Here is a 288,358-nt window from a genome sequence, read left to right as displayed (position 1 = left end):
TATTTAAGAGAATACTGTTCACAATAATAAAACATCCAACCGGGCGATAACAATAACTAACAGAAAGTAAACTGCGGGACAAAAGAGACAGATAGCTTGCCCCGTGCTCTCCCACTTTAACCTGCAGCAGGAAGATGTGTCTTCAGAAGAAGAGATGGTTGACTAAGCCCCGCTCTCTTCCTATTCAAGTCGACATTCGCTGTTTTTCCCCGCTGCCATTTTCATGAAAATATTTTTCAAGAAATATTTTTCCAAAAATAATTAAATTATGATTTCCAAACGCTGTTTTCTTGTTTTCCATTTGGAGACTAAACTTTATATTTTCAAACGTTAGAATCGGAATACATTTATTATTATAAGTCATCCAATATTGAAAAGCGTCCCAAAAATCCCAGGTTATTCTGCAAAAGGAGAAAGTACAGAAAGAGCAAATACAATTTAAGTTAAACCATCTATGTAGGAGGTCATTACACAGGTACGTCGCGTTCATCACTTTAAAATGAACTTCTTTAGTTGTAGGTGGAATTGGAAAAAAAGAGGTAACTCGTTCTTATCTTAACATGTTTCCTCTTCACGTATGATGGGGAACAAATTCAAGTGAATATAGTTATTTTTAATAATATATTATGGTATTTTTAGATCTGAAAAGCTACGTCCATCTGTAACTAATAAAGGCTTTTGTGGATGACTACATGATAGGTACAGCTCAACCTTCCCAGTAATCAAATCGCAACGATAGCTCTACCCATTAAGCTACCAGGACCTGTCTGTAAAAATAAACAACACTTATTTCAGGTGTTTAACCGATGGTCTCATTTAAAACAACTTATTAGTAGAGTTCACTTCTTTGTCAGGACATATGGTTTTAATTTCTTGCAGGTGCCGGGAGAGAAACTGTGACTTTGTAATCACTGTGACAGCATGCAATCGGGAATAAAAAAGTAATATATGTACGCTTTGTGATTGTATATTAAAGGCAGACTTGCTAGAAAGATAAAATAATGTAATTCACAGAACAGTTAAAAACTGAATTATAGTTGCAGTCTAATTTTCCAGCACTGGTGATGATTGCACTGTATCACTTCTCAGCTGTTTTCACTTTGACATCAGAGCTGCTCACACTGCAAAAAACACAGCTTTCTTTACAAGACATTTAGTTTCCTATTCCGCCTTGAAGGTTTATTTTTCATTAAACAAGGAAAATATTCTGCTATTTGGCTGAGATGATTCCACATGCCAAGTCAAATCTCTGCACTAGAGTAGAGTCAGGGACAGCTGACGCACGCACACGCATGCACGCACACGCATGCACGCCTGCACGCGCGCGCACACACACACACACACACACACACACACACACACACACACACACACACACACACACACACACACTATGTCCCTGTTGGTCTCTGAACTACCATGCTGATCATCTGAAGCAGCAGAAGGCAATCATCCTAAACTCAGAGGAGCTGTGCTGTTGACAGAACTTTCACAGCGAGATAGTCTTATAAGACCTGTCTCACAGATCTTGCTCTGTGTGGAAGCATATGTTTTAGTCTCTTGGGTGTAGCCATGGGTTATATTACAGCTGGAAGATGAGATGTTTTTAGTAACTAACCTACCATGCCTTGCAGCTACAGGAGGAAAGTCCAACTTGAGGCTTCAGTCTTACTCCATAACAGACTTACTAGTTGTTGTTTTTTTCAGCATGGCTATTCTTGCATCATTGTTCAAATCGACATTCTTGCATTTTTAGGAATCCTAAGAAAAGTTGCTTTGCATTATGGCATAGTTAGAAAATAAGTAGTAGGTTTTCTGAATACAATCACTTTTATTGACGTCACCTCTCCAATACAGTTTGTGCAACAGTGGTACATTTAAATATGTCTGCAGAGCACAGAAAATCAGGAATGAAGTTTTTCCACCGCATGTTGTTTGAAGGAAATATGCAAAAAAAATAAGTGTGTTCATTATTTCGAAGCATTCTTACCTTTCAGGAATTGAGCAGCTACATTAAAATGATTTCTCCAGACTTTTCCCCCCCTTGCAGTGGGATTTTTCTCCATTCTCCAAGCCTTCAGACATGTACTACTGTTGCTCCACATATATGAATCAGTGTTGAGATTCATGTGAATATAAATGGGATATGTAATGCATAGAGGGCTTACATCTGTTTTAGATGTGGCAATAGATGGAGAGAACTAATGTGCCACACATCTATAGTGTAGTGATTTTATGTTGGGTGGGTATAAAACCTCAAAACTTTATTGGTACTAACCCAAAACTACTAAAAACTACCATCTATCAGATTTTTTTGTTTTAAATTGTTCCTTGTATTGATGAACATTTGGCTCATTATAAACTGGTTTATTCAGGCGAAGTTCTGGCACGCCTGCTTGTGTTTAACATTTGAGAGCCTCTTTTGTTGCATTGACAATCTTTAAGATTTTAGTCCTGGTTGATTTGGCGCCATCCTATTTACTGGTGGTAACAGCAAATGTGGTTTCTAAAGTTCCCAGAACACTGGGGACAGCAACACAAAGTACCATTTTATCGGACAATAATTGGCCTTTTTTCGTAATTCAATGAGAAACCATGATCTGATTTTATGCTGCAGACGGCATAAAATATTACTCCCTGCTAAATTTCAAACTGATCCACTGTTAAAAAAGACCGTTTTCCTGTCTTGAATACCCATTGTCAATGAACAACAGTGTCAGTGTAAGCCAATGAACTTTATTTTTATAGCACTTTACACACAACGCAGTTGATCCGAAGCACTTCACAACAAACAAAAACCAAAAAGAAGGAAACAAAACACATTAGAAGAGAGATCGGAGTGATGATAGAAAATAATGACAATAATAGTAGTTAAAGGCACATGGTCACAGAGAGCGCACAGTGACAACACAGATGAGAGACTTCAGAAGAAATATCTGGGTTGATTTAGTTAGAAGCAGTTAAAAGCTAATGAGTACAAGTGTGTTTTAAGAAGACTCTTGAGGATCTTAATAGTGGGGCACAATTGGATTGTGGGTGGAAGATAATTCCAGTGTTGGGGCATGGATAAACACACTGCATTTACTGTGACTACTTCATAATAAATGTTAACTCGTGTTCCGCCGGTTAAATGCTTTTACTGTGAAGCTGCAGCAGAGGGAAATCTTCGGTTTGCTTTAGCAGTAACTAAGTTCTTAATACTGCAAATATATCAATGTTGCAGTCAGTGGCTATAGACTCAATCACCATTGTGTTACCCCATTTGGCGATAAACAGTGACTTAAAAAATGTATGTAAATGAGAATATTTGACATTGCTACCTTAAATGAAAAACAGATTAATAAGAAAACATATAGATGATTAATAAATAAAATCAGCTTCTCAAATGGGAGGAAGTGCTGTTTTTTTACATCATTGTTACTGGAATATTTTCAGGTTTGCACTGTTGATCGGACACCATTAAATTACAAAAAAGTTAGTTAATAGTGAAATAAGTGTTTGCAACCCTTGAAATCAGGTTTGAAAAATGTCAAATGATACTCGATTCTGCTTTTACGTAGTACACGCACAAGATGTGGGTGTTCTGGTGTTAGATATACAGCATAGTGTATGAACTTTTATGTGTAGATGTGTGCCTACAACTCTCAAAAAGGTGTGTGTGATTTAGCTGTTCTGTAGATGTGAGCCAGCAGTCTTTTTGCTCTGCCTGGTGACAGTCAGCACCTCCTCAGTGACCCAGTGGATCACTGGCCCACTGGATTAGCAGTGAGCTGAGAGGCAGGTGAGTGATATACTGTGTGTGTTAAAATAAAGAGCGTTAAATAGAACATAAGCCAACAGCAGTAAAAGTCACAATATATCGGGCAAGACGTGTCTTTCCTACAGCATATCCATCCTTGGTGTGTTCTTGTGTGTGTGCGTGCACACTATCAATTCCCAAAACTGGAGACTTGCCTTACAGAGCGACCCCATGAGCTGATTTATGTTTAGATTTCATTCCATTCATTCCGTAATGCTGGATGTGTTTCAACAGTAACTGTTAACCAGTAAATCACCCAATGAAATGTGTGTCATATGTGGCTGACATTATAGGCTATACATGACTGTATTGGATGTACATTACTGGCAACTCAAAGTCCTGCATGCGTGAAAAGGCTTGTGAAGGAGTTCTCAAGGGTAGAGCCGTGCATGAACTGTGTGTGTGTGTGTGTGTGTGTGTGTGTGCGCGTGCGAGCAGGAGAAAAACAACGGTGGCCTAATTTGCGGAGATAGTGGAATCATTAAGCCGTGTCTCGGTAATGGAGACTAATGTGGGATTAGGCAGACGTAATGACATGCACTCGTCTGGAATGCTTCAGTAGCTGCAATCAGTCTGGAAAATGGAGTGATATGGAATTTCTTTGACAAGCTTTCATTCATAATCATAAATGGATGCTAATGTGGAAAAATTCGGAAGAGTAGCTTACTTAGGGAAAATGAGGATATGGTGTAGGAAGATTTTCTAACTTATCAAATATGATTGTGTCCAGAAGGACACAATCATATTTGACCCTATGGCATATTGCGTCACAGTTTGTTTTTGTGAAAAAAGACAATATTTATAATAGTTGGGGCCTCGTCAACTTGACAAAAAAATACCAAATGTTATCTCCATCAGACACCATTCAAAGACTGAGATATTGATGTGATGCAGGACTAAAACACTTGGGTGGATATGCATTTTCCATAGTGACGCCATAGTCGCATGTGTACAAGATTGGCCCTGGCTCTGCCTTAAACAGCAGTCACTGATGATTTCCTTGGCTGAGTGAGTGAGGGTCAAAGCATCAGGGGAGGAGGAGGAAAATGAATGACCAATTTGTGTTTTTCTAGGAATTAGGGTTTTGGGAAAGGACTCGTATACTCCCCATTTACCCCCCTGGACTGCCCCCTTCTGACTCTCTCAGTGGTCAGGCTTGTGCGTGCCCCCATGCTGGGATTGACTGGATACAATTATAAATGGAGCTCCCTTCTACAGCCTTTAATGACTTCTTACAGTTGCATTTCCATGTTCGCTTCCTCTTCTCTCCTTCATTTTGCTTCCCTCCTTCCTGGTTTTCTTCCTACCCATTGCTTCATCGTCCTCTTCTCCACCCTCCACCTTTTGTGGGAAAGTACTCAAAGAGTACTGGGCCATCTATCAAACAGGCCATTAAAAAAGAGCTGCACCTCTAACAGTAAAGCAGTAAATCAAAGTTCTTGTTTCTGTGGGTTGTTGTTAATTGAGATGTGGAAAAAAAAGGTGTTGTATGAACAACAATTCAACGCTGTCAAGGAACTATTCATACATAGATTATTAACACAGCTAATAAACACTTCATTTTATTACTCTTTTCCTTCTGTGTTTTCAATTGAGTTTGAACAAACTTTAACTTGTCTGATTGGTATTTGGATGTAGATCACACTGCCAGGTTCACCATACGGTAAATGACTTGGTAAGCAAATCACCGTGGGCCATTAAGCGCCAGTGAAATGCCCAATGTACTGTAGTAAACTACCATTGTTAAACATAGTTAAACACACCTTACAGTACATAAAACTCCACAACACCTTAAAGCATTTAATGGCAGTGTGCTGAGCTGCAGTCGAGCTTAAGCCATTCATAAATCCACTTTTATGAATCCTTGGATTTGTGCGTGGTTGCCAGTTTTACCACCCTATCCATTTCCTGCATTGGATCTCACTTTGGACATTGCTATGACTAGAACTGCTATGTCAACTAATATTACGCCTGAAGAGATTTATTTTTTAAGCTATTTCCTACATAGCTCTGGTTGTTTCTTCTCTGCTGCCATATCTACTGACATCCTATAAGAATGGAAAACAAACACTGCTGGGGTGCAGGGTTGGGAGTCTGTCTGTTGGGCTTTAAAAGTGTTGCCCTTTGCTCCAAATATTACTGCTGATATTTAGAAGTCGGACTGCTTTAGTGAACACAACACTGTGGTCCCACACTGTCCTCTCATTTTATTTTCTTATGTTCAGTGACAGCAGATTGTCTACATTTACAGAGAGTACACTTTAACTCTTTAACAGCATGGAGGTTCATTCCTGACCTTTGGAACACTTCTCTGTGATGAAATACTCTAAACTAAAGGTTCACCTATTAGCTCTTTGACCATAAGGTGTTGAGACCATGAGCAAGTTTGATTCACTGAAGGGCTCCATGGGATCCGGTAGAGAATTCCAGAAACGTTTTTAAGTTTATGCTCTGCTTTTGCACAGTTTAAATATATTGTGTTTTTAGAAAGTTTTAGGTCCATAACATCATTACTCTAAAGTTCTTTACACACCAGGGGCATTTTTTTCCTTCTTCGTGCAATTCATCAGCATGCCAGTATATGTTTTTTTAACTGCTGTTTTTGTCATGAATACTTTCACACAGATTTAGTTTGGGGGGGGGGGGGGAGGTCGATTCTTTTCTGAGCACCACAAATAAAGGCATCAACCAGTCACATTGTGCGTACATAATACACAACATAGAGGCTTCTTGGTCCGATCTGAGAAAGCCACACCATAATAACTATATTCTGAACATTGATTGTTGCTTATTTAGTTATGGATATTTAGTGTTGTAGAGAAAATAATACGATTTTTAAACCAAGTTTTTCAGAATGTTCAAAGCTAAATCTGCATCTCTGAAGATGAGTACACTAATAAGCAAAAATTAGCAATGACATAAGCATAACAAGCATGACAGAAACAACATGAAAGCGTGAGCAGCGTGTTGTCCTCAGCCATCGTCTGTCAACGCTGTTTCCACAGAGGCTAAAATAACTACAGACAGCACATGTACATAATGTCTTGCTCTGTAGCTAAAGCTACGCTTGGGAAAACCCAAGTAAGAGAAATTGTTCAAATGGTCATTGAGATTCTACTTTTTTTTTCCTCGTGCCTAAATTGAATTTTGGTGACCATTTATTCAGTGGTGAGAAACCTCAACACAAGAGATGAAAACAAATCTTCACCTCCTGTACCTCAGCCTCTCACTTAGAAATGTATTATCTAGTGCAATTTTTACAGATGTAAAATCACATGATTTCTACTGCAGGTGCACATTTCATATGTTCATCTACCTGCTAACATGGGAACTTGTGTCTTCTCCTGAGTGACCAACACACTGAACCAGACAGTCTCTGCTGCATAACGATGGATAAAAAGCACTTCACAGGCTCAATTTATGAAGTGCAGTTTTTTCAAATTCTATTTTATTCCATCAGGAGAGAATCAAGGCATTATTGTAAATGATAACACTGTGTTAGTCAGAAGATCAAGTATTATGAGACTGATGTCTTTCTTGTTTCAATGATGTCATCGCTCAATGGTCACAGGGGATCTGTCCTCCTCCAGTGCTCATGATGGAGAATGGGTCGAACACATTTATAGACACAATACGTAATGGGTAATGGTAAATGGACTGTACTTGTACAGCGCTTTTCTTTCTGACGACTCAAAGCGCTTTCACACCACTAGTCATCATTTACCCATTCACACCCTGATGGCAGGGGCTAAGTGACATCTGCCTATCAGATTCTATCACATTCATACACCGTAGGCACAGCTACAGGAGCAATTTTTGGGTTAAGTGTCTTGCTTGTTAAGTGTCAAGGACACATCGACATGCGACTAGCGGAGCTGGGGATCGAACCGCCGATCCTCTGATTGAAGGACGACCCTGCTCTCCACTTAGCCACAGTCTGTTTCATCTTGTACACATGCTTGCACATTTATTCTCATGCAAACATATATGTGCAGGTATCTTGAAGGCTATGGATACTGATGTGATCAGGAGCAGCGTAGCGAGGGTTGTTATGTCTTGTTTTGACTGTTGGATGAAACGTTCTTCTCTCGGCATGTCCTGCTGGCTTTTATATTTCTAAGTTTTCTCTCCAATGCTCAGTTTTCATGTGAATGTATCTGTTTCTCATTGTATTGCATGCTGATTGAGTCAAAAAAAAAGACTTGTGGGTTTCTGTTTATTGCAGATTTCGTCCAGATCTTATCGCCGCATTTCATTGTTTTCAGAGCTTCCACCACAACAGCAGAGCTGCCCGGTGTCTTTCTCCAAATCTTCCCTTCCTGTAGGCACAGAGGGACTGGTGTTAATAATTAGACTGCTGGATCCTGTCCTGTATAGACCCATATGGTTTCACTGGGATGGATCAGGATCGTTATTCGTGCTCTGTTGCCTATGAAAAATGAATGTGATACTTCCATTGTATTACAACTGGCCGTGGTGAGTGAAATGTCTTGAACACTTGCTCTGGATGACAGCACCAGGTTATTTCCTGAGTTATCAGGTGACGTCCTTTATTTTGGGCCCTTAAGGACACTGAATGAAGATGATATATATGTGTGAACAGTTCACTGTTTTATGTCTTTTATCTTATCCCTCTCACCAAAATTGAAGGTCCTTCTACCATGTGTGTCATGTACTTCCTGTATGTTACTGCATTGTCAGAATTTTCCAACAATCTCACCAAGACGAATGGACCTACACTGCATTAGTTTTACATACTTACATTGACAAATGAATGGCTTGGCTCTCATACCAGCCTCTCTGAGAGCCAACAGCTTGTATTAAATCCAGTCGTAAAATCTGATAAAGCTGGGGTATCTCCCAGCTCTGACAGCGAGGCATTTCATTGGCTGTGATGGACTAATATGTTATTGTAATTGGCACATAGTTTAAGAAGACTTTGCCAACAGCCATTACCCGTTTCCCCTTTCCTCTGCTCAACTGTGTACTGAGGGAATGTTACTTCATTACTTTTACCTACAATTTAAATGGACCATGGCAAATATGGTGATATGGCAAAAACAAACTTAATTTTCCAGATATTTAACAGATAACTGTTCTTACAGTTAAGTCCTATTCTATCCCGCTGAAAGTTGGTGGCAGTAATGGGAAAATAAGTGAGACAATGCACAAAAGCAGTGAAGAAGACTGCAGACTATTGCAAGATTTATTAATAAAATTGGGAGGGGGGGGGGGGGGAGTTCCAGAGGTTTAATTCCTGGTGTTGGAGACTGTAGGCACATGCACTTTGCATACTTTATTAGTTGATGAGGCTTCATGTGATGAATTTAGTTTCTGATATTTCTTTGGCATGAGTTTTTGGCTGGACAATATATCACCAACCTCTTTCATATGTGAGACTTTAATGAGCGTAGCTCCATTTGGGACTGCCTCATTGACTCTATGGCCAAACGAGACAAAGTATCGCCACACCACCCGCTGGCGTCTTACGCTGAGGTAATCCACAACAACCCTCTCTCCTCTCTTTCTATCAGACTTTGATACTCAAGTTGCATTGGTGTGTTTATCATATCATTGGTTAGAATTAGCTTCATTTCTGTGAAGTGGTTGGTAGAATATTGTCAAGCTACATTTGTACATGACAGTACATCTTGTTTTCCAAGGACATGTCTCTATCACAATGAGTGTTTATATTGTTATTATTGACTGCCCTACCTTCATTTTGAAAAAAGCTGTTTTTTTGCATGCTTATAAGACTTTCCTTTTAAAACGTGCCTCCTACAGAAACACACATTGCAACCCAAGCTGACTACTGTATAGAGGTTGCACAGGTCTTTAAACTCTCTTTCCCCCTGACGTCATGCTTTTGCGTTGTGACAAGTAGCAGTCCCTCTTCCCAGCAGAGCTGTAGCGCACGCTAATTGAAGTGAGGTCACCACAGTAAAACAACACAGAAAGTTTCCTACGGTCGTAAAGGCTGGCCGCTGAGTGTTTGGAGCACTAGAGGAATACGTCCTGGATAATTGGCAGGATAATTTCCGTAGCGGCAGCTGAGGTCAGCCATGGGCCTCCTTTCCCCACCGTCCACAGTCCACACATACAGTCTGAGCCCCTCATCTGCCCTCCCTCCCTTCACTATAACCTCTAATTGTAGTTTTTCCCTTGCCTCCACAATTTGCGCCAACTTTTGGCCAAACTCACCACACGTGCAGCCATTCTAGTTTGTAATAGTGATCTCCTGTGGAGATTTGTCCCCTTCTTGGAGATAATATATATCTATGGGTTACACTCGTTGTTTCCGTTCATGCTCGGAGCTCGCGCGCCATCTGCGGAGGCTCGTGCTACGGCGCCAAGCGCGAGCAAAACAAAGCTTCAGTCCCGAACCATTGGGTGTTGGGCTGGTAGCGCACAGTTGGTTGCTGCAGACTGCTGCTGGAAATTAAAAACAATGTGTGATAAGTTTGTATTTATGAGTCACCCCTTTTACTTTACACCTAGTCATTTGATACCGTGTTTATAATAGTGACGCTGATAGCCAGCCCTTGTTAACTCATCATTACAAGGTTAGCTCCTTGCATGCAGGGATGCTGGGTTTTAAGTGCCAAACAAGCCGCACAGCTGCAACAATAACCGATGCACAAACAGGTTGAATCCATCATTTGCCGCTAGCTGCACAAAACAGGCAAATGTACCCAGTTCACCTGTCTGGGAGATTTAGCAGCAACTATGTCGTGTGTGCTGTCGTGGACACATGCAGCCACTTTCCCTGTAAGTGTCCATTGCATCAATTAGTTTAGATGCAAGGTTGTCATCTGTGTGTCTGCCTGGCATTACTGTTCATTATTTACATCCCTATTTTATATGAATATATTAAACAGTGCAGCTTTCAAAAGAAGCAAATGGCTTTAACAAGAATCACATGGACATTACACATCGTCCTTAGATGTATCAGATAACCCTTTGCATTTATTTTCTCAGTTTGTATATGGGACTCATCTCTGATGTGTCCTTTATTGCTCAGCTGTTTCCTCATTTTTCTTTATGTCCTCTTTATGGCCACTTCTCTCTGATGTATTTCTGTCCTGTTCATCTTCTTACGCTTTTAAATCAACGGATCTCTCTTTACACCTGTGTGTGGTGCACTGCAGGATGAATCTCTGTTATCATGATCTCTTTTTTTTGTTATTTATCTCCTCTCCAGCTGTGCTAGACTGACAGTGTCAGCTTCAGTTTTCTCCTTCGAGGTCCAGCCAGCTCAGCGTGTTGGAGACGTGCTCCGTGGGTGGGAGGCAGTTGCATGCGAGGCACACTCTGGGCCGCGTGCTGTGGGCTTTTCTCCCCTTTAAACCTCTGTCGATTTTGTCTTCGCTCACTTCATTTTTCTTTTTTTCCTCCATTTTTGTCTCAGTTCCTGCATTGGGGGAAAAACTTACGGTGCGGTTTATTTGTTCTGGTTTGGTGTCGGCTCTCACATGTCCTTGGCAGGCCTTCCTACCTCCATGACAGTAGCCTGGATTGCGAGGGATTATCATGTGCGTGTGTGTGTGTCCGTCAAGCTGTTCACACTGATGCCCTTGCAGCACTACTTGCTTTTAGAACAGAAAATGTATATTGATTCCTTGTGTGTGTGTGCAATACAGCCCATCACTGTTAATGTTGGAGCAGCGAGGTGCTTGACTGCCAGTGCATTTCCCTAACCGAGAGCTTTGGTCTTCAGCATCCAGAGAATCATCTTTCCCCTCTCCTCCCCTCTCCCTCACCTCATTTATGTGTCTGTCTTGTTTATGTTCCTCCTCAGAGAAAAAACACTCTGACCTTGCAGGAAGGAACGTGAGGCCTACAATTCAACTGGTGATTTGAGGGAAATGAATGAGGGGATTTAAAACGAGGGGAGGGCTTAGGAGACGGAGGGGGTTCAGTGAAAGGCAGAGTGGGAGCTGAGCTCTTTCCATCTGAATGTTTCTGCTAATCCTACATTGCACCCACTGGAAGACAGTGTCCTCCTCCTAACATGTGTTCACCATTAATCCAGCCGTGGTGAGAGAAGGCCTGTTTTCACCAAGAGAGAAAGATGAGACAGGAGAGGAGTTGCCCTGCAGCCCTCATATTATTCACACAATATTTATGTGTGTCTCTGTGTGTGCATGTATTTTTAAATATGATACTACAAATTAGTTATGAAAGGGAACAAATCATCTGTATTTTTCATACTCCCTGTGCCTTGTGAGCAACAAATCATTTTAATATGGAATAAATAATGTTAACTTGAAATATTACTGGTAAAGTTCAGGCGTTCATCAGCAAAGAGAAAAACAGAAGTATTGTGATTACAGATTTACGAAAGTTCTCTAAGGACAAAACCAAGATAGAATACCGTTTTCAGCCATCGAGAGAAACAAACTTGAGTGTATTATTGGTAAATAGAGGTGGTCGAGTAATTCCCTTTCCTTTCCAACCGCAATTTGAGATTAGATATTCCAGTTCATGTCCACAAATATGCTCTGTTGTTAATTAAAGGGCCAGTGATTTGTTGCTTGGGTCAGCAAAAGCTTTGACACATTGGATCTATTTAGCTGATGATGACCTTTCAAACCCACTTTTCTCCATTTTCCTCCCCTAATCGTCTCTCCTTCTCACCAGAAAAGACATAAATGTGATGTGGTGCTCTTCGTTCTACCTTTCGCTGATAGTTTTATTCTCTCACGTGATCTATTTTTCTCTCCATACTGCCTTACCAAACTGCTTAACATTGCCATATTGAGCCACATGACTTCTGCAGGAGAACGTGCAGGGGACCCAGGGCGCGTTGACATCCAGCTCCTCCATGTGATGTACGAGATGGATATAGAGGTGGGGGGGGGGGGGGGGGAGAGGGATGCAAGCCCCGTTCCAATGTTTGGGAGGCACATAAAACATATTACAGAAGGGCTGTAAAAAGAGCCAACATTAGTTCCAAATTTAAAACATGTCCCAGGTCTCAGCTGTCGTTTGCAAGGGGATTTCATGCCCCCCCCCCTTCTTTTTCTTCTCAAGAGCTTTGGCAAAGAAAAAGAATAGAACAACAGAGGAGAGGGAAACTGGCAGCATGTATGTTCCCAACATGCACAACTTGTTAGTCTGAGACATCGTGTGCAATGTTTTGTTTTAATAGTGAGGCTTTAAAAGATTGGGCATCAAAATGAATCAAAGTAGGGCAATATAACATGATACCACGGAAAGGCAAGAGGCCAATGTGATTACATTATTGCATACATTTGGTATCTTTTAAAGTGTCAAATGATAGAAAAACACATTTTCTGCTTAGTCCTACTGATTTCTAGCCATGGTGGGCCTCAAAGCATTGAGAAAGGAGATTTGAAACTCAGCAGCAACTCGTTCGGTGGATAATCCACAGAACTGGCTGTCAACAGTTTTCACTGGAACTATTTTTTACCAAGGAAATTGTTCAAATGAAGTGTTGACAGCGAGGTCTGTGGATTATCCAAAGTAACCTGGTCATTGCTACTGGAAAGAAAAACTGCTGTTATTGTTTTTCAAAAGTAATTGTTTTAATATTTGAGCTGCACAAACAATTTATATAAATTGTATTGAGCAATTGTGGTAGAGGCCGTTTCTACATGGCCGTAACTTGGGTGAACTGGCCTTTTTTTAAAAACTGAAGGAAAGCCTGTCTGACTGTAGGCATGATGTGGATATGATGGCATTCTTCGCTTCCCATGTATTTGATATGTGATGGTTTACTGTATGTAGAGATATACGTAGAATGTGTGTTCATGTAAATGAAATGTGTGTTAATAGAAGAATCTTGCAGCAGCACCATCATTAACATTAATGATGCATAATGATGTCGAGGACATATTAAATCTATATTTTCCCAGGCTAAACATTCAACACCTAAAGTGTGGTTCATTTTAATTGCCTTCCTGATCATCAAACCCCACATTCAGCCTTACTCTAGCCCCTTGAAAGACCCATATAGACATTGAATATCCAGCAGTGCAGGGAGTTTCAAGTAGAAATCCAAATATACAGAGGTATTCTCAAACAACGTGGCCTGCCAACTACAACACTGCTATTTATTTACGTATTTATCTGGATTTCCTGTATACTTGTCGAGATGTCGGGCGCTCTACGCCGTACTATCTGAGGCCCGTTTGACATGGGTTGGTGAGCCCCGGCCAGGCTACACTATGTTGCATTAAGGCTGAGTTATTTATCCTGGGGGCTCATAATGATGCTGCTGTCCCGGTCCCTGAGACGGCTCTGTTCTCTCAGTCGCGTCCAGCCCATCGTAGGATGCCGGGGCTGGCAGGTTCCCATTGGTGCTCCCACCAGGAATTTTGCACTGTGGATACATAGGTCAGGGGTGGGGCTGGAGTTTACTTTGTGTGTTTTTGTGTATCTTGAGTTAAATCTGCATAATTCAGGTAGTGTAATGTATTTGTGTTGAGTGATTCTTTTGGAATTTTTGTTTTTAGCTGCTCACTCAGGAAAGCTGTTTGGATAATTAAGTTCTATACGTATTTCATCAAACCCAAAGAGACCTCAGACAGTTGTAAATGGAAAATCCTTAAACATTTCACCTGTGTTTCCACACATTAAAGACAATATCCATTTAAAGGCAAAGCAATGTTGAAAGAATATTTTATTACATCAACAGAATTAGCTATTTCGGTGAATAATATACAATACATCTTACATTTTGATTATGTTTGGTTAAATGTGTTTGTTGGATTTATGTTTCAATATTATATCTCAACAAATTACACAATTATTTATTTTAAATATAATTAGTCATGCTAGCAGCACATCTCTATTAATAGCAATGTTGGTCGGTAGGGTGCTATGCAATTACAGATATCCCAGAAGATGAATCCCACCAACTTTGGTGATCCTTGGACTTTCCATTAGGCATCTGATGGTGGCCATCATGTAAAATGTATATTTATCCAATACTTAGATTCATGACTAAATACCTGCAAAGCTTATGACATTTCCGTCAGCCTCAGTTATAATTTGTCTTTAGTGCAGATAAGCTAATTTTAGCATTCTAAAACACTAAACTAAGATATTGATCATTTTAAACATTATACCAAAATGTTGACTTTGAAAATGACTTTTAATCATTGCGATGTGTAAAATTCTTCATATTATACACATCCATCTTCAGCCATTAACTTGTGAAATAACTGTGGAACTGTTTTTATTTGGCTACCAGGAATTAGCTAAATTTAGCAACAAAATGTTTGTAATCATCTATTTCCTCATCATAATCATAATATTCTGCACATGTGAAATGTACTTTACCTCCATTTGCATTAAGCAATGATACTCTCTATGTTCGTTTTGGCTTGGATTTGGTTGGGACTTCACCCTGTGGTTGAAACAGAGAGAGAGGCCTGCATGTCATTTTGAAAGCCTAGATTGTGAAATCGCGCCTACCCCCCATTTCACCTGAGTGTGAGATTTGGTTTTAACCACAACACTGTTGCCTCATTGGACGAGAGCCACGGGAAACACAGAGAGTCTCTGTGACACGGCCATGACGTCACAGAGGCCATATAGACTAGCGTTGCTAAAAGGGGGTGAAACAACGTTGGTGCCTACTAGGTGATAGTTCTAACTTCACTGGCCAAACAACAGTTTTTGGAAAGGAGAAACTGATGACTTGCCTCATGCTCCGCCACTTTAACCTGCAGAGGGAAATTCCCGGATTCTTCAAGGCGACTTTCACTGTTTTCTCCGCTGCCAGACGAAAGTCAGCTTGCCGCTTAAGTCTATGTCTATGAAGTCTATGAGAAAATGACTCTACTTCTGACTTGATTTATTACCTCAGTAAACATTGCAAACATGAGTTTATGGTCTCAATCTCTAGTTTCAAGTCTTCTTCAATACAGCATAATAAATTATAGTCCCATTTAAAGTCAAACAGACCATAAAGCAGAGTATGATTAAGGGCGGGCTTACTGTGATTGACAGGTTGCTGCTGCAACCAGAGCCGTATCCGGCGTCACTAAGTCACTGCTCCGCATTCCAAATATGGTAACTTCCATTCATCGGTTGCAAAAAAACAACATGGCGACGGCTGTATTCCATGATGGCGATGGCGACCTCGCCAAACTCGAGGCTTCATAACGGCATTCCACAAACCAATGGGTGACGTCACGATGACTACGTGCACTTCTTATATACAGTCGATGGTCTCAACCAAGTTCACATTGATTAATGTTGGCAGAAATGGGTCTCATTTTGACAGATATTCTAAGTGGACTGTTTGACAGGTTGCCAGATTATAAAAGCATATTGTTTAATTTTCATATTATTGAATGAAATGATTTTCCCATTATCCCCTAAAAAATGTAATATGATAAAAAGCTGTTTCACTCACCTACAAACCAACTCCGCTTTTATTGTTTTTTTTAACTGGAAAGTACGTAACATTCATTTATTACAAGAACACTTTGGAGAATCAGTTGCAGCTGATTTCAACTCCTGTGCCAGCTGTGTTTTACTGCAACAAATATGCTGCTGGAAGGATTTTAACATCATCTGAGTAAACCTCTGCCAGGCCAAAATAGACAGCAGGATGGAAACAGGAAGGAGCAGTGTGCTACCAAAAACTCTTTCGTCTTTAATTTGAGAATCTAAGAATATTTCCCTTCAGGTGTATAAGCAAGCTGAATACCAAAATCTAAAGAAACATATTGACACAAACGTGGTTCTGCTGTGGCCTACATGACTCTGGGAATGGGAAGTATGAGGAATGTGAATGTAAAAGTTATTTTCCTCTATGAAAGTTTGTTGCCCAGTTTTGCCCACATGCTCTCTCAATATGTGCATATGGTTGAGCATAAACGGCACATGCCAAAATTCATCTCATACCATCCTGCAGTGTTGCTCCCGCGCTCCCTGCCCGCTGTCCAGCTTTGCCTCTGCATCAGTCGACTTTTAAAAGGGACAGGCTCCATCCAGGTTAGTCCACTCTGCAAAATAGAATGGCAAAGGGATGATTCACTTTTGTAGGCTAACTCCGGAAGTTAGCATCACACTAGTTAACACGACATAAAGCCAATGGGATTTCTCCATTGGAGGTTATGTAACTTACAAGTTTTGTTAATAGAGATAATCGTCTCATACACTGTTATTATTTTTGAAACATGAATGCAATCGGCAGAAGTAAAAAGCTAATGTCAGGATATAAACAAACTACTACACGGTCGCATGAGCGCAAGTATACACAGCAAGGCTGTGAAGGCGGACTTGTTGGCGGTTTTGTAGTCTCATTTAGCCACTTGTGAGAAACCACCTTTTTTAAGACGCGTAAATTCTTCAAAATCAACGAGAAGGGTATTTACTTTCATTTTTATCTTAGAACAAAATGTTGACCCATTGATTTTGAAACGAGGGAACCGGAAGTGCAAAAGCGCTAAGCACTAGCACAGCATAGCATAAAGACTATAAACAGGGGGAAACAGCTAGCCTTATTCAATCCTAAGGCTGTGTCTATTTCCCTCAAGATGTGGGTCAAAATCTGGAGCGAAAACTCTCCTCTGCACAAGAATACTTTCGCAATGTTTTAGTCTGGGAGGAAGGCTTAACCAAAATGCTACGTGTAGCTGGAAACAGATCTTCTGTCCCCCACGATGATATCTTATCCTGCAATTAGACAAATCAAAACAATGACTCCTCCAAGTGAACAAGTCCAATTCATCTGAATGTATCTGTTCAGTTTTTTTTTTGTCTGCTGTAGCTGCAGGCGCTTGACAAACTAATAGATTGTTAAAAGGTAGATTTTTTGTCTTCTCTGTGTGTTGTTGTTTTATAGTTTATTGGTGAATCAGTTTGAAACATTCTAAGGGAGAAATTGACTTAATCACAGCTCCGCTAGAGGGCTTATTTGTAATATTTATTTTAAATATCCACTTTGCCTCTCATAGGCTTTCAAAAGTTTTTCCTCACTGCTTTTTTGGTCACGGATGAGATTCCACCGTGGGTCAATAATTATAATAGCTGTTAATCATAATTGCAATTGTAATAGTGAGCATATGGTGACATTTTACGGCCATTTGCACGAGGACAATTGGGTTAACAAAACAACTTGCACTTTCCACCCGGGAATTTGAAAAATAGGATTTTTGTATAAATCGCCATATATTTGTCATGGTAGTCAAAGAAAAAAATAATGCATATGTTATGCAGTAAATGATTGATGCTGTATGTGCTCTTTGTACTGTTAGATAAATATAATCATTCTGGTCCAACGTATAGTATGCCCCCGCAGCAAACAGAAGTACAACTTTCTCCCAACTCATAATTAATGATTGGTCACAGTTTGGTTTACTTATTTTCTCTAGGTGGTAGCTTCTTGTAGTGATTTGTGTTTTTACACAGCCTCTGCGGGAGCACTAGTAAGCTGTAAAAACACTACCACCACATCACAGCAATGCATCTTATGAATAGCACAAATTCTGAATTGATTTTGGAACGCTGCCCTTTAACTTTTTCAGACTTGTTTAGTTTTCCTTCGACTTAATTCCTCCATGAGTCAAGTTGCCTAAATGATAACTGAACTTTAATGTGTGCGATTTAAAAAACAACAACTAGAATATTGTTCAGCGGACTTTCACTGCAGTATCTGCGTGATCCTTTATCATTTTGTGAAAAAACGATTGTGCCTTGAGCACGCTTTTTTTGTTTGTCTGACGATTGCCAAACTCATAAACTTTCATGAACTGAAATGAGAAATTACCTGTTTGTATGGTGCTGTAGTATATATGCCCTCTGTATGACTATGTTTTTACAGTAACATTTTGTTGAATGCATTTTGTTGTTTAAACAGGTTATGTAAGCGGGGACCCCCATATTTTGGTGTAAATCACTTTGTAAATGGCAGCAGGACACAAGCAATGTTGCAATAACTTGTGTCAGCAGAGAGAAAGAAATAAAGAGCAGGCGTGAAGGGATGCCAATCCAGTGATCCTGTTTATGTAGACATAACTAATACATATATACTATATCAACTTTCCTCTTGTTCCCAGTACATTTTCTCTCCACATTTCTTTGTATGCTAAGGCCAAATCCAGCCCTTTCTTTTAGAGTGCAATACAGTTCACGTGTGTGCACACAGCTGAACAGTAGCTTGTTTGTGTTGCTGAATAATCCTTAATCAACAATACAAACCAAAGCATAGACTCTAATTATCCCAGAGAGCATGCCAGCTTGGCACACAGTGAACCCTGCCTGTCTTTTTTTAAACAGGAACCTACTGAAACAGCACAGAAGTGGCCCTGACGGCAGCACATGCACGTGCAGCACATGCACACACATGCACACATATATGAGACAAACAGCATGCATGAAGAGGATGCCCATGGGCACAAAAGTGCACAACAGTGCAAGCCAGAACATGCTCAAACTGTCAAGGCAGGTAAAAGTAATAAAGATAAACAAACAACAGTACACAGGAACTAACTTAAACACATGCACTGCATGCATCATTTGAATATAATAGTGGGGTATTGTGGCAAAGATGAATAATGAACAGACGGATGATTAAATAAAGACTCTGAGAGAGTGCTGGATACTGCAGAGTGCCATCTTTCTTTCATTAGGGAGTATCGGAACTGCAACATGGGCCCTAAGGGCATTTAATTACACTGAGAGTGGGGTCTGTGTGGGTCCTACAGTAGGCACCACACATGGCATTGAGTAACACACGGCTGCAGATTCTCATTATTGGGGCTTTCCTCTTCAGACCTTTCATCACTCCCCATCATGCAATCCAAAAAGGGAATCCTGAGCTTGGCTTGCCCACGAACCAACGAAAACATATGTAGTTCTTTGTTTTTCTTATTGATTTGTTTTAGTTTTTTACCCATGCGTCTCTTTGTTTTTTATTGCCTTATTTCCCAGTGTATTTGTTTCTATTAAAAACAAACACACATACATGCATGCACACAGGCACAGAGTTGAATTACTTGAGTGACACGCTTCACAGCTCTGACTCCCTGCCATTCAGTGGGAGGATCTGTCCATTGCAGTGACAGACTCGACTTTAAAAAAAATATTATTTCATATCAGGCCAGAGAGGTTAGAGGGAGACAGACGCTGTCAGGAAGTGATGGATGAGCCTCTTTTAAAAAGGCCATCAGGGAAATAAATAATAGACAGCCAAGCGAGCCTTGAAAGCAGCAAGCTAAGCCGGGACGATCTTTACCTTCCCTCTTATCTCCTGAACTGTCAGGCTGAAAAACGTCAGAAATTAGAAAGTATGGTAATGTAAAGGTAGTTACTTGTTTGATCTGCTGTGTCCTGATTTAGCTGTGGTGGTCGAGGTGGTCAGAGAGGGCAGCAACCAGCAGGATAGAAGGTTAGACTCAGGACAGATGGAGCTAGGGCCAAAAGGAGAATTGATAGGCAACCTCAGATATTTAAACAGCATGACCCCCGCCACAGGAAGATTAGGTAATCATTTTTACAGTCTTACAATTAATTCATGGCTTCTTTTCAAGTATTGTGAAAGTATTTCTGTCCAGCATCATGCAAAGGAGGAAGCAAAGTTTTTGGAAAGGTCGCGCAATGTCATTGTTTGCGACCCACGATGTAATCATGGTGACGTCTTTTTGTTTGTGCACTCGCCGCACTGAAATCTAGGGTTCTTAATTTGGATGTCCATAAACAACACATTTACATGGTTATGCACACAGACAGAATATTTGCCTTGCTCTTTTCTTATTTTACGCAAACCAAATATGAGCTCATGCTATTTTTGGAGGATTAAAACCATATATGCACAGACGCACAACAATACTGCACATCCCACACTATTAAATACTTGTATTCCAGTGGCTGACTTTCCAGTAGAAGCAGACATGGTAAAAGTCCAAAAGAATAGGAGACCGTGGAGACTAAGAGGCAGCATTTACTTGCTTTCTCTGGCTTATTTGATTAAGGCATTTTGACTCAGTGCTTCGTCTGATGCCAGACCTGGGACTTGTAATGGAGAATGAGTCAGAGCTGGAGTGAGAGAACATATAGAAGAAAGAGATGGAGAGAGACGGAGAGAGAGATTGGTTGCTTCTTAGTCAACACTTTTTATTGAATCGTAGCTCATAGTTTTAGGTCTAGGCTGCAATTTGCTCAAGTTCATTTTCATGAATAAAAATGGGCGAGTGTGTGCGTATGTGTCTGGTTGGTATTTCTCAACATGATGACAGAAAAGCCATAGTTTGACTGTTCTGCTCTGCTTTTTATTTATTCATTACCCGTGATCTTAGTTCTGGCCCACAATTTGATTAAGTTAACGTCGAATAAATATCCCTCTGATTGCGTAGAAAGCAGAAGGGCAGTGAGGATTAACAAAGAAGATCCGTCCTTGTTTGTCGGGCTGAAGAGATGATTCAAGCACTAAAGGAAAGTACAGAATTCAGCGAAACGCATGCTATTAAAGAGTGACATCAGTGTGGTGAAACCATAACTCACTGGTTTTGAAAACATCTAGCTGGATCTGTGGGTGCTTTTCTAGTGGTTATTAAAGAGAGACAAATAGCAGAGCCGTGCTGTCCACACACTCAAAAGGAGAAAAGCACCAATGCAGAGGATCTCTAGCGCTCACTGTTTATTTCCATCTATTTTAATGGCTCTGCAGTGGAAACTGTGCTGCAGAAATACTCTATTCAAGCTACGTATGTATACTGAACTGCTAAACCTCCTTGTCTGTAATAATCATTAGTAGATTAGCTGTGTGTGTGTGTGTGTGTGTGTGTGTGTGGATATGATTTACCATGTGCTTCCTTATCAGCGATGTGTCTTCGACTGAGTTATTGGGTCGGACTTTGTCTATTTGTGGGCAAATGTGTGTTTTTGAACAGCAGTGTGATTCTTTGATCTAAACACTGATAGATTTGATTTAGTGCGCTCATAACCCAGACCTTTCTGACTTGGCTGAATGTTTTCAACACTCTAACATGAAACCTCAGGCTTTGGGCAGGACACCAGGCAGCAATAACAACCTTGCAACTAAAACATAAATTAGCGTAAGAATGATTCAATGTATCACCATAGTTATTTATAGCATGAATGGCACAAGAGGCAGCAGTATTTATATCTGCTCTGATACGAGTAGAACGTTTTTAGGGCTCTGCTCTAAAGGAGGGGGAGCAGAAGGAAAACAAGGTTTGGGATGGATACTGTGGTGTCTTGTGCCATGCCAGTGGTCTCTGTCGCTTTGCCCAGAACAGCCATGTTAGTTTGTTCATCTCTCCAAACAATCAAATTGGCACCGCCGACTTGGGGAGAGGTGGGAAGGAGAGGAGGAAAAACATAGGGGCGCCTTGTATTGGGGGTAGGGGATTTTTTCCCTTCAGCTCCATTTTCCTCCAGCACCACAGCTGATTGCTACCACATTGATGATGGTTAGTTAGTGGGAGAGTACCGTATGCTCTAGAGCCTGCTGGTCAGACTGGCTCTCCTCCCTGTGGCATGAAGCCCCTGGCACCCTGCACTGTCCTTCCAGCACCACCATAGCGTCACTGACTCATCCATCTCTCACCCCTCTTCGGGTTTTAATCTATCACTCATCCCCCTTGGGTCTTGGAACAGTAACTATTATTGATCTGCAATAGTCTTTTCAAGTATCGACAAAGCCAGTGGTTTACACTCAATAAATGCAACTAATATTCTTTTGGATGAATTCATGGAGCCTCTTTTGTACATGTATGCATGATCCAAATCAATTGTTTTTTTCCTTATCCAACTCCAGATCCCTCTGCTTTATCCCAGCATATCTCTCCCCACTTCCCCATCTCATCCTATGATATGAGCTGCTGGCTATTAAAACTTAAGCAATATGTTTGACTCATTTTTCAGCCTCTCAGCTCTCTGTGTTTGGTAAGAGCAACAACATTATACTCCTGTCTCCTGCAATTGAATCCAGAAATTGGAAGCTGTAAAATGTATTGTGAGTCCAGCTTTATGATGGAACTGATTTCTAAAGTGTGCAGCAAACCAAACCAGAATTAACATCACCTTATTTGCCCCCGTGTGTGTCTCCTTCTCTGTGGCGTAACCCTGTACAATTGTTTGGCCTTTTCTTCTCTCATGGAAACCACTGTTCTTATAAACACTGTAACAATATTAGAACATTTCCATGACAGTTTAATCAGCCATATGGATGACATCGCAGCTAGTGAGCTAGTTTTACAACAAGGCATCGGCATTTGCTTTCATATCCTTACAGCAACTTATTCACCTCTCCACACATGGCCCCTGTATCTTTATGAGCGGAATTTGAATCGACTCTTTCTCTCCCCAACCTCCTTGGGTTTTTTTCACATATCAACTGTAATAACTCATTGTTTTACTATAGAAAGTCAAATGAGAACTGTTCCTAATGACAGCCTTTCAGGAACTTGAAAAATCTGGCACTTGTAGGTGTGGTGCTTGTGTACAGATACAGTGTATCCCATTGTGCTACGTGACATTAATGAGAATGTTTACTGCAACAACAATCAAGGAACATTGTTAGCACCCAATTAGCGCTGTGAAAGCACTTAGACCTGTACTTCCAAACATTTTTTGTAAAAAAAAAAAAAGGGCTTTCATTACCATTCTTTCAAATAAACTTTAGTTCTGGGATGTAGAATTATTTGTAACATGCATCTCAATGCTGCAACGTAAGCTAAACCCAAATAAAAGAACAAATATATGTTTGCAACAATACATCTTTTTGGTAGAGTAATGTTTTTGTAAAAGAGGCCATATCTGCCAAAAATGAGGAAAGTCCGTTAAAAACAGCTTTTCCTCTCGGAAATGAAAACACAGGCGAATGTTTCTGGGCCACGGTTGAAGAACAAGATCATGGTTTTTTGGCTTGAGAGCCCCAAGCTCCCAGCGACCGCCTCTCTCCCAGTCTACAATTCCACCTCATTTTAGACATAGTTCACTTATATTAAAAACAACGGTGGCGATGAGTAGTGTAAAACGAATAGTGGTGAGATCAGTGGCTGTAATATATACACATATGTTTGCCAGAACTTGATGTAATACAGACTGCTTGTTTGAAGAGCAGAATTTGACCTTTAATCGGAAAGATCTGCCATAAATCTAGCCAGTGCTGGAGTGATATTTCTTTGATAAAACAGCAAAAGCATGGGGCTTGTTCTACAATATATCTTTCTGAGGTTAGGAATGTAAAGCTTCTCTTAATGTTTCTGGGATGATATCCAGCTCATGCTCATGCTGAGAAACTCTAGTGCTACAGAGGGCACATCGTCATTCTAAAGGGTGATTGGAGATGCAGGCGCATTTGTTCTCTTTAACCAGAGAACGGGAGTAATACACTGGATCGATCTTTGCTCTTGGGCACATATGCTGAGCTATTATTAACAATGAGGAATTCTAGTTACCAGTTCTACTGGGACTTTGAGAGAAACAAATTGTGATGAAAGCGGGTCCGGGGCGGGCCGCAGATTGGACTCTTTATTAAATGGACAAGTCCAGTGGATGTCTCAAAATGGATTGCTGTAAGGAGGTATTTCCTGCAGGCGGACAGACTGCTTAGAGTGAGTGATGTGGAGGGCTTTAAAGGGCCTGACAGGCTCCTCCACTCCTCTGTATTTTAAGACTGCTAAAGCCTTCAGTTGTCTCGCTGTTTTCCATGTACTCAATAGGCTCAATTGGCTCCAAATTTAAACCACACTATACTTCAATTTAAAGCCCTCATTAAGAAGCCGAGGTTTGTTTTTCCCACATTAATATTTCTAAATCCCCTCTGGTAGTGCAGCTTTTCTGGTTTTTCTCACTCCACTCCTCCAAGAAAATGCTGCAACTATTACCTTTCTTATGAATGAAAGTGTGGGTATCTTTTTCAGATAAATTGATTGATCTTTAATGCAATCGCAATTCCCCAGTACACAAGGTCATGCCTTCAGATTTCTTTTTTGTCCAACCAACAATCCAAAAAACTCAAGGACATTCAATTTATGATCATATAAAACAGTAAAGTTATTTAAATAATGTATTTAATAAATGACTCAAACAATTAATTAGTTGATCACTTTTCTATTGATATACTAATCAATGAATCGTTCCAGCGCTGCATGAAAGTTTTGACTTGATCCTCTTACTCACGCCCTCTTTTCCCTGTGTGTGTTGTCTGTCTGCCCTCCAACAACAACTTCTTCTTCATGCTCTGGTAGAAAGCGATTAGACAACGTCAGGCAACACTGATTATTTTGGGCTCTGAGGCTTTCTCAAAAAACATGACACTGAATAGCTCTCTCAAGCTCATGGCACAATGAAGAGGCTTTATCTGCTTTTGTTTAAACCCATTTGGCTTTACTGATTGACGAATTTTGCTTCACAGAGATGTCTCTGCTGCATTCGTGTATAAGAGAAAAATTGTGGGTGAGAGTGGAGTAAAGAATGGCTAAATGCACATAGCTCCAGCTGTGAGTAAGTGTGTGTTGTGCTTTTGAGTGTATACATATGGTTCAGTAGATGTGAGTGTCTGTGACTGTATCCGCATCTTGGCCCCGGGGCAGCCTGAGAGAGGACATGATTGATGACTTGTGTACTGCAGTGAAGGTCTTTTTAAATTGAAGCAAAATGGAGTTCAGAGCGTATGACTTCATCAGACCTGATCAGCTCAATGTGAGGTTAATGAAATGTGGCAAACTCTTCTCTTTCGGCTCAGACCATGCGATTTATTCCACAATAAGGTCTTTGCTCGACCGTGTCAGTGTACCCGGCTGCCATCATTGTGAGTGAACAGACACTGGATGATCTGCTGTGAAGGAGCTCATTGTGGTGCCCATTGGAGAGTGTGGCCATGCTTTATCTACATGCAGTACTTTACAGGGACATCGGTCTAGTGTCAGGACTGTCTACACTGAAGGAATACTATTGTGAGATACAGTACTAAAAAAAGGTATTTAACAAAGTTTTTAAAAAGTACCAAGATGATAGGGTTTTGATATATGTATTTAAATAGCAGTGTTCTCTGCAGGTAACATACATGTGGTTAACATAAAGAAGCAGAACCTTCACTGTTTTTCTTTTGTTCAAATTTCACAGACGAGACTGTAGGAGATGACAGAAAAGCTACAACATGAATAACTTGAAAATGAGGGGGAATAAAGTTCCATTTTAGTTCATATTCATTATTGAATTTGACTTATAAGAAGGGAAAAGAAAAGTCAAGTCTTTAGTATTGACATTTTTATGGAACCGGAATCAGGACATCCCTACATCAGGACCATGTGGTTACTGGATTAGAACATCTTGATCTTTAGGCCACGCTGCGGTTTTTCCATCCCATCAGCTAGCTAGTCCCGGTCACATCCGTGTACCTGGCCTACCAGCTGTAAATCAGTCCCTCAAGTGTTACATAAAAGAAGAACAGAAGGATTTTAGGACTTGAGAGCCAAGAACTGAGCTTGACATCAACACCTGTGGTTTCCTTTCATAGCTACTATAATTTACATATGATTTGGCCTTGACAGACACTGTGGTTAACTCAAAGATATCATTTGCTAACTTCTGGGGAATGCAGAGGCCTCTGAATAATAACTTTCTGATCATATATGGATTATACATCCCATACATCTTCCCTCCAACCACGCACACTGCTGACAACACCTGATTAGTTTACATTTAAGACATGCTTCGTGGTATGATTGTTTTTGTCTGTTTCCTCATCTTCTAAAATGAAGGGCATTGGTGAGAAGAGACTTTTAGCCTTGTCAGGAACGGAGTAATGAACTAAAGAATGTGTATATGCAACAACACCCTCCCACCTGCTCTAAACCTGCTGGGACAGGGGCTCGAGGAACGCAAAGGAAACCGATGGAACCTCAGGGGTCCTCGTTGCGTATTCAGGTCTTCCTGAAGCGCCTCGGGTTCTGCAGTGCGTTCTGTTTGATCGGCAACTCACTGTCACTGCTGGCCCCAACTCAAACAGCTTTTTGGAGAGGAAGTGCGACTGTGGGAATATTTAGGATTATTTATGTGTGTTTTTATGAGAATGCATTTACATTTTTATGGCCAGGAGTGTACTTGATATGCATGCTCATGCTGGAAAAGTGAGCAAAGCCAACACGATATTCCTAGACAGAGTCCGAGAAAAGAAGTCGGAAGGCCGAGTTTTCTCACCTTACTGTTGAATGTCCAAAGACGAATCATTCATCTGTGGTTTTGAATGGTCTCTGCGTATTGCAAAGCGCTCTCGTGTGTGTAATTTCAGAGCCTCGGCCTGAGAGGCGCAGCTTTGTTTGGCCTCACTGCTCCTCACAACTCCATGTGCTGTACACACTGCGAATATCTGTATCATATTACATCTGCATATTGCACATTTTGCTTGACAACTGCAGCATGAGGGTGTTTGTGCTTGCTCAGAGTGTTTTAGGGATACTGTTGGTTCACAGAGCGAACGCTCTCGTCAAGAAATGACTCAAATGATAGATCTGGGGGAGTACAAGCTGATCTAAAACAGAGCAAAGAGGAATCTAAGATAAGTCCCTCTGAGAGACTGAGAGAAAGTCACAGCCAGACCGACAGGCGTATCCTCTGTCACTGTCTCCAGCAGGCGAGTCTGCTTCATTTTGACTTAACTGTATGCACCTTTTAGCCTAAACAGGTTCTGTGAATGAAACCGGCCACAATGAGGAGACTGTATGTGTCCAGGGGTGTGAAAACATTCCTGTTATCACTATGGAAAACTCTCCCAGCTGTCATCAGATGGGGGGAAATATTATGAGTCTGTCTGCCGGCAAGTGTGTGTTACTCTGGGACAATCTTGCTATGTTTATTTTCTGAAACAGTAGACGTTTAGCTTCCACATCACACAGACCAGGATCCCTTAGCCACAGCAGCGACCTCACTACTGTTTCCTCATGTGGATGAGTCTGGGGATAGTGAGGGGTGTGTGTGTATGTGTGTGACGGAGACAGAAAAAAGTGAAGGTTTTGTTTTCACTGGGGTGTGTATGAACCAGAGGGGAATGACTTCTGGGATTAGCGGGGGATCAGAAGAGGATGAATATAATTACAACAACATGGAAAACCTAATGTTAAAACCACAAAATTGACAAGATTGCTGTTGTTTGTTTAGTCTAAACCAGCTGAGGATTCAGTCACTGTATATGCTTCATGTTCTGTCCTTGCAGGCAACACATTGCTCTCATAAAGAAGACGATATTTCTACAGCGTATACTTCTCCTCACGTAGATTCAATTACTTTCCATTGTTTACTTCAAAGGTTTCACTCACAGTCACTTTTCAGAGATTTGTTGTATTCAAAATAATACAATCAAACAATATCATAGCTGTTTACTTCTCTGATCAATATTTAAAATGTAGACATAACGACCTGGAGACATAGTGAATTGATTTTTTTTTTTGCTCATCTATTGTCGTGGAATTCTTCTTCGTTAGGCTCAATTTGATGGATCAGAGGGACAGCAGTTGGAGTCTGTCCAGCCTCAGTATTTAGGAGATTAATGGTAGACTGAAGGAAAGTGGCTGTGGATTTGCTCTCTTATTGCTAAATTATGATTTTTCGGAAAAGGGGAAAGATAGTGGAAAATCTAATGTCAGAAACACAGCCTCTCTTGGTTACTGTCCCTGCTTTGTTGATATTGGGGTTTGTGGTGAAGGATGGCGTCAGCACCAGGCAGTCGGACTGCTCTCTGGCCCTGATGTATGGGTGATCTATCTGGTCTCATCAAAACAAGACAACACTGTTGACTTCCACGTGCACACATGGAAAGCATTGGGTCGCACTCAGAAGCAACACACACACACATACACACACACATACACACACACAGAAGGACATACACGTTAAAGCAGTGAGAAAAAGGTAAACAGAGCTTCCAGATGACTATCCGCCCAGGCTCTCAGGTTACAGGAACACATTTTCCAAAGCAGCATTTTCATCTTAGTTTTTCCCTCTTTATGGCTTCTTCGTTCCTGTCACGTGTTTCCATTAGGCTGCAGAGTTACCGCAGGTCAGTCGACTCTTACAACGAGCTTTTCACGCTTTTACGCAGCACTTGGGCCTCGATAGGAGACTGACCTTACAGATGATCATCTTCAGAATGTCTACTGACCTAAACACACTTCCTTAACCCATCCAGACCCCATGTCCACTGCAATGACACATGCACGGTCAAAAGAAAGAGCATCATTTCTACATTGGAAAAGGATATTAATTGAAAAAAACCCCAAACAAAGACTCGATCCTGAACCTTTATGAGTGTGCTGAAAGGCCTGCTGGTGGGATGGTGGTCAACGGAAGCTAATGGGCAGATGACAGCAGGCCCTTCTGTGGGAAGCGAGGAGTAATAATGAGCGCTACAGATGAGAATGCCTTTGAAGGGAGAGGGCATGACCCGGCTATGTAAGCTGGGTCAATGGGTGACAGAAGCCATGCTTGGTCTCCATTTGTATTATCTTTGTATGTTTCAGCTTTTGCTTCCTGTGCTAAGCATTTGAATCACCGAGGTTTCTCTCTCTGTCTCATACACTAGCTTGCTGTCTCATGCTATTTTATGTTATTTATGCAGCTCATTGTCCACATGTGCATCCACCATAACCCTGAGAAAAGAAATCACCCAAACCACCTCTAAGTTACCTCGAGCCATAGCTCTGTTACAGTCAAGTTCACCTGAACTGTCCTTTGGAGTAGAAAAAAATGACTTACTGCTTTTTCCTTTACCTACATGTGATGTGCTGCCTAACGTGACGCCCCAGGGACAGAAAATTAGGTCCCTGCCCTGACAAATCTGCCAGATGGGTGTGTTACTTTATTCTATTCAAGTCCAAACTCCCACCATCATTTCTCTTTCCCCCTCTGTTAAACCTTTCATTTTTTTCCCCCATTTGATTTTCTTTTAATATGATTCCTGCAAAAAAAAACACCTGATTCCGAAGAAATTCTTCATTAAAGCAGACAGAAGTTTGGCAATGCATCTTGAATTGTCCTTGTAATTGTTCAACTATCCAAAGTAATTTTGCCTCCTCCAAATGAAAGGGTCCATTCCTGTGATCGCAGCCAGTGTCTTCACGGTATTCATGTGTCCTGAAAAGCACTCTGCGGCTGCATGTTCACATATACTCAAACTGTATATGCACACTATACAAACATTTGGAGTGATTAGGGTAGAATCACCACAGGTCTTTTAAAAGTTGGCTACCGAGCCAGGAACAGGAAAAGTGCCTAGAGCGCCTCCGAGGACCAAGCTTTATTAACTGCCATTCTAATGCCTTTTTTATTTGCCTTCAAGAAAACTATGCGTCTGACGTACATGCTGAGACTAAATACTGTACACAATGTTTGTTCTTATCATTTTAATCAAGAAAACATCTTGGAATCCATTAGTATTCAATCTGATGATTAAAACTGGTGACATTTAATTCAGTAAGCAATCAGTAATACAAAGATACAACGGAAAATGTGATACCAGAATACAACGCAACCTCTCTATATTGTGTCTTTTTATAGAGGGGTTCACTTGCATAATTTAAAGCTTATTTACATTGTATCCTTCTTTTCCTCCTAATTTTCCAGAACCAGAAGAGTTTCCTGAGCTGTGCTCTTAAAAGGACATTGTTCATGTGAAACATGGTCTTCAATGTCGTTGTTTTTTCATCAGAAACAAAATAACCTTTGAGTGTTTGAAAGTGCTTTAAACATTTCGGTTCCGTTCCTAAAAAAAAGCCATGTGTTTTTCAGTGAAACTTGATAAAAAACAAAAACATTAGCATTAAGTAAATGCTATCTCCGTGACAGCACACCGCAATTAATAGCTGAGGCCAATTATTTACCAAACGTTGCATATTTCTGCAGAGAATGTGTGTGTCTTTCCCCCTGTCCTTGGCAGTCATTACGTCCATATGTTGTAGATTAGACTCCTGGGGGAGGAGATGGGAGGACTTTAAGAGGTTGACACCAGCGGAACTTTTACCTGACTTTAACAGCCTCTTTTACATGCCTGCCTTAAGAAATTGTTTGTTTAATCTATTGTAATTGCCTTTAACTTTTCCTGCCAAGTGTGAGAGGAGGCTCTGTAAACCTATAGCTCGGTCTGTCTCTCACTGGGACTGCTGCTTCAGAGCTTTCTGGATCTTTTGCCCATGGCTGACCTATTTAAAGGCCCCCGTTTCTTTTAGAGGGGAAACAATGTAAAGTTCTGCAAACTTTCGATAAAGACAAAAACAACATGTTCTCGCAAAGAAGTTGAAGTTGAAGTTTGAAACCCGTCTAAAACCCCGATGGTTTGTCTTGTTTTCAGTGCCTTCGATGTCCTTCGACACTTAATATAATGTTATACACACATTGATTTGTTTAATTTTGCATTAGTGTTTTTTCTTTGTTGGAATAAGACAATACATACGAACACCATATCCCAAGTGTGCCACTACTCTTTCATTACAAAAAACACTTATTTTCAAATTAATGAACTTAGAAGATTTCACAATAATATTTAAGACCTTTTGTTATGAAAGAAACCGTTTTAAAATTGACAGGATTAATTTTTCCATTTTCTGATGACGATACTCTACGAGAAGAACATTAAACAATGTACACTTTCCCTGTTCACAGACCCACACACATGCAATCGTATACACACTTCCTGCTGGGTAAATATTCATGGTCATTACGGTAAATTTTAATGTTATTTATCCTTTCTCTTTTCATTAATTTCTCTTACATTTCTGGCAATTAGCACCTTTTAATGTCAATGTTTTTTTTCTAACCTCAGAGAAAAAAATCCAGGACTCAGAACTCAGGACTGTGAGAGCCGAACGGAAAATAACAGTGTGCCACAAAAAACACTGAATATTCAATGGAAATACAGACTTTCTTGTTTTCCTTTTCATGTGTCTCTTTTCTTTTCTTTCTCCTTTACTCCATTGCTTTTATGCTATTCATTTTTGACCATGTTTCTGGCAGTGACATGCTTTCTGACTGGAACAGATGTTGTGCTTGGATTGTCGTGGCATTGTTCTGGTGTGAGTGAAACAGTATGTGTTAGTACATTCAGCGGTTGTAATGAAAGTGAGTCTTCCCTTCCCTTTTGGTTTCTCCTCCTTGTGATTAGCACCAACAGGGTAGAGGTGGTATCCAGCCCACCCTGTCTGTCTGTCTCTCTCTACGCAAGGACCCAGCTCCATGCTGTGGACCGTGCCATGTGTGGGTGTGGATATGGCTGCCTGAGTAAACACCTCCTGGCCAAGTCACAGTAAACTGTATGGTCAGGAGATGATGGTCAGTTGACTCTTTGATCATCGACTTATCTGGGATGCAGATGTTCACTTTTTAAGAAATGAATCTCATCTGTTCCCTTTCATGAATCAATGAGTTGATTGATTCCTTGCTGATAAATGGCATTTTGTCACACAATTTTCACTAATTGCAGTAGATCACGTGTTTCTATAGTATGCTGTTATATGTATCTGTGGGATTTAAAGGAGCCGAGAGTTAAAGGAGAAGAGCGATACCACTCTTGTGTGTGTACGCTAAAATGAAGCGGCTTGAGGAGGAGGCTTGTCATCCTCTTCTGACTTCTGCCATCAACAAGGCATTTTCGAGCAGAGAACTACCGCTCATCGGATATTTTCTCTTTTTCTGCCTATTCTCTGTAAACTCTAGAGATTTTTATGCGTGAAAATCCCAGTAGCTCAGCAGTTTCTGAATTATCAATCTTCTCTTCTGGAACGAGATAAGTAGAAGAGACAGACTTTATATCAAGCCAAAGAGGAGGAAACTTCAACTTAAACACGACATAAACAGCAACCACGATAGTAAAATAATTGTATATAATCCATCATTCTGTATTTCTCTTTGTACTTCATTATTGTATGCAGACTGTCTATCCCTGATTAGAGCAACGTTTGTTTACCGTACTGTATCCACTGTACTTTGACTGGAGTCGGATAGACCACAGACTGCACAGTGTACTAAATGTGCTGTATGAAGATCTGATTTTCGCACATTTTACTGTAAACTATGACTCAAAATCAAAAGCTCTGATGCCCTTTCTGACCAGATATGAGCGCAGCAAACAGGCCTGTCTGCTTTGATGGTATTGCAAAAATGTCAAAACTGGCAAGGTGAAGTTACTGGCAGGGTGGTTGGTGTGTTGGGTGATAGAGAGAGGTTAAAGTGCACAGAGTTTAGTCTGAGCATACTGTAAGATCTTATTGTGAGATTTCTTAGCAGCAGATATGACTGATAGCCATCTGCAGCCACGCTCACTTCGCTCAGCCAGCTAACGCTGATCTACTGCCAAAGCACACAGAATAATACATTCCTTAATGTGTAAGAGAGAGGGAGAGAGGGAGAGAGAGAGAGAGAGAGAGAGAGGGAGAGAGAGAGAGAGAGAGAGAGAGAGGGAGAGAGAGGGAGAGAGAGAGAGCGAGAGAGGTTATGGTTCTTTTTATAAATGTGATTCTGCTGTGTGTTCTGAAATTAACTTAATCTCTGTATTCAGGGTAAAAGTTGAGACATCTACTACTTGTGTGTGTGTGTGTATGTGTGTGTGTGTGTGTAAGGATATAGACCAATAAAGTACCTCATTATCCTACAAGCCTTTATGGAGAGGAGGGGAGGAAGCTGTGAAAGAGAAGAGGAAGCGGCATGATAGCATTTTAATCACAGATAATAGCGGAGCTACTAATGAGACTGCATGTCTGTGAAAATGATCCCCTGATATCAGCGGAGGTGACGGACCACAGTAGCAACACACAAAGGGTTACATTAATTATATTTAGCATTAAAAGAAAAGAGTAATGCTACAAGTTAATAAGGAAAATCCTACCTGTGTGTCGCCAGCTGATAATATGCACGAACCCATTCACATACACAATTACAAACACACACTTGCTTCTTAAAGTAATTGGCCTGTGAAACCACTGGGCGGTGGTCTGCAGCTCGCTGTGAGTCTGCTCTCTGCTGGACAGATCTGCTATGATGCCCTCTGTGCTGTCTCCCTCTTTTCTCAGCTCTTCTTTTATTTTCTAAATATAGCCAAAGACATTCATAAATGTCAGCGTGGCCCTTATCTCAGCAAAGAGAATGGAACAAGTCGAATAAAGACACAGTCAAGGTCTTTGTTAGTTTCAAAGCCCTTTTTGTCCGATTCGGTAATGAACTGTTCTCTTTTAAGATGTAAATATCAAACAGCCGAATGAACTTTCCACCTCAGCAAACTTTATTCCAAGCATAAACTATATATTCACCCTTCATCCAACATCTGCAAGTTGTGTTTTCAATTCCCAAAAAATGCCGTGCAGTTAATTTCATGTGGTATTTAGTGGCACAGAAACCACTCAGACTCCATCGTACTCTTAATCCCCCCCTGCGCTCGCTGTCTCTTCTGCATATCGTTGAAGTGGAGTAAGTAACATAATACTGGAATATGACGCTGTGGAGGTTTTTGATTCGCTTTTTCAACAAAATGTAACATATTGCATCTTGCAGCTTTTGGAGCTAAAATGTATTTGTGAATTTGTCGGCTACTCAGTAGTTCAAGGAAAAGCAGGAAAACTGCAGGAAAGGATCACAATCTATACACTTGAATTGGCAAACCCACTTATAACACTTGAATAAGTAGCGAGTTTATAATCTCTGTGAGTAAGTGCTCAACTTACTATTGGTTATTTTATTGCGCCTGGACTAGAACTAATAGCTCCATCTCCAATCTTAACCCCCTACTGGCATGTGTGTGTTGATTATGTAGAGAGTGTAACAACGAGCAGAATGGTGGGAACGTAGACTATCTGGTATGGATAAAACCCCCACTTTCGTCTGTCCTTCTGTCAGTCTGGGTCATAACAACGTTCCCAGACACACACAGTTTTTGATGCAATGTAATATTGGGTATTAGATTCACATGAAACAATACAAGTTTTTTTTTTCTAATGGACATGGTTGGCAGTGGGACTGAGCACAGCTGGCAGAGCTTTAAAAGTGAGCATTTAACAATACAGCCTTGGACACTTTCTCCACTCTCCCCAAAAAGGCTTTCATTAGTCTGTTATGGAAAAATGTAGCAAATCGGGTTTGACAAATTCTCTAGGTCAGAATGTCATGCTTTTGTTAAACCCACTGGAAACTATCACGGCCTCTTAACCATACTATCATTTTTTAAAGTATGTCTGAGCGTCTTGGAAGCTTGAAAGGGAAACACAACGATTATGGACCTCATTACCACCATTCTTCAGGTTTTCTCTTCAAAAGTGTTTAACTGAATGGTTCCTACTTAATGAGTGAGCGTTCAACATACAGCACATTTACATTACAGCTTTTTTTCAGGAAGTGAGAAGGCTGCGATGACAAACTCTCTCTCAAACACACACACACACACAACAGGGGAGTGGATTTATAAGGGTAGTTGGCCTTACTAATGGCCACACTACATGTGATGCACAATCCTGCTGTTGGTTTATAAAGCACTGAATGGTTTAGGGCCAAAACACATCTCTGATCTGCTGCTACTTTATGAACCATCCCGACCCCTTAGGTCGTCTGGGACCGGTCTACTTTCTGTTCCCAGAGTCAGAACTAAACACGGAGAAGCAGCGTTCAGTTTTTCTGCTCCACATATCTGGACCAAAGTCACCGAAAGCTGCAGGTCTGCTGAGACCCTCGGCTCCTTTATATCAAGATTGAAGACTTTTCTGTTTGCTGCTGCCTTTAATTGAACCAGATTCAAGGATATTAATACATTTCCTGCATTTTACTACTGTATTTTATTTCTTACACTGCTTTTTAATGTTTCAATGAATGTTCTTAATTGTTTTTAAATCTCTTTTACCTTTGCCTTATGTTTTGATGCTTTTAATAGTTGTATGTGAAGCACTTTGAATTGCCTTGTTGTTGAAATGTGCTATACAAATAAACTTGCCTTGCCTTGCACATAATGTTGAGGATGTGGGCTTCTCAGGCAGAAAGAAGGACCACCATTGATACAATACCTCCCAGGATGACACCACTTTGACTTCCTGTGAGGATGATATCATGACTAACACACTGAAGATGTATGCATGAAAGAAGAAATAGGAATTTAATTTAATATTGGTAACAGCTGTGAAGTGGGAGGAGCTGCTGGTTGAGGAGGCATTTTCTCCAACTTTAAGTTCTCATTTTATAATTTTCTTTTAATGATACCCTCAATATTTCTCAACATAGAAACACAAGAGTTTTTCCTGAATAATTACTGGATAATATAGGTTTGTGTTTTCGAAATGTGTACTAATTATTGCAATTGTGTTGGAGAGACACAGTTTTTTTGCATATGTTTAGCACTTTGCTGCAACTGCTGTTGTAATGGAGCAAAAGAAAACCAGAGCAGCTATTTAATGTCGCAACCAATTAACGATTCATTGTTTTATTTGGGTACTCAATAGTTGCAAAATTCATCCAAAGATTATATAAAAGTTTGTACTATTTATTATCTGTTGCTTCAGTTAAAATCTCAATGTACACACCATTGACTGCTTATCAGAGAACCAGATCTTTTCAAACACAGTTCCTCAGCTTTTGTGTTGCAACTAATGACTATATTCATTATCAATTAATCTGTGTATTATTGTCTCGATTAATTGATTATATTTCGGTCTGTAAAATTATTTTGTCAAACAAACAGTCTAGAACTCAAAGATATTCAGTTTACTAACAAAGAAAACGGAGAAAGAACTGCAAATCTTAATTTAAAAAGATGGAACCAGTGAATTTCTCATTTGTGCTTGAAAACATCATTTAAATGCTTAAGCAGTTATTAAAAGTTTTGGTCGATTAATCGACTAATCATTTCAGCTTTACTTGAAAGTGCTCTAACTGTCACCTAACAGTTGCAATGAACAACAATTAGCAAGTGTTTTACTTCTGGAACGTTGAACACCTTAAATACAGTAACTGTTACATCTCCCACTTTAACCCTGTTTTAACAATAAACCCACTGTTAACAAAACTAGAGTAGGTGAACAGTGAACGAGACATACGGAGCATGAATGAGAGCGAGCAATTCAAGCGAAAGAAAGAGAAAGAAAACAAGAGAGCGAGAGATCCAACATCAGTTTGATCTCCCTCGTGTGTAAAGCAATAAAGGCAGCAGGAAAAACAAACACGCGTACACACATACACACACAGTTCATTCTGCACCACAGAAATACAACTAGATACACGTAGACTCCTTTTTATCAGAGTCAATAATCCCTCTAAATGTTAATGTCACATTCACATCGTTCATCATTGGTGTCTGTGATTCTGTGTATATTCGTCATATAACACAGGTCGTGGTCCAGCATATGGACATGTGGAGAGAAAGGGCTCAAGGATGGGTGAGAAACAGTCGAAAGATAAAGGGTTCACAAGGCAGTAGCAAACAAGTACTTTGTTAGTTTTGGCAGATGGACGGGTCAGTTACAGAGAATCCCTCATGCGCCAATTCCCAGCAGTACGTTAACTCCTCCAGGAGCTTTGTTTAATCGTTATGATCATTATTTAAAGAACTGTATCTTTAATAAATAATTGTAAGTACTCTGGCTGAGTTAACTGTGACAAAGCATAGCAAACTCTTTTCCTATTTTCTCACATAAACACTCACTATTAATCCCTCTCTTTACTCAGTCTTTCATACATACACATTTCTTAAAATGTTGCAAAAACAAATAAAACAGCTTGAGGTGACTTGTATCCCCACAGATGCCTCGTACATAAAGAAGGATTTGGACAGAGCGGTGGGGCATGCTTTTGTTTCGGGTTGAAAAAACAGGGACCAACGTTTTGGGGAGTAGTAAGGAGAGGAGAGAGCAGCCATTAAATACTTTTTATCAATGTGTGTGCGGGAGAGAGCCTGTGTGTGTGTGTGTGTGCGTAAGTGCATGTGGACTTAATATCCAGCAGACCCTGGGGTGGACAGAAACAAGGGAGGGAGAGAGGAATTCGGGGCTGAAGAGATAGATAGAGCGGAGGGGCACCACTTTGTAGACAGGTGGACAGGTAGCAACAGAGGACTCATTGTCCACAGCTTAATCAGGCAGGCAGGTGTGCCGCTCACCCCAGCAGCACAGCGCACTCCTTGACTCTTTGCCTCCTCCCGGCTATCTCTCTCCTCATGCAGTCTTATTACTGGGGCTCAATATGCCTGCACTCATGGCAAAGTAATATTAAGTTTGCCTTAATATTGATGGATTAGAAAATAATACGTGATGTTGTTGGAAAGCTTGCTACAGCGTGAGGTATCACTTGAACATAAGCTATGCCATGGACTCATACAGTCATGGAAATTAATGGAACAGTGTTGAGTGCATAATTACTTTACTATGCACACAATGACTGTGAGGTGGAATTTTCTGTTGGTGAAATAATGTAGTCATGAAAGTGAATGAGTGAGGAGCATTTACTGTGAAAGACATAACGTTAGGGAGAAATAATAATAGAAAATCCAGATGTAATTAACGCAAAGAGCAGGGCAGAGTGAACCAGTGAGATATGGTTGTAGATATATTGCAGTTTAGGGAGCGATTCTGCCAAGCCAGGGGCTAGGTTGATAAATCTGTCAGTCGTGCGGCCAGGCTACACAGATCCAGGTTACTGTAGGACTTGACTTTGCTGCTCCCCAGCTGGCTTGGACCTCATCCAGAGCATCATACTATATCCTGGACTGGTTCCAAGTCCCTGGTCTGTCCTTACCCAGCCTCAGCCCACACCTTTGCCGCCGCCACCAGCCGGACGTCCTCTTGGCACTGTGCCTAGCAGCTATTGTCCCATTCTGTGGACTGCTCAGCTTCTATGCCTTCAGCAGGAGGGCTGTAAGTAATTGTAAGAATTACTTTTCTGTCTCTGCTCGCTGGTTTTTACAAATCTTTAAAAACTCTAAGCCAGCTCATGCCCAAATATAATATTTTGAGAAGAACAACCAAGGGAAGACCCTGTGGGTGTTACAGATTGAAATAGAGAATGTAATACTGTAAAGAGCTAATATGATTCAACTAGTCTTCCCTCTTTTGTTGATTATCTGAGGTGTACTCGAAACTCAGAACTGTTCCAGACTGTGACCCGTTTCGTGACCTTGGCACCACTTTTAGAGCCATAGCAGGATCTTGGGGACTCTGGTTCTAAATTTTGCGATATGTCGGTTAAAGTCTGGTCACACTCTTATTTAACTTGTGGTGAGGTTCTGGACCTATTACTGTCCATGTGGCCACGAGGCCACTCAGTGGTCAAGCTCATTGTGTTCTGGTGGTTTGAAGACCTTGGTCATCACATAGGGGATATGACGGCAGTGCTGTTGTTTGTCTGGCCCCGGATTCATGCATGCTTTCAATTTGCAGGCTGTGTTTCGGAACAGTTAATGCTCTGTGGTGATTTGCATTTAATTTTTGTTCTGTCCTCAAACTTATCCAACAGTGATGCAATGGAGATGCAATGCTCCTATCACTGCCCATAAGCTCAGTGCTGTGTGTAAGCAGATGTTACAGGCGTATGGCTCATTTGATGTGAAGAGAAGCCTCTTGTTTAGACTATTATGAGAGAGAAGACAGCTCAGTGACAGGGCATGGAACTGACAGGAGGCAGGCAACTCTCAACATGTTCACCTTACTTTATATCCATGCTTTTTTTCCACCACCAAGTTTAGTCAGCTGTTACAAAAGTAATTGCTTTTTAAGATTTGTGTTAGTCTGTATCAGTCACAAATACTGTCTGACAACCCCAGCGTGTCCATTTTAAATGCTGAGAGGACGTACTTTGCAGAAATTGTAGAACTGGTTAAGAGAGGGAGGCCAGTGAAGACCAAGTGTGCTTTCAAAACGCTAAAAAGAGTTGGTCCTAAAAATATCTTGACGTTGTATGCAATTAAAGAAAATCAAAGTGTATGTAGCAACTGATGTATCATTACTCTGCTCCACAACAGATACCATTGAATTCAATATGTTTGGAAAGTTATGGAAAAATATTTACGTTTTGACAGTATATAACTGTTCTTTGTCACGCAGCTGATGTTGTGCATGAAATGCCTCAATAGTTTTTTTTAGTTTCTTACAGAGCGGAACAACAACACAATGGTTTTCTTTTTTCCGCTGTAATAAATGCTGCCAGGGTCACAGAAATGATTGTGTTGCTAATGGCTGATACAGCTGAGTTTCATGAATACAAACAATGGATTGCACCTTCTCTTGGTTGTGCAGCAGACAAAGAGTAACTTCAATCCTTCTTGTTAGACAAAAGAAGATGACTGTAGGTATCAGGTTGCTGTATGTATCTCTGTTCAGTGTATTTCTAGCTCTGTTTGGATCCACTGCTATGAGAAGTGTTCTCAGGTTTTCTGTGTACACAAGCTGTAGAGTGATGTCTGGAAAAGCCATTGTTTAACAGCAGCCCCATCATTAAGAATGAAGTTCTTGGCATGTTTTGTGCTGCTCTGCTCTCGCTTGTTGAGAATTTGAGAGTAGAAACAAGCCTGACGGTATGACAGTATCATGAAACAACGGTTCACTGAGCCGTAACAAGTCATTTCGGACTAAATATGACTAAATAATGAAAGGGAAGCTGCAGTGGAAGTGTTGATATGTGTCTTACAGGAGAGATGAAATTACCAAGAAAATACAGCTATGCTGAATGATGGGCAAAAAGGGAGTGATCTATTAGCAGGATGAAGTAATGACATATTTAGTTCTGCAGGTTGAGTAGCAGTACTCCTTGGGCAAGATCATTGATACATCGAGTATCAATGATCTGCTTTGTAAAGCTCTTATGGCCTCTATGTTTTAGCCAACATTTCTCACCATTAAGTATCCAGAAGTAGCAGAGCAACCGGCGCTTTAGCTTGCTACAGTAGATGCTTGGCTTCCTTGCTGTGTCTCCCATGTGACATCATCAAGGTGTTGTTTTTTTTACATTTGGAAAGCATCCCCCAGAGCCACAGAAAACATTGTTCAACTGTTTTTACAGGCTGTGTGCTCCTCGTGACGGACAACCTTAACGTGATGTGTCAAATTGGTGGATTTCCCCTTTAAGAAAAGCCCCGTACATTATACACAATCAGCTTTTTTTATTCCTTTGTGCACACAATGAACATATAGTGTGTACACGTGTTCACAGTGTGTGTGCGTGTTTACAGTGTGTGTGCGTGCATGTAACTAACGAGTTCCACTGATTTATGCGCAACATTTAACAACTCCTCCTTGTCTTATTCTGCTGTTAACCTGTATTTAACATGAACTACTATTTCAAAAGCAATTAACTTTCCCCACAACAAAGTGTATGACTGAGGGGAAGACTGATGGGGTTGATGGGAGGCAGTAATTGAACGGGTGAGTGAAAATGGGTAAGGAAACGATAGAGTCGGTGAGTGAGGGAAACAAAGAAGCGGGTCAGGGAGTCAGCGAATGTCAGCACATCCAAATCAGATGCCGGGCCCTCACCCTTGACCTTGGCACAGTTGGATTTGCAGTTCCAAAAACAGTAAGTATGTTGGTGAGGAGAAGACAGATAGTTTGCCCTAAGACCACTTCTGTCACTATGATTTGCAATTATGTTTTTTTTTTTTTTTTAAAATGCTGCCCTCCTCATATATAAGTTTGTGCTTATTTTAAAGCAAATGAGTAAAGTTGACTTTGGATGTATTTAAATGAGCTACAGTCTACAGGCACTCGTCTCTCCCAGTGTTGCGAGTAAATGTGCGTGAACTTTGTTGTTGTTCGTCATCTGTCTTCCCTGTTTGAAGTATTTACTGATGTAGGCTGTTATTTGTAGTGCGTTTTTAGATTAAGACCTGTCAGAAAGTAATATGTGTCTGTTGATATTTCTAGACATTCATTGTTAGTTCTAATTATTGAGCTTTGGAGGGTTTTTTTTATGAAAAGCTCGGTGACTACTTCTTTGTAAATGGTTGGCCACTTTGTGGTTGTCATGCTGCATTGGGCATCATCCTTAAATGAAAACAACTTTTTCACAATGTCACCCAAATTACATTGTCATGATGTATACTCATTTATGCTTTAAAACCCTTCAACTTCTTGCTTATTGCAAGCATTGTTCAAACCCACAGAACTTGATTGTAACACTTATAAGACATATGAGACAATACAAAATATAATATATGCTGCACTGCTGTACAGTATGAGGTTTCACTTGTAATTTTAATTATAACGTTATAATTGAACAGTTTGACTTACAGAAAATAAGATTTTATTTTCCTGTCTAATGATCCTAACTCTTGTGTGATATTATTGATAAAAACAGCATTCGAAAACATTAAAACCTAAGATTTATTTTGTTATGTTGTATTGCTTATTACAAGACATGTGAATCATTTTCAAAGTAATAATACATCTTATCTTAGGCATAGATATAGAATTTTGGAAGCACGATGGTGTTGAATGACTTAATGACTAGCTTTAGGCTCAGTTTGGTTCAGACGTGGACAGGTTAAATCTTCCATTCATATTTCATCAAAATGTGCAGTAGGTCAACATTTTCGGAAATACGCTTTTCTGAAAAGATTGATTCCACTATTGTGTGTTAAATATGAAACGGGAACCCGCAGACACTTAGCTAGCTTAGCGTACCACAAACAATGGAAATAAGGAAACTGGTCCTGCTGACCCGTTCTGAAGCTCCCTGACGGTGCCCTGGTCGTGCATCGGTGCCAGTGGACGGAGCCCCTGACTTTTTTCATATTTTCGTCATTTTTACAGTGTTAAACGGACATGTTTATGGATATTATTTTGTGGTTTCATGTTATTTGCCCCTTTTATTTATTTACTTTCTTATTGTCTTTCCTTACGTTTCACATACGTAGCTCACACACAAACACCTACACAAACACACAAACACACACACACACCGACATCACTCCGTTCTCCCATACACTGACATGATGTTAGCTGACCTGTATTCAGTGTTCTTGTTATTCTGTTTATGTATTGTCTCTTGTCTTGCATTAATATATATATATATATATATATGCAAAGAATGTGAAACTGCAAAAATGATATATCTAAAACATATATCTGTAAAACCAAAACACATGTTTTATACACAGATACAACATGTTAATTATTGAACTTTAGAGGTGGAGGTAGATGGATTTTGTCATCTTTAAACAGAGCCAGACTAGCTGTTTATTGTCTTTATGCTAAACTAAGCTAACCGGCTGCTTCCTCCAACTTCATATTGAACGTACAGAATTGAGAGAGGTTTTGATCTTCTCATCTAACTTTTAAGACAAAACGAATGAGCCTTTTTCCCAAAATGTAACTGTAAATGTAACAAAACTATTCCCTTCAGACCACCTTAAGCTATATCTGCTGACTCACAATCCCATCAATACCTCTGTGCATACAGCTGAAAGAGCTATTGAAACGCGGCTTCTGCCATCTGTTGCGTGTCTGCCTAACAAAGTTATTGCGCAACGTAAATTAAAACACAATTTCACTTAAGCATTTGTTTTTTGTGTCACATTACATCTATGACCAACTTGCAAATTGATTTTTAATGCCGAAGCCAAATTCTAACTAGAAATGTTGATGAGCTAAGTGAGCTAAGTAGCTGAGTAAATAAAGAAATAATTAGAGGCCAAGAGTCTCTAATCAAAATATGACGCTATTTACACTGATCGAACTCTGAGTCTGAAAAGGGGCCCTTTAAGAATCTTTGAAATCAACTCTTTTACTCAATAAACTCTTAGATTAAAGCAATCAGGCAAACATTGGACCATTCGAATCTGGTTAATTTTGGCTTTGCAAGGTTTTGTTTTTGCCAAAGTGCCTTAAGATGTGGCCAATCCACATGATCAATCAACATTTAGTTTCATGCTTGACACATTCTAATCATCAATGCTTTGGAAGCTGAAGGTCCACTACCACTGCTGATCTTCGACACACACAGAGTCCATAGGACCAACATTTCCAACTTATGGCTCATGTTTTACATCCTTTTGAAGGCCTTGGAGAGGCATATTCATGGTTCTGTGCAGAGGTCAGGTTTCAGCCTTTATTGCCTAGGTAAAGAAAACACACTGAAGAATGTTTCAGGCCTGAATGATTGTCAGCTTTAACAGTGGCGTATAGACAAAACAGGAAGGCCCCTGGTGATTTTTTATTACCAGGAATCACTAACAGCGCCAGAGACTCTCCTCTTATAAAACACACTGTATAACCTTGCACGATTCTTTGCTCTGATTGGTTGGCGTGTTGTCATTAATAATCGAATGTTCTGTGGTTGAACTCATAATGTGAATGGGGCCCTATGCTACTGTTCATATCACATGGTGAGAGAGATCCCGAGGAGTCTGAGGTTTTGTGTGATCCTCCTCTGTGTACTGGTAACTATTTTGACAGTCTTTGCATTTCAGTGGGGCTATTACTTCATGGTATGTATGCTGCTGTTTGTGTTGGCAAAGGTTTTCCAGTTGATCCCTTTGTGCAGGATGCTGCCTGTTTGGGATTGTTTGACATTAGAACCCATTCAGTTGCCTGGCAGGCAGGTTAAGCTAAAACAAAGCCAACTTGGGCAGCTGTCCCACACCACAGCTGGGAGGGACAGTGCTCTGTGTGGACACGGTCCACAGCACAGCTTGGCACTGATTATGAGGTAATAGGAACATTACCGAGATGTTCACAATGATGGGATTTTAAGCAGCAGGATGAACTGGAGTTGCCAGTATGTCTCTGCTATCCCTTCATTTTCTAGTGGTCATGACAATTTAGACGTAATAGAGGGTAGTGAAAGGATAATAGTTACATCTGTGCAGTCACAATTTAAATTATTCTCTGCTCCAAATTCAGGCGGCAGCATGAAATGGCTGTTCAGTGCTGAAATGATTCCTTTTGTAAGTGTTGACTGTAAGTATCTTGCATGCATTTCTTGAACTAATGCGCACACATTTTTGACGTTGCCAAATCTTCCAGCTGTGTGCAGCAGGACAGTTGCCAAAGAAGACACAAAAGCACATTGGCACAACGATCTCTTGAAATTTGTGGCGTCTTACTGAAGGCTGGGTGAGTCTCTGATAAGTATTGTCACATCTGTTGAGCACTTGTCTGGAACATAGATATGACCTTTTCAGGAAGTATGGAATTCATTATGCTTAAATCAATCACATGATATTTTTTGCTTTAATTATTGTCAGTTATTTGCAGTGGGTCATATTAGTCATAATCAATGAACTATAGATCTTTGACCGCTCAGCGACTGGTGAGCAACATAGAGATCATTTCTGAAGACAGATGGGGTTAAATGACATTAGCTGTATTTAATCTAATTTGCAGTCATTTGTTGATGTTCAACACAGGGTATGTGGAAAGAAAATATTTAAAGTGATAACAGGTAGCCTGCTGTCTCTGCTCATTATACATCTCAATTTCACTGGGTGTAGAGCCAAGAATCATACATCAGCCCGACTGAAGAATAAATACACCCTGACCTGAATGCACTACCAGGGTCCGCACACCACTGGATAAACGTCATATCATTTTAAGATGGTATATTCCAGGCATGGAAAGGTTATTAAAAATGATCAAATGTATACGTTTGGTAGAAAAGCCATACATTTTTATTCCATTCTGTTTTTGAATGCTGTTGAATTTTGGCTTATTTTGAAATAGACCAGACCTGTTGGTTGCACAATTTTTTCACAATTCCTTTTTCACAGAGGTAAAATAACAAACACACACACACACACACACACACACACACACACACACACACACACACACACACACACACACACACACACACACACACACACACACACAGAAAGAGAGAGAGAGAGATCAAGGTCTTCTAACTAATGCAATCCTACCAGAGTGCCAGGAGTAGGTGGTGAAATCCCATGTTTGGAGGCAGGAGGTCATGCTTGTTATTTTTGAGAGGATCAGGCCCTGTGTTACTGAGGCCTTACTGATGTATTTTATATAGTGCAGACAGGTCCCCCTGGTTTTACAAGAGCCCTAAGCACCGACACTGTAGTTGTCAGCTCAACCCCTCCAGAGCTGGGCCTCTGAGACAGGTTTGTGAAGGCCCCACAGGTCACTGAAATTTAGAGTGAAGGACGGATACATTTGTTGTATAGATGATTTTAATTATGTATGTCTCTGCACTGAGTTTGATGGTGTAATAGATAGTGACTGGATTACATGTCGTCAATCAACCAGTCCACTTCCTGTTTATGTCCAGAGCCATGTTGCCGGAAACTTTAAATCACAATAGCCAAGTACAAAGCATCTCTGTATTGGAGAAGGTGGTTTTCTTCAATCTCTGACTCTAGGAAGTACTGTGTGTCAGGAAGTAGGAAAAGTTGAGCACTATTCTTTAAAAGCCTAATTATCTCCCAAAATGTAAAAAATACTATGTCAAAGGAATTTGTATTTGTGCGGTGCAATTACTCGATACAGTTTGGGAAACCATTGGACTATATAATTAAAATCTTGCAATGAGAAAATCAAATGAATAATTTGGTCCTGCAAGTGTCCCAGTAAGCTGTGACAGTGGGTCAGCATGCACAATACCAGTACCCTGAAACAGCTAAATGTAATCATTCATTTAATTATTTCCCCTGTGCCACATCAAAATGTCTTCTGTGAGTAAAGCCCATTGCAAGCTGTGCCATAAGAAATGAATCATTTCTTTATACACCTGCTTCCAGCAGTGTTTTAGTGTCTATATAATGGACTGTTTTTATGGCAGTATTTTACTTACATCTTCCACAAAAAATATAATTCCCTCATATTATTTTTCCACAGTAGAAATAACAGTGGAAGATGACACTACAGTAAGTCATTTACTTTGGACTGTTATAAATGTCTCAAAATGTGCTGCCTGTCGACCTGAACTCCGGTCTATGTTCCCGTAAATGTCAGTGCTGCAATAAAATTTTAACTTAGTATATTAAAATGACTCAAAAGATTAACATTGAATTTAGTGAATGAAATGAATGAACTACTTTAAATCAAAGGGACATGTTCAGCTGGAAGCAAAGAAGAAAAAAACAATGTTAAACACTCCCTCTTTTTGACTTATGACAACATCACTAATGATAACAATTATGATCCCACAATAGAGGAATCCACTCAGTGGCCCTATGAAGATGACTGGCTTGTCCTGCTGCAATCTATCACATGCTGGCATTGTGTTCAGACAGACTGATTGCATTTAACAGCCCCTGAATCATCTCAGATTGACGCACAGTGGCAAGGCACTACTAACAGCCCTCTGCTCTCATTCTCTTTAGATACACTGCAGCGTGGTGATGAGCCGATTAAATGAGATTTGAGTGTTTTCCAGTTGCAGTTTCCAGCTCACGTCCTCTTCTTAATGTATTATAGTACATACCTGTCACCGCTTCATAACAAAGTTGGCAGATCCCACCAAGGAAGATAAGCTGAGATGGCTTCTCCCACACCACCTGAGTGTGTTTGATAGTGTAACCAGAGGCAGCGATGCTATCAGGTGCTGCGGTGGAAAAGACTCCATGCTTTGGCAAAAGTTGAGAGGATTTGTGTGCCGACAAGCAGTGTGTCCTGTCTCTCTCTTGTGCACACAAACCTGCTCATCAGCTATTTTAATTCCTTTAGTTTCTTAAATGAACACAGACGCCTGCATATGCACTACCATGCAGGCACATACACACACACACACACACACACACACACACACACACACACACACACACACACACACACACATACATACACAATAATTGCCTGAGTCCTAGTTGATTACAGTGTGCTGAATGTGGCAGAGGTGGTAGTTGTCGGTCTTTGTCCTGCTTTGAGGTAACTGCATTGCTGGAGTTGTGGGTGGGCCTGCAAGATTGTCATGCTTGGCAGATGGTAATTTGGGGTTGAGTCTGTGGTTAGTATTGGGGTAAGGATATAAGTTATGGCTGGTGTTGGTTTGACTAGGAGGAAGTCAGAAGAAGGGAACGGTAGCTCAAGCCCTGTCTCTACTGCAGATGAGAAAGCTCTGTGGTTTCCTCCTCTTGTCACTCTTTCCTTTCTTCATTCTTCCTGTTTTAGTGTGTGTTCCCGGGTTCGTTGGAGGAAAAAGGGAAAATGAGAAGGACATAGAACAAATAGGGAATACTAAGAGACAGACAGAGAGTGAGACAGAGGGGTAGAGAGGAGGGAACAGAACAGGGCAGGAACCAGGGAGAGGTAGTGTTTGAAGTTAAACAAAACGGGTCCGTATCCTGAGGAAGTGACTGTTGCCAAAGACAGGGATAAAGATGGGACTGTTCCTCATGGTCTGTGAGTGCACATGATTACATGTGTACTCTATGGATGTGTGTGTGTGTGTGTGTGTGTGTGTGTGTGTGTGTGTGTGTGTGTGTGTGTGTGTGTTTCTGTTCGATAATGACACCGTCCAACAACACAAACCCCATACTTCAGCGTGCAGCCATGGCTCATTTTCACTTCTCATTTTTCCCTTCACCATCACATCACATTTGTGCTCTCTGCCTAGCCCTCCGCTTAGCCCTAAGGGTAATGAATTAAGCTCTCTAAAGGTCTGCATTCACTGCTCGTCTGGTCAAAGCCCAGAGGGGGGGGGGGGGGGGGGGGGGGGGAGCTGATTGGGTGCTAACAAGGAGCACTTTATGGATTTCAGATAACATCGCTGTGCCTGAGAAATAGTGCTTCAGGTTCTCCAGGGTCATATTAGTTTAAATAATTTGAGATGGGGCATGTGTGTGAGGTCTTTCCTATTTCTAGGTCATGAGGACAAATTTTAAATTGAGGGTGTTTTTGGAAAGTGGAGATTTTGGCTGGTCTTCACTTCCTCAAAGGGTTGTTTGAGGGTTAAGACTTGGTTTTAGTTCAGTTAAAAGAGAGGTGGTCCACATTCCTATTAAGGGGAGGGCAAAGGTTTGGGTACGGTATCTACTATAGTTGTGAGGTTAAGGTTAAGATTGATGGCTAGGGAAAGGATTATGTAAAAAAAAAGGGTCCTCACAAGTATAGCATTATGTGTGTGTTGGTGTTCCTGTATGGTAGTATGATGTCAGGGAGCTTAAAGCTTTCCTCACCCAAACAAGATGGATGAGCTCACATGTAAATGCATGCTTGTAGTTTGAGGTGTATTTTCATGCATGTGTGCATGTATACAAATACTTATGGTGGGACACTGAGGGTGTACAGAGTGGTATTAGCTTTGCCGTAATGACACACAGTGGTGGAATACCACAGCCACCCAGAAGAAAGTCACCCAGTGAAGCTGCTCGGGGCACAAGACACTCAGAGATTACACCTTAGTGTGAGTGTGGCTGTGGGGTGTGTAGGCACTCCCACCTCAGTCTAGAGTAGTCTAGACTCTCTAACAGCCCTGTTGGGGAACGGCTAATCAACACTGATGAAGCGGTGGAAATAAAAGAGAGCAGGGAGCAAAAAAGGTCACACAGGAGATTTAAGAATGAGAGACAGCATCAAAACTCCTGAAAGACAGAGCTCTGGAGAGGCCATGAAGCATGAAACCACTGGCAACATTACGGATGCGCTAAAGTTTATCTGTCTTGGAATGATTATCGACTTCCCTGTAGATATTCAAATAGGAATCAGTGCGGTCTGGGTATGATGCGAGTGGTGAAACTTTCACAAAAAAGATTTTATGATTGGGGGCTTCGGCCCTCTCAGCAGATGAACATGATGAATTATGCTCGGCTGACTGCCAATCAGTATTGACTGTCCTCCCTCTTGTTCCGAAAAGTCTTTTGTTTTCTCTGAGCTGTCAGACAAACTTCATGCAGGTTTTGGAAGGCTTTCAAACCGAGGACCACATGCCTGTCAGACTGGATGAGAGAAAAAAATGATTTCAAAACCACATCTGATAAGTGAATGCACATCTGTTAAATAGCATGAATAACTCATGTGCTTGTGTTTTTGTGTGTATGGATACTATATGGATACTTTATGCCTCTCTATGGGTCCTTGTGTGCAATTATATAAGAGCTATTTTGGGCTAAACCTTTTGCTCAACATGTTTTTCCCTCACTATTAAGGCTTTACTGCCTGCTGTGACTCAGAGACTTTGAGAGGATGGTAGATAATGTCCTGTGTGTTCAGTAATTACGAAGTCCAGCCAAACTGTTGCTCATTCATATAAAAGTTACTTTTCGACCCACTTCTTAGTTGGCATGTTTAAACTTTTCAGGCACATATTTAGGAGCACAGACATTTACTTTGGCACTGGATGACTATAATGTGTATAGTGTGTGCGTGTTTTTTGTTCAGGAAATAACGTTATATTCTAATGCACCGTCAGAGATGAATCTGTTTTGTTATTTGTGTGATAGGCACAAGATCTCCACCTGATTACCTGGCTCATATGGAGAACTCAGCTGTTCAGGTGCATGGGTGTCTACTTATGTCTCGGAGATTCGTAATTACAGAGATTGATGGACAATGATGAACATCAGTATTTTAGTTCTGGTGTGCGCCTGGCTGGAGCAGAACTGCGGTCTGGTTTTTACTTTGTGTTTATGATTTTGGCTGTGTGGGTTGCGTGTTTGTGTCTGGATAACAGCATTGCCCACAGGCTTGAGCGTGATAGAGGGGTTCACCAATGCACAGCCAGAGGTCCTTAGGTTTGTGGACTAGAATGTTTTGATGGTTTGTATTATCTGGACCGAGAGCCCAAAATCTCACGAGCCCTTGGTGGGCTAAGAGATGTGTGTGCTGTGAGGCCTGTTTGCTCATGTATGCGGCAAGGGGAGATGTCATGGACACTTAAAAGATGTTGGGAGCTCCAGAGGAACATAAAAACTCAGAACACATTAGCGAACCCCCTCCTGGAACTGTTTAGACTTACGTCTGTTTTCGCTTTTTGCAATAAGCAGAAACACACAGAAAAGGACGTGCAGTGACGTACATATGTGTAAGGCAAGGGCATCAGACTGTCTGAATTAAAAGTAGAATGAGTGTGTCAAGTTTTCCAGAAAAGAATATTGTAACAAGTTGAGAATGTCATCAATGGTCCATGGAATTGATTCTATAGGTCCACACGGGGTGCTAATGCAGCAGAAAGGTCATGGCAAGACCATGCAGATGAAAAACCTGTTGGCCATTGAAAGCAATTCTCCAGACGGTGGTGAGTCAATGGCTGTTGATTTGACGGTTAACAGTTACCATTCCATATGAGTCAAACATATCTGGCTTTGCTTGGGTGAGATGTTTGTTGGTAATACAATAGAGTTGTTGCGAAAGTCTGTAAAATGGGATTATACCTTTTGATATGTGCCTTTGTACGCATGCAGTTTTGTGTGATTCGTCATTGTTCGAGGAAATGAGGGCATTTGTTGTTGATGGTGTATTTGTGAACTGAATTACCCTTCATATTAGTTTGTTTTCATCCTGTTGGCTTGTTTAATTAACTCTCCTGCCATTTCAGATCCTACCATTCACACCTGATCACCTCTCATTCCCCTCACCTGCTCCTCCACACCCATCTCACCTGCAGCCCATTCCCTCATTAGTCCCTCACCATTTAGGTCCCCTCACTTGCACTTGTTCCCTGCCAGATTGTCTCGTGTGTTATTGCCAAGTTCTCCAGCGTATCTTTATATTATTCCTGATCTGCCTGTGCCGACCCTGATCTGCCTGTTTTCCACCTTGGATTTTTGCCTGCCCCTTATTGGATTTGTTCGCCTGTTTGACTGACCCCCCGGTTTTGACCCCGCCTGAACTTAAGTCAAAGAACTAAACTTGTATTTTGTCTCAGAGTTGTGCTTTTGGGTTCAAGTATCTGTAATCCTTACAATTTGACTGAGAAGAGCACAGATTATACAGGATCTGCTTTCTGCTCTGGATGAGAGAACACAGGGAGGGTGGGACTGAAAAACTGGCAGCGTGAATGAGAAGTGGGGACATCTGGTGTGGTTGTATATTTACCCAGTGCGGAAGTGACAAAACTGTTTTCTTTCATCTGTTGGCTGAACGGGTTTATTTGTCCAATCAATGCTTTAATCCCATTCCTCTGTCTTTGTACCACTGTTTTCCTTCTTCCATTCCAGTTTGTTTTTGTAATGACTGCTGGAACCTGAACAAAGACGCTGCGCATACATAAGGAAACCACATATAGTGTCAGACAGTCTTTTGGGAGAGTGTAACACAGGACTGATCCCTTTTTATATGAATCACTTCACATAAAAAATGAGCGATGGAACTGAAACATCTTCTAGATTAATTATGTGAAACAGATATAACTACTGTATCAGCCACAGGTTGACCGTGACACATGAAGTGCTTCAGAGAAGACTTTTTTTTTTTTTTTTTTATGCCAACTAGTATCTCACTGGTTCCCTCATCAAAAAACAAATGGGATTTCTTCATTGGATTATTGCAGAAAATAAGCTGTGTGGCAAATGTTTGATACTTACGAGTTTTGTTCAGGAAGATAATCTTCACAAATGAACACCACTATTATTATTTTGGAATTGTGAATGTAATCCCCGGTAGTAAAACATTAGGCTATAAACGACGGTTGCATGAACGTGATTATACACAACGAGGCTTTAAAGGCTGACTAGTCAGTGTGATGATGATTTTTAGGTCTCATTTAGCCACTTGTTTGCCACCACCTTTTTGACGACGCATAAAAGCTTCAAAATTCACGTGAGGGGTATCTACTGACATATATCATAGAACAGAACGTTAAAATATCTTAACCTTGTGTTAACCACAGACCTTTTTTCATGTATCTAACCAAAAACCCTTTCAAAAAACCCTCCGACTTCGGAACAAGGGAACTGAAAGTGAAACGACGCTAACTCATTTCCTGGTTTCAGAACTCATTCCTGCCTTTATCCTTAATGACCCCGATTCACTAAATTCACATTCAATGTAAGTGAGTAAAGCTTTTTCTCATTTAATCATTACTTGAGCGTATATCACATTTTCAATTGCCTAACTTTAAAGAAATAGTTCAACATTTTGGGAATTACACTTACCAGCTTTCTTTACAAGAGACTCATGTCTGTACAGAAAGTATGGAGCTAGTGCTTGCAGGTGATTAGCTTAGCTTACCATAAATACTTGAACATCCCTCTTAAACTGCTCACAACTCGTAGACCAAACCTGCGATGATGGGTCACAGGTATGCATTGGTGAGCTCTAAAATGCCATGAGTCAGAAAGGTTGATAAGCACTGACCTAAACCTTAAGGCCCTCATGTACTCTAAAATGGACATGGATGTGGACAGCAGGGCAGACATCTGACACATGTGGTTCTCTTTAAACAACAGTGTCCACGCATGTGCACAAATGCAGTAATACATTTTGGACTGACCATATACATCTGTGCAGATCTGGGCGGACATGAGGAGATGACATAATATAGTATAATTTAAACCATATAATTTGAGTTTCACCCTTCCTCACCTAGAAATTATTACTTTAGTTGCCTTACCTACTGCAATCTAAGCTCGTTGCACACATCTCAGATTTGTTCTTTGATTCCAATATCTGTTACAGACTTTTTTCACAGCAGACATTTTGGCATGTCATGACAGGGAAAACACAGGTGTTATTAAGGCTGGGCAATAATTCAATATGATGATTCCTCATATCACAATGAAATAATTTACAGAGATATTGTAATAAACAATTACATCTTCCAAATGAAAATAACAAGCACATACTAAAGTTTCTTAGAAAATCGTATCACTTTGCACTTATTAAGTTCTTCATTAAATGATAAAATACTAAATTGTCAAGTATTTAATTCACATACATACAAGAGTACAAGAAGAAAACATGCTATATTGTGATGTATTTTATTATCAAGATATAAAATAACGTATATCTTGATTGAAGATTTTGGCCAAATTGCTCAGCCTAAGGTGTAATTGCTTACATTAAGAACAAATTCATTCCATTTAGGTGAGCTATTTCCAGAGTCCTGGTATTGTGCATGCTAGCTCACTGACATGGCTTACTGGGGCTCTTGATGGCACTGAGCCATGGTTAACACATTTTATTTTACACCTGTGCTGTTCCTGCTATGAGTCCAAGTAAAAAGGTCTATTGAGCCCACTGATTCCCCGACACGGACACACCTAAAATGAGGACAGCCATTATTGATGCTATTTGTTACACCCCTGCTTTTCCTGCTATGGCTTGTCAGAATGTGTGCTGTGCAAAAAGGCATTAAGTCACATAACCCTGTTGCAGTGGAAACACATGATGGCATAACATCTCTCCACAACATGAAATATGAGTTTCAGAGTTCGTGCTCTTTTCATGACAGTTACTGTGTTGCCTTGCAGAATCATAAATTGTGTACAACAAGTGACTTATGAATAGAGTCGTTATCTAAATCTTCTTTGCATGATATCTTCTGAGTGGAAACCCTGTGCAGCTGTTATACATCCTGTTAATCTATTTCTTTCTTCTTTTTTTTTTTTTGCGTCGCTGTGCAAAACCGTGAACTCTGAGAGTCCCCCAGCTCACAGATCACATTGACTGTTTAGATTAAGTATAGCACTATTTGGCCTTCACAATGCAGCCACACTCCAGCAGGGTTTTCCCCCTGCTAAATTCATTGAGAAATGTTTACCTTTACACTCTAACATGCATGGGTGGTCCCAGAGCACGAGGTTAATGGACATACGTTGCAGGTGCTCTGCTGTGTGTGTACAGATGCAAACTCAAAAACATAGAAGTGCCGAGGTGTGAAACAGAAAACCAAGCTTAAATACTAAAAAAGAAGCTGGCTATTACCTTCCACTGTGAAGATGGTTATAATTTATATGAAACCTTTGGTATGTGACACAATATGTGGCGCAGATGTTGAAGAGCTTTCGAACATGAACCAAAAGCATTTCTTATGTCTTTCTGTGTGAGTGTTTTGCTTGTATTCCTGTGCATGTATTTAGGTTTACTTCACAGAGGATCACAGTTTTTTTTATGATTTACTCTTTTGTTGTATTGTGATTTACTCTTGATGCAGGATTATCATCTTTATACATGATCAGTCTAGACATGGTGTCAGCTTGTAAATAAACAAACCACAAATGTCTCATTGCTCGTTGCTGGTTTGTTTGTATAAGTTGTGTACACTGGTGATTTTTATGATAATCTGCACTTCTGCTGTCTTCCTGCTAGTAGTTTTGCTCCTATCAAAATAAAAAACTGTACACGTGACCTGTCGGAGGTTCAGGATCTTTCTTAAGGACAATTAACTGGGGCACAAAATGTAGCTTTCATCAACTTGAACCTGGGAACTTTGCATGTGCTTTTAAAACATTTGCGATAACAATTTCTGGATTATTTTACAGCCAATATGATCATTAAGGGGTTAAGTTGCACTTCTGTGTCTACTTTAAGCTCACTTGGTGCATTTAATGGATATAAAGGGTTGGATTCATGCTTTTGTTTAGGATATAAATATCTTGTGGCTACTTTGTGATGAATCCTTGGCAGTTGGTTTATTTGGTTTATGTCTAAGATTTCTTTTTTTTCAAAGTGTCTGGACATTTGCATGTCTGGCTTTGATGGTTTTTAAGTCTGTGTGGCTCCTCGTTGACCATTGGGTCTTAGTAAGCGTCTTGAAGTGGCGGATGATCAATTCTTTGATGACTCATGTTAAGCTGTGAGTCATGGGAAGGAACATGTTGCGATGCCCAATCTTAGTCAGCAACCATTGAAAAACTCTGCAGGGTTCCACCTACACCCCCAGAAATAGGAATAACATTACAAATGCTGATTTACATAGACACATGTCTGGTAAAAATAAGCAGTCTTAGAAGTTCCCAGAGACACAACACACATTACTCACAGTCTAACTTCTTTTGTTCCTTTGTTCTTTGGGTGTTTTGTCTTTTATTCTCCTTAACTCTGTTCAGGTTGAGGCCACATGTGCATTGCAGAGCTTTGAAACTGCGTAGGATTAATCTTGTCTGTCTAGTTGGATTCAGGTGGAATCAGGACATGGCACTGCTTGGGCCTCTGACTTTCTAACCAACAGTTGTTTTTCATCCAAAATGTCCATGCAAATACAAATATGTTCAGTAAAAAACATGAATGGAGTTTAAACATTTTGATCAAATGTCCACACAATGACAATTTTAAGCAATGCTGGAGTATGTCAGGTGATGATTGGTAGTGGAAATACAGTTTTGATGTTGATGATGAGTTTGCAATATTTCTCACATCATCCCACTATGCTTTTAAAGATGCCAGATGGCAAACAGCACTGTATGCACTGTTCATGAGGTACTGTTGTGCATTCATTTGGACAGGACAATATTACTAAATGTCTGGCTTTATTGTTGTCTTCAGACAGCATGAAAGTTGACTAATACCATCTGCCATACAAGCAGAATCACAAATTGTCCATGACTAATCAATTCTGAGAGGCCTTCTATTTTAATTGTAAGTGTGTTTTTGGTTATCTGATGTTTTGCCAGTTTATTCTTTTCAACCGATGTGATGAAAACACACCTCATTTGTGGTATATTTCTTACAACACCTAAACATGTTTGCATGAACTTGGTTTTACTGTACAACTTACTGTATATGTCAGTTTGTGTCTCTTCTGCATACTTCATAGGCTGCAAATAGATGCAAAGGTGCACCATTAACATTCACTTCCTATAGCAATTTCCCTGTCCTTTAACCAAGTCGCCAGGTTTAGGCGAACACTGTGAGAGTCATAGTTTAATCCAAGCTTCTCTGTTTAATTCTTTCCAGGAGGTGAAAGAAGGCCTTTAGTGGTAAACCTCTCGTAGTTTGAGAAAGAATAAAAAGTAAACATTGTGAATAAATAAATAAAACTGTAAAAAAAGCACTATAGAGGAAGTTTTAATATACGCTCTTTGTTACTTTTTTTTTTATTTCCAACTGAAAGTGGAAAACTGCTCCAATATCAAAGGCAATCACAGAGGAAAACAAAAATATAGAGTTCACAAAATAGCCTCAGAAATACCCTGATTTCTTTTCCAAGACCACAGATTGACATTTTATGAACTGTATTTACCCTGATCTACTCTCTTTTTTTGTTTATAGGTGGCATCTCTTTCACACAAAGGCTGACTGACAAATGATGCAATCAACGGTAAGAACCACACACACATGGTCTAATCCTTTTTAACTTGTGACTTACAAAGAAACAGTATTATAAAGAAACAATATCTTTTGGGTTTTGCATGTATTTTCAAGAGATTTCACAGTGTTTAATATAAAAATGTCTTCCATGGGTGATAATTTGTCTGCATCTTTTTGTCCACACAATAACGCCCATCCCTGACCACAGCCAATAGGGGATAATGCATGGTTGACGCTTAGCCCCTCCCTGTGAGATGTAAATCTTGTTTTTCTCTGCTGACCACCATGCTCCCAGGAAAAGACAACAGCCTTCCAAATGACACGGTTGTAGACTTCCGATTACAGCCCTGTCACTTACTCTACCGACGTGTAAACACATGATGGAAAGACGGACAGAGTGAGAGAGACAGTTAGAGAGGGAGAGGGAGAGAGAGCTGCTGGGGTGCGTGGGTTGCTTTTTGTTTGCCTCCAAGTCAGACCTTTGGTTAGAAGGGCTAACATAAAAGAGTTAGACATGATGCCTTTAGTTAAGCTGTCTCACTGCACAAGCCAATTGGCTTGCAAGGGGCTGAGTAAACATAAAACATGAGTCATTTCATTTTCGAGAGGTCATTACATTGTGTTTATATTTTACTTCTGTTTTCTTAAATATCTTGTCTTGTTGAAAGCAGCGGCAGCATCTATGGCTGTAATCTGGAAACATCCCTGTGTCACATTGCATCTTACTTTCTGAGTCACATACTGCAGTGGCTCCTTCAAAAGATGTTTAAAATTATAACTTTTTTTAATTATGGCATTCTAAATTATTATCACAATAGTTTTAGCCATCCATAGCGTCTTACTGTGGCCTGTGAGAAGACAGTCCTAGCGTTGGCTTTTCTCTTGGCCTCCTGACCAAAAGTGTGATAATTTTAGACTCAAGTCTCTCACATGGTCTGGAGCAAGGACGGCATTTGGAAATAAACTTGGAATTTAGCTTAATTGCAGTTTACGGATTTAGGAGGGGCAGCGTTCTCTTCTTTATTTTCTTGCATAAATAGAGAGTGACTGGAGGCCAGAGACATGAGGTTTCAAAGCCACAAAAGAGGTTAAAGAACGTCAGAGGCAGTGAGGACACTTTTGAGCCTGGCTCCTTCGCTCTCCCTCAGGCTTAGCCATTCTCTGCCCCTAATGCAGGATCCTTCTCTCTACTCACCAAATTCATCACATTTATTATTCCCCCAGGCTTTTAGGTCTCCGCAGTAAAACTAGACTGTTAGTTTTTAACTGGTTTATGCACAGCCAAGTTACAATGTTGTTTTTTTTCAGCTGTTAATTTTTGCTGTAGTATATTCGAGAGGTTTCTGCTGTGAATTATCCCCATTATGCTTCAGCAAGATCTCTTAAATGCAAATGATTTGGTCCTCAAACTTTGACAGCTTCTTTGCACACACTTTTTGGGTCCAGATATTACCCATGACCTCATTGTGTGTAATTGCTCCATATCTTCATAATCCTTTCCATTTTTCGTAAACTGACTCCCTTACCTGATAAATGTATTTCTTTCTGTTTGTTCACTTCTGAGAGAATGAAGAAATTGTGATAAACATTTCAGGATTTGTTGAATGATGTAACAGCGCGGTGTGATTTATAGCTTATGAAAATGATATCATGGAATCATCAGAACGAGGGAGAAGATGTAATGGATGTGTTTCGGGTGAGGTTCCAGGGGACAGGACATAAACTGTGAGCCACGACAACATATCAAGAATCGCCTCGCTTCCGCACTTGCTGCTTGGTCTCTGGGTGTGAATGATTGAGTATCTGAGCCTCCCTCATGATCAACGTTGCCGGGATGCTAGAGATTACGTTGAGATAAATCTAACATTAAAACAAATAGTTGGACCCTTGTGTTATTGTAAACCTTTACAGATACAAACACACACTAGAATACATATGTACACTCGCATGTATGCAACGGCACACACGCACGTTGGAAGGAAAGCCCTGTGCAGCCAAAAAATAAAAGCCATATTCAGGAGACAAATGATTATTGGCACGCTCTGCTGGAAAGTATGCCATCCAAACTGCAGCATGTCCACATTAGCTAGAGGCCATCACTGCCCCAGACCTCACTTCAAAGAGGAGGCAGATCAAACTCAAGAAAACAAGACCTCGACATGGGGCGTGCATCACTGTAGAATAGGGGCTGGTAGACGGGTATCTGGGTGATGAAGAGGCTTGCTGGAAAGAATAAGTAAGATTCAAGAAATGAGACCATGGGCCTTGGGATAGGATGAGCATGTAAGATTTTGAGTAGTCCCAAAGGATAAGCGTAAGACGGTGTGTGACTTGGGGCTGAGTGATTGTGGGAGGTAATGGTGAGTAACTGGGGTCTATGGAAAAATGTGTTTTGTAGAAAAACAGGACAAAGGGAGGAAGGATGGAAAGAATGAATCGTCACAGAAATGATTAATTTCCCTGGTGGCAATTTTAGGTCAATTGATAATCTATGGGTGTAAAAGTTCATGGATTAGTAGATTTCTTTACAAGCATGAATCATTGAGTGGTGTGAATAAAATACAAGTACACGTGTGAATGAGTCATTATAGCTGTTACCTCCGGTAGTCTCCAACTGCTCAAACTCTCGGGCTGTGCAGCTAAAGATATTCTTAGTTGAGTTACATTTTTTTTGGTCAATTTATCAATTAATTGATTTAATCGACAAATCTGTAAAACTGTCTTTCACCACAAAGAATTGTACCAATGCACCACTTTAAAATAAGCATTAGAGCGACTAATCAACTAAAAAGATCTTAGTTGACTTTGAGGAAAACGACTGAGAGGGGGCCCCCCTTAAAGCAAAAGAATAATCATTATTATTATTATTGTTATTATTATCATGCGGCTTTTATGGACTGAAAGGTTAATATATTGAAAAAGAACCAATACAGACATGATGTGTTCTGAGTTTGTCGCTCCACAGAAAAGTATATGAAATTAGATTTCAAAATCAGATGTTTTCATTCATTATTTTCTACACTGTGTTCAGAAACAAATCTCAGATTTTACATTACACGGACAATAGAGATTTCAACGTGTCACATGCCTCAAGTCAGTGTTTTCCTTTTCAGTATTAAGACCCAGATCTTTCTCTAAATGAAATCAAGTGTTCCAAACCATAACCCATAACCGTGTTTCACCTCCCCAACCTTAAGCAGGTGCCTTGCCTTGCCTAAACATAAAAATAACCAGACCAGAAGTCTATACTTATGCTAGCAGCTAACAGTAGCATCCCAACATGCTCACAGTGCTAATGCTAACATGCTGATGTTTTGCAGGTATGTTTACCATGTTCACCATCTTAGTTTAGCATGTTACCATGCTAACGTTTTGCTGATTAACACTGAACACAAAGTACAGCTAAGGCTGATGGGAATGAAAAGGGATCACAAAAGTAAATTCTTCCTTCTGTCTGTAGGGAGCACAGATGTCCATACCAAATTTCAGGGCACAGACATCCAAAAACCTAAAGCTCAATCATTAATTGACAGCACCAGATGATGGATATGTACGTAAGTTGTTTGAGACATGTTTGGATCTTTAAGATCAGCCGTAGTGAAAACGACACTCTGCTTCTCTCTACCTAAACCTGTTATTACGCTTTTGTAACTTATGTATTGTAATCCATACCTGTCCTGTTTTTGACATCTGTAACTGCAGTGTATAAGCGTCTGTCATTCCAACATTTCATCTGTAGTATTTCATGTTTAGCATCCAGAGGAGGCTCTTTTCAGTGAAGTCCGTTTAACCTGTCAGCGTGATGGTTGGGGAACACTTTGCAAAGGAATGGTGTGAGCCACTTTTGAAACTGTGTTTGTTCTTCCTGTTCACTAGCCGTCCTCTCCTTGAGAGCATGCTGCGTGACTGACAGGCCAGAGTGATCCTGGGGTCACGAGGCGTGTAGACCTGAACGGTAGAATCCAGTGTCATGACCGGACTTGCAGGCTGACATTTCAGTCTAATGTTTGCTGGTGACTGACATGTAGTTTATTAATATAAGAGGGGTGGGATCTGTGACCCAGATCACATAAAACTTTGTGACGAATCAATCAGTTACACTTTTCTGAACTGTGGCACACAGATCAATCTATGTCATCATAAAACATACTGTGGATTTTTTTTGAATCCCCATAACCTTCAAAATATCCAAGGACTAATCTAATTTTGTGGAAATTCACTCAACTCAACTGAAACAGTATTGGCATATGCCCTCAGCACTGTAAATGTTGTGTTCAGAGTGAATTTGTTGTCTCAACTTTTTCCATTCCTTTGAAATTCAACACAATATAAGAATCAATATTTCATATTATATTTCCATCGCTCTGTAAACACCTGTTAACTAAATATCACAACATAAGTTCCCTTCGCTAAACGGTTTTCACCATGCTTCCCTAAGATCTGACAATCTGCTGACGCACGTGGGTTTCAACAGAGCACAGGCATCTTATCCATCCTGCCAGGATACTCCTCAAGCCCTGTTCAGGTAAACAACACGCAAGCGCTCTTTTTTTTTTGTTCCCCTGAGATCCTCCAGAAACACATTAGCATGATCAAGGCTGTCCAGATGAGTAACTTTTTCCACAAGCTCACTATAAACTAGAATTTAAATCATCTCAACCAAGCCAGTGGTTTTCTATACATCCTAGAAATAGAGCTTTATGAGGTTATTACTGAGCCATGTGTGAACTAAAGTCCAGCATTGTGGTTGTGTTCTTTGTAGCGTCACAGGCTGCATATGTTTACAGGGAAGCCCAGCCCATGTTTTAAACACTGCTGGAGGCTAATTAAGGATTGTGCATCCCAGAGATGACCCCTCCGGCTCTAACCTCACCCTCACCCAAACCCAACAATGTTCAAAATCACATTCTTCCACTGCATTACTCAGAGCAGACAGTTAACTCATGCATAGTTCTAAACCAAGAGTTAACCCTTAGCTATAAACTTAAACAGGTAAATTATACGTCTCCAAAATTACAGTCTTTATGGAGCTTTGATTTTATGAACTGCAAGATGACCACAGTGAGTAATACAACAATGAGAGCTGCGTTCTAGTGAGCTGAACGTAGCAACGTAGAGGAGGAATATAATGACTACCTAGACATGTATATTATTGAAGTGGGCCATTTTCTTTAGATATTTGAATGAATGACGTGTAGTATATGCTGTATAAAGCCCTCAAGTTTAGTCACTTGAGTTACACAAGTCAATAAAAGCCACTGCAAGACAGTAGCTTCAAAGCTTACTGCACCACCTTGACCTTGAAAAATACTAACCTGTCTCTCGGCGGTCTAACCCGTCTCACTTTCCCTATTAGTGGGTGAACAATCAAGCGCTTGGTGAATTCAGCTTTACCATGATAGGAAGAGCTGACATTGTTTAATCACTGGAAATGTCATCGCAGCACATTTACGGCACATAATCTCCTGGATGAGTTTGTCCTTGTTGGTAATCATTAATTTAGTGACATGACAGTAATGTAATGGGTCTGTGCAATGAATCTCTATTGTTATACTGTATGAATGCAAAACTCCGAAGCAAATGAGCTAGAAAACATGCAAGTAGAAGCACTTGATGTCGACATTATTTTGCTGTGCATTGGTCACATTTTCTCAGTAAGGCAGCTCTTTTATAAAGCTGTCGAGAAGGTTTAGACAAACATCGTATGAGTGTCAGTTTCATATTCCTGGCCAACAGAGAACTTTCAGGGTTTTATAAGAACTGAAGTAGATTATCTTGGTTCTCTGGCTTCCCACTTTACACTTGTGTACATTACAGACAGAGATGCCACAAGCCTTATAAATGATGTATTGTAGGCCATGTTATTGATATAAATCTTTAGTTTTACAGCACAGCAGCGGTAGAAGAGCAGAACTTTATATCTTTATGCTTCAAAATGACATTTAGCATTTTACCTTGAACAATGTATATGACACCTTTTCTTCTCTTCGTTATTTATTTTGTTTATTGCTGTAGATCATAATTTCTCTTTCTTAATTCAGGAAACAATCTTGCAGCCCAAACCAAATTTCCTTGTCTAAGTGCAGCATTTGTTTAAAAAATGTATTAAAATGTCTTTGTACCGCGGCAATTACTGGCTTTGAAAAACATACTTTGAAGCTCATAGATACTGTGCTACTTTGCCCTCATACCCTACACATTACCAACTGCAAATGTGTTTATTTTGTTTCTTTAGTTGCTGATTGGGATTACATAATCCTTCTCTAAAAGCTTTTAATCACAATGTAAATGATTGTGTTGAAATTTTAATTTGTGATATTTCATTTTAAAATGTTGCTTCTACTCCCTATTACCACTTAAACTATCAGTTACCTTGACCTGTAAACCTTTTCGCAGGCTCCCCTTTTCTTGCCGTCAATCATCTCCTTAAATAACATGATATCAACGATACCATCAACCCCAAGCTAGGGCTTGTTGAGAAATCCCTGTGAAACAGTTTTACCCCGAGTCAGTCTATATTGCTTCCAGTGTGAAGTGAGATCATCACCAATTTCTGCACATATTCAGGGACATACTGTACATGTAGACCCACAGCCACAGCCACAGATACAGTACATGCACACACTTACAACCACATTTATCCACGCCAGCTCATTGTGCTGTTCACACCTCCAACACTTTATAACTGAAAGGATTATGTGTTAAGGCTAAGGTCAACTGTCTGTCAAACAAAGCATTCGCATGTCATGTCTCTCTCCCCCTCTTCACAATTTCCCCTCAAGCGCTGTGATGACGGTACATTATTCAACCCTTTTTAAAAAAATGTTTTAAAGAAAACAAAATGAGGAAGAAGAACAGCTTTGTTTATTTTGCCAAATGTGATGAAGCTGAACAAAGAGATGACAAAGTGAATGATCTGAACAAGACTAACTGACCCCTTAGTCACCTCACACCTTACTGTTACCAAACTGTAAAAGAGCAATCTTTTGCTCACCTGTAGGTCGTCAGGTGCATATAGGGGAAAACCTGTGGTCCACGAAATAGAACTACAAGACTCCACACACTGTCCTCTTCACTTGCATTCTATATTGGTACCATTGGTACCAAACTGTGGCGGAGCCACAGGAAGGGCATCCGGCGTAAAAAATATGCCAAATAAAATATGAGGATCGTAGAAATCAGATTTCCATATCGGCCCGGGTTACCAACTAGATTGAATAGATGATCCGCTGTGGAGACCCCTAACGGGAACAGCTGACAGAAGAAGAAGAAGGAGACATGCAGGTAAAATGGAAGAAAGGCCACGCTACTGAACATGTTGTGTTTGGTCTTATGCAATAATATCTTTTAAGGTGTTCCTTAAAAAAAGGAGAGGAGGCAATGAACATTTGTACAAATAGCCACTTCTCCTGATCTACTGCTAGTAGTAGTACTACTATTGCTGCTGAGTGACCACTGTGGCAGAGGAAACTGTACGGTGGCCCTGAAATCCCAACACCCTAAGAAAAATGCATGCAAATAGACACGACACAAGCAGCGCAAGCATGCTGCTGAAGTTTTCTTTTTGTTTGTTTCATGAAGCTCGTGTTAAAAGATCAAATGAGCTTTATCATTTCCCCTGCATTGATTTATTTAGATGTGTCAGTGTGATGTTGAACTCATTATCAAGCCTAATATACTGCATATGGAGAAATTGTCTCGATAGAGTGATGACAATATTTCTTTTACAGTTTCACATCAGCAATATTACGCAACTATATTTTATTTGTCATTTGACTTATTTACCCAAAAAGTTTTCATTGTTGACCAATTCAATTATTACCACTACACTCTCACTGCTACTTTGAAGTAATTGTATTTAACAATCGGACAACAATGATTTGTCCCATAAAAGACCACGTAAGTAACACAAATAACCAAAGTCTCAGTCATTTTTATATTCTACGTCGTATTTTCTACTCTATGTCCACAGTATTGTGCCTTGAACTCTGTGCCATTATATAACCCCAGATGGTTCTCTGGCGCCTCTGCTCATCTGTAACATGTTCATGAGTCCAGTCGGCATACACACCAGAGCATGCCGACATGCCTTTGATCTCTCTCCCCTCCTGGGCCTCCTGAAATGTTTGAGCCTCCTCAAGCTTGTCCAGCCTGGATGCATCGAGCTGGATCTCTTCCAGGTCTGATGGGGAATGGAACTCTACTTATCTAATGCACTGCATCTATGCAAACAACATGTCACCCCAGGGGTAAGCTGTGGCACTCCTGTTGGCATCTCAGGTAGAGCTGCAAGCATCCACGAGCACTTGTGCACAGGTCCCGAGTGTTGTCTCCCTCTGTAGGCCCCCATTCCTAAGGAATGCCATTACCTGCCAGCTCCTTTCACAGCCTTTCAAATTTTGACTCCCAGTATTTCACTCCAAAGGCAGAGGAGCCCTTGAATCTGTGCCATATGCTACACTGTGCATACTCAGATGTGTAGGCAAGGTGTTTGGGGGGGTTTGGCTCTTTGCCTAAGGCGGGTCTTAATGATAAGACTTGCATTTAGCTGTGTTGATAGATGTTCACTAAATACCTAGCGAGTGATGTCAAGAGGGGTCAATTCAGTGTGTTGTGTGTCTTTGTGTCAGTGTCTGTTTAGAGGCAGACACACACACACACATATTTTATATATATATAAAATATTGTGTTGGCTTTACTCTGTTATGCTCTTGTCGTGAGTCTCAGTGAGAGGAGGTTGGCTTGACTCTCTTGTTTTGGATAATTGTACGCTGCCGAGGTCTGTGGTCCCCTTCTCTGTCTCCCTGTGGCCTAGGCTGCGAGAGCCATATTTAGGTTGTACATCCTCATCCTATACGGTCTCATCCCCAGCCTGTGCGACACACCCTCACATCTCAGTAGGGGGCAGATAAAGTGACAAGTGGTCCGGAGGTCAGAATAGGTGCTTCTCAGCAGTGTTCAGAATCTTGTTTTGTAGACATAAAGTTGCAAGATTTGGTTACATAAATGTTTTTTTTTAGGGAATTTATGTAACCAAAAATATTACAAGCCATGCTGTAGCTGTACTAGTGTTTTTTTTATTTTTTATTTTTGTAGGTTTTGCTTTACTTTTCTGTGGTTGTACTTTAGATGGTGCAACTCATGTTCTGTGTTATGTACTTGTTTAGAATGTCCATTTAATGAACGGAGATTTTATCATATGGAATATAAGATTAAAGTAGTGACACAGTGTTCTGTTTGATCCAAAAACAACAATGAGGGGAAAAATCCACTGCAAAGGGCTGCATGTGTTGCTTCAGCTATCAGTGAGACAATGAAATGGATTAGGGTTAGGTAAAACCTGAAAAGTAAAACCATTCTCTTACACAAGAGATCTGAATTTTGTCCCCCTTTTGTGTTACTCGTCTTTCTTGTCATGGGCGTACTCATAACTAAAAGATGCCCTTTCATTTGGTGCTCAAATCTAGCTAAGCTACCAAGCTAACTAACCTTATATGACTCCTGCACTCAAACCCTTCTCTTCAGTTCACCTACACTTTCTATTGTTCACCATTCACTCCATCTGAGCATATGTGTATTACTGAAAAAGCTGTTGAAGAGGAGGCTTCACTTCAGCTCTGTTCTCTTGACAGTGCAGGCTTTTTTTCCGAGCATGAGTCATGAAGATGGATGTTGAAATGACAGTGAATGAACTGTCACTCAAGTGAAGTCATAGCTCCACTATAGGCACCACTCTTAAAATCAAAATCTATAAGTGGCACATTCAAGAGGGGCTCAGATGTGGTGTGTGTGCTGTAGTGTGATGATGCGTGACTCTCAATCCACTGCTTGCATCAACTCGAATGCCTGTCTCCTGCGGCAAATGATAGTAGGAGAAGGTGTTGCTGCAAGCAAAGGCTCATTGGAGAACTCTTGATTTCTCTGGCTCAATCTCTATTTTTTCTTTTCTCTCACCTGCCCTCAGCTTCTCTCGCACATATGCACTTTCACACTAACACTCCCTTATAGTTTTTTGCCATTTAGTTTAGTCACCCAGAGAAGAATTTATTGCCACTGGGCTTGGATTCCAGTCATTATCTGCCAAAATCACCCATGTAATGCACATGCACGTTTTAGAGCTTGGGGGCTTCAATTTTGTTTTTCTTCACCTGTAAACTGTTTATCAGGGAGGACTTTTAGTAAAGCATCATTCCATGACCCATTTTGATTATATCCTAATTCGACATTAGTGATCCGTGAGTATGAGGTCAGAATCATTATGTAAACTTCAGGCTTTTATTCGTAGAAGCACCTGCTTGGAGTTTGGGATATTTCAACAGTGAAGAATGACAGTATTAGACTGGGAGAGATGCTGACAGAAAAGTAGACGCCCAAGACCACACTAGACATAGAAGATCTGGATATCATGTGGGGTTTTGGGGACTAGGTGACACTAAGGAGTGTGTGACTCAAACTGTGAGGTCGGTCCTTCGTTAACAAAGCCCAAAAATTCTTGTTTTGTCATTACGATTTTTAAATCACTGACATATTTGAAAGCTCAAGCCCGGCTGATTCATTTTCCAGTGATTTCACTCCATCCCTTTTACAGGAATATATTTCTCCCCTCTGCCATTGTACCGCAAACCTTACTGGTGATGACTAAATTATTCTACTTGTTGTGAAAGTTTCCAAACCTCAACTTCGTGAAACAAAAACCCACCATTTTCCTCATTTTCCAATCCCCACGTCATCCTTTACATTCCTTGTCATGCCCCCTGTAGATGCTCGTAAGTCCTACTCTTAACTGGAATTGGGATACAGAGTTTCCCCTCACTTCAGGTCCTCTGGGATCACATCCAGCAGAATAAATAATGATGTCCGAGGTTAGGGGTCTGTAAACATGCCCGAGCGGCCATGGAGGCAAATGAACAGGTCAGGAGTCCAGAGAGGTTTCTGAAGACGCTTACTTTATTTTACAAGTCGACCATTGCACCAACGTTCCCACCAGTGTCTAGTGGCCTCCACTAATCTCTCGCACAAACAAAATGAGGGCCCTTTTGTACACCTGGTCCATCTAATTGGACCAGCCATACCACCTACAGGTAAGTTTATTGCTAGCTATCTATGTATAATAAATATTTACCTAATTTTACCCACACCAACCATACAAATATTAATTAACAACTATATATATAAATCCTATACCTAACGTAAATTATCAACCCATAACTTATCTAACTAAATACAGCAACACATATGTTCACTTCCCCCTACCTGCTTCCTGTAGTTGGTATTTCCCAGAACTATAAATGGGTGCTCGGGCCCCCGGGGAAGTAATTTGCCCGAACACCCTGGGAAGAGGAAACAGGCAGAGGTAAGTTGTTGTTATATATATATATACACACACACACACACACACACACACACACACACACACACACACACACACACACACACACACACACACACACACACACACACACACACACACACACACACACACACACACACACACTTGTATTGTCTTTGACTCCTTCCTCACCCACTATCCGTGGTCTAAGTAACGGCGGCGCGTCGTTACAGGGTCGTAATAAAGTCCACACTTAAAGCTGGGGTTGGTAATCTTCTTCAAAAAATTTGTTTTTGGAAATCAATAAATCAAATGCGCTGACAAAAAAAAGAAAACAATCTGGTATCTCTGGCACACAGGACTGTAATAACCCTTTCCAATCGTGTCATCCAGCCCATATGAAATGACTGGACGGGCTACCTGCCTGTGTGCGTTCTCCCTGTGCATTCATTGCTCGTCAGTATTCCACAAGCTGCCAACTTGACAGCTGTGAGTACAAACAAATAGCCATGTTTGTCGTTTACGTTCATTAAGATACATATATATATTCTTTTTTTTCTTTTTTTTCTTTTTTTTTCTGCTTCCAGCATGTCAAAGTTATCAATATTTAATTATCTACTAGATGGATTGGCACCAAAGTTATAGCAGTTATGACACTGACTAGCATTCATAGGTAAACACATTTGCATGCATATGCACATTTAAATGTGCATATGCATGCAGGCATGCAAGCAAACACAGCCAATCACACAAAACCATGAAGACTAAAAGACACAGACAAACTGTGAATGCTGACATTTGGGATACTGGCCTAAATATGTGAACAGTTGTTAGGTCTTATCACATTAGGATCCATGAAAGAGCTGACTCACTCTTTTAAAATTCTGCGGAAAGAGGGATAGAGAAATTGGAATGTTTTAACTTGACAAACAGGAATTGGGAAGACTCTGAGGGAGTGAGGGGTGGCCATCTAGCAGAGAGGAAGCTGTGCCAGATTCTCAAAGGCTACTCTATGACTCATGGGTCAAGGCCCCCTTGCCTGTAAACAGGATTCTTCTCATAATTTTAACACTGAATCACATGCTGCACTCAATCTGCTCTGCTTTTTCTTTGGTATGATCTGCATCGCTTTGATTCAAGTAGTACTAATCTTCCAGGGAGTGTGGGAAAGATGTGCAGAGAGTCAGAAATGAAGCAAAGGATGGTAAACCCGTGGAGTAAGGAGAGGGGGAGTGCATGTGAACCAAGTTTGGCATGTTGAGGATACGGATGACCATTGTTGTGACATCCCATGGGTGGTGATAAAGCTGGGTTCAAGCTGGTGATTGTCATGATGATGACTCTTAAATGTATCCTGGTTTTCCAGTACAAACTCTTGCAGGGCTGGGATGTGTTGTGAAAGCTGTTGTATGTCAAGGTCATGGTCAGTGTGAGCATTGCTCTGGTTTATCTCTTGATCAACTTACAAGATGACCGAAGAGCTGGACTGGATATACTCTTCTCCTCTTGACCCTTTAACTTTTTTTCTCTACAAGTATAAGTTAGGAGTACATACAGTAATGAAGATGAGGAGGATATTCTTGTGAATTTAGGACAGACTTATGTCTGACGGCATGCATTAAACAGAAATGTAGGCACATCTTTATACTCTCTTCTTTTTCTTCTGTGACCCATGACACATGACCCATGAAGAGACTCCCAATAGGTTAGCCTTTTAACGGACACATTAGTCACCCAATAAGCGAAGTATATTCCTCCCATTCTGGAAAGAAAGTGTCAAGGATATTCTATTAAAACCTTGAAGAGAAAAGTGTGTGTGTGTGTGTGTGTGTGCGCGCCATATCACACAACATCACATGCTGCGGTCAGGCATCCATGAGCTGACCTGTCCATTTCCCAGAATCTTCTATTATATACCTTCAGTAGACCATGGATTTATAGTCTCACTTTAACTGTTCCTGAAACCAGACTACAGTTGAAACAGCATGGACTCCAAAAGGATTCCTTCTTTAGCCTAACAGTGAGCTCCATACCACACACACTGATAGCAGGTGTGTCTCCCTCATCATACAGCTGCCCAACAGAGCATGAGAGTGAGGCAGAGCTGTAAGGATAGAGAGGCACAAAGAACGACGGAGACAGAGAGGGAGATGGAGAGGGAGACGGAGAGAGACAATTTGATAAACAGCAGACAGACTGAAGCAAGAGCGAGAGAAAGCAAGAATTAAAAGAGAGAGAGCGGTTGGTTTTGTGATTGGCATAACCTCAAAAAAAGCAAAAGTGGTTTTAGGAAAACTTTAAAAGCTGCCGGAGAAAAAGGAACACTAGAGAAAAGAGCCTAGTAAAGAGAAATCAGTGGAAACAGCGTAGTGGTGAGACAGTTCAAATTTTAGTGGAGCAAAGTGTTCTAATCTTTTCTCTCCTGAGGGCGTTTTTGGAAGCCTCTCTCATCAGTCTGGGCAGGACTCGGCTATCCCTCTATGCCTCCCTCCTTCCTCCGTTTTCCCTCTGTCATATTTCACTGCAGCAGAGCGTAACTAGAGCCACGCGATGTCTACAGGTTGAGAAGTGAGTGAGAGAAAGGGAGACTGAGATCAAGGAAAGGAGAGACTGACACACACCTCACACATTGGAGTTTGGATTCACCGGGCAGCCCACAAAGGTGAGGTGAAGGGAGAATATTTTACCAAGTATATGAGTGTTCCTTCTGCAAGAGCGTGCATTTTCTGTGTGCATGTGTCTTTGTTTGCTTATAAGTAAACATGTCTTTAGGTGGGAGTGTGACCATGATGATGGTTGAATTAGAGCATTGAGCAAGCTGCTGCATGCAGTGGATCTGTTTGAGCTAAGAGTTTTCTTTGAAATACACCTCAATGAAGGCTTTTATTCATATGTGTTATTTGGTGTTTAAACAATCTCCATGCCAGGGGTCAGACTTTGAAGCGTGTGTGACAGGTTTGCTTTTGAGAGGTCACAGTTTGGTGTGTATATGAAGTAGAGCAAAAGACACATTGTGAAAGTCACTGCACGCTGGAGCACATGTACAGTATGTATCTGCACATGTGTTTGTTTCTCTTTGACTTAGCTTTGATTTCGGTCCCTTGGAGATTTGCGCACAACAACGAATTGTTCAGCTGTGTCAGCAGTGGACACCTAGTGAAGGACAGAAAGACAGACAGACAGAGAGCCAAGAACTCATCTGGCCACAATATGGGCTGCCTGCACATTTTGCTGTCACATTTAAAACTGCTGAATTCCTTTTGTAAAAGATTTTTTTATTTGCAACCGACATCAGATGTTGACAGTGATGAGAAGCAGAAAACAGATGTAATAAATTGATGTAAGAGCATCTGCAGAATATGCAAGCATGCATGAATTACTTTCAATATACTTTTAAAATGTGACGAAGTAGCTGCAGTGGTGGTTTTGTCCTGCACTTACCTGCATGCTAGAATACTGTTTACACTTTGCTTGTACATGCTCTTATATTATGTTCACACCTCAGAAAGTTTTATTTTGTTCTCTTCTTCGTTACTCATTCACCCTCAGATTACTTTGTGGTTATCTTGCTTTGCTTCCAGCCCACTGATGACAGCTCAGAGCTAAGAGCTTCCAGGGTGTGGCTGAGGGACCTAAGGGTGGGGCTCAGGTATAGCAGATAGGGAGATCACCGTGGAATGTTTGAGATTCCTCCACAGGGCTGCTTCTGCAGTTAATACACCCAGCAAACCAACCTCCGTGCCCCCACCCAACCTCTGTTCCCCCGCCTCCCACCAGGCCCCCCACTTACCTTCCCCTCCCTCCCTACACCCACTGCTCAGCGACTGGAACCTGCTCAGTCATGCTAGTCTGCCTCCTTGTGCCAGCCTAACTACCACACATATTAAAAGGTGGAAAATCGTCCTCAGAGCTGCCAGGTGTGGCATTCCCCCTTTGAGTGTAATGCTGTATTTTGCCAGGTGTGCCATCAGCATGTCTGATTAAATGAGACAATAATATTACAGGATGTGAGTGGGACTTGTTTTCTGATCTTGAATCTCTGAGTTATCGATTAACAATTCAAATCTGACAGCTGTCATACTGATCATTTTGTTTGATTAATATGTTCCACTCCCAATGGAAATAGGAAGCGTAAGTGTGTGTGTGTGTGTGTAGGTGTGTGTGTGTGTGTGTGCGTGTGCGTGTGTGTGTGTGTGTGTGTGTGTGTGTGTGTGTGTGTGTGTGTGTGCGTGTGACTGGTTGAGGGGCACCAGCAAGGCTATAAACCATGTTGTTTTATCTCAAGGACAAGAATAAAAAGTTCTATTTGCACATGCATGCAACTACGTGTCTTTCAAACATCAGAGGACTTCACAACATAAATCCTGACGTATGGTTTTATTTATTTTCAGAGTGCAAAGCTAAAAGGCCTATCATAAGCTTTTATACCCTTTGCAATGAAAGCGCCATTCAGACTGACTAAATGAGAATGAGAGGGGCAGCACGATTACAACATCACGGAACAAAATTATAACAAATTGCTAGATTCGTTCATCAGTCAGCAATCGGAATCACATGCCCATTATCAAAGGACGAGCCAGGTATTCCCTTGCAACCTTTATAGGTGAACTGATTGATTTATGAGATCGGAGACGGTAGTGAGGTCAGCAATCCAGGTGTACAAAGTTGCGAGCCAAAGGTGCCAGATGCAGATTCCACCGAGAACAATAGAATGAACGCGGGATGTTTGACATAAAGTTAGTGTGCACTGGTTGCCAAGAGAAACAGAAAGCTAAAGGTGTCATTGATAGCCAAGGGAGCAAATCCTCAGGCCATTAGCAGGCTTGATGGAAAGTGAAGGGTGTGACAGAAGAGGGAGACAGCAAAGAAGTGAAAGAGAGTCCCTGTCCAGCTGTTTGACAGCAGTGTTGGCCTGGTGCATAGCGCTCTTCCAATGGCCCATGCTGCTGGAATGAAAACCATATCAGCGCTGCAGACTTCTTACCTCATATTACTTCTCCCCTTCTTGCTCCTCCTCCTCTATCCCATGCTCCCTTTTCCCAGCCTTATGGCCTCTATGGATCTGGTCCGGTAATGGCATGTTTTTCATTAGTTACAAACCCTGATGCTTGACACTTTTCTGAAACACTCTTTTTTTTCCTATTTTTGCTCCGTTTTTCTTTTACCTTCCTTACATTTTTTCTTCTCTCTGAATTTCACTTAATATCAAAGCTCATCTCGTCACTGTATGTTATGAAGTGAGTGTTCTTTTCATACTCTAGGCGTCACCATGAAAACATTTTTGTCAAACTGCCAATTCAAGTATGATGGGTTTTTAATTTAAAAAGCAAGTCAATTCCAGAAAAGATTTTACAGGTATAGCACATACCGACCTCTTGTGCATGTGCATATAGAGATGTGCATATAGAGATGTGCATATAGATATGTGCATATAGAGATGTAAGCACATTGCACAGAGCAAGATACACGTGCATTCTCATATGTAGGAAAAGCCAACACATGCGAGTCCTCACTTGTTGCCCTCCATTTATCAATGCATGCAACAATAGTACAATAGGATCCCTCAATATGCCTTCAGGGATTACATTTGTCAAACATTGACTAATACCTCAGCTAAAAATGTAGTGACACATTGAGGTGTTTCCAAATATACCTAGGTGTTGTCAAAGTGCAGGAATCAGGCCATGTCCATGGGTTCACTCAAATAAGACAAAGTGAAAAATCTTCCCTATCTCATGGAAATGATTATGCAGGTAGGCACTGGATCTTTACGACGTCAATGATTGATTACACAGTGGTAAGTTACTGTGATATATCAGCAGCCAAAAGCAGTGAAATGCCACATGAATTCATTTTTCACTGCTAATAGGTCAGACTTAACACCCTGTGTGGCTGTATAAAACATTGGCCTACAATAACAGAGTGTGTCTTTGAAGCAAACAAGCATAACAGCCAGAGTGTCTTTGAAGCAAACATCTGAAGGTTATTCAGCTTGTTGAGTGCACTGTAAAGCGCTGGGCACAAGGCACTGTAGATTGTGCGTGCACTCTTTTGCTAAAATGTTTGTTTCTGTTTTCTTCACTGACAGACATTAGAGCATCATGTGCTGGTCGACCAAATAGTACCAAATCTAGTTAAATGCAGGAAATCAAAAACAAATGGCATTAACCCACAAACATAGCTGGAGTGCCAAGTCTCTCACAGACCCCGACAAAGCATTTCCTCTCAGATAAGTGTTTCCTCTGCGTAGCTGAAGCAAAAGATCTGAACCAATTTTCTTTGCTCTGGCTGCCCAAAACCATTCAACAATTCAGCAATTTATAACAACAGTTACTACCCTCATATTTTATTCAGTGTTAATGCAACCTCAGCTTTCATCAGTTGCCATTTCATTGTGGATGGGCTTTACTTTAGTAATTTGTATGAGGAATGATTTTTCTACCTGGCTTAGGTTTATTTCTAATTCTTCTCATGAGCTCTTCCTCAGCTTGTCATAACCCTCCTCCAGTAATCTCTGTTAGGATTTGTTTAATGTCTCTTTGCTTTGGTTTAGAGTATAGATCACTGATAATACTGTAAAAGGGATACCCAGTTTCATTCTGTTCTTTTATGTTCCGGCTATTTCACATAGCGAGGAATGATTTAAAACTGTTACAACAGTTCACTCGTTCAGTTACGAGTGAAACATCTTCATCCTATGAAAAGGAAAATGCCTTTGTAATGTCAGGGTTCTGCCCACGTCTATGTGAGTTCAAAGCATAAACGATAATTCAATGTTCGTCCTCTAACATGCTCATATTCAATTCAGAGCCATTGATGGTTTATTTCTTTTTTTAGCAAATAGATCCAGCAATATAATTTGTGAGTGATATGCTGTATACTGTGAATATAAATAGAATATATGCTGTATGTTATAAACACATTTCAGAGTATGCAAAGCACCTCAGCTTTTAAGCCTGAAGCGCCAAACGATCAGCTGTAACCTTTACCCCATCTCTGCACTTTCACTGCGTCCTTAGAGAACCAGGGGCGGAGGCGTGGAGATAATAATGCCCTGTCAACTGCCATGACTTTTAGCTCATAACTTACTAAATTAACCCAAATTCCAGTTTTGTTTGATGGACAACATATACAATCTCCACCCAGTTCAGTGAAAAGAACAGTTAGATACAAGCTGGACTCCAGATTTAATTCACCACCTCACCTGATTTAGATGCAATCCCTTTGAGATCGTAAAGCCTCGAAGCAGGGAGGGTTAGCAACGATGCCAAGAGGGGATAAGGCCAGAGTTAAAACACACCAGAAGTAAAGCACAGCCGCACACTGTGCAGACACATACTGTACACATGCACAGGCACTCACAATAAGTCGGTGGGTAGAGCAAGTTGTCAATTCAATCAGACAGAAGATGGGTAAATGCTTATTTTTGTGAAAGTAGTAGAAGTAGAAGTTTTCCCAGCAGTGAAGTCACACAGGGAGTGTGCTTACTAAGCAGAGATACAGCATGAAGGATGAGAGGGAATACTCTAACTCTGACCTTCTGGCCATCGTCCTTGCCTTTTTTAAACCATCCTCTGAGTTAACTTCAATGGTACACGATAGAGAATAGAGAATGAATTAATAAGGGAAAGAGATTCCTAAAAATAGAGCATGCAGTGGTGTGCACCATTTAATGACTGTGACTCAGGTTTCCTTCCATGTGTGTATGAGTACATGTGTAAATGTGTTGGTGGGTGCATATGTGGACTTGTGTGCGTGTATGCATGTGTTTGTCACAATAGTAAAGTAAAGTCCTTAACTCGTTGTGGCCGCAGCTCTGTGGTCACATGGACTAGATGAACTCAAACGTCTCACACACACAGACACACACACACACACACAAACATACACACTCTGAACACCTCGAGGTGACTCCCCATGGCAGGGGGCCCAGTGTGTCACAAAACCACACAGCTGTACATTCCCAGACTCTGAGAGTGGGATTAGATTAGCAAACTGGAGCACTTGCATCTGTAGGCGATGGCTGTTTTTGTCTGGTTGCATCTGTTTGTTTATCTGCATGTGCACATAAACCGGGTCTGTAAGACTCATGTCAGCTCAAGGTGTGTGGGAAGGAACACTCAGCACTGGCTGCATTTTTATTAGATTATGTGAATGTTCTCAATGAGCTCCCATAGGTCAGCATTTTATTGCTGCGTAAATGGCTCTGTGTGCCACATGCCCGTTTTAGCTACAGTAGTATATAATTTTACACTGAATGGCGTCTTTGATTGGTAGTAAATTATGTATGGCTCCTACCGGCGGCTACCGTAGTGGCCGAAGAATATATTCTTTTAGACCGTTTTGATACTTAACTATAAGAACACTGTTAACAATTGACACTATAAATTGTTAGCTTGATTGCTGTTCTGTAAGAATGAACTTTTTTTTAAAAGTAGTTTTCAGCTGTAAACTCATACATGTACAGTGTTGGAGCAGTTTCATGTCTACACTACTGTATGATATACATGTGTGCCAGATTTATGGACTTTGGCATCTAATGCGAAAGCTAAATCAGAGTCAGCAGGTTCATTGTTATTCTTCAGGACCATGCTACCCGATGTGAGGGTTTAGATGAGCAGATGGAGTGTCATGACATGCTCAGTGTTTTGTGCGTCACTGCTTGGGATCAATTTATCCCATAAAGTGCACGTCAAACTTGGTCAGCAGTAGCTGCGTAGAGGCTGTAGATTAAGAAATAATACAGCAGTTGTTTACGGAGCTTCTGCATGTTAAGGAGGGCCATAGTGCAACACAAAAGCAGTATATTTAGCCATATTTTGGTGAAGCCAAACTGACTGTTTGGAACATTCTGAGCATATGGATGGAAAGTGTTATGCTGCAGGAGTGGTTTGAGAAGCTTCTTTGATTATTTCGATGCTTCATTTCTACCACAGTCACTTTTCAAGCCTGCAGTAGTGTACCCAAAAGATAGATTTTGGTTTGAGTATCACTTTAAGCACAACATAGAGAAAGAATGACAAGCTGCAACATTTTGTTCTTGAACATTTTTTACGAGGATGCTTGTGTGTGTGTGTGTGTGTGTGTGTGTGTGTGTGTGTGTGTGTGTGTGTGTGTGTGTGTGTGTGTGTGTGTGTGTGTGTGTGTGTGTGTGTGTGTGTGTGTGTGTGTGTGTGTGTGTGTGTGTACGTGTATGGAGATAGATGAAAGCAGTTTATGTATTGTCTTGTCATAGATAGTGTTAAGTGTCTATTAAAGTGGTATGGGATGGATAGTGTGGATGGTGGGGAGAGTGGGCGTATTGTGGAGGAGTCCGGTGCTGACAACCCAGTGAGCAAATGCAAGTCCACAATAACTGCTGAAACTACAACCGACCATGAGAAGTTTAAAGCATTGAAGTGTCGGAGAGCGAAGGGTGGCAGATGCTACAGAGGAAAGGAACAGCAAATAGGGACGGGGTGGGGGTATTGAGTAAGCAGTGATGTGCCGAGGGAGGGAAGAAGAGCAGGATGCCACCATCTGTTAGCCACATGCACACCCCACAGCAGTCACATAAATCTCAGCCGAGCTCAGCAATGCAAGGCTGCATTCCTCCAGGCTAAACGTGCACTGGCTAGCTACCTCAACAGAAATGTGCGGCTCATGTGACGTACAGATCCAAGCCATACATTCAGCATACTGTAGCCAAAGGGATTACGATGAAACACAATGAATAGACCAGGACACGAAACAAAGTGTGTTGGAAACAATTCATCCACTGGGGAATTGTGATATTGATGGGCTGCTGTCAATTAAATCACCAACTTGCCAGTTTATAGAGAATTAAGACAGACTTGGTAGAACAGTTACGTAATCTTTTTAAATGTGCTACTGTCACAGTAGATGCATGAATTATAGCTCCTAACTATTGGCTAGAAATCTGTAGGAAAAATACCGCAGCTAGGCGATGGTTGATTTAAAAGTTGTTTATAAAGGCAACGTTCTTCTGTTCTTCTGGTGTGGTCCCTTGGCCCTCCACTACACTAGGAACAGTGGATGTGCAAATACACAGGGCACACACACAGACACAAGTTACAGGTCACCAAGGGTAAAGTCAAGCTCAAGCAGGGGGATGTGTGGATGAGTCGGGTGTTCGTGTGCTGAACAGATAGGCTGGAGACTTGCAATGGCGATTCTTCCAACCAGCCTTGTTTTTTAGAGGAGTTGCTGTGCAGCTTCAATGTCAACGTCAAATCACGTGCCTTTACCCCTCTGCTGACTAACGTAATGTGCCATACACTATAGTAATCATTTCAACATCTGCGTAGCCCAAGGCAGCGTGCTTTGTGTGTGTTGTGTCGGTGCGTGAGATTGAAATTAATAAAACAAGTCATTAGCACCTGACTGCTGATATTTCAGCCACAGGCAAAACAGCGGTGAAATTGATCTTTTTAAGAAGTTTCCCAAAAGGTGATTATCTTAGCAGTAGTTTGTTCTACAGTAGTTAATTGCACTTCAACTGAGTAGTGCAAAAGTCGGCAGTAGTAGTGCAAGAAACAATTGACGTAGTCCGCTGTCTGCATTTTGTTTGTCTTCTCTTCTCTACTCTTCCTGTTAGCAGTCCAATAGTCTAGTTTACAGCAGAATAATAGTGATGCAGCTTGACTTTAGTGATCGTCAAATCTCTGATGTGACTTGTAGTTGCGAGTGTGTTCTTTGAACTTCAGCTGCCCTCTGAAGGTTCAAAAAAAGAATCCCCTCTTCCATAAAAATAACAAAATAGTGTTGCCAAATCAGTGGTGTTCCATTATTCGGCACTTTATCTGTATATGGAATGTCCTTCTTATGTCTCTGAGGACACCTCATATTACACATTACAGTGTTATGGAAATAAGGTTTTCAACTCTTGGATGTAATGTAAAGAAGCATTTTATTTTGTGAAATATCTTACATGTGTCGGACCTTCTGTGCAAACTTAAAAAAATGTCTACGGTGTGTAGAATGTGAAAGAAACTTTATTCATGAAAAAAAAAAATCATCTTTTGGATACAGACGCATACTTTTGGCTTTTTTGGTCTGATTTCATGGAACTTTAGATGGATTGAAATCATTAATGGTGAAGAAATATAATATTATAGCGACCAGAGATGAGTCATCACTAATTTCACGTTCCCTTTCAAACCCACTGTTCAATTGTACCGTTCGAGCACTGCGGGTGAACTGTGCAATTGAAAGCCCAGCCATTGAGAAAGCCCAGTCATGACATCACGGTCGTGCAGTGTGGCAGATGGTTGTATGTTCCAAAATCAACATCAGAAACATTGCAGCAGAAGCAGAAGTTCAACTGTCCCACTGGTCCCCCAGCAATGATCAGCAGAATTGGTTTCAGGCTGGCATCCAGCCAGAGGTCTTGCTTACAACCCAGGAACTCAGTGACACTCTACGGTTACTTTAGGATAAGGAAAGCATGAAATAATCATAGCCTTGGGGTGTGCCATTGCTGTACATCCGTCATCAGTCCTTCATCAGTCCTTCATCAGCATACTTCTGCTATGAGGCCACGAGAACCACAGCCAAAGTGGCTGCTTGCCTTGTCCTCTGTATATGAAGTAAATGAAGGAACGTCCTTTGGAATATTACTGAGGACTGTGGGGAACACTCACAGGGGCTATGGATCTGAGGTATTGTTCCAGAAACTATTGGGAGACAGCCGATGAATTTCCAATTTTCCAAAAACATTAACAAAATGGACAGCTGATGAAAGCCTGGCCCTGCAAGATTACTATTGGTCCAACTGGCTTTTCTCCAACAATAAAGCCAGCCAGCTGCCTAGTTTGCCAGTTATTCTGTGGTTTTAGCTTCTTCCTGCTAATTTAAGTCTGGTGTGCTGTTATCACAGCACATATCACAAATAGTGAAGCTAGATCCTTCTCTCCGACTGCCGTAGTGATTTATAGTGCTGTGTATCATAGGGATGGGCTGATTATGCAGCCAGTCACATGCTCAGTCAGCAGCTGCAGGACAGGGACAGCTGTGACTTCCTGAATCCCAACTACTGAAACTATTGCCAAGCCAGACTAATCACAGCTGGAGCGATCTCCTTCAGATATGATATTAAGCAGCTTACATTGAGTCCCAGAAACCCAGATACATTTTATGATCAAGGTTGCTATCTTGGAAATGATTGAACAAGAAAAGTGCTCAGGGTTGTATTGAGCATTGAATCTGTTCCAGGTATTTTAGGATTCAGAGCGTTTGCTTCGTAGCAAAGGGTGCTACTCGGGGATTTATTTAAATCATTCACATCACTTGGAGATAGAAAAATGATGAATGGATGAGCAGAGTATGTAAATCTATCCACTCTGTGCATAACATGAAAGGAGCGAAGGGAAGAGCAAAGCCAACACCTCCCTTGGCCATATCAAATAAAATGTTCAGAGAAATAACATCATTACTGTAGGTGTTTTGGGAGATGATCAAAACAAACTTAATGAAAAAAAAATAGTGTTGTACACCGCTACTGGCTATCCTGTGTGTCTGCCTCACAAAGCATAAAACTTGTCCATCTTCCCACTCTTTATGTCTTTTTTTTTGTTCCTTCTACTTCTTCCTTTCATCCTCAGCCAGACGTTTTTGGACTTGTAAGATGTAAAAAAAAAAAATGCAGGAAAGCAAAGAAGAAAGAAAGGACAGTTCTGAAGGAATATGGCTTGTATTAATCTGGAAATATTGCTTTACCTCATCTGAATTAAATTACTGGTCTGAACATGCTGTCCTCAGAGAGCAGGCAGAGCGCCACCGGCAGCCCAGATGGGCAAGGAGTGGTCGGCAGATCTGTCACCAAGACCACGGTGAGCACATGAACCCCTGGTCTGTCGAGCTCTGTTACTGTCCTTTTTATACAGTGGATCATAAGTGTTTCTTTGTTGTTTTTGGGCTCTGATTTTATATTCAGGAGCAGCGTCTCTGGAGGAGAATCCAGAAGTTTTGAGACTCTTTGTCCTGTTTCCTGCTATCTTTGTGGCTTAGTGTATGTGTATTGTTAATTAAGAGGCCAAAAAAATAAACTCTAAGCAAATATGTAAAGATAATAAGAGCTGATCTGTTAGTTTATGACAGCATTTGAACAATTCTGTGGATGACTTATAGACACGGTTGTAGTGCCTAGTTGTTGTGTAAGATCCAAGTGCACATTGCTGGAGGCCATGAAATCTGTAGTTAGACGAGTGGAGCATGCTTATGGTGTGACTGAAGCTTGCCAAGGCTTGTGGTTTCCACTGGTAAGGAGCAGAGGCAGGCACAAGTGACTGCAACTTCTCTCACTGCTACTTCCAGGAATTTCAGGGTGTGATTGCACGTGCTACGAGTAAACACTGGCCCATCTGCTCTTTCTCTCACCCATAACTGAGCAAAAGTCACACACAAAAAAATTCACCAGGTAAGATAGACAGGTGCCTCAAATAAAAAAGCGGCAGATATACAACTGTTATATAACATCAATGGCCAGTGGCACTAAGTCGAGCAATACTTGTTGCTATGGTTGCTCATAAATCCACCTGTCAAAGATAAGGGTGAAAACTGCTCGAACTACAGATGAAAGGCTTTGTTGCATCACTCTAACTGTCCTCTGATGTTTAACAGTGCTTGACTCCAGAGATACAGAGAGGCTTTCTGTTGCTGTGACATTCGGTCAGAGGGAAGCTGTCAGTGGAGGTGTATTTTTGTTCTTACATCAACTGCAGTTCTTTCCTTTAAAAAAATTACAAGACAAAAGGAAGTAGTGATTTATTTCCAACAATGATCTTTCTTGAAAAAAATCATAAATTTACTAGCAGATGGCAGTCCCCGAGAGAAACCAGCAGGATGATTACAGCAGTTATGAGTGACAGGGGGTGAACAGGGTCATGCTTCAGTCACAATAACAAACGCTAAACACATGCAGTACATACCACACTCTACATATGTACTTACATATTTAGACTTTGGGCAAGCAGATGACATAATACAACATCTGAACTGATAGTGAAGACAATCAATCAATAAATCGATCATGAAAGTCAGCAACATAAAAGACTGTACAAGTATTAGCAATGTTTAGTCACAAAGCTTATAATCTTAAGTGTTATTTTTTGCATTTGTGTTAAACTAATAAAAATGATCTAAAAATTTAAAAAGCAGAACAAAGGCTCAGCAAAGGAATACAAGAATAGATGTAACAGATTAAACAACCCCTCATCACAGTCTGAGTCTCATTACATTGAGTATCTGCTCATAGAAACTCTGATCTGATATTAATATTGTCCTATGTAATACAACTGCATAGTGCATACATGTTAACAAGCAATTTAGATATATTCGACAAGTGAACAGCTCTGCATTATGGCAAGATAATCTGCATCACAGCCTTTCTTTGATGGTTTCTCATACCTATAATATTTTGTGTAATCTCCATATTTTGCATTATATCTATTTAGTGATCAAAATATTGAAATTCAAGCCAGTTTTCGCCAACAGCAACCCAGATACTCGTTTAGTGACACAACTAAAATAGAGTTGTTGTTTTAATTGCCCCCGCGCCAGCGATGATCAGTTGTTAATTAAACAATTACTGGGAATTGCGATACTGGGAAATACAATCATATTTTCCAGTATCGTTGCACATCAGCTCTTTCGAAAGCCAACAATTTTATCCCATTTGCTCCCAGATTGGCAAACGTCTGTTTCGCCTGGTTCCCGGGGAATGCTACTGCATCAATTGACGCAATGTGTTGCACTAAACTGAGATGTATAAAAGCGTTTGTATCAACAACAAAAAGTTGGCATGCCCCACATTCACAGGAGAGGTGGATTCTGGTCAGTGTCTCAAATGTTTGTACAGTTACCTGGCTTGCATATAGCTGACCTCTGACCTCAGGAAACGCATCCCCGTGGGAGAGGGAAATGTGCCTGTGAGAGGCCCACTCGTGGGCGGTGGAGTGGTTTTATACACAGACTGGCATTATCTGCATCTCCTGCTCCACTCAAAGGACAGCGCCACTAAATATACCCTGTGAGGCCTTCCCAGGCTCTTCTGGGCTGGGGAGATGCGGCCACTGCTTGGGCCGAAGGCCAATGACATGGCCGACCTCCACGGAAAGTATTTTTAAGGTCAATTACAGGGTACAGTGCCTTTAGATGACCGACTGGTGCTGAGGAGGCCTCATATTAAAGGTTTATGTGGAGAAAGACCGGAGAAGTTTGCCTTAGCTCACCCCAGCTCCCATTGTTACCACACACCCACTAGGACAGTGCACTCTGAAGGATTCATGGGGTGATGCGTGCGGTGTGTGTGTGTTTGTGCGTGTACTAAAAGATAGATTCACATAGAGGACTCGTCAAACAGCAACAATTTATAAATGACATTCTTAAGAAACACATACAACACTGGTCTCAAATTAGATGAGTCACAATCATTTTTTCTGAGGCTGTGACCTTTTCTTTTGACTTTATATGCTCGATATGTCTCCCTGCAAGCTCAACATTGCATGAAGCTTACAGTACTTATAATTAAAGGAAGGGTTAACATTTTTCAAAGTCTGTTTGAAAACAGCACTCACAAGCATGTATGTTCATTGAACACATGAAAGAGTTTGAAAGAGTCATGGGTCACTGTAATTACTCAACATGTCCACACAGGCTATGTATGACAATATGATTCCAATGGAAAATATTGAGCTCTCCTTCTGTGCAAAAACTTAAGCTATAAGTCTGATTTACTTAAGTATATATTTTTCAAAAGTTAGTCATTTTTAGTACAAAATTCCAAGGAAGCAAATGAAGAAACATTGTACAGGACAAACTCAACATTTTGCAAGAAATAGATTTTAAATGTGGAAGATACCCACTTGATTTGATTTACGCAGACTTCTGAAGTCTCATATTAGCTTTGATTGGACTTTAAATTGCAATGTTGTGTATTTTGTTAAAATATAGGTTAAGTCAATCTTTTAAAACCATTGTATTGATTATGATGATGGAAACATTTAGGGTTTAAAACCATACAGACACATATATAATGAGCCCAGAATGACAAACACACTAAGGGCTTATCTTAATCCTCCACTCCCACATATTTGCTCACACACTCACACAAGCCCCGTTCTCTCTGCATAGGCCACACACAGACCCACACAGCTGACCAGCGCTCAATATAAATGAGCATCCAGCGAGATGATTTTGGTCCTTTTCATGGTTCATTCCAACACGAATCCAGCCGGCCATAAATACAGGCCTGTCAGAATGTGTTCTACCCCACAGAGAGGGGAGTGGTGGAAGGTACAGTAGACACCATTCACCTCTCTGTGTGTTTGGAGGGGCAGAAGGAAGGTTGGAGTTGGTGGCTTTGGTCTCCATGAAGAGTGAAGTATTGATGGGACAAAAGTGAGGGGAAGGATTTAAAAGGCCTATTTGTGCAGATGAGGGCTGGGAATCATGTTTGGTTTGCTGTGGCTCTGCAGTTCAATGTCAGCTCTATCCACCCTTCTCTATTCCAACCCAGAAACTCCAATAATGACAACGAAAAAAAAGCGCCGGAAGATGAAACCCAAAGAGGAAGCATCAATATGTGTCTTAGTATTTAACTTCATCACCTTATCACCGTGCTCCAGACATAAATGACAGCATAGTGATTATGTTGTGTTCACTGTGTGAACATGATTAGCAAATGAGTTGAGATTTTTAAGTGTCCGAGGATAAAAACTTAAACAGAAGAAACATTTGCAAAAACAATAGAAATGAAACACGCATAAAAGGAAGCTCCTATTCTTCAATGGCTTATGTTTCATCAGGTTCAACCAAGGTATTTACTGTTCTGTGTGAAAGATAATTGCAAGGTGACCTTAAGATTCTTGTGTGTGATGATCCACTTTTTATTTGATCCAATCGTTGCCACACTATCACAGGGCTGACACATATGACAGGCATCCATTCACCCATTAGCTGCATGTCTTTGGACTATGGGAGGAAGCTGGAGAACCTTGAGAAAACCCACGCTAACACAGGGAGAACATGCAAACACCACACAGAAGGGAAACAAACCATCACACCACCGTGGAGCCCGAGCCTCATATAGTACGTAGCAAAGTAAGGGTGTGGAGGTGGTAGATGGGCGTAACTTTTTTACGCATGAGACCTCCCATCACAGACCTGCAATTGTTAAGTGACATTATAAAATGCAGTCTTTTCGGTGATTGTATAGCATGGACGGCAAAGTGTAGAGTGTCTGACAAAGTGTACAGCGTAGTTTTGCGGGCTTTTTTGGGGTGAATTGAATAAAGAAATTGCAGTGGCTATTGATGTAACGTGGCTATTTAAAAATGGCAGGTTTGTGCACGATGTCCTATGTCTGTTTTAACTCCACTTTCTCGTTTCGGCTCAGCTCACACAGGACCGTGACTGACGTATTCCGAAAAAAGTACCATGTACTATCCATAACTTTTTCTAATGGAAATCCAAAAACGAGCGAGTTGAGTTGAATAGAGACCATGCAGTGGAAATGTGGCATTAATTACAGTGGACTGCCAACTAAGTGTTGAAAGTCACCAGAATTTCTGGCATCGTGTTAACTTAAGTACAAATGATCCCAATGAGTTCCAAGTATAATGGTACACAGATTTTACATTTTGAGAATTAGTATGGCATTAGTATGTGTATGCATCCTAAACATGACCATAACTCCTAAACATGACCATAACTCTAACCAAGATGTTTGTTGTCTAACCCTAACTATACATCAACCATCATTTATTTGTCATAACCTCAATCTTTATGTTCCCTCACCATTACCCACCATACCATATGGCAAAAAGATTACCTCAAAGCAATTTTGCTGATTTGGAATAAACGATTGACTCAGGACAGGAAAATAGTTTTCCCTCCAAGAACCAAGTCTGTCTTGTCCCCTTTCTTCAACTCTTACTCTTTCACCTCTAACCCCCCAAATCCCAATTTAACTCCTCCCAGGCCAAGCCCCACACTTTGTTTCCCTGGGAACATCATCACTCCTGGTACACATGGCTGGGCGAGTACACATCGCCAAGCTGCTAAGTCTACACTGGCTGGGGTGCCCCATGTTTGCCCTGGAGGAGAACATGCGTTCGTGGCCGCTGGGCTTTCTGGGTCAGAAATGGCACACCAGGGTGTGATGGGCTTTGCTCTTCTGGTAATGGCCATTGTAGGTGTGAAATTCCCAGATATGAGGCTGGCCACTCAGCCCGGCTTCTCCAGAGCCCAAAAGCCGCACAGACAGAGGGAGGGAATGGATGTGTTAGACCTTTTGGTAAGCCACCATCACCTGTGTCTGAGTTGAAACCCACAGTCTCATTTTAGTTACGGTCTTTCTTGACTTAGTGGACAAACAGACAATGCACTCATAGAAATAGTTTTTAAAATGCTGCACTGTATATTCCTGCTGAAAAGTCTTAATATTATTGTTTTTATTGGACATTTCAGGTGTGTAGCAGTCAGTGAGTCATGGAATATAGTACACATGTAGCCACCCTCAGTTTCCCTAATTAAGAGTTGCGGGAGTGTTGGTGTGGTTGGTGATGGGGAGGCATTTCATTTGGGCTCTATGGTGCCAGCAGCATGACTTGAGACAACCTTTATACTGAACATCCTCACTGCAACTGTGGCAAAATCAGGTTACAACTATCATTTTTCGTCTCGGAAGAAAAACTGTGCTATCATGATTATTAATAAAAATCACAGACCTGAGACACTTCGTTGTCAGGTCTTTTTAAAGAAGCAGTCCTTGTCACCACACAGTAATGACTGTGAGTCAGAGTGCACACACTGTTTTGGTACACAATGTGGCACACAGTCAGGGTTCAACACTTCAATCCACTGTCATCTTGGCATGGCTACATTTATGTCTTATGTCTTGAGTTGCTTCCTAAATGTTGTCTCCCTGTATTATTCAGAGGAAAAGACAAGCTTCTGTGTAGATATATGGAAAGTAAATGTCATAAAGCTTTTTGCCGTTGCTATATTTAGCTTAGGTGATTATATTTAGTAATAACTATAGAGTAGGTAAACAAACGTCAACCTCTATGTTGCCTCCAAAAGGTCACAGTTTAATTAGTTTTTCTACCCAGGTGTGACTCCCCGAGGGGAGGTCAGAATAAAGGTCGTTAAAACACGATATATGTTTAGCATTGGTGTTTTATATGAGTTTTTTTGACACGCAGAGACAGAGTCCTTTTAGACAGTTTGCAGAGTGAGTATATGTGTTTCAGGGTAAAGTATAAAGCTGTGTTTTATATAATGCCCTGCATGAACTAAAAATACTTGTTTAGACTAGTATAGCAAGTCATTGGTATCCCGATATGCACATGCCCTAGGGTTGGGCTTAAACACTCTCCATATTCATCCTGGAAATGTTAAGGAGTTGATCTTAGGCTCCCTCACTTTGAAACATCTCACAAAGGTTTTCTGTTTTAAGAACACAGAAAGTTTCCTCTTTTTCCATCTGCCTTGATTCTGCCTTTAATTCAGGTAGTTAAGCGTGAAACTTCAATTTCACAATCTATGATTGAATCCTGAACTCTAATATGATTCCAGCAGCCATTCAAAAGGAAAATGTTCTCGCTACATAAACTTAAAGTTCTATTGTATGTTGTTATTGTTCCATTTATTCGATTTAGTTAACTTGTGAGTTTAACCACAAACTACTCTTGGAGTAATTGGCGTTAAGACGTTTCTTTCTGTACTATAATATTGTACTTCCTTACCCAGCCTGGTTGTTTTGCAAAATGATGCCTGACAGTCAGACCTTTTCCTGTGGCTTTTGAAATCCAATAACAGAGGCGGCGTGTTTTGGTTCCAGCCTGCTATAAAAATTGTTTTTAACCCATTGGTGTTTAGAAATTAACCCATTTATCCATTTATATTTATATTGAATGTTGTCCTTTAAGGATTTTGGCAGCCAGGTAGACATTTGACGATTCCCGGTGTGATACAGTTCTCTTTTTCAAGCCTGAAGACTTTTCATTGAAATCTGTGGTTTGTAACAAGCAGATGTTTGCACCAAGCAACACATGGCATGCTCATTACACATGCAGTCTGTATTTGTTTGGGTCTTTGGAATGAATTCAGTTTACAGTAACACGATTCAACAAAAGAGATGTATGTGTGTTGCACCACATTTAAGGAATGATTGAAATAAATGTGGGAGGAATTGCTCTCCCACCGGAACTAGGTGCATGGTGAGAGACGTCTAAAAAGGTTAGTGTCAAACTTTGCCTCATCCGAGTCTATCAATGGACTGTATGTAAATCACAGCTCAACTCAACCCCTAGTGGCTGGATGGAATATTGTGTTCTTTCAGTAAATTCCACCTCAGTCCTAAATCCCAGTTTTAGATCTTGTGACACAATCACATTTTTGCTGCTAAGTGTGTCAGACAGCCTGTCATTATTGTTCTAATTTTCCTTACTATATGGACAATTAGTGCTATTTTTATCTGTTTACTATCGTTATGATAATGACAACACTTGAGTAGTAGACAGTAAACAAACAACAGCTTTCAGATGTTGGATTAGTTTTTTTATGTGTCTAAAGCCCCAGATTTAAAGACATAAAAGACTGCAGAGTGGCTGTCCGTGGCTCTGGTTTTGAAGGATTAGTGTTTCTTAGCAATGAAGAGGACTGAAACGAGTCTGTCTCCCCTTTCTCTGTCGTCCCTCGACCAACTCACTCTAACGGTTTCAAACCGCGACCCCAGGCCCGGGCTTTCTAAGCCTCGAATGAAGGCAGCCCATAACCCTAAGTACTGTTTTGTGGACCTGTGTAAATTTGACACTATTATGCCACAGAGAGTGTCTGTGTAGGTGTTAATGAAAGTGTGGGAGGTCGCCAGAGATCTGGATAATCCCTGCTAACCTCATCATGTGCTGCCAAAAAAGTTGCTCCCTTTTTCATTACATCACAGACTTTTTTATCCTTTCTGAGATCTTTTGAATCACTCCCAACTTTTTTCCTGCAATCCTCTACTCCAAGTTGTTATTTTAGAATACAGTATTTTATTCCTATTGAGCAATTTAAAAAGTACTACTGTATCTTAGACTTCTGTAACTTTATTTACTGTGAAAGCACTTCAAACAAGACACAATATGCAGTAGTGGTGGTCCTGGTGGAGGTAGTGTGTGCTGTGGTGATGTCTCTTTTTAATTTTCAGCAGGATCAAGGCCCGCCTGTCCTATGAATTGGAGCCTGTTTTACAGCATTTACCAGCAATTGAGCTCTCAGATTCTTCACTACTTTGAACTTTAATTTTTGCTATTTCATGTCAAGAATCTTCAACACAGTTTGACCTCCAATTAACCCATAACAGTCAGCTGTTTAGAATATACTGTTCTGTGTCTGTTTCCCTGTTAAATTGAGTAAATTACCCTTTGCCAAGTTGATATAAAATGTTAAACGTCACTGTTTTTACTCTTAAGGGTAAGGGCTAGTTACTCTTTTCTTTTAATTTGCGCCTCTCTGTCTATGCCATGGCTCGGTGTAAACTGGCAGACTTGGTTGAGCTAGGTTTGTGTGTGGTAGCACTGGGGGCAGGGTGCAGAGCTTTCCTGGGTTGAGCGTACCCAGCCCCTCATAATTACAGACAGTAAACAGCCAGTGCTTTTATGCCTATTTTCCCCGTCTGATGGGGAGAGAGTTCCATTTGGCATTAGAGGAAAAGGCAGCGAGGATGAGAAGGAACAGAGAGTCTGAAGATGGACAAAAACTGTCATCCTTATTGTTGGTGTTGATGATGTTGGTGAGACTTAGAGACACAAAAACACAGAGAGAGACATTGTCCCCACCCCCTAGAATTCAACACACATACTTCTTTTTGAGCGACAGTCATGTGATCTTTCTTAGAGTAAGTCCTAATTAGAACTTACAACAACCCCTGTTTAAATATGTCTTTGCTCTTTTTACTTTTCTCCCTAAAACAGTTAAATGGATCAACCATCTTGCTCTCTCTCTCTCTCTCTCTCTCTCTCTCTCTCTTTTTCTTACTCTCTGAGTGTGTCTGTGTTATTCTTTCCGTCTGCCTGTCTGTCTGCGTCCTTCCCACTGTCTCTCTTCCTCTCTCTTCCTCTCTCTCTCTCTCTCTCAAGAAAAATCTCTGCTGCCTCACACTCTTCCCTTGGTCCACATTTTATCCTCCTCCCTGTGCTGTCCTTCTTCATTTTACCTCTGTTACGTCACACACACTCTTTATCCTCCCTTACTGCATTTTCAGTGCTTCCTGGCAAAACCGTTAAACTTAAACAACTCTTAGTGTATTCAATGTAAAATTTAAAAACAAACAACAGTTTGTGGATTGGAACCATATGCTATATACCATTTCTCTGTCTCATCACCTCCTCTCTCTCTCTCTCTCTCTCTCTCTCTCTCTCTCTCTGTCCCTCTCTCTCTCTCTCTCTCTCTCTCTCTCTCTGTCCCTCTCTCTCTCTGTCCCTCTCTGTCTGTGCACTGCACAGCACTGGCAGGCGGTTTGATGGGAGGTTGTCTTTGGCAGTCTGCTCCCCCTCTCTTGGCAGGGACAGGCCCTGGAGCTACTGGCTGGGAGTGTGGAAGGGAGGCGGGGAGGTAGTGAAGGTGGAGGGAAGGGAGGGAGAGAGGGCTTGAGAGGAGGGAGACTTGGAGGGTTGGAGGCGTGGTCTGCAGCTGGTAATGAAGTCTTCTCTTTTCATCCTCAGAAGGCAGAGTGTGAGCGGACGGGCCCGGCGTCTGCGTGGCTCCACTGCTTTCTGTGCCTTTAAAGTGTGCCGAGTGCCCCTCCGCTCAGCGCTGTGCTGCCTGTGTGTCAGCGTCAGTCTCCAACAGCTGAGTGATACAAAGAGACCAAGTCAGAGAGAGACCGCTGCAGTCATGGGGATTTCCTTTGTATCGGCTCCACAGCATTACTCTTGAGGTAAGACTTCAGTCTGACTCATTCTTGTGTGCTGCTCCTGCCTGTCTCTCTCTCACTGCTCTCCATTCCTGTCTGTCTCTGTTGATTGTTGTGGTGGGGGGGGGTGTGATAGGGGCTGTCCGCTTTAGATCCCACCCACTTTGAATGTGCGTGTGTGTGCACATAGAGTATGTGCACTGTTAGGTAGGTGTGTGTTTGTGCATGCACGCATGACTAGACCGTATCTGTGTGTCTGTGTCTTTTCAGATTTTCTACACTGTTTATGTATGAACACACACTGAGTCAGCAGTCAGTGAAAGGTTTACGTTGATTTTGACAAATGGCTCCTACTAGTCAGGCAAGGGAGAGGGTCAGAATGGGGCTGAGACTTTCTGTAAAAAGAAAGATGGAAAATCTATAGTGGGATGGGAACTTTACTAAGAGTTGACTGGAAATGGATATTCTGATCATTTTGTTTCTCAGAATTGTTCTTGTTAGGTATATTTAATTTCACTCTATGACTTCTATTGTTGGTCTGGGCTAGGGCTTGTGTAATATACAGCTATACGATGCTACCTTCTAATTTTAAATGAGCTATTAAATGTTGTGCAGTGCGATCTGCATCCGTGTGTGCGTGCGTGTGTGTGTGTGTCTGTGTGTGGGTACGTGTGGACATATTTATTTGCACTGCTGATTGTTGTTTAAGGCAGATGGATACAGCAGGCTATTGGGGCTCATCTCTGTAAATACAAAAGGACAGGAGACAGTCTGTACTCATCTGCAGCCCAGTGACACCAGGCTTTGAAGTCCTTTCAGTGCATCTGTCCTCCCCGCTGGGCAATTCAGATCCGGCCTGCAACTCAGTCACTTTCATCCACATTTCCTTGGAAATCCATCCATCTGTATTATTTCACTCACCCCCTTCCTGCTCCCACTCACCCCATGAGTTCTTGCACCCTAATACCCCTTGGTGAGGCCTTAACCTCCTATCAACACTTCCCGTACTCTCATAGACAACATTCCTACGGTTTTATTCTCCATCCCCACTAGTCAGACATGGTTCTGGGGAACGGGTCTTTCCGATACCTCTCCCGGAAAAAAAAAAACCTAAGCGACTTTCCATTAGTTTCTGCTGGGCCATGAGAATCATGGTTTCCCAAATGAATAGTGTACAGGAGCTCGGCTTGATTGAAAAAACACAAGCATGGTTTGCCATGAGGGAGACGGTCCTTGTGTCACTGTTGAACTGTGCGAATGTACTTTCCAGAGCTGGCAAGAGGGAGAGACAGAGGGGAAAATGCAAAAAGAGCATGAGATAGAGGACAGACAGAAGACCGAGGCAAATACAATTATAACATGAAAGTGTGGAAAATCAAACGGACTGATTGAAAACATTGTGGGAACTAAACAAAGATTTTTTTCTAAAGGAGCCCAGAAGAAAAGGAAGGCAGTGCTGTGTGTGTGAATTTCCAGTCTGGCCTCATCTGGTCTGTCAGTCAGGAGAGTGTGTATAAAAGGGGATTTTAGTGGAATAGAATGGCAGAAGGAGGCCATCATTAGCCGGTCATTAAGTCTCAAAGGGCAACGATAGAACCCACAGTAAAACCTGCTGGATTGCAGTCCAGCTAACAGCAGCATCTCTCTCATGTCATCCTAACTTTTAACCCTACTGAGTGTCTGTACAGCAACCACCAGTGTGACTTTAGAAAGGTTTGTTAAATGTTGCTGCATTTCCCCTTTGAACAATACTTGAAATATCCAATCAATATCTTCCGTTATCTTTTATTGTTTCTGCTGCCTCCCCCTCCTCTGTCTCTCTGCTGTGTTTGTGTGGCAACCCCATATGGTGATGATTGAGACCCTGTCATTGGTTCAGATGGCACATTTGTCAGACACATGTTTGCCAGCAGCTGCTGTTGCTAGGGCTGCAGAGGAAAGCATCTCGTGTTGACTTCCTCACTGGGTGGCTCATTTGTTTGTCAGGGTACCGTGACCCCTGACCCCGCTACCACCTCCTGCCTCTCACACTGCTGCCTGTTAATGTGACTGTAGACTCCCTGACAGGCCTCTCGCCCCCACTCTTCCACCACACTCATGCATGCATGATTACTGGAAGAGAGAAACGTGGAAAGATCAACACTTCCAACGGTAGTCTTAGTTAAAGTAAAGTAAGCCAAGGAAACAGCCACAGGGATACTGTGATGAAAACGTATGCAGGCAGGATGACCTTACTATAACCAGTGAGTGAGATTGAAGTGTGAACAGAAAGTAACACTCCAAGGGGACATTGTTTCTTTTCTTTTTTTGTTTAATACACATCTGCATTTTCATATTACCTTACTGAAGACTGTTAATCGTAACCCCCAAACCATATACTGAAACTACCCACTTAGTATTAAATCTACTTCAGTGTCTAAGCGGCATGATGATGGCTATCAGGGTGTTTTTTTATAAGCTTAACAGGTTCTGTCCAGACCAGTCACTGAGGTTACATAAGACCAGGGAGGTTATTCATTCCTTAATTCCAATGTAGAGTGAAAGGATCACGACTTCTGGCCTCTCTGTCTCACTACAGACTTTCATTTGCCTTCGATAGTTAAAGCTGAACTGGGACCTCAACCTCAGAGAGATACTCCTGTCAGTGGTTTAATCTGCCCTTCATCACCAGTGTTATCGTGTTAAATAACTGGTTGAGATGTATTGTAAGGAGACGATGAGTATATGAAAATGCATGTTATTGCATAAATGTAATGGTATTTGGGGGTTCCGTGACAACCACTTGAAACAGCTTGTCTTTTACAAGTATCGTCCTTCTGCAAAACTCATTTCTTTGGTTGTCTAGACTTGGACGAATGTAGAAAAGTCAACTGTAAAACACAAAACTTAGGGGCAGTCACCGAAACGGGGCCATACAGAGACAGACAGAAATACCTGCACATATAGGGTTTGTCCCATAATCATAATTTGTGCATTGCACATGGATGTAGTCTCAGCAGTGATTTGTAGATATAATCCTAAAGGTGGAAGTTATCCTTGTTGTCAGAATGAATTATCAAAGACAAGATTTGTGAATCTAGTAAACTGTGAAAACACTGCCATACCATATTGTTTTCTTTAAAATGTGACTGACAGCTGGCATCAGCGAACTGTAGATATTCACCTGGGAAACACACTACTCTATCAAACTAAATCGCAAAAAGATATCCGATGTGGTCCCTGGGAACGTCTCTACTCTCTCTCTCTCTCTCTCTCTTTCCATCTTTTGGATTAGAAAAGGAACAGTTTGAAAGTGTTCCTACTTTAATGTGTGCAGATTTGCTCCTAGTCACGAAAACTTTGAAAACTTCAGAGTTGGTTGTGAAACCTTATTTTTTTCATACAAACACATTAGAAGCCAAACCTTAATTTCTTTGCCCATATAATTTTCAGCTAAATTTAAATATATAATTGAAGAGTTGCTTACATAATTAAAAATCAACACAAGCACAAGCCTGTGTTGATTCTTGATTTACAATCTTCACTGATCAACACAAACTTTCAACAGTGTCTAAAACTCTTTCTGTGTATGAGTCCTGTCAGTTTATGAGCGATGTCACATGTTTTGCATTTTGGTGGTGGGGCTACACTTATTTTTTTGCATCACGGATCATGCCTCAAAAGTTAACGAGTTACAGTCTAGTTTCTACAGTAAAATAAATTGTGGTTTGGTAGAGCTGATGATGGAAACATCCACAGCTTTCTTTATCATTATGCTTCTTATGAACAGATAACCCTCATGACCTACACTATGATTGTTGGCAAATGTCTCTACCGTTTGAATAGACAGATAACATGTTTTTTTATTTGGGCTACAGATATTAAGGGGACGGAAACATGATTGATTGAATTCTGACTCCCATAGCGGTTGAGATAGACAGTAGAATTAGCCTAGTGGTGAAAATGTGCATTCATTATAATACTCACATTTTATATCAGGAAGCTGAACTGTTGAACTGCTCGAGCTGGCTATGCAGGCCTGTGTCCATCTCTTTCTCAGCTCTTCTGTAACTCTATAAATTGTTCAGCCAGGTGGCTTCCTGAGCACCGGCTTATTTACAGCATAAATGGTCTCATCTGACACGTCTTTGAAGGACCATCAAAGGTGCATCGGAGTAACAAGATACCTCCATCCTCTATGGTGCCCTCTCCAGCTGGTGACACTTACTGACCTAGTTGGCCCACACCTAGAATTGGGCCTGTAGATAAGATTTGGAGGCTGAATTTTCTTAAGATGAGCAGATTGACTGCAGTCAGATGAAAAACACATGACTCGCAGGAGAGGAGAGTCCCTCTGGTTCCATCATTTTAGTTATTTTCCTACCCTATCTGTGTCCTCCTCTTTAAACGGGAACCATTAAGCATATTTTCCATCCTACCGTACGTCTGTTTGTCAGGTCACACCTTTAATCTAAAGAGCCCCCTGAGCTCCCACACAAATCCACTCACAGACTTGCAGAGTGGTGTGTATGTGTATTACTATGTGCATTTACCTATATGTGTTTGTGTGTAGTTGAGTACATTTTATGCATTCTTGATTATGAATCCAAGTATAAGTCAGATTGGAGGTTGTATGCTATGTGCCTACTGACAAATAACTGTTGGATCGGCCGCCACGTGTTTATTAGACACTTTATCCAACAGGCAGAAAATTGGCCTGAATATTTGCCTGCTCTTCTGCTCCTTCTGCTACGGGAATGCAGACCCAGCAGCTCTGATTGCTTCTGACAGTGACAACAAGAACAGTCTGTCTGAGAAGACTTTCTGAAGACCTCCTCCTGCATCTGCACAAAAAAGTCAGAAGAATGAGCCAAATAAAACAAGAAATTGCTTTTCTCTCCCAATTTCTTTGCAAACTTTCTTGAACGTAGATGCTATATTGTTAAAGTTGGGATACCAACACACAAGTAGCACAGTTGTTTACGGTTATCCGTAGGAGTTGTTTGATATTAGCCTTTATTGGCGGAACTTAGTGGACTTTTCAATGTACTAAGATTAAAGTATTTAACACCCGACGCTTGGGTGTGCAGTAGTGACATCAAGTCTTTGGGCGGATGGAAGCAAAGGAAATCACCAGTAAATTATAGCTCAGGCACATCTCCAGACGCCTTGGCCAGGGTCCTAGAGCTAAACAGCTTTAGGACCGCTTTCCCTTTTTCAACCCCTTTTCCGCTACATTCCTGCTCTTCCCCTCTCAATCCTGCGTTTCGCTCCAGATGTGGCATTGTTTGGACACATTTGTTTTGGGCTTGGGCCGGTAGACCTGCACAGAGTCTGATGTCATGCACTATTTAAAGGGAAAGCCATGAGAACTGGGTGGAAAGGAGTGCGCTGTGGTCTCACTTCAAAGCCTCTGTCTGGGACTACTGATGACTGTCATTCATGGCACAGCAATCTGTGTCATGGACAGATGACCACATTCATTTGAAGTGTTGACGGACATGTCATTTTGAAAAGGTTCAGAGAGGAGGCACCACTTTTAACAAAAGCCAGAACGATGGCATTTTTTTTTTTTGTTTTATCTCACATCGCCCACCGGGTTTACTGAAGTTATCTCAGTTTCACAATTATTTGGAATAATCTGCAACTCATTACGAGGGAACAATACTGGGTTTTATGTGAAGCTTGCACTATGAATGTTTATTGTATAACTGAGTGAAACTTGATACCATAGTTAGATGAAATGAAAAGAAGATGCCCTCAAATGAACCAACAAACATGGCAGGTTTCTTTATGGGTCAGAGGAGTCACATGCTGCCTAAACTTTCATGCCTCTCTAATTAGCTCTGTCAGTCAATGAACCTGGCACCTCATGCTATTGAAGAATGGGATAATGAATCTTTTTCTCTCTGCTTTTCACAGTATGTGGTGTATGTGTATGTACAGTATGTGTATAGTGTATTCTGCACCACTGGAAATGGAAAAACAATCTATGTTTTTCCAGTTATAGGAGAGTTAGGAATGACACCTTTTCTTCGTAGAAGGGATAAGAAGATATTTTCCTCAATGACTGAGCTTATTGTGCCTTCTTATTTAAACTATCAGCATAGTAGAGAGTCAGTAGCAGCTGACTATCAGGCTCTACTGTTAGATTCCCCATGGGAGCTCTGCCTTCAACACTGTTTGGCCTTCAAACACATATATTTGCCAGGTCCTCTCTAGTGTCCTTGGTTCAAACAGCTCGAAGCCCTAACCCCGCTGAATATTTCCGGTTCAAACGGGCATGTTTGCTAGATCTTCATCCCTCACTGCTCCCTCTCCCTGCTCCAGAGTGTTTGCTTAAAGAGTTCACAGTGGCTTCTTGGGCCTTCAGGAGTTGAAAGCTGGAATGACGTGAAGTGCTAGCAGACAATGAGCGCATTTCCATTCACTCACGTACACAAACTCGCACACATACAGAGACAGAGAAAGGGAAAGCAGCATTTGGATAGTATAGTCACCACCCTGCTTCTGAACATCTCTCTCTCTCTCTCTCTCTCTCTCTCTCTGTCTTTCAATGGCCTTCCAGTGATAAATCCTTCAGGTTTGAAGGTTAAACTGTCAACCTATGAAAACAGGGTCTTGAATGTTTTTAAAAGCACTGCTTGCCTCACCTGTGTGGTATGACGGCCTTGAAAATCCAGGTGAGCAGTTTTCTTCTCTCAGGCGTTTGGTTTTAGCTGATTTTTAAGGAGCTCCTCTCCAAACAAGTTGTCAATGCAGATTGAGTTTTCCCACTTCTCCCTCAGCTTAAAGTTCACTACATTGCAATGCCAGTGTGGTCAACATTAAAGACTGGGACACTGACATGTTTGCACACTTGCATGCGCAGACACACAAACAAACTTTTGGATTATTTATATTTACTTCCATACAAGAACATAAACCATAAATTCTAATAGCAAATGTGTTCTGTCTCATATACACACGCATACACATCCAGTGTTTCGTCCAGCCGTATGGGCCAAGAAAAGACATAGTGAAAGCAAAACAGCTCAGCCTCAGGGTCATAAGGTCAAGCACATCTAGGATCTAGGTGATCAGTGCTCCCGCTCCAGATTCTGTTTATGACTATGTGTATACACACCATGCAGTCTGTCGCACAATTGTATACACCCCACACCCAGCCTCAAGCTCACACAGCTGGCACAGCCAAACATTCACAGAGTCTGTTTTAGGGAAGGATGAGTGGGTGTCTTCATGTATGTATGTGTTTGTGTGTGTGTGTGTGGTGTGTTTGGCCATGCATGTATGCATGCCTGCATGTGCGTGAACTTCCTCAACCTTAAGGATCTTCAACCGCCACCCACAAACTAAAACTAATGCATACAAGCATATACACTCACAAACGTATGCAGAGATTGGCATGCAGGCTAACACTTTGGTGGGAATGTAAGCTCATACAATTAGCTCTAGACTGTCTACATCCGTTCATTTCTCTTCACATAAGAGTGGATCGAGATGTATTTGTGCTGAAAGGTTGGAAGAAAGAAAAAAGAGCTGCACTTCTGAATATATACAGTCACACATTGGGGGAAAGATGCGGTTTGTTCACACAAACTCTTCAAGTGCTAATAAACATTCACTTTTCAAGGTTAACACACTCACATTTTATAGGGCTCAAACAGGTGGCTGGGCTGTATGGGAGATACAGATGGGTGAAGTGACGAGGTGGAGTAATGACAAACTTCAGTATAAATTAAAGTTAAACATTGTCATTTGAGGGGAGTGTCAGACTGGTTGAAATGGACCTTTACTTTGCTTGTTACTTTCTTTTCATACAGTTTTGCTGTTTGTATCACAGACTATCCTTTTGCTTTTACATTGAGGAAAGTTGTAAATCCAAAGGGATAAAAACGGGAAATATTAAATTAGCTTATTTATATCAAATGTACCACTCTCCTTCAGTGCACTGAACAGTCACTTTTGCAAACCCGTAAATAAATATTTCATACATTGCAAAAAAATAAAATAATCAAACTTCAAAGCAAAAAGAAAAAAGTGTTGCTTCCTGTCACAGTGGTAGCAATCCTGTTTCATGTAGCATCGTTTACTCTGCATGAACCTTCTGGAATTTATGGACTTTACAGAATGGTCATCTCAGTCAACACAGCTGACTCAGTCTGTGTGTATGTACGTATGTGTGAGAGAATTTATATTTGTTTGTGTGCAGGTTTGTTTATCTGTATATGTGTGTGTGTGTGTGTGTGTGTGTGTGCAGCCATGTACACACAGACCTACATGTGTTTTTGTTTAAATTGCCCCCCTATCTGTTGGTTATATCTCTGCAGTAAAAAGTTGATGCCCACCACTCAAGTTTCAGCCTCAGCACAGTAGTGTATATCTCATTTCCGTGTTTGCATGTAGCCCTAAACTGTCAAGGAGAAGAAAGGGATTCGTTATGTGAACCATGTGTGACTGCTGATGCAGATGGGAGAGGTTAAAGCAGCGGGGAACTCAAAGAGTGTCGCTTCATCTGCCAATCTGTTTCACCGTCCATCTGATATCAGACATGAGATTGACAGTTTGCGCGATGCTATCAGCTGCTAGACAACCACTGAGGCCGAAAATGACCACTGATACTGAAGATAAGAATGTTATTAATCTCACCAGGTCCTGCTTGAGGCCAGGATAGCTAATTCCCTTCTTTGATAAAACAGTCGTGGTGTACATGATTTCATACTAGAGTACAAAGTCCCACTTTCCTCACTAAATTGTAAGAAATCTAACTTTTTTTTTTTAGAAGGATGACTTTCAAAAGCGTCCATCTTTAGCCTGATCTGGTGAGTGGGCTTGTGCAGCTGGTCTAAACTAACAGATCTTCTCCCTGTGAGCCACACTGATGTTTCAAGTAAATACAACAGATACAGAGAGTGTACCGTGGAGGCGGATGTTTTCACAGATTATGGGAGTGATCCACTCGCAGTGGGCTAACAATGGCCTCATCAGTGTGAGGTGCAGTGGGTTTGTGCAGCTTCGGGTTGTGTGGTGTTTATGTAGCCCTGGGAAGGCTGTCCTGCTACATGTTAACACAGTATTAAATCACCTCATGCCGACAACATTATCATAAGGATGTTGACTCTGGAAAGCTACATATGGCTGAGATGCCTCCAAAAGTGTCATCATGCCATAGCTGTGTAGGGTAACTATATAAAAATACATTGAAAAAATACTTTTTCCCCCTGCAGGTATAAAACAGACAGGAGTCCTGTATATTTACAGAGTATTACAGCATTACTTATGATGCATGCATGTGGTTAAGCAGTTTAGAACATGCAGGATTTAAGAGCTATTTTTGTATAGACTTCAGTAAGATTTAGTTTTAAGGCAGTTTTAAAGATGTATAGTTAGTGTTTTGTTATATGCAGAAAAACACTTAACAGGACACTTAACAGGACATTATATTTGTGCAGATCAAGTGCTTAACTTTTCAACTTTATCCGTCATTGTATTTGGCAACCAGACCCACTGAAGGAATACTTTCGCCTATAATTCCCAGAAACTCTGTGCTAAATGAGAATGTTTTCTGCAGGAGGCACAGCTCCAGGTATGCTAACAACATAAACGCTCTGGAGCTCTGGAGCAGGAAGGCTTTTACTGCTGCAGGTCTGAAAAAGGAAACCTTAGGCTTTCAGATTTTTCCAACAATAGAAAGCCTAATAGGCAGATCATCGCCTGGACCACAAATGCCTCTTTCTGTGAGGTACTTTTATTTAAGAAGCTTAAACACATAGAAGGAGCTTAGTTGTCTTGTAAACACAGGTGTACACCTGGGAGAAGGGCTAGGGAATCCCCTGGACTGACTCACTATCAGCAGAGAGCACTGATGGTATCTTCTTCACCCTGCTTCTGAACAACTCTCTCTTGTCTCCAGACATAAAGCGCACACCAGTCTCGCAACTGATGCTGCAGGGAAAGCCACCACAGTCCAGCCCTTTTAAATCCTCATGGCTCTGTGAGATGCTACACTGCTACACTGTGGTCCAGGCACCCTCCTTTGGCTAGAAGGACAGACTCAGCGAGGGGGAAAGAGGGTGGGCAGAGCAGAAGTATTACTATCAGGTTACCCTCTAGCTACAGCAAAGACTGGGTCTGAGCCAGAACTGCATAGGGTTCTTCATATTCCCAGAGGCACTCGTGTGCATTCTGCTTATGAAATAACATGCTTGGCCTCAGCTATTCTATTTCACAAAAGTTCACCATTATTGCTGACATTTTGTTTTCCATGATTTTCGTAGTGAGTGAGATGAAGGGAAGGATAAGAATGCGTGCGGGTGGCAGGGTGTTGGTACACGGGTTGGATACATCTATTTCTGTTGGAGAGCAGCTTTTTTAGTTGCGACATTTGTTTTGAATAAAGTAACATATCCCACATTGATATTTCTACGTGTGATTGACAATTAGCCCAAATGTGTTCCTTGTTTTCTGACTGTGGCTCCCAAAGCAACAATAAAATAGGCTTGAGAAGGAGCAATTTGAAGTGGTTTGATGTGCTGTAACTCACCAGAGTGCTCTGTGATTAGACTTCATTTTCTCCTTTGGTTTGTCTTTATCACTTTCCCTCCCCAATTTTCTCTCTTCTTTTACAACAGCAAGCTCACACTCTTTGCTCTTTTTTTCTGACTCCATTTTGACAATATCATGAAAGTTCATGGGGAAAAAGTCTTTGATCTAGTACACACACAGGCCTGCAGACTACTTTAAACACAGCTGACAATCAGAAGTTTAAAGCTGTATTGCTCAATCTATGATTCATCCAGACTGCTGGGTTTTAACTGAGTTCCCAGGGTTCATTGGCCAAGCTGTGATGGAGGGCATTGAAATACCTTCAACAGAGCTGCTCTATGTCAGTTATTATTCAATATCTAACACAGAGCTTCAACTCATGATGGCCCTTGAGTGAGTTTTAATGAAAGATTTCCTGCTTGGTCCCTGCCAGGTCGTCTACCACGCAATAACGCCACTCCTTAAGAGCTCACTCCTTCAATTTAAGGGTGAGAGAAAAGCTGCAATGCTAAAAACAGAATATTTTCAAAGGAAAAGGACCATATTCAAGCAAAGTAGCAGGAGCTATATCCTAGTTTAGACCCTGGCATGGGTCAGTGAGAGTAGGACTAGTAAAACCCAGAGGGCCGTGTCTCCCCCTTTCACCTCACCAGTGAGATGAGATGAGGTGATCCACATGGTGGAGGAAGTGTGTGTGTGTGTATGTGTGTATCCAGAGACAGGAGGAAAAAGTCAGACTTTGGTTTTGGTCCAAGACCGGAAAACACTGATGTAAGCTCACCGGTCACCTCCCAGACTCCTGGATGAAGCACCGGCCTAATTATACCTAATGCAGTTGTGTGATTTATTCTTTTAACACCATTTTAAATGTGTGTGCGTGTGTGTGTGTAAAAGCCACCACCAGTCTAATGTGGTAGTGATGCGGAAAAGGTCATGTGAGGAGAGCTGCACTCGGGATGTAATGATATATTGGGCTTGTTTTCCTGCAGCAGATGTTAGTTTTCTGACAGCTTGTTTTTTTCACCCGTTCCTTGATTTGTGACAGGAGCTGAGACTTACCCATTTCATGGTGTACAGACAGAACAGAAAAGCCCCCACAGGCAGAGGAAGGAGTTTAGTCTGTCGAATGATGTCAGTGTTTGGAGAGGATGAGTGTGTTGGTAGTGGGGGGGGGGGGGGGGAGATGAGTCTGGCGGAGGGAAAAAGGGAGTATGTGTGGGGGAGGTAACACGAGATCCCCCACAGAGATGCTAAACTCCATTACAGACTGAAAGAGAGGGAAGAGGACTCTTTACAAGGATGAAGAAAAACGTTCCACTTTTAATCTATGTGCAATCTAAAAATAACCTCCCCTCTCTGTCGACTGCCCACTGGGGCAGGCTTGTTAAAGAGTCTGTCTCCAAAGAGAGAGAGAGAGAGAGTCAAAGTGCTGCAGAGTACCAAACAAAACGAAGAGAATGAGGGATTAAGATGGAAAATGGAGCACAAGTGGGAGGCAAGAAACAGAGTGTGAGCAAAAAACGAAACAAGAGTGCTGGGAAATATGTGGGACAGATGAATCTTTGAGAGAGTGAGAATGAGTTCATGAAGCCTTCGTGACTGTTGAGTTGATCAGACTCCTATGTTGTCAACTGTTCCCTCTCACCATGCCAGTCGAGCTCAATGCAATGCCATTACACACCTATTTGGCCCCAACGCTTTTGTGAGTCTTGGTGCAGCAGTAAAAGCACCTAGTGCTTGGAAATATGGAATAACAGATGACCTTTTACAGGCCCTGGTGGCATGGCCCTTCTCACCTCACAAGCAGTGAATCACACACACAGAGTCACCCATTCTTCAAATACTTCTCTGTCTCAACGTCTGACTCACAATTTGCTACTGTACCAGTTCAGCCAGCCGCCCAGTCTGATGTGGCGTCCTCATCTCTGTCACTGTTCCGTTGTTATTTTTCCCCTTACGTCCAGGAAAATGAATGGAACAGGTGAGTCTTGGTTTGTTTTCAGTGAGGACTGGGATTTGGTGATTTGCGCCCTGGCTCATGAAAAGCGTTTTACAAAGAAAGGAACAGGTTCTTAAAATACTAGACACTGTCTTTGTTGAGATCCTCCCTTGGAAACTAAAACAATCTTTGGCCTTACTCACTAACATCCATCTGCCCAAGGGGAGACTCCTCTAGACTGCACACACCCATGGTTTGTATTACTGAACAGTTCGGAACAAATCTGACACAGTCACGACCAGGTGGCTCCACTGTGCTCACATGGTGATTCTTTTGTACCTCGCAGCACCCTTTCTCTGACCTACTGTAAAGACGCAACTCTCAGCTTGTTTGATTTCACAGTCCAGCTTAAGCGCGGGCTAGTGAATCGTCCTTATGGCTGCCTTAGTACCCTTTCTTTTTATACACACACTCACACTGCCATTGCCAGTAGTTACATATTGTTCAGATATTCACCCAGACGACACAAAGAGCAAAGCGTTGGCTGCCAAGTGCACAATCCCAGTGGTGCAATTACCCAGCATAGCTGATAAACAACATATGGACCTTCATGTCCAGAGCAAGATTACACAAATATACTGAAGTCACATACCTTATAAGGGGTGCCTTTTTATTACTGTGATGTAGTTTTTCCCACTTAAAGCAGGGCCGCTAACCCCCTACCACCATTACCTTTTTCTTTTTTAACAATGGAATCAGCTGGGCGTCTGTGGAGAGATTGCATCACTGGGGTTATTCGAGCAGCAGAAGTCTGAGAGAAAAAAAACAGCACAGAAGTAGCTAAGCTCTTGACCAACCAAAGGCCATTCATAAATTCCTCCTAGATGTAGCCAAATGCACAAGACCTGGTGATATGTGGACTGTTTGACTATGTGCTCGTATATGTCACATACACACACACACACACACACACACACACACACACAGACACACAGACACACAGACACACAGACACACAGACACACAGACACACACACACACACACACACACACACACAGCTGTCCTTGTGCGTTCTCTGGTGGTTCTCACTGCTGCTTTAAGGAAATGGTGGTCGCCAATCTTGCCTTGGAAATAAAGGTATTTCCAGTGTAAGAAAATAGCTTGTTCTGGGCTAGATTTTACATTTCTATCTCCACACTTTTTCCCATGAACAGAAAAATGTGTTTTTTGCTTTCTAAAGTTGGTCAATGCTTTTAACATTTCAAATCCTCTCAAAACTTTACGACCTCATTTTTCATTTTAATTGCCCTTGACTCCTCCATGTGCATGCATGATAGCAAGGTGGATAAAGGATACGGCGAATCGTCACTCAGATGGGAATATGTTCATTTGTTATTCTTCTCCTGGAACTGTTGCATACATGCACTCCTCCACATAGTTTTCAGTGCATGAACTTTAAACGTGCCTTTTTTTGTGAAAACAAAGAGAAGTTGACGTAATTCTTCGTCTTAAAATTAATTTTGTGGCAGATGAAAAGTACATGTTATGACAACCTTACATTTATGTCATGTCTGTGATGTGATTTTTAATGCTTGCAATGCAAAAGCAGGCTTAACCGATGCACATTTAAAATACATAAGACAGAGATAGTCCTCAGTAAATGGAAGCGGAACCAGAAAATAGAATAAAAGACATATAATGTAAGCACATTTTATATGTGAACAGATCTTATTCAGTGAGCATTTCTACTGATTCCAATTTATTGAAATGTTTCTTAAATTATGGCTCATATTTCTGATTGTGTCTGTGACCAAGATCAGGGTGTTTTGTAGACCAGTGGTCCTCACAAAGCCCCTAAAGACCCACTAGCCCTAGATTAATGGCTTTCCTACCTCCCCAGAGATGCAAGCTCTGCCAACACAAATGGTGGGGCACGCGATGCTGGCATGACAAATTGAAATGAGGGCAAAAGGGCAAAAGACCGACCGCAGCCCAGACCGGCAGTATTTTTTCTAGTGGAGCTGCATGAAGGCAGCATTAGGACCACAATGCTGAGCTGAGAGGTCAAAGGCGCAGGGTTACAGACCCTAGCTTGTCCCTCTGCCTCAGCCCTTTAATGGACTGTGACAAGGCTTCCGATCCCAACAGCCTGGCCGAATGGTTTATTCATCAGAGCTGCTCATGGGTGCTATACCAACACATTTTGTGCGCATAGAGGTTCACACATAAATTACAGTGTGCTATCCTTACCACGGCCTCTGCAAATAAATGTTTTCATCTGATTGATGTGCGTAGCTCTGAGAGCAAGGCGACCTGGCAAACTGTACATGCCTCTCGCTGAATGAATTTAATTTGTGTTATTGATTGTGAGTTTACAAGTTGTGAGAAATGTGGAACATCATTATGACAGTACGCAGAGAAAAATATAAACAGTGAAAAGATAAACAGCAGTCTTCATTTCAAAACTTGTACGTCTTTCACTTTTGTGTATCTTAGTCCCTGATTTATTCTAATTTCTGAAACGATTATTTGTGGTCATCCCTAACAGTCTGTTTGTCTTTAGTGACTCATATATTGTATACTGTCTCTGAGTCAAGCCCTGGCCATTGCCAACACAATAGCTCAGCATTTATTTGATGCTTTTTGTTGATTTTGTGACAGTCTGATATAGCATCACATTCTTGTGGTTTAAAGTCAATTGGCTAAATCACAGTGGAAAAACTGAGCCTGTAACTCATTAGTCATTTTCAGATTAGATTTTTCTGAAATGTATTTGCAATGTGGATCATTACGCTTGCCACTTACACACGCACACGCACACGCACACGCACACACACACACACACACACACACACACACACACACACACACACACACACACACACACACACACACGGGGCATGAATGCTTGCGTGCATTTGAAGGTCAAGAGGGGATCGTTGGTAGTTGTTTATGCAGAGAGTGTGAGGAAGCAGAATGACTGTGAGAACCTGGGTCTTGTACACTCAGGTTTTCTTGTCTGTCTCGGTCACAGAGGAGCAAAGCGTTTGAGCAGATCTAGATGTGCAGCAGCTGTAAAAATAGGAAGGAGAGGGAAAGTATGATTCATGTGATGGAGGAGAGGATTTCTCCAGGTTGCATATACGGTTTTGCTGCACCATGAAGAGGATCCAAATGATGTGCCCAAGTCGGGCCTTATCAGCCAGTTCCCACGGTGACTCAGAGAGATGGAGTGTGGGAGAGACCAATTTGATAAGGGGACAGCTGTGACTTAAGACATGCTGACAGTCCCAGTCGGGTTTTTTTGGGGGGTTTTCCCTGGAAAAATTATGCATTTATAGAATTTCTTGCAAGTCATGTGTTTAATGTAAGCAAAAAGTGTGTAAACTCTCACTGGTATACAGAGGCTGCTGCACTAATCCACTCAAAGTACTTTTGAGCTTTAAGTTTGTTTTGGGCCTCTGGTTTAGTCTCGTCTGACAGACTTGGAATGAATCACACTTATTCATCCTATTTACTGTCAAAAAAGTTATATCACAAGAAGGAATAAGTTGTGTTATATTTCTTAATTTTACGTTAATAATATTATTTAGTAATACTATTAACTAATAATTTGTGCATCTGAACTATTTTTCCGCGAGACATGAATGAAATTCCAAAGTACACTGCATTCTCTTTGCGTCGCTCTTTGGCTTGGCCAGCCGTTCGCCTCACACACAGGCATGTGAAGCCAGAGAGGTTGGGCATGGGTGTAGGACAGAAGCCACTTTCTCTATCCCGGCCTCCAGCAGTGGTCTCCAGTGAGCCTGAGCAGGTCTGAGGGGAACAACGTGAGCTCCGCCAGGTTATTTGGTTTGTTCCTCAGCCTCCAGTCAGCCAATGACCTATAATAAGGCCTCCTGTTCAACACGGCAATGGAGAGAGTGGAAAATAATTTACAGTAGCACGGATTGACTGAGTTTGTTGATCAACCAGAAATGAGTCCTGTAAACACAGGTTGGGTTCCATTAGATACTCTGCAATGCCTTAATAGAGCTTGATTAGTAACAGCAATGTTGTTTCTGACAGACTGTATTGATTCAGTCTTGGAGAGAGTTGAGTATCCTGATGTTCCTTCTCATCAGGTGTTAACTGAATCAATTGAGCAGGATCTGTCTTTCTGGTTGAATCAGTGGCTGTGTTGTCTACATTGGTTGGACCCAGCAGTGATCTTGCTGAATCAGTGGAAATGTTGTCTCAGTGGTGCTGTCCTGTCCCGCATAGATTAGATCAATACTGGAGTTGTGTAGTGTTGGGACAGCAGGGACTGGATCAGTACTGGTTCTGTTCCAGCCACCCTGGGTCCGTGCTACAGACTCTCTGTGGCTGCATGAATGGCTTCTTGCAGTGGCTTCACAGAGCGTCATTCTTCTCACCCTCATCTGAGGCTGACATCCGAGGGGGAAGCCCAGGGAGCCGGCAGGCCAAATGTTTTTCTATCCCCCTGGTAGGAATGGACGTATCGGGTGCTGTTTTAATGTGTTTCAAGTAGAAAAACAAGGCAGTGTCCTATGACTGAAGGTAGTAACGACAAGGACAGTAGTGAAAACAGACTGTGGCTCCGGCCGTTTGCCCTCCCCTAGCAGTATACAGGGGGAAAAGCGAAAACATCCAGTCCAGTGACAGACTCATCATTAATGCTCTGGGTTTGTTTGTCTTAAGAGTTATTTGACCACTTTGCCATTTCCCCAAGAATCTTAAATACCCCTACCCCCTTGGCCCTTATTGGGTCCCTGTTTAAAAAGTCCAACTCAGTGGGAGTCCACTATCCCCAAGCTCCTGTCCTACCCACTGTTGCCAGGTCTAGATGGGACAAAGTGAGCATTCCAGGAATAGCAACACGACTCCAACCCCCAAACCCACCTGCTCCCCTCCCCCTCAGACAGGTTTTTTTGTTTTGTTTTCCCATTCACCTCTGCACCTTTAACTGTGACTGTGAGGGTTCTCATGCAGTAACAGTTTTTACACAGGAAACTACATGACTCATTTACCTATGAAGCATCTTTATAACTTGTTTGCTCAGCTCAAAGATGTCCTTTTGTCTATCACCCTTGCTCATCTCTTTCCCCTCTTATGTAACAAAACAGATGCCAGAGGCGTGGCTGTGCCAGACAGACGGACATATTACAAATAATTAACACCAGCACGTTTCACCTCCCAGTCTGGGGGCAGCAGTGACACAGCTTGTCCGTCAAGCACCATTAAAGAGAGGGAATGAGGATGCAGTTGATCTCAATGCATTAGAAAGGGGAATATTTGTGAATTATAAAATAAAGCCATCCTGAAGCTAGGTAGGGGAGAAGCAAGGAGGAGCATTGGGGAGAGGATGAATAGGGTCCTGTGCTCAGCCCCTTGGTGGACTGAACCCCTCTGTTTGCGCTTTTTTCGTCCTTGGCACACAGGGCTGCCTGTGAGGAGTGGGTCGGAAGCAGGAAGTGGTTGTGTAAGGCGATCTGCAGATGCAGCACAGAGCCCCTTTTCAACGGCAGACCCCTCGGTCCTGTTCTGCACAGCGACACATCAGGTAGTCCTCCTGCTGCAACCACAGCAAGACACAGGCCACACCCACATGGGACCAGTAGGCAGAGAGAGGGTAGAGATGAGAGGAAAAGATATGACAGGGGACAGAAAGAGGGGGGAAAAAAATTGGCAATAATGCAGAAAGGGGATGGAGTGCGAGGGAAATGACTGAGTAGGCTTCTGCTACTCTTGTCACTAATCAGATGGGAAAATATGTTTACTGGAGCGCTGCTGACTACAAAGCAATGAATGATGAAAATGATAATGTGGTTATAGTGAAATCAGAGAAGGAAGATAAATCTACAGGTGTACAGAAGGTTGAACTGCATTTGTCTGTCACAGAAAAGCTGCTGTTTTAACGCATTCTTGATCTTAAGTAGATTGGCAGTCAGCACTCAAAGCCCCAGGAGCTGGAATCTGTCTCCTCTCTGCTTGACTTCCTTTCCTCTTCCTTATATCTCTCCTCCCTCCCTCTTTTGGACTTTTGGATTTCCCGGGTGACCTAATTGATGTAGGTGAATTGCTGATATATCTGATTTCAGATTCAGTAACTGCCCAAGGTCGCCCCCCCCCCCCCCCCTCCTCCTCCCCCTGCCCGCTATTTATAGATGGTTTTTGCAGCTGCACATAAAAAAGGGCCTCACTCACAAATGTGGCCCACTGACAAAACACTTTGTTTAAACACTGAGCAGGATTATGAGGCACTCCAACTAGTCCATCACTCTCCCCTTCATTATGTTTTAATTGTCTTGGTTATTTACAAATCATTACCATAAAGTGGTTTTGAGCAGGATGCATACCACCTCGTCTCCCCCGCAGTGCAAAATGAAGATACACAGTAAAAGGATAAAGTTAGAATCCTGCTGAAATTTCACTAAATGACAGCTCAACTGGGCTTCACTTGGTATGAATGAGGCTTTTGTTTGAACAAGGTTCATTGTTATTGTTTCAAGCTCAAATTTAGGCACAACTAAGCTGCTGAAGTGGACCAAAGATCCGGCGCCTCAGAATAGAAACTATTATTTAATGGTGTTTGTTCGGGCAGGGCTGCTTTTGTGTGTGAGTGCCCATCAATGCACAGAGTAGGAATGTCAGTATGTACTTTGACCGTACTCTAGTGATGTAGAATGTATTCCTGAAACCGCAGTTGCCGTTTGTATTGTTGTGACATAGATGTGTGATGAAGTGATCTGGTCAGATATACGTCTCTGGCAAATCGTTTAGATCCAGTGAGCCTTTGAAGGTCTGCCCAGGCCAGGGAAAGCTTTGAGAACCAAGACACAACATAGAGGAACACAGACACAGACAGAATCCAGCTCCCTTGCCATAACGCTAACAAAACCAAACGGATGAAAAGTATGCTTCCCTACCACCAAAGTCCTGCTGTTTTGTCGCTATGTATATTTTTGAACACTATGTCACGCGTTGACACATGCTTCTTAGGAAAGCCTGAGTCGTAATAATGTCATTTGGACATTTCCTTGGACTATTTAAAGGGAGGCAGGCAGGGTGAATTTGGAAAATGCTGGCACTGACTCACGCACACTGTGCCTGGAATTCCCTTTTTACCATTGGCCAGGGGACTACTGATTTTGGCATTGGTGCAAATTCGACTGAAGAATTATAAAAAGGAGAGACAAGTATTGCTCAATGTTTTTGTTTTCCTTTGCGACCTTTTCCACCCTTCTCTAACCATACGTACTGGAATAGTGCTGGAGAAAGAAACTACTCGCCCTAAAACACTTAACTCCAAATAACCTCAGCTCCTGATCTTATTCTTAGAGTTAGCTGTGTTGCTCCTAGCATTACTCATGACTGTCAATCATGCATTCGCTCCGCTAAGGTTCATCTTAAATCTTCTACAAATGTTTTTACTTCCTCCCAGCACTAACCCAAGCCTGCCGCTCTGTTCCCGTGAGCTAATGACAAACTGAAGAGATTTGCTTTCATGCATGTGGGTTGGAGAAACAAAAAAAGACGAAAAGAACGAAAGAAAAAAGTGAAGAGGCGGGATGATGCATCTGGCACTGTGATTTGAAGCAGAGGAACTTAAGAAGGTGTTACTGATGATGTTTTCAGGTCCTATTCTTTTCTCTGCCCCTCCCTTCTAGTTTTGTTATTGAGCTGTTTCTCTCGGCGTGCATGACATATTTCCTGGTGCCAAGACTGTAGAAAATTACTCACTTCCTGTCACAAGTGTGCTCTTTGTTTGATTTAAATCGGTGTGTGCCAGAAAGACAGCATTAAATTTGACTGAAACACTTTGATTCATCTACTCGGGTAACATTATACCCAGTAAAACCCACCACCAAACTGCATGTCAGTCACAAAAGGTATGCTGAAATTCTACATGAAATCCTGCTGCATAACCACACTCAAACAGTTGCACGTATATACAATTATACCCAATTCCGTGTGCAAATGCGTTCACATGCACTCGTGAGTGCATTCGTGTAAAACCTGAGACTCTCTCCTCTCCTAATTCCAAACATTAGACTAGAAAGGTTCATTCAAATATAGTGCTTTTGTATATCTGTCGGCTTGGTAGTCTCACAGGGAAATTTTGTTTCATGAAAATGAGCTTGTTACATTTGGCACTGTTATGTGGTGCATTTATGTAGCCTACTTTCCCCAAGGTTTAAGGAAAACCCCTTTCACTGTCACGTGTTAGAACTTGATTGTCTGTCGCCTTGTCTGGAGGTTTAAGCATTGAAACCTCCCTCTAAATCTTACAAGTAAGGGTCTTACCTGAAGGTGGAAGGTTACAAGTCTAACATGCTGGTACATTGTAGACTAATATTCTCTCTGATGCATTTTGGATACCCCCAAGCTGTCCGAGTGACACCATCATAATTCTTTCAAAATCACAGCAGGGGCATATATATCACTTGCCTATCACTCTTTTTCTTCCATACTTGCCATAAAATAAAGTACAGCAAAAGGTTATGTTGTGGAGACTCATCAGCCCTAAAGCACCTAGAGTCACCGTTGTGTACATGAGAAACAAATCAAGCCAGGCAGTCACGTTTATTTGAACAATATTTTACTTTATATGGTCTGTCCTGTACTTGTAATGTATGTATAAACACATGAAATGCTTAAAATTACAAATGCTTGTAGGTTTGCATTACGTTCTTTTACAGGACAATATAGTATGTCCCGACTGTTTAAAACGTTACTGTGCTGTGACAATGCCGCCTTAAAAAATCATTATCAAGCTTTTGTGACACTACGTCCTTAAGTAATGCTGTAGAAATAGGAGCATGTGTATTGCTTAATAAGTGTTTTGACATGGATGCATTACGTATGATGATAAAGAAGCTTCTGTCAAAATATCTGGGTTTAGTGACAGGAGGACACAGTTATCTACTGCCCAGCCTGCCTCTGCATGTTTGTCTTAGGTGTGTTTGCGCATTGATTCATGGGAGGGAGGGTGACAGGTCAGTAAGAAAAGTTTGAGTCCCCCCAGGCCACTGACACTCAGGTTGTAACTCGGCCTCTGCAGGCCCAGTCTCCTCTCTAGACCTTCACCTATGTGGTCGTGGGCCCGAACTCCTCTCACTGCCCCTGGCTTCCGTGTGGTAAAGAATATGTGAATGTTAATGTAGCAAAACATACAGTTTCTACATAAATAAAAGGCTTCCTCTGTAATGCAATCCTAAATTCATCAATGGGATCCTGTGAAGTAATGCTTGTTGAAACTACTGAATGACTAGCAAACTGTGGAACTATAACAAAACATTGATTTATTAGATAAATATGAAGTTCATACTGTATACAAAGCTAACATGCTATTGTAGCCCTTATGTGGGCGTATGTGTGAGCTTGTGCAGATAAAAATTAACTGTGTCCAGACTGTGTGTGCTTTGGATTTGCATTCTTGTCGGCCTTTATATAAAAGATCAGAAGAGGTTTATTTGGCACGGCTGAATGTTCACTTTTGAATGGTGAAATTGTGAATAGATTTTTCCAACTTCTTGTTTTTGCTGGTTCTGTGCTCATTACTATTTTTAAGCAGAATTATAACTCAAGCTGTATTATTTCCCTGTAGTGTGTAGTAGAAACTGCCGTATTTCATCCACCACATCCAGATTCAATATTTTTGACTCTGACCACCTTAAAATGGCGCCCTCGCTGGCAATTCTGACGTCTCTTATGGTGTGTTACTTGGTAAGGAAAATATTGGTCGAGAAACCTTTACCTTCTAAATATTATAAAATGTGTTGCCAGTACGGATTAGCTTCTTAAGTGGTGATCTCAGTGTGTGCTAATATAAACCCTCTCTTGGTTTAATATTCACTCATTAAAATGCAAGAGTGTAGCCTCAGACATAACCACGATAATTAAGATTAAGGTCACAGGGGGCTGTCATTAAGGAATCCATGTCCCATTCCATCTAAAAGTGTCTTTTACATTTAATAAAACTTTGTTGATTTTGAGAGGCAATCAAATACTTTGGCCCAGACAGAAGAAAGGACAAGAAAATATTGATACGCTGAAAAAAGGAATGCAGGAGGAATAAAACGCGAAAGAAGGATTTTGGTCCATTAAGGATATGGCTATCGTGCTTATAAGTGGGAGTCAGGAAATTTTGTCTAGCTTGCCATTTCATTAATATCCTGTTCTACTCAGTCATGTTTGAAAGTCTATCACACACGTTAACTGTTTTTTGCAAAGCCACACACGTAATATTCCATTGACGTGCAGAAATAAGGGAAATTGTGTCAAAAAGAGGAAGAAAATAACCTTAAAACACTCTAAAAAAAGATTCCATCATGTTTGTGGAATGCTGTGGTTAGCAATATGGAAACAGACTGAGTCCAGAATCCAGTGGTTAGAAAAAAATAAATAAAAGAAAAAACTTGTCTGAGAAAAAGGAAAAACTTGGGGGGGGCAAGGGGAGCCTCTGTAATTACACACCAGAACCCCCTTAGACACACACACACACACACACACACACACACACACACACACACACACACACACACTCTTGCATGCACACAGACACATACTGAGACACTCAGAGACACACTCACCACACACTCCTTCCATCATCTCCACTGTGCAGCTAACCACATTGGGTTAAGGGTGGGGTTAGGGGTTGTGGAGGTAGGGAGGCACGAGTATAACAAGCCTCCTTCAGTACTGTGCTCACTGTTTCATTTGAAGTGCTCCAACGTTGGTTTCTCTGGCATCTTTCAAATATTCAGAAGGCTTCTGACAAAACGTCACCAGTATGGAGGAAGACAGATGACTCATTCATTATCTGTAAATCATGAATTGAGAAATTAAGTTTGTAAACTACTGACAGACCACTGCTGTTCACACGTCTACATCCAGAGCTTGTGTATAAATAATTCTGCGGTGGAATGGCTGTGAAAGCATGCTGGGCTCTTCTCACATCTCTGACATATCTCTCCTCCTACTCTGCCTTTGAATGGACATAGGCATAGACATAGATCTTAAAGGCAAATTGCTTGCATAATGGATGTTTCCAAAAATACAGACGAGAGAGGGCAGGCACGCTGACCGAGGTTTTGGCGGCTCGCCCCAGCATGGGCCTGGGCCAGCCGTTCTCACTGCACATACCCTCGCTGGACCAGTCATGCTGGGAGAGGTGTGAGGCGAGCAGTCAGACAGCTTTTATTCTGACACCTGATCCTTCCCCCCCCCCCAGCATCCCTCTGATTATACAGCCTACTGGGCTACGCAGCATAGCGAATAACCCCCCTTCACTTCCTGACTCTCATCCCTCAGTATGGTTACACCACTCTGCAATGGCCTTCCCTGCTAAACTTTAAACCTCCTCTTCTCTCCACCACCTCTGATCTCATCACCCTTCATCATCATCTGTTTTCTCTCTCTCTCAGTGGTCTTTGAGACTATTGTGTGGTGATATTTTAGTGAGCAAGCATCTGGAAAAGCTGAACAAGTTGGGAAATTCCTGCTAATAACAGTTATTGATTTACATTATTATAAAGGGAGCCATTGTTTGTAGAAGTGGATTGCTCGGCCTGCTGCTACCCCTCTCTTGGCTCTAATAATGCGTTGTGTCTCTTGAGAGTCATTGTCTTCAGGACGGAGAACTGCTGTGTTGCTGAACTGTTGAGATTGCCTATCTTAGTTGCTATGGTCTGTTTTCGCCATTTGGTTTAGCCAGCTTTGGGTGCTCTCCTGTTACAGAACAAACATCAACAGAAATGTTGAATAGCTCAGTAGTAGAAAGAGACTCGAAGCCTTTATTCTTTTAAGTTAACTGACTTTGAGCGATATGGAGCTTATTGAGGGATTTTGCCTCTTGGGAAATAGCGCGAGCTCAGTTCACTGATGTGATGAGTCGATATTTTCACTCAAGCCAACATACATCCTGCACCAAAATTACAGGAAAAAGACTTTCAGGAAATTGACTTTTTATTTAGGCACCTTTTACCCACTTCCTCATCTCTGAGAGAAACCAAGACATACACATGTGTAAGTAATGAACAAAACATTCTCCACTTTTGTTCTAGTTATACACACACACACACACACACATAAATACACATGCACCTATACCACAAACACACCAGTTCTTCAACACTCAGCAGTCTCACGCATCAGGGTGGTGTTGTGGTGAAGCCATATGGAGCGCCACTGCTTGAGAAACTTGATTTGACAGGAGAAACACACACACCTACACACACACACACACACACACACACACAAACACACACACACACACACACACACACACACACACACACACACACACAGCCTTAATTGACTTGTAAAACTCCACAAACTTTTATGGAACAAATTTTAGACCAGTCACACAGGATTCGATATCAACTTGTGCCAAGCTTGCAATTATGTCACCACCACACTGTCTTTATACCCAGTCCAAGAGCAATTTATACTTTTAAAGATAAAACTGAATAAGCGTTACCAAAGACGCCACCAAATTGGCAGATTGATGCGTGTATAGTCTGTGTGTGAGGACATTGTTGCAAGGGAATAGTGATTGAGCTGCTCGGGGCTGTAGGGGAAATGGACCAGGTATTTGTTAGGATATTAATAACCCTTTACTATTTGTTAACTGACAGCTAAGGCTTTGGTGCTACTTCTGTAAGGCCCCTGTGATGCTCATACTGCCCTTTTTGTAGCTGGAGGCATTCATCTTCAGCCTCAAACCTCAACGGCCGGTCTGGGCAAACACAATTGGGTCTATGATATATGATTGTGACTGTTGACTCTGCGGGGCTGGACCAAGCACATCCTGGTGGAGATGCTGGCAGGGTCATTCACACCAGTTTCCCCACTGGGGGCAGAGAGAGAGCTGCAGACACTCCAGCATTCAGATTCTGTGGAGGTGTAGAGAGGATGTGATTTTTCACAACCAGGCCTAAGCTCAGCCAGGTCTCAGCCTCAAGCCTCCCTCCGAACCTGCTAAATATCTCTGGGAGGTTTGCCAGAGGATGAGACAAGGAAACACATGGCAGATTGTGATCCCTCTAGTTAAAAGTGGAGGGTCATATCTCACTATTCCATTTGTCAGGTCGTATCTTGACACATTGGCTACTGGTCCGTGGACATCAACGTAGCCCTCCAGAAGCAATTCTCTAGGCCAAGCCATCTTGTCTGATTTTTGCATCCATGTGCTCCTCTCTCTGTCTCTGAGAGGGGGTTTGACTTTATAAACTGAATACTCTTTGGGACCATATGTCTGCAGAACATAAAGCCTCTTTAGTCCACTCCACTGGAGCTGTGAGCTCTCTCTTACACTGTAAGGCAGTCAACACGCCATGCAGGTTTTAGACGTATGCCATTAATATGGCAACGAGACATGTCCTTTAGAAATGTTCTGCCTTTTAATTGTAAACGGAACTACGTGTTACAATGATTGTAGGTGGTTTAGTCATTTTACCAGGGTTCATAAAGAATGGATTTGTGTACAGACTGTCATCACCTCCCTAATAAGCAGCATTAATGTAATGTCAAATAATCTTATCATAACCATAACAATGAGATAATCCGATTGGATCTGCACCAAAGGAATTTAGGTGTGTTGCAGAAAAAAAATGAACATCTCCGTAGAACCTTCACTATAGAACTCCAGTCGAGAAATATTGCTGAATATTTTAAAGATAACTTTGTCAGTTTCCACAGGTGCTACAGGTCATATTCACTACACTGACCTAAAAGCATTGCATGCATTGTTTGGCTTTTGGGCCTCAGCTCACACTCGAGGTGTGGCGATTATCTGACAGTCTTTTTGCAAACATTTTCTGCAGCTACTTTGCTCCCAAACCAATGGGCTTTAGGGACAGAAAAAAGAGAAACATTTAATTTGGTTGTAGAATACTTTCTTTTAATTAAATCAAGGCATTGCCATAAGTTAGCTGGTGGAGTGTAAGCCCCTTGACGGGTTTAGAGGCACTCAGGAAAAATCTGTTGCTGATCTTAAATGACCCTGAGCGGGCCAGACAACAAAATGACTGTAGGGATTGAATGTTGGTGGGCATATTTGCTGTTTCTTAGCAGAGGAAATATATACTCAAAAATACATAAATTTGCTTCTTCAGACATTGAAATTATGTATAATTTATTTTGTACACTAATTCAGGATGTCAGAATTATCAATCTTACTGATCGAAAATGTAATGCAGAGAAGCAAAGCATCCTGCTGTGGGTGTGTTTGACAAAACCCTAGGTTGTCAGTCACCAACTGATGGAGAGGCCCAATACAAAGCTCACATGTGCCACATTCATACAGCAATACTGGAATGTAACTGTACAGTTTTTACTCACTCCTCTTAAAAAAACCATGAGAGCACCCTAAAATCTGTGAGGAATGTGTCTTGCTCAAGGGCACTTCAGCAGTGTGGATGATAGCCTGAACAGAGACTTCAACCCAATCCTTTGGCTAAATGATGGCTTGTCCAGCCTCCAGGCCACCTCCACTATTTGGGGCTTTAGTAATATCCAGGGTAAACAGACAAGGAGGTGGGATGGAAGTTTGGTTAACGGGCCTAGAAATTACATTTTGGTGCTAACTCCAAGCTTCAGCTAGTCTCAACTCAAACAAAGCAGAAGCAGTGCAGGGCCAAAGTAAACTGGGACACGAGAAGCTGTTTCTGGGATGCCTGAGGAAAGGCAACAGCCGTCAGTTCTCACTGTCTAATGGCTGACTGACTAATACCTGATATTCCTCCATGATCTAAACCTGCAGCCCTCTGTAGAATAGAACACTGTGGCATTGTTGTGTCCCTGCTCTTAAGGAATCTGTGATTCATTTACTGGCGGTGCTTTTTGGATCCATGTACTGTATTTTTCTCATCATCAGTACTGTAGTGAGCTTCATAATTTCAAGACCAAACTGGTGTCTTTGTGTGATTGTTTATATAGAGGATTTTGACTGTGACAGCCATCAATTCACTGCTATTAAACGAGAATGCAACACTCAGATGAAACTGTATATACTTGTTTGAAATGTCTTATTTGTTGTCAGGAATACATATTATAAGTGTTAGTAGTATCTCCAAGACTTATGAGTATGAGTTTGGCAGTGTTTTGAAGCTCCCCATTGATTACACTGGTTCTTTGTGCAGTGACAGCACCACAGTGAAATGCTGCAATAGTGCTCTCTGCTGGCAGAAACTAGGAATATTGTTATTGCACTTTATCTCATACATGGGCTAAATAATGTTTTTTTATATATATATTTCAAAGATACATCATTAATTTATGAGTGGTGTTTAATGCTTCACTTGCATGTTTCAATAGTATTGCCGGATAGGATTTTAATTAAATTAGCACATGATATAATCACTTTCATTTTTTTATTAAACAGTAAAAGCTTGACATCTGATCCTCTCTGTTCTCTTTTCCCTCCAGGTCGGCTTTGCTCTGGTGCCAGATCAGCGGTTCATAATGAAAGGGAAGAGATGAGCCTGCAGCGAGCAGCCCTGTCCCTGCAGTTCCTGCCACTGGACATTTATTGATTCATACCACCCAGAAGACGATGACCCTGTCTCCCAGATAGCATTTCTGAGGACCAGGCCATCACAGCACGCAGTGTGAACCATGGCAGGAGAGACTCAGCGAATGCATGCTGTCAAAGAGCTGGTCGCTGAGTCCAAACTGCAGGATGAAGGGACAGCGCTGGAGCAGCAGAGTGACAAAACCACAAAGGAGTCTTCAGAGCACTTTTCAAGCACAGGCACTGAGGCCAGAAGCAGCAGCAAAGGGGCCAAAGTTGAAACACTAGAAAAGGGAAGGGACTGTCCTCAGCAGCGCGAGGCTGTCATACGGCCACAGCAGACAGGGAAGATTGACTTCAGATCACTGCAGAACCGATCCAAATTTGCCACAGACAGGACTTGGTCGAGTGGCAAAGGCAGCCCCCAGTCCCCGAGTGGAAAGGGCCGCAGCCGAGAAAAGGGGAAGCGGTCAGGAAAGACGGAGCGCGCCAACCCGCAGCAGCTGTACAGACTTAGCATTACAAATCCACGCTCCAACCCCACCATTGGTATTGCCTACCCACAGCAGAAGGTTGCGCCACCCAAGAAGTTGGAGACCAGTCGTGGCCCAGTTTCGGGCAGCTACAGATTCCACGTTCCCAGTATACCAGAGAGAGAGGCCGAACTACAGCAAGAAGAGCTCAACTATAGCCGCTGCTTCCAGGAGGCCTCCTCTAACCTTACCTCCCCAAGCTATACATCACAGGCACTGGTTTCCTCAAGTGGAACGTCATCTCACCCACATCCACCCCTGTCACAGCAGCAGCAGCCTGCCTCAATGGAGAACAACGGCACACAGCCCGGCAGCCAGCTGATCCTGACTGACTTTCAGCTGAGTGGCTCTAATGTATGGCAGTCTCCTGAAAGAACTTTTAATGGTGCTAACTATGGAGTGTCATCACAAAAATCCACTGCCCTTACAGAAACTAATAAGGCCTTTCTGTCTGGTCCATATCAATATGGATATAATTTTCTGGAAGAATCGACCTCTGACTCTGTCTGTGAACAGAACCCCCAATCCCAAGACTTTACAACCTCCTCGCAAGGTTCTGTTCATGTGACCCAAAACTTGTTTTCCTTTACGCCTGGGGAAGGGCAACACATTGCTCAGAACAGCACTCAGTTTAGTAATGAACAGCAGCCCGAGGATAGGAGTTCTTATCCTCAACCCCCACAGTCACAGTTTGTTCAAGGGGTGACATCCTCCATCCAGTGTCCTAGGAACCTGAGTGAGGACTCAGCCAGTAGTGACAGCTCTGGCTCCAGCTCACAGCAGTCAGAGCAGGGGAAGATTGCCCTGTCTGACAGCACAGACACTATGGCACAGGCAGACAGCAGGGATGCAGCCATCACCTTGGGTAGTAAGAGGAATTGTCATCCTAAAGAAGCAGCTGCCAACCAAAGAACACACATTCAAGGAAGTGTGCACCATGCAATAAATATTTCACAAGGTCCAGGCTCCCAAATGCACTTTCCCAGCAAAACATTTAGCAACCCTCCAGTCAGTAACATTCACGGAGGCATAATGTCTTTTGATAAAAACATCAATAACAAGGTTCTAAATAGGTTACCACACTCATGGGAGGGGCCCAATAAGACACATTTACCAGTTGATCAAAACACAAATCAGTATACTGATATGAATGACAAGTATCAGTTTCAGAACCAGCCAGCACATGACCAAAGGCCAAATTCATCTAAAAATAGCAGACTGACCTGGCAACAGATACGGCCAACCCCTGCCTTGTCGAACCAAAACAGAATTGACTTATCTAGGCAAATAAGCAATCAAAAATTGGCTTACATGGTTTCCCCTTCTGACTGGCAGGATGATAGCAAATCACATAAACACAGCTCCCTGAAAAACCCCAGCTCATTTCAGAACAGCAGAACCAGTGACGGGTTTTCAAACCAAAGACCGGAGACTGTAAAACATAGCAGTAATACAGTCTCAACTTTTAAAGTAGAGATGAGCAACGCACAAGTATGTGAATCTAAAAATAAGGCGGTATATTTCGGACTGAACCAGTCTCTTCCAGCAGCATCAAGAAACTACAGCTATCCTCCGTTACAGGTCCCCCCTATGGGACTTATGATGGTGTCCCCTTATGAATCTCCTTTGCCCTCGCCAGTCCATAACCCTGCATCCAGTAGTACCTGCTCTTCCCTCTCCCCAGCATCCACCAGTCCTGTTGACATCAGTTCAGAGGACAGTCTACTGTCAAAATCAGCACCCTCTCACACATTTTATCACCAGGCCCAAGCCAAAACACAGTTACTGTCAGATCACCTGAGCGCTCACCCTCACCAGTTTCATTCAGATGCTCCAAGAAACCTTCCTTACGCGCCAGACAGAGCCAAAGACGACATGATGAGCTACCTGCAAAACAGCACACATCCAAAGACTACTATGGATGGAAGCAAAAGTTACATAGACAGTTTTGGGCTGGAGCATCATCAGCCACCACCGCCATACTCTGCACATCAGCTGTTAGCGACCTCATTAGCTGCAGCAAATCTTGACCAGTTAGATGTGCTTCTGACATGCAAGCAGTGTGATCAGAACTTCAACAACCTGGCATCCTTTCTAGGCCATAAGCAATACTGTGCTCAGCATACATTTGCTCAAAATGACCTCAAAGACATATCAAAGATGGAGGACAGCAGAAAGTTTCATGCAGAACCAGCAAAAGCAGTGTCATCCGTGTCAAATGTTTTGATGTCAAGGTGCCCATCTGACCTTCACCTTTCTCTGTTGGGTCTCAATAAAAATGGAGAACTGATATCTGACAGTGAAACTAAAGGAGACAACAAGGATGATTCAATGAAACTTAACTTGTTCTCTGGTACGGGTAACCTTCCTGTCCCTCTCCCTGAGCTGGACATGGAGGATGCCAAATTAGACAGCCTAATCACAGAAGCCTTGAATGGACTGGGATATCAATCAGATAATGCAGAGATAGACAGTAGCTTTATCGATGCGTTTGCTGATGATGACCTCACCACTGTCAAAACAACATCAAGCAAACAATGCCTGAAAACCAAAGAATCTCTGGTCTTTGAGAGCAAAAATAAACAAGCAACAGAGGATGACAGGTCTTTCAAACAGGGAAATTATTTCTATGACTCTGATGTTGAGAACTCCGAGACAGATAAACAGTACACTGAGAGCAAACTTGAGAAAAGATCTCTGAATTTGGAACAAGATGAGAAGATTCTCATAAAAAATGATTCAAGAATTGCCTCAAGGGAGAAGACAAGGGAACAAGACAACAAAGTGAAAGAGGCAAGAAAACTGTGCAAGGGTGAGGATGAAAACCAAAGTACACAAAGGTTTCTCTTATCCAGCAAGTTTTCTGAGCGTTGTGGTATTAAAACGTTTCAGGACAGCTCTGCACTTCGAGGGTCAACACCCTCACAGGCCTCCACGTCTCCAACCTCAAGGACTGCAGTGAAAGAGAGCAAGAGGAAAAGCACTGGAGGGGGCACCTGGAGTAAAGAACTTATTCACAAAATAGTTCAACAGAAAAATAAGCTCCATAAGCTCCATGTTAAAGGTACAAAAAACCTCCAGTTTTCCTTAGTGATGGAAAGACTAACTCCCACTGTACAGAACCCTGCATTTGGAGAATACGACTATGTCTCAGATTCCGATGATGAATGTGAGCCCGTTAAGATAGCAAGCCAAGGCCGGCTGAATCAAAGCAGCCGCTGTAAATACACATACACCAAAGAGTGCAAATGGCGAGCAAGGAGTGAGAGGGACCAGGCAGCATGGCGACATGAGTCGAAGGAGTGTTTTGAGGTGAAAAAAAACGAGGAGGTTTCTCTCTCACCTGAGAAACATGGTTCTCATCAGAGACTCAGGAGGAGGGGTAGCAGGTCTTCCACAAGCAGTGAACTCAGCACATCTGTGAGTGTTTCAAGCGATAGTATCAACAGCCCCAAAAGCACTGATCGCACTGAATCCGACTGTGAGAAGAAGACCGACATCAAAAAGAAAGAGTCTCCAGAGCAGAAAACCTATGAAAGGTCCTCCCCGCAGAAGTTATGCAAAGATTCTAGCACACTAGCACTGACATTCACTAAATCTGTCAAGAAGTATAATACTGACAAAGCTATTCTGTCTGATAACAAAGTCAGTACAGAGGACCCAAAGAAGAAGAATTCAAATCCAGAAGTTGCTGATCCAGTGTCATCGTCCCAAAACGCAAAAGACACAATCAAAAACTTTGAAAAAAGCAGAACCTCTCACAATCAAAAATCAAGAGAGAAGCTGGTGTCTCCCAGAAAAGAAACTGGCACCACAGTCAGTTCAGACAGAAACACCCTACAGAGAACAGACAATCTGTGCCCAAAAGAAGAACCAACACAGTGTAGCAGAGCAGACAGCAAGCCACTACAGTTTGATTCACACTCTCCCACCATCAACAAAGAAGCTAATTTCAATATTGACAGAATCAGAATGTGCGAAAGAAGCGAGGGGCCCCAAGCTACACAGTCAGAGCTATCAGACAGTACCACATTTGAAAAACAGAGTGACAATGTCTGCATGGTGGGTGAGGCTATGACTTTAGTCAATGACCTAAATGCACACAAGCGATCCTCCCTTTGCACCTCTTTGATGGATGAGGTGTGCCTCTCTCCAACTGAGAGCCAAGGCCCGTTGATACAAAAAGATACGCTCCACCTCATGCACTACCCACTGGATCAGGAACAGGGGCTCTTGAAATCCCCACTTTCATTTGACACCTCAACAATGTTTGGGGATCTCACAGGATTCGACAGTGGCCTCTATTCAGATATGCCAATTCAGAAAGAGAGTTTTCATTCAATAGAGAACACGGCTGATAAAAAGGAAGAGTTTGTGTCCTCCTTCTCTCCTTTTCTGGAACAAAGAGACTGGAACCTTTTGGTTAGCCCTGTACTACCAGATGAGATATCTCAGTACAAAGGCAGCTCTGAGAAATCAAATGAAAAGAAACCAGATTACAATCACGTTCCTTTGTCTCTGCCAGAAAAAATAATCGACTACAGTACAAATCTCAACAGCTGTGCATCAGAGGATGAGCTAGAGATAAAAAGAATAGTGAATGAGCTTGAAAACCAGCTGCAGTCAACTAAGTTGGAAAGCCCACCATTACAAGCTCAGGATGTCCCTAAGCAGCTGAAAATGAGCAAGTTTTCACCTTTACGTTTGGCTGATGAGTCAGAGAGTGGAGGCACTGGACTGGATATGAGGTGCCCTGTGCAAACCATGGAAGTATCAGTGAACAGTTTGGTCTCAGAGCCTTTCACTGAACCATGGTCCAGTCCATTCCAGTTTGAGCTAATGGGTGGACACCACACTCCCCACACTCCAATTCACAATGAACCAGGGCCGCTTGAACATTTCAATGAAAAAGAAGATGATGCCCCAAATTTTAGCACCACGGCTTCACATATTGAAAACCCACAGCTCCACCATGACCAGAAATCAGTGGAGAGAAACGCTGAAAAAGAGACTCCAGTAGAAACAAAGGAAGAGATTTTAGAACAGAAAAGATATACAGAAAACCTCATAAAAAGCCTGGAGGTGATTTCAGACTCTATATTCAAAAAAGAACCTGTTATATCAGAAGACAAGGAGCCGAATGTCACCACTCTCACAAGTCAACAACATCACAAAATTGAATGTCAGGCAACTGATGCAGTTGAGAGAGAAGATCACAGTGAAAAGGAAGCAATTACGGGGAAGGAGAATATATTATCACCTCGACATATCAATGAGAGGAAAGATGATATTGAATTCATTCTGAATGAGTCACAGTCATCTCCCTCTAACAGCACTGACCCCAAAGTCGATGGAAACCAGCCAATTTCATCACAGCCAAGTGAGCCCACAGAAAACAACGATAGCAAGGCTGAGACTAAAGTCACATCAGAGGAGGATATCGCAAAGATTAGTAATTTTATCGAGTCTGCTCACTGCTCAAGTGTGCTGACACATGACCCACATGTGGTTCAGGAGTCTGGCGGGAACAGCAAAGCAGCAGTAGATGTGAATCAGTTATTTAAAACCAGTAGTGACGATCCAGAACATTCGACCACAGACGGCTATGAGGAAGCAGACTCAGTGAAGGGAATCACTGGTCAGTCTGTCAGCCATCCTTTATCACCAACTCCACCTGACGCCAGTCTAGACATTGGCGAGAAAAGTCTGGGTGCAATTAAAACAGCAGTCGAAAAACGGTCCACTGATTACCATGTTAATACTGGAGACATTAGTTTTTCACATGGTGAGGAAATGGAAAGAAAATTGAAGTGCTCAGACAGTGTAAGCGAGAAAATAACTGTTGAAACAGAAAAACAGGATCATTTGATTAAACTATCGCCCTCCAAGAGCTGCAGCCCTGCTTACAGTGCAGGTCCAACAACTGATCTGTCGGTGGAGATAGTCACCACTGACAAGCCCTGCAGTCCAATACTGATGGAAACCAATACAGAGAACACTAGTCGTTGCTCACCCTTCCGAGACACCCAGTCCATAGAGGGACAAAGTAATCTGTTGGTTATTTCTCAGTCTGATGCTATCATTGGCTGTGATTCCTGCAAAGTTACTCCATTTAATGACTCGTTTAGTGACTCGGGTCTTGGCTTTCAGAAACAAGAAGAGATTTTAATTGTACAGGACATCAAAGAAGACCTTCCTATCGATTTCATGGCAAGTCACCAAAACTCACCATGCAGAGAAGAGGTTGAAGAAAGTCACTGTCTCTTTCTACACACTGCCCCACCAACCAGTCCTCTTCTAACAACCTCTCATCAAACACCCATGCAGGAATGGAACATGGAAGAGGATTCGTGTACATCCCAAAGCAAATGTGATGATGTGTCTGTTAACCATGGCTCAATTAAAAATGTGCAATCCCCCATAAACGAGGAAGAAAACAGCAACGTCAAAGAGGTTTTGAACAGTGAAGAACAACTGAACACAACAGCCGAGATGGAGTATTCTTTGATTAGCCCACCTCTCCTGGACTTAAGGGTCATAGAGTGTAAAATCACCAGCTCTGAAACCACCATTCCTTCTCCACTTCCAGTGACCAGCTCAGCAGAACCACCAGAAGTGTCAGATGGTCTTGAAAAGAGAGATGCAATGTATGATTTGAAGCTCAGCCCTCTCAACTACAACAGTATTTCAGACGAACCTCCAGAACAGAATCAATACAGCTACATACCAATTTCACCTGCCAGTAAACCTGAAGAGCATCCAGACATCAAGCAGAGTCCTAGAGATGACTGTGAACCTTGTGACCTGAGCGTTAACCCTGCACTGATTTTTAATGAAAGTGAAACAGACACGGTGCTATCACTGAACCCAGACCCTGCAGCTAAACTGAATCTATCAGGTGAACAACTGGTCCTCCAGCAGAGTAGAACATTCACATGCTTTTCATTGGGTATCCCACCTGAAACAAAAAGCAAAGATTCCATAGGTGGTAATGTAAAGATAGACTTGGAGGTTTGCCATGATCCTGTTGGACCTGTTGAGCATTTGCGTATTCACCCTGACCTGCTGAGAAAGGATGAATCAGAGAATTTCAATTCTTACGGGGCTTCTGCTGAGGACAGTACACTTATCAGAAAAGACATTTCAGATGGTCCGACCACTCCTAAACCACTCGTCATCTGTGAAAATGAACAAATGCCTCTTCCACCAGAACCATCAGAGAAGCAACCAACAATGGAGACTGGCCAGTGTTCCACAATGCACCAAACACATAAAGAAATATCTCAAAAAAAGACACAGAACAACGCTCAACAGGGGAAAGAACTTTGTGAAATCTGCCTCATGTATTTCAGGACCGTGCCTGGATTAAAAAGACATAAGGCCATGAAACATTTGGTCAGAAGTGAAAAACACATTGGCTCGCAGAGCATAACATCAAGCCATCAGGGGACTATGGTTATTTATGAAGCATCCCAAACTACAGAGAAAGAACATAAAGATGATTCAGAGACCTGTTACCCAAGTAAAATAGATGGGCTGCCTGAGACAAGTAGCACTCTCATATTTAAAGCGGCAGAGACTGAGTCAGTCCTGGAAGAAATGGCATCTGAGACCAAAGTGGGTGAAATAGGCCACCAAAACCTTCTGCTGCCAACAAAAGCAAAAAAGAACAACAAAGCTAGAAAGAACAAAAACAGTGAGGTAAACATAAAGTCAGACTCTTTCTCAGATGAGCTTCTAAATATATTAAAAACAGACATACTTCAAGCTATAACTCCTGAATTCAAAAGCAGTGGACTCCACGATCTCCGCAAATCTCCAGCAGACGAGGTGAAAATCACTGACAAAACCATTACTGGCTCAGAGAAATTCCCTCAACCTATTACTTCAAACTCTGGCTCTGTCAATACACCGCCATCGCCAACAAAACAGACAAATGTTCTCAATGAAACTGTGGAGCTAAATCAAGTCACTGATCTGGAAGAAATGAAATGCACAAGCATAACAGAGATTGCAAATGGTGAAGTTTGTGCAGATAATAATGTTGAAAGTGCCATATCTGTAGACAAAGATATAATCAGGGAATACGATGAGCCCAGAAAGAGTCTGTGCGCTGTGGAAGAGATGTGTGAACAGAAAGGATCAGAAGAGAGCCTTGCCCAAGAGATTCTTAGCAAAGTGGCAGCCGTCGGGATAAAATGTGAGGAAAACAGTGAACCCGCAGACGAGGCGCATCCTCTCTCCTATTTGAATTGTTCCCCTCTCAGTCCTTCCGGCATAAGTCCCGAACTGAAGGCCTTACTTGATGACGACACCACATTCTCACAGCTGTTCCCCAGAGATGAGGAAGCAAAAAGGAAAAAGTGCCCGAGGGTGTACAGCAAAAGAAACAAAAGACAGAAGCTATCGCCCGAATCAAATGTGGCTGAGGACTACCCTCCCTCTGAGACCTTCATGCAAAGTAAAGATCAGTACATTAAAAACCAAGCAGAGCAGACGTTCACTGACAACCAAACTAACCGCTGTGAATATGAGACAATATCAACCGATGATGCCATCATGTTAAATATGTGCCACAACAGCACATTAAAGACTGGTGTTACCCAAAGTGACCAGCAGGATGCTCATGAGAATGTTAAAGAGGTTGGCAACTGCCCCTCGAATTCACTCGAGAGCACGGTTGATAAATCTTCAATTGAATGGAGTGGCTCCAGTGACTTCAGTAGCTTTGATTCAAGCTCAACGGTGACCTCTGACCCCAGCCCCTGCAAAGCAGAAGAGCCAACTGCACCCTGCCCTCTGCCCCCGCCCTCTGCCCCCTTCCCCGTAGAGCCGTGTGTCACAAAGAGTGTTCAAACCTTCCACAGCATTGACATCCAAAACATCAAGACCACATTTCAACTTCCTGAGATTCAGTTCTTTGACTCCAAAAAAGATATTTCAGTGGCTCCTCCTACGGCAACTGTTGACGTGGAGAATAGAGATGATGAAAAGTCCAAGAAAGTGATGGAGCGGCGAGGCAGAAAACGTCAAGATTGTGGAATAAAGGTAAAAGATAAGCAGTACAAGTGCAAAGTGTGCTTCACTTGGTTCCTCACCCTGGGCGAGCTGAACTTTCACAAACTCTCCCACAACCCCTCTCCACCTCCAACCTGCTACATGTGTGTCCAGCGTAAGTTCAGCTCTAGGGAGCAACTGAGAGACCATCTGAGGGAGAAACATGCCAAGAACAAGACAGGTATCTGGACCTGTGGAATGTGCTTGAAGGAGATATCGGATGTGTGGATGTACAATGAACATTTACGAGAGCATGCCACTCAGTTTGCCCGGAGGGGTCAGACTCAAGGCTCCATGTTAGGCATTCCAGGCTGCTTCATGCAGGAGACAGCCGTGAAGAACTTCATCACCTCAATCATGCAGCACCGCCCCAGCAAAGCCAACAGAGAACCCAGCAAAGCCACTAAAGAACAGGAAAAAGCTGTTGTTGCAGACAACGCCGTGGGAGAGGGGAAAACCTCACAGGGGGCTGAGCCAAAAGTTCACAAAACTAAGAGCAGCAGTGGAGCAGGTGGGAAGCAGAGTACATTTACCCCACTAGAGGTCCTCCACAAAACAGAGACACCTAAAAGTGTGGAGATGCATCCCAACTGCAAAGACCCCTCAAGAGACTGCCACCACTGTGGGAAACAGTTCCCCAAACCATTCAAACTCCAGAGACATTTAGTGGTTCACAATTTGGAAAAGATTTTCCTGTGTCACAAATGCCCCGTCTCTTATCAGGAGGCCCAGGAGCTAAAAGGCCATCTGAAGAGTGCACATGAGGAGGTTGATGAGCTGGATTCAAAACACACCACCCTCTACACCTGTGAGCTCTGTGCCGATGTCATGCATGTGATTAAAAAATCTTTCATCTGCAGCACCTGTAACTACACCTTCTCTAAGAAGGAGCAGTTTGATCGCCACATGGAAAAGCACCTGTCAGGGGGGAACAAAATTTTCAAATTCCGAGGTGTTTTCAGACCTGTGAAGACATCTGCCTCCAAAGAAGATGAATGTGATTCGCCTGCAAGTAAGAAGAGGAGAATCCCCTCTGACAGTCTGCAAGAAAATAGCTCAGACAGCGGCATTGCCAGTGTAAGCTCACAGCACTTAAATCAAAACTCCGAGACTTCAAAATCCTCTGTTTCCACAGCAGAGGACTCCACACAGACCATTGCAAATGATTACCACAGCGACACAAACAATACAAATGTGAAGACTGAGGACATTGCTGAGGACTACTCGGAACTATTTGAAGAGCTGGAGGACGCTATTCATGTGGGCTGTTCAGAGTCTGCTACACCCAAGAAAGAGGAAATTGACCCAGTCACCTCACCACTTCTCGATAAAGAGGGTAATAGAAAATCAATTACTGAACCATTTGACGTGAAAGAGGAGAATGAGTCAGTCTGCATTAGAGCAGAGAAATCCTCTTGGTCAGCGTCTAACGACAGTAGTAGTGTGGGGGAGGAGACTCTTAAGGCTGAGGAAGGCTCTGCTGAAGGTGCCACCGCTGAGACTGAAAACACTGATTCACTTCCATCTGGTGAGGAGTCTTTTGTCAGCCTAAGAGAAAATCAAATCATTTCAAAGACACTTGAGTCAAAGCATGAATTAGCTGCTGATGTGATGGACCAACAGAGGGATGATGAGCAGTGGCATCACTCATTGAAAGCTTCCAATAATGACAGCAAACAGCTGACTTTATCTCAAGGTGGTGAACAGGAAGGTAGCAGTCAGATGAAAGACAAAGTTGCCCCGACCAAAGCAGACAACACTAAAAACGGCACTACAACTAGCAGCATGAAGGCTACAGAGTTTACACCAGCCCTCCACTCCAAGGTTTCCCTCAACGCTTCAGCCTCAAATGAGGACAAAGAATCTGTGAGACCACTGAAGAAGAGGAAAGATTCGAAATCCCCCCACAGCCTGCAAAGGTTTTCCTCTCCAGCCACACAGGAGAATTATGGTGTTGACTCTCGGGCCAAAAAGAAATTCCGCTCCAGCAAGTGTCCGAATCCCTCTCTGCAAAGAAAGACGGATGGACCCAACGACTACCCTGTGCTGTCCTCAGTAAGGGACGACGTCGTTAGCAACAAAATTGTTTCCAAGTGCAAGACTTCAAACATGGGTTTGCCGTCAAAGAGAAGCTTGCTTGATAGCTGCACACAAAAGAAAGCTGAGATTGTGACTCCTCTTAACGGGGATTACAAAGCCAAAAAGGGACCTCTGGGGCGGCCTTTGCATCCCCCTATTTCTAAAGTGTCTTCAGTTCCCATGAACAATACTTTGAATAAATCTAGGCCAAAGATGGGGGTTAGGTCAATGGAGAGCCATTCCTACAGGACAGCAGAGTCCCAGAACCACCTCTTAAGCCAGCTGTTTGGCCAAAAACTCACTAGCTTTAAGATTCCTTTAAGAAAGGACACATCAGAATCTATTAACTGAGTGGGACGTGAGGAATCTGTGAATAAGAGACTGTAAATTTCACAGTTATAAATGTTTAAGACAATTCCTTGTGGTGAATGAGATTGCACAGCTCTTTTCTGTGAAATGCTATCTTTAAATACTTACGTAGTCACTTTATGTCTTCTTTGTACATGTGTTTTTATTACACAAATGTGAGGACGAACGGAAGATATGAATTTTGGGTCAAAAATGAATATGCTAGTTGGGAATATCATTTGAACTTTTTTCTGCTTTTCCTTTGTTGGATATTATCTATTTCAGAGATTATATTTCATTTACCTAAAGGAAAGAAAGAAAAGAATACTTGAAAATACAGTAAAATATTTTCTTCTTAGAAATGCATGTTCATTTTGCATTTGATCTTATCAGTCTTATCAAGTCTTTCTGGAAATGGACCAAATGACATCATAACTGACTTGGACTATTGCCTGTGCACCTTTCGTTCATGCTTCCAACATATTCGTTTTGTATTATTTTTTTACTTTACTGTACTGCATTGACATTCATCATATTAGCCTTCTGTATAAACATGGTGCTACATTGTGTTTTATTGTAATGTGAATGCCAATGTCCTCGGAAGGGAACACGAGATCTGTAGCAGTTACAGTACATTCAATCAACTGTTTTTACTGGTTCTCTGTCGTTTATTAAAGATACTGTATAAAGCATCCAAATACTTCATATGTAGGCTGATACATTTCCTAAATTTAGGAAAGCTTCCAATGTTTAAACTCAGGTGCATACAAGGACATCACAGTCCCAAGACCTGTATTCGGAGTTCTTCCCATGCACTGATAATACCACACACAAATCACAAACTCAATCATCTGTGTCTGTTACTTCAACTGTTTAATTATGAATAGTATTTACTATTACAACAAAGGTGCTTTATCTTGTTTATACTGTATGTATCTTATATTGTATAATATTTTAGGTAGATTGTTGTTTTGGTGCAATGCTTCATGTCAAAGTTTTATTTTAATAATGTGCAAAAGAAACAGAGTGAGAAGAAAGGGAAATGCCGTTGTAAAGTTCTTAAGTGGTTCTCTAAGTGCCTCTTTTATAGTTGGTTAATAAAGATCTGTATTGGTCTCTACTTGCTGTTTTCTTCTTTTGTTCATGACGTGTTTTGCAAATGTTCAAACTGCCATCCCTGCGGACTGCAGCTGTCACCATGTGCATCAAACACTGCAAGCTGCTTGTGTCTGGAGGCAAAAACAGGTGCACACACAACAAAGTTTGACTTCATTTTTTTCTGTCTTCAGATCAGCACTTAACTCATCCTCTGAAAGTGGAGCGTAGACGTATATTTACTACAGGGAAACATTCAACAGTCACATTTATCGGCAGGAGAACTGTTGAGCAGGTGGCGAGGCGCTCTCTCTTCCGTCATGCTTTTGCCATGTTGCTCTCTCACCGCGTGTAAAATGGCTTCTATTCCTACACGAATACTTTTCATCATCACATAGGAATAAAAAGCCATAGTACACAGTGGCATTCATGTAGAAACGCATTGGGAGGAGCAATATTTTCACACCATTCACTGATTGATGATGGAACCTAAGAAAAAGCGATGTAAGACAAGAGGGGAGGATGATAGATTGGGGGAGAGAGTAAACATGGATAGAGAGGGAAGAAAGAAGAGGTTATTGAGTTTGTCAACGACTGAAGCTCAAGCATTCAGCTATTGTGAATGGAATAGAAGGTAATACTTTATCTTTGTAGTGACTGTGGACTGACTGAAACAGGCTTAAAGTCATCGGCCTGTGTTTTGATTATGAACATTCTTATTTATGGGAATGTGGCATTTTTTCTTTAAATCATCTGTAATGCATTATATACACTTGCATACCTTCTAACATGCATAATGCATCTTAAGTCGCTGTAAGGTATAATGCATTAGGATAGCTTATACTGCAGTGTGTCCATAATATCTAATAATATATAAGTTCATAATCAAGTTAACAATATTTTATAAGGGTTATGTAAATTATTATTAATTGTAAGTTATGTAAAGTGATATGAAGATATTGGGGCTTTCTGTAGAAAAAAATAAAGAACTATATATATATATATATATATATATATATATATACACAAACATGAAAATAAATAATCCATGTGTTGATTCTGACACTATTGTGAGAGACCATGGCAGACATTCAGAGGAAGTGTGGAGAAAACAGAACCACAGTGTTGTTGTTGAAATAACTTTTCTAATTAATTTAGTAGGAATACTGGTTTGGCAGCACCCACAGAGACCATATTTTTGGACTCATTGATGACAACAGAAAATAGCCTAACTGTCAGTGAATTACAGCCCTGAATCCCTGTTTCTTCTCTGTTCATCTTCACTCAGTGAGTCAACATTTCTCCAGCAGGATATAATTAAAATTCATGAAGGTATGCTGGCTTATGTGTTACATGTTGACCTTTGTTACAGTGCATTAAAATCCATGAACAGCATGTCTAAGATGTCATTTCCCCCTCAGTTTCCTTGAAGTAGACGAGGAGCTATCATGAAAGCCTGTTGCCAAGCTAATAACTCTCCATTCATTATAATTTGTGGGATAAAGCACTTTATTTCACCATTTTTAACAGATACTGTTTTCAGATTTATGTTTGACATTTTAGATATGGGCTTCATAGATGTAAATATGGTGTCATGATTGACTGTACCATATTCTTGACTTAAACATCTTTTACATCCCTAAATAGTACTTAAATGGCTGAGCGTCTACCACAATTATATTAATACAAATGAAAGCAAATGTAGTCAATAATCACGTTACTGGTAGTTGACATACACTGCCAATCCCAATGTTTTTCAACACAGCAAGATAGACAGGGGTGCCAAATCAAGTGCTGAAACGTTTGATCAGCAGTGTATAAATTACTAATAATTTACTGAACATTGGCGGATTGCTTGAAAATACCTCACTGACCTCTATGTTGTTGAGAGTCAACATGGAAATAAAGTGTTTCACCAAATGATCAAATGTTTTGTGATTGTGGTGTAATGCCTTCTTTTCATTTGAACCATTGAATGAAGAGTATCCCCTCACATTTATAGATTCACACTGCATAAATATAAACGAAAAGAGTCAGCGTGGGAATGTGGATCACCATCTGTTGTTGTACTTTGTGCGGTTAATCAAGAGTCCAACAACATACAACAGACTACAATGTTATCAGAGTTTTTACGTGACTATTGAAAAAGTGAAATTAAATATTCAATTAGACAGAGGATGCATGGTTCAATTGCCAAACTCAGATTAAATTTGTTACACTGAAGGAGTCTTGGATTCATTGATGAATGTGATGCTTGAAAGTTGAATGATTAATGACTTAAGGGACGTTTGAGCCATCAAGACATGTAAATGAAATGCCTGCCGTTAATATCACAAACAGAACAATCATAAGAAAAGCCCAAATAATGGTGACGCGTGACTTTTAAATATTTTAAATGTTGCCAGTTTCCTTAAGAAGATCTATTTTCCTCCTCGACTGAGCTGATTTGTGTTATGTTGTGTTGGTAATTTATTACAAAAATGATGGCTGATCTTTTATCCTGGATTTTACCTTATCCTCTTAGTCCTCTTTTGGTCTCGCTGCACCTGCGAATCTCCCCCAGGTCTTCCGGTCAGCAGCTGTGTGTTGATTAAGACAAAATTAAAGCAGAGAACTCAGTGTGTTTTGTCCCAGTTCAGCCCAGAATGTGTCACACAGAGTGAGAAGGAGCCCCACGCACCCTCCTGTCAGGCACCCTTTTATCATCTGATCTATGAGGAAATTCTCCTGAGGCACAGTCATACAGGAGCATGACAGGAAAGCTTTGCACTTTGAAGTAGAGTGACATTATCAGTGAGTATGGTCTTAACATAGCATCTCTTTTCTCTCTCGCTCCGTCTATTTTCCTCTGCCGCCACCCTATTTTTCCTACTCTTCCTTTTCTCCTGCTTTTGTTCTCTCTTCTCCATCAATATACTCTGCGACTCACCATCTCTTCCATTCTCAGTCATTCGGATCATTTTTTCTTCTCCTTCCTTACTAGTTCACCTCACCTCATTCCTCCCCACTCTCCATTTTTTTTATTTTCCACTCTTCCCTGTTGCATTCTCACTTTTCCACCCACCCTCCTCCCTTGTTTTCCCTCCCTATCTATCTCCTCTCTCCCCTCACCTTTTGCCCCCTCCTCCCCCTGCTCCTCGCTGTGGAGCGTGCTGTTGGCTGCCTCTCAGGGAGGTCGGGAGATCAGGGGCAGATAGAAATGGGCTGCTGGTCAGCGCTAATTACAGACAGGCTGAGGGGCCACGGAGGTTGCCTCTTTTGGGAATGTGAGGTTTCAGCCATCACAGAGAGAGATAAATAGATAGATGGATGGGGAGGGATTTGTCGCATGAGGGGAAAGGAATGACTGAGCATCCCTCTCTGCACACACAGGGGGAGATCATGATGAATTTCCATTGGGATGATATCTGAAATCATTTGTGTTCGACAGAGAAAATGTGTATGAATAATTGAATACTAACACATCCCCCTGGTGTGAACAAAGAGGACAAAGAAATCTTTGAAATCAAGACATCAAGCCAATTTTGCCTGACAACCATCAAAACACTGCCTACCCCCTTAACATCCTCAAATGAGAGTGCTGCAGTGAGAAAACTAAACAAATAAACCACACTCTCACAGGACTGGCACCTGAAATAGGAGTCAAAGGAAGTGGAGCAGTAGTAACATCAAAATTAATTACTAGGTAAATGAACAGGTACAAATAAATTATAGTGAGGAGAAGATAATATGGAAGACGAAACATTAAAGTAAAGAACAATCAACCTTTGGATTTCCTAATTAATGACCTCTCAGTAGGAAGTCGCAGTGCCTTACTGCCAACGTAGCCTTTATCTATTCAACCGTTTGTCATTCCAGACGGCACCAGAGAGGGAACAGGCTGTACACAATAGCTAAAAGTACCTGTTTGATGTTCCAGGTTTGCAGGAATAAATGGGGTTGCTCTGCAAGGTCTGTGCAAACAAATGAAAGCCTGCTGGTGTGTGTCTGCAGTGGCTGGAGCACTGCACCTAACAGCAGGTGTCTTCAGAGAGGCTGTCCTCACGGAAGACACACAGCTGATTCTAAGGAGAGTTTGTTACACACAGTTTGTTAGCTGGATTAGTTGCAAGTGTATTTTTTTAATTATACCAAAAATAAATTCTATTTATACCTCTTTCATACAGATCCATTCCTCTTCGATATGCTGTTGGAGTGAAATCCTTTCTTTCAATGACAGACTACATAGAAAATCAGCAGGTAAAATGTCTTATCTTTTGATTGCAATGCTCTTCCAGGCATGACATTTTGAAATCGACCAAACCGCTTTCCAATATTGCTCATAGACCAACATGGAGCACAAATGACCCTATATATATATAAAGCAGGGCCTGCTGGCCAGTAGGGATGCCTCTCATGCCCACGAGACTCTCTCTGTCCCCCTACCCCTCCTTTCACTGCCTCTGATTACTTCTCCTCCAACCTTTATCCCCCCCCCCCCCCCCCCCCCATCTCCACCTCCACAGTGCGCTCCCTCAGCTTCTCCTCCCGCTGTCTCTGTGGTTATCACAGAGAATCTGAAAGATCTTCCCTGACATTTGATGTGGCACAAAATTGGATTTTCAGTGTGATTCTCTCCCCAAGCCCCTCGTAGAGTGTAATCCACGCTGTGACTAATTGAGTGGCATGCCAACAGTCGGAGTGTGTAAATGATTGGCTGTAGTGAAATGTGTCTGTGACCAGCTTTTCTGGAAAGGACACACACACACACACACACACACACACACAACTCTCAGCTGTGCAGGATTCTCTAATACAAAGAGAAATGTTATCCTTATCAATGTCATCTCTAGTTGTTGCCTTTTGGATGTGACCCTACATGTGCCGTTGTCTGACAGCCTCTAAAGTTAATGACTAATCTGACCAACATAAAATCTATTTTTCTTGTATAACACAAAACATATTCTACAGACTGGCTAATCTTGAATGACGGGCAACATGAATTACTACGCTTGACAATGACATTAGCCCTTAGAAATAAGAAAACCTGCAATCCTGAATGAGAAAAAAGGTGTATCAGGTACACATTTTACAGGATGACTCACCACAGCTATGTCACCTGTCTGACCACCACTATCCCAGCAGGCATTGCTTTACCCTGGCACATCCCCTATGCAGACAGAGGAAAGGCTCTATAACAGTGACGCCACAGACACAAAAAAGCTTCTTTTTTTTGTTCTCATGTCGATATCTTCGCACAAAGCCCTTTACTCTAATCTCAAATCTCGGTCATGCCCTCTGCTCCGGCGACCCCAAATCTGATTTGTATTTGAATAATTGAAGCTGTGACCTCCCCCCCCCCACTCCCCAGAGGACTTGATACAGCAGTTTCTTCTTCATTATAAACTTTCCACTAATGCTCCTGTGTGTGCATGTGTCCCCTCATTTGCAGTGAGCACTCTTCTTCCACAACCCCGCTAAAATATACACACCCGCACAAATTCACACAGACAGGCTGGGATGTAGAGGTGTACACTTAACACACACACACACACACACACACACACACACACACACACACACTCACACACTCAAGGTTTGCTTGAAAAACAGGAAAATGACTTAGTACAAATGAGATGCTGGCAGTAATTTAAAGCGTAATGGCGGGCAGCAAGAGACAAAAAGCACTAATGAATGAACTCAGAGATGGATAACAACATGGCATACGTACCTGCAGGATTTCATTCACCAGACTCTCCCTGCTTCTCTCCTCTGTTTGTCTCTCCCCCCCTGTCTCTCCCTCTTTGTGGATGTGGTTGTACCTGCCGATGTGTTTCCTGAGGAGAGAATCTTCACCATATCGAGTCGGGGACCGGGGCTCAGCTGCAGAGACTGACATCATCCCTTTCAGAAAAGAGGTTTTCCCCTCCCGCTATCTGCACCCTCTCTCTCTCTCTCTCTTTCTCTCTCTCTCTCTCCCTCTCTGTCTCAGTCTCCCTATCTCTCTCTCTCTCTCATCCAAACTGCACTCACTCACTCTGTACAGTAGTATACTCCTCCCATCTCTCCCTCCCCTGCTCCTGTTTTTTAAATCTCTCCTCCTATTCTCTCTTTCATTTGCTTCCACATATTGCTACTATTTTTCAAAGCCAACACATGTGAACGATGTTGCCACTAAAACTGTGGCTCTATACACAGTAACAAGTGCTAAAGGAGGACGTTACTATTCACAGCAGCCTGGACTTGTCCTGTATTTTACCCCTTATCATCAAGCATCTGAATCTGTCATCCCAGAGGAAACTTATCCACTAGGCGTTTTTCATTAGAGGTTTTATTAATAGATATGGTTGCCTGCAGGTCTTTCACAATTAGCTCCCCCTCTTACTTTTTCTCCTGCTCCTTCTTTCCGTCCCTGTTAAAGATCAAGGGTTAGAGGAGTACATCGAGAGTGAAGCCTAATGGGGAGCCTGCTTTCACCTACCCAATTCCTTTAGATCTGCAGGAATGAAAAAGGCAAGGAGCGAAGCAGAGGGAGCCTCTTTGAGTCTATTGAGATGGATGCCTGCTGTGGTGCCTACGGTGTTGGAGATCGGTGTTGCTGTCCATGGTGCTGATTACGGCTGAAGGAGACATCACTAAGGACAGCAGTGACCCTGCAGACCCACAGAAAATAGCCTTGAACAGAGCAGGGAGGAAAAACCTGTTTCAGCATGCTGCAGAAACCTTAATAAATGCACATGCACAAGCTTGCACACGCACATGCGCACACATACACACATGGGCAAACACAAACCACACATATAGAGACTTACATCTAGCTCCCAGCCTCCTCCCCTGTGTCCCTCGGGCATTTATCTGCGTCTCAACTCATTTAGGCTTACATTCATCATTGTAAGGTAACAGTGGCAGGTGGGATTAAAATGGATTAGCCCTATTAAAGAAATGTGTGGTGCATATTACACCCAGACCCACACACACGCGCAGTTGTCCAAAGAGCCACATGCATTTAAATGTAGGCACTGCATCTTCCGTCCTTAAACACAAAGACAGGCAGAGTATATTAAAATGCACATCCATGTCTGCACGCAGACACAGATTTCCACAGTCTGGTAAAGGCACAAAACAGTGATGTAAAGGGCCAACAAAGCGGCTTGATGATGACATCCACGGCGGCAGAACAGGCGGGAGAAGTATAGGTGCTGTGTATATTGCTGCTTTTCTGCCAGTCACACTGTGGACTCCTTTTTGTTGTCTTAACTCTCGTCTCAAGAGGTAGCTTTTAGAATCTCGCCTCCTTGTTTCCATAGTGACACTTTCCCTCCTTTGTGCAAGAGAGTATGTGTGTATTTCAGAGACACACAGAGAGGAGAAAGACAGGCGTAGGGAGGGAGAGAGGAGGGGGATGACAGCGAGATAACTTGCTTCACTTACATTTATTCACTACAAACAGAGAAAAGTAAAAGAGAATCCACACGGACAGTTTTCTGCAACAGGGAAAGCCTACTCTGTTCACTTTTCATTGTACGTCAGTAGTACTGTATAAAACACAATCCTTCTTACAAAAATATTGAGTTGAAACCCATTTCTTTATTCTCCACCTGGTGAAATAGTCCAAATTCTTTCTCTACTGTGTGCGGTTATTTTGTAACAGACTTTTATGTAAAATATTTATGCCACTGAGATCTGGGTTTTGAATCAATTGTGGGGGCAAATATTTGATGCTGTATAGTAGGCATCTGAAACCATGTGTCAATATCCAGTCCAGTCCAGATAGTTGTCAGAATGACTATCAGACAAAAACTGTAAAATACCCTCATGTAACTCTAATTTTCTTCCCAACAGTGTCATTCAGTCACATTATCTGAAAGTTATTGCACAGATGTTTTGGATGTAAACTCCGGAAGCAATAATGAAAAACATTCAGAATGACCTTCAAGGGTACAACTATTACCTCCGCAGATAAAATACTGCCTGGTCTGAATCCGCGGTGTGTAATAAATTATTAATTACGGATATTAAATGGCTAAATTTATCACTTTCACAACAACCTGGGTGGATTTAGGAGATTGATTGCAGGAAAACAGATGTGTGTGTGTGTGTGTGTGTGTGTGTGTGTGTGTGTGTGTGTGTGTGTGTGTGTGTGTGTGTGTGTGTGTGTGTGTGTGTGTGTGTTTGTCCATTTGAAAGTGTATATCTATAACAGTTTCAATCTCCTCTTGTGGCCCAGTTGGAACTGGCAAAGAGAAAATACTTAGCCGATGAGCATATCCTTTCCCCCCACACCCTCCAGCATCTCAGCCAACATTGTTCCACATCAGTGATTCCTTATCAGAGGCAAGACACTAGAGGCTCGGCGGAGACGGAAGGTTGACTACACATAAGGGGATTGTCTAAACTGAGACGTTTGCCATCTTGAGCTGTCAAAAGTCTTGTGTATATAAGGACACACCTGACAAACTTAATGAAATGACGGATGAGGGAAATGAAGCCTCCAAAAAAGGCTGAACTTTTATTTGCCTTCTTCATCATTCACCAGCCTGATCATGCAGCACGTTTAAAACAAGGCCTGAAAGAGCACCTGCAAACTTCTTTGTCTTCACAAAGTACCTCAACAGTTTTAAGTACAGTACCTGCTCTCTACAGTTTCTGAATGCCCAACACTAACTCATGTGGCATCAAAACACGATCTGAGTGCAATGGCAGGGTGGTATTAAATAAATTGCAGCTGTGCCCCATGAGTGGTTGGAGGTAAGTGGTTCTTAACATTATTTTCTGGTATTGTAAGAAAGAGCCAAAAGAGTGGTAAGGGAAAATACAGAAAGTGGTGAAATGACTTTTCGTGTCAGCGGTGCCGACTGATGCTTGAGTGGCTCTGAACCGCTGCCAGCAGCAGGTTGAAGTCGTCTTACACCCAGTAATGCTCAGCTGCTCCATCAGCCTGGAGTTATCTCCATAAAAAAACAGTCTATCGCCCTGAGAGTGAGGCTGGGGCGGAGGTGTAGCACTCGATCCCTCACCATTTCAAATTACTGTAACCTACCTGCCACACACTTTAGTGAGGCCGTGTTACCTTGTAAGGATTTGTTATCACCGAGATATTGAAGTTGCTCGTCCATGTGATTTCACATCTGTGTGTCTGAGCGAGAGTGTGTGTGACTCCAAGCAAGTGGTGCATGGCCATAGATGACTGTGTAGTCTTATCTTCGCTTTTCTATTTTGTCCTGAATCAATCCCCAGAGTGTAACAATACCTATTTCTCGCTGTATAATTGGACTGGATGACAGGCACATCTGAAGTCAGCGGATGAAAGCCTCTCCTGACAATGGTGTCTGGCCTGTGACATGACTTGAATGAGGAAGAGATAACGCTGCCACACATACACACACACATACACTCTAGGTGCCTAAGACATAGAATCAAGAAATGCACAGAACCTACAGCACACACACACACACACACACACACACACACACACACACACACACATTTGTGAACACACAAATCAGACCAGCCAGGGAGCACAAAGGAGAAGCAGAGGTGATGAAATTTGTACAACGATATTAAATCTGCCCTAAAGTAAATCGGTATCGTCAGAAGTAAGTCGCAGATTGAATTTATTGCAGTGCATGCCAAATATTTGCTATCAAATTCTGCATTCTGCTCACTCTGCGTAACGCTCGTGTGACAGACTGTAAGTTTGAATAGCTGCCAGTGAAACAAATTATTATTCAGTTTCCCTTGAATTCTGGCTTGCCTATTTATATCTGCGTGTCAGGGTGTGAATGTAATATCCTTCATCCTGATGCATAACACACAGGCACACACACAACAACATGTGTATAACAGGCTGTGAAGAAAACATAGTGAATACATCTCAATAAAGCACTCAAGGAGGTATTTGTGAAACCAGATTTCCAACTTGTGCCCCCAAAAGCACGACATGTCTCCCTCTCTTAGTGTATTTGCTGTTCGCTTTGTTGCCTTGGAAACCTCCATTACCCAGACATCCCCACACTGATGGACACTTACATTAAAAGTGTCTTCCCCTCTCTCTCTCTCTCTCTCTCTCTCTCTCTCTCTCTCTCTCTCTCTCTCTCTCACTCTCACTCTCACTCTCACTCTCTTTCTCTCTCTCTCTCTGTTAAGCCCCTCTCTTCCATATCTCTCCCCTGACATCACTTACATCATCAGGTCAAGCAAGTAAACATCTCGGAGAAACTGTGCTTCACCCACTGTCACTTTTTTTTTTTTTTATAAGAACTGGATCTTATACAACAAACTAAAGCTTAGGCTAGAAAAGTCAAAGGAAAACAATAATAATTAGAGTATTTAAGACTTTTTTTCCGATGAATTAAAGCCACTGATGGAACACTATGTGGTGCCTAAAATCAATAACGTTGCGAGGCCCAGAGTAAAATGTTTTTCTGAAAAGAATATTGATTTATCTCCCCCAAGTTGGCTACATTCATACTCTCTAATGACACCCTCTATGTCACATCATAGATTATGACAAAGGTCTGTGCACATGGATGTGCACAATAGGTAGAGTATAAAAAGCAGCCATAGATCAACATGACACAATGTCTTAAAGGAATTTTCCTTTTGTCCTTTGAATCCCCTTCACAACTTGAACATGGCCTCAAAGAGTCGGTATATTCCCAACACAAAGTGTAACACAACACTAATTTGAAACAATGATTTATTTGAGTAAGAAAGTTCTGCAGCCTGTGAGCAAAAAAAACTGCAAACTGGGAAGATGTGTATTAATTAATAAATGAGAGCAACCTAAATCATGCACCAACTTAATCCAATAAACAGTGAGCAAAGTATTTTTCTCAAGAATAAATTTGAGGTTTATCATTTTACCAACAGTTTATTTATAGTAATCACTGATGCTGTGCTCTCTGCGTATGCAGCAGGCGGACACATTATCACGGGCACGTACAATTCAATGAAACACAATACACCTGCAATAAATACTGAAGCTTATAAAGTTACGTTAATTTTGAGGCTGCAAGATATTGACTCAATTCATTAGGAAGTTTTGAGGATGCTGCATTACAATGGATTCATGCAAGGTTTGTAAAGTGGTGCCTTCTTCCCTCCGTATTTTGCTCCTACCATATACATACCAGGCAGGATATGAATACCTTATTTTACATTGTTGTTATTGTCAACAACAGCTTCATTAAGATGTTTATTTTTAGTCAGTCCCACATCCACTGCACTGCACGGCATAAATACTCACCAGCATCAAATGTGTAAATAGTCCCCAACAAAGGCACCATCTAGTCCTGTATCACTAACGTTTGCTAAAAACTACAGTGCCCAGATGTTCAATCAGAAAACTTATATTAACAATAGATCAAATGGCTACGTAGAGAATTATAACTTTACTCTGCAATTCCCCTTAGGTCGCCTTAGGGGAGGCTCTTTGTTTTACTATTTCGTCCTGCAACTTATGGTTTCCAGCTTCAGCAGACACCTGTCATTTAAACGAAAAAGCTGCGATTATCCCATTTTATGTTAATAAAGATTCGCAGCTAGCTGGAGTCCAAAGCAGAGCTGAAAGGAAAATCAATATTGGACATAAACATACTTAAATGAATGCTAATATTACTCTGTAGCTGCTCAATGTCTAAATAGGCAAATGCTTGCTTACACATTTAACTGTCTAAGGTGATAATGTGTCACAAGTTTTCTGATTGTTCTGCTTCCCCCAAGTTGCCAAATAATCAATGAATACATCTTTAAAGATTTGAGCAGGAACCAATGGGCTTGGGGCTGAGTGCCACAGACATTACTGAGAGACTAACATGAGATACGTTAACAGTAAGACGAATACAGAACAACACTGCCCTTCAAGCGAGTGTAGAACTGAGAAAAAATACTTTAAAGTTCTTTTGGTTTCCAGCTAAATGAATTATGGGTATAATTTTTCGAATGTGGCAATTCTTTGTTTTTTTAGATTTGTCCTCAAACATGACCTATGGAACTTATTCAGAAGTTAAGATACTCTTCCTTTGCATTGTCTGCAACATAATTAGAGGTCATGCCAAGATGAAACGCATCTCACTTTATTGTTGATTACAGTAAGCAATATACTGTATGATCATGATAATGAAAATGCTTTAACTTTTGTATGATTTACAATCATTACCCGCTTGCTTTGAACTCAGTTTCGATTGCTTATGGGGGCCGTTTTCTTGTCCTATCTCTGAGCTAATGTTATGTTGGATCGATCTAGCGATTAATCTCTGCTATAATCTGCTCATCTATTTTCAGCAATAATCTTAACTGTGTGTGTATATCTGCGTTTCAAAGCCATTTTCACATTTTCCCTCGAAAAGTACTACATTTTGGTGAATTGCTTGTTTAGACTAACAACGACAAAAATATATATATTGCTCTTTATTCAGTCTGCAAAATGTATTACATTTGTGTGTGGAATGCTTCAGTGTATGTATAATAGCGTGAGCACAAGAACAGTAGCAGTGTGGCATTCGAAGCACAAGACACAAAGCCAGAGAACCGTAGGTGAATAAACAACATTTGGCTTGGTTTCTCCAGAACCTACAAAACTATTAAAAAGTCGCAGTATAGTGTTTTCTTAAAGGGTCATTATAATAGTAATAATAATATTATTACATTTTTAAAAAAAGGTCAAAGTATAGTATGTTGTAGAATGTCATATAGTTTGTCTTTATTTGCCCTTCTAATGACAAACGATATTATTGCTTTTTTAACATTTTAATGATATACTGTACAATGAACATTTTTATGACTTTATAAAAAACGCACTTAATAACTATGACATGGCATACTATACTATGTCTTTTTTGACATTGTAATTACATACTATACTATAAGTTTTTATGACTTTTTTATACATTCTTTACTATGACTTTTTTTAGACACACTATACTCTATACACTTTTATGACTTTGTTGGCATACTATTATATCACTTTTTTGCGACATGCTACAATATGACTTTTTTAAACACACCATATTGTGAACTGTCCACAAAGTTTTGTTATCTTCTTAAAATCAAGTTAAAAGTTTTTACATACTATATTATTACTTTTTAAAAATAATGTTGACATGCTATACAATTACTTTTTAAGGTCCTTATTTGACATACTTAACTATGATATTTTTATGACTTTTTTTCGACATACTATAACTAGACTTTTGTCATGCTTTTTTATAGACATACTATACTGTGATTTTTTTATGACTTTTTTCAACGTGTTATATTATTACTTTTTTCATTACTTACTACAATAGGACTTTTTACAACATTTTAATGACATACCATGTCATGACTTTTTAATTTAATTAATAAAAATTTTAATGACATATTTTACATACATTATATTTTTTATATTAAATTACAAAATCTACTTTTACTTGTAACATTTCTATGACTTTTTTTCCGTTCTAACGGTATAGTATACTATCAATTTGCTGTTTGTTACCGTAAAAAAATATACTGTATAATATTGATTGGTAAAAAGTGGACTGACAGACATAACCTTAGCTTAGGTTTAGATGAATGCTAAACCAATGCATTGCTGCTGGGAACTTAGTTCTTATTGAATATGTGAGCAGTATATCCCTTACATTACATTGGCTTGCACTAACTATTAACATCTGCTAGAACTGGTTAATTCATCTTCAGTAATCTCTTACCTGTGTGTTTGTATCTGCATTCCAAAGCCATTTCTACGAACATTGTCTCAGGAATCGGTGATTTTGAAATTGACTTTAATGTTTGCACTTCGTTTGCAAAGTTGTCTCTGGAAATGCATGTTGGTGAGATAGAAAAAAATGTATGTTTTTTAGAAATGAAACATGTTTTTTGTTATGTTCCTGGCAGAACTTGATTATTGTGACACATCAATATGCATGCTGCCTCTACCACTTAGACATACCTTGACACTCTTTATTACTCAGTACTTTGTTCTATTACTGGTGATCATTTTAGAAAGCATCATTGTAATCTGTATCAGGCATTGGCTTGGCCGCTTGGAGAAAACAGCATTTGGTCCTATAAAATAAGCACATAAAAGTTTACCTCGCATCCCTCATTACATGGTGTTCTAATCCCTACCAGAAAAGATCTCAGAATTGGTTAGCTCTTAAGGTCCCTCAAGTCAAAACCAAAGTGGGAAAAACTGCTTTTAATTATTGTTCACCTAGAGTGCACCTGAATTTGATGTTGAGGTCTGTGAGTACCATAACGTCTTTTAGTTTCAATGTGTTATTGTTACAACTGATTATTGCTGTTTTTCATTTTCATTTTCATTCATTTATTTTTATCCTATTGTTTAGTGTTTAAAGAATTATTGTATGGATGATAACCAGTTCACCATCAAAAATGAGACCACAGTATATATAAATATATATATATATTTATTTATCTATTTTTTACAACATATTATACTGTGACCTTTTATGACATTTTTATGGCATACTATAATATCACTTTTTTATGTCATACTATTACTTTTTTAGACATTTTAGTGGCATACACCAGCGTTATCTTTGGAGAAATAATGCAATCCAATGCAACACCTCCACAAAATACAGTCTCCAAAATTACCAGAATTTACTCAACACCTCTCTGAAATTGCACCAACAACAAGGTAGCATTTATTGCAGGACTGATGTATTGTGTTGCATTAGCCTGAAAAGGCTCATGATATTGTGCTTAGCTGGAAGGAAATCAAGTCCTGTGTTATATATGTATGGTACAGTTTGTATGTTGTTTTTAATGGAAAGAGCAGTGGGAATAATTTAATGATTTCGCCCACAGTTTAGTGTATCCATCATGATATGCCCTCCTGACACATTGGTCAGCAGCAGCAGGAGGTATGATGTGGCTGAAGTGTAAGTGGCTCTCAGAATGCAGGATAGCCTGTCAGACAGAGGCCCTTAGGGGAACAACTTCACACCATGTCTGGTTGCAGAATGGCCTTTACACACTTCCTCTCATTCTGTCTTGTTCCGTGTGTGTGTGCGGGTGCGTGGGTGTGTGTGTGTGTGTGTGTGTGTGTGTGTGTGTGTGTGTGTGTGTGCGTGTGTGTGTGTGTCTGAAGTCGACATAGAAGCTCATCTCTCTTGTTTTGTGTGTGTGGTAAAGCAAGAGAGGGAGAGGGTGTTAGTGCGTGGGTGTAAATCTCTGTCCGGCAGCACGTTGGGATGGGTGTTTGGGGACTGGTTGGAAAGCTGGCTCACAGGAGCTCAGATTGATGAAGTGATTGTGATGGATGGAGGTAATAAAGGCCTGGATGTCCTGTCTGTTGCCAGTGATGAGGCTGGTATGAATCACCCGTCTGGGGCTGCTGAACATGACGCTGCTCAATCCCCAGGCCTTCCACCCTGCCACCCCACTCCGTCCCTCCATCCCTTTATCTCTCTGCCTGTTGACTTACCATCATTATAAGGAGATTGCTGCCTGAATGGAACAAAGCATAAACATTCAACAGCATTCCATTACTGTATCAATCTGTGCTGATGCATGCTTTGAAAGACATTATGAAACTTGTTTACCCATCCCGAAAAACAGCGCACGCACACAGTTCAAAGCGTTGCACGGTGTTCATTAATTTTACCCAAACATCACTTGAGTGATTGCGAGGCATGTGAGAAAAAAATCCAATCAACTCAGCCAGCCACTCCTCGTGAATAGGGTCATTTGACTAAAGAAGGGCATCTGAAATTGCAGTGTTTGTGTCAACATAACAAGTTAATGATCTCAGATGATAATTGGTAGTTGGATGCTGGGGCGCTGCGTTGTGGCCCGTGAGGTTCAGAGGCAGGGACCTCCTGTGATAAAAGAAGCAGCATGAGGGCTTTTAAAGTGGCACGATGCTGTAGGCAACACAATTCATCACAGCCCCATGAATATTCATCCAGCTCTCCGTTTCCTCCAGGGCTGGTGAAAACACGTCTGTATTAAGTCTCTTCTATGTGCTGCAGTTTGAAGACACCTGAACCTTCTGGCCTCTCATTACCACACTACGCTCTTGCTGCCCCACACTCAGCTGCCTGCCAGGGAGAAAAGCCATGCTTCATTAAAATAAAGAGGAAATTCTCTCGCTCTGTGCACTAACAAGGCAGAGGTCAGACAGTGAGATGATTGTGAATTCACCCCTCTGCATGCGTTCACAGGGGTCAGAACTGATGATTGTGATTGAGCTTGCGCCAGAGAGAGGAAGACGGATTTTCCAGTCTGTGTGGTGTGGTTTCTGCGTGGAGCCTGTCCGAGGCTTGTTGTTAGCAATTTAGGAACATTTGCTGTGTCTTTTCCTCCCCCGTCCTTCTCCTTGACGGGGGCCCAGAGTGCCACCGATTGGTTTCTGGGGCATCTCTTCAGCGCTTTATCAGACCTGCAGGCTTCTCAGCACTGTCCCCAGATTACAGTTTAGGGATGGGGAGCTTGACTGACAGGCCTTGGCCTCGACCGTCCCGGGGGAGTGTGGGGCGGGGGGGAGATTTGTAATGGCTGCACTGACTCGTACTGCTCTTACAATTTTCTCCAGGCTGGTTTCAGACTGTCAGGCTGAGAGAAAGCTCTCTCTGCATAATTCATTAGATCGCTTTCTTTTTCACTCTTGGCTGCTATGTGGCAGGCGCCGTAGCCCCATTGTTTAAGAAGAAAGAGTAATGGAGCTTGTCACAATGTTAACATAGTTTATTGTTCACAGCAACAGTTAGGAAACAATTTAACTTCCTTAGAAAAAGGCTATTGTGCTTCTCCAGTGTAGAATAATTATGAAGGAAACAGAATATTCAGATAGCTACTAGAAAAAACCCCACCTATTAACACTTAATTTATAATTGGCCAACAGCATGAACTTAATTCATTTATTATCATCATAACTACGATACCAATAAACAACGTTGGCCAGTGAACCAAAACAGGAAACAGCTTTACAGGTTGCTTCTAAGCAAAGCATTGTTTTGCAGCCAATTAAACTAGCATTGCCTGCATATGACACATACACAGGCCTGTCCTTTTGAAGCATGTATACTGTCTCTGCTCATGATCCAGCTGGCATTTATTTCTTGGATATCTGCAAAGAAAAATATCACATAGTTGATGTTACATGACATTCCCTTTCACAGAATATGACTAAACAAGCACATCCTCTACCACACAACCCTGCATGTTGAAGCCAGAGGACAACTCCTGTCACTGTTGCCGTGAAGAGCTCGTTGGGAGAGACTTTATATGAAACTGTGCCAATGCAGAGTTATGTTGGCCTCGAAAACACCCAGCATGGATAGAATGTGCCAAACACCTACACAAATATGTTGACAATGGTGCTGTTCTGTGCCGTCTCTGTATTGGTATGATTTTGTTTATGAAACGATTCAAGAAATGGAATGTTTAAATGCAGACAATTTCAGTTTGACTTTACAATCACGTCATACAGGTAAAATAAAAAGTTATACATTTTAAATAAAGCAAATTTTGTTGACTTGCTTTTTATGCAAGTAAAATGTTCAATATCAGCCGACGAATAACTAATAAGACACAACTAAACGCAGATCCCCGTCACAATAGAAGAAAATCTAAAAAGAAATAATTATGTCAGTATAAAAGTATTGAAAATATCATCTGATGATGGTGAACAAAAAGGAAAAGGGTAGCTCTCGGACTCCAATTGAAGGAGTAGTAACACAGTGTGGTGGCGTGGGCGTGGTTGGGCTCACCTGCAGAGGGGACTGAGTGTGGGGAGGGAGTGGTTCAGGGGACGGTGGCGGCTGAGAGAAACTATCTGAAGCAGGAGCTCGGGGTGTTCATCGAGCAGATTGAGCGTCTGGAGAAAGATAAAGCTGCTCTGTCAACGGAGAAAATAGAGATGGAAGAGTTCAAATCTCTGGAGGAGGAGATCAGCAAAGAGCACGAGTTGCTCGGCGAAATGAACACGACCATCTCAGCCCTCAGAGAGCAGTTTGGATCAGAGCACCAGTGGAGTCAAGGAGGAGGCGGCGGCATCGGCGTCCCGGCTGCAGGACTCTGATGGGCAGCTGCAGGAGGCCTTCGGAATTTTCCAAACATTCATCGACAATTGTTCCAAGTACAACTCCACAGCCCCGGACAAGATGCAGTGTTCGCTGAAGCACAGTCACCTGAGCGCTCTACCAAAACCCACCATGGGCGCTCTGCCGCCGTGGGTTCCAGCTCTCAGCGTCGCTCGGCCCGCCTGGGTGTCAGTTCCTCGCCTCCGTACCTACTGATCGTTTAAAAGGGGACAGATACCATCACTAATTGTCCCCAGCTGAGGCTGATTAGTCCTCTCCCCGGCCCCGTTCCCTGAACCACTCCCTCCCCACACTCAGTCCCCTCTGCAGGTGAGCCCAACCACGCCCACGCCACCACACACAGCTTTTTACAACCCCATTATAGTACTGTAATGGGCCATTCCTGCATTACAGGGTGTTTTTGCCAACTCTCTGTAGTCTGTTTCACCTCATTCTGGACAGCTCTTTTATCATCATATTCAGCTGCTATAGGTAAACACTCTTGACTGCTCATATAAAGTTATGGATAACCTTTGCAGAATTAAAAAGTGTTTCTGTGTTGTTTAATACTGAATATGAAAGAATGAGCCATAGAAGGTTTGCCAAATAAATCTAAGCCATGCCAGTCATATCCCAAAATAGTCAAAATTATAGGAAAACATTAAGAATACAAAATAAATCAGTAAAGAAAATGATATGAATGATGATGAATTGCCTAACAAGCAGTGCTAGTGCCGATTCTAGGCTCAGTTACAAAAACACCTGAAATCAAATGTAACTGTAAAGGGACTAAACCCTTCAATGTTCTCTCTTATACTACTTCCACAAACTAACCCTGTGTTTCACGTTTTACATGGGCTGCTAAAATCCTGGTTGTCTGCAACTGTAATAGCACCTTCACATCACCATTAAATCCTAGTAACCAAATCTTGGGCTGGAGCCAATCTGACATTGGGCGAAGGCAGGGTGCACCCTCGCCTGGACGGGTCAGGGCTGACATAAAAAAAGGACAACCATTCCGATTCACAGGCAACTTAGATTCATCAATTAACCTAACCTATTGTCACAGTCTTTGGAGTGTGGGAAGAATCCGGAGGAAACCTACACTGACACAGGGAGAACATGCAAACTCCACCAGCCCGGGATCGAACTCAGGCCCCTCTTACTGTGAAGGGCAGCGCTAACCACTACACCACCATAAATGTCTGATTAATATATTCAGCTAATGAGGTCTAGTCTGGCTACAGTGAACATGTGTCATGCAAGCATAAGAACATTAAAAGTTCTTCGTGCTGAACCTGTACTGCAAACACACGTTTCAAAGGAGGACACAAGGTGTTTGGCATTATAATAAAGCAATGATGCATATAGTTAAAGTTGCACAATTTCTGTGAAGACGCTTCACAACACAAATATTCCCTTAATGTCAAAGGTAATGTTTATACCCCTAACACAAAGGCTTTTATTTTGAAGGTTCCATTTTGTCTCTAGAGTTCTCTTTTTGTATAAAGGCAAAATAACTATTGTGAAAATGAAGCAAAATTACACTTTTATAAATGAATGAATTTAATATACAGTATATCTGAAAACAGTTGTTTACCTTTCATGATGCAACATCAATAGCATTTAAGGCCAAACTGAAACACTGGCTTTTAGATAGCACACCCCTGTGAAGACATACGTGTACGGTAGAGTTGAATGTAGCTCGTTTTATGGACCGGTTTTGGAATAATAGCAAGTGTGCACTTTAGCCTGTTGTCAGAATAATGGTTGTTAATGGAAAATGTGAATATTTTTTTTATGTCTGTGCTTTTATATGCTGCTTATTCCATACTCCACTACCTCCACTCGCAGGTACGCACATGCACTCACCTCTACGACATCTAACTAAAACAAGGACCTCAATGGAAATGAGTCCCCTGACTTTTTTGTGTTATACTTCTTCTTTTAATTATTCATATACATTGGTGTTCTCCAGATCACTGCTGTTTGGACATGTTTTATGTGATCCTGTCGAAAAATATGTTTAAGCTGATATTTTGTTTTCTTAAAGCTGATAATTTGTTCCGCTGCAGGATGCAAACACACTGCCTCCTAAAGTTTAACGAGTCCCCTTTGAAACCTGCATTCCAATGTTTAAATATTCATGACATATTAGTTAATCGGGCTCCGCATTTTCATGAAATTTAAGCTCTTACCAACTTAAATGATAGTAATAGGATGATTTAATACCTCAATTATGGAGTTTTTATCTGTCTCAATTTGATAGAGGAGTTATTTAATTACAATACATTAAAAAACAGCCACTTTGAATATCTCCTCTGGTTTACAGATAAATTAAATAGTTGCTTTTTCAAATTTAGAAAATACACAACTCATTTCCTTTAAATCCTCAATAATCATCAACTTGGCAATGCATGAAATGATTTCTTCTCACCAAAAGTGGCTGCCCGTTCAATAAAAATAAATGGAAGCGTATGTGTTTTTTCTGTCTCAAATAAGCATATTCAATCCTGGTCTATTTTGGAAAATATACATGATTTGCAGAAGCTTTAATCTAGGCTCACCCTGTGGGCAGCTGGTAGAACAGCCCCTTATTAGATTGTGAGGTCTTAAATAAGTAAACAGTACCACCTGCTGGGCAACATTGATATCATTTTAAGACATAGTTAGAAATAAGGAAACGTATAACTCCTTCAAAATGTTAAGCTTATAATACTGCACATTAGTCTCAATATGAGAATTGTGACCATGTCCTCCAGCAGTGGATGCAGCAAACATACAAGTGTTTTAAAAAGAATGAAAATCTAAAGACAATTTTAGAAAGAAAGACAAAGTTAAGTTCCTCTTTACTTTGTTCTTTATTACACATTAAATAGGAGTGGTGAGATTCATGGCAAAAAATAGACTCGTATGAGATCAGACCACCACTCTACACTGCCCACAACAGGTGTGTTGTAAAGTGGTCATTCATTCACTTCCCTAGACCTGGACCCAGTCACACTCTCTAATCACATACACAAGAGTGGAGTGAACCTCCATTAAAGCAACATTCATTTAGACACACCAACAACATGAAGCACAATTTACAAAATATGCACCTTTCAGTATCACAACTATACAAAGGTTGTTAAAATATGATCCAGGTACAAATGATACATTTCAGAAATTAGCTGTTGGCACGCAATCAAAGGAAGAGGAACATTTCAAACATTTCAGTAAAACTACTTTTTGAAACCGTATTGTTAACAAGAGAGGGTTCCATAATTAAAATTGCATCAACAGTTATTATCTACTTAATGGTAAAAGAGGTAATAATAAACTGGGTCAAAATTCATTAATCCCAAAAGCAAAATGTATAATGTCTGGATTTTCTGTATCAATAACTTTGCTCTCCTGGAACAGCATTGTGTCTATTTCTTGAGCACACGCATGACAAAGTCAATGTTGTCTGGTCTCTTTCTACGGTCTAAATGTAGCACCTAATGCAAACATGAAAGGCAAATAAAACCCCAGGGGAACAGCTTGGAAATACAGGTCGACTTGGGAAAGAAACTAGGACTCTTTTTTTAATAAATTCAGACAATGTTCTCTAAAAAACAATTTGATGGCAATTATTGCCTCATTTACAAACATCAGTTCCAGTTACACCACCACGACAAACAAGCTTTGTGAGAGAAAATGACAAATTACTTTGCTGGACAATCATTTCTGTTGAAAGGCAGCCCACCAAACAATTTCAACACTTTAAAAAAAAGAAATGAATCCAAAAACTCTTTCGAAAAGCTCGGCAAAAAGGAAGAATCTGAAAATCCATTTGGACAACATTTTAAACAACCTCTGTGACACCACACCAAGAGAAATGTTCCTGAAAGCTGCTTTAAAAAGATGCATTCTGCTTTCTAGCCAGTCCAAAAACTAACGAGTCCACAGCTTAGGAGAACGTGCAAGGCAGGACACCTCTATGGCCGGCTACTGGAGAATAATGAAGCCTCAAATTGAAAACCTAACAAACATTGAATAAAGAGCTGATAAACGGTCCTCATACTGTTCAAATGTGACACCTGGATCGCGACGATGTTGACAGGAGAACTCTTGAACTGTTTTTGTAACAAATAGCAATAAAGTGATTATTGTCAGGATAAATTAAACAATCCTGCAGTCGAGCCTCAGAGTAAAAGAAAAGCAGGCAATATTTGGCCAGTGAGGTCCTAGAAGCTGCTCGATAGCCATCCCAAGGCAAGAATCCCTGCAACATAAAATGACTCTGGCCAACACAAACCTGGCTGCTGGTCTCGTTCTATCATCCAGAAAACGGGTACAAATCTGTAACTTTGAATTTGTCATTAATCTAAAATGGCTGATTTCTTACTCACAAAAGAAAGTAATGATTGTTTAATATAAAAAAACAAGACCGTATGATATCCACTTAGGTTAAAGTTCCTCATTGCTGGCTCTATTAAATGCATTAAACAGAGGACGTTTGCAATACGCATGTCATCTCGGACACATTGCATGCAAAAAGGAGAAGAAAAAAAAACATTTCATGAAGGCAAGAAATCACTCCCCACACAGTACAAAGCATTGACAAATTGCAAATTAATTAATAGCTAATTAGGGTGTTAAAATATTCGGAGAGGAGTTTGCATGCATACTTATAATCAGTGAAATAACTAAGTCATACCTAGAGGAGGCAATTACACAGTGGCTGGGACATTTGGTGCTCATCTGGCTGAATGTTGGTCCCTTCCTCAGATCTGGTTTGTCGACGAGAATTGGGATAAAAAAAAAATCATTCTTTGGCATCCCAAACTTAAAAGGGCATTACAGAACCTTTACAGGTCATGCACCTTTTAAGTAAGGGGGGGAAAAATTAAAAACTTGGTAATGAATAATTTGTCAAACATGAGTCTTGATGCAATTAGCTTACAGCTCTATAGGTATATAAAAATTATCCAAATCATCCTATAAAATCAAAATGTTGGACCAACACATGTGGGCAACTGGCACTAAACTGAAAATAAAGCTTATTGGTGTCCAAGTAGCAAATAATAAAAGAAAGGCAGAAAAGGGTCAGGTTTAGTATTCAGTATGGTGGGTATTGAGAAAGAGGCTAATAATTTAGTGTAATGTACAAAATGTATTACTTTAACTGTTCAACATAGTTCTTATTTTAGTCTGTCTTGAAAAGGGGGCGATTATTCACATAAGTGTACACTTTGTCTTGGACTTCTTTTTCTTCTTTTTGCCCTCCTTGCTCATCTTCTCCTTATGCTTCCGGATTTCTCTCACTAATGTGTAAAAGGCATCATCAACGCCCTGGAAAAAAAAAAAACAATAGAGACAATATATTATTGAGTATCAGGTTAGTATTTTCACACCAGAATACCAACATGAAAAAATATATGAAATAAACAAAAATTATACAATCTGAAACCATTTAAAGATTGACAATGTTGAATTTGCTGAATTTAAAGGGTGATTCCACTCTTTTTGAAACATTATTGGGACAGATTAATCTCCAATCAACACTCTGATCTTTAATATCAAACTGATGTGTAGCCTTGACTTGTTCCACTGCAAAAGAAACTTAAGTATTTCTCATCAAACATTTTCATATCTATGAACGTTTAGTTGAATTACTTTTTTTCCCCAATTGAAAATCAGAAGTGTCAAAGTGTACATCAGCATGACACGCACACCAGAGTGCAGGTGCATTTCTCAATCCATTTCAGGCTGTGTGAAGTACAGACCAAACATCATCAATGTGTTCCAGAGTGAACCTCAGTGTTCCCACTGACAGTAGCTGCAGTTACATGAGCCAATTTATTTACCGCTGAATGTAATCAAACCAAATGTATAACTCCCGCAGCATGTTTAAAGGGTCGCTGAAGTTGTCCTGTTTACATTCGCAATAATCTATGTACAGTCCGCCAACACAAGCAAACCCACAAAGGATGAACCTGCAGCCAACGGTTGGCACCAATACTGGTTTACTGCTGTGGGTTTGTGCCAAAGCTAAAATTAAAAATACAAATATACTAACAAGAGTTATTGAACAGAAGGCGAGTCTAAAACTGATGAATATAAAAATATTGCTCCCCTGGGAAAGATGCAACACTCACAAGCAACAAATAAAAGAGTGGCACGACTTCCGCAGGTTCTCAAGCCAATTTATTCTGACTGAGGTGTTAAAATGCGGCTTTTAAATTCCTGCTGAGCTCTTATTCTGATTTTTAGTGAATAAAAAGGCTCCATGTAGATACAGCTAGTGTCTGCGTGAATAATAGACAACAGTTTGTTGAGTGCAATTAAAGTGATGACGACTCTGCAAGGAGCTGCAGCGTAAAGAGCCTGAGGTCACTTCAGGTTGTGAAAAAAAGACAGCAGGAAAGGAAAGAGACTTTGGGGTTTGTGGCCGCAAAACAAAACAAAAAACCTCACCCACAAACACACACGCACACAATTTTTGTTCAAAACATATCTGCCAGTTTCTTGGACCACATTGTCCTTGGAAACATCAGCACATGATTTGCATAATCTCCTTTAATAACACGCGTTGGCTCCCTAGCCCACACACCTTGCTTCATGTTGATTTCAGCAGCTTGAGACACTTTCACACTGGTAGTTTAGCCAGAATCTGGGAACAGTCGCCTGGAAATTGGCCTTTTCTGAACATAAGGGGGGGGGGGGGGGGGGGGGGGTCTTATTGGCTCTACGCCAACTGTAGTACGGCTTGTGTGCAGTTGGAAAGCAATTCTTTTCTTCTTTTCTCACAGAAACATACGTTTCAGTGGTATTATTTTCAATAAAAGACATAGAAAATACCTCACTGGTGTGTGAGCAGAACCTATGATGCCATGTTAGAGTTTTTACTGGGAGGGTAGTAGTGTTTTGTTCATACGGTTGTATTACTTCATGCTCACGAGGAACTGCCTGCTTGCACACATCTACATGCTTACAGTGATCATTTCCTTATGGGAACAAGGGAAAGGCCTGCACCTTGATGAGGAAAGAATTACGCAATGTACCCCCGGATCGGCACAAAAGTAGAACGTGTGAAGGCAGACCGGCATGGTTCAGAAGAGGGGGGGGGGGGGGGCAGTCAAACTCACGTTCAGACTCAAGTAAACCAAACCCAGTATGAAAACGGCCTAAGATCATTCTCAGCGATGAGACACAAACACTGAAAAGGGGAGAAATCATCAGCTGTTTCAGCCTCGTTAGAGCTCCACCACAGCCCCAGTAGAAACCAGCAGGTTGGCTTTGAGAACCATAAAGCAACAGCTCTCTTTGCGTGTCCTCTCCCATTGCCTTCTCCACAATCCCCACCAACACACACACACACACACACACACACACACACACACACACACACACACACTAGCACACATACGGGCGCACGGCTGCATACACTTACCCCTTTCACATCACAACACACTTTTTAAGCTTGACACAGCGCGGCGTCTTTTCTTCCTTGCTGAGCTTATTGAGCCGGTACTGCCTGATCTCCCGTACCAGAGTGTAAAAGGCATCTTCCACTCTCTGCAGCATTAGAGACACAACTTCCCTCAATGTTGAGGAATACAGGGAGGACATACTGCATGGGTGCATGTGTTACAGCTTACAGATACAAAAGGAGTGAAGCAGAACCAGTGTTTTGAGGTGGGTCTCCCTGCATTGTCTGGCCTGTCTTTTAAAGTGATACTCCACCCAAACTTTAGCTTGTGAATATCAAACACTCACCTCCTGTGTACCAACTCCTTTTCAAGCATGAACAAGTTCTGTTTCCTCTCTTCTCAATGAAGAGTGCGTTTATAGAACTCCAATGGTTTTTGTGGCACGAAAAAAGGTACCAAAGTGTCCTTAAAAATTAAAGGAGTCATGTTATATCCCTCTTTGAAGCTTTTACAGAAGCAGTGCACTTAGTTGTATTTTGGCAAGAAGATAATTGTTGGGACCATAGGAGGTGTATTATGATGCAGGAGTGGTTTGAGAATGTTTCATTGTAGGAATCCACTCAAACTTAACTAAAAATCAAACTGTAATCTTTAAAACAGACGCCGTTCAAGCCTCCAGTGGGTGAGTGAAAAGATGAAGGTGGAGTATCACTAACCGTCTTGCCAAATATAAAGAAGAGGCGCATGCATTAGGAGCATATTTTGATTGTGCATTATACTGTAAGAGGGAGATTTCCCAGAGAAGTAAGATGAAATCCCTAAGACCTGGCAAACAATAGGCGGCTTTCAATGCATGAAAATGTTTTCTGGTCCAACAGCAGCAGCACAGTGTGGATAGTGATTTATTGGTATTACAGATCTGTAAGAAATTAATCATTGTGTCATTAATTCCCCCTGCACCAGAAAGAGCCGTGATTCACCCCAGGTCAGAGAGATCAGGAAAGGATGTGTTTACAGATGCACTGTGTCAGTCAGTCAGCCACCTACGGCCAAGCTCACGACACACACACACACCATTTGATGAGCCGTGGCAAATCTTCCAAGAACACCCAGTCACAGTAACCAGCAAGCAGAATCATTAACCCCTGTGAAATTACCAACAGTTTGTCCTTTCATGCTTAACACACATTTACTGATCTGCTGATTATTTATAATGCAGGATCCTCTGTAGACGGCCCTAATGGGGATATCATTTCATACATCCATGACAAAGTAGCATGCAATGGTTACATTATCACCCATAAATAAAACAAATTAACCAAAGAGGATTTGAGGATGAGCAGGGCATTTCCAAGCAACATTATAAAAAAAAAAAAGACCATTAGATGTGACACAAATCAACAGCACCACATGACTCAAAACTTTAACTTTTCTTGTGATCCAAGTGCCAAGATGGTCACGCCTTAGCAAGGACACTTGTCAGCCAAATCTCTCTAGAAGAATACAATTTGATTTCATGGTGAAATTTATAGGACTGCTGTGTCCATCAAGCCAATATCCCGGAGACCATATGCATTCAACACTCTCTACAAACCTGTCGTTGAATACTCCAGCAGTTTAGTGACAGACTGAAACGCTAAACGGTTTGAGTCTTGAGGGCGTGGCCGTCTCGAGCTGGACTCTCACCTGTCTGGTTTTGGCTGAGGTCTCGATAAAGGGAATGCCGTAGCTGCGTGCTAAGTCCTGAGCCTGCTTGGTGTCCACTGTCCGGGACGGGAGGTCACACTTGTTCCCCACCAACACCATGGGGACGTCCTCAGAGTCCTTCACCCGCTTTATCTGTTCTCTGGACATTGACAGACACAATAGACATAGCATTGGATTATAATTCCAACGGAGGCAATACTCCAATGGCAATGTAAAAAAATGTAATAAAATGTTTTATAATGTATATCATTTTCTGAGCAGTTTGGCTGTTTCTAGACAATGGGTTGTAGGGAGGAAATGAAGAGTTAGAGAGAAGGGGAAAGACTTACATTGTGATTACAGAATTAGCACCGTACACCCGTAGATCACAAGGATGCCACGAAATATTCTCCCGTTTAACTGTGATTAAAACTCTGCCATCACACTGAGTCCAAAGCCTCCAAACCGTTAGTCTCTTGGCTCACCTATAGTGGTGAATGTCTTCAAAGGACTTGGTGTTGTTGATGGCAAAGACACAGAGGAAGCCCTCCCCTGTCCTCATGTACTGATCCCTCATGGCACTGTACTCCTCCTGACCTGCAGTGTCCAGGATGTCCAGCAGACACGTCTCTCCATCGATCACTACCTGCTTTCTGTACGAGTCCTGGAACAGGAGGTCAGACAGCGATTAGAATTACGGGATTCAGTGGGCCGAGTGTCCATATATCAGCTTAATGAAAAGAGTAAGAGACTGGTTGTGGACGACATCTAGCAGGATACGGTGCATGACTTGGTGATTAGAATATCAATTAATCATAAGTAATGTAGATTTATACATAACATATAAGCAAACTGGATTGTCTACATTGCTTCATCATGACATGATTGTATTGATCTGATTTTGCTTAAAGACGGTACAGAACTGCATTTAAAGTCTGCCCTACTCTGGCTGTAGTAGGTCACTCATTTTCCAGCAGACCTCTAGACTGAATTTCGACTGTGACGAAGCACTCCAGCTTCTCCTTACACTGATCGCCACACTCAATCAGATCCAACACAAATTACTGTCTGATCCAGTGAGTAGATTTTGTTTCAGAGTATTGTATTCAAATAATCTATACTGGAGCTCTAACCTGCAACGGCCTATAAATAATGGATTGACATCATAATGAGACTGTGTTTACTCAGCATAGGTAGAAAGCAGACATGCATGGAAAGTTATTAAAAAAACAGTTTCAAGACTTTTAAAAGACTTAAACCAGAAGAACCTGCTGCAAGGAGGTTCTCGTTGTTCTGCCTCATAACAAAAAACATACAAAACCATAGACAGAGGAATGAACTTGAGAGCAAACAAGTTCACACTTACACGTGCATGCACACACAGAGTTTCTTTACCTCAATGGTGGGGTCATATTCATCCACAAAGTGATTCTGGATGAGCTGAATAGTCAGTGCGCTCTTGCCAACACCACCAGCTCCCACCACTACCAGCTTATATTCTGTCATGATTCACCTGTAGGATCAAAAAAATAAATCACATTATACTCAAGATATTTCCAAAGAGTCATCTGGCACAGCATCATTTCATCTGGGGCACCCTCAAAGCCTTAAAGGAAGGGAACTTCTGGGATGTGTAAACCTCTCTGCACTAAGATGTTATATTCTGCTGTGGATGGTTAAAAGTATTAGGTTAAAAATATTTTGTCAATTAACTCTTATTTGCTTAACTCCTGTCTGACAAGCTACCAGCTCACTGGGATATCTGCATCCTCAGGCTTGGCAGACCGTTGATGTATCAACACTACGTCCAGAGAACAACTAATACCGACGTGTGTGGAAAAACACTTTTCTTTTAATAACACTGCTGATTCACTGGAAAATAGATTTCATGCCATCGTGTTTATTTTGCTTTTCATTTTGAAACTCATCCAAAAAAAATCAACAAGGAGCTTGCAGAAGAAACTACCACAACACACAGAACATTAAAGAGATTATGTGCAAATAAGGGAAGACAAACACTGACAAACTGCTACTGAATTAAGGCAATCTTGCTATTTAAAATCATCATAAGCCCTCAAAATTAAAATCAAAATGCTGCAAACATCTTTAAACTATATTTCTATGACACAAAAATAAGCTTCACGTCACAAATCATCAGGTACTGAAGTGAAACAAAAAAAAAGGTATGAACACAGTACACACAATCAAATGTCTGGATCCAGCCACACGTTCTGTGCTGTTTTCTGAGCAGCAGCACACACACACACACACACACACACACACACACACACACACACACAACAGAAACTAACCCCAGGCACAAATCCATGACATTAAGGCTCCAACATTGAAAAGTTACTGAGAGGCTCTCCGCTGTCTGGCGGCTTTGTGGAGCAGCACCCGTCAATAGTGGCAGCTGGCCTTTACACAAGTTACAGTTACAACACTGCTCACAGCTCTGCACAGCCTGCAGTCAGGGAGGAGCTCCACCGAATAGCATTGGCCTTTTCTAGACAAACAAAACCGAGAATGTAGTTTGATAGGTACTTGACTGACATAATTACACTTTTACTACACCTAAAATGCTCCGCTGGATTTCAGATATTCTACCCAACACCGCCGGGGACTTACACATACAAGCCAGGCTGTTCTGTCCATTAGGAAACCATCTTATCTTTACATAAACAGATAAGACAACTGACAATGTCGCAGACCATTTCAGCAAGCAACACTTACAAGGTGTCTGCTACATGCTTGCCATGAATGTAGTACATGTGTAGTCCAATAATAAGTTAACCCAGTTTTCTCAGTCTCATTGTTGCGGTTTGATGCCTCAAACTGTGGTAAAGTTATGATGCTGTAAGATTTAAATGGGAAAAAAATAATTTCCTGTAAATATGACTGTCCCTGTTATTGTTTGCCTTGTTAAAACAACGTCTGGGTGGCACTGTATATATCAATACCCTTTTATTTAACGTTATTACGTTACGTTTATTCCCCAAAAGATGACCACATGTTTCAAACAGCATCACTCCATGAGACAGCACGGTGGGGACTAACGTTAACAGAGAAACGTGCCACTAAATGATTGAATTAATTTACAGAAGGCTACAATGTTCAACAGTTCACCACCTATGTGAATTAACCGAGGATCAAGCAGGCCGTTCAATGAAAAGCCCCTGCGTTGTGTTCAAGCAGGCAACAACACCCACAGCAGGCTTAAAAGTCGAAAGGAATTTGATTTAAATCCACGGGTCTGTGCCCGCAGGGTTGCCAGATTGGTTGTGTGAGAAACCCTCGCAGCACTGTGTTTAAATAACCAGGCTACTAGCTTAGCATTGGAGCTCGCCCACAGCCTAAAAAAAATAAGCTAACTAGCGTTAGCCCTTTATTAGCAGAACCTCATGTGACATACAAAGAGTAATTCATTAATGCAGCATTGCTTGAACCGTGTGCCCGGACAAACTCGGTACCGTTCATTCAAAAGGGGGAAAGTGGTGATTTTGTAAGCCGCCATTGACAGGCTAACCCAAAGGTCTGCATTGCAGGGCCAGACGGTAGGTTAACAATTGGGCGTAGTTTGCACTGCCAACGAAAATGAATACTCCCACTATAATGATATTATTCAGTGGTTACATGGCACACAAACTGACATATGTACTGAATTAATTAATACAATGTTGCGACAAACCCCAAAGCGACACGCATGCATTAATTGTATCCATTTGTTTTACCTTTTAGCGAGTGGAGTTCCGCGTCCGAAGTAGCGACCAAATAAGTCAAGCTGATAATCCTCTCGTTTCACACGATCTCTGCATTTCCTATTTCACACCGAAACGCCCGCATTTAAGTCAGTCTACCTCGTATCAGAAGCCAGCGGGAACATGCGAAAAAGTGGGCAAATTAATCGATTGAACTTTCCATTTGATCCAGCGTCCGGCCTTGCTGCTCAGGTTGGCCTCCTTTAGTGAATATGGGCGGATACCGGGGCGCACTTTACCCAGAAAGCATAGCTGGAGATTTCAACCGGTTTGGGTCATATCATCCAACTTTGTGTCGCAATGTGGGAAACAATACTCTTTGTTGTGTCCTCTGTAAATATACTATTGGTGTTTTGTGCTGGTTTGACTTAAAACATTAGGTTTATATGAACCCTGGTTGCCTCTGTTGATTATTGTGCAAGTAGCCTACAACAGGCTATGTGCAAACTACGTTTTTAAAATTCAATCTCATCGGAAGCCAGACAGAGGGATTCACATTTATGCTTTAAAGATCACAAACAATATCGTAACTATATAGGTCACATGGTGTCCGTTTCAGGACGTCTCCTCTTAGTATCGTGATCCCTTGCTGCTGCCTGCTGCAGAGTCAACAAAGCCTAGGGGGCGACTCCACTATATATAGGCTCTAAATATAACCGAATTGTGCTGGAGGGACGTCATTCCCAGGCAAGGAAATGATTTGGCAATCCCTTGTCAGTTTTCCAACGTGTTCACTCGGCTGCCTCTTGCGCACTCAATGCGCATAATCAACACATAAATGTTCAGTAACAAAACACAGGCCCAAAGCAAAAAGAACATCCAGAATAAGTCCGCTGAGGGCAAAACATACATTAATTAACATTTTATCCAGTTGGTAGATACGTAGTTATTTCATTACTAAAGTCTTTTGGAAGGAATACCTATTTTAAAAGTCACAGAAATCCTACGATTTATATTAGATATATTAGAAATAAAGTAGCCTGTAGCAGCAATACAGAAAATATAAGCTGTATAAAAGAGCACAATATACAAAAAAAAGACGACACTGTTTTTACGCATGTTTTACATCACATGGCAGAGACACTAGAGGTCACTATTGACTTGTCTAGCAGTTCTCCAAGCTGTACAGCCTCTACTGAAACCACAACTATGTTTGAGATTTTATAAAGGAGTGAAGGCTAATTTCAATCATAATTAGGTTCAGAGTTGTTTTCATTAAAAAGATCATACTTTGAAATTTGGAGAGGCTTACAATTTTGGCTATAACGAACACTTATTGTATGCAGACATTAGTTATTATTGTATCATTTTAGAGATTTAATAATAATAATTGAATACTGATATTCCTATTTTGTGAGAGGGTACCAGTTCTTTTATCTACATCTCAAATAGATGCACTGTACATTTGTCTGAGTACATTTAAACAGTATGTGAAATACAATGTACATAAATGAAAGAACGGTTACACATAAACAAGAATAGATTCCTATCTACATCATATTACATGTAATAATCATTCTATTTCATTATTTAATCCTTATGGACATAAACATTACTATCACAAATATAATTTACTGTCAGTTATAGTTTGCAAAAGGGAATTTAGTGTGAAGATAATCTGGGACTCGTATCCCCACTGATGGGCCGGTTCCCTCTTTAGGTTTACCTGTTGGTACAATAGATAAACACAACTTTAATACAAGCAGTCAATCTATGTATCAAGCACAGAATTGCCTTAGAAGAATAGCATTTGTATAAAATCACTAAAAAAGCCAGAGTAAATAATTGACACCATGTCCGTTGACAGATAATAGAATATACATGAGAAACAATTTATCTTACAACAGTAAAACTTTTTGACATCTCAGCGCAGTAAAATCAAAGATGTACCTGATAACTATAATGATGGCTCCATTTTATTCTCGGCATGGTGACTCACAGGAGCAGCCATCGCTAACATCATTAGTCAGGCCTGTGATTTCCTGCTGGTAAAATGTCTGCCGTGAAAAGGCTCTATAATGGCATAGTTTTGAGAAGGATTCAAATGGAAGTTATAAAAGTGTTTTTTTCACTTACATGAAATGCCCTTCTGTAAATTGAAGAATATATTTCAACCGTAAGAAGAAACTTAATTTGAATAAAACCTTAATCTTGACCAAGGCCTATAGTCCTTACCCAGATGTGATGACTAAAGAGCACTAAACCTGCTGATTACACCGCTCATAAACCGACCACATGGATGATAAAAGATCATATTTAGAGACACATCCAGCTGACATGTTTTTAAAACAGGAAAGTATGTTCGGTCACAAGAGGGCAGTATGTTTCCACTGATGCATGGTCCCATTGTCAAAGGTCCATCAGCTGCTCCATTTGAATGTACTGTAAGTTTTACTTCATCTATATATTTTACAAAAAGTTTATGCACGTTTTTTTATATCAGGTAAAGTGAAAATGTAATTATTTTTACATTTTTTACCAGTGTAAGTCCGCTGTTTAGTCAAGTAGGGTCTGCTGTTGGAAGTATGGAGTGAGCAAAATATTGTGTGTTTTACATTACTTATTTTCATGATGTGTAACAAAAAACATGTTCCCAAATGTGGTGGTTTCACATAACTATCCAATACATGCATCATTACAGTTTGTGTGTTCTCCATTTCACATGGAACTTATCCTACCCTGCCTTTATGGTATCCGTATATGATCTGAAACATGCTACTGCGTTTCAACTGCAGGGTCATTGTCTTCATTTTAATTTCAAATGTATGTGTTACAATTGTATGATATGGCATTGGTATAGTTTTAGAGGCTGCAATTCTGCAGTACCTTTAACAGAATGCAATGCACAACTTTATTTACTCTGAACGCAGCTTATGAACCACTTCCACTAAATCTATTAAATGTTTATTACATCCTCCAGGACTCTCAACACCTCTTGTTCATTAACAAAGTGTCAGAGAACATCCAGAAAGCACTCAAGCAGCTAATCGACACATTTCTATTCAAATCTAAATGTCATTATATATGAGACTTTTGATAATGGGATCCCCCCCCCTCTCCACTCCCACCCCCCAATCCCTCTCCCCTTCCGAGTGTATTGCAGCTTTAAACAGTCCACAATGCCTTGCGGTGTCCCAGTTCCAATGCGATGTATTTACCAGCAGGGAGAAATGAAACGAGTGGAGGGTTATTTTCCGCAGCTTCTTAGTGAGACCGCAAAAGACTAACGCACAGAGAGGACAGACACAAACTTTCGGATAGAGGACCATAGCGTCCATTATCTGTGTTTGAAAGCGTCTCCAGCCTTTTACTCAGTTATTTTCTTCTTGCAGCCAAGCGGTACTTTGTCGCAGTTCGTTGGAAGTGATTTACTGGGCAATGGTGAAGAAGGACACATTTTGCTGAATTGACGCCTTTTACCTGTGTTTTCTGCCTAAACTTCACTTCGGATAGGGAACACTGAGGTGAATCCTATTTGCGCTTTAAAGGTAAGACCATTACACAGACCTAATAATAGCTAAATGTGCTGCGGCGGATCCCGGCGTAGTTGTGAGGCTGAGATAACGGAAACATTTCTGTAGTAGAATAGTTCTGCTACTCTCTGAGCCCACTACAGCCCATTATCGCCATTTCTCCAGCCTCATCCCAGTCAACACCAACAGTATGAGACGGAGGGGCATTGCCACTAAATGCTCAAAGATGCTAATGTCTTATGTCTTTCAGGTTGTTAAATGCAGAGATATCGAGCGAATGCTGCTGTTAATGGTGTCTTTCTCTGCTAGTGTGAGGTTTAAGATCAGTTAAATGCATTTTTCAGGTGTCCTCGGATGATTCGGACTGTATCACCTTGTAGTAGGCCTGTTCTCTTATCATGTTTGGATGTAAAACATTCACTTAAAAATGTTGTTTAATGTTGCTTTGCCCTTCACACAGCACTGTCTCTCACCAGGTTCAACATCTTCTGTAAAAAGTACGAGCTCTCCTGGTTTAAAAAAACCCGTAACACGTCAGTAATCACAACAGAATCTAGTTTAAAATCACTTTTTCGGTGTAAAGTTCCAGTGCTATATGCACCGCTTACAAACATACGTTTGTTCTGCTATATGTAGCGGAACCAACCTGTGGAGTTGTTGGAGTCAAGGTTTTATGTCTAACACTTTTTGATGTAAGAGGATAGCTTTAGTCTAAAAATAGACTCGTGTAATTCAGTGTTCCTTGTTGAATTTGGCTGCAAAGAACTACTACAAAGTTTCAGCTGCTGCTGTAAAACCATATGTTCTAAAAATGCTGATATGCAAGACAAGGGTGTGATTCAGCAGCAGATGATGTTTTGCACACCACTGTAACATGTAAACCTTGGCTAGAGGCCCCTTGTTGCCCCGATTGAAGGAGCCTGCTGCCTGCCCTGCTGGCTCTTCAGAGCTGGCTAGTGAGCAGGGAATATGGCAAGGGAACAAAGGCAGCATTATTGCTGGCCGAACATGCCTTCCAGATGTTCATGATTCTGCCAGCACTGACCTCCCAAATGGGGGAGGCTGCTCCAGCGCCTAATAGTTTAATATCAGCCAGGCACAGAGAGAAAGAAGCAGGCTTGCTCTAGGGCAGGAGCCACTGGAGATCTCTCAGGAGCTGTGGGTGTTGCTCGCAGTGTGATTGGATGTGGGTTTAATCCCAAACACCAGGACCTTCGGATAGAGAGGGAACATTTGGAGTTAGCACTAAAATGATAAGGAAGTGCTGAGCGATGCCTCCGTCTTTGTGTATATTTTGGGTTTGGTGCTTTAGGTAGTGGGGTTACAACATCTTATTTTGTTTTTCAGATATGTAAACTTAAGAATGTCAATTGTTCAGAATGTTACAAACTCAAGCTTTTGATATTCATCCAGTTTAAACACACTTTAGTTTGAACGCAGTGTGTTGAAGTGTCATTGCATAGCCATCAAGACCACAGAGCGGACGGACCCATAGCTCTCTTGTCTCTTCGTTATGGCCCGTTGCATTCTCACAGCCCAGGAATGCATAGCCTGGATGTTATCAGTTTCCACTCTACAGTAACAAGGCCTGTCTCATGCAACAGTCTTTGCCCTACATAAAGTTTAGGAGAGGGTATTGTATGAACTCCATGCTGGCGTACTGATGAAGATAATGAGCTTCTTTATCTGGATCACACTGCAAGACGACCCTTAACTTTTAACCACAGAGGTCCCATCTTGTCCCATTGTCTTACATTTATGTTCTACTGTTGCCTCCCCAATTTGTTTTAGGCTCAGGGATTATACTGGGCTGTAGCACTTGATGACAATCTGGAGGAATTGAAAGCAAGGAAATAGATTTCTCCAGTTAGTTCCAACTGATTTACCACCAGTGCCTCCACAATAAACCAGCATCTGTCTTTGGCGGCTCACAGAGATGTATTTCACAACCGATCTGTTACCAATTACAGCAAAGTAAAAAAATTCTAGTAATTGCACGTTGCTCTGCAGGGAGTGCAATTTGAATGAAAGTTTGGTTAGCAATAGTCAAGGAGGTTTAAGGACTAAAACAGACTGCTGTCGCTTCCGTCTGCAAGAAGTATCCCATTGTCTTTAATTAACATCAGCGTGGGGGAGTTTTGCATGTCAGAAACCTACAATTAATTACTTACTAGTTTTAATTAGCCACTTAAATATATATATATATATATATATATATATATATATATTCCTTCAAACTTGCAATGCTTGAGTGAACAGGAAATAGGTTGCAATAGTGTCGTGGAGGTAGTACTTGGAACCTTTGTGTTTTCCCGTGATTTTTCTCAACCAGGTTCAGTTGCTGCCCTGCAGGCTTTCTCTTGAGTCTCAGTCTTGGTTTTGAATACACATTTTCCTTTCCTCAAATACCCCCGTGTTCACCAATTTGCTAAACTGCGCGAGGCACTTCGTGATGCTTCACATACTGTAAATCCCCAGAAGAAACTCCTACAGTATTTCTTCACTGTGCATGTTTCAGCAGTGTATTGGTTCGTGATGGAACACCCACAGGACCATATGGTAGGCTGTTTACACCAGCAGCCAGTTGAAGGCCTTTTCCTGCCAGCTCAGTGTGCTCCTGTAGGCCTGGAGAACTGTCATCAGCAGCCGAGCGGACAGGCTGCTCAAGGCTGCTCACGCACCTCACTGATCTGAGAAGAATCTTGAGTCAACACCACTGAACCATTACAAGACCGAAACACACATGCTCTGGAGTCATGAGGAGTTTGATGTTTTTGCTGCAGTTGATCAACTCTCAACTGAGCTTAAACAGAATTCACAGATATTTAAGCCCTCCTCTGTCTCATGAAATGCCTCTCTGGCATAAGATGAGCTGCACAAATCAGGGAGCGGGCATCTCCCCAGGCTGTGGCTTTGACAGGCCAGAGGAGTGGAGCTTGCAGAGCTCAGGATGGCACTCTGCCCCGCACCGCTGGGCCTGTATCGCCAGTTGGGTTTTCTGTGTTAATGTTAAGGAATATAAATGTCACGAGTCTGGACCAGAGCAAGTGACATTTATAAATGCCCCGCTGAGTCTTGTTGAGCTTGTGCAAGGAAGAGGCATTGAATCAGCCAGTTTGTTTGTCTTTACCGCACATGAAATGTAGTGTTTTGTTTGAGCAGTTCTCTTCCGCGCGCGTGTGTGTGTGTGTGTGTGTGTGCGCGCGTGTGTGTGTGCGCGCGTGTGTGTGTGTGTGTGTGTGTGTGTGTGTGTGTGTGTGTGTGTGTGTGTGTGTGTGTGTGTGTGTGTGTGTGGGGGGGGGGGGTTAATGAAGATCACTGAATTTTTGTTAACGCCAATTCAACGTAGAGTATATGCGGTGGTCCTTGTAAATCCCTCTGACTCAGTGTTGGTAGTATTTTTTAAGCACTTTCCCCTTCCCCCTCCAGTATATCCAAACCCGATCCACTATGCCTGCTTTGCATCAAGACCCACTCAGTCCCTGTTACTGTTTCCACATCCCCCTGGAAAAAGGGTTAAACAAAATGGTGACAGTGTTTTGGGTCTTGGGTTTTGTTGCTGTGTGTGTGTGAGTGTGTGTGTGTGTGTGTGTGTGACTATTTTCCTGTTCCTCTCCATCCTTCTGCCCTCCATGCCATTTAAGGGCAGTCTGAATGAAGGACAAAAGCACTTTCCAACTAGCTGTGAATACGCCAAGAATAGAGTGATCAAGAGTCCACGGACAAAGGTGACACTCACACACATACAAACGCACAGATTGAACGTATTGGATTCAAACAAAATGAGACACACAGTGCATTTCTGCACTTAACACACACTTGAATCTGCGTCTCTAAATGTCTTATAACTACCTGAGATTTGATTTTGTTTGTTTGTTTAGAGCTTTTTCTTCCTGTTAAAGGGTTTTTGGGGGGAACTCTTCCTGTATTGATGAGATTGAAGGTCCCAGGACAGAAGTTGTCGTATGTGTGCAGATTGTAAAGCTCTCTGAGGCAAATTAGTGATTTGTTTTTTTGGCTATACAATATAAATGAAATTGAATTAAAAAAATGTTTTTAAACGATTAGTGGATTTATTGGTTTGGTAATTGACTGACAATTTAAAAACTTTTTAAAACTCCGTTAATCCTATTCATGATCTTCATCATTTTACAATCAAACATGCTGTTTTAACTTTCTGCTTTATGTAACACTTTTGGGTTTTGGACTGTTCGGCCAAAAGAAGCAATATGGCAATGCCACCCTGGCTGTTAATTTTTTACTTTATTTAATAAAGTAAACAATGAATCAATCAACTGGAAAAGATATACTGAACAACAGTGAAAATAATCATTAGTTGCAGCTTCATCTCTTTGTCGAACTCTACAAATGTTACCTTGCAGCACTTCCTATGTTTTTACCATATTCAGAAAAGCAGTTTGTGGTGCATAAGACATGCTGGTGTGGATGACTTTGTGAATGTGCACAGGGACTACGTGGGCTGGGGGAGGTGTAATTGGTGGGGGGTTGGTGAACAAAAGGACCTTTTGACTCAGTAGTGTAGGTGCGTTGAAGGTTAGATCCATGGAGAGTGATACAGATCTGGGGAGATGCCATTCATTCTCTGTCATTAACTGTCCTTGGAGAACATGTTGAAGGATCTCTACCCCTTGATGGGTATTTCATATACTGTGTCATGTCACTAGTTGTTTCACACCTTTTTAATGTGTGCTTTGGTACTCTGATCATGTAATAGCTGATTCTAGGAATCTTCAAAATGCACCGGCAATCAGTCAGTAGCATAGTAGCATAGTAGCAGAGTATTGGCTGCTCTTCTAATAACTCAGTCAGGAATTAAAGACATAACTATATTACATATGTTACAGGACACTGAACACACCTGTGACATCAAATACAAAACCCTACTCTGCTCCCTCTTGGGCTTCATCTGGCTCTCCCTTTTTCTTTTTGATTATATTTTCATCCCTTCTCTGTTTCACTCTCTGTTCCTGTCCTCTTTGTGTCACTGAATCAATCTTCCTGCTCTGTCTTTTGCTGTTTCCATGTAATTCGTTGTACAAAAGCAGGAACTGGGCTTGGGAATGTGCTGGCAGACTCTTCCTGCACCCCCAACAGACATGTACCTATTCATAGAGAAGAACAAAACAACCGCGTTATGGCCAGCTGGTCCTGGCATGCCTGGCTGTACCGGTCCATTCTTAACTAGACTATCCTTTTACCATAGGCCGCTGCTAAAACAGTCTGTCTATACCTTATGTTTTCTGCTTATTTGACTACTTGTGTAGAAGCAATACCGCAAGTGGAACTGTCTGCATTTCTGTGTGTCTGTCAAGACTTTATCCTTTTTGGCGACTGAAGATTACAACTGTGGCCTTGAGCACATCCTGACTAACCGCTTCCTGTTTTCTCCTGTGTTTCCTCCCCAGTAAAGTAGCCAGAGGGGCTTCAGCTGCCCTGCATCACTGGAGCCTTCAATAATGTCGGGGCAAACACACCACAACCGGCCCCATCGCTTCTGACCCAACATGGAGCTCAAGGTCTGGGTGGATGGAGTCCAGAGGGTCGTCTGTGGGGTCACTGAGGCAACCACCTGCCAAGAAGTGGTGATTGCTCTGGCACAGGCCATAGGTAGATACGTTTCTACTATAAAACCCACACATAAGCGCACCTGAGATACAAACAGACCTGTTTCTGCTGAGTTGTATATTTGACGAGTGAAACTGGATTCTGTTATTATGAATGGGGCTCGGTCCATTAAACTCATACCCAGGAGATTCAATGCAATGCATCAGTTACTAGATTGACACCTAATAGATCTTTGGGTTAGTCTTTAGCCATCGTCATATTTTGTGCTCACATATATGACGTATATGATTAGCATCAAGATGTTTAAAACTGCAGTGTTTTAAAACATTGGTAGCTCGCTGTCAACAATAAGCAGTATTTCTTTTTGGCAATCAGCGTTGTGTCCACCCAAGGATTGTATACTTCTGGTTTATTAAGTCACGCTGCTGACATCAGATGACGTTCTGGTGTCGGTTTTGCCAGGAACATTAAATGACAGCTTCCACATCTGCCTTGCTGAATTCCTGATCCAAAGCCTTTTTTGTCACTTAGTGATTTCTAGTTCTTTTGAACTGCTTCTCCAAACTGCACTCACGGAGTGCCGGTGAAATCAGGCAATGGATTTAGTTAGAAAAGACAATCCCGGCTGTTTGGCGTACTTTAAACCAGAGCATAGCTCCTGTGTGCTAACCCTGCCCTCTGTGTGTTGCCTTACCAGCATGGACAAGATCTTCACGTTTGTTACAGTTTGATCTGACTGTATACTTCCATGTTCGCTATGGTCGTACAAGATCACTAAGTGTTGGTCTAAAAATGTCCCTCGCCCATGTAATGCGTCATTTTCTTTGTTAGTTAACATGAAATTCACTTTCATGGTATTCTGGTAAACTTATGAAGTTGTAGTATTTGAGTATCTGGCCTACACGTAAACTTCCTGCTGGGATACGGTGGCTCATAGTCAGAGGCTTTATTGGTGTACTTTCTTGGATCTAAGCACCCCCCCTTCCCATATGGCTCCTCCAGGAACGGAGGCACTTTAGCAGACCGTATTGACATCACTTCCCACAAAGAGCAGGGTAGGAGGAGGGAAAGTCTGACTCATCCCCCGGTCTCATGACAAACTGAGAAAGCAGCACTTCTAAGCCCCCTCCACTGCATTTTTTAGATTAACAATGTATAAACCCTTTTAAGTGATCAGACATCAATATTGATTTAGAACTTTGGTGTTTCTGTTTACACGCTACGTGTTTTGTCTAGGTTTCCTCCAAACAGCTTTAAGCAGTTTATTCCTGATAAACATTGAATCTTATGTAACGTGAAAAGGTTGCTCGTAGTGCTGAAGCCACTGAGAAACACCCAACACTGCAGCTTTTAGCCTATTTCAGCTGATTGTTCTGTTTTCCAGCTCGCATTACAGCATCACTTATAAAGTCACTGTGAGCTCTTGTCAGAAACCACACTCTGACGAGCTGGACCAAATTTGAATGTTTCAAATTTTAGGTGGCCAGATCCATGGCTCAAACAGGATGACAATGTTGCTCTGTGTCTCTTCAATGTGTAAGAAATCTTACACAAAGATGAAATGTTATCTTAACAGCTAGGTACGATAACAGTACATCATGGTTGCATTTCAGTAAGTTTGCTTTGCAATCTTTTACCACTTTAGTGGTCAAATTAGCTTTCAGAAGCTTTAGACAAAAGTCATAATCCTTGCAATTTGGCATAACCATCTACCCTATAAGAATTTGTTACAATTTGTGTTTTTTACAGGTCGCACTGGGAGATACACTCTGGTAGAAAAATGGCGTGACACGGAGCGTCACCTAGCCCCTCATGAGAGCCCTGTGGCTTCTCTGAACACCTGGGGCCAGTATGCTGGGGATGTCCAGCTGATCCTGCATCGAACAGGCCCCTCCTTGACTGAACGACCTCCCTCAGAAGGACCCCCTCTCAGGGGGCCTGAACGTGGGCTGCACCGGCAGAGCCTGCCTCCCCTCGCAAAGCTTCGACATCCCAACGATCGCTCCCTCCGCCGCCGTGAGCCGCGTCGTAAGTCTCTGACGTTCACCGGTGCACCCAGAGGCCTTAGGGAGATATTGAGCGGAGGCCGAATCGGCGAGGCCGAGGCAAAGCGAAGACTCCTCCTGGGAAATGGTGGGAATCACCACCATGCAAGACCAGCCATCGGGACTGCATCGCCTGGGCTGTGGGCCTGTCGCATGGAAGACCTGGTCCGACTGGTCGGTCTACAGAGAGAGACTCTCAATGTGCTGGAGAAAAAGCTGGAGGCCTATGAGGCGGAGCTCCAGGCCTGGGCTGAAGGGCGAGGGGAGAGAGGTGGAGGGTTTATTGGCGACCCAGGTGGAGGAGGAGGGCTGATAGAGGAGATCCTGAGGTTGGAAAAGCATCTGAGGAAGAATGACGTGGAGATGGAGGAGGAGGAGTTTTGGGCCACTGAGCTGCAGATTGAGCTGGAGAGTGAGAGACAGCTGGAGGAAAGACTGCAGGATCTAAGGGGACGCATGCAGGGCTGTGAAATGGAGATTGAAGAAAAGCTGTCAATGGTACAGGTGTGCTATGTGTGGGAGATATTGAACAAAACATCCTGTATTTTTGATGCAACTTGTGGGGAAAGATCAAATTAGAGCTAAATCAAAGAATACGAATTTGGTTCTATTTCAACATAGTCGTTCTAGTGATGTTTACACATTATAGTTGGTGCCTTGCCTCTTTTTCCATATCTGTGCAACTCTGCCCCATCAGAGTGTGGAGGCCGGCCTGGAAGAGGAGCGGCTGCAGAAGCAGCGGCAGGAGACCCAGTGGGTCAGCGAGGCAGAGGCTCGGTCCCAGGTGCTCAGGGCCAAGACCGAACTGAAAGCCCAGGAGAGACAGGCTGTCCAGCTGGAGAGCAGCTGCAGAGCAGTGGACAGGTCACTTGGACAAGGCACCAAGAAACTGCAGGTAAGACGCATGCACTCATTCAAGTACTTATTTTTCAAATAAACAAAATAGTGCTGCAGGGTGATGGAGACCATCCATGAGGAACAATGCATTTAATCCTCTGTCCACCTGAATCGTCCCTCGCAGTGATGCTGAATCCCTGCCAGTATTTTTTACACTTTAAAGTCTGTTTACCGGTCTTGGGGAGTACTGTGATAAAAGTTATATAAAGCCATCTATGTCTACAGAGAGAGCTGTCTGAAATATTATAAATTGTCTCGAGTAATGTCACTTTGATGTCAATTTATCTGAGATTGACACATTTGTTCTTATGGTAACGTTTTATTGTTTCATCTGTTTTATCAGGGTTTACATTTTACTTTAATTTGTCTTGCTTTGTTGGGCCTCACTGTTGATCTTTATGTTGCTTTATTGCCTTGCTTTGTCTCTCAAAGCACTTTGTAAACTCAGTTTTTAAAGGTGCTATGTAAATAAAGTTATCATTATTAATATTATTATTATAACGGACTTGGAGATTAAAAGTAATATTACTAGTGTCTGGACATCAAAATACTATAACGCACGCTCATACGTCTAATCTGTACCAGTAGATGTCAGTTGGCAGCGATTGGTAGCGCTCACACGTTTCCCTCTTCTCCTGCTGTTTCTTTGAAGGATATGCAGCACGAGCTGGAACAGCTGACCAAGGAGCTGAGGCAGGTTAACCTGCAGCAGTTCATTAAGCAGACCGGCACCAAGGTCACAGTGCTGCCTGCTGAACCCAGTGAGGATGAAAGCACTCACAGCAGTCATGTTATAGGTAATATCTTTTTCTTATAAACATTGAATGGTTGTATTTGTGTTCTCTTGATGAATATTGGAGTTAAAGATGCAACTCATGCCACAGGACATGCTTTAAATATAGGAGTACAGTACATATCGTGTAATGTATGCCTAGGCGGACCTGTTCAGCCAGTGATGTCCGCAGTAGTCTGTGTACGCGTCTGTTAGGCTGTATAACCGAGGCTTAACTGATCTGAACTAGTCTGAACCGAGACAAGTATTACAACTTATTTGAATGGTAAAGTGCATGCTGTCTGAGGATAAACGCTGCTTTTTGGTTGCCTTTCAGACAGGCGAGACATGACTTGTTTTTTGTTAAAGTGCACTTATTATTTTTCTACCCCGTGTCTTGACAGCCCGCTGAGAGAAAATGACTAAGCTTTAGAGTCCAAGTGTGAGTGTGTGAATGTGGGAGAGATTGTGATAGAGAGACTCGGGAGGGGGTAGCGGAGAGAACCGTTTTAGTTTTTACCTACTCCAGTGGCAATTATAGTCTCCATGCCAACAGCTGCCTGGATACAGGCAGACCGGTCGTCATTCATTCACCCTACTTTCTCTGTCTAACCCTCAATCCTTCTATCACGCTGTCACTCTATCACATGCTCAGCAGTGTCCGCGATGGGCTCTTTGGACCAAAGCTCTGTCAACCTAACTAAGAGCACTGAATAATGGGAGAACTGTCACATTAAAATAGAGACGATCCACATCAGCTGTCGGCCAGCCGGTTATTGAAAACTTCACAGTAATATAGTCCCAATAACATAATTAGTGAGTAATAGTAATTAAGGTTGGCTTCCAGGAGCAAGTTGGAGGTCAGACTAGAGCAGTGCATCGTGTGTTGTTACCGGGGACACAACCATCAGCCTGGAATATTAGGCTTGAAACAGAAAGAGCCGCATATCCAACTTGCAAAACAAAGTTTATCTACAAAAAAACCCTTAAAAAATTAGACTACAACCTCCCACCATCCCTATGAATAATGTTGTACACCACATGCCCAATGCCTTAAAAACTCATGTAAATTACTTTTTTTTTTTTACAGTTTACATCCACTTGATTTGATTTTGGTTCAAACACAATCTTAACTTGAATATGTCACCTCACCAAAGAGCCCCTTTTTATTTTATTTTTGTGATTGCATGACATATACTTAATCATTGCATCATTTAGAGCAGTGGGTCTCGTTATGAAAGTTAACAGTGATGGATTTCAATTATGAAGCATAATGAATTGAGCAATCATGTCCTTCCAGTAACCTTCCAATTCATGTGTGTGAAATCAGCCAGCGCTTTTGTACCTGGCCATTAAATTCACTGCATCTGATGATTCTCTGCATGGCTCGGTACTGCCCCCTGGTGGCACCACAGCAGAGCTATCGCGTAGCACCCACAGGGCTTTGTTGTTGTTGTTTTTGATCTGACTATATATTTTCTGCACCAAACCTTTGAAATAGACTGAAATAGGTTTAAGTTTCTCTCTTTCATATGATTTCTTATTTCTCAGATTTAGTTCCCCTTACTGGCTCCCTGAAGCGTCCGGTGTCGTCGCACCATATGTCCAGTCACCTCCGGATCCTCCACAGCCCGCTCACTTCCGGCCTGAATCCAGAGGGGATCTACGTGTGAGACCGCTCTGCTACGAGGGAACACGCTATGTCTCCTTTCCAGAGGTCATTTCACCTCGGAACACATTTGTAAGTGGATATCTTTGTACAGGATACCTCTGTAGCACACTACTATGCACTGTTGTCTCAATTACCTGAAGGCAAACTCGAGCGTGAAGACTCAAAAAGTGAAGGAACAATGTTGAACTTGAAATGGAAGTCGTGGAGCACTTGGTGGGAATGAAAGATGGTTGGAAGGAACGACGGGAAAAAACAAACAGCAGCAGCACCAAGTCCAGTCTCTGGAGATATTAGGACTTTCTCAACATCCGGCTGTTGTGGACTTCCTTTATAAACATATCCACTTAATGTACTTTAGTAACTGCTGAATGATTTGTATTGTTTTCTCACTAGCATCATGATTCAAAACGATTGCCTTTTGAATATTATTCTTGAGAATCTTGGTATGTGAATTTAATAAATATATCTCTAAAATCCTATGTAATTTCTGTAGTGAGTATGTTTTACCCAGCATAACGTCTGGTTCTTATATAAGTAATGAAGGATCCACTATAGTAAACCTGTCTAGATTCTATTGTTTTGCATATCCGAATGTATTCCTGTTGCTCTGACTCTCTGTTCATGTTACAACTATGCACAAAAGCTTAATAGTTTTGTTACTGAAGAATGTTACTGTGTGTATGTACCAAAATGATTGCTTACTGTAAATGTTTTCTTACTTTTCAGCTTTATTTAGTGAATTATTATATTTTATTACAAAGCGGTGCATTCACAGTTACAAAAATGCAGTGCCCTCATTCTTGCAGTGATACCTGCATAATGAAACAGTGTAAATGGCCCTCTTAAGCTGATTTTTGTTGTTAAGATTACTACACAGTATATTTTTGCCAAATGTATTATGCTTGTTTTTTCTGTAAGGATTGATGGCCAAAGATTAGCAGGTCTTGTTGCATGATTGTGTTGTTAATATAGCCATATCTGGATGTGCAAAGCACCCACAGAACAGTAAATCAGATAGTTGAATCTGGTGGCATGTAATAATACAATGGATAGCTACAGCTACAGTGTGTTTGAGCGTGTGAGCGACGTGTGTGTGTGTGTGTGTGTGTGTGTGCAGGGTCAGAATAGCCAAGGTATGAAGCCCCTCTTAGGACGTAGCTCAGCTGCTAATCACATCAAAGTGCCTTATATTCATTCCACAGTTGGTGTATTCAAATAATGTACAGTAAAGCTTTAGTAGACATATTGATGCAATGATCGTAGTCAGTTTAGATCAGCTGTTGCTAAATGTATTAGTGCCACATTGCTGCACAGAGAGAAATGGCAATGGCACGGCATCAAAGAGGAAACAATGTTGTGTTTTTTCTGTCAGTATTTTGTAGAAATGTCAATGGAAAGAACAATAGAGTGCTTTCCACTCTGCTACTGTATTATTGTCACCATAATACTATATGCTGTAAAATGCATTCACATTTAATCTGATTTATTCCATCATGCAACACATACTGTATACTTTAATCACCAGTTTATATCAGCACCGTCACCCAGGAATAAAAGCGTTGATGTGATACAGAAGAGAAGTCCACCCTGCAACAGTCAGCATCTACAAAAACACAACACAATACATCGTCACTACAGTTTGTCTGTCTCTGTCAGTTAAAGGAGGTAACATTCTTAATCTATGATAGTCTATATATTGGAGCGGATTTTCCCTTTAAGAAACCACTTGTGTGCTTTTTCCACCCGGGGATGAGACGTAGCTGTGGTCACTGTTTACAACCATGTATGTTCTAGAAAACTCTAAGATGTCGACTGTACATAACCTGTTTTTATTTGTCCCTGCCTTAATATACTGCAAAGCGTTGACAGATGTATGGCTGTAACTGGCTGCTGATATGACATGAATTGCATGATTCAATAAACCATCTGACAAAATGAAATGTGTCACAACTGCCGCTCGTGGTAACTGTTTGCCAGTGGATGCAAATGAGGAGGAACTTGCACTGCTCTACATGTTTTTCAAGCTTTTCGCCAGTAGATGGAGACGTTTACTCAGTATTGTTAGAGACATGAGCACAACATGGCTGGGAGAGAATTAAGAGAGGAGCCTTAAATGACAAATGTCATGTATAACATGTATATTAATACAATAAAACAATGCTACTTGGCTTCACGGGAGGTTTAGTAGAGGATGGTGTCTGATTAAACAAAGGCATAGATGCTTTTGCATCTTTTGCATTCAACTTTGAAAGTTGCACTCACTGGTTAGTGAAGATACCGACAGAACCTTAATTCAACTCGTAAACAGAAAGAAAAAGTAACCCTTAAAATGAAATGGGGGTGGACTTGTAGCATCATGCTTGTCTTTCTAAACCTTGAAATGCATTAGTTGGCAGTAATTGGACTTCATTGTTGCCAGGATCACTAGAAGGCATAGAGTCAGACACTTAAGTTTTAAGGCTGTTCAAATTATGCAAAAAGATTAAAATAGTATTGCTGTAAGTTGGTTAATGGGAACAAAAAAGACTGGACCTGGTCCTGCTTAAGGCCTCTTGACAAGTTGGGAGGAGGCCCCTTGTTTTTCTTCAGCCTGTACAGACTGAGTGTAATCTCACTTCATCATCACATGACATGTGTTTAAAGCCTTGGCTTACTGTACACTGTACATTCCTCGGCTGTGACCTGTCAGCTGATTAGAGGCTTAGTAACAATACATTTCATGTACTGAACTTTCAGTATTGTTAATTCACAAAAGTGTGACATTTTTGTCTTGTGCATACACTACTTGGTGTCTTACAGTATTTATTGTTTCCCACGACCCAAATATTACATATAGGGATTAATTAAACCGTGTCAAACATATTCACTGAACATAATAAGTGATAAACAAGAAGAAGCCTGCAGAGTTTAGTTTTGATATTTATTTTACAACTCATCAGCAATAATTTATAACAGCATATGTGTAAAGCATTAACGAAATGTGCAACAGTTGCTCAGTTAAATCTTTAAAAAAATCCATAGACTTCTACAACATTGACATAGACATGTATACTTTATGGTATATTCACAAAAAAATATTTACAGACACACATGCCACTTTATATAACAGTTGATAACAGATTTGAGGCAAAACCAGCTGAAGTAAACTACAAAAGCAATGTCATGTATGCAAAATACAATGGAAATCATCTGTTTATTCGGTCACATGTGAAACTTAAAAAAAGCTGAATATCACTATACTTTCAGGAATTAATCTCATAGAAAACAGGCCAAGATAAAGTTAAAAGTTCCTAAAACTTAAATGATCATAAGTGATGGTCACATGACCACAGCTTCTTTCCCACCTTTGTAAAATATTTGAAAAGCAAGATATTACATAATGATAGCAAATAACACAGAATCTTGGATAGTCCGGTGTGTCATGGGGTGCAGGGTTTTTCAAATCTGATTATGATTTGAATCATTTTGCTTTGAAAGAGCCAGAAATAAGCTGTGTTTTGTCAAATCTGGCAAATGACTTAATAACCACTTTACTGCATGAAATCATCACAAAGCATGTTGTATCGCTCTCTTTTTTTTCTTTTTAAATGAAATCTTTTTTTTATTATTTCAAGACAACTCAACACAATAAAAATGTTCTAAGAGAACTACAGTGATTGACTCTCAAAGTTATGAGGTGGCTGTTTGGGAGAGTAAGAGCAGAAAAAAGTGCACTTTACGTCTCAAAGAGTAAAGATCATCCTACATACAAACTTTAACAGCTGGGAAAATACAGATACATTCAATATCAAAGATCTATAAGGTGCTATCCTACAATGTTTCTTGGAGGTACAGGAGGTCACCGCATCTCGGTGCTGAAATGCCTCATTCAGGGGGCGTACAATATCAGGTCAAGCAGCCCCTTGTAAATGAAGGGTTTCTTCTTTCAATTATTCTGAATGATTTCAGGGGTTGCTGTTTTTTTTTTTCTTTCCTCACAAGAACAAACAAGTAAATGAAACCAGAGTATAATACCTTTCCGATGATTCACCATTTATCATCTTAATTATGTTAAAGTAGCTGTTCTTTGTATGTATTGTTAATGATGGAAATACCATTAATTTATCTTTAGGAGGGAGAGTCATGTGCCTGCCAATCAGCCTACCCCATGCAAAGTTGGGGATGAGATACCGTGGGCGTTCCACTTCCGGGGGTACTTCTTTTATAGCCCCATTTACATGTTAATGAATCAGTCTTCCAAGTAATAATATTTACAGTCAGAGTCAGACAAGCTCTTAATAACCTTGGCAGAGGGTCAGTTGCAACTTCATACATCCAAAGAGACACGCTGATTGGGATATTGCGCACTGTTGTAGTACTCAAAGTGTTGGCACCAATGCTGCCACTTCAAAATATTTTATCAAAGAGGATAAAAAACTAACTCCAGCACAACACAGCCGTGTATTAATTTCAATCATTGTCGATAATCTTTTAGTTTGACTAATCTAGCATAAGTGCAAAAGGCACACTCAGTCACAACTGTCCCCTGTTTTGCCAATATATTGTAGCCTACATGAGAAACTCTTCTGTGAAACCTCGTTTTAAAACTATAGCCTAACTTTAAAAAAAGGAAATACATTAACTCCTCAGCAGAATGCACGGAAAGGTAACACAGACAACGAAATTAGCTCGCTTGACAAGCAGAAAACTGATCATGGGGACTGTTCTTGCTCTCTTGGGACGTATCGGCTACGTCATCCTCCCCGTAGTCACTCGCGGGACTATCCTCGCGCTCCTCCGGCGAACCTAACTCCGCGTCGTGTGACTCGTCGCTGTCTGGACTATGGAAGTCCTTGGACTGAGAAGAGGCTCCAACTTGCACAGACAAGCCGGGGAAAGCGGCAGCAGCAGCCGCGGCCGCAGCCGCTGACGCGTGTGCCGGGTACAGCCAGGGGAACGGGGATGCCAGGGCGGCCGCCGCTGGGTACACGTACTTTTCAATGTTGCTTTTGTCGAAAAAAGGCATATAAGTCGCCGCGGCCGAGGGGTTGATGAAGTAGAAAGGCATGCAAATGGGTGTCTGCTGTCCCACACCGCTTATTCCCATCAGAGAGTTCATAAACGCCAGATCGGGCCTAGTGGGGTCTGTGCCCCCTAACCCGTTCCCAGGCCAGTTCATCTTTGGTTTTTTGGCAGCGCGATCATCTCCAAACTCTTGCTTGATCTTCACTGCCTTGGGTCCCTGCGCCTTATTGCGCTCACATTCTTTATCTTTGCCATCGCTCTTTTCAGCTTCGCCCCCGTATCCGCTGTCCGTGTCTGTGTCATTCTCGTTGAGCTCCCCGCCTTGGGTCCTCTGGATGACCGGGACACAATTAGCTTGGCTGTCGGCTTTGTGCCCATCCTGTGCGTCCCCGGCGGGTAGCTGGTGCTGGAGCGGCAGCGCGCCGGACTGGAACTGCGCCAGCACCTTGTGAAGGTGGTTGATGAGCTGCGCGCACCTCTGCTCTCGTGTCGTCCAGTTCTCAAACTGACTCAGGTACTGCAGGACCTCTTTGGCACAGGCCTGGAACCCGGAGTGGAACGCATCCAGATCTGCATGTATGGAAGATTTCATAGACCGGTCCCCTGCAAAACATGCAGTTTAAAGATCATTATATTGTAAATTGTAGCACATCACAAGCCAATGACCAGAAAAAATGGGCGCGTGTCGATGGCACGTTTCAAAATGCTGTTGTGGTATTCTCAAAATGCGCATTATCCTCTATATACGCCTTTGTTCCATGCACGTCCATATTCTGCTACTGTAAAAACTGACTTTCTCTATTACGGACTAAAAAAGTTTCATGTAAACGTTTCTATTAACTTCGGGTTTGTTCAGCTTACCATTCTGCAAAGCAATGATCTTCTCGTGTTGCTGCTCAGTGACAGCAGTCAGTGCGTTTAAATGTTTCAACGTTAACTCCAGGACAACCGCTTTCTCCAAATGCCCGAGCGTCTGTGGAGAGAAACAAAGGTTCAGTTGGTTTACGACTTGTCATATCTTGTAGAACCAGGTTCGGTAAGCGCGTAAAACGTTTTGTAGTGCCACGAACTCACCGACAGCTTCAGATGTTCGGGTAACAAATCCTTTAGCTGGCCAATACATTCGTTGATTCTGTCTCTCCTCTTCTTCTCTATTAACCGGTGTGGTAACTTGTATGCGTCCTGCTGGCAAAAACAAGTATTTGCATATTCTTATGAGTTTCATGCACACACAAATGTTGGTTAATGAAAACAACAAACTAAATATTTAGATTGCCTCAGTATAATAAACCACACGCACCTTCCCACCATCCTCTCGTTTTATTCCTCTTTTGGATTTGCACATGTAGAGAGAGGGGTAATCCACCCTAAAGTAAAGAGTAAAGTGTCCGGTTATTCACCAGGTTGTTATAACAGTTTATCGGACAGAGTTTGACAGAGTTTGCCAAAAGCGACACTCACCCCAAGAAATCTGCATGCTCCATGAACTGTCTGTCCTGTAAATGCGGTATTCTTTCATCCATCTCTGCTGCTCCTGAGCTTCTTTGGGGAATGGTTGTTATTTCCACGACCCACACACGGACGGCTGAGGGAGATGATGCACAGTGCGTGTCTTCCAGTGGAGCTGCGCGTTAGACTGATGTCTATAGTTCCCTGAGCTGCCACTTTGCAAAGCCGTCGGTGCTGTGGTTAGAGCGCACGCGCGCCTCCGGTAAGGGAACAGCTTCCGACTCACGTGTAGCCTGCACCAGCACAAAGTCCGGTAATTAGACCTCCTCTGTGTTATAGCAGCTATCGCTGCTTTTCGTTTAGCGATGTAGGCTTAATACTTTTGACCTGGGTGCTAAAACGTGATTCATGTGCAAAATGTAGAAGGGGAAATAGCGCACAGGCGTGAGGAGGGACAAACAAAGCCACATAATCATCAGTTCACTAACGGTAGTGTTGATATATATATAATTTGGGTCTTAAACCTCGAGCTTGTCTTACTGAGAGTACAGGCGTTTATGTGACGGAATAGGCTGTAAAGTCCAATGTGATTGATAATTCGGCAGAAATCCTAAAACTATTTAGCACACATTCACACAATGGGTCCCAAATGCTTCTCCGTCATTTAAAAACAAAAAACATTGTATTTTTCTCCTGTTGTTAATTATAAAAACAACACTTCAACAGGCAAATTCATGATCTCACCATAACAGAATACAATGCATGCTAGTATACAATGAAAACATAGAGGTTAATTTGAATTAAATACAGTCAGAGCGTAAACAAATACTCGAAATGTGCGCGTGCGCGTCCGTCACTCCATGTCGTTGCCCGGAGCAGGGCAAGGTAACCTATTCATACATCTCCAGCCGTTCAAAGCTGCGTTGTCAGTAACCATGGCACCGACCCAACTGTGTGCTCAAACACGTGCATCGAGGTTCTTTATTAATCTCAGCATGGGTGCTGCTCTCCCACCTTCATCTGAGTGTCTTTGTATAATAATACAATATTAATAATAATTTGACAAAGATCGGGGTGATAATTTCTAAATGAGGTTTTGTGACTTTGACTCTTTGATTTGTCTGATCTCCTATACATTTTCAAAGAATCCTCAAATATCTCAAATATAATTCAAAGTCACTCAATTTGTGTTGTTATTGCTATATTCACTAGTGATAAAAGTAAGCAAGGTTCAGATCCTTCCATCACAAATGTCTTTTTACAAATTATAAAAGTTGAATAAATGACTCCAGGAAGGTAATCTGATTGTCAGTGACACCTGTTCCTCTCTTGAGAACATTTAAGTGCTCAAAAACACTCAAATCTGAGCCCCCCTAATGCCCTCACATGCCTTATGATTACATTACTTCTTCCTGTAAGTCACGTGACTCTTTCTGGCTGGCAGCATATGGCTCTCTTGTGTAACACTGCTGACAAAGAATGATCCAATCACTTCGGCTCTCAAATGAAGTGTGACCTCCTCTGCGCTGGCTTTTCATTAACTCATACCTGCTGATTTGCCCCTGTATTCTCCCTTTCTTGCCTTTAATGTAAGTACAAGTGAAATCCTCTCACAGTCGTATGTTGGAATCCCCCTTTGTGTCTTCCTGCCCCCCTTCCCTCCTCTTCCTTTCCTCCACAGTATGCTGCCTGCTCTATATGTGGCACTGGAATCCAGTCCAAATGTTTTCCATATTAGTTCAGAGCCTTCTCTGTTTCCAAATAGCAGCTAGGCTGGGCTATGGTGAGAGGAGGCCTTGGCAGGGAGGGGAAGGGTAGGAGAGAGAGAGAGAGAGACAGCAGGCAGGCTCATCCACCCCAAAACACTGCAACAGCAAAAGTCGAGGGTACAGACAGGGAAAAGAGTGTAAAGTAAAGTGGAGAAATGGGGCAGGGGCAGAAAGGTTCCTCAGACAAGAAGAAGAAGAAGAGAGATGAAAGCCCAGCGCCAGAGGACGGACACAAATGCAGAGTCTGTCGCTTCCCTCTGCTCATCGCCCTGCTTCAGCTGCTGTTGGGGGTGGCCGTCACGGTTGTGGCCTTCCTTATGTTGGCCATCAGCCCCTCACTCCTGACCAGGGAGACGCCACACTGGGCTGGAATCATTGTAAGCTCCATCCTTACGCTCTAACATCAGCCACTACATTCACATGTTTGCATGGACCCTGATACTTCTGCATGACCCTCCATATTCCTCATTGTGTTGTCCAATCTTCACCACACTGCATGTAAACACTGGCCCTTACCACTTGCAGCCAGACAGTCATTGTAGGCATGGGAAATCACTGGTGTTGTCTTGTTCTAATAAGTCTCCATCTGTCAAATTCACCTGGATGGATACACCTCAATCTACAATCCGTCTCAGTCACAGTAGCCTGCTTGCACCTTCTGTTGTTTTTCTTTTATGTCCAACAAATGCTGAACATCTGGCCTGATGAGACAAACCAGCAAATCTCTGCATGTCATATTGTGAAATGTGATGTTCATTCTGTACTTTCTCACACCCCATCACCTCAAAATGTAAACTCTTTGCATGTGAATATTGTATGGAAGTTGCAGTTTAAGTTGATACATATAAAGTAATGATTTAAAAGATTCTAATTTAACTCTTTCACAGACATATCAAACAACAATATTAGACACAAAATCGTCAGTTTACAGTAAAATGTTTGATGCCGCTGGAAATTGGAAATGCCGAGCCTAAACGCATCTTGACGCTATTAACGGGGGAAATGAAGTAGACTTTGTTGTCCCCATGGGTACATTTCTATCCACAGCAATGTGCACATCAGATGAGATATACAATAGTGCAGCTGTACCAACATACAATGACAGACACCAGTACAGGTCTGGTTGTGCATGTGAGTTTGGCCCAGTTAGTAAGAGATGTCAAACTTCACATTTTACAGTCACACTGACATAATTGTATGTTCTTGCCAAAATATCTCACCAAGGCATATGTTATTTTCGCCCAAAACAGCAGATTTCAGTTACTTCCAGTTCAACCGTACAGCCTGGGCTGCCAGTAAGTCGCAGTGAGCCTCAGCCTTAGGGTGGAGTCAGCAGCCATTTTAGTCAAGTTTGACCGACTTGCACTGGTAATAGGTATGTTTGTGGACACCTGTAACCAGTAAACATGGCCAAAACACGGAGGCAGCCTCAGTATATCTACATCAATTATATTATAAAGGTTGTATTTACAGTCACAGTTGTAGCACTAAGTAGGAGAAGCCAAGAGCATCATTATCCTCGGGATTTTGGTTTTAATGATGATAGGCCTATTGCCTTTGGAATTTTATTAAAGCCTGTACTAGGCGAGGATAAAAATTTAACTTTTTCCTTTATTGCATCTCTTTTTGCTCTGGAATGGTAATATAAATAAGTTTACTTACAATGGATTATATATATATTCCTTAGCTAAATACCTTAAAAAGGAGACCAGCCATATGCAGCCTTATGAGGTATTCCTGATTCATGTTATTTGTATTCATTTTTCCAAGGACAAGGGCATTTAAGGTTAAATAGCTGTCTGTTAAATCATTATCTAACGCTGAATGAGGTTACACAATGGTGATAAAACCTATGGCCTACTGATAGCCCTTGCATTTGTAGTATTACTTTGATTGATAAATAGAACTACAAGTAAGAGGAAAAATATGAATTTTTGATTTTGGGTTGAAGTCCCATGAAATGAATTATTGAGGAGTAAGAGTGAAATCAGCTAAACTGTCAGCTGAAGTGTTAAGAGGTAAGCTCAAAGTAACTGAAATGTTAGTGGACATGTAAGCACTGAAAGCAGTTGAACCGAAGAATAAGAAATGAGGACGGAAGAAGTTTCATTTTCATTTGGAGAGATGAATGTTTGGATGCCTGTAACCTATAAACAATGAAAGCAATTGAAATGTAGATTGAAATGTTAGAAAGATGAAGTGTGTCGGTAGATGACATGTAACATGCTAAAAGCAACTAGTGTCAGTTCAAGAACAAGTTAATGATAGTGTTAAATGGTTCTTTGCTGTTTTAATTGTTTTTATATATTTTTAAGTGAACAATGATTAACTGTCTCTGTGAAATTGTTCATATCAAACAACATGAGCGTACATTTTATCTATCATCATAATTTGGAAGACGATTTCAGGTCACATTTTGGTTATAGAAAAAAACCTGTTGGTCCTGTTTGGATCCTGTCCTAGCTCATCACAGACGCTATCTGCTCTCGAAAACATCCCTGGACACCAACATCCCGAGGTAGATCCTCACGAGATTCAGCCAAGTGGAAAACACTGAGGTCATCAAGAACTTTCCAGAGAATCCTGAGTGCTTAAAAACCTGAGAAAAACATTTAAATAAGATGCTGCACGCCAGTCACAAGACTCCAATTTCACTGAAGAGATAGAGTGTGAGCGTGTCTGTGTGAGAGAGAGGGAGAGACAGAGAGAGAGAGGGAGAGACAGAGAGAGAAGGAGGGAGAGAGAGAGAGAGAGAGAGAGAGATAGTAATGTAATCGGATGACTGCTTAGTGCTGAATCATGCAATATTAAGAGACACCCCTGAAAACCTGGCCAGAAAATACTTTCGAGATCAAGATTCTTGTTTCTATACTGTGTCTACCATAAATACTGTGCAACATACAGTAGGTATATATAATAGCAACAAGGGACACATGCAAGTGCTTGGGGTAATTGCATTTTTGTTGATGTTGAAACAAGTATTATGTTGATAATTTCATTGTCCTGATATGAGTGAGTGAATCTAATCAAACTGTTTTCCGATGTGTTGTTGCAGCTGTGTTTGGTTTCCATCCTGGGCTTTATCCTGTACTGTATCACCTACGTCCCTGACGAGAGAACGTCTGGGCAATTCATTGGCAAGGTGGGTCCACGCACCTTATTTTACACATTGTTTGCAGAAGTGAAAGTGTACAAATCCGTCATGTCACGTATGGAGTGAAATCAGGTTCCCCTATTAGTGCACAATATGTCTCTTTGAATTTAACAAATGGTATATACAATCTTAGTTACAGTGAAGATATGATGAGATGGCTCAGTGTATTTTTGAGACCTTTGCAGAGGTGTAATGTTTTACTCACCAAGCTACTGCAATAGTTCGAGGACTGTTCTGGAGCTGCAGCTGTAAATGGCATAGAGAGAAAGGCATTTAACTGCATTCTTGTTAAGAGTTCTGTGGGGATTCCTACGAGTGAATGAATGCATTCATTAATCATACTTGATTGTATAGCTTAATTAGTACAACAGATCACATGCAGTTGGAATTTCAAGGCAATTCAAATCAGTTCTCCATTGTAGTGTATACCAGGTTCCATGCATACGCTGTGAAGATCGAGTTTCAAAACACTTCAATTGTATTTTGCCTTGAAGTGCAGCTAATTTGCAAAATGGTCTTTGCAGAAATGCATGCTACAAATAAAATTAATAAATAAATATTACCAGACTGTCTGACTCACTAAAATAACAGGGATTTTCTTAATTTATTACTTATACAAAGCATATTTCTTTCTTGTTGAAATATGACAGTCAATCTGTTGCACTGCACCTTTCCTTACTTTCTAATCCATAAGTACTGTATCAAAAGATAAAGCCAAATAAAATACTTCTTTATAAATATGTCTGCTAGAGCAGCTTCAATTTGTCTGCAGTGTCTCTTTCTCTGGTCCTAAAAACAAATGTGCTTTAAGTTATTAATTCCATTAATTCAAAAAGCTCAATGATCAAATGGGTTTACGATATATTTTGTTCTGTTTGCTGTTGCGTTTAATTTAACCAGATTTAAGGATATTAATCAATTTCCTGCATTTCTGCATTTTACTAGTGTATTCTATTTCTTAAACTGCACTGCAACTTGTATTCTATTTTTAGCTTTGTTTCAATGTTTCAATGAATGTTTTTGATTGTTGATCTGCTTTTCTCTTGCCTTATGTTTTGATGCTTTTAGTGGTTTTATGTGAAGCACTTTGAATTGCCTTGTTGAAATGTGCTATACAAATAAACTTGCCTTGCTTTGCCTTACATACAGTTCCCTGCAACCAACCATACTCCAGATTTCACAGCTGTTTCAAAATGAACATAAATGCCATTTAAAATCGAGCACCGCTCATCAGTTGCATAATGCCATAAGCAGCATGTTACTAAGAGCAAAATACACCAGCGAATGATAGCTCCTGTTATATAAGCGAAGGATTAAGATAAAGGTTTAGTGTTATTGAGATTGGGCCATTGCATAAACAACATAAAGCCTCTGACACATTTTACAAGTGTATTTTTAGACGTTCTCTGTTGTTCAACATACTCACAGGTCGTGCACTATAGGTGGGAAGCCGCTTTAGCTGTAGGGCAGTCTTGCATGTGCCGTGTCTGCTCTGTGCTAAGAGCTGGGCTGCAACTCTAAGGGTCAGGCCTTGCCTTATAGCATTGTGGGTAATCTCTTTGAATTCAACTTGCCATAGGCACTGAGCCAGCATGTCTGTCTCTAAGCTACAGTTTTGGCACTGGGTTAATCATGAGACAACAGACTAAAGCAGGAGCCAGACTTGAAACACAAGTTGAAGACAAGAAAAGGTTTTCTGATCAAAGCTTTCAAGGGTAAAAGTGCTTGACATCTGACTTGTCCTCTGCCCTCTACAGATCCTGTACTTTGTCATGTGTACAATCGGCCTGGTGGTATCAGTTCTGGCTATGTCGTTTGCTGGACACCACCATTCACAGACCAGTGGCTTCAGCTGTGAGCAGTTGGGAGTGGACTGCGTGTGCAAACTGGATGAAAATGACCCAATAGCCCGCACCTTCACCTACGAGGGCGCCAGCGACTGTGAGTGGATCACTGGGACGCTCGCGCTCTACTTCCTGCTCCAGATCGTGCTGAACCTGGCCCAAGCACTCGTGTGTGCCGTCGGTGCCTTTATCATGTGGAAGGACCGTTACCAGGTCTTTTTCGCCGGCCTTCAGATTGTCTCTCCCTCTTCCCAGCAGTGGCAGAAGGTTTAACACGATGATGAAAGAGTTGACGGGATGACTCTGATCACTAAGATCAGGTTGGAGGGTAATGCCAGCAGTGTGATTACACCCTGTGAGCCAAAGTGTCTTTTCTTTGATGTCGGTTTATATGCGGTGGTTGTTCTATAATGGCTTTTTGCACAAATTTTGTATACCATATAAATACTTCCATTTTCAGACGTTATAAAGGATAACTTGAATAGATGAATAAGAGCAAAACAACTGTTTTTTGAAAAAATATATATTTGTGTAGCACGATAATGAATTTTTCACAATGTTTCTAGTTATCTGCTCATAATCTATCATAAGCACAACACTGAAACCAAACTAGCTGATTTGTTATGCACTTACCGACCGAAATGTAAACGATCTTTCCTTTGGTTTGGGTTACTGAGATTTAATGATCATGCTTAGTTGCTCCAGTGATACTTCAGCTGGCATGTTGAATCACCATGTTGTCAAATTATGCTTTGCAAATGGTAAAGGACACTGCCTCAAGCTTTGCATTCATTTTTCGCATAATAAAAAAATTCAAAAATTGTCGAGCTGCAGTAGCACATATTACTTTACAATTTAAACATTACATTGACGTTTTTGACTCTGTAATTTGCAGCTGCCTGCTAAACTTATTTTCAGTGTTTGACACACTAAAAGCAACAAGGTAGATTCATTCCACGAGTTGGGTTTATTTTGCTATTATATAAAATCCTTGATGAATAACAAGGTGATAATACTCCAAACAGTCCAAAAATATACACTAAAAACAGCTCCTGACAGCAGTAACACAAGAGGAGCAGGGTAAACTTCATGAGACTGGATCCAGACTGAACTGGGCTGTGGCTTGTGAAGGTGGATGCCAGGCCAGTAGCCAGCATGACTCAAACAGCCTGTTAGGAGTCACAAAGGGAGGGGGGAGGGGGGAAGGGGTCAGGGTGAGAAAAGGGGGACTCAGACAGGCAGCTGGATGGAGGTAACGGAATCATCTCACTGTGTTGAAAACATTTCAGTTGTTTTCATTCAGATTGGAATAAGCAAAAGAGGTCAAATTAGTATTTTCAAAATGCTTTGCCCTGTGCACAGATCCAGCTTTGTTTTATTCCTACTCTCACCTCAGCTGCCAGCAGCAGTCTAGAGGCCTACATGCTGAGCAGCCAAAGGTAAACGTGAGGCAGTTTCTGCAGCAAATTAGATGAACCGTGCACCCAGAGGGGAGGCTGTAATTAGTGTGCAATCTATTTTGTGAATGATGGAAAAAAGCTCGATTGACCGGGGATGATGTAAAGATATTGTTTATTCTTTACAGAATGTGGTGTTTGGGAAAGGAACATTTCATTTGGATGGAAAAAAAGATGCCTGTCTTTCAAGTCATACTGTTTTTGGTTACAAATACAAATCTTTGTGCCAGTTTCCTTTTTATTGTTGTGTCACCACACATATGCAGTTAATATATATCAACCAGTTCAGACCAAAAGGTCAATCGTTACCAAATAAATGGATTTGCTTTTGTGTTTAACAACATTATTATTAGTAAAGAGTGAAAACTGAGAATCAGTGAACATCTCTATCTATGCATCCTCCGAGTCATAACCATTTTAAATCTAAAGGTAAGGCCTGCATAAAGAATGAATTTGCCATCCATATTAACAACTATATAGTTCTTAAAGTTATGTCAGAGTCCAAATGTATGAGTAATCTGTGACATCACGAAGAGACAACAGCGTCTCTGTCTGAGCCTGGCTGTGACGTAGTGCGATTGTATCACACAAGTTAACTGTGACTGCTCAAAGGATCGCTCACTCATGACAACTCTTTTTTTTAAAAACTAATATTATCACCACTTTTTTTTTCCAGTGAGGATGGAGCTCAGTTGTATAATAATCAGCAGAGAATCACCAGGATATGTAAATAAGTTATGTGTTATTGTTTGAATTATGTATTAATTCTGTTTAATGATGCATTTATCACACTGTAGAAGCTCACACTGTTACATGTAGTTTGAGCTTCTACAGTGTGATAAACACTATGTCTGTATACTGCATCTACATGTGACGGAGGGCAGGGTTTTTCCATGTGTTTTGTTGTTGATACATCATGTGACTACAAAAGGCTCAATCTTGCAGCCAGACACAGGAAGTCACATGCCAGTCATCACGGGGTCATGTTTATTTATAAGAAATGACAGTGAGAAGGGACCTTCCACCCTCCTCCTGAGTAACTACTTTCTGTGTGGTCAATTGATATTTCAAGGCAAAAAAAACCCCAGAATGATATCTGATTCTGGTGGCCACTGACGCTGCTGTGAGTTGTTAGAAATGACTGCAGAAGACAGGAGATCAATATGCGTATTGACGGAAATTACAACAATTTTCACAGCAACTTGAAAACAGCAAACTAAACTAAATAAAATACTGTATGCGAGACACAGTATTTGAATTATGCAGCAAACAACTGTAATTGTACATATTTTAGTTTGAATGTACATGAATTTTCCTGCTCGATGTCCTTTGGGTCTAGTCCTCTCAGTGCATCAAAGTCAGATCGCCTGACTCACTCAGAGTAAAGCACTGCCTTCTGCCACAGAGGTGTTTAGGACATTGCCTTGTATTTATTGACCTTCTCTGGGTGCTTTCCCACTCTCACTTCTGAATACACACGGTGACGCACGTGACTCTTGACTGTGGAATGCAAAGAGATAAAAAAAAAAAGAAAATCACCAAAATGTGTCAAAGGTTGCCCCCCCCCCCCCTTCCCGGCCCCACCAGTCTCCATGATCAAAAGCATCAAAAATATATCTCAGCTGATGAAATGGTCTATTTGGGAAGCGATGCAGACCATGTTTGTTTAGTATCACACTATGGCAATAAGACTTTTGCCAGACAGTAATGATGGTCCTGGTATTACCCTCTCTTCCTTCTCTGAGTCCAATACATTGCAGTAATACTGCCCTTTACCCTCCTTGTCTACGCAGTGACAGCTGCTCACCATTATGGCACTGCGTGAGCTAATTTTAATGGCTGTCACAGGCAGCAGGAGAAAATGCAGGCCTGCCAGCGTAAACAGTGAACTGAAGCCAGGAAGGACGGGCTTCTCTGCAGAGGGTAAATTACTGGACGGGACAAAAGACCGGTTGAGGCCTTTCTGTGATTCGTTTATCATCTCAAATATGTTAAACTAGCACAAACATACAATCAACCAGCCACAGCTTGGATTTATCCATTTCCACACAAGTACTGAAAGCTAAGTTTCATACACTGTGAACGGATGTGTGGACGACAGGCCTTAAATATAACCAATGTTCAACAACTCAAAAGGGAATTTCATTTCTTTAAGAGTTTACACACTGCATTGCTAAGGGAAACCACAGCCCCTTGAATAGACAGAAGCGCTCAATGACAGTAACTGCTTTTCCACATCTTCTAGAACAGTGGTTTTGACTAAAGTACGTACACCTTCATCTACACAATTTAATCATTTCAAACTGGATGTTATCTAACACTATTCATTATATAAAAGTGGAGATTATCACAGCAATTTGTCATACAATTGAACAAGGTCCGTTTAGTCAAATTTGCATTTGTACAGCTACCACTTGTAGGGCAGAAGCTGGATGTTTCATTTAACTACCAATTATATTTAGCTATCTATACAAGTCATTTATTTCTTTACTTTCAGCCAGGGTACAAATAACCCTGGCTGGGTACGGCTGTTCCAGAAAACAAGCTTAATCTCTTAATTCTGTATTTTTATTAAGAAAATAGTATCATACTATAACAGCAAAGCTCACGCAGTGCTGGACTGATGTAAGAATACAATCTAAATTCCATTCTGGTCTAGAATCTGTTAATTAGCTGGAATTAAATGTAAAGATGAGCATAACAATTTTTACAAAAGCAGCACAGTGACAGCAACTTTGAATTTAACATTAGATGACGACCCCTGCTGCACGAGTTGAAGTATGATCCTGTCTCCAGAAGACAGGTATTTTCCTTTGTCCTGCACTCCCTTCATGGAAGAGAACAAGTGTGAGTAAACGGAGTGTGGGTGGGTGCAGAGGGGGTCAGTTTGAGTGCTCATTCATCCCCAACAACAACAACAACAAGGACTGAGGCTCAACTCTGTTAGAAAGAGTCTTGTTACAAATTTATTACAACATCTGACCACATAAAACACAATTTATTATACACTTTGTTTAAACAGAAAGTGTCACAGGACAGTTAACATTGAGTGCACGCGCTTACAATCTGCCATTAGTTTGTGCAAGTTTAAAACACAAGGTCAGACTTAATCAATTGCAGTCCAAGAGAGACTATGATTTACATATAAAATGAAAATTTAAGAAACGGTTGAAGATGAAGATGATATGAGCAGATACAGTAAATATTACAGTATTGGCATCTCTATAGACATGATGTTCATATCGTAACAAAGAACTGTAATCTTACCATCTTCAGTCTACTACATTATGTACCAATATACAATTTAGATTTAAAAGAAATTTCAAGTAAGTTCTGCACAGGTAATCATTATTTGTAATTCACATTTCTGTTATATATATTTATACTCTGTAGAAATTTATTTAAAAATTGCATTTTTAAACACAACACAGAGCATGCAAAAATAATACCCCAACTAACCAATGTTTCCAGTTACAGCCTTACATTTTCGCACTTCAAAAAAAAAGTGCAATGTACTGTTTAGAAAAGTTAATGAGTACGGCAGCATGACACCAAAATAATATTACAGCTAAAATTTGCACATTTTGTCATAAATACCATCAGAAATCTAAAAAGGTAACGGGGGAGAATCTCCCCGCTGGAGGCCAAAAGCCCCCAACTTCTCAAACGACCTCTGTGTCCGCTCTCCGACACATCAGCACTGAGGACAGTCGAGGAACGAGACGTGACCGTCCGCAGACTTGACAGCACTTAAACATTAACCTTACCTTAACATTTCCCTCGACCTCTGTCTGGCACACTAACACTACGCTGGCAGATGTGTGTCGTGCCCGGCCAATCATTCACAGAGCTGAGCTCCTTTGAAGGAGGGTGTGTTCAGGTGGTGAGTAAAGCATACTCCTAGTGGCCGAGAGAGCTCATAAGGCACAGTTTCAATCACATAACGCAGTGATCGTGTCATAGATAAGGCACTATGTCAAAACATTGTGTCAACCCTGGCTTTTCTCTCGCATTTTGACATCAGGAATTGAAAATATGCCAATGTATTGTTCTTACGGCTGTAGTTTGTGTGTGTCTGCATTTGTAGCTTGTTTCTACTGCAAGCTGCAGCCGAGTTGCCCGTCGCTGTGTCATGTTTGCGCCTTGAGCCCCTCAGTGGGCCGAGGTGAGATGGTTGGGCTGAGGAGGACCCAGGAACCCAAGCCTCTGCTTGTTCTTCCTCTGTTCTGTCATCTGTGGAGGACACAGAGAGGGGAAAAAAAACATGAGATATTTCCTCTCCACGGTTGTATGCACATCGCTTTGTTCGACCGCTGTTATGACTGGAAGCTAAAATGTCCCATGGAAACTTCCTTAGAGGACCCTGTCATGTTTTGTGCAGAACGGTTACCTGCAGGTTGAATGTTGTAAAAGTGTGGTGGAGAAGTTTTATGAATCAGATTAGATGGGGAGATGGTTTCTCCACACCATTACATTTGTGGTGTTTTTAGTGTCCTAAAGACGTCACAAATGAAGGCCACAGGTTTTGTAAACCCATAAACTCTAAATGCAGGTTAAAGGAAATCAAGTATGCTGTGCACAACTCTAAACCCACCCCCACACACACACACACACACACACATATAGCTGCACACACGCACACACTCTGAGTTGTGATAGTGTAAAGCGCCGAGGTCAGCAGAGGTGGTAATGAGGAAGGCACTGCAGGAGCACTTTCCACCCAGTCAGAAACAGTTGAGTTGCGCTGGTGTGAGACCTGCAGGCCTCCCCTTGTGACTGCAGAGCTGTGGTTAGGCCTGCATAAACTCCCTCGCATCTCAAAGTTTCTGTTTATCATAAAGGTGGAGTGACATCCTCGCGAACCCCATGACTCCATATTAGTCAGTGTAGACTACTAAAGCTATATTGTAGTTTTGGTCAACTGCAGGCCTTGTATTATTTCAGATTCAGAGAAAAGATGTCGGTGTCTTTGCTCTAGGGCACGTCAACAGCACACAAACACAGCAGAGAGATGTTACAGATTGAACTGCTTAGTGTGGTTGAGAGAGGTGCTTTTTTTTTTGTTGATTTCCCAGTAGGAGTTGTTTTCACACATCTGGCAGAAGAGGAACAAGGACAGGCCTGTGACTGGAATCACATGCAGGGGAGGCAGGTGATGAGAGTGATCAGTCACACTGCAGCAGCATAGCTAGTCATCCAAACAGCCAGAGGCACACTGGCGGCAATCAGTCGGGTTGATCGCTGATGCGATAGTCACCTAGCGTTCAGGGGCATCAAGGATCTGATAGAATTCATCTAGGTCACTGAACTCAGTAAAGACATGGATAGGAAAATGAGACTCTACCTTGTGACCACTTGCCCTGTATATGTTTTGAGGTGAAAAGGGTCTCAAGGTCAGGTAGCACGTGAAGCTCACGGTCCATGTGATATAGTTAGCTGAACATCATGCATTTAAACACGATGCTACTCAGCTTAGTCATCAGTCATTCAGTTCAGACAACCACAGTGTTCAGACCAGAGCTTTCCCCACCACAGCATGAAAAAACGGCCTGAAGTGGCACTGTACCTGATCCTTGAGCTCAGCCAGCTGGCCAGACAGCTGAGCCACCAGAGTGACAGTGCCGTCCAGTTTGTCCTGCAAAGAGCGCATCTCATTCTGCTCGTTGTCTCCCTCGCTGCTCACCAGAGACATGGCTCTCATACGGGGGAACCACTCCAAGTTCTTCTCCTGGGAGGAGAGACGGGATGTGAGAGAAGCAGTGAGAAAGGTGAAAGGCATAAAAGGCTAAAATAAAGCTGACTCAGTAGGGCAGAGAGACGGCCGCAGCACTATGTTGGCACAAACAATGGCAAGGTGGATTTGCATAGACGTGCATGGAGCATTACAGAGCCAAAGCCAGACTGCAGGAGGAGAGTAAACAGAGACGGCATTGGTAATTGGAGACAGGCGTGGAGGTGTAATATTAAACATTCAATCAGAATGGAAGCTGCTCTCTGTTTGGCGCTTGACAGTGTAAAATGTTTTAAGCAGCACTGCTGTCTCTTGGATACTGTGGATAGCAATTATACACGAAATGAACAGTTACTGGCATTTCAATTCTCACCCACTCCATAGGCACACTGTTGATGTGGGAATGAGTCACTGTCGTCTATCAAGAACACAACTGGGAGTATAGTGTTATTAATGTGTGTGTGTGTGTTTGTGTGCATGCTCTCATGCAAACTGAGACATTCAGTTTATCATGTTTTTCCAACAGCGCGGTGGACAGAGCAAACCATCTGCAATGAAGCCACGAGAACACATAGTGAGCAAAAGGAACCTATGGCATTATGTAATGGACTTAAGTGCGTCTGTGTTTGTATATGTGTGGGTGTGTGTACTGTTGCCGTGCATCTGCATGGATATGTACATAGCAGACTGAGAGCAAGAGTGCGTGTGTTTTACAACACGCGTGCTCTTGAAAGGGAAGTAGGTTTCACAGAGACAGACTGCCATCAGCTGATCTTATGTAATATTCCTTTACCCGTTCTTCTGATGAAAAAATGACTTAAACGGTACAGAGAGTGGGTTTTGACTGGCACCACAGTGGGAGAAGTGAGGTATTCTCCCACCTACTCTTATATAAGAATAGACTATAGGGAGTGTGTGAAATGCTGAGGACATGAGGTGGAGGGGACAGTGGGGTGTGTGGCTTATTTGTTTTTGTTGCCTTAATTAAGAAGTTTATCACACTTTGCTGAGTGCCACACTAATAGCCCTGCAATATCATGCAACTGATGCTACGACCCTAAACTCACTGTCTGTGAAATTCATGAACAGAACCAGGAAACTAAGCTAAAAATAAGTGTTTGCCACTTCTAACAACGTTACTGAATTGAGGAAAGATCGTCAGTGGGGTCTATATATATATGTCGAAAGCTTATAGTCAGGATGCCATATTGGCCCTTTTATAGTTATCAAATGTAACCAAGTTAATGTATACGTGTATATTTGACTTTTATGTCTTAACCGCATTTTTATTTGGGTTGTTTTCAACACTTTTACTGCTTTTTACTTTTGATTAGAATACTTTTTCCACCCCCTGACAACAGGGGAAGCAGTTAGACTGATTAAGTGTGACTGCTGAGCTACACAGTATGAATCGAGTCCTTCTATAAGAGCTTGCGTGAGAATCTCGGGCTAATTTGGGCTTTGGGCATCAAGGGGCCGAAACTTTCAAAAATAAAAAGAGTAGTTTCCTTTCTCACAGCATCAAAAACACAGCGAAGGCTCTGTGATTTCAAAGACAAAGCTTCACTGAATAGCGTCACTGAAACTGAGGACTATCTGAAGCTTGTTTTATCAAGTCATCCATAACTGATGCATTAAGTAACCAAAAAGATTCAATAAAGAGACCTAAGAGACCTTATTAGGGGTGAACGCAACATCCTGTTTGAACGTACAGTCTCTCACGTTGGTTGAAGCATCATCTATAGATCACTGATATAAAGTTAAGCAGTGACTGTACAGAATCTGAACTCCCGCATTCACGTGTCGCTGCTGGTCATTAGACTGTACAGTAGTCCACTGTGTGCTGTGCTGCGCTGTCTGAATGAGTCAAGGCTTTAGTGTTGCTCCACTGATCCATTTAAACACCTCAGTGAGCATGAATTTACAGACATTCATGTGCTTCTCACTCTACCGCTGGTGCGTTTCACCACGTACATGCACATACTGTGCACCGTCAGCCACAACAGGTTTGTGTTGTCAACATACTGTGGGAATAAAACCTTAGACGTCACCAATGTCAAAAACTTGAGTCAAACTCCAGCAAGCCTGACAAATGTGTGCTATTTGTCTTTACTAATACTACTACTACTAATGCTAGTATACAACTACTTTTTGAAATTGTCCCCAAATTTAGAGATGAGAGCAAATGCTTACTTGATTAGTGTCGATGTGGTAAAAGGCGTATCGATACATTTTCTGGAAAACGGTGAATTGAATGAAATAAAAGGTTTGATTGAATTGAATTAACAGTTTTGAGTAATTTATAAACTATAATCCCTTTTGATGATCGCAATTTCTAAAAATGTGAGGATTCGGTTTATATTTTATACATTTTCTAATTCAATACCTTTGGGTTTTTCACTGTCATAAAAAATAAGACATTTGAAGAGATTACAACGGGCTGCGAAAACATCATACTTTAAAAAGGTTGGAGACATGTTTATTTGTAAATAAACTGAGAGAATAAATTAATTATAAATTACCCGTAGCTATAGTGGCATCAATGTTATACTATCAGTGTAGCTCTTTGCATTTTGGGCTGTGTCCAGAGTAATATACATTATTTAACTTACATGAAGTAATGCGCACTTTGGTCAGGAATTCAAGCTAAAAGTCACGTGTCAAGAGATACAATGACACAGCACACAGTGAGTGTACCAGACGAGTCTGCAGATAGTATCACTTACAGTCATCACACACACACACACACACACACACACACACACACACACACACACACACACACACACACACACACACACACACACACACACACACACACACACACACACACACACACACACACACACACACACACACACACACACACACCTTCTTCAGCTGGGCAGTTTCTAAAGAGCAGCTGTTACTGCTTTTAGTACCTTTTCCACGTAGATACTTTTGTTGCTGCTTTTGTTACAGACAACGTGTGATGTGCGTGTTGTAAATTAGATGAAGGATTGAAGACGGCGACTCTGTGTCTGTGTTAGAGAGAGAAGGGGACAGGAGAGCACGTGCCAGGCAGGGCTGAGCTATTAGCAGGCCACTTGAGATGGGTTATGCAACAGCGTTGTGGCTGCTGCAATACCTGCTAGGCCTGCAGTCGCTGTCATGATTTTACACACAAACACCCGCACACTAATTCCCATCCACACGCACAACACACCAACAGAACAGACACTCAGTGTAACACGATCCTACTCTTTCGCTTGGCACCACATCACTCTGTCCTACCCAACCAGATGCACTCATTATGACGGCCAGTGTGTGTGTGTGTGTGTGTGGTCATTGGTTTTCAACTCTTTTACCAACAACCTCCTGAAACGCACACACTTATTCCTACCAACACATCAAGTCAAACTCCGGGCTGCAGCGTTGAGAGGGCAGATGGAGCCGTCTCCTGCAGAGCCCAACATGATCACAGACTCCTATACTTTCTAATTCATCTGTTTTTTCACTACAGCTTCTGTCATTGCACCACTGCTCTGTCTCTCATCCAGAGAGATGTACTGTGTGTGAGCAGATTATTCTCGACTTAATCGATTCAGTATTACACTTCCATAAAGTTGCTGAAATGTTTTTTTTTCCCTTTTGTCACTTTTCTTTTGTGTTACGTCACCTTTTGCACATGGAATAGACAGATTCTGAGGAGCCACCTCTACTTGTTTTGTTGGGACATACATAAAGTTGTCTGACTAACCAGAGACAAAATGTTTTTAAAAACTTTAAAAATCGAAGCAGCAAAGACAGAGATATTCTGCCAACTGGTAGGGCCCCAACCTTTAAGATGGCGTATATATGATTGGCTGTCTATAATTTTAACTTAAAAAATGTTCTGCCTTTAATTGTTCCTTATTTAGACATGCATATTCAAAACTATTGAGAAAAACTCAAACTTTTCATGGGCTTTCAAAATGATTCCACCATTTTATGAGAATCATGAAAGAATAACATAAAACAAACGAGGGCTGCAGTGTGTTTTTTGCTGTGTGTATTTCTGCTCTGCAGCATGTTAGGAGTTGTTAATATAAATCCCTGACTCATCATTACCTCATCAAAGAGCAATACCATGGCCTCGCATCAGAGAGTCGACCTGTTGGAAGACCTGCTGATGCATATTAATTCAATGTCTGTCACCTGTTTATAATGCAAATTGTTCATTATAATGCCACCATTCTTATGCCCATCATGGCCAAATGTTAATCACAAAATGTGCCATTGCGCTCCGAGGCTTCATTTGAATCCATTAACCTAACGGCAACACCTTTAGTTGTCCTTACATCCTTCAACTTCTTGTCTGTGTGTCAGTGCAGCAAGTTGGTGCATTGATGATAATAGAGCTGGACTGGGTTTAATTACTATTTAACCACACTGTGTCCCAGCAGGTTAGGAGCTCAGAATAGTGAAGACTACCTGAGAACAGAGACCCATCTCTCTCCAGCAGTGAGGGGGAAGGAGAATAAATTGTAATGCCTGGCACAGGCCTAGAGGCTCAGTCTCATTTTTCGATCGCTCCTCTGCTGTAGAGTCTCACGCTCCTCTGGCACACTGTGCAAAGTCTGCAAAGTAAGGAAGGCTGCAAAACTTTAAGACTCCAACACTGAGACATCTGTATGCTGTCTGGTACGGCTCGCCAGCAAAATATGAATTAGGGGGTGAAATGAATGTGTTTGTTTGTCCACATGTTCGTGGAAAAATAAACAAAATCTCTGTGGCTTTGGTCATCTAAAAAAAAAAAGTGCATTGCCTTGCTTAGTATACCTTGCAAACAAAATTAAAGCGCTTCACTGTAACTTAAGCTACAGCATTTCTGATGATAGAGCAGCTTGTGTGATGCATAAAACTGCATTGCAAAAGGTACTGAGGGATTATTTCCTGTATGACTATTTCCTGTGTGTGTACAGTATTGTATGTTTGGTCTACTTACCGCAATCATCTGGGCCACGTAGCTCTCAGGGCCGGTGTATTCGGTCGGATCCTTCACCCTCACCAGAACCAGGAAGTAGAGGTAATGCCACATGCTGTGCTCGGATTTGATGTGTTCCTCAAAGGACACGGTCTTGTTGTCAAATTTGTCCCTCTCCAACCCTGCAAGAGATTAGCTTTAGTTAACATTAGTTCTTCTAATTATACTGTTCTTTCATTTCGCTGTCATTTGCATACAGTATTCGGTGAACCACATAGCCATACACACCACAGATGAAACAGGTGGTTTTCAGGATCTCCTCCTTCCTTTGTTTCTCACTTCTCAAGTCAGCGAAGGTGTCAATGATAACACCAAAGATGAGGTTAAGAACGATGATGATAACGATGAAGAAGAACAGAAGGTCGTAAACCACTCGAGCCGCAAACAGAGGCTCCTGGATGGTCCAATTACAGGCAAAATATGGAGAAAATGCATCATTTAACGTTAACCATCACGACAATTGTGAAACAGAAGTTAAAGCAGCACAAATGTAATTATTTATACTTTAAGTCATTGCAAACAGACATTAAGTAATACGAAACTCAGTAATAAGTGAACACAACACCGTCTAACCTCTTTGGAGGGTCTCCTGAGAATGTCTCCCACACCTCCTCCATTACGTAGTCCCTGGTTCAAAACCGTGATTATACACATGAGCAGAGTGTCACACACCCGCTCCGTCCCGTCATCTATAAGCAGACACACATAGATCAAATGGGAAATGCATAAAACAGTAGACAACAAGGTCAAATGTGCAGGATTGGCTTCTATCTACATTTGTGTTACAAAATATACAACACACATTTTTTACAGTAGCTTTGTCTTTTCATCACTCTTCTCATTTGAAGACTAAAGGATCGACTCAATTTATATAAAACTCACAACCCATACATCTAAATTTAACTGAACTGAATTAAAATAAATTGAGCTAAGAGTGTGTGAAAGATTTCAGGAACACTCAAGTTCAGAAAAAAACAATCTGACTTTCATAACTGGCTGAAAATAAAACTCCTTGTCATGGGAACAGCCAATTATGGTGTGACTAAAGATCAAATGGATACCCTAAATTTGTCTCCTCAAATGTGAGAATAAAACAGAAAAAATGTTATTCATGTCTCATCTGTAATGTACATATACCGTAAATAGATGGAAGAGGAAGAGGAGGTGAAGGATGTGGATGAGCTCACGTGTGTGCCCCTATAGTGCAGGTGATCGAAGGAGATGCACGGACACAAAGAGGAGTGTGAGTCACCCGCTCTGCCTCATCAAGTTTCTTTGTATGCACGCACGCCTGTGTGTGTGTGTGTGTGTGTGTGTGTGCGTAACCTTTCAGAGACTGACTAGTGACTACTGACGGAGAGGTAAAATATACACCTCGGTAGAACCACAGAATGTTAAAACTTGTCCACCCAGCAGTTCATAATAGAAAATAAAATGTATTTATTTTAATCAAAACTTACCAGGAACATTTTTAGGTGTTGAAACAGGACAGCTATCTTTCATACACGAGTCAGCAACTCCATTGTTACTCAATAAATCCTCTTTTCCTTTTAAAGAAGAAGAAAAATATAAAAAACAAGGACGAGTAAAAAGGGGAAATTATGTGAGATTGATTAATGATAACAGCACGATAATTTGCAAATGAAAGAAGATGATTAAATTGTGCTCAGACATTAAAACTCCTTCCCGCTAATTCTCATCAGCACCGGTAAAATCAGCAAGAAAAATGTAGTCAGACGTTATGTAAACCGAGGCAGCAGCTGCTGGGTGGGCGGTGAAGGGCTGCTGAAAGAACCTGAACAAATCATTTGCACATCGGTAAAGCCCTGAGCGGAAGAGGAGCTGCGCTTGAGTGTGATAGGCTCAGGCAGACAGGCAGAAGAAGAACTGTTCACCTGGGCCAGAGTGTCTCCAAAAGGGCCTTCGTCCCCGACAGGCTGGAGGACAGAGGGCAGGGCTGGGAGACAGGAGGCAGGAGGCAGAGGAAGGAGAAGAGTGGAGGGGACAGAGGACAGGGGGGCTGAGGCGGGGCACAGGGGCCACAGCCCCGAGGCAGCACAAGTGTGGACAGAGTGCTCCTCAGCTCTGATGGAGCCCCGGTTGTGCCTCAGCAAAGACAGACAGACAGGCGTGAACCCAGCTGGTTACATAACCCACCACTGCTCTGCTGTGTCTGCTGAGCTCTATTCAGCAAAACACAGGATGGCACGGCCACCAGGTTACGCAACAGGTGAAGCAGGTTGTCTTCCTGACTGTCGGAGGTCATTAACACACCTACACTGTCCAGTGTTTCAAAACATGTGCCTGTAAGTATATACAGTATACTGTATATATCATAACATTTTTATGTGGAGCTCGTGTATATACAAATATTGACTCCACATTTTTATCGAGAAAAAGAAATCCAAAGAGTTAAAAAACTCAAAGCAACGGATTCATTCTGAGCCAAAGAATCATTTTGATTATTGTCCTGCGAGTTCAGAAGTTATTGTCAACAATGTTAAAGTGTCTGATATACTGTATGTGGAGCCGCCAACTGACTAATATTTTGTTCCAGATTTGAAACTCATTAACTTCTAGGATGTACAATCTTTAAAGGTTTAGAGCAGAAAAATAATAACACAACGATGTTTGTGAGAGCAACGTAAAAGATTGCAGGTTTAGGACATGTTTTAGGTTAAATTATTTTTATATAATTAAAATATACATGTTTTGTCCAAAAATATCTTAGGCACAATTAATGCAGTATATACAGGCAACAAGGGGGGAAAGATGGGAGATGACATGCAACAGAGGTTCAAACCCGGACTCAAACCAGGGACACTGCAATTACATGTGCAGCGTCTTAGAGCGCTAGGACGCCTTGTGAATAATCAACAGGAGTCTACTTGTGTCCACCTTACGTTGTAGAAACTGTTCGATATGCAGGGTCTCGTCCCTTCACTTTGCATGGCGCAATGAAACAATGCAAGTGTTTTAACAGCTTTAGAAGTTCTGACCTGGTAAAGGAAGGCGGTCCACCTCCATTCGGAAGTCGTCCTTGAGGAAGAGGAAGCCAATGATGGAGAAGAAGTAAACGAGGAAGATGGCCAGAACAGCAGTCAGAATAATAGAGCGGCCATTTCTGGTCACGCTCTTTATCACGTTGAGCAACGTCTCCTCTCGGATCACCAGGTCAAACAACTGTGGAGGGAGAGCAACATCAGTGAGTCATCAGCAAATTGAACAACTGTTCGCACAATCAGGATGTTTATCTCTAAAGTGGTACGTTGATCAACTAGTCGCACTGTCATGGACCTGAAGTGTGTGAGAGATTTCTTACCAAAAAGCTGTAGAAGAACTCGTGCACAAAGAGGCCCAGGACGCAGATGATGGCATAGCCCAAATGGTAGATAAAGAGCATGTCCATAACAACTGCTTTGTAGCCTCGGGTGAACGTCCCCTGGTTGCCCACAAAACTTACAAGAAAGACTAACTTGTTGAACAGCTGAAAGAGAAGAAAACAAGGTTGAGGGATAAAAAAAAAGAAGTCAACAGCTCAGATGTGTGAAGAGGCAAGAAGGGACATGTCCCCCAATAACACTGGCTCAAATCTTCCAATACTTACATTGACAGCACCCAGCGACAACAGAGCAGGAGCGAGGCCCATAGTGTAGATGGCACGTAGAATGAGGGAGACCAGGAAGAACAAGATGCCCAACGGCTTGGGTAAGACGGGAAGCATTGCGGTGAACACAGCCAACGCCACCCACAGCGAGATATTCCAGAAGGGGGACAAGGTGCCTGGACAGAAGAATAAAGCTTAAATCATGGTACCGCACGTCAGTGCTGTGAAACTTTGTGGCATTTCTCGAATAAATTATTCACCTGAGCTAAAAGCGTCACTTAGCACAATCAGAGGCAACACTTTAAAATGACAAACATTAGTCCGTTGGGACCCTCAACTTCATCACTCAAACCAGCTTCTTCAGCTTGCACTGTAAACCCCACAACTGAAGCTCGCCATTCTTTAGGAAACTGCAGTGTCCTCATGAGTTATTGATTAAAGAGGCTTTCAGTATAACAGTTTGAGTGTTTCACGAGTAAAAAAAACAAAAAAAACAACAACAACATTTGATCACACTATGAAGAACAACAAAACTCATATAATATCACTGCTCCATCTCGAGCACAATAGATCTTATTATAATTACGTGAGTGTGGAAGTGACTGGGGTCATTCTTTTATGTGTAAGGAAACATCAGGCTTGACATTGCTTTCCTAACAAAATGCAACACATAAATATATAGATATAAATGTATTGAATTGTTATTTATTTAAATAATGGTATCCAATACCAGATCTGCCCATTATCACAGATACTCTATCCAGCTACTTGAGTCAGTATCAGACCAATATCTGATCAGGCAAATAAGTGAAAACACCTGTGTGGTGTGAACACAACCTCAGGTGACATAGGAGGGACATTTTCAAATGCGAACAGTGAAATAAAGTCTTGATAAACAATACGTCTTCTCACAGTGGATATTTGACTGGTCATAGTTGGAGAAGCAGAGTTACTAATATCATTAACAACGTAACAAGTAAGACCGTGAGCTACCGACACCCTAAACCTGAAGCGATCTCTTAAAAAACAAATAAATAAGGAATTCTCACCTTCATCTCCATCATCACCATAGGGGTAGAATACAGCCACAGCGATGTTGAGCAGACAGGCTAAGTAGAAGGAGATGCTCCCCCAAACAGAGATGTGTCGTGAGAACCAGAACAGAGCCTTATTTCCTGCACAAACAAACCAGGAAGCATAAGCACAGGGACACAAACTCAGCACACAAGCACATAAAGATGCTACAGGCCTTTCAATTTATTCTGGAAACAACAATAACCAGACACTCTGGATGATCATCATGATTCACCATCCTGCAGCCCGCTTCTGCTGCCACCATCATTATTTTGCAAACGCTGTATTCAGAATGTAAAGACTTACTGCGGATCTTCTTCTGCCACCTCATCTCGTTGTAGAGGTTGTCAAACTGCTGGAAGAAGTCGTTAACCTTGCTGCCCTGGTCGTCTCTCTCCGTGGTGGTGAACACACGCACCTTGGACTCTTCCGTGAGGTACTCGCAGATGTTAGGGACCGGAAACACTATCTGCTCCATGGTGCGGTCATGACGCACAATCTGGCAAATATGTCCAGTAAATCCTCATTACGGGTTTATAGTTATACATTTTTTATGGAGAGATAGGAAAAATGTGATGTGCTTGGTATTTAAAGTTTTCGAGATTCAGACGATAAATGGATGAAGTGATGATGAGGTGTACCTCTATCTGAGCTGTGTGATTGGCATAGTAGTGGAGTGCGTCATCCTTCTCATTGTCGGGGTCCACCCCAGGCCCCAAGCTCAACCCCAACCCTGGCCTCAGGCTCTGCTGCAGGACCTTATTGTGTCGGGCCAGCTAGGATCCAAAAACAAAATTACTCAGTCATTGAATGTTTTACGTATATGGCATCGTCAAGACAAGATCTGTGTCAATAACAACGATAACACGATTGTGACACAATGCTTTAAATATGTACAAACCAGAAAACTTAATGGAGTAAAAACAAGAGGTTGCAGCTTGGCATGGCAATTAGAAGACAGAAAATCAAAAAGTCAAATAATGGAGAAATGAATATACTCCCTAAGAGGATAAACTGACAGTGTACATTTGCAGACAAGACAATTATGTAACTTCACCATATCGCCATTCCTCCCAGTTCTACGTATATACTGTGGTTATATTGGTTGCTTAAACCTGCAATAACTGATTTTAAGGCCACTTGGGAGCAGCAGGAAAAAAGTGTGACACTGGGATACCACCACAGTAGTTTACTGTCTGCATTTCCTCAAAGTAACTGTTTATCATTCTCTCTTTTTTATTTACTTACTCAACTACATCATACACTGTTACAATGAATGGCAGCTGCCCTGAGGTGCAAATTCCAGATAATATATTCAAACAGATGTTTGATAAGATAATGTCTAAGTGTGTGTGGATCTCTGTGTGGGGGTGTGTGTGTGTGTGTGTGTGTTTTCACTTTCTGAGATAAAAATAAATAAATAAATAAAAGATAAGAAATATCAATAGTTGAACAGTCAAAAAAACCTTCCCTGTCATGATAAAACTAGTCTGCTGTTTGGACAAAAACAGCCTGTTTGACACTTTGCTCTACAGAGGCCGAAGTGAAAACCAGCTAGACTTGGTCTGCCCTCGCCAGCTGACATAAACTGTAGAGAAAGGCGGACACAAGATCAAAGTACTTTTTCAGGGGCACAACACACCACCCGTCTCATTTCTTTACCGCTGGTACCCTCGACGAGCAAAAGCACATTTGTTTAGTAATACAGTGACTACCGCCTGCTTCAGTTAACACCTAGAGTCTACCTGTCTGCACAAGCAGTGTCACATCCTTTCAGCTCATTTTAGAAACTGGCAGAGGGTTTCATTCAGAGACGAACAGTCCTCCATCATTCAGTGCAGAGGACACACTCAAATAGGAGCATGCATTGTGGACACCCACACACCTCTTAAGTGTGTGCACGGTTCTGAGGGAGACAGACAAAGAGAGAGGAAATGCAATAATGCCATTGGCAGTTTCCTTACCTGGTGGGCCAGGATGTAGATGTTGTGTCCGACGTCTCTGGGCTTTATCTGGTCTCCCACACTGTCCTCGTCCTCCTCGCTCTCCAGACCCTGGGCGTAGGCTTCCTTCATTACATCCACCTGATGCACAAAAGTTATGAACAGTTACTGCTACTTACAGATACTTGCAAACCAGTGTTAGATGGGACCTAGTTATGCAGGCGTGTGGGTTTACATGCTGCCACGCACACACACACACACACACACTCACCAGTTCGGTGGGTCTCATCTTGTAGAGAATCTTCTCTGCGTTCTCGCTGTCGTGGCGACTCTCCATGATAGCCAATAGGAGTTTGGAGGCATTGTTCTATAACACAAAGCCCCACCAATGAGCTTTTACATTTTGATCAACTAGCAACCTACAGAGGCAAGTAATTAAGGAAGTAATGACTTGATGGATGCAATTTTTAGCAGAAGTAAACCATTTGAATGTTGTGATTTTATTGTTGAGTTGTAAGATTGCAAAGTTCAGCAGTCTAACAGCTAGATATAATATAAACATAAGCAATCACACAGAACTCTCTCTAAAGAGTAAGGCTCCATTTATTCTCTAAAACATGCGCTTTTTGCCATATTGCTCTTGTAAACACCGGGGATTTGGTCAAACTACCTCCGGTCATCTTGCTCCCATTCTCTTGCACTATAAAGCAATTACTACTATAAAAGCAAACTATAAGCGTTGCTACAGTAATGGCTTTCAATGCCTGTGCGTCATAGCGAGCAGCCTCTCAGAGCTCTTGGAGTCACCTGCTGCTTACCTTGAGCACCAGCACGAGGTCCAGCCGATGCTTCCCCAGGGGGTTGATGGAGTTGACAATCAGTGCTATAATTATGTCAATGCCATTAGACTCATGCTTGGCTATACAGCTCTGGAAAAATAAGAGGGGTATAGTTAGAGTGAATGCATGTCAGATAAAAACTAAATGCATCAGAAGACGATGGGCCTGTGTTTGACAAACGCACAGAGAGAGAAAACTGAAAACCATATTGTATGTGGGAATACCAGCCAACATATTTGTGTTCAAAAATTAAACTAAACTAATAAATTAAATCTATCATCAACTACAAACTAACCTATCCTCCACCCACCTGGTTTTCATGGCAGGGTCCTTGGGAGTACTCTGTGATGGTTTCCAGGGTTTGGCGAACCAAGTCCACATTACTCTCATTAATGTAAAGGCCCAGCAGCCCGAGGCCTCCAGTGGTGCTTCCACAAATACAGTCCAAGAACTGGAGAGTCTCACACACCAGGTTGTAGTTTGTCTTGTTGGACTGGTTGCGCAGAAAGTTCTGGATTCAGAGCAGAAAAACAGTCAATTTAAGAGCACTTGTACCTCAAGGTTCTTTCTCAAAAAAGGGGGCAGTACCTGCAGCTCTGAATTGTGGTTCTCACAGAGCAGCTGAAGGTAACGTAGGATTGGTTTCATGATGGTGATGGCTTGGCTCATCTGAGTTTCTTCTAAAACCTCTTCTGTCCCAACTATCTCACTGTTCTGGCCGAGGCCTTCGAGGTCGGGATCCAGCTCCTTTCTGAAGGCGCAGAAGGCCTTTGAGGTGACTGAGGAGGCCTCCTTCAGCTGCCCTCGCATGTCCTCCCTCATATGAAGCCCAGAGTCGTTCCCTACAGCACAGTACAGCAAAGATATTTTAAAAAACTTGACTAAGTGTTTAATTATTGGACAGGACAGTAACATTTTAAACAAGATATGTCAAAAACAAGCGACATGCAAAAAGGTTATTCTCAGAAAATGATCAATGGCAGCCTTCTCTATGATATTCTTGACATACTAAAAAGAGAAGTTGGCAACTATTGACTGTGTTTCTGTAGCATGAAAGTACCCGATGTTGATACAATGGCCTTTTGATAGGCTTGTGATGTGGGCCGTCACATGGCCCCTGACATGTGACTGCAGGAACTGGCAACAACAGTCAGCCAGCAGAGCAACAAAGATCATTCTGTATTTATACACCACTATTGTTGAAACTCAAGCTAGAGCTAAACTTGAGGACCACACATACTGTAAAAGCATTAAGGTTTTAAAATGTATATTTGAGCCTATATTTTGGCTTTTCACTCAGTCCAGGCAAGTTACATCCAGTCACTTTTAAATGTGTACTTCTAGGTACATCTAGCATTATTATCCAGGTGGCAACCTTTATATGAACCGCACTTTCAGCTTCATTTTGACACAGTGGTTTGTTGCATGTTCCAGGTGACAAATATGTGTTGGCCACACTCGAGAGTGAAGCCAAGGAGCCGTGGTGTGTTGGTTATAATTCAAAGGTTAAATCATTACTTGACTCTACCTTTCTTCAACCTGATGCTACTGACGTCAGTGTCGTCATCCCTTTTTCTACAGCTGAGCTCAAACATGTTGACGGACACGGTGGCTCGGATCTCTTGCTGGGCCAAACGCATGCGGTCGTAGAAAACTTTGAAGAACCTCTCGGACTTCTTCTGCTTGTACAGTTGGTTATAGAAGGAGTTCTGGGTGGGAAGCAGATAAGTAATCACCATGAATTCTAAATCAGAATTTGTGAGTTTTTAATGTGTTCTGGGTTTTAGCTGATTAATGTGGACGGAAATAAAATGATTTGAGTGTCTGTGTTACTCGCCTGTATCTGTGTGTTTCCGCCCTGGAGAAGGGCGATGCCCAACAGAATGCTCTCCTCAAACACCCGGTCATTCTTGGTGTTGACGATGAGATCAATCACCAGCTCTGATGCCCCAACGTTGTCCAAGAGACACTGGATCTCCACCACACTACTGCCGGGCTTGTCAGAGTCCAGCACGGGAGAACCTCCTGCAGAGATTAAATACGAACATTCAACAAATCTGTGCTCTCAACAGGTATTATTGCACACATTGATCATTTTTTGTTGTTGTAATCTAACCTATTTCAATCTATATCCCACAGCTATTTGGACATATGTTATTCTATTATTTATCTCGCTATATATCTATCTCTCTCTCACTTGATATATATATATAGAGATTTGTCTTTTTATCTTTACATGGTTCTTTAGGAATTGCTTTCGCCAGATTCAAAGTCTGCCAGCATTTGTCAAGCAGCACTTCTCCTAAGAAGCTGTCAAGTTAGCTGCTGTTGTTTCCTCCGCAGTGAGCAGTTACGCAGTGTCTACTGGGTATATTTGGGGTTTCAGTACCTCCGGATGACGGCTTGACAAAGCCGCCAGATGAGCTGTTTCCACTCCCAAGCTCTGACTTGGAGAGAAGCTTTTGATTTCCAAAGTAGCGCGTGAGGAGGATCTTTCTTAACTCGTTTCCCTGTGGAGAGAGAAATCATGATGTTAAATCCCCATCACAGTCTGAGAAGGTACCAGCCTCAAACTAGGAAATTCACATTTTAGTCACATTTTGAAAAAGTAGCATTTTCGTTATCGAAATGAAGAACATGTTAGCGAATGTCTCATCCAAGAGAACATTTATGGTCTGGTGTATTCGCTGGCATGAAATCCACTCAATCATCCAAACAAGAGGGCTGAGCAGATTTCATCTTTCATCTAATAGGAATGATCACCGTCAGCCAATGATGCATTTCTTTCTTGATGGGAGCGATGGCTTCCAGGATGAAGAAATTGAAGCCCGACAACAATAGTGTTGTCCAATAACTCGATTCTAACTAAGCATGTATGAAATATCCTGGCAGTCAAGACAGAACGTACGGTAACACTTTTTAGCCTACGGTTTGTTACAATTTGTGATGAATCTGAAATCTTTATCATGAGATCATATCCTGAAGTTTTGACATCAACTTCTTTTTTTTTGGAAATTGCACTCAGTGATTGGACAAAGAACATAGATGGAAATATAAACTGACAAAATGAATACCAATTGAAAAAATACACAATATCACACACACACACATTGTGGCTTGTGTGTGATGATGTTTCATCTGCATTATGCACATAAAACCAGAACCAGTTTCCTTCTAGCTGCATGTTTATTTAAGGGCCGTCTTTCTTTCGCTCACATACATCTTTGTGCATCTCGTGACATTTGACGCAGATAAGCAGAAATGAGATTAAAGGATTCATGGAGATAATCTCCCCATGGTGGTGGTTGTGTAATTGAAGTGCAAGAGAGTGATTGACAGGTGGATGATGTGCATTGTGCACGTCACCACCTATTTTTATTGTGCAGGAAGCGATGGACGGATGGCACATAAAGTAATGCATGGACACTAAGGGAGATCAACAGTTTCTATGGGAACCTAACAACTCAAAAGGCCTTGTTGTGATGACACCTCACCACCATCATTATTGATCAACAGACAGGAAGGATGGATGAATAGTTGGACAAACGGATCAATTGATCGGTTGAGCAAAAGGATGAATGGAGCCACCTGTGGTTTCCATGGAAACATGTTAGTAGCACAATCAACCCTGATTGATACAGATACAGGCGGTGGACAAAATAACAGAAACACATGAAATTATTAGAGCTTTGCAGTAAATACAGTTTGGATGGAGGTCACACTCAGGTGGTACTGATGTGTTGACCCAAGTGATTCATCGTTTAATCAATTAGTTGTGTATCAAGTAAAGATGCAAAACACTCCTTGCTGCACGTCGCCCACTCTCTCCCCATCTTCAGCTGTATTATAATAAAAGGCTAAAAAGCCTCCAAGACATTATCTTTAAAAAAAACGAAGACAAAAAAAAGAAAAACTTGACTTTTTGTTCCTTTTCTGCGTTTTTATTCTCAATTTAAATCAAATATCTTCAGAAATGGTTTTCTGACATGTTACACAATAAATGATTTATTGATTAATCAGAAAAATGGCTGGTCATTAAGTTTAAAACCCTTTTTTTTTTAATTACATTACATAATTTTGCAGTGTTAGCGACTGACGCACCAAACATTCAGGCACATCTGGCCTCTTTGTCCCTCTGCAAGTTCCCTTATTGTGATTGTCACACCTCTATTAAAGCTGACACATACTGCTCGTTGGTATTCAGCCTAATACGACTCAATTGTGTATCTGCCTTTGTTAGCATTGTTCACAGTAGTTGCTTGTCCATTGCAAACAGTGCGAAACTTGAATGTGGCACAAAGGAGGAAAGGTCTCTGTTTAACACTGAAACTGAATTATCACAGATAAATATTGGTCACTATTGATAGTATATTTTAAACAACACTCCAAACTGCATGATGAGACAATTGAGGCACCGCCATGCTTTTGCCACAAAAGGCTGCCCGGTTACAGTCCAGCTGAGGAGCCTCAAACTAAGTGCACTGAGGAGTGAAGGATTGTGGAGGAGCACGTGCGGCTGATGCTCCCTGTGTCAGTAAACACTCCATCTCATCTGCAGTCAGCAGAGACACTTGTCTGCCTGCACTGTCTGGCTGAGCTGTCTCATAAACACACACACACAGACACTCGCACGCTTCTCGAGCTGAAGGTGAGGTTTCATTGAGCTAGCCTCTCTAACTTCCACACAGTAATGCACCGACACAATCTCAGTGCAACTACAAACTCTAGCACTATGCTCTGCAGGCCAGCGCATACAAATGCACGCTCTTTGACTGATTGCAGATTGGATCATGTTTGACTTGACATTCCCCCTTTTCTGACAAAGGACGTGATGGTTTTGTACCACACTCAAACACCAGTGAAAGAAACACTCCGTGGGAGAAGTTGAAACTAGAGTTGGGGTGACAGGATTTTGCTCTTGTTCGCCTCCCTTCTGGGCAATGCAGTCTGCTGGCTGGGGCTGCAGAGAGAGAGGAGAGGAGAGGAGAGGAGAGGAGAGGGGAGGCAGGATGGTGGAAGAGGAGAGTCAGCCCAGCCTGACTCATCTGCTTGCTGCTGCATTGACGAGAAAAAACTCCAGTCAGGTGATGTAAGAGCCACGAGAGCGAAAGAAAGAGAGATAGAAATAGAGGTAGAAGAACTGACAGAAGTAAGAGGAGGAGGGAGGGGGAAGTGGGGGTGAGGGAGGGGAGGAGGGGAACAAACAAAACCCAGCAAGGAGCAGACAGTCGTGGCGTTTTAAAATGTGCACAGGCACGCCACACTGCGGCTCTGGTGTCCAAGCTGGGATGAGCTGCCGATCCCCACCTCGGGCATCCTCAAACCTCCTCTTCTCCCCTCCCTCCCCCAGCCAGCTCGCAGCTTTGCTGTCTGCAGATCTCTCTCCGACTCCGGAGAGATGCAATGAGAAAAAGACAAAGACAAAGCCTGCCCTATGCTTCTTTAGGGGGTCTAATAACTCTCACAGGCAGCGGAGGGCAGCACCAGCTGTGAACCAAGACAGGCACTGTCAGGAACGGGCGGGGGAGGCTTGAGCTGCTCAGGTCAGACAAGGTTGATTATAGCAGAGACTCAGGACACAGAGGAGGAGAACGTTACCCAAACAATCAGGGGGGGGGGGGAATAGTTTTCTTTTCTCTGTTACTTTTTCTCACAACAGAAACCTGAGAGGACTCTGGGTGTGTGTCTTTTGTAAATAGTGGGGAACACTGATCAAGTACATGTCACACGGTGCAAGAACAGTTTCGCCGAAGGCCATGTGAGGGCCGAGCGGCATCCAACAACTTTACCATCAGCAAGCAACATTTGGTTCCCCCGGAATCTGCAGTGAACACACTTTGTTCAGTATGGAGTTTCAAAAGCTATCGTCTATTGTTGTTGGAGTTAGTGCATGATGCTTAAAATCAGACTGAAACTCTATCTGATGAAGCACAGTATAAATGCATGTGTTGCATGTTATCTAACAAAGACTTCATATGTCTCTAAGGAGTGAGCTCCTCCACAGCTTGGAACTGGAGAGAAAATGAAAAGCTTAAAGTGGGAGCAGCCTGTAATATAATACATATCCATATCAATGTGGCATTGCGAGGCTTTCTCACCAAGGGAGTTATTTCATGAAAAGGACAAAAATCAGGAAATCAAGACACATACACATCCTGCTGTTTTAGCACAGGCACGTTGGGAACATGAAGAGAGAGAGGGTGAGGACACAGGCAGAGCTGTAGCTGCCATTGATGATAGTTAGGTCATGTCATCTGAATTTTTCTTGGAATTTTTTACATTTTTTGCAGTGTTGCTGGAGTTTTTTCTGCAAAAAACGTCAGGAAGATTTCATTGTTTTTAGACCCACCTTTGCATTTTTACTCATTTGACATTTTTCCACCAGAATGTCACACCTGACCTGATTATGGCCATGGTGAGTTATATGCTGCTACTGTTAAATAAAGTGAATTATTCTTAATGCTGGTTTGTGCTAAGCTATGTTAAGCGATGCCGCTCAACTAAGTTAGAGTTAGGCAAACAGAATCATTTCACGTCTCTGCTCTTCCTCTATCCAATTATGTCCCTTTCTGCAGGATATGAAACGTTTCCTGGCGCACAGTCACTACAGGTAGCTCTGCAGCAAAAGGCTCTTGCATAAAACTCTGTCAGAGACACTCGTGCACGGAGACATGCATCATGTGCCGGCATAATTTCAAGCTGCAATTCCGCAGCACACAAAATGTTTTCACCAAGCAAACAAGCACATCAGGAAAAACAAATTAAGCCCACATGTGAGAGCAATTGGGGAGACTGGTTCAGGGAAATACAAGAACAGCAGCGTAAACAACGATCATTGGACTGTTAGATGGCGGGTTCACTATGGAAGTGTCACATGTGACTCACTAACATTGTTAAGTGCTGATCGTGTTGCTTGTTAAGAAGACTGTGATGTTGGAGATAGGTTAGCTGATAAGGTACAAGCGAGGGTTGTTTGTTTCGTATGCCTCACTGGTACTCAGGCATGTATGCAAGGTGGACAAAATAAGAGAAACGCCTTACAATGAAATCGCCCTGCTGTGTTAGCTGGCTTGGATTTTAGCCACGCTGCTGGCAATGCTTTATGGATGGCAATATTGTCCGTTTGTCAAGAGAGACAATACTTTGGTCCAGACTGAAATATAAGAACCAAAAAATGGATTGCCATAACATTTTGTACAGACATTTAATGTTCCCCAGAGTATGAAGGCTTTCACAGTTCCTCGACTCTTCATCAAGCGCCACCAGCAGGTCAAAGTTTTCTCTTATCCTGCGAAATATGTCAACATCTACAAAGGTTTGTACAGATATTCATGGTTCCCAGATGATGTTTCCTAATGATGCCACCACAAGGTCTCCAAAACTGCTTGACGTTTAGCCATCAAATTTGGTAGAGACGTTCACGTCCCCCAAAGGATGAATTGAAATAATATGATCCCTTACCTTTCATCTGGTGCCATTATCAAAATCTTAATTTGCCCAGTACTTTGGTTAATGACCAAATACTTGTTGTACTTGTGTTCAGTGCTAATTAGCAAATAGTGACCGTGGTAAACATTATACCTGCTAAACATTAGCATGTTAGCATTGTCATTCCGGGCACATCAGTATGCTGACATTAGCATTTAGCTCAAGGCACTGCTGTGCCTTTAAGTACATCCTCACACAGCCACTAGTGTGGCTATAGACTCTTTTCATTTGAGGTGTTGAAACATCTCGGTCAATTCTGAGTCTGTAGTTTGTTTTTCCACCAGTTTCTGTGAGCATCCACTCCTGATGACTGGCATATGTTGTCATTATGGGAGACTTTCTTTTTTTTACATTACAGAATTTTCCAGTTTTTGTTAGTGATGCAACGTCAATTCAGTCAATCCCAAATAAATGGTCTAAATAAGTGAGTGAACAGATTATACAGATTTAAAGCTTTAATAGTGATGTCACTATTTTCATAAATGGGTTACCACGGCAACATAAAGGGACTTACAGAGGGACACAAAGGCCAGATAATTGCTAGCTGACATGCCAGTGCATCAGTTACAAACATTTCGAAATCTTGTAATGTGGCAAAAGGCTCAAACTGATGATGATGTACATCAAATGTCAAAAGCAGGAAAACTGTGTTGGCAACGAGGAACAATAGTCACAAGACGACACTGATGAATATTGACTGAAAGACATAATGAAATTACACATTCAATTGGTATTTACTACAGAGCTATATTCTGTTATTTTGTCCACCAGCTATGTGCTTTAACAAAAGCCAGAAGCAATCCGTCCAAACAACAAGTTGCACATCATATCATTCATCCTCTCCATGTCGCCTGTCATGTGCCTCCATGAGCACGAATGACCTAACTCACTTGCAATCATATTCAAATAACGCACTATGAACTGTGTCAAAACACTGTTAACAATGACAACTAATCTCATTCATAGTGGCCCACAGATGCATGAGGGCCTGAAGTCAAAGGACTATCACAATTTTACGGGTGATTTTTACAGGGCGTCTCTTTTCTCCGCGGCTTGTGGAGCTAAAAGGTTTAGGCAGGCAACGTGCTCCTGGTCTGAGGGCATTTCTACACAGGGTACATAGACTCCCCGTGCTCAGTCACGGCCAGACCAGACAGACAAACAACATGTGCTAATCCCTCGTTGTCCTGGAAACCAAAACATAATACTCAACTAACAGACACCTGACCGATGGACCGAGGGAAGTGAGGGCCAGAGGAAGGAAGGAAGGAAGGTAGAAAGGAACAGGCAGTAAAACATTCATGACAAATAGATTTCCAATTTTCTAAATAGATATAATTATTATTATTATTATTATTATTGGCATTAGATAAATATTTATGAAAATGTAAGGCATGCAGGGTCCAGATCTAGATTACTTAACTCCAACTTTTTGACTTGACTCTTGCTGTGTCAGCCTGAATCCAGTCAAAGGTCAAACCATAAGAGTATCCGTGAGCTTATCCAGCCCTCTGCCTGCCTGACCCGCTCCATGCGAATGAACCTAAGCCGTGTTCCACTACTCCCATCAGTACACAGACAACACGGGAAAACCCTGCAGGATGAGCTCACGCAGGGACAGCCAGCGTGGCACTGCATGCCTGCGTGTGTGCGTGCGCGTGTGTATGTGTGTGTGTCTGAGCGAGGCTTTCCGTCTACATGCATCCGTGTGATGTGCTTAGTATCAAGAGGGTGGTAATCTGTAAATCTGCTTTGCCTTGGGCAGGTGGTGCGAAACTTGGCAAGCAAGGCAGAAAGAGAGGGACGGGAAAGAGAAAGGACAGACAGACAGCGTGTAAATGACAGGGATGAGTGTGAACGAGAGGGAGGAGAGTGTGAGAGTGATTTATATTACATAACCAGCTTTTTAAAATCATCTGTGAACAAGAAGACACTTGAATGCAGATACACATGACAGCACACCGTGCATGCATGTGTTCTAAAATCTAAAATAAGAAGAAATAAACTTGTGCCATTGTATTAAAAGGATAAGTCTACTGGTATTCTATATTTTCTTACTGTCAACAATAAGTACGATTATAAGTACTTTGTTAGTGTATCCAAACCCTCATATAACTTATTTATCTGTGCTATGGGCCGTCAATGTTGTCCAAAAAAGAAAACTTAAATTTAAAAAACTGAGTGAACACGAGTACTGCATTTCATTTTGAGTCCACGCGTATTAAGTCAATGTCGTCCACAGCATATCCATTGACATACAAAGTTCTGGTGGCGTTTCTTAAGAATTTTGGGGGGCACTTTGTAAGTTCCTGAATCAAACTGGGGACATTGCAATCATAGTATATCGTGTCTTAGTCACTGGAGCACCATGGCGGCATTTTAATCTATATAACAATTAATTTTCTTGAATCTGATCGCTTTAAATACTCATTAGCGCATTTAACATGTATTAATCCACAGCGGAAAACCGGCCCCAATAAATGCTTATGTGTGACTAACATTTGTGAAATACTACAGTGCCTTTTTTTTTTTTTTTAAGTACTATTACACTATTATGTAGATAGCACTAATGTACTGTGTATTTGTGACCCACTTTTAAAGATTTATGTCTTCAGTGGCAACAAATGTGCTTGCAGCCTAGTAGCACAGACAGGTTAGTGAAGTCAGAAAGTATTGAGACTAATAGTTGCATTATTGTTTTCTCATGGGATTTGACAATTAGACAACTATAGAATAACCACCAGCGTTATTAAGTGACAAATTGCATTGGATGAGATCATATTTCAAATGTAAGTCTACAATGGTCCTTTATGCAGATTTTCTCCCATGTAAATAGTTATGGTACAGTATCATTCTTCAAGTCACCAACCAAAGACATCTTGAGGGCAAGTGGGAGCAAAAACATTTATGGATCTGCCGTTATCGGACAGCCAATAAAGTGCAGTGCAGCAGTAAGAGCCAACACATCTCTATACTGTGACCGCTGTGGCTCTTCCCTGCGCTGCCCGACCAGCTCTCCTGGCATGACCCAGGCAAACAAAGAGCAGAGCCTGGGTGGGACTAGAGGGAAGAGAGATAGAAAATAACTCAGGCGGGCAGACAGAATGCGATGGACTGAGACAAAGCATGGAGGGGGCAAAGGAGGAAGAGAGAGGCAGCAAGCGGACAGAAGAGGGAGAGTAAGGAGGGAGGGAGGGAGGGAGCGAGCGAGCGAGGGAGGGAGGGAGGGAGGGAGAACGTGATGGTCCACGTGACGCTGGCTCAGGCACTGCAGGCTGTTACGTAAGTGCACCCCCTGCCCTGTCTCCTCATGGACTGAGCAGACTCTGCTTCTCTCCAATCCCTCACCCTGCAGCCGCTGCCCACTTTTTTTTCCCTTCCACTCACATGGCTCCTCACATGGCTGGCTGCCTCCCTCCCTCCCTCCATCTCTTTCTCTCACTCTCCTCCACCCACTCACTGCACCCCAGGGGAGCCACCAACCTCTGCTGCCTATGCTGTCACTCTGTCTCTCTCTCTCTCTCTCTCTCTCTCTCTCCCCCTCTGTTTTTGTCTGTCTGCCTCTCCCGCTCTCATTATTTCCATCAATCGTTTTCTCCCTCTCTCTCTCTCTCTCTCTCTCTCTCTCTCTCTCTCTCTCTCTCTCTCTCTCTCTCTCTCTCTCTCTCTCTCTCTCTCTCTCTCTCTCTCTCTCTCTCTCTCTCTCTCTCTCTCTCTCTCTCTCTCTCTCTCTCTCTCTCGTGCAGTGAGGCTGCAGCTCCACGCTCAGGGCTACAGGGATATGACAAAGAGAGGCCACAAATACATGCTTGAGCACACTCACACACACCTACACAAACTGACATTTCACATATCGTTACTGCACTGTCTGGCTGCTCGAATGCGCTGAGCCGCTTTTAAAAAGAGTGATGTTTTTTCTACTTTAAATTCGTTTGTCTCATTCCACAAAACTGTTGAATCATTTGCCTTTTCGAAGAAAAAAAAATAACAACCCCAGCTTGGCTGACTGACACAAGATGCAAACACAAAAAGGGAAAATAAAACTCTGACTCCTCAAGAAGCTGTAAGTGACACTGGCTGCCATATTGAGATGGGTAGTTTTGACAGTATTACTAATGCAATAACAATGAAAGAGAAGGTAAAGGAACATACATGCATTATGTTCCAACAAGTGATGTTGTGGCGCAACAGTAACAGCCTTTAAGACAGCATTGTCAGCCAAATAATAATCATGTTGCATCAAATCCCACATGGTCAGAGGACAGCAACACACACTTTCTCCCAGTTCACTTCAGGACAACGTTTAGTTCAATAAACTGAGTTGTGAGAAATTTCGAACAACAGTGATTTTTTTTTTTGGTTGTTGTCTTCTCACTTTAAAGTCTGGACATGAGCAGCTCATTTTGTGCTGTGTGAGTTGCACAGTGTCACCTGCTGGAACAAACTTTTCTACACCTTCCAAAGGCGATTACATACCGGACTCTTTTGGCCCTCACCCTCCACCCCCTTGGTGCACACAAGCATGCACACACAGCCACCTCCTTCAGTCTCCTCTATCAACTCGTGTCATTCACGTTCCAGGCCTCTGGCCGAGTGGGGGTGCAGCAGCAGGGTATGCTTGCCCCCCCCCCCCCCCCCCCCCCATACTCGCTGCAGTATTGATTTGTTTGTTCAGAGCTTGCCCCCCCTCCTCATACCCTAACTTCCTCCCACCTATTCTCCTGCTCAGTGTGAGTGTGTCCTCAAGTGCCTCCCTGTGTTATGTAACATAGAAAGACCCACAGCATACTGATGAAGGGGAGTCTGGGCTCTGGGCCGACAGACCTGGGAGAAAACAAAGACTACACCGCACTGCTGATGCGGTGGAGCATTGCTGGCACTTGAAGATAGGGCTTAATCCACAGAAAATGTTGAATTTTTTATGCAACAGTGAGATTGTGAGAAACTAATACAATTTTCTTGGGAATTCTGAAGTTTTACTTCTAAAAGTGACAAATAACATAATTAAAACCACGTTTCATGTGACATTCTCCTCATCCAGGGTCAAGTACTCACAGCCTCTTGAAAGCATTCCTTCTTGTCCATCATCTCTCTGAGTGTTTGCAGGATCTTGATACACAGCTTTTCCTCTTTGTCCATAAGCTTCTTGGTGTGTTTGATCAGTCTGACAGAGTGAAAAGATAGATGCTGTATCACTTAAAATGGTGTCCTACTAATGCAGTCACTGGCTCACAAGTCAAATCAAAGAGATATTTTATTGATCACAGGTGAAATCTCCCTTTCTGCTCTCCAGGGAGGCCAGACAGCAGCAGCAGACTCCTGGAGGTTTGATGTGTCAAACTATATATTTTTTAAATATCTAACATGTTAGTTTGAGTAACCCACTGACCACAGCTTGTTCTTTACATGTTTACTATTGCTTATTTTAAAGCTACATCTTGGTCTTTGTAATGTTCCATTTATAATTTCAAATATATTTTTTGTGTAAATATTCTTGACTTTCAACTATACTGCTGAATACATACAGTATAATAGTATCTAATTAGAGTAGGTTTTAGTCAATGCTACTTTTTGACCTGCCAATCTTTAACTTGGCAAGAAAGTCAATATTAGCAATAATTAACAGCTATCGGAAACTTCTGTCAAAAATCCTAATCTAAACCTAAATGTCACCCATGCTGCCGCTCTTCTCTGTAGCTACACAATACTCCCTCCATGCTTTGAAAAATGAGGAATTTGTTCTTTGTTCCTTACACAGGTTGTGTGACTTACTTGGACATGAAAGCTCCACTCTCACAGCGCAACCGAGCAGCCTCCGGAAACAGCAGCTCTGGGCTGTGAAGAACATCCACTAGCACGGAAAACTCAGCCTGAACCTTCGGACTGAACTGCTCCTCCAGAAGGGACACGACCCCCTGTACATCAGAGGCCGACACACATAAAGGCTCAATCAAATGCTCTCCTGTAGAGAATGATTCAGCTAAAAATCTTTTAGAAAAGCCCACACAAACTTCTAAATTGAGAGACTGTATTTCTTTAGCCACACTAGCAGCACGGCTCTAGGGATGGTAGTCCACCACTTTGGTCAACACTGAAATATCTCAACAAATGTTTGCTGGATTGCCATGAAATGTTGTGCACATAGCCTCGGTACCCAGAGGATGTGACCTAATAACTTGACTTTTTCTCTATTGCCAGTATGAGGTTGACAATTTTGGTTAAGTGAAATGTTATTTTTGGATGTATTGCCATACAATTTGGTCATGACATCCATGCCCTTCCTCAAGATGATTGTAATAATCTAATGATCCTGAACTTTACATCTAGCACCACCATGAGGTCAAAATTGAATTTGCCCCAACACATTAGCATTAAGCTCGAAGCTCTGCCGTGCCTTCGTGCAGTGTGGCTGTAGACTAAGAGTCCTGTTTTTAAAAAAAAGTGCACCTGGAGCTTCTCAATGATGTTCTTGTAGTCAGGGCCACCCAGGTTCTCCTTGCGGGGTCGTGTGCGGGCAGATAGCCTCCAGTCCTTGGCCGCTCGCTGCACCATGTAGCTATGGACCTTCAGAGACAAAGTGTTGACCTGACTGTCCAGGTCCACTGGGATGGCTATGGCCCGTGCCTTAGCTGGGGAAGAACACGAAAGATTGGATGTCGGTGTGATTTTGTGTACAAAATCAACAAAATACATACATTTACATTTATTAGTGATTTGCATTTTAATCAATATTTCAATGCCTCTATCTCTATTATTGGTCAAAGACTGGACAACAGAGTAGCAACACTCACCAACGTCAGCCAGCGTTTTGATACAGCTCTCAATATTAGCCTTCTGAGCTGAGTTGATCCAGTTGCAGTTGTAGATCCTGAAAGAAGACTGAAGCAGCTTGATGAAGACAGACTGGTTTGCCTGTTTAATGGTGAGAGAGAGAGAGAGAAAAAGAGAGAGAGCAGGGAATATTGTTTTTTGAAAGTGGCATAAGTGTAGAGAAAGACAGAGATAATCCTGACGGGAACACTTCAATATTGTGTCTGATGGGAGACATTAGTACAGACTCCTGCGTAAAAAACACCTCAAGCTTTTGCTCGACGTATACAAATGTCTGCAATGAAACAAGAAGGTCCCAGGTGATGGTGCAGTAAAAGTGGCAGCCTGCTATCAAATCATTTTACTGTACAGTAGCTAAAAGTTGGCAAAGGATTTGGACATGCCACGAGTGAGCCTCTCTCTCTGCGGGAACATTTCACCTGCTTGTCAGAGGTGAAAAACAGTACCTGCAGGTTAGAGTGGTTGACAGAGAAAGGTGAGCTGAAGAAACCCTTGACAATGGCCATCACCGTCTCTGTCACATACTTCTCCAGGGTCAAATCGGCATGGCTACGGTCTGTGGTAGTGTTGCACACCTTAAATACAAAAAACCAAATAGAGTAAACTTCTGAACAAGCTCCTCCCAACACCACACCGCAGTGCGTGAATGGATTTAGAAAATGAGTAAGCCTCAATGTATCTAGACACAGCATTAGATCAGTCAGAGTCTTACACTGGACATGTCCACCAGGAAGTTGTCAAAGAGCTTCCAGATGTGATTGGAGGTGTAGATCTCCTTCATTTCAACCTCTGTGTCCACGTAGCAGTGATTCACAAAGTTCACATAAGCAGTTTTGACCTGGGGGATAAAGAAAGAGGACGCCTGGTTACTTTAAGATAAAAGACAGATGAAATTACACTAAACAATGTACCCAAGGATGCAAAAAAATAACTTGACAAAATGTGTATTTGTATCTAAACTATAAACTTGTCCAGCCTTACCTCTGGTATACAGTGGACATCAGTGACAACTTTGACAATGTCGTCGAGCGGTAGCAGAGAGTTGCATTTCAGCTCAGTGTAGACGTTCTTGCCCTCGGTGCAGGCAGCCAGTAGCTCCACAAGCATGTTGTGGTAGGCCAGAGCTCCGTCTTCATCTGTCCGCTCTCGCTCGGAGCCCATCATCTGCAGCAACACTGAGAACGAGGAGCGGTCGTTGTAGAACACCAGCACGTCTTCGCCCCCGTTCACCAGCTGGACACACAAACAGAGACCCAAAGAAAAGTTTACAGTTAATACTCACTGATTGATAAAACGTACAAACGTGTTCACTTGAAAACATTTTTATCTCACCTCTGTCATGACTTTGTCCTGACATTTCTTCACATACTTCCCATCTGCTTTCACAATGGTTTGCAGGAACTTGAGGTACTGAACGTGTCGTCCGTGTGTTTCAATGCAGTGGACAAAATGATGGACCACACGGTCGCTGATGTCATTGCACAGCTGGTAGTTCATAAAGATGTGCCGCATTGTCTCAGCTTCAAGCAACTGGTTAAATATAGGAGATTTGATTCAGTCTTTTAGAGGAAGATCATCTTCATAACAGTGTATTGAATTTGTATAACAGGAAAAGAAACAAAGACAACTGTTCTTGCTAATACAGAATTAGTACATTTCACTTTCCTGCTGTCAGGCTGCTGTTGTTTTTCTTTTTCATGATAGATTAATTCTGAGGATGCTACTGCATGCTCTACCAGAAAGGAAGACCTCGCTAAAAAGTAAGGCATGACAACAAGGGAAATGTACAGCAAGGTGAATATACCCCTGGAGTGAGGAAGAGGTTCAGGTGTTTATGGAGCAGAACTTGGTTCTGATGGTTTCCTCTGCAGAAATTCTGCAGAAACGTATGTGCCAGGGTCATGATTTCATTCATCTTCTCATCACTCTGTGCAAAGGCAGAACCAAGCAAATAAATGGAAAGATTATAAGACAGAATTGAAGAAAGCGTGACATCAAGAAACAATGATGTGCAAAGATTTCAGAGACAACATCAAGTACAACGAGTCATTCATTTTGGCTGTTACTCACATTCTCAAAGGGGATCTGCAGCAGGTCCAGCACCACTGTATGGGCCCCCATGTTCTTCAGCAGCCTCTGCTGCTGCACACGACTCTTCTTACCGGGATAACATAGCTTACTGAGTCTCAGTACGATCTAAATATCAGACACACGCATGTATTACAGACGCACGGCAGAACAAAAAGAGATGAATAACCTGGAAATCAAGGCATGGAACTCACCTCTTTGACGATGTTGTAGTTGTTTTCTTTGTTGTTGTCAATTTGAGGTTTATTATCTCCATCCTGTACTGGGCTCAGGACAACCTCCTGACAAGACACATGCATGAAGAAAAGCTTTCAGTAAATACATTCAAGTAATAGTTCTGATTTCATTCATTTCAATTTACGATTATGTTAAATAGTTAAATTGTTGTTGGTTTATGCAACAGTTAAGGAAAGCTCCACAATTCTTTTGTGTTTACTTCAAAAGGTGTATCTTTGGCTGCAACAACCGTCACATCCTGTCTCTAATTACCAGTGGTGGGAAAAGTCCCTGCACAGATCATTATCATCGCTGCAGTATCATGACAATAATGACGTAAAAACACACACTACATGTTACAGGCCTGACTAATAACAAAGTGATTTACAGCAGATTCCGTATTCCTTAGTACTTAGCCAACAAAACAGCTTTCCATCAGCTTTGATGAACAACAACAACAAACAAAGAAGCCATTTACAGTGCAGCAGAATGACTGATGGGATGTTTAAGATAAATATAGGAACTTCCTGTGGAGGAATAAATGTCACACTAAAATCTGAAATGTGATTTTTTGCTTTTAGATGCGAGATAGCATTAATGGATGGTACAGCACCTCGAGGTTCTGTTCTTTGACCTGCCTGACCCCCAGGTCTTCACTGCTGTAGACTCCACTTTTCTCCACCCACAGCTCGGACTTCTCAACTGTCAGACGCAGCTGGTCCAGGTCTTTCTTGATCTGCTTGTAGTTATCTACATCCTGCTCTGACACTAATAGCTGGACCTGGAAAACACACAGACACACACAAACACACTTGATGAGAAATTAACCAGACAAAGATATTAAAAGAACAAATGTGTGTGAGAGCATATCTCTGCTAAAAAGTCTCCAGTGCGCCACTTTGGAAAGTCTGCGTATTGTTAAAATGCGAGCTAGATTCCAGCTGAGGAAGCTCTTAGTGAGACAGTTTAACTGCTGTGTTGCTACCTGTTTGAAGGCCTGCAGGACCTCTGCTCTCTGGCTGAAGTGTTTGAAGATGAGCTGCAGCGAGCCAGACACCAGTGGGGGGTAATCTTGCATGATGAGATGGATCAGAACCCTCAAAAACGTCCTGCCCCCCTCATCGTCCAGCTCCACTGCACTTAATTCTGAGCTGAAATCACAACAAAGCTTTTAAAGCAGATGCATCATTGCCAAAGAGACTAAGGAACAAGGTCTTTCAAAAACAATCAACTTATATCTTTAATTCATTTCTCTTGTGTGAATCGTTGGTTGTATTAAAGCACAGCTTCACCTACCTCCCTGCAAACATGCTCTCTGCTTTGGTTGCAATCTCATCGATGTCCGGTTCAGAAGCTGGAGACAAAAGAAATTGAACAACAGGACAGTAAACACCTCATTTAGAATGTAAAAAGAAGATTTTAGTACTTGGATAAGGAGAGAAAATAAAGTCGCACGTGTCATTGGGATCAATTCAGTCACAGAGGCAGAGCTGTCAATTACGGCCTTGTCCCCAAACTCTTTCTTGTAGATGGACAACAAGTATGTGATCCTATAATCCAACCTCACACTCAGGATGAACTAACGGGAAAAGGAAAAATAGAATTAAACACTGAAATACATTCTTTTAGTTTTTTAATAATGCCAAATTTCAACAGCAATAACTTAAAGTACATGCAGCGGGTGGCGCTTACTTGCAGGATCTCGATGATCTTCAGCTTGGTGTCCATCACCATGACATCCTCATTGTCTGGCAGGAAGTGTCCTCTCCCATAGCGCAGGGATGGAGAGGTGTCAGGGAGGCTGTGCGGCACACCTCGACTCATCATTATCTGAGTCATCATTTCCCCAACTCCGTGGATTGTACGCAGGACATTGTTGCCTAAAGGAAACATTCATCTTCACACATTTTGCATTGTGTGTGTGTGTGTGTGTGTATGTGTGTAAAGTCTATCGTTTACATCCATTTATATAGTTGACATATTTCAGCTCAAGCCTGTAAAACTTTGACTGTGTATATCATAAAGCTAAAACAAGTGCCCTGAGGACGTCAAGTGGATGGCCCAGAACAAAAACAAATCTGCAGTTATTGTTTCCAGTCCATTAACCCTTACCACGCTCTTTATTTACCACTCTGTCCACTTATATTAAAAGTTTTTCACTTCGACGCGCAGATTTTTTCCTACTTTTTCTGATCTGCAGAAGTCTTAGACCTCAAATCTAAAGGTCTCTATTTCTGTAACTTCATATTGCTGTTCCACTGACACCCAGGCCTCTTTATCAGGTCCAAGAAAACAACAAGTTAAACACTAAACCCGAATGCTTTCATGCGTAGTCTTGCTGCTGCATACATTTGTTAACTGCTGCATCCATATTTCCCAGCTAGAAACATGAGGACATTGGTCATCATTTTAAATTGCGCCATATGTTTCACCCAAATTATGGAAACTGCCTCCTCCCCCTTCAATCATCTTAGTCCCTTAACTAAATTCAGTTTTACTCATTATCTTGAAACTTTCTCTCTATTGTTGAAAGCGCAACGTAAAAAAGTAAACTTTAGTTGACCAACTCAATGAAACAATACCCTTATGCTGCGTAACTGCACTGACCAGTCTCTGGGCTCCTGTCGAGCTTGTTCATGAAGGTCAGCGGGTGCTGGACAATATCCAGGATGGCCAGCAGAGTGCGTGTGAGACGCAGCAGCTCACTAAAGCTATAGAAACCAAAGTAAACCAGGTTGCGAGCCAGATTCACCACCTGGAAGACAGAGGTCAATCATCATAAGGATAAAAAAAAAAAAAATAAGCTCTTACAGTGGCACACAAAAACACATGCATGAAGTACAATTTCAGACTGAAATAGCTTACTGTATGTGTATATTTTACCTCTAGCGTGAGTTCATTCTTGTCTTTATCTCCAAATGGAAAAGGCTGGCTGACCACATCTTTAAGATATTCTTCAACAAAATCCATGGTGTGAGCAAACTTTTTCTTCATCTCTTCTCTTGACGTGTCAGTGGAATCATACTCAAACCTGTGGGAAAGCACATTCACAATCTGCATGTGGCGACTTGCTCAATACACCTGTACATAACGCACATAATCTCGCAGATGGAAACTCACTCATGGATGGTGATCTTGGAGGGGATCTCGGTCCAGAGGCGGGCATACCGTACAGGCACCACGGCCTCCTGTGGGTCACGGTCCACATGCATATGCAGCATGAGACGGCAGAAGGAGGCTCTGAGGTTGTAGGGCAGGCAGTCGTCAAACATGCAGCGCAGGATCAGATCCACAGGAAGCTGACAGGTGATCTGGTTGATGGCTAGGTACTGGCGGTCCAGACACATCTTAGCAAAGAGGTTCAACTGGTACCTACAGAGGAGGCAAGGGACATGTTTTTGTTTCTGCAGACTTGACATGGGGAAGATGCTTGCTTGTTGCAGCTATTTTTGTGTTACTGAAATAAGGTGCAGCACATGGGGGGGGAACTAAAACCAACAATGCCATCGTCACCTGTAATAGGTGATAATGTCTACATCCATCTTGTGGTTGCCCTTGGCATCCTGGGCCAGGTGGCGAATGGATTTGCCGTGAGGCTCCTTGTGGCTGTCGATCCAGTAGAGCCAAACCTCCGCCTCCTCCTCCACCTCCTCCTGCAGCAAGGAGGACTCCAGGGTGATCTCTGTGTTAGGGATTAGTCTGGGGGGGAGGGAATGTGACAAATAGCAGTTACTGGGAAAATTGCACACATTAAATTCTGACGTAGAGCTGCGGCTGCTGAAAATATCTATTTCACAAGGAGGAAGCAGTACGTGCTTTAGAGCGTACTGAATGTGCGTGTTTGTACATGTTTAAAAATGAAGGAGTGAAATATGACAGGATCAACGTGGATGTTTCAAATATAGATACCACAGGGTGTGACTCACTTGGTCTGGATGAGGATATCTGCGTTGGTGGGGTTCAGCATAAATTTACAGATAAGCTCCTGTGTGACGGGGATTGCAGTCTTGTTGGACACGCAGAGATCAGACAGATAATCCAGGAACCTAGAAGAGTGGAGCAGACATGAATCACCATGTTTAACACATTTTTTACACACAACGTTTCAGCAAAGGAACACATGAACGGAAGTTTGTGTGTGTTCCTGGCTGTACATAACATATTTTTCTTCCCCCTTTTTCCACGTAAAAATTCTTCTGTTGCTTTATATGACAGATATGACTGTTACGGTACATACTCCGTTGTATTTAACATATAAAGCAGAGGGACACAATAACTGTAACACCTTTTAATATACCAATTAGCCACTCACCACAAAATATGGCGTCAAAGTGACCATATGGTAAATGTTAGAAATTCATTTCTGATAAAAACGGAATTGGGAATTTCACAAAAGTAGGGTTACGCAAGTAAGATTCACATATTGTATTTGATTGAATTATTCTGCATTATACTGCGTTAAAGTTCAGTCCCTGTGTTACAAAATTAACCATTTGCAACAAAAGTCTAAAGTCTGACTACAAATTTCCATGCACATGTCAGATTTTGTCCTATATTCAATGTGAAATTGTTCCCCTGGGTCATCTACTCTTCTGGCAGGTGTACATGTCTGACCTGGGCTCTCTGTTGCGCCTCAGCAGGCTGACGAAGGTCTCAATCTCTCTGGCTGTGATGTGTTTTTCCAGCAGCTTGCGGTTGTTGTGCAGCAGGGCAGTGATTGTGTCCTCAGCCAGGATCTCATAGCCAATCTGAGACTGCATGATAGAGAACTTTTTGGCTATATATTCCTATGTGGCACAAAAGACATATGGTCATAACCACAAACCATAAGACACCGAGCAGCACAAAATGATCTATATATGATTAATCAAGGGCGGCAATTGACGAGTTACATTTACTAAAGCCCAAGTGAGGTTATGAATACATTTGAGTACTCAATATTAGACTGTAAAAGAAGCAAACATGCCTGGTTCTTGCGATAGTCCTGTTGAGAGTGGCGTAGCACCCTGTAGCAGAGTCTCAACATGTACTTGAAGTGAGCATAGCGCTGGTCTCCCAAATCCTCCAACTTTAGCAACGGACCATCACCCTGATCTGTGAATGGAGCCTTCAGGATGCCAAAGATCTGGAGCAACAGAAACCCACAAACAATATAAAGAACCAACCGAGCATCTACGAACTATAGCAGGGAGATACTTTGATGGAGACACTTCTTGAGGCCAATCTGTGGTTACTGTAAAATATCACACCAATGGAAATACGACACAATTTAAGATTTGCACTGGGCCTCCCTGTCAGTCCTGGACCCTTGTGTTAAAGTTCTGATCGCTCTGCATTCTACAAGGACAGAAGTGTGTGTGTGTGTGTGTGTGTATGTGTGTACTCGTGCTGACCTGTGCAAGGATGTTCTGTTCCCTCATGAGTTTCTGCCTCTCTCGGTTGGGCGTAGAGGTGACCACAGACAAAACATCCTGGCCATTGTTTGGTACCACACATACAAAGAAAACAAGGTCCTCCAGGAGCTTAGTCACAAACCTGGAAAAAAAAAATATATATGAAGGCAAAAAATAACATAAAATCATAAAACATGCACACCACCTTGTGTCACCTATGTTGTCATGCTCAAGCATCTGTACCTCCTCTCATTCTGAGCGATGTTTCCGTACTGAAGCTTCCTCACAGTGGACTCCAGGACCTTGCTGGCATCATTGGCAAAGTCCAAGTCTCTGACCTCCGACAGGGGAACAGAGACGATGGCGAAAGCTTCTTTGTCCTCTTTAGTCGGACAGGTGCCAATCTATTATGACAGCCAACATAAAAGTATAAATAATGCATCCATATTTGTCTTACTCTTTTGTGTGTGTCTGTGTGTGTATAGACCTTGAGCATCACCGGACGCTCCTCCTCAGCATCGATGGGGACGTTGGTGCTTTTCACCCAAGTGTTGGTGCACAGGTGCCTAAGTCTCACATAAGAGTTTCTAAGGAAGAATAGGACAAGGCAATTACATCTCATATGATCTTTAGTGTATTGTACGCTTGCTGCTGCTGAGAACTAAATAGCATCCAGCTTGGTAAATCATTTAGCTGCTAGCATAGCTAAAGTGATGGCAATTCGGCCTGTTGTGTAATTGTTAAGTAGCAAGTATTACCAATAAAAGTAGATAGTTTGGAGTCAAAATTAGATATTATCTTACACTTAAGGCAGATTTACTTACAAAAACTGCTCTGCGCTGTGAACTATAGTGAAAAAAGCCCACTGTGGATGCAACTAAAGCAGATGTAACTTGTTGTGGTTACTGTTTCCCCCATGTGAGTGACTGACCTGGGCACGAGACAGTCGGCACGCTGGAGAGTGGTGGCATCCAGCTCAAACAGAGAGGCTATGTCATTCCCATGGGAAACAGAAACCAGGGTGAAAGTAATCTTCTCTGCTGCTTGATGCTTCCTCTTGGAGAACAAAATATCCGTCTCATTCTGCAGCATGACACACACACACACATGTACATGAGGATACACACAACCACGCACACACACAGAATGAACGTCTGCAGTCTAAAAGCTCATATGGCACATAGTTAAGTTGTTTATCAATATTAACACATGGATTGTCTACTGTCTCAACCATCTTTAAATATACAGTAGACAACAACAGTCCATATTCAAGTCTATGAAAGAAAGATGCATGCCGAGGCTGTTCACACGAGTGTGTCAACACTGTTGCACGTGGATGAATGTTACTTTAAGCAGATACGGGCTGCAACTAATCATTAGCAACTTTTTTGATTATTGATCATTATTATTATTATTGATATTATCAATGATCATATTTGGTTGGATGAAAGAAGAAATGATGTCACATTGGGCATGGGGAAACGTTGACCATTTTATAGACAAAATGATAGATCAGAGAAATAATCTGCAGAATAATAGATAATGATAGTAATTCAGAATAAATCAGTTTTTTAATAATAATAATACGCCAATAATATAAAAGGCAAATTCTCACATTGTTATAGCTGCTACCAGAAAACAATATGGTATATTACTTTAAATGACATGATGATAACTTCAATATCAATTATTTTTCTGTCCACTAATTAATGAATTGATTAATTGTTTATCGCTAAACGCACAGCAGGACCTCCTCTTACCTTCATGTATACAATGTATATTTAGCTATATTCCAAAAATTCTGCCTCATTTCAGTGAACTTGTTTGGAGAATATAACTATGGCTATGAGAAGCCGAGCATATACATGTTTTGTATCAAGTTGCCATATCTGTTAACACTCACGTAAGCACTGATAAATGAGCCCAACAGTTGATAAAATCTATAATTGAGGATGGACGGATGTGAGCCAAACCATACTGTCACAGCTTCTTGCACTAATGAGGTATCAAATTACACAGAGATGTAGCCAGAGAGCCATGACTTCTCCGTGTGGCGTGTTAGACACTGCGGTACGTAGGCTGGTAGAGTATGCGCGGTGCAGATGCAGCACATAAAATGCGAGGGTTAATTTCTCCCACTGTTCTCTGCATGTCAATGGGAAGCTCCCCAGAGCTGCCTCCACGCCTCAGCTTCTCAATCCTCCCACTCCTCTCCCCTCCGCTCTCCCCCAACCCCCCCCCAACCCCCTCCCTCTTCTGGTGACTCACCCTACCAGCTTAGCACAGGCGAGTGGAGCAGAGCAGACAGCACGTCTGCCTCCCCTCCATCCCCTCTCGCAGGGCACCCCCACACCCAGACGTTATGTAAGGAGCCCCCTGTGTGTCTGAAACTCAGCATGTGCATGAGAAAGTGTGTGAGGCTGAGAGAGTTGGTGTGCGTGCTCCTTGCACTACCAGAATACAAATGTGCAAGGTAGCCAAGAGCTGAAAGAAATGTCTAGATATAGATTCAGAGTATGTATGCGACTGCTAGAGAACTGCCGGTATTGAATAACCAAAGGATGAGGAGACAGAGACGGGTCTGAAGACAATGTTTAGCTGCCGAGATAATTGTCGTTTCCACTAAAAACACTTTTATAATCTTCTTTCTCGTTCACCAGCTCGTTCTCTCTTTCAGTCAATCCGACTCATCTATGGTGCAAAATGATATTTGCATTGCTGCTGTCTTGAATTATAAATATCAACTTAGTAGACACAATAATCTTAAAAATCAGTTAGTAGCGTGTGACTTTGCAGCTAAATGTGCTTGTTTGACTGACTCACCTCTCCTTTGGGCTCCACCGTGTTGTCTTTGAATTCAGGGTTCACCTGCAGAGAAACTGCGGGGTCACTCAGTGACCTCAAACATAGGAAGCTCTGATGATCATCCTGTCATTATCATCCCCATCACTCCAAACTATTCAACAGCAGATGGGTGATGGACGCCATATCAGTGGGAACACTGCCACCTACAGCACAACCACCTAAAATCCCCTTCAACTGTGCTTATTCAGAAACTGGAAAGTAGATCCTCTCAGTTTGAACAAAGAAAAGTGGCACAGAAAAAAAGACCTAAACTGAATAGAACGGCTCCATTGTCACAGACACCCAAACCAGCTATTAGAGTTTGTATCGGCACGATATCGGTGCATCCCTAAATTACATGAGCAGCTACAAAATGATATGGATTAAAAAGAGTACAACTCACCTCTGCTGCGAGGTAATTACCAGTCGCCAGGTGTTTGAAGCGGAAGAGACTGTTCCACTGGCCAGCTCCACCTCTACAGGGGTCATAGTGCACAACCTGGCATGGAAACACAAAAATAAGGACACCTAGTAGCATCAGTTTTTGTCCAAGTATGTGTTTTAGTGTCAGTCTGTGCTCGCCTCCAACTGGTTTGATACAGTGCAGAGGGACATTTCAAACATTGTTCACGGTTTCTTAGTAACACGGCTCATTTAGTTTCTGGTTTTGTTTCGCAGACAGAACGGTTCCTTTTAGGATAGGATTGGTTTAACAGCAGTCAGAGGATGAGCTCTTCTATTTAGAGTGGTTATTCAAAGTGACAATAATTCACAAACCAAATGCGTTCTAGTTTAGACTATCACTGCGGTGTCAGAATGAGAGTCTATGTGTCAAGTACAACAGGAATTTTTGTGTTAGTCATACGGGTGCAACAACATGCCATCAACTGATATGGTAACATAAATACATTCTGGTACGAACAGCAGAGGGACAACAGGAACCTCCACTCAGTGCGAGCTGATAAAGAGGAACATACAGAAAGTGGATAACAAAGAACTAAAGGTTAAAGTGGCAGACAGAGTGTATTATCAAACAGGGAATTATGGCCTAAATGTGTGACAAATGCTCCGTAATGATGACAAAAGTGTAAATTTAGGAACATAAAAAATACATAATTTGCTTATTTATGTGTATTTAAACTAGGTTGGGCAAAGTTTATGATTCAATTGGCTTTAGAAGGGTCTTCATTTTGTTTATGTATGGCTGGTTGTTAATCAGGGGACAAAAAATATATTTCAATTTGTCCATAAACTGCACTCAGACAAATGTCACCAGAGCAGTATAAATGAACTAAATTCTTTTTTTTAAAACAATGATTCTCTTCTAATTAGCATCAATGATGTTCTCAGAATTAAAAGCGCAATGCTGTCATTTCCTGTGTGTGCTTTACTTCGATCTCCCAGAGAGCCTTGGAGCTGGTGGCGGAGGTGGCAGACTGCCGCAGTGTGGTCCTGAGAAAGACGTGCTGCTGCTTCTTGTACTCGTCACAGGTCAGGAACTTCTCCTGCTCAGCGTGAAACAGCCTCACCACGTCACCCTGCACACGAGCAAAACATGACACTGCTGCAAGATGCGGTTTGCTCTGAAGACACGCAAACGACGTGCCGTTGCGCTAAAAGATGCACGGGGGGGAACCCAGAAGCGATGAAACAACATACCCCCTTCAGCACATCTTCCCTGTAGTCGCTAAACTTCATGAACAGGGTGACCTTCCAGCTTGTGTTACAGTTAACAGCATTAACCTGCAGCATGAAGCAGAGAGTAAGAGGCAAACACATCATGAAGTTTAGATGATTATCATACAAAAGTCACATGAGGTCTATTGAAATCGTTGCAACACCATCCTTTTTAAAAAAAAATGTATCAACCACAGATAAAAGACCAGGACAATAAAGCATTACATTAAAAACTCCTCAATAAACTAAAGCGAACAGAAAAACTACAGGTTGCTCGTTTTTCTCTCTTTATTTGACTACAACTTTGTTTTTCAGCACAGACAGAAACAATATAGATGAACTAGTCCCACCTCTTTGCAGCCGGGGTTGTCTAGCAGCTCGATGTTACTGGCATGAAGAGGCTGCCCTGCATTCACTGGCATCAGCACCACCTTGTCTCCAACCACCACCTTGAACCCAATTGCAGACAGTCATATGCCAACGCAGGTGAAGACGCAGGTTGGAAAACTTCCACAAGTGTTCAAATGGATGAAACAGGAACTAAGACTGTGTCCATGCAAACATCCCCTTATTAAAAAAAAAAAAAAAAGAGGTGCTATGTGCAACAGCAACAGGCTGAGCTTCACATGAGAGAGTGATTGATGTGGCAAACAAGTTTATTCATACCATGGTGAGCAAACATGAATGCAGCATACATAGATATAGTGACTGAAAGTACACTGCCTATCATCGTATCGTTGCTTGCATAATACATGCTCTCTAACCCAACAATAGACGCACAGTATCTCATGTTAACCAGCCACACACAAGCACACTGTGGTTTCACAAATGTGTCGCTCATCACACTTGTGGCAATGCTGTATTCAAAAACATTTTGAATATACATGAAACAGCATCAGTGACAAAAAGTAGATAGAAAGTAAGGACCGACTGGATGCTTTTAAAGCTCAACCTAAAAGCCTAACATGCAATGGGAAGGCCGGTGGATCCATGCTTTTTACATGAGATTCTGTGTCTGACCTAATAATGCACAAACACCATGCACAATCAAGAGCAATACCTTTAACCATAGGATGCTAAAGCCAAAGGGGGAAGGACAAAATCAGAAATGTTACTGGGACAGGACGAACAATGAACTGACAGTGTATAGGATGAAAAAGTCGGGCACCTGCTGTACTTGTAACAGAGAGGAATGTCAAACTGAACTTTACGTCTAAAGAAATGTGTGTGGCGCCAAGTGGAGGGAGACCTACATTATCTCCTTCGCTGCGGAGCTTCCAGAAAGGCTGAATGTAGAACCAGGAGCCTTCGTTCCCGGCCGGGTCCAAAGAAACCCGCATGGCATTCTTCTCAAGCAAAGCGGGAAGACGCTTGTTCACCGTCAGGTACTTATTGCTCTTAATGTGCAGGAGCTAAGAAAGAAGATTCAGAGTGTTTAAAAGCTGCAAGAGCAGATTCAGATACTGAAGTTTGGTTCAGTAAAAATACTTATACCAAACTGTGAAAATACCCCAATAAGACTAAAGTCCTGCATTGAAGATGTAACTTTAAGAAAAGGAAAACGCAAACATCTGGAAAACGTACAAAGTTTAAAAAGTACTCAATGCAGTAAAATGGTCCTTGTGACTGTTACACTACTGTATATTATTATTGTTTATTAGATTATTATTACTCATGCAATAATTAGTATTTACATAGGACTGCAACTAATGATTATTTTCCTTTTGGATTCATCTCTTGATTATTTCTTCAATTAATCGATTGCTTCTTTGGTTTGTAAAGAAATCTAAAACATTCCATCACAATTAAGCCAAAAGTGACACCTTCACAATGCATGTTTTGTCCAACCTAAAAAAAGTATTAAAAATAAATTGAATGAATTTTAGTAGAGTATAAATTATAAAGGGGCATTAAAAGTAAATACCTAAGTTTAGTGTGTCACAGTAGTATTTAAGCACAGGACTTGAGTTGTTGTACCTTGTTATTTCCCACCACTGTACAAGAGTAAGAGAAGAAAAAGCAGAGGTAGGTTCTGCCTCAAGGTAACTTCTTGTTTGATTTAAAAGAGCTGGTTCACTATTTTATTCAATGTGGCCTCATTTTGAAGATGTGTGTGTATTACCCCAAAACACGTTACCCGATTCCATTTAAAAAACAAGCGCTAAATTATGTTTTAAGTCAACACTAAGAAACTACTTATTGAAAAAGGCCTGCTTACTGAAGGAACAACGGAGACTGCTTTGACTGCTATGCTTTTGCATTCCTCCATTCAACCCCTAAAAACAAGAGTTTCGCCATCAGTGAAACCCAAAACTACCATTACTATTACTACATTACCAACTACTATTGTTCAAAAGGGCCAGAGCTATCAGGTGGCAGCAACACAACCTCGGTAAACACAACAAAAAAAAACAAGCCTCTGGATTTAAGACAAACTGACACCGCAGGTGTTTGCTGAAGAGATGGGCTGTACCTGGATGACATTACTGTATTTCACAACTTCTCCAAGGAGCTTCTTGTTCTCTGACTCGTTCTGCTTCTGCTCCAGTTCTGCTGCATGCTGAGTAATGAGACAGAGATTTAATAAAGCTTTGGGGCTCAAATGAATGTGGCGATCTAGATGTAGATTGTGACATTAAAAAAGCTCTACCTGTAACTTCTTAAACAGGTCTCCCTGAGTGTTGTTGTGTCCTTGTTTTCCTTGTTTTGCCTTCCAGAATTGTTTCTGGGCCGAGTATCTGTTCATGGGACACACCTTGAAGAGGCAATCTGGAGAGGAGGAGAGGCATTCAGGAACACAACACAAGTCAAGTGCCACACAAGAGCCTTAATGTGGTGAAACAGCATTTTTGAGGTAAATGGTTATTTACCCACCAGTGGCCTGTGGAGTCACTTAAACACATAAAAGCTTCTCTAAAACCACAATGTTGTGTGAAACAACATTGAGCGCAAAGGGCCCAATCAGCCTTGACACTGTGTGTGTGTGTGAGTGTGTGTGTGGATGTAACCTCGAACCAGTGTGACTAGTATATTCCTACACACCTCTGAACTTTTTGGGTGGGTTGGCCAGGTTTCCAGCATCAGGCTGGACCACACACCTGTCATCGACAAGCCTGCAGAGAAGAGGACAAAATGATAAGAATTCAATCTGAATTATTTCCTCATATTTTAACCTTTTTTTCAATGAATCACTCGCCATAAAAACAAAGATGTACATGACACAATGTCGTCCAATTGTGGGATCACAGTCTAATGCATAGACACAAAGCTGAGTCTCAGTTCACTGGCCACCTGCAGGTTGAAACGCTCAGCTGGCAACACAAGAAAGAGTGACGGACCTGTTTACCATCATCTCTGGATAGCTTTCCCAGTTTCAGAACTGATGCTCTGAACATTTCTGGACAGAGCTCATCTAATTTAACGTCCCTTTGATCTCTGCTGTCCAACCCAGCACGGGGGGGGGTCTGCTCAGTCTAAGGTTGTTTCTAGAAATACAAACCAGGCTAAAATGATATCCAGGTTTCTGTGGCTTTTACATAGTGCAGAGTGAAAATGGATGGATGGGTAGAGAATTATCTAATTATACGTATCAAAAGATAGATATCCACCAACATCTACATGGAGTTTAAAATGAAGCTTTGTCAACATTGTTTTGGTTACTGAAGAGTGAGCTTCTCTTTTAGGTTTAGCGTAGGTTACTAGAGCATGTCTAGGCTGCTGCCACCAGAGGAAAACTTGTGCTTTCTGTGCAGGGTTGATCAGAGGGCATTCCAGGGCCGTCATCCACCTAATAACTGCCACATTTCCCACATATTCACCTCTTATGGGCTAGTTACACAGTGGAGAGGTTTCATTGACAGGTTTAGTGATGCACAGCAGGTCAGTATAATTCACACATTAGACTGACGTTCAGTTAAATTGAGGAAGCTGAGATGTGTTGTGTAAATGCAAGCGCTGACATGCCTGAATGAATGTTGCAAAAGAGCATTTAGTAAAAGCCAAACGTGTGCACGGCTGGTATCGATAACCTAATTTACCACATTCATCAAAGACTGTGTAAAACGAAAGCATGTATTCATTTGCCACAACTGTCTGTCATCTTACAACATGAAGGTTTTCTTGTCATTGGACCGTTTCCCAGGTCTTTGTCTAGACTAGTTTAACACTGCTTTCAACACTGAGAAGACTGAGGGTGAAGGTGCTCATAAAAGCTGGAACGGCAGAGAGCACTTTGTTTACTGGAATTAGAGGAGCGAAAGCAAGAAAAAGACGGGTTTATGAACAGAATACCTGAAACACTAAAGTGATCAGTTCTTTACTTTCTGTGACTCAAATGTCGGTCTGGACTGCAGCAGTGAAATCCTCTATTCTGCATTTGCTTTGTACACGTGAGAACATGTAATTCATCCAAATGATTGAACCAGACTGGTTGTTCCTGTCAGTAGATCTGATGTTGTTGTACATCGTTGCACATGCCTTCATTTAGTCCCGGAGTTACTCTAATCCTCTTTCAGGAAATTGGTTTAAGTAAGAAAGCAAATGTGAGATAATCTGGGGTAACAGTACACTTTAGTTGAGATCTAGGTTTAATATACGCGTGGAAAACCAGTTCTCTGCAGTCAAGGGTCCCACTGGTCACATTCTTTGAGGAGGTGTCCACATGTGTTGTTTGGGACATCATGTGTTTGGAGGTTGTTTGCAGTGGCTACATATCAGAGAAAAGCTCCAACTTCAATCTGCTGGAATATATTCTATAAGCCGTGAATTTCGATATCAAAGCCTCCATATCATCCCATTCCCTTTATCCCATTTGCACCAACGGCTGAGGTGCACAAGCACATCCATTCATCCTGTCCACTGAGGAGAAACATAATGCAATGCACAATTCCTCCAATTCATACAAAGCTGGCAGCCCTGCTGAAGGGAGCGGAGCCATTTCCTATTTATGCTGCGGCACTCGATCAGTGTCAATCCACAGGCCGTGTACTATTTCCTCCATCTCTGTATCAGAGTTACATCTAAATGAGACACAATAGAGCCCAACAGGAAGCAGAATCAAGTGCTAAATGGCTAAACAGGAAGGCTCTCCGGAAAAGTCACTCAAGCTCATAAATAAGTAACTTTAAGTCGTCAGAGAGCCGGGCTTCAGTTCAAACAGCCAGCGCAACAGTTTGCTCTGTAACTGAGTTACACATGAACCAATGATAGCACGCTGGACACAGACAAGCTAAATTTAGCTCCATTGCTTGTGTTGAGTGGACTGAGACAACAACACAGGAAAAAATACAGCATGTAATGCAAAACAGAAGAAAAAAATATATATATACTATATAATGCAGAACAGCAGGTTTGGAATGCTTGTTCTGTAAAGTGTTTTCTAATGAAAAAAAATGAAAAAGATCAACCGAGGTATGACTCATCTGTAAAAAAACTATGAAAGACTTAACAACCAACACCTGTCTTTGCATGTTTCAATGTGCTAATAAAGTTATGCACTCCCTCTTTAAATGCATCTCGAGATAATTTCACTTCTTATGGAACATATTAGAATATGTCTGATAATTATAATGTATCTCTCATATATACACTACAGGTCCACAATGAAGTGAATTGATTGATTACTATGAAACCAACAAATCTCCAAAATCATCCTTTCTGATCATTAAAAATGTGAGAAAATTCAAGCGGTCAATGTCGCTAATGGTTCTGGATCAGTCAAATGACGGCATAGGGCATTTAAAGGTCATTTGGCTTTTTGAGTGTTTGCAATGTAAGGCGTGTGAAGAACTTGCAGATTCAATGTTATCCAAAGCAAACAAGTGCATGAGCAGCCTTGTGTAGCCGAGGTTTCATTGTGCTCACAGGAGCTGTGGCTCAGGGAGGTTCCTGCAGGGTCTGCCTCTCTCTCGCTCTCGCTCTCTCTCTCTCTCTCTGGGCCTTGGTGAGCTCTGGCACAGCCCTTCATGAAATACTCCTGTCAAACTACAAGAGTTATTGAAGCCCTGATAAGAGTTTCACTGCTTTGCTTCACCACAACAGGAGCTGTGAACAATCGGCGCTGTGCACTTTTGCCTCATGAAATTCACAGCCCGTGTGTGTGCTGTTGCTTACATTTGCATTGGCACACGCCTTTACAGTAAAGGGAGCCTTTCATAAAGTGAAAGTAGGTTGGATGTGTACACTCCTGCAGATAGCGAGGCAGGGAACATTGTTGCGTACAAACAGGGTGCAAGTCAAGGTGCTAACATGTTTTAGCTGTCATTGGCTGACCTTTGATTTGTTTTCATTCTCCAGCTCATAGCATTAAAGAAGAGGCTTTAACATCAAGAGTACGCCGGCTGTCGTGTGAAGTTATTGTTTGCAAGAGGGATTTAAGGGAGAAAAGAGAAAGAGAAAGAGTGAGAAACAGAGGGTGAGAAAAAGGGAGAGGAGGTGGGTGGGGCACACTCATTCCTCAGGGCCAGTCGATCTTTCCACGCTTGTTCTGCAGGCTCAGAGGCCAGAGTGCACCTGGAACCACCGAGGTATTTCACCTTCTGCTGAGGCTTTCAGCTCAGGAGGAACTACAACCCAAAAAAAAAACCCCTGCTGGTGGCATTTTTTTTTGCACTGCTGCTGTGAAGAATGACACAATGAGAAGCAGTTTCCATCACGCCTACACACAGCCTCGAGTATGGAGTCAAACTGACAGTATAAGATAAGACAAACTTAAAGAAAAACAAAGCAGTGGATCCAAAACTATTTAAGGTTGAAATGAAGCATGAAGTGTCTACTACCCTCATCATAAATGGAATATGTGAGCAGTCAGCAATCCCCCCCAAAAAAGAAAACAGTAGTAAAAAGTCTGAACATTTTAATATAAATGGTATGTTCTTTATTCTTTCCTGTCCTATTACTTATCTTTGTGGGCCCCTCAAATTTAAGTTATGACCCATTGAGGGAGTCCTGAGCCACAGGTTGGTCACCAATGCTTTAAATGATGCCCTGGTGACTGCATCTGGCAGGAAACTCCAAATCCCTCTCTCCCAAATCAAAGTGTGGCTCAGATCTCTTCTAAACTTGGCTGCTGTACTATGCTATATTATGCAAAAAAGCACACAAAGCACTCTCAACATAGAAATGGTTTACTGCTTTACTCAAGTCAGGTCACTGAACTCGCATACGGATATCTGTAAATGTCTCCGGGGTGAAGGTGGGGAGGAGTGAGCAGCATTACAAGTCATCAGAACTTCCAATGATTGGAAACATTCTACATTATTCTGCCGAGGACCCTCCTGAGACACCCTCACGTCGCCCCACGGGTCCCCGGACCCTGCCATGGAGACCACAGCGGAACGTTCTGCTTGTGAGCACCAGCACTTGTCTACCTGGGGTAACACGCTGCTTTGCATTCCGGTTACATTTGCGTAAAAATGTGAGGAGTTTCCTGAGAAGCAGCAGTTTGCGCGCTGCTGACGGGCCCTTTGGCCTCAGGTCGCACTTTATCGTTTGACTGAGACGGTTCACAGTGAACGTGTGACGCCAACGAGAGGCATACGTGGTGACAGCCGCAAAGTGAAAGTATTAAAGCGGATTAATCCATGTGGACTCCCCGGTGAGCAGAGAGTACGAGGCATACATGAGGAACTTACCCCAAAGTACTGATGAAGCCATTCACCGAGCCCTCCGCGTAAAGAGACACAATGTCTCCGATGTGAAGGAAACTGGACCTGTGCTCTGACATTTTCACTCAATAGACGTTTTAGAGGTGTCCCGGTTTCTCCATTTAAAAAAAATACTGCTACTTCTTCTCTTCGGGGGGGGGGGAAGTAATCCGCACGTTACAGCGTCTCCAGTTCAGGTCTTCAGATTCACCTTCACTGTTCCAGCTCTACATTTCAGCAAGTCGATTGAGGGGGGGGGGGAGCGAAAGTGCAGGAAAAAAAGAAACTGCTGTCGGTTTTTTTTTTTTTTAAAGACAGCGCTGTGTTTTGAGACTTATTCAACTTCTTCCTGTATGTCAGGCAGACCGGAGGCTGCTCTTCTTCTCATCCACTTCAGGGGGAGGAGACTGCTGCTGTCAGGGCTTTGAGCGAATTCCGTTCAAATGACATGTTTTTGTTTTTATTCTGAAAAGGCATTAAGAAAATACACTTCTCAGTCTAACTACTGCTCTACTGTGGGTAGTGTGTTGGGCGATCTAAAAGTATCATAAAGTCTGTTTAACAACAGACTACCTAGGCCTACTTGTTGTTTCTATTAGAATGTTACTTGATCAGGCTTGTTGAATATAAAGATTTCTCAATAGTGACTTCACTTTTTCCAAACCCACAGTCAACAAAACACAAGTCAATTTGGACTAAACTGTGGATCACTTTTCATTGCTTTGGCACAAAATGTGCAAATTAGTGAGCAAATCTTTCACAATTCTGTTTTCTCCCTTAAACTCAACCACCAGCAAATGTCTGTGTTGTCTCCATTTTGCGCGTTTATGTATAAAAAGTGTTAAGTGTACATAACATAACTGTAAACTGGACTGCAATTTGCTACATTGTGCTACATCTGAAATAAATAAATTAAATTGCTTAAATTGCTAATTGGGACATACAACACTGAGAAGCTGTTTGAATTCATTGATATATATATATCTATATATAGATTTATTTAGATATATAGATTTATTTCCGTGAAATATACTGTAATGTAACAATCTAATAAGAAAGCGCCCTTATTGTTGTCATGGAATCATGCTTTTTGTAAAATAAATGTTGCTGATGGGAAACAATTGTTCCGTTGAGCAGGTGTGATTTGTGTTTAGTCATTTCTTTGTGACATGTTGGTGTGTCCTCTTTTTTTATAGTCACAGTAGTTTCTAGACTGAAATACAAACTTACACACTACATTTGCTCAGGTTCTGTTCATAAGTACAACTGTGAGGCACTTGCACTCTACTTGAGTATTTTATGTTAATTTTACTTCTACTTCACTAAATGTTTCAGAATATTGTAGTATATGGTAACTTTTCAGGGTTTTACAATATAAAACTTTAGAGATGTGTGAGGAAAGATTAAACCAGTAGTTTCCATCCTCTTTTACCTGTGGCCCCTTACAAAGAACAGAGCGACAAAATATACCAACTGCCAAATGTATGATGATAGTTGTACATAGATGTATACATATCTGAAAGAAAGTGCCAAAATGATTCTCATTTTTGCAGATGTTTAAATGACGAGCAGTGTTTTTGTGACCGAGTGTTGGCTCTGGACATTTCCCTGTATTACCTATGTTGACGCACCAGGGGCCGTTAGAGATCAAACCTCACAACATCATACAGGCAGTCCCCATTAACTGACCTACACCGCCCTCTAGTGTTCACTTCACTGGATCAACAGGTAATTCTGCTGCTCTCCTAACTTTGAGTTTGTGTTAAATACAAACAAACGGACCAGAAAGGGTCATTTCATGTGCCAACGACAGGCCCCTCAGTCACATTCACAGTGACACATTTAAGTATATAAGGCCAAATCCACAGCCCAAAAAATACCACCAATTATTAGATTTCAGAGAGATTATACTCCGTACAAAAAATGAATCTTCAAACACTATTGGAATAGATATAGTGGCATAATGGTAGAAGGGAAATGCCCTGAGGGCTCTGAAAGAGTTAGTGATGTATAGCCTGCTCCTCCGTCACAAAATACTGCTGAACATTTATGTTGTAAAATTATTTAATGTTGGTACAAAAACTGGTATACTACTGCCTGGAAGTAGCATTAAAGCATCGATGAGCGGAGTCATTTTTCACAATAAATATTACTGCGTTGTACAGTCTTAATTTATTATTTCATATAGTAGGAGAAAAAAAAGCACAATTAAAATTAGCTTTATTGGCATGACTAACGTATTGTAGTAATGTAGCTACTGTAGACTGTACATTGTTCAGAATTAAAGAAAACAATCACTCCACTATATTCACCTTGACACTTAAAGTATATTTTTTGGCTAATATTTTTATTTTCACACAAACATAATTTAAACAATACAAAGCTATCAGTTGTCAGTCCTGAAGTGCATGGGTGTGCGCGCGCGCGCGCGCGTCTGTGCGTGTGTGTGTCAGTGTATAGCAATAACAGAAATATCAACCCAAAATCAGCACCTGCAACAGGCAACCGAAAGACACAGGGACATCTAGTGTATGGGAGGAGGAGGGTCGCCTACAGAGAGGGGGGGAGAGAGAGAGAGAGAGAGAGAGAGAGAGAGAGAGAGAGAGAGAGAGAGAGAGTATTGATGTTCCCATGCAGTCAGTGTAGTCGCACCTTTTTGCCATCTCCGGACAATGAACCGCTCCCCTCCCTCCGCCACTCCGCACTGCACAGACCTGTTTCCTCACTCGTGTGTTTTGTCAGAAAACTGAACACCGTCGGAGACTTTCTCCTTCTGAAATCTGCGAGCTGTATACAGAGTCTGCTCAGTTCCCTCCGACATCAGCAGGACTCTCTCTCTCTCTCCCCCCCTTTCTCTTTCTCTCCCTGTCTCTCTCTCTCTCTCGCTCTCTCTCTCTCTCTGCCGGTCACACTTCACTTCACCGCCATTCGTTCAAGTCGTCGCGAGGCGCCGGTGGATGTAAGTAGCCTAAACCTGACTTCTTAAATGTTAACGAGCTTCTTTCACAGACGACATATTCAGCGCAGTTTAATACCGCTGTATACTTTCTTTATACATTGTTTCTTTTTTTTAAATATATATCTTTGTTGCCTCGTGGATGTGCCTCGTTAACAGCTCGCGCGGCTTTGAATAAACAATGTCATTAACCCAATATGGGGGGGGGGGGGTAATGACAGACAGTGTGGTATCTTCAGCTACTAAAAGAGACTATCTAGAAACAGTGGAACAGACCATAGTCTGAAATAAGGTGCATGGCTGCTTTCAGTTCTTTGTGTCTCACATGACATTATTAAGACTTAAATTGACACACTGCTGTTACTGGACTCTGAAACATGTGTTACATTGTTCCCCCATTGACCACATCTACTCTACCTGGTTTCACACGCTGTCAGACTCACTCACATGTAGATGTGTTCATTCTTAGCAAACTATGTACTTTAACTTTTGAAGAATACTTTGCTGCCAACTGACCATTTTCAACCCAGTTCAAATCCCCTTACAGGAGATTAGGGGGCAAGTTGGGTCCAGTCTGCCTCGTTTTGCTTGTGAGTATTGACACATTTTCTACTTCCCCCCCAGAAGCTTGAGAGGTGAACGGTGTGAACAGTGCTGGAATGCAACAGGATTATCATCTGACCTTAACTCAGACCACTAGCTCACACGTTCTCTGCTGCACTACAATGCCTGTGAGGTTATAATGTCTTCGCTGCAGCACGTTATCCTACAGGAGAAGGACCAGGACGTTGAGAAGCTGGACTGGAGTTACATCCAGTGGGGTGAAAATGAAGTCGTCACCACAGGTGTGGCGATTGCACAGACCCAAACGGACTGGGGGCCTTTGCAGCACAAGGAGTGTCAGACCAGCAGCCCGATCATAATGCACATAGACCTCACACGGACAAACTCCAAGCTGAGACATTCGCTCCTGGGGGACACTGACGGCCTGGTGGCCCCTTTCAACCAGTTTGACCGGCAGGCGCCAGCCCGCATCTCCACGTCTCCCACGTTGAGGAGAATGAGGAGCACCAGACGCCCTCTGATGGATCCTGTCATGATGGAGAGCACTCAGGAGGAGCCGTCCCCCGTGAACCCCTTGTCCCCAGTACACAGAGTCAAGTCTCCTCTGGCAGCAAGCCCCCTCTCCGATGGAGAGATCTGTCACGACCACCAGCTCATCTCATCCTCCGGCCGACAGAGAACCAGATCAAGTAGATCAAAGACTTTCAAAAACGGTATCGCTTCCACAAGACAAGAATGCCACAGTGCTCATCCTACGCTTATTAAAGAATTTGGATTCCCTGATAGCGGAGTACAGGTGAGCTTTTACCAGTTGTCTGTGTGATATTTTAACTGAAGCATTTGTAATAATTTGATTCCCTAATCACCATCACACAAACCTCTCCCCACATTCACCTCGGGTCATGTGCTTTAGTCTGGTTGAGGATTTTTTTTTTTTTTTACCCAAAGCACATAAATGAAATGGTTACACATTCCTTCCTTGTGGAAATCTTCTCTCCCCTCATTCTTCCTCACCTCCTGCGGTGGTCACTCACAATGCGAGCTTTTGACAGCAAATGAATCAGCAGTTACATGCACTGACAGCTCTGACCAAGCCCACTGCCTGGAGAACCCTGGGAAGTGCGCTCCTTGGGCCCCTATTCGCCGCAGTCAGCAGTCACCCAATAATGGAGGGGTCAGTGAGCGATGGAAAAAGATAATGGGGACATCTATTCATCAGCTCGCGGTATTCAACCGAGCACATTCTCAATAGAGTCCCGGCATTCTCCTCCAGATATCAGAGGCCTTTGAATTCAAGCGACCACTTAAAACGCCGATTCAAATTTGAGCGTCTTCGAAAGTGATATAGCGGGGTCGTTAGCGGTGGGAGGTCATCGCACCCTCTGTTTGATGTCGAGTGCACAGCGCTCATGCGGCTTGTTAATAGCATAATAATTACAGCTGTGGAAACTTCAGAGCATGAAGATATGAAAATGTAATGAGTGTGTCAAATTATCTGAGCGGAGTGGTTTTGATAACACGCCGGAACTTCAAGAGCCGGTTAATTCATCGTCTCAGTACATTTTACTGTAGTTTATGTTTTCCACAAATTCAAGTTTTCTGTTCACTGATGCAGTGTTTTCCTCTTTTTGCAGGAGATCGAGCGTTGTCATAATAGGTAGGTGTACTTTGGACTGTCTGTGTGCCCCGTCATCGTGGCCCAAAAACACCAAGACTTCACTCTCAAGTTTGTGAGAACATGTTTGCATATCAGGAATGTGGTAAAAACATTTCCTGTAACTGATAAGCCGGACAACAGTTTTTTTTTTTTTATACATCTCTAATTACCACAGCGTCTTCTCTCGGCCAAAACGGTGTTGAATCATTTTCCTAAAATTAAACAAAGTAAATTTGAGCTATTACATTCAGCACCGTGAGTGCCATGCGTTCTGTGGTCTCAGGACACTCGTGAGCGAGGATGGTTGGACCTTCGGGTTTAAGGAGCCCATTGTTCATTCATTATCACTCATGTCTTTGTTGATGGAGCATAAGCTTGGTGGGTTAAAGTTTTGAGAGTCCCATGGTTATGTATGGGCCAGACAAACCCTCATTAAGGCTGTTTTCTCTCACTGCCACCCACACCCCTCCTAATGGGCTGCCGGGCTCTTCCCCTCACTGGATAATTAGGCAGCTATTGTCCCTGTAATTGCACCCTGGCACTGGGCTTCTTACAGTGACCCGGGCCCTGCGAGCCATTGGTTGGGACAGTTTTGTTTACGGGCATCATTATTTCTCTTGTTGTGTGGGAATAAAATGTCTATTTTCACAAGTGCTCTCCGTGGCAGAGAGGCTGACACAGAGAAAGCTTTCTGAGCGGTCACAAAGCAACAAGATGTCATTGTGAGGATGCTGTGGAACGAACTGCAAGGAGGCACTGACCCGGTTTAGAGGAGTAATCGGGCCTTTCTTACTGCCCCATTACCCCCACACATCCTGTACAGTGCTCAGGTGCTGCTGCTGACTATTGTCCGGCTAGCTGATTCAGCCCTGCCTGCCTATACATTGATCTGGAGACGGAGTTGTATCAGTTTACCGGGGAGAGCAATGAACAGTTGGTGCTTTCACAGTTCAACAAAAGTGTCCTGGAGGGAAAAAAAAACACACCAGTGTACTCCTGTTTCTGTTGCAGACTAACTTACCCTCATAGTGTACAGGTGGGAGTCATGGAGTCATGTGGCCTGTTGGTGCTTTCAGGTTAGTCTCGTTTGCTTCTTGTGCCAGCACAGTAGCACAAATGCAGCTACTGTTTGAGGGGATATTATGAGCAATAAGAGGGAGATATTCAAAGGAAGATAACTCTAACAAAGCAGATTTTACAGATAATAGTAGACAGAGACAACCAGTATTGGCATTGTTCCCCTTGCTTGTACTTCTGCTCCACCTCATTGTATAAACAGGGTCGTTAGTCCTCATCTGTATGCCCGGCGTCCTCCTGGTCCGATCATGTCCTGATCGGACCATTGGTAGGTTTTAGAACCTATCAATGGATTCTATAACTCTGACTTGGTGTCGTTATTTCTCCTTTGTCAGATCGTTTAAAATCTACTTCTGAACTCGAGACAAAGGCAAGACCCTGAAAACAGTTAGAAGGGAAACCGCCGCATGTTGACGCAGGTCAGTGACCAGCTGTGAATCAGTGTCAGCCGGCTGAAAGTCAACCGTTCCAAAACCAGCTGGTCTGGTTGCCGTGCGTCTTATTTCTGCTGACTGCAGCCATGTTGAATGACCGAAGACGTCTTGTTTAGCATTGGCACAGTTTGTATTGTTGTGTTGTCGGAGTCAAGACAGTCCGCAATCAAGTTTGACTACATTTAGAATTGTTTTATTCGTGTAACAAATGCAGTCCTGCCCTTCCAAGATATTTAGCGGGCACATTTAAGATCAGCCTCACCTTCATAACATAATTAAATTACGCTTTTAGGGTGTTAATTAAGTGTTTTTTAATTTCAACACTTGAACGTTGGTTTTACTTTCAGTAATGGCTGAAGTGGCTGAAGTTCAACAGCAGAGGATAAGTCCAAAACGCTTGAGAACAGTGGCTGTTTGAGCTTTGCCTGAGGCTAAAAGGCAGGTCTGTGTTTTTCCAGCCACAGCCATGCCTTACTGTGAAAAGGAAACCAAGAGGATTATAACTGGCACACACTGACAGCTCGCCTCCTTCCACACAACAGCTATCCTCGCATAAGCCAGACACATAACACTTATCCTTTATAATTTCTTGCTACTCGTGTTAATCGGCTATTTGCTGCACAATGCCGATGGTATTTCCGTGGTATTTCATCCATGTAAAATGACAAAAGGAATTTAGGTATTTCCTGTGGCTTTGTGCTAAGTCCATTCTCTTTGTGCTGTATGACATTTACAATAGAATAATAGTGATTCTTGTAGCAGTGAATGTCAAAGGTGAAAATGTGGAGCATTACTACCAGTTTTTAACCTTAGTGTGTTTGTCAGCCCAAAAACAAAGTGCTAAAAGACTAACACCCGTTTACTGTTCCCTCAGGCTTCAGGAAAGGAGGCGGAGCTCCGTGGTGGTCAGCTTGCCCGGCTTGGATGTTTCACCAGGAGACCTTTTTGTGTCCAATGGAGCAGCTGACATCTTAAACGGTTCAAACTTCTCTGGTAGAAGTCTTTATTGTATTACATTACATTATATATATATATATATATATATATATATATATATATATATATATATATATATGTGTGTGTTTCAATGGTATCGTTTCTTTGTGAATCAAGTGGCTGATTTAACCCCGTCACTTAATTGACGCTCCCTCATGTACCGATCGGTGTATCTTGCCGTCGGTCAGCATGTAAATGTGCCCCGGCCCTGAAGAGCAGAATGAGCTTTGATGCTTGGCAGTAACCCGTCCTTGCATGTTGTCACGGCAATCCAAGCAACATGTGAGCATCAAAGTTTGGTTGCTTCTCGTTCTCCATTACTGAAGGAAGTGGAAGTTCACCAGAGTTCCCTTTTGTTATTTATTGGTTATGGTGCTTTTGTAAACTTCTCACAGTCCAGGTGTCGAGTCAGGAGGATTAGTAACCTGGTTTGACTTGGAAAAAAACTTTTGTCATTTTCACTCACATGAGTTGAATTAAAGTTCTGTAATGAAATTCCATGCTAGACTTCGGAATTTGAATAAATTGCATATTCTGTGTGTGTCGGTGCTTCAAAGGATGCACATTGCCAGTGTGTCTGTTTTTGATGCAAAACCACATATCATGCACAACACACAGCTCGCTTTGTGAGTAATTCAACCTCTCATTTTGGCAAAAAAGAAAGTCCACCACAGTTGTAACCCTAACACATTGTTTTGTGTGTTTGATTCTAATCCCATCTAATCACACATTCTTACTTGATCTTTTGTTCATAATCCTTTTTTTAATCTTTCTTTGTACAGATACTAAGAAGTCAAAGTGGCCCTTTAGGCGTAGTACGGTAGGTGTTTGTCTGTCCGTTGTTGTGTGTGGCTGGTGCCAACGATGTGCTTGTGGTTTTGTGTTGATGCACTTTGTTTTAGCAGTGGGCAGTTGGTTTGGACATTGTTCTCTGACCCACTTCCCAAAGCAGATTAATGTGGTTCCTTTTATCCCTTCTGCCCCGCACAGCTTTTGTAATTGTTCAACATTTTAAATGCAGAAGCAAACTTGTCCGTTTGCGAACGTAGTTTTTCGACATCGTCATATGGAGAGATAATTGAACACGTCCTTCTCCTTGATCAACACGCATCAATAACTGAAAGAGCTTTTATTCAAAATGTGCTCGATATAATAACTGTGTGTCTTCTCCCTCACCTTTCAGACTAAAGGGAAGTCGCAGACAGGCACAGCGTCAGATATCGAAAAATATCTCTCGTCATCACAGATTCAAGACTGGAGAAACGCTGATCTTCAGAAGTATAAGGTGAGAAATAAGCCCTTAAGCATCCAGACTGTTTGTTATGTAAATCAGCATGTTTACTCTGTGCAGTGACTTCTAATGCTAACAAAGTCAGAGTTTGAACAAAGAGATACAGATTTGCAGTCCAAATAGATCTCGGTGTTTTAACTAGTGACTTAGAAGCAACAGGATGGCAGTTTGAGGGAAGCTCCTGCATCATTCAGATGACACAAGTTGTGCAAGAACCAGAATTTCTAGGCAGTTACCAGTCAGTGTGACCCTGCACGCGTATATAAACAAACACTGACATTCGTTTGAGTGAGTCAGGGTGGTGGAACTTCACAGTGACAGAGTATGCCGTTTTAATACAGTCACATTTTCTGAGGGATTAATACAAAATGTCTCATTTTCCAGTTGAAGTCTTTCTTAATGGTTATTTATTTTTAAAGCCAAAGTATGGATTTGTCCTTCTGTCTGTGTGCAGGACTACTCTCTGGCGGAGTTTCTGCAGGACCAGTCTTCCCAGGTTAGCGCCGCCTCCGACCCTCAGGGCTTCAAGAGACAAGAGGCCATCTGGGAACTCTTCACCAGCGAGTGCGTTTACTTCCTGGATCAGCTCATGGTTCTCAAAGAGGTGACCGTCCACACAAAGCCTCTGAATGCACAAACACACAATTAATCGACCAAACCCAAATGAAACCCAACGCCTGCCGCTTTGTGTGTTTTGTCTTGTCACCGCATTCCTGTCGGTGAGGTTCATGTCAGAGTCTCTTCAGGTTTTCCAGTGAATTAGAAATTCAATGCCAGCACAACAGATGAGCGTATTCTCTGTCTGACTTCTTTTGTTGCTTTCAGGTGTTTTTGGCTACACTCACAAACCTGCAGACGAGGAGCTGCCTGGCTGATGTCGACTCCTGGAGGCTGTTTGCGAACCTCAATGAGCTTTGCCTGGTGAGACATGATGCAAATGAACAGCATGTGGCCTGTTATTTTTCGGTGTGTTATGCAAATCATTACAAACAACAGCACCCTTCATAGCATTATAATAGCACTTGTTTGTTGTGCAGCATCAAAAGGTGGAATACAGCAACAGTTAACTCTTGAAGTCTTACTCTTGAAAAAGAAGCTCTAAATATAAAGATGTATTATTTATTTATGAAAGCTTTATCTAATCCGGAAAGCCTCTTTTTCAAGAGGCAACGAGTGAGAGACAAACGACATAAGAAAAGAATCTAAAGCAACGTCTTCATGCGTGACATACATAGTGTTCCTACTGTTGACAGATGGAACTGGGGCAGGTGATTCGTTAATTCCTCCATCACTCATTCACCATGTCAGTTACAGTATGTCTCAGACACTTAATAGAGTTTTTTTAATGGGGAATCAACTCACTTTTGTTTGTTTCCTTTAATTGACAAAACTGAAGTGCCTTGCGCCTTGTGCCACGGTTACACTGCAGTTACTGGTGAAGACCTGTGTGTTTCAAAGCTGCGTTGCTTTAGCTGTAAGAAACAAAAAGGCGTGGAACTTGAACGTGACCGAGGTATGACGGCTGTGCGGTGATACTTGACACTGAGTGTTTTTCTGCTGCAGGTGAGCTTTGGTTTCCTGAACAACCTCCTCTGCGTCATCAAGGCCACGTTGGAGATTGCGGAGGGTGGCGGGCCCACCCTGCTGGAGCTGCTGAGCAAAGCAAGTGTCACTCACAAACACGCTGACTCTGCCTGCAGTCACCGCTCAGTTATTCGCTCAGTTGCAAAACTCCACTGATAAGACGATGAAGACAAACTTGTCTCAATGTATGCTGGATACCGTGTGCACCATATGCAAGGATTCAGGAATGCAAGAATGCGAACACGCATTCAACTGGAGTGAAGCTGCACATGATGTTTTATTTAACAAACATAACATATTCATATATTTCAGAATACAACATCAATAACAGGAAATCACATTTGCGGCTTGCCCGGTTCAGTTTCCTTCAAACAGCTCACACTTCTTTTTCTGACACACAGAAAAAAAGAAAGAATCTACACAACAATCAAGATCAGCAATTCTAGTTTAATATTTAGTTCTTTGTTCATGAATCCTCATCAAATAATGCATCACAAGAAGCAGCTGGAGAATATTTTTCCCACACAGGGTCATTTTTGTAAATCTTGTACGCCTTTTTTATGATCTGTTTATCTGCAGCTTGTTGGCTGATGTGCCCAGACAGCCTGATGTTTGTATAACCCTCCTATCTGTTTGGCAGGCTTTCCAGGAGAGCTTATGTCACTGCCTGCAGAAGTACTGCCTCAACTACTCCACAGCTCTGCTTTATCTAGACAGCCTGAAGCCCAGAGAGGACTTTGGATCTTACGTGAAGGTACCCGAGGGCAGCCAAATTGTGTGTGCGTGTCAGAGCGGTGGCGAGGACACCGTGTACTGTTAACAACGCGGCAGGCAGAGCTGTAAAAACGTGTCAGAGAGGACACACACAGCAACATGGCAGCCTAAACAGCAAACAACCAGTTATGTGTCTCCAAGGCCTGCAAAAGAGGGGAATGTGACCATTTGTCCATTGTGTAACCTTCCCCGTCATCACGCTCATGTATTTCTTAGGCTTGTATTTTGGTCTTAAATATCACTCTTTTCTCTGCCCCTCCCCCCCCCCCTCCTCCTCCCATTACCCCTCTATTAACAAACACCGTGACCACCCTTGAACCCCTCTGACCTTCTTCTTTTTCCCACCGACAGCCCTCCTCTCACCCTGTCCTCTCTCTTTCTCCCCCAGTGGTGTGAGAGGAACGAACAGTGCCGGAGGCTGCAACTGCGTGACCTGTTGGTGGTGCCGTTACAGAGGCTCACCCGATACCCTCTGTTGTTGCGGAACATCGAGAAGAGATGCCAGAGGGAGGACGAGGCCGAAGGCCTGCAGGTTATAACGGAGCAAGTGGACACATCGATATGTGAGAACCCTGAACTACTTTGTTTTTTAAATGCATCACTACAAACTCTTATTTACATAAGACAGTGATGTTTTTTTTACCACCTGAGCATTTCAGCACTGCCTTATCAGCAGATTCTCACTGACTGTGTAAGCACAGTGTAGGGTAGCTCTTTTAACCTGCTGAACATTCCTCTGAGCTTCAAGTGTCACACGTCTCATTTGTCATTCAGCTGCTCACGACTTGTGTGTTTCATCATTCGGGTGTTTTGACACACAGTAAGGGACAAGAAGCGTGTTAAGCAGATGTAGGTAGTTAATCCGTGTAAAGCGAGCTTTCTTGTGAGAAAACAGGCTCCATGTTTTGGACAGCAGCCAGGAGCCCTGACCGTTTATTCTTCAAAGCATGCCTCTGCCTGCAGACCTGTTGTGGCAGTTTACTCTGTAACTAGATGGACAGGCTGTGGGAAATGTGCTGCAGCACTGCACCTCAATTTGCATTTTATCCGAACAAAAAACGAACGGTGTTGGCTCACAAATACTTAACTGCATACTTTCATGTAACCATTACAAAAGCACGGCAGAGCAGCACAGGTTGACACGGAGTATCGTAGCCACGGCTCAGATGTGTAGGGCAATGTCCTCTGGGTGTGTGTGATGTTTACTGTAAAGTGGTGTAATCTCTCACGATACGGTTACGCCCGTATTCGGCAGGCAACCATCACTACACAGGAAAACACAAGATCACAAAGTAGCGCTTAAGAACAATTTCTCTGTCATTTGAAATAGAATCTGTTATTAATGTGACTTAAGTACATGGTTATTTTTAGAAATACTACTGATACTTTTTAGGGGGAAATTCAGGGGTTAGAGTTATTTTCTTCTTCTGCTTCTGTCCGTCTTGATTGAAAGGATGCCTCTCTGCTTCCAGGTGATTTAGAGGGAAAGGTGAAATGGCTGGATAACTACCAGAAGGTGAAACAGCTGAGAGATGCCGTGGTGTGGCTGCCTGTATGGGAGAGAGACAAGCGTGCCGTCGTCCCTGAGGTCTGTCTGGTTATCTGTGTGTTTGTGTGTGTATATTTTTATATTTGTATGTGTGTGTCTGTGAGAGCTCAGCTCTGTCAGTATCGGTCCACGTGCCAAAAGGCCCAAATGTTTTCCTCTTACCTGACTGACGACGTCTCTTTCAGAATCTGAAACATCTCTTAAAGGCTGTCACTCTGGAGAATCTCATTTCTCACAGAAGTCTGCTGCATGAAGGGAAGGTGGTGCTCACAGGTGTGCACAGCTGGCAGAGCTCCAACACATTTCACATGCTCAGTGCTCCGATTTGAGTAACATCTCACCCCATCTTTCTTTCATCACCAGAGAACACAAAGCTGATCGATGTTTATCTGTTCCTGTTTGACGAATTCCTGCTGATCACAAAGATAAAGAGGAACAAGAAGGTATGTCCCTCTGTTGTCGTGTTCTCAGTGGGACTCGGACCACGACAGACATTCAGTGTAAGGCTGTCCAGGAGCTTCATAACGTCTTCACACTGTGTCCTCGTCTTCCTGTGTAGCGGTCTATTGGTCCAGAACAAAATCCTATCAGGATGCCACAGAACCAGGAGCTGGATCAGCTCCTGAAGGACGGATGCACCTTCACGGTTCTGGACCAACCCGTCTCTCTGGACCGACTCCAGCTCAAGAACATCGATCAGCTCAATGCTTCAGGTACTACAGCGTTCTTTCTTGTTGATTTCGAGCACACGGCAGGATTGAGCGTGATGCTGTGTCTTGATAAACGTCTCTCTGTCGATGTTCACAGATCAGTGTGTAAGTTGATGTGAGAATTTCATATTGTGTGCTTCCTTCGTAGCATCGGGGCTGCCTCATTCCTTCATAATCATGCACCAGAACCGCTACCAGCAGTGCATCGGTGCATTCATCCTGCAAGCTGCGTCAGAGTCTGCCAAGGTACTTCACTTCAACTGTGACTTTATGTGACAAGACACCTAACTGCTGGATAATGAACTTGATATTTCTCTTTGTGAACACCTTCTCGTGTGTCTTTCTGCAGAGAGTGTGGATGACGAAGATAGAGGGCGCTGTCACGGAGCTGCTGAAGCTGGACTCCCAGCAGCGAGTCAAGAGCTCCTCCCTGTGGCTGGAGTCTTCACAGATATGACGAGAAACGGCAGCAGAAGCCATCTGAAATGTCTCTACTGTATACGTGCACTTCACTGTCTCCTGACCGTCTTGTAAATAAATGTACTAGCACTAGGATCATTTTGTAAAATTAATTTTGGCTTTAAAGGCAGCTGCTGTGGTAGTGTACAATAAATATCTAATTTAGTAAAAGTTGGTCTCTAGTGTTTTTTATTTTTATTTATAGGAACACATTATTTCTGATATCATTTTCACTTTTCACAAAACAATTTCACCTCAAGTTCCATTAGCTGATTTTGAGCTTTTGATCATTTCACATGCTCTTCAATGGCAGATGGAGCTTGGTCAGTAGTGTCGTCTTTTTACTCCAACATGTACAAGAAATGCTTTAAATTAAAATTTGAACATTTACAATTCTATGACGTGAAGTGGTTCAACTGCTACCGTCTGAACAAAGGCTCCAGAAGAGCTCCGAAATGAGATTGTTTGGTCAACTGCTAACAAGTTCAAGAATTAACTTTTAATTTGTTTTAAACAATTAGAGATTTTGATCCAAGGTATAAAATACACACTTCATTTATTATTTGTGTCTAAATAAAAAAAAAAACAGCACACAAGAAAATAGAAACATACTGTAGGTTTTATTTACGTTTGTCATGACGATGAATTAGAAAATGGTGCATGTGAACATAAATCACGTTGTTTCTCTCGTCCCTTCTGGTAAACCGACTGTGGTGATACACGGTGCGTGTCACCGCTAACACTGCGCAGTGACGTACAAGACGTTGGCCTAAGGCACACCTTCACAACCATCGAACACTCTAAACATGGAGGAAACGTGTGAGCCACTGGGCCAGTTCAGTCATCATGCATGATCCACTGACAGCAACATGAAGCAAGCCACAATTCACTGTGTTCAGATCTGTGGTGCCTTTTTTTTGTAAAAAAAACAATTAAAAATTAAATTAAATGTAAGACACTGATGAGTCCACACACACATTTTCCCTTTTGTCATGTTTCTACATCCACAAGTGTTATATATTTCCATTTTCTCTTTCATTACAAACATTTACAAAGATAATTATGACAGCCTTATTATTAATGAGCAGTTAAGTACATCGAGGCTAGAAATGCTGAAGCCTGTATATAAAGTCGGTGGTCCTACGCTCGTGGCTGGGTTCTCATACGGACGAGCCCAGAATACAATAAGGTGCGAAGCATCTCTCTAGGTTTTAAGGGGCTGTACAGCTTGATAGATACATCACAAATCCTTGATCAAATGCAGGCAATCAGACAATATTTGTGATCTCTAAGGTTTAGAAATAGTGCTTTTCCTGTGCCAATCTGAGGTAGACATAACAAAACCAATGCAACACAAAAAGAGACGGGTGTTCTTGGGAGCTTGCGACTGAAACGCATAAATGGCTAATTAGGTTAAGTCGGAAACAAGTCGCCTGCATCGTCGCCCCGGCTTACAGTGTCTCCGTCTGCTCCAGTCTTTAGACGATTGCACAAAAGATCTTACCAAAATTCTGTCGACAATTATAAGTTATACAAAGCAGGAATGAACTTTTACAGTGTCACCAGCTGCACACAGGTTGGACAGAGAACTGAAAGCAGCACCGACATCCCCGAAACAACACGCCAGAGAGATGGTGAGGGTCTGAGCAGCCAACGTTCAGACAGTGCACTTCTGCACACACACACACACACACACACACAGCAGGCCTAAAACACACACTCTGTTACAGCATCACACACACACACACGCGCGCACGCAAACAAGCGCACAGCTCCAGAAGTATTGTATTCAGTGCCGCTGAGTGTAGACGAGCAGCAGGAAAATAAAATTTAAAAATAAACATGCAGGCGACTGCAAAGACTGCATTAACAGTCTGCAAAAAAAGCACCACAGTTTGCAGAAATGAACACGCAAAGAGAAATGTGGCACAGCTAAAAGTGACTGTACATAAAAGCCTCTCAGATCGTCACACATGCGGTGATCAAAATAAACATGTAGGCCCCTGATTTAAAACTCAAAAGCCTCACGCTTAGAAAAATACTGAAATATGAAACAAGCTCAGGGTTTTCATCTCGTCTGTATTCCTGCTGAAGACATTCTTTGGTCATGAAATAGGCTGAATATACATCAAATCCAACAAACGCACAAACACGCTGCCGCACAAAGGAAACCTGCAGGAACCGGTTCAACGTCACGGTTGATCTCAAGTCCTGTGCACAAACCGACTGATGACTTGTTTTCTTAAAGACAGTTTGAACATTTATCAAATAAAAAAAATGACATTTGACCGTAAAATCTTCAGCTGTGATTAATCTGCTTTTGCACAACAACATGTTAACAAAAAGGATTGAGTGCTGAATTTACAATACATAATTTAAAATCACTACTTAATATTTTTAAGAAATCCTTTCCACAAAACATCAAATTAAAAGTTGAACTGATAAACTAACGAGCATTTGGTCGACTTATTTTGGGGCCAAATTAACTGCTGACTGATCTGCATTACACACATTCAATGAAAAGAATATCTGAAAAATATCCCAAAGATATTTTTGAACTCACCTTTTTTTCAATAAAAACCTGAATTTAAATTTGTTTAGCGATCAAATCGATGCAGTCGTACACAGAAAACATCATACCCAATCGTCTGATTGGGGTATTTACAGATATTTTATTTTTACAAAATATTTACCTGCATTTACCTTTGTAGGGCAGCAGTGATTCTCAACATCATCATTACAATATTTACTTCCCCCAGTCACTCCGGCAGTGTCACACTGACCTTTCACCTCCTGGCAGCTGATGCCAAACATCTTACCACGTACACACCGACCACCTTGCACTTGCTAATGAATCCAAACAACGATGGAGATGTGAATATGAACTTAAAGAGATGGATGGTGTTTAGTTCTCACTGTCTCCGCTCTCTGGCAGTCCACAGGAGTAGCAAAGGCACAAAAACAGATACAGACAAATCCCAACCAATCCCACCCAATCCCACCCCATCATGTGGCTCCGGTGTCTCTCCAGCCAAACCCTTCGGTTACTCTCCTCCACGCCAGAGCCAGAAGTCACCTGCAGGTGGGAGTCTTTGCACTGGGTCTGTCCTTAATAGTGCACATTAAATATGACAGAGACACGCCTTCTTCTGCCCGCTGAAGTAGGAGGTGGAGGGAAAAGGGGTGAGGGGTTGGGGGGGAGGTAAAGGGATGAGAGGGAAATCAGCTTTGGAGCTCCTCAAAGCACGTGTCACAGACCCGTACTGGCTTTTTCGAGGACGGTGTGAGGGCGTTCCTCGGTGAACACTCGGCGCAGAAAATGTTGCCACAGTGTCTGCAATGGTGCTGGATATATTCACAGAGGAGAAGGAGAGGGTCACATTACAAAGTGGACACTTTAAAATGTGTGTCCCGTTGCCCGTAAGCATCAATCCCCAAGACAACGTCATTCTTACCTTCCTGACGGTCACACTAAAGCCTTTCCCACAGGCCATGCAGTTCTGCACTTCGTGATCCTCGGTCCACTTCCTGGTCAAACTCTGGGACTGCTTGATCTAAAAGCAGCAACAGCAGAAGTTACAACCGGAGCGTTTCACTTTATGTTTGCGGTGACGCTATAAAGCATCCGAACAAAACCTGCTGACAATGTTTTTCTTTATACAAACAAGACGCCTCGTGTTCCAGGACCGACCTGGAGCGACTGGTTCTCTCTGCCGAGCTCCTGCATGGCTGCCGTCGTGTCGTCCACCTTCCTCCTCAGCTCCACCATCTTGGCCTGCAGCTTCTCCATCTCGCCTTCACCCTTCACACACCTGAAACACAAGCACAGAGCAACGGTGATGTGTGTGTTATTGTTCTTTGTTATAAGTTCTTTAAAAGAGTTTTATATATATATATATAGACTATATTAGTGAATTCAAAGTTGTAGGAGAGATGAGGTTGTTATATATATATATATATATATATATGACTATAAATTACCAACTATATTTTCCCTTAACCTTGTAGCAGCTGACTCAAGTCGCCACCTCTGAATACAGCCACAAGTGCTCCGAAAGGTATTAAAGCCATTCCTCACTCGCTACTTCTACATACTTCATTGAGCTTTGAGGCCAATCAAGAACATGCATTTAAGTCTTTTTATTGGAACAACGGGTCATTTCTTGGGTGGCACGTTGTTTAAAAGGAAGCAGCGTCGACTCACCTTTCCAGAAGGGCCCGTCGCTCATCCTGGTTGTTCTGGACGGTGGCCTCCAGCACGGCGATCTCTCCTCTCAGCTCATCCGTCTGCTTCTCCAGCTCGCCGACTCTCCGCTGGCTGCCCTGCCACTCTCTCTTCAGCGTGGCCACGTTTTCATTCAGAGCCGTCACCTGCACCCCCATCTTAGCTTCTGCCTCCTCCACGCGCTTCACCTGCTCTCCTCGGACCCGCTTCTCTGCCGACTTTGAGAGAAAAGCATTGATCGTGTCACAAAAAAAAGGGGATCAGAAGGGCGAGTGAATGACGTTTGATCCGCTAAGTGAGCCCACCAACTGATCCTGGACATTCTTGGTTTGTGCAAGGAGCTGCTCCTCTCTCTGGCCCTGGCTGTCCCTGGTGGCCTGGTGCTCTTTCTGCTCCTGCTCGAGGGTCTTCTGTGCCGCCTCCATCTGACCCTGCAGCTCCAGCTTCTGCTGGATCAACAGCTGCTTGGCTTCCCGCAAATCACCCAGCTCCTGAAGAGCAACAAACATATAGCTCAATGAACAATCCTTGGCTTTTAAAAAAGGACCATATAGTGTCTTTAACAAGATAAGCAGTAACTCATTTCACCCATGGGGTCAAACCTCAAAGGGCTTGAGAAGGTTTGAGCTCAGGAAGTTATTGCTTTGACAATAGCTTCGAATCAATCTGAAGACAGCTTTGAAGAACTTAAAGATCCAATGCTGGCACCAAATTGTCGACTCAAGCAAACACAGTTATGACTTTAAAGAATGTGACCCTGATGACCTGCAGTATTCCCGAGCTAAGCTGTTTACATAAGACAATAAGGCATGGGAAGCAAGTCATGTCAGCCAGAATGGGACTGAAGTTGGCGGCCATCGGCCCAGGCTCTGACACTATTACAACATGTTTCTGAGGAATATTCCAGCCTCTCTCTTCCCCTATAAAATCAAAAGAAAGACGTTTTTAGTTGCTGCTTTTCATGAAAAGACGACTGACCTTCTCGCTCTTCTCCGTTAGTGTTTTTAATTCAGAAGTCAGTCTGGTGTTACTCTTTTCCTGGACAGTCTTTGCTTTGTTCAGCTCCTCAACTTTGCTCTTCTCCTTCTCCAGTTCCTCCTTTACTTGACCCTGAGTGTGTAAGCACGATTCACAACATATGAACTTAAATCACATCAAGTCATACAAGTGTTTATTACCGTGTTGGTTAATCTGTTTGTCTGACCTGTTGCTTCTGTAGTTCCCTCAGGGTTTGCTCTTGCTGTTGCAGCTTCTGGCCTCGTTTTTCCAGCTCCTGCTCCAACGAGCCCCGGCCCTTCTGCAGGTCCTGGATCTGAGCCTCTAAACCCGTCTGATGGCTTCGGTTAGCGGCCAGCTCTTCCAGAGTCAAGTTCATCCTCTCCTCTGATGCCTACAGTCAGAACGGTCAGGAGAGTTTGTTATTTATCACAGCAAACATTTTATTCATCAGTCTGCCAGTTCAGAATCATCTACACCTCTCCCTAACCTTAATCCATCTATGTCAATTAGTTAAAAAAATGATGCAGCATCACAGCTTCTGAATGAAACACTGAACATAACCTCCTTAAATCAAGCCATGATCCGTCTCTACTCTTGCAGCATGAACCTACCTTCAGGTCTTGCCGCAGGGCAGAGACCTCAGACTCTTTGCCGTAGAAGTCGGACTGAAGCTTAGCGAGGCTTTCCTGGCTTTGCTCCGAGGCCTTCTGCAGCTCCGTCGTCCGGCTGTTCTCAGAGGCCAGCTCCTGGCCGAGCCCAGACACCTGGGCCCTCAGCTTACTCTCCTCTTCCGTCTGGAGGTGAAAGTCACATGCACGCATTCACAAACACACTTTGGGTAACACACAAATGACTCTCAATCCGCTCAAAGAATAATAAGTGTAAAAAAGCTACTTGCCTTCTTGACGTTAGCTTCTTGTAGCTCTGCCACTTGGCCCTTCAGTTTCTTTATCTCCTCCTCAAAGGACCCCTTGGCCGTCTTAAGTTGTGCCCGCAGCTTCTCCAACTCCTTCTCTTTCTCCTTCAGCGCCCCCTGAGTGTTAGAGCGCTGCTGCTCCAACGTGGTCAGCTGCACTTTCAACTCTTTCTCTGCCTGAAATGTGAAGGCACACAGCAGGTCTTTAGGTTCAAACGTACATTCAAAACAATAACGCACCATCCTCGATTGTATCAGAAGCTCACCTCTCCCATCTGCTGCAACTGCTCTTGCGATTCTTTCATTGACTTGGCGATGGCCTCGTTAACCTTAAGAAGCTCCTGTCTGGCCTTCTCATTGGACTTTTCCTGAGGATTAAGACCGATTGAGCTTGTGAATGTCCTGGTGATGTAATTAGGTGGCTATTTGTCACCCCTTGTTGCGAGACACATTTCCCTGTGTTGCTGACGTGGTCTAAACAACAGCGCACTGAACCTACCTTCTCCTCCGTGACTGACTTATGGTTCTTCCTCTCTGTGTCCAGTTGACTCCGGCTCTCCTTCAGTGCTTTATTAGCCTTTCCTAGGCTCTCCTGTGCAGAGGCAAGCTCCTTCTTCTGAGCCTCTTTCTCCTGCTGGGCCTTCTGTAGGTCTACCGTCAGGCTCTGAGCTTTCCTGTCCACTTCTGCGTGCTTCGTTTTCCCCTCCTGGATCACCTTGTCCACGTTCACCTTCAGAGCAGCTTTGTCCTGCTCGCTGCGCTCCAGCTGCTGCTGAATGTCACTCAAAGCAGCTGCTTTTTTCATCAACTCCTCTTGTAGTGTTGTAGCCCTTAACAGTGGAAAGACGTTTATATTGTGTTAAGTATGATTCATATACATATTCAATACAGTGGAGCAAACCAAAATACTCGCATGTGGTTGTGCCGTCACTAAAATACCGTTACGGAGAGTTAGTGACAGTTGGATTTACGTTTACATTTATTCTTCACTTGCAACTCTTAATCCCATTTCAATAAAGCTAATGAACTCACCCCGCTTTCTCCGTTTCCAGCGAGCGCTGCAGCTCCTTTGCTTTCCGTTTGACCTCTGACCCCTCCTTCTGCAGCTTCTGCACTTCCTGCTGCACCTGGTCCCGAGTGGCCTGCAGCTCCCCGACCTGTGACTCTAACTTCTGTTAGATTAAAACACAAGATGTCACTAGAGAACATTTTAGGCCTAAATTTGCCTTTTTTACAGTCCAACATCAGGTACTCACAATAAAGACTCGATACTAACCTTATTGAGCCCCTCCAGCTGCTCTATACGCTGCTCTGAGGCCATTAGTTTGTCTTTGCATTCCTTCAGACTGGCATCCAGCTGTGTGCACTGCTCCTGTCTCTCCTTGAGCTTTTGGGCCTGCTCCTCCAACTTCTTCTGAGCCTTATTCAGCTCCTTTACAAGATGGTGGGAGAGGGTGCGGGATACGAGAGGAGAAAAAGTGAGTCAAGTGAAGCAGGAGAAGGAAGACAACACATAAATCAGGGACTTACAACTGTTTTCAAAGTAAAGACATACTGCGGCACAACATCAGTGGCGTAAAAAAGGCGCTAACCTGCTGTTTGTCCTGCAGTGCATGCTGGGCCGTCTCCAGGTTGTTTTCCAGGTTAGCCTTCTGTGCAGCCTTGGCTGCCTCTGCAGATAGCAGCATCTCTGTCTTTGCCTTCAGCTGAAGAAAAACAGACCCACAAAAACTGTTCTTATTAAATATAAATATCATGACAATATACTGGTTTTGATCACTCCTTACAATCTGATTTTAAAGTCCATGAGTACAAACTGAAATAAATCACCTCACTATATTAAATATATATATATATATATATATATAATAAATACATACCACACGGACATGCTTGTGAAGAGGCTTACCTGAGCATCTAGCTGGGCTCCTTTCTCCTTGCTGTCTGCGTGCTGGGTGGTGAGCTCAGTGACGGAGGTCTCCAGAGTGTGGGCTCGGTCCTGGGCTGAACGCAGCAGGCTCTTCTGCTCCTGGACCTGCTTATGCAAGTTATCCTGGGCTTGCTTGTTGCTCTCCGATTGGTTCTTCAGCTTGTCCGTCAACTGTGTGACCTTTAAGACCCACACACACAGTTTTATAAGCTCAAAAATGACGAATGGTTCCCTGTACTTAGTGTTAAATAAAACGGGCCTTCCTATATAATGGGGTGGCGTGTGTCTTCTCAAATTCATACTACCGTAGTACTACAGAGAATTGACTGCAACATGAAATTGGACCTGTGTGTGTGTGTGTGTGTGTGTGTGTGTGTGTGTGTGTGTGTGTGTGTGTGTGCGTGTGTGCGTACCTGTTCTTGTAGTCCATGGTTTTTCTCTTTTAGCTGGTTGAGTACAGCCGTCTCTCCCTCACCGGCCTGGATCTTGGCACACAAGTCCTCTCTCTCAGTTTCCAGCTGGCTCACAATGTCCTTACCCTTCTGCAGCAGAGCCTCCAGATTCTGGATCTTCTGGTCCTTGTCTCCAATCTGACGCAGCACCTGCTCCAGGTCATTCTACAGCACGAGCCAGCATAGCAGAAAGATTACATGAGATATTCTGGCACAAATATGTATTTTATGTTGTGTGAGAGATATATATATATATATATATATCAAGATTTCCACACAGGCATATGTTTTTTATTTGTGAACGGACAAAATGTATAATGTAAAATATGCCACTACACACAGTGGCTTCAAGTAATAATCCAGTTACTGAAATTTCTACTATTATCAAATAATAACATTTTGCAATACAGTTACATTCAAAATCTGCATTCTGACCTGTACTATTATGGTTAAAAAAAACTTAATTTAATGAACCACATTTTTACTAACTACTACAGCTTCGTGAGTGAGCGAGCAAAAAATCAAGCTAAAAATCAAATGATGAAACTATCATCACAGTATTATCACCTGACTTGCTCTTTTGAGGTAATTTGATGACTTTGTATAAGACTATGTTACATATTATTGGAAGAAGAAGAAACTCTCTCCAATGTGTGTTAACGGAAGGATTTTCTTGTGAACAGTACCTGAGCCTCGCGGAGTTTGCCATTTGTGTTTTGCTGCAGCGCCTGCAGCTCCTGGTGCTGCTGCTTGGCTTTCTCCAGCTGGTGTTGCACATCTGTATTCTTACTGGCACTCTCCTTCGACTGCAGAAGCAAAACACAGTCATTTCGTGCATCGTGAGGTTTCTGTACATCACTCTGCAACGGTTTCAGAAATGCGTTAGGTTTAAATCTTGATTTGTTTATCTTTAGAAGATAATTTAATATAATCTCTAATCCTTGTGTTTTAATCACTCTGCTTCTCAGTTTTAACCTTAATAAATAAATCTATTCTAAACTACATACAAATACATTGTATCTTACGATAATAATTAAACGTCATTATTTATGTACAGATGTTCTGTCTGATCTATCACAATATTTCACTTCCCTTTCCTCTGATGCCTACCTGTTCTTCTGCACGGGACAGTTTGAGCTGTAGGTCGGCGGCCTGCTGCTCGCGGTCTTTTAGTTTCTCCCCAGAAAGCTGCCTCTGTTCTTTAAGACGACCTTGCACCTCGCCCAGCTGTCTCTCTGCCTCCAGCAGTTTGGCATGCAGCTAGGAAGAGCACATGGAAGGGGGGGGGGGGTTAAGTAGGAAGGCGCAGGATGACAACACTAATAGCAAGAAATACAGCAGATTCTGTCTGGAATCCTATTTGACTTTGCTTTTTTTAACACTTTACTGCGTGCCCTCTGTGTGTGATCGTTGTCCAGCCCACTCACCTGACTGATCTCAGTCTGCTGCTGAGCTCCTTGGTTGTCCTTTTCTTCCCTTTGCAGTTCCAACTGTTTCCTCTCCACCTTCAGCTCTGCATGCTTCACCTCCAGCTCCGTGATCTCATTCTTCAACTTTGTCACCTCCTCAACCCTCTCTCCGAGCTCCGTCTGGGCCTTCGTCAGGGAGGCTTCGGACCCTGTGGCCCGAGCCTGGAGCTCTTGCACCTCCAGCTCCCTCTCTCTCAGGCTGCCTTGAGCTCCCTTCTTGGCAGCCTTCTCAGCTCCCAGACGCTCCTCCAGTTCCTGGTACTCTTTCTCCTTACGTGCAAGCTTTTCAGACAGGCTCTGTGAGAACAGGAGAGGATAACATTAGGTAGATTGCCCAGAAGTTTGGGAATTATTGGAGTGATAGATGTCCCAGTGTAGGAAGGAAAGCCAGGGAGCAAATAAATGAAAGCGAAACCATAAACTCTAGCAAGTGAAATCATTGTTTTCAAACTGTTGTCTCATTTGTCTCCTCTACATTAAAACAGTTGGTGTGATAGGAGCTGCAACAAGACACAAACAACTACGCTATGGAAAAGAACGGTCAGCTGTCAAGAGTAATGTGAGGTGTGGCATTTCTATGGAAAGGTTTATGACACAGGACTTGAAATACCGTGGTATGTGAACAGCACTGGCCCTGGTTTAAGCTCTGGCAGTAAACTTCAAAACATGGTGATAACATACATAATGTTGTTAATAGCGGAGCGTGCTGCTAACTAGGGAGTGTGACAGGGAACCCGGACTTCACAATAAACCTCTGCAAGCCACCACAGCAGCTGGCCATCATTAACAACCGTCTGCAGACACTTTATCCCCTCATCCCTCTCGTGTCATTGTCATAGCTCCCTGCTCGGTCTCTCCTCTCTAACCCTGGAGTTACAGACCAATGAAAACCCCTGTTTGTCGTTCACCTGTCTGTTCTTAGTCCTAATCCTCGGTGTCTCACTGTCTGCTCCGTCACCTTGGTCTCTATTCCCATGAGATAAGTATCGGTATCAGATCTCAGGGTATCCTGTTGTGAGGAGAAGCTCGGGGGGGGGGGGGGGGGGGGGGGGGGCGCGGGGGGCGGACTGTAATCCTCCTCTTACCCGGAAACCTACTTGGCAGAGACGCCATTGACAAGCCTGATGTGGAAGGATTCAATCTCTGGCAGGAACCCTTCGCCTCCATTGCGCCAGTACAGTTACCTGTGATTGTATTTCCCCCCCCCAAGAGACCGAGCTGGCATGGCAGAGATCCCCCTCTGCTGGTTTAATTATAGAGCTGCATGTGGTTTTTGCATCAACATGTCTGGGTTGCCAAAAAAGAGCTGGTGACAGCAGGGCATTGTGATGGGGCCTGATGCCGGGCAACAGAGGAAGGTTTACAGAAACTGAGATGGTGTGCTCTGTACTTGAGGGGCGGCGGGCAAGGCTTATTGACATTTCTGAAGTAAAAGTAAATCATACACATGGCAGATACTCCAGCAGACATGTTTGCGCCTGCAGTAATCTGCTTCATGTCTGCGTCATATGACTATAATAACTGTAGCTGTTGGTGTGTGTGTGTGTGTGTGTGTGTGTGTGTGTGTGTGTGTGTGTGTGTGTGTGGGTGTCTGTGTGTGGGTGTGTGTGTGTGTGTGGTACCTGGCTTTGCTGCTGCAAATTATTCAGATTGCTCTGCAGCTGGTGGATCTGTTGTGTGTAGACAGCTGCTTCCTGTGGACCCTTTTCCAGCTCTGCTTTTAGTTGGGATATGGTCTTCTGCAATACAATAGACACACATGTTACACTCTTTTTGCAAACCATTGAGTGGACATTCAAAGAAGTGAAGCACCACTGTGAAGGAATGTCATAAGAGAAGACAACAAACCCAATATGGATGAGTAACAACAAGGATTAAAATGCACAAAAATGCAACAAAGGAGGTGTAACACACGGTGAAAACAAAGAAAAATAAAAGAATTTGAGTAACTCAAAAAGATAAGATCAGCGTTTGGGGCCAACTTTAAACATGTTTTACCTCCAGTTTACGAATCTTGAAGAAAGAGTGAGTGTTGTGTGGAGGGATACAGTGAGTGAGGAGCAAAAGAAGAAGGGGCGGGAAAGAGAGACGCGTACAAAGGTGAGGCACAAAACAACCGCAAACGTCCGATCTGCAACTCAGAGCCAGATGCTACTGGGACGGGAGATTAAATAATCAAATCCACAAACATTTACCACACATAATTGTGCCAACACCGTGCTGCGGCAGCATTACGCAGAGCATTTTATTCAAAAAAAGGGGTTTGTGTTTTCGTATACTGTTGCAGGTGATGCATGAACCTGAATTCAACGTTAACTGTCGTGTTATGTTGACATGTCGCTGGCCAACCTAGAGACTGACTGCTGACCGCAAAAATGCCAACATGTTCATGAATTGCAACTACAGTTTCAGACTGTAGCCACTTGTCATTTATTATCTTAGGAGCTATTACATGATTAAAAACAGAGTTTTCAAATAAATTCAGAATGTGGTTCCTCAATTATAAAAGCATGAAAACTATCTCTTGAGATAATTTGTTAAATAAAGATAAAGGTTCGGCACCTGGAGTTCCCTATAAATGTTTCCATCCTTGTGGGAACAAAATGCAGGCGATAAATCTGAATTATTTATCAGGCATTAATTAGTGAGAAATAGGCACAAAGCCACCTGGTATGGCATACTTAAAGTACGTCAGTTATTTCAGAGCTAGTTCTGAATATGAATCTTACAACTACAGTTGGGGGGCCTGAGTAATGACGGTATTCATTTTAAAGAACTGTATTTCACATCAATACTACAATCGTACTATGCAAACTGTGGGAATCAGTGTGCAGGTTTATGTGCTTGGGTAGAATTTAGGGTGGAAGAGTGGCAACTTATGTTGCAAAAAAACAAGTTAAAAGTGAGAATCTGCAGAAGTACATTTCAGTACCGCGGGTGATTTGGTTCCCTCACCTCTGAGGTAGTGTAGTTAGCCTTCAGCTGCTCGTAGTGGGATTTGAGGCGTTCGGACTCTTCTTCCCTCTCACGGGTCATACTGTCCATCAGTGTCTGGACCTGCACCAGCTCCTTCTGCAGCACCTCCACATCCTCCACTCCCGGCCGCTGCAGCTAGGGGGCAGAACAGAGACACCGTGTTAAAGCCGGGAGAACGGTGGGAACAACAGGATCTTTGGTATCAAAAATCTGTCAAAACTAGATTCTTAGTAATAGTCTCCTTGAAGCTCCAGAACCAAACCTATTTTTGTAGGACGCCCCTAAGCCACTCTGAATAGCAACAAAACAAATACAGACAGAACATAAAAGTGTGATGATGAGGGTAACAATGATGAAGGGGTTGTCTGAGTCAGATCTGCTTGGATTCTTCCAACACAGCTTTGTGCCAAAAGGATTTCATTATGTCGATTCAACGTTACTCTCTCAAACAAAAGCACAGCATTCATGAAAGCTCTCCACAAAGTGTTAAGTATGACTCAAGCCGAGTGAGAAGAGAATGAATACTTAATGGAAACTAAGTGTACGCTGTACCAGTTCTGTTTGGAGTCCCTCGTTCTCCTGCTTCTCCTTCTGGAGCTGTTCGGTCAGTTTGCCCAGCCTCTGGTCAGCAGCCTCCCTCAGGCTCTTCTCCTCATCATAGCGGGACTTTAAGTCTGTCAAATTCAACGATTCAAAATATTTAATCATATCCACATTTTAAAAAAAACAAACACCAATACCTCACTTGTTCACATCATCCAACTGATTTCAGGAAAACATTACCGGTGTAAAATGGAAGAGCCATGCCGTTAGTCCACAAACGTTGAAGGAACAACTTATGCAAAGTGTGTTTAAGACAAAACACACTGGATAGATTGAGCTTAATAGTGGTTTAGTACAAGAGTACTTTAGTGTTGTAAAATGATGCAGACCCACAGACACAGGCCTCCCAGTATCCTGGCGCCACACTGACCTACTATCTCTGTGGCCAGCTGGGCAGCCTTCTGCTCAAACAGGTCTTTCATCTGCTTGATGTTGAACTTTTCTGTCTCTGCTTCATTCAACTTCTTTTCAAGGGCTGAGAAAAAGAGCACCACATATTAGCGATCGATGTTTGGCATCTTTTTCCACAGTTCTCTCTTGAGTATAATGTTCCCTACCTGAATCCTCTGAGGTCACCTGTCCATCATTCTGTGGAAAGGAGGAAAAAGAGAGAAACATGTACAGTAAGAGTAAGCAATGCCATCATGTTTTATCAAGCAGTTTCATATTCAGAAGATTTCATTTGGAAATATATTAAACATCTTGAAGGAATTACTTGCTTCAGTTGTCCTTGGACTTTGTCTAACTCCTTCTTGAGCTCTTCAGAGAACCACTTTTCCTCCTAATCAGGTGAAAACAGAGACTAAAGTATTTGTATGAACCGACCACTTGTAGACCTCTGTTGGGTTCAGAACCTCCACTTTACCTTGAGAGAAACATGCAAGTCCTGAACTTCTTGCCGCAGCATTGTAAGGTCTTCCCTAGAAAAGGAGGAAATAGCACATTCACAAAAATACACAAACAAAAAATTCTGTCACCATAAAGGTCAGACTCATTGTCGTAAATGAAGTCTCACCGAGTGGGGGCCATATGAGTGGGCAGGTCTCCGGTGTCATGGAACAGCTCATAGTGCTTAAACAGCTCCTCTGCAGAGTTGTGAGACTTCATACACTGAGGACAGATGAAGCCCTGAACACAGAAACACACCGTAGGAATCAACCAATCGATAATAACTTGGGATCTGCTTCATGGGGATAAAAACAAATGCTAGAAAAGTCGTGTGTCCGTTCACGTTACCTCAGACGTCTGATCGTGGTTGAGGTCTGTGCTGGGCTGCTCTGACTCTGCATTCTGGGAGCCTCCCTTCCCAGGAGTCTGAAGAGCAGAAAATAGATCAAATGAATCTGAAGGTATGACAGCACTCTAGCATTACAAGCCTTAAACAAATGTAGTAATAAATAGCTCTACCCTGGATTGTTGTCGTATTCTCTTTTTGAAAGCATAAATATTTTAGACAGTCATATCAAGATAAACAACACTGTATAGTATGTGGTGACACCAGCTCCTCCAGTTGCTGTATGATGTCTATAAAAAGTACTATACTGCTGAAGCTTTGTCATGTTGCGCGGAGATTGTAAGTGAGCAGCAGTTTTCAAGTCTAGACACAAATTCCCCATTGGATTGAGGCCGACTCTGATTTAGCCACTCCACGACACTAACGTTATTGTTTTGCAACTGCTAGATTTCCGTGTAATTCATTTTTCCCTCTGCCGTCACAACCCAGCCTCCAGCAGAGCAGCATCCCGACAGCACGATGCTGCCACCGCCACGCTTTACGGTTGGGATGGTGTGGATCTGGTGACGTATGGTACTTGGCACCAATGGTATAATGGTATGATGGCCAAATGCTCCACTAAGATCCCATGAGCATAGAATTGTTTCAAAGTCTGCCAAGACTTCGGGCAAACAATAGCCCAGATGACATATAAGGTTGTTGTTTTTCCAACAACCACAAGGCTGCAACTGGTGAAGCCCCTCAGCAAAAGTATGCGCAGTGTCTCCCATCTGTGTGTCCACGGGTCTCCTTTAATAACGATCTTCTGTCAGAGAGGCTGCTTGTATCCTTCACCTGACCTCCCTTGTGACTTTCTTATAACATTATTGCAAAAGGTTTACAAAGTTCCTTTTTTGCAAGGACATTGACTCACCAGCTACCGGGCCTTCCGGTGTAGCGGTAGTGCCCCTGAACACCCCTTTGAAGGCAGGCTAAGCTTTTTATATTTAACAACCTTAGAACTCACACAAAAAAACAGAACTACACTTACATACCAAAAATAACCCAATGTATTTAACACGGGTCTTGTGCTTAAATGATAACTACCTAATACACAATTGAGCACAGAGTTTAAAACATGTTTAAATCTCCATCAACACGGTCAAAATGAACAAACTCTGGTCATAGTTTATAGCTCCAACATAATACAGTACCAATTAATTGTTATAATCTTGTTTGTCTACCATATTTTACTGTACATTTTACGGTTTCTATTTTTAAATTATGTCTTGATTGTTGTGCTGTGTTCATTGTTTATTATGCACCAGTCACCAAGTCAAAGTCCTCGTATGTGTAACGTACTTGGCAATAAACGGTTGTGATTCTGATTCTTGGCAATTTAATATATAATGAATGACATAATAAAATGTTAACAGATGTTGTAAACCAATTCAGTGGTTCACTAACATATAGAGGACAGACCATCCGATTGTTTCCTATAATAACCCGTAAAAACGTAGCTTATGTGTTGTCAACTACACCGTTTTAATAATGAACAAGCTTCTACTGTCGGTTTATATGAAGAGGAAAGAAACAAAACAGTGATTTCTTAACATGAAATGTTTTATTCTGTGTTTCTTCCTAAACGTTTGCAATAAATCCCTTGGAGGTCTGACAGTCCACGACCTAAATACATGTTGTAAAATGGATTTTCCTGGTTACAAGGCCGGAACTTCAAAGTGTACACAATGATTCAGTTAACGTTAGCAATGCACTGTGGTTAATGTAGTTCTACAACTAGCTAAGTAGCTAACCTCTTACTCCCACATGAAGGCTAACTGTAGTGACAAGCTGGTATCCAAAACAACAATGTCACCATTCACATTAGCATAAGCTTAATTTACGTTAATTAAAACGAATGTTTCTTTTTTGTTTTCATGATGCGGTAAACCAAGTGACACGGGACTTCCCAATAGTCAATCTGTGGCTAACGTCAGCGTTAGCATGTGATGAGTGGACGATGAATTAACCTGCTATGACATAGCTAGCTAACAGGAAACATGAAAATAAAATGATTCAGTGACCAATAACGTTAGCTAGCTCCGTTATGCCTCGATTAACCCTGGAGAGTATGACACGTTGGCTAATAGTTCGCTGCTGCATTACAAAGGTACTAGCTTGCGACATCCCTGTCAGGAGTAACGTTAGCATTAGAACCAAGTTAGCATTTGATGGCTAGCTGTATCAACCCCAACAGAAGGAGCGCTTGATATGCTCATTCCGATCTGACGGTGTGGCGGGGTCTTTTCCAATCGAGGAACTCCCGTTGGGAAAAAATAAAAACCCCGCCCACCTACTACACACTGTGTTTTAAAACGTGCGTCCCCACCATGAAAACAGACAAGGATAGGCCTGTGTCTCCCAAGGAAAACGACTCGACTTTAACGAAACAAAAGCGACACGGTTGACTTTGTTGAACCAGACGCTTACCATTTGAAGTATCCGTCTGAGCATGGCCTCGTCTTTGTTTTTCCCGACACAAAATCCAATCAGTTTTCGAAATGCAAAGTTTACGTCGCTGTACAACGAACACCTGACCGAGCTCCGACAGCAGCGGCGAATGGGCGGGTCATGGGAAGGATGGTTGAAGCCAAGCAGGACACACAGCCTGGCTATAGATTCTAAAATAAGTGTTGTCGTAGTTCTACTGCACTGATTAAAACATTCTCGCTAAGGGGATGATCAATAAACGTTTTTTTTTTATTTGACGGTTTTATATACAACACCATGGCACACTGCAGAACATTCCAGTCACAAAAACAAATAGAAAAAAAAGGATTTATCATGAAGTTTATCAAGAAGAGCCAATGATATTCAATAAACATACGTTGCACTGACAAAAGAAGTCTGGCACACTGACTATGACTTCCGGTCATAGTTTCCTGTTCATGATGGGAGGGAGTTTTTCCCTTTGCAACATAAATAAATAAGTTCAATCAATGCAAACTAAATGCTGTACATGAAATTGTAACAATTCCTTCAACATTGTTGGAATCTAACCACATAGGAGAAAAATATGGCCTGCTTTCGACATTGTGTGTAAGTGCAGATTGTACTGTAAGGGCTGCTGGGTGTAAAGTGTCTAGTATAAACTAAATACAATTTACTTGTTGTTTGTGAAGGCACTTAGAAGACTGAGACTAAAGCACATTGTAATTCTCCAGTAAAACAAAAGGCCTCTCAGCCAAAACATTGACAGGACAATTTGTCAAATGCACTTAATAATTATAGTGTCTTTTGCAGATATGTATTAGTTCTTGTATGAACTTTGGCACATTTGCTAGTTTTGAATTTGCTGACTGCAGCTCTGTTCCCTTCTACAGCAGCTGATATTTATCGAACTACCAAAACGCTGTTCTTTGTTCAATTTAACATTCAGCCTGACAAAACATTAACTATATATACATACAAAAAGGATGCTTGAAGAAGAATTCAATTCTCCATTTCAGTGTGGTGGCTGGTATAAAGCCTAATCTTAATGACAGCGTTACACTGTTACTAGTGATTAGAGATAACACTGTGTGTACTTGTAAACTGGTAATTATAGGAGGAGCAATGTTGTTCACACTTGTATCAAACCAGACTTTGCTCTCAGCTCTCTTTGGGCGAAATACCTCACAAGACTTGAGATGTAGTCAGGTGACATTAGGTTTTGCTTCCCAAAAGTGTCCAAACAATTCACAAAAAAATGAACTGTAAAAAGTGACTCATTCACATGTAACCGCTCCTCTTCAAAAACATCTTGAAGAGGGGAATTATTTGGCACTGAGTCACTGTGGGGGTATGACTTCCTCTAAGAGCAAACACTTCCCAAGAAACAACCCAAATACTTGTGTGCACTGCTAGTCAAATATTCTGCATTAAAGGCTAAACAGGACCTACACTGCAGAAGCAGCTCACTGAGAAAATCAATCTCAAGCTGAATGCTTTTAAAGGAAACATTTGCTCCATTAGCTGTTGAGATTTGTTAAAAAATATACATATAAAATCTTAAATATACTTGGAAAACCTGTTGGCACTCCCTAAAAATGGGTTTCAAATCAACTGAAAGGAAGTCCATACTGTACATATTAAGAGGCTGCTTTAGTAATGCAATCAAGGCAGAAGTCTTTTCCAGATGTCCATCGCGTTGTCCTCTCAACAGAAGTGCTTGCTGCTGCTGCTGGTGATGGTCCTATCTGTTGGCTAGATCTGAGCCCTGTGTGGAGCAAACAACATAGTGAGGCGTGTTGTTGTCCATCACTTGGGAGCTCGGGGTGTTGCCATTAGTCGAGCTACACACAGGACCACAGGGGGGGTTACAGGTGCTTGTGAGCCTGTGTAGGTACTCTGCATGGACAGGCTTGTGGCTCTGCAGCACCCTGATGGCTTCGTCAACTTTGAACCACTTCCTCTTCCTTCCTGTGAAAACATTCAAGGGAGGACAGGGACTGATCATCAGATGTTTGGTGTTGCGCTCAAGGAACCTTTATCAACAACCATGGATTATACTGAACGTTGTTGGTATTGAACCTGAGACCATGTGGTTTTGAGTCTGTCAGAAAAAAAAGAATTGTTGGATGTGGCCTTCCCTATTCAGATGTTGGAAAGGTGTGGTAAGAGGGGTTTCAGAGGCTGTTCGACGATCGAACAAGCACTCTGTTTAAAGCATATTGACCTTTTTTAAACTACACAATGAATACACAATGGTTGATAATATATAGATAACAATAATCTGAACTGCCATCATTCATATTTTCACTTCAGTGCTAAATCCTTTACTACTGTTATATATATTTATTTCTTATAGACACATTTACACATTAGTATGTCTGAAGTTGACTTGTTAGCCATCAATTTGTGGTTGATGCATTCCTGCCTGAAGACTGTTTTGAACTTTTCTTCCAAATGAATGAGGTCATTTTTTATTTGTCATTGGAGCGTGCAATTTCCTGGGTAATTTCTGCCAAATCCGTGTCATTTATGAATGCCTCAGCATGGCACCCTTTCTCACCTTTTCTCCTTCTCGATCGGTTACTCCCACTCATGCAGTTTAGCATAAATTTAGCATGATTTATTGACCGTAAGTAATTCTAATACATTCTTCACTAAAACTCTTAAGCAGCGTTACTGAGCGTCTCACTGAGCGGTGAGTAAGATTGCTCAAAAGGCAAAATATTGCGAAACCACAATAGTATACAACACGCTCAAGAATAAACCGTTCAGCACATGTTTCAACACTGAAGTCAGAGTGGAAATGGACATTCCTGACCTACTTCAGTTGGTGTTTATGAAGCCCTCATGTCACAAAACCTTCCTAAGAAAAGCACCTTCCATAAAAACAATGTGTCCCGTAAACCGTCAGCTGGGAGTTATTAATAATCCAAACCCATCATTTCCTCCAATTCTATTCCAAACACCATTTCGGTACAGGAATTCTATTATTATCTTTATTATTATTATCATGTTGAAGTACACTGGCCTTTCAGTAGAGGAGGAGAGTGAATTAGACCAGAGAAGAAAAGTAAGGAGGGGGCTGTGGTGAGTGATGGGAACAACAAACATTCCTCCCCCATGTGAACAGACTCAACTCTTTGTTGGTGAAGGGGGTAAATTATCACAACCACTTTGTTCCAGACTAGCAATAGATTAGCAATAGTTACCTTTTGAGTTACTAGGTTCCAATAAAAGCATTAGGTTTGAAATACGAAACATATTAAAAACAAATAGTGATCACATGTGTACACATAATCCACATCACGGGCAACTTTATTTTTCAATTTTATGGGGCAAAAGTAAGCAATGAAGGAAAGGATATGAATTTTAGGGCTGATGATCATTTTCATAATCAATTTTATCTGAACTGAAATCTTGAAGTTCAGTTGACTATCAAATAAAACAAAGAAGAGCACAAACTCCTCAGCGTTGAGAAACTAGAACCAGAGAACGTCTTAACGATTAATGGATTATCAAAATAGTTATAGATTAATTTTCTGTCGTTCAACTAATCACTTATGGCTCTTATTAATTATCTCCCATATGACGCCTCCTGACGTTTTAGGAGAACATTGTCGATAAAAATGGGATAAAATATCAATAATGCTGTGTAGTGGTAGTTAATTTAGGAAGACAAATTGGTGCTGTAGGACTGTAACACTGTAGATCGGGTGGTTTGACTTCCTGGATAAGTATGTGTCCCAGGTTCTCAGTTTACAAAGTGATGACTGGAGACCCCGACAGTCTTTCTCAACCGTCATGTAACTGAGTCGGAATAACTTCTGTGTGCCATTATGATTATGCACAGAAGTATGCGAGACGAGACAGTCGAGACGTACCAATTTTGACAGAGTCCTCCCAGTCCTCCAGTGTTTCCGTCACTATGAGGGTGAAGACGTACGTCCGGTGCTTTCCGTCTTTATTTTGCTGCAAAGGTTTAGACGAAGACACTTCTTCACATCACTGCAATAAACTGTGTAAATGCAATGCAAACAAAGCTTTCATATACAACAAAAGACAAGATGTTAACACAGGACTCTAAAACTAAAAACTTAACACACTGGCACAAAAGCAGGAGGCATGCCTACATAGGCACCCGAGGCATGATAGTAGGGTCACCAGCTAAGCTGATACAAGACTTGAATCGGTGTAATATCGTGAGTTGTACGCCATGTGAGAATATATTATAATTCCCCATGAGTTTGACAAGCTTACCTCAAAAATCCCGAGTAGTCTGCCGAGTTTGCCCTTCACACCCGCCTGTATACGCATGAAGAAAAAGAACCAGGAGTCATTCAACATACAGCCGAAGCTGAACACTAGTGTCGATTTTTTTCAACAAACCTTTCACTGTGCGATATTTTCCTGTGACATGTGACCTGGTATTAGGAACAGCTGGTCTCTGTTGTGATTTGTATGCACATTCTCAGTTGATCATTTGTCCCATATAGGAGAGGTAACCCTGTGGCGTGGCACCATGGCATCGCCGCAAGCTCGTGAGGCAGCGTATAGCAGAGGTGACCAGCTAGACCTAAACACGGTCTGATGACGAGACAGGTGGACTTAACACAAGAACATTGCAGGAGCTCCTGGCTTTGTTCGGCTTTTGCTGTGTGGCATAACTCAGATCAACTCGGACGTCTAGAACCCACAACAGACAGAGACCATTGCTGCCAATTCCATACTGCATACCGATTGTATACAGTATATCTCCTACTTGACTTTATATAGTATTGTTTTTGGAGTAAATATACAATACATTCTCATACATTAAACTGAACAAATGGAACTCATATTTTAACTACTTTTTTGCATGTTTTCCAAGATCTTTCTGGAGCAGTTTAACCACAATTTGTCATTTATTTTAATTTTGTGCAGCTGCAAGCAGCTCCTTAATTTCCGTTGTTCATAGCTTTGTGGTCAAATGGTCCACATCAACAAAAATCAAGCTTGTTTTTCAGTATGCATGCTTTTGACTTTTGTCCTTTTTTCAGTGTGAACACACTCAAAAGAGTTGATAGAGACACAGCTATTGTCTATACTAATGGACAACAAACCAAAAAAGGTTGTATCAGTAGAATAGTTTCCAGCACTTCTGTCAAAATGTCATCTTTGCTTTGTTATAGTGATCATATGGAAAAAAAGATATAGCAATTGAATTTGAAAATCTTCCGATAGTATGGACAAATCTCACACGAGTGGGTGTTGAACATGACGTTTTGAATTGTTAGCCTGCCTCAGTAGTTGGTTTGTAGCTCATCTATATTCAGGTACATGTCTGGTCTGGGAGGCAGAGGATCTGGGTAACTGGAAACCCTTCCCAAATGTCACTGCCATACTTCAAAACTGTCAGCACACTTCTATCCAAGGCAGAGGCTCACAGCGCACTGCACTCCAACTACCAGCAGCACCCACTGAACAAACCACAGAACAATTACTTCTATCCCTCAGTATTGGCTACAGTATTTAGACTATAACTTTCAAAAATTGTTGCTATAATCACTCAATGTGTATGATAACGATCTTGAGTATCTCTGCTACTAGCCTCTCAAAATGTATTGAATACAGACAAATCATTTTCAGTGTGCAATACAGACATGTCAATTAAAGGGAAAATTCTTTGATTTTTCAACCTTATCTCTATCTATCCAAGTTAGGCATATAAATAAAATTCCTGCTGTTCTCGGTGTCTCATCTGCAAAATTGGTTGTTCTTCCTGCATCCAGCGCCAGTGACGTAGTTGGTGGTAGGAAGAACTACAAGCTGTTTGAGCTAGGATTTCTCTGGGTCGCTCATGGACGTAAAGTGAGCTCTACATGTCGCACAAAAAACGGAACCTCCTTGTTCTCTTTGCACTACATCTACCACCGACACTGATTGGACATCCACATAAAAGATGGTGAATTTTTCCTTAAAGCATTTTTGCTCGTGTTATGTAAGGTTACAGGGTCAGACCTGTGGTTTTGCTCTATTTTAATACATTATCAAACTTCATATCTTAACCAGCTTTATGTTTTTTTTATCAAAGTTAATATCACACAATGCATTTTTCTTACTGATGCATTCACGTGCTTGTGGGATGTTCTAACAGGTTCTGAGTTTTGGGGAGTCTGCATCCACACCAGAGACCTTACGAAAACATGAAATGACCTGGTTCACCATGTCCTTTTTCACAATATCCATATTTATTTCTGCTTATCTTCTACTTTCATTTTATGACAATATAGCTCGTGAAAGCAGAGCTGTTGATCAGCTGACTGTCATTACTCAAAACCAGTTGAGCTCACCAACAGACAGTCGTTCTTTCACCTGCATTGTCCTGCAGCAGTATTATTACCTGACCGCCTTAAAAATGAACAAAGCTTTGATACATTAGCAAGTTCTGAGTCAAGGTGTTTGTGGCTCCCTGGGATAGAGAATCATCTAAATACATACAGTATGCTTTAGAAAACGATCAGCAGTAATGTCAAGTGTATGCAAACTTCAGCTAAACATGCAAAACCACCACTATGGACATTTAATGACATTGCTGGTTGCCTTAAAGTAGTGCCGAAGAACAGTTACATGTTTGTGCCTGTTTCCTTCCCTTTTTTTCCGTGGATGAGCTTACCTCTTCGTAGACCTCCCTGACGGCGGCCCCACAGGCCTCCTCCTCGGGCTCCATGCCTCCTCCTGGCACGATCCATTGGTCTGGATGGCGACTGCTGCTCACCAGTAGCACCTGCCAAGGAGAAAGGCCCTCGTCAGGTCCCTGCTGCCGAGTTCAGGGTGCCAAAAACACGCCAACGGCATGCCCATGTTTAGAGTCCGTCACCACTATAGGTATCTGGTGGCGGCTGACTGTGGTGCTAGTCATTCAGCAGGATGTGTATTAAACATCTCACATGTCGTTCACTTCATTTACTTATTGCAAGATGAGCATGGTGTGGATTGGGCTGCTGAGCATGTCACACTATTTACCGCATAACTAAAACAAGTGAAAGAGAGTAACAGACGGTAGATGTTTCCGAAATAGAAGCGCGAACAGATACACAAGAAAAACACATGCAGACACCTTTAGATTGACTTTTGCTGTGTGTATGTGTATCACTTTCCCAACACTAAAACTCACTTTACCTACCTGAGAGCATGTGTGACCACAGGAGGACACAATAAAAGAAATACCTGGAAGGAATACTTCAGATTTTAGGTGGATTATGTATATAACACTAAACAATTAAATAGTACGGTATGATGATCAACAACCTAAAAATAGAATACAGTAGGACAGTCCTCGACCAAAGACATTCATAGTCGCCTTACACTAACACATTTTGTCGACTAATTGATATTGATTGGTAAAGCTGAGTTTGTCCACAAAGAATGACACAAAAGCACCGCTTTAAATATTCCGTTCACCAGAGATGTTAGTTAGTAGACATTAGTTTCTTGGACATAAGTCATTCAGCATGACGAAAGCATTGAGAACGACTAATTGGCTAAAGAGATCTTAGTCGACTAAAAAGGGGGGGGGGGGGGGGGGGGGGGGGGGGAGGCCTTGAATACAGTCGGAATTAAAATAATAAACTCTCCAAAACAGTCCCACAAGTAACATTGCAGTGACCCATTTCAGCCCTCATTTGCTTATCAAATAATAAATAAAGGATAAGGCGAGGTGCTATAAAACGTGACAAAAAGAGCTGACAAATCTGCAGTCAAATCTGAAATAATCAAACCAAAGCCACACACTATGTTTAACTGACCTCAAACAAATGCAGTTTGGTCTTTTTTGAGCACGGTGCCCCTCAAGAGATGCAGTCACTTGACCTTAAACCTTATTCTGGCACCACACTGACCCACATCAAGTTCACGTGTGAATAGTTTCCCGAATCCTTTTGGACACGTGACATGAAAGTACTCGCTCTCTTTGACAGCGAAGATTGATGAAAAACAAGCAGCTTACACACTTCATGTTATTCTATAGGTGAACACGACTGTCCCAGCAGAGCTTTCCCAACGTTAAAATGTGTCTGCATTCCTTCTGAGACCCGATAGTGGAAGCATGGCAGATTTGCGAAGAGCACTAATGAGAACATCTTCGCTGCTGTCAGAGGTGGACTGTATTGCCCAGAAATGACTGTGATGAGTGAAACTTCCCGCTGTGTGACTTGGCTTGGCTGTAACTCAACTCTGTTGCCAGGTCAGGAGGAAGATAAAACCAAGAAATCTCAGGACTCTGACTGTTCGCTTAGCTTATTCAGTCACCAACCCCATTATTAATAAGCACACATTAAACACACTATAAAACTACGACTTCAAATAAACAAAGAGCTCCTGTTTTCCTGCTTTGGATCACTGATGTAATTGCTGAAATGCATGTTGGGTGTTTCTGTTCTTGCGTAACCTATTCTTAACACAGGCAACTCGGTCAATATTTATGTAGGCGAAGTTAGAAGGTACGAGTGATTCTGCGGTCATGTGATATCGCAGTCAGGGAACTGAATCTGCAGTTAGATCTTTACCTCACTGGTTCACAACCCTACTCTTTATGAAGACATCTTAAATAAGCGACAATCAGAAAATGACTATGGGCAATTTTATAAAAAATGAAAAGAATAGAGGGCAAAAAGGATGCAAAAGAATGAATCATTCCTTGAGGCATTCCTTCCACTTCCTACCTTGATTCCTTACTTTAAAAGTAATGAAGCAGAACTTTACGTAGTGAATTTCCTTTCCACTAATCGAGAATACAGTGGCAATAAAAGTACCCCCCCCCCCCCTGGAAGTTTCATGTTTTGTTGTCTCACAAAATTTAGTCAAAGCAGATTGAAATTGGCTTTTTTTTGACAATAACGTCAAAGTAAAAAAATCAGACCGCTACAAAGACAAAAACATATAGGCACTGTACTCCTTTTGTTTAATGTCAAATAGGAGTGTTGCAGCGTATGTGGCATCGATGAGGTGTGAAGAGTTTGCTCCGTGACGGCTGATGATGAGGTGGTAAACTAATCGCTGTGGAGGTTGAGAGCAGTCTCCCTTGGATCTCTGCCCTGTAAAAAAAAAAACGCAGATAGCGCAGGGCCCTGGGGGCTTCAGAGACACTGGTAGCTGTCTCACTGACACAAATGTACACAACACACACATGCATGCACAATTTCACACAGACGCCATGTGAAACACGTTGGCACTTCCACCTAAGCAGCTACACACAAACACACACACACACACACACACACACACACACACACACACACACACACACACACAGCCAAAAGGCTTTCAAAAACCACCAGATCAGCAGTCGCCTTTCTGTATGAAAACAAGAGAGCTTAGCAGAGGAGGTTAATGACCCCAACAGGCAGCACACACCTCAGTGAGAGCTCAGAGGGAGGAGGAGCTTTGACTGTACAGACCCCACATCAGCTTTAAGGTGATCAACACCTGATCACAATCCAGCTAAGACACTGATGACAGATGGTATACTCATACTAAGCTAAATGAATGAGGCGTCAACATTTCAAAAACCAATGTAGTTCTATTTCTTTCATATTACTATTATTTCTGGTGGAGTGACTCAGATGATTGGCCTAATATGAACTCCTGTACAGTAAAATGCAAACCAAAGCAAGCCGGTAAGGCGTTCAGTAAAATCAATTTAGGATTCTTCAGGACATTTTTTCTTCAGGATTAATAAAGTTCTATCTTATTTTACATATATTTTTTATATTAATAATATACAGATTTTCACCATATTGCCGAGCCAAAATGCCAAATGTGATTATATTGTTGTAGTAGAGTGCATTCTACTATAAGACCACTGATTAATTGGAGACATGTTTCTTATTTACAGCATAATTACTAACAATACTTTATATGTCAGTGACGGCAACTATGATGATGTACGGATTACATGATTTTTTTTCTGAGTTCTGACAATATTGAGTACTCCTGTCTAGTATTTTATCTGCAGACCTGTTGCTGTCCTTCTGGACTACAGCTGACATGTTGAGGAAGTGACTGTACACGCGGCATGCAGCCTGGATGGATAGTTCACCACATAAAGTGTGACATATTGCAATCAAAGCGTAGATGGTGAGAATGAAGGACGAGATCAGCATGACATGTGATGTGAGACCATTTCATCATCCTCCAGTGCAATCAGCAATAATCAAAGTGACTTTTAGCATACATCAGCGCTCTCTCCCAGACACGTAGGAGAGAGAGAGAGAGAGAGAGAGAGACAGAGAGAGAGAGAAGAGGAGAGGGTGGGAGCACGAAAGCTAATCTGTCAGGGGACAGACAGGGCCTGCACCTTGTTTCTATAAATTGCAGCTGATAGGTCACTTGGTGTTTAGCACACAGTGTAACACTCAACCCAACCAGGCCCTTACGACCCCACTCCCCCTATCACATGTGGCCCTGAGATGGGCCGCCGTCACTGGGCAAACAACCCCCGCCCCCAATGAGTCTCAATTACTACCCCAACAAAATAATAATAACAATAATTTCAGCAGCATTAAATTAAAATAATGTATGTTCTAGAAAATGACTGCACTCCTTACATGCTATTTTTTAAGACTTAATGTTAACTGCAGAATGAGTATAATGGGAGACATGTTTGAAGCTGCCCATTTGTAATGTCAGTGTGCAAATAATAATATATATATATATATATATATATATATATATATATATATATATATATATCACCATTTGAAATGATCTAAAAGTTCCTCATGAGCCATATTAGTTGGCAGGATGCATTTGATATTAATATTTGCGGTAACATGTCACATTTGATGATCGACATCACCCTCCTTTGGGTTAAAGGTAAACATTTTTGAGCCGGTGTGTGCAAACTGAGCGGATGTAGGACAAGTCCTGTACATGCTAATTTTGCTGTACGATACCTAATTTAATGTGTCATGTGTCGAAGTGTCCCTGAGCAAGACACTGAACCCCTAACTGCTACCTGGGCGCTCCTCAGCAGCCCACTGCTCCCTATAAGCTATAGGATGGGTTAAATGCAGAGGTCAAATTTCATGTATGTGTATATGTCAATAAAAAAAAAAACATTAATACCGGCAACATAAGAATTGATGAGACAATTGTTGCAGCACTCCATTGCGATCATACTAAAAAAGAAATGCAGCAGCAGCAGAGTGCAGGAGCTGCATGGTGCCTCAGCAGAGGATCAGTGATCACAATGACATGTGTTGATACGGAAATGACCCTGTACCACAACCACATCAGCTGATGCCAGTGCAAGTTAGAAAACAAACACCCCCTAGTGCACTGATGTAGACTCAATATTTGAAAAATAAAGTGCTATTTAAAGGCTGAAGGTGCACATTGAAGAAATAAATAACCAAATACATGCTTGACGGTGCAGCACTGTCAATGACAGCCCCTCATGCCAGCACAGTTATCGCTGCCAGGACACAATGAGGATGCCTTGTCTTTATGAATTATGACTTATCTGGATTTCCTCCTAGACAGGAAATGAAAATGATGGGTCTCCTGCTGAGAGCCGGTTACAAAGAGTGCCAGCTTGTCAGGCCCCTTGTTTTTTTCATAGGTCAGATATTTTGGAAGTCAGCCAAGGTATGTTCACCTCTGCCCAGCACGTCAATTAAAGGCAAAGACGTGACTCTCGCACACAATAAAATACTGCGTTATGTAGTCACGTCTGGGCACTGTATGATATAGACAGGCACACGTCAGTGTTAAAATGGAGACTTTGTTAATTATAAAGCCTGGTATGCCCACTGCAAACAGTTTAACCACCAACACCTCACTTACCTCGTCCTCTTTTTCGTTTTTAAAACACAAACACGCCGCTCTTCTCTTGAACCCCTCGCCATCGTAAGTCCTGGTCTGGTTGGGCTTAAACTTCATCATTTATGTTCCCAATCGTCGAGTGTCCGATTTTTTTTGGGGGGGGGGGGGGTGTTGGTGGAAGCGCAAATCTGGATTCAACCAGACGCTGAAGAAAGTGGCTCTCCGTGAGAGCAGCGAATCTCCCGAAATATGCTCCCAACTTTTAAAGCTTCTTCAGATAGTCGCAGTTCTGAAGCGTGCACTCGGTTCATTCATTCCTGGGCAATGTCAGAGCGCTTCTGGTCGTATTTGGTAGGCTTACCGACCATGGTGGTTTAGTGCCGCTGTCAACACGCATGATTCAACAAACTCGCTCCCATCTGTGGTCGGAGGTGCCACCAGCTGACCTGAGAGCTGCGCAACAAGCTGCCTGTCAGCTCCCACGTTACACCGAGTTTCATGTTCATCATTAACAAGACGATAAACTAAACGTGGATGAAGTGTCTTACAGCTGCCGGTTCCATGCGGCCGTTTTTTTTTTAGCACTAATAATCATCAAAAACGCCGCGTGCGTGAGTGATGCTGCTGCTGCATGCTTCAAGTGCCACTCTCGAGCACCTCAACCCTAAACTGAGATACTTTGAAGATGATTTGAGTGA

General features: G+C 41.9%; 9 protein-coding genes across 14 annotated transcripts; 4 read left to right on the top strand and 5 right to left on the bottom strand.

The window, feature by feature from the left end:
- Window positions 1-119,158: 119,158 nt before the first annotated feature.
- Window positions 119,159-132,114, top strand: znf469 (zinc finger protein 469; the record flags this gene model as incomplete). The annotated part of the gene is made up of 1 exon (XM_079163803.1): window positions 119,159-132,114. The coding sequence occupies one exon, from the start codon at window positions 119,159-119,161 to the stop codon at window positions 131,072-131,074; it is 11,916 nt and encodes a 3,971-aa protein (XP_079019929.1). The 3' UTR covers window positions 131,075-132,114.
- A 20,918-nt stretch (window positions 132,115-153,032) lies between these two features.
- Window positions 153,033-163,233, bottom strand: kras (v-Ki-ras2 Kirsten rat sarcoma viral oncogene homolog). 2 transcript variants are annotated; one of them, XM_079162631.1, is made up of 6 exons: window positions 163,004-163,233; window positions 160,665-160,782; window positions 159,755-159,933; window positions 159,270-159,429; window positions 157,604-157,728; window positions 155,374-155,502 (listed from the first exon to the last, which is right to left on the bottom strand). In XM_079162631.1, exons 2-5 carry the CDS (start codon window positions 160,773-160,775, stop codon window positions 157,609-157,611), a joined length of 570 nt encoding a protein of 189 aa, XP_079018757.1. In that variant the 5' UTR covers window positions 160,776-160,782; window positions 163,004-163,233; the 3' UTR covers window positions 155,374-155,502; window positions 157,604-157,608. The 2 variants fall into 2 exon arrangements, with proteins under 2 accessions (XP_079018758.1, XP_079018757.1); XM_079162632.1 differs by lacking the exon at window positions 157,604-157,728 and having other exon boundaries at window positions 153,033-155,502.
- A 3,012-nt stretch (window positions 163,234-166,245) lies between these two features.
- rassf8a (Ras association domain family member 8a) lies at window positions 166,246-179,400 on the top strand. Of its 2 annotated transcripts, none has more exons than XM_079162573.1 (6): window positions 166,246-166,518; window positions 171,930-172,131; window positions 173,839-174,632; window positions 174,832-175,029; window positions 175,684-175,828; window positions 177,355-179,400. In XM_079162573.1, the coding sequence occupies exons 2-6, from the start codon at window positions 172,029-172,031 to the stop codon at window positions 177,474-177,476; spliced, it is 1,362 nt and encodes a 453-aa protein (XP_079018699.1). In that variant the 5' UTR covers window positions 166,246-166,518; window positions 171,930-172,028; the 3' UTR covers window positions 177,477-179,400. The 2 variants fall into 2 exon arrangements, with proteins under 2 accessions (XP_079018699.1, XP_079018698.1); XM_079162572.1 differs by having other exon boundaries at window positions 173,839-174,638.
- Window positions 179,401-180,387: 987 nt separating this feature from the next.
- On the bottom strand, window positions 180,388-184,041 carry bhlhe41 (basic helix-loop-helix family, member e41). Its single transcript, XM_079163024.1, has 5 exons — window positions 183,941-184,041; window positions 183,780-183,846; window positions 183,554-183,661; window positions 183,341-183,452; window positions 180,388-183,082 (listed from the first exon to the last, which is right to left on the bottom strand). The coding sequence occupies exons 1-5, from the start codon at window positions 184,000-184,002 to the stop codon at window positions 182,139-182,141; spliced, it is 1,293 nt and encodes a 430-aa protein (XP_079019150.1). The 5' UTR covers window positions 184,003-184,041; the 3' UTR covers window positions 180,388-182,138.
- Window positions 184,042-185,720: 1,679 nt separating this feature from the next.
- Window positions 185,721-191,868, top strand: sspn (sarcospan (Kras oncogene-associated gene)). The gene is made up of 3 exons (XM_079163353.1): window positions 185,721-186,074; window positions 188,753-188,839; window positions 190,609-191,868. Exons 1-3 carry the CDS (start codon window positions 185,853-185,855, stop codon window positions 190,966-190,968), a joined length of 669 nt encoding a protein of 222 aa, XP_079019479.1. The 5' UTR covers window positions 185,721-185,852; the 3' UTR covers window positions 190,969-191,868.
- Window positions 191,869-195,106: 3,238 nt separating this feature from the next.
- On the bottom strand, window positions 195,107-244,651 carry itpr2 (inositol 1,4,5-trisphosphate receptor, type 2). Its single transcript, XM_079162324.1, has 57 exons — window positions 244,520-244,651; window positions 239,931-240,001; window positions 239,539-239,657; window positions 239,362-239,448; window positions 238,142-238,300; window positions 237,239-237,337; window positions 236,871-236,954; window positions 236,603-236,749; window positions 235,615-235,710; window positions 235,191-235,235; window positions 233,299-233,450; window positions 232,855-232,954; window positions 232,611-232,771; window positions 232,368-232,509; window positions 231,941-232,099; window positions 231,589-231,761; window positions 230,901-231,020; window positions 230,488-230,673; window positions 230,095-230,346; window positions 229,858-230,005; window positions 229,582-229,729; window positions 228,667-228,854; window positions 228,430-228,553; window positions 228,271-228,328; window positions 227,960-228,125; window positions 227,588-227,755; window positions 226,953-227,039; window positions 226,741-226,866; window positions 226,475-226,597; window positions 226,003-226,200; window positions 225,652-225,903; window positions 225,383-225,508; window positions 225,117-225,245; window positions 224,631-224,751; window positions 224,287-224,468; window positions 223,612-223,754; window positions 222,895-223,003; window positions 212,741-212,861; window positions 212,189-212,376; window positions 211,880-212,060; window positions 210,940-211,193; window positions 210,662-210,862; window positions 210,331-210,441; window positions 209,784-209,879; window positions 209,534-209,653; window positions 208,211-208,345; window positions 207,876-208,068; window positions 207,545-207,670; window positions 206,496-206,671; window positions 206,211-206,375; window positions 205,888-206,071; window positions 204,349-204,435; window positions 203,462-203,577; window positions 203,117-203,282; window positions 202,850-203,010; window positions 197,719-197,880; window positions 195,107-196,385 (listed from the first exon to the last, which is right to left on the bottom strand). Exons 1-57 carry the CDS (start codon window positions 244,609-244,611, stop codon window positions 196,305-196,307), a joined length of 8,064 nt encoding a protein of 2,687 aa, XP_079018450.1. The 5' UTR covers window positions 244,612-244,651; the 3' UTR covers window positions 195,107-196,304.
- Window positions 244,652-247,193: 2,542 nt separating this feature from the next.
- On the top strand, window positions 247,194-258,743 carry plekhg7 (pleckstrin homology domain containing, family G (with RhoGef domain) member 7). Of its 4 annotated transcripts, none has more exons than XM_079162680.1 (17): window positions 247,194-247,490; window positions 248,112-248,847; window positions 249,686-249,708; window positions 252,094-252,197; window positions 252,998-253,035; window positions 253,399-253,500; window positions 253,961-254,110; window positions 254,332-254,427; window positions 255,070-255,168; window positions 255,731-255,844; window positions 256,253-256,427; window positions 257,337-257,452; window positions 257,599-257,686; window positions 257,777-257,856; window positions 257,973-258,126; window positions 258,272-258,369; window positions 258,473-258,743. In XM_079162680.1, exons 2-17 carry the CDS (start codon window positions 248,230-248,232, stop codon window positions 258,578-258,580), a joined length of 2,163 nt encoding a protein of 720 aa, XP_079018806.1. In that variant the 5' UTR covers window positions 247,194-247,490; window positions 248,112-248,229; the 3' UTR covers window positions 258,581-258,743. The 4 variants fall into 4 exon arrangements, with proteins under 4 accessions (XP_079018806.1, XP_079018804.1, XP_079018803.1 ...); XM_079162678.1 differs by having other exon boundaries at window positions 247,195-247,490; window positions 248,115-248,847; window positions 252,094-252,212; XM_079162677.1 differs by having other exon boundaries at window positions 247,195-247,490; window positions 252,094-252,212.
- A 440-nt stretch (window positions 258,744-259,183) lies between these two features.
- On the bottom strand, window positions 259,184-275,968 carry eea1 (early endosome antigen 1). Its single transcript, XM_079162889.1, has 29 exons — window positions 275,856-275,968; window positions 273,389-273,466; window positions 273,168-273,280; window positions 273,018-273,072; window positions 272,868-272,933; window positions 272,710-272,740; window positions 272,523-272,627; window positions 272,102-272,223; window positions 271,529-271,684; window positions 270,196-270,312; window positions 268,532-268,870; window positions 268,215-268,364; window positions 267,791-267,910; window positions 267,066-267,269; window positions 266,632-266,832; window positions 266,315-266,428; window positions 265,999-266,154; window positions 265,755-265,894; window positions 265,222-265,552; window positions 264,989-265,090; window positions 264,705-264,899; window positions 264,418-264,600; window positions 264,012-264,197; window positions 263,786-263,917; window positions 263,113-263,298; window positions 262,787-263,025; window positions 262,274-262,394; window positions 262,038-262,136; window positions 259,184-261,927 (listed from the first exon to the last, which is right to left on the bottom strand). The coding sequence occupies exons 1-29, from the start codon at window positions 275,877-275,879 to the stop codon at window positions 261,805-261,807; spliced, it is 4,188 nt and encodes a 1,395-aa protein (XP_079019015.1). The 5' UTR covers window positions 275,880-275,968; the 3' UTR covers window positions 259,184-261,804.
- A 138-nt stretch (window positions 275,969-276,106) lies between these two features.
- Window positions 276,107-288,060, bottom strand: nudt4a (nudix (nucleoside diphosphate linked moiety X)-type motif 4a). Its single transcript, XM_079162393.1, has 5 exons — window positions 287,682-288,060; window positions 282,511-282,621; window positions 280,116-280,160; window positions 279,740-279,827; window positions 276,107-277,826 (listed from the first exon to the last, which is right to left on the bottom strand). Exons 1-5 carry the CDS (start codon window positions 287,778-287,780, stop codon window positions 277,600-277,602), a joined length of 570 nt encoding a protein of 189 aa, XP_079018519.1. The 5' UTR covers window positions 287,781-288,060; the 3' UTR covers window positions 276,107-277,599.
- Between the last annotated feature and the right edge of the window lie 298 nt (window positions 288,061-288,358).

The sequence above is a fragment of the Pholis gunnellus genome (assembly GCF_910591455.1).
Source record: "Pholis gunnellus genome assembly, chromosome: 7".
NCBI classification, from domain to species: domain Eukaryota; kingdom Metazoa; phylum Chordata; class Actinopteri; order Perciformes; family Pholidae; genus Pholis; species Pholis gunnellus.
Note: the sequence above shows the minus strand (reverse complement) of the source record. Positions and strands in the feature narration are given on the sequence as shown.

Excerpts from the sequence above, each read along its gene's own strand:
- plekhg7 (XM_079162678.1), top strand. The coding sequence starts at position 248,230 with ATGTCTTCGCTGCAGCACGTTATCCTACAGGAGAAGGACCAGGACGTT. Across the intron at positions 257,687-257,776 it reads AGGGAAGGTGGTGCTCACAG|AGAACACAAAGCTGATCGAT; the intron begins GTGTGCACAGCT and ends TTTCATCACCAG. Across the intron at positions 257,857-257,972 it reads AGATAAAGAGGAACAAGAAG|CGGTCTATTGGTCCAGAACA; the intron begins GTATGTCCCTCT and ends CTTCCTGTGTAG.
- itpr2 (XM_079162324.1), bottom strand. The coding sequence starts at position 244,611 with ATGTCAGAGCACAGGTCCAGTTTCCTTCACATCGGAGACATTGTGTCT. Across the intron at positions 235,236-235,614 it reads GTAATTACCTCGCAGCAGAG|GTGAACCCTGAATTCAAAGA; the intron begins GTGAGTTGTACT and ends GTTTCTCTGCAG. Across the intron at positions 212,862-222,894 it reads AGGAATGCTTTCAAGAGGCT|GGAAACGAGTTAAGAAAGAT; the intron begins GTGAGTACTTGA and ends CTCTCTCCACAG.
- nudt4a (XM_079162393.1), bottom strand. The coding sequence starts at position 287,780 with ATGATGAAGTTTAAGCCCAACCAGACCAGGACTTACGATGGCGAGGGG. Across the intron at positions 279,828-280,115 it reads GACTACTCGGGATTTTTGAG|CAAAATAAAGACGGAAAGCA; the intron begins GTAAGCTTGTCA and ends AAACCTTTGCAG. Across the intron at positions 277,827-279,739 it reads GGAGGACTCTGTCAAAATTG|GAAGGAAGAGGAAGTGGTTC; the intron begins GTACGTCTCGAC and ends ATGTTTTCACAG.
- eea1 (XM_079162889.1), bottom strand. The coding sequence starts at position 275,879 with ATGCTCAGACGGATACTTCAAATG. Across the intron at positions 272,628-272,709 it reads GGTGACCTCAGAGGATTCAG|CCCTTGAAAAGAAGTTGAAT; the intron begins GTAGGGAACATT and ends TCTTTTTCTCAG. Across the intron at positions 267,911-268,214 it reads TGTCCCGTGCAGAAGAACAG|TCGAAGGAGAGTGCCAGTAA; the intron begins GTAGGCATCAGA and ends TTGCTTCTGCAG.
- rassf8a (XM_079162572.1), top strand. The coding sequence starts at position 172,029 with ATGGAGCTCAAGGTCTGGGTGGATGGAGTCCAGAGGGTCGTCTGTGGG. Across the intron at positions 172,132-173,838 it reads TGCTCTGGCACAGGCCATAG|GTCGCACTGGGAGATACACT; the intron begins GTAGATACGTTT and ends TGTTTTTTACAG. Across the intron at positions 174,639-174,831 it reads AAAAGCTGTCAATGGTACAG|AGTGTGGAGGCCGGCCTGGA; the intron begins GTGTGCTATGTG and ends CTGCCCCATCAG.
- kras (XM_079162631.1), bottom strand. The coding sequence starts at position 160,775 with ATGACAGAATATAAGCTGGTAGTGGTGGGAGCTGGTGGTGTTGGCAAG. Across the intron at positions 159,934-160,664 it reads AATATGACCCCACCATTGAG|GACTCGTACAGAAAGCAGGT; the intron begins GTAAAGAAACTC and ends CTCCTGTTCCAG. Across the intron at positions 159,430-159,754 it reads GAAGACATTCACCACTATAG|AGAACAGATAAAGCGGGTGA; the intron begins GTGAGCCAAGAG and ends GTCAATGTCCAG.
- bhlhe41 (XM_079163024.1), bottom strand. The coding sequence starts at position 184,002 with ATGGATGAAAGAATACCGCATTTACAGGACAGACAGTTCATGGAGCAT. Across the intron at positions 183,453-183,553 it reads CCGAACATCTGAAGCTGTCG|ACGCTCGGGCATTTGGAGAA; the intron begins GTGAGTTCGTGG and ends TTCTCTCCACAG. Across the intron at positions 183,083-183,340 it reads GATCATTGCTTTGCAGAATG|GGGACCGGTCTATGAAATCT; the intron begins GTAAGCTGAACA and ends CATGTTTTGCAG.
- sspn (XM_079163353.1), top strand. The coding sequence starts at position 185,853 with ATGGGGCAGGGGCAGAAAGGTTCCTCAGACAAGAAGAAGAAGAAGAGA. Across the intron at positions 186,075-188,752 it reads CACACTGGGCTGGAATCATT|CTGTGTTTGGTTTCCATCCT; the intron begins GTAAGCTCCATC and ends GTGTTGTTGCAG. Across the intron at positions 188,840-190,608 it reads CTGGGCAATTCATTGGCAAG|ATCCTGTACTTTGTCATGTG; the intron begins GTGGGTCCACGC and ends TGCCCTCTACAG.